Source organism: Leuresthes tenuis, unplaced genomic scaffold (assembly GCF_036924035.1).
Source record: "Leuresthes tenuis unplaced genomic scaffold, fLeuTen1.0.hap1 SCAF_23, whole genome shotgun sequence".
Taxonomy (NCBI): Eukaryota; Metazoa; Chordata; class Actinopteri; order Atheriniformes; family Atherinopsidae; genus Leuresthes; species Leuresthes tenuis.
Window position 1 is genome coordinate 19471455 of NW_027325377.1, and position 211156 is coordinate 19682610.

At 39.0% G+C, this 211156-nt stretch overlaps 5 protein-coding genes across 7 annotated transcripts; 2 read left to right on the forward strand and 3 right to left on the reverse strand.

Annotated features, from left to right (window-relative positions):
* Nucleotides 1–86595: 86595 nt before the first annotated feature.
* Nucleotides 86596–121256, forward strand: atp2b1a (ATPase plasma membrane Ca2+ transporting 1a). Of its 2 annotated transcripts, XM_072377869.1 has the most exons (22): nt 86596–86853; nt 97541–98023; nt 104171–104368; nt 104629–104886; nt 105073–105198; nt 106969–107130; nt 107419–107457; nt 109135–109290; nt 109465–109679; nt 109929–110171; nt 110274–110515; nt 111086–111323; nt 112266–112445; nt 112535–112622; nt 112755–112861; nt 113059–113250; nt 113501–113714; nt 113817–114028; nt 114156–114263; nt 115437–115625; nt 116225–116314; nt 119101–121256. In XM_072377869.1, the coding sequence occupies exons 2-22, from the start codon at nt 97831–97833 to the stop codon at nt 119485–119487; spliced, it is 3837 nt and encodes a 1278-aa protein (XP_072233970.1). In that variant the 5' UTR covers nt 86596–86853; nt 97541–97830; the 3' UTR covers nt 119488–121256. The 2 variants fall into 2 exon arrangements, with proteins under 2 accessions (XP_072233970.1, XP_072233971.1); XM_072377870.1 differs by lacking the exon at nt 116225–116314 and having other exon boundaries at nt 86607–86853.
* A 3252-nt stretch (nt 121257–124508) lies between these two features.
* On the forward strand, nt 124509–131613 carry mest (mesoderm specific transcript). 2 transcript variants are annotated; one of them, XM_072377026.1, is made up of 13 exons: nt 124509–124588; nt 127008–127109; nt 128827–129020; nt 129105–129184; nt 129274–129351; nt 129466–129602; nt 129686–129744; nt 129851–129891; nt 129981–130051; nt 130123–130224; nt 130309–130385; nt 130823–130886; nt 131163–131613. In XM_072377026.1, the coding sequence occupies exons 3-13, from the start codon at nt 128867–128869 to the stop codon at nt 131278–131280; spliced, it is 981 nt and encodes a 326-aa protein (XP_072233127.1). In that variant the 5' UTR covers nt 124509–124588; nt 127008–127109; nt 128827–128866; the 3' UTR covers nt 131281–131613. The 2 variants fall into 2 exon arrangements, with proteins under 2 accessions (XP_072233127.1, XP_072233126.1); XM_072377025.1 differs by lacking the exons at nt 124509–124588; nt 127008–127109 and adding an exon at nt 128362–128579 and having other exon boundaries at nt 131163–131612.
* Nucleotides 131614–131660: 47 nt separating this feature from the next.
* copg2 (COPI coat complex subunit gamma 2) lies at nt 131661–138324 on the reverse strand. Its single transcript, XM_072377024.1, has 24 exons — nt 138186–138324; nt 137537–137589; nt 137334–137414; nt 137142–137213; nt 136935–137014; nt 136706–136781; nt 136462–136554; nt 136255–136341; nt 136015–136172; nt 135782–135915; nt 135578–135645; nt 135177–135365; nt 134726–134821; nt 134342–134585; nt 134140–134215; nt 133766–133869; nt 133563–133688; nt 133407–133475; nt 133117–133298; nt 132865–132994; nt 132693–132790; nt 132454–132592; nt 132221–132319; nt 131661–132011 (listed from the first exon to the last, which is right to left on the reverse strand). The coding sequence occupies exons 1-24, from the start codon at nt 138220–138222 to the stop codon at nt 131881–131883; spliced, it is 2622 nt and encodes an 873-aa protein (XP_072233125.1). The 5' UTR covers nt 138223–138324; the 3' UTR covers nt 131661–131880.
* A 984-nt stretch (nt 138325–139308) lies between these two features.
* ucn3l (urocortin 3, like) lies at nt 139309–141592 on the reverse strand. Its single transcript, XM_072377446.1, has 2 exons — nt 141334–141592; nt 139309–140978 (listed from the first exon to the last, which is right to left on the reverse strand). Exon 2 carries the CDS (start codon nt 140968–140970, stop codon nt 140512–140514), a length of 459 nt encoding a protein of 152 aa, XP_072233547.1. The 5' UTR covers nt 140971–140978; nt 141334–141592; the 3' UTR covers nt 139309–140511.
* Nucleotides 141593–145559: 3967 nt separating this feature from the next.
* col7a1l (collagen type VII alpha 1-like) lies at nt 145560–207743 on the reverse strand. The gene is made up of 109 exons (XM_072377341.1): nt 207683–207743; nt 202692–202890; nt 198923–199103; nt 198627–198786; nt 197107–197200; nt 195832–196005; nt 195401–195564; nt 194421–194550; nt 194184–194300; nt 193806–193961; nt 193158–193274; nt 192860–193006; nt 192177–192296; nt 191624–191782; nt 190858–190971; nt 190555–190704; nt 189957–190094; nt 189337–189483; nt 188878–188997; nt 188186–188332; nt 185807–186091; nt 185559–185698; nt 185021–185144; nt 184540–184683; nt 183900–184087; nt 183330–183410; nt 183223–183240; nt 183115–183141; nt 182920–182985; nt 182271–182351; nt 182163–182189; nt 181026–181070; nt 179438–179512; nt 179249–179344; nt 179017–179043; nt 178787–178840; nt 178544–178615; nt 178393–178452; nt 178208–178243; nt 178049–178093; nt 177829–177864; nt 177574–177618; nt 176281–176352; nt 176159–176191; nt 175478–175549; nt 175309–175368; nt 175176–175211; nt 172722–172802; nt 172301–172336; nt 172160–172204; nt 171584–171655; nt 171402–171437; nt 171099–171125; nt 170962–171000; nt 170781–170843; nt 170378–170416; nt 170225–170278; nt 170109–170141; nt 169000–169065; nt 168749–168793; nt 168603–168638; nt 168507–168533; nt 168358–168429; nt 168037–168099; nt 167771–167788; nt 167645–167680; nt 167523–167561; nt 167398–167433; nt 167150–167284; nt 166698–166796; nt 166057–166260; nt 165678–165785; nt 164751–164795; nt 164207–164293; nt 163787–163846; nt 163641–163685; nt 163418–163516; nt 162191–162244; nt 161820–161870; nt 160474–160527; nt 160331–160384; nt 160170–160208; nt 159501–160070; nt 158773–158808; nt 157279–157305; nt 157114–157173; nt 156617–156742; nt 156343–156414; nt 156116–156151; nt 155900–155959; nt 155727–155771; nt 155605–155640; nt 154153–154188; nt 154004–154060; nt 153308–153379; nt 153055–153126; nt 152935–152970; nt 152773–152853; nt 152607–152660; nt 152440–152493; nt 152286–152348; nt 152133–152195; nt 151948–152064; nt 150490–150567; nt 150078–150131; nt 149946–149994; nt 148815–149036; nt 146714–146779; nt 145560–146077 (listed from the first exon to the last, which is right to left on the reverse strand). The coding sequence occupies exons 2-109, from the start codon at nt 202765–202767 to the stop codon at nt 145848–145850; spliced, it is 9225 nt and encodes a 3074-aa protein (XP_072233442.1). The 5' UTR covers nt 202768–202890; nt 207683–207743; the 3' UTR covers nt 145560–145847.
* Nucleotides 207744–211156: the final 3413 nt, after the last annotated feature.

Here is a 211156-nt window from a genome sequence, read left to right on the forward strand (position 1 = left end):
TTGCTATTTGATCATGAGCACTCAAAGGGGTTGAACTTGGTTGCCTCCTAATATGATTTTGTTTGGGAATATGGGAATTTGTGTAAAGAGACCTTTGTTGACCTCCAACTACGATGCCAAAATGAAGAAATATTGGTACTCTATTAGAAGGCAATGTAACGCACTGGATAAGGACTCCATCTAACAAAACCAGCTAGAATTTCCCCCTTAATGTTATCCCAGCAATGAGTCGCTCCCATTACTGTTTCTTATTTGAAACATCTACACTCAAGATTTAGGCTTACCTCATTGGTTTAATGTAAAAATGTTTTACTTAACAGGCTCATCAGTCATTTGTTTTTTTTTTGTTTGTTTTTTTGTAATAAGTGATGATTTATTGTCACTATATTAGCTGTTATAGATGCATTAAGTCATAACTACGGGGGAAAAAATCTAGTGTACCAGCTTTTCTCAGTGCTAAACCAAGTGTGGCACAAAGTTTTGCCATTTATCTATTAGATATTCTCTAAAATGTTTTCTATCGTATGTCCCCTTGTGCCTACTTAGTGTATCAAACTGTAGAAAGTTAAGTTGTTTTGGTAGTCGGTCTACTTGGTTAAGATCAGGGAAAGATTGTTAAATATTAACAACTGACATTTAACCCAAACAATTTTGCTTTCTTAATCTTAGCCAACATGCTTTGTTGCCTCAGTTGAACCACTTGCACAATTTTGTCACTCAATCTGTGGTCATTGGTGTCAAGGTTCTGCACTTTGTACATTCCCCATCCAGCAAACCTCAGGATAAATAACCTGAAAAAAACAATTGGCACACAAATTAATAGTATATAAACACAAATCATTTCAGTTAGAGTCACTGTAGTGACCTGAGGTGAATATTTTAATGCATTATAATTGCACTGCGACAATTTCACATTTTCACTCCCCTTTTTGTAGGTATTGTGTGACTAAACTGACATAGCGAAGTAACAATTTTTTATTTTATTTTTTTGGATAAACATCAGGATCTGAAGCAGATTCACTTCAAAATAACTTCAATCAAACGACAATCCTGATTCCAAAAAGGTTTGGGATGGAATATATCAATAAAAACAGAATACAATGATTTGCAAATCTGCTGAACTAGTATTTTATTCACAATAGAACAAAGAAAACATATAAAATGTTGAAAGTGAGACATTTTACTATTCCATGAAAAATAGTAGCTCATCTAGAATTGAATGGCTTCATTTTTTAACACAACTGTATTTAAACATGAGGAGACGAGTTGCTATACCTTTGGGGGAGAAATGCTGTCTCATTCTTGTCTGTTTATGGGATTCTAGTTGCTCAACATAAGTGGGTCTTTTTTTAAGTTTCACGATGCTTAAAATATTGTCAATTGGTGAAAAGTCCAGCACCTGGACTCCTTCACAACAAAGCAGACAATGAAATGAAATGAAACCCTAACCCTTATCCTGGAGATGTTCCTGAGCCCATGCTGTGATTTGACAGAATTGTGCATGTTTTAATGCAGTGCTGCCTGAGAAGATCACAGGCATCCAATATTGATTTTCATTCATGTCCCTTGTATTGCGATGTCTCCAGATTCTCTGAATCTTTTGATGATGTTATGTACTGGAGATGATGGAATATTCAGTTTCACAACTTTACATCAAGGGACATTGTCCTGAAATTGCTCCACAATTTGTTGATGCAGTTTTTTTTTGGAGATAGTTTAACCTCTGTTCATGTTCTGGGATACTTTATGATATCACTGACCTAATGCCAATTAACCTGATTAGTTGCAACATAATTATTTTTAGTACTACTTGTTTTCCAACCTCTTGTTATCCTGGTCCCAGTCTTTCATTAGATACATTGGTGCCTTTTTAAATTCAAGATGTGGTCAAATTTTCATTGAAATAAATAATTTTCTTAGTTTAATATCTTTTTACTTGCATTCTATTGTGAATAAACTGTTGATTTTGATTTAATTTAATTTGCAAATCACTGCATTTTCCTTTTTATTTACATTTGGAATTGGGTTTGTAAAATGGAGGCACATCCAAATGTTTATTTCTGAATCTCTCTGACTTAGAGTATTAAACTTTGATAAGACAAAGCACCGGCCAGATTATCCACATCTGTAAAAAAATTTGCAGTAACATCGAAGCTTGTTTTTTGGGCTCTCTAATTTTAAGAACACATTACATGGTTTCAAATGAAGTCTTTTGTGATTTAAAAGAAACCCATCCACATTCTCTTTACTCTAGTTTCAGTCTTTAGTTAAATGCACTTATTGGTACAACAGACAGGCGGATGTTGTGGTTGTAAGCTGTCCTCAGTCTAAAGTCACCATGTGGCCATCAATAGGGGGCTGATGGTCCATATGAGTTCTCTGTGTGTGGCCTTAGCTCAAGAATGAGTACTTAAATGAGTGTTTAGAGGTGAAAGCATGGCACACATTGCTATTGATAGAACCACCAATACATGCATGCTGAGCAGAACAAACCGCCATACGTGGCTGTGTGCTTGTCTGATTCATTGTTTGCTTGATGACAGAAAACAATGGCAGCATATAATCACTGATGAGTTTGTGTTTACTAGAAAGTAAGACGGAGGCTGAAAATATAGCTTCTTCAATGATACTTAGTCACATATCCGGGCGTGTGCAGCTGTCAGTCAGTGCCATGCCATGCCACTGAAAGTGGTGCTGTTACCATGGAAACAGTATGCTTATTTGAATGGCCCTCTCCTGAAATTTCTTCTAATGCAATATTTCTATTTTAATTTTGTTGCTTAGAATCTGATCTTCAATGGCATCAGTGTTGATGTCAGCAAATTCGCCTAAGGAAATTTTTCCATTATATCGCTGATAATTCAACAATTCATGATTAAGAAAACAAGAGTTCTGGCAGATTTCGAAGACATATTTCACATACTGTATTACAGGATCAGCATTGTTATTATCATTGCAAGCAAAACTGTGGATTTACATTTATCTTGCTGTGCTGTCAAGCAGAGAAACAGGCAGCAGCAGTAGGTAAATCTAAGCTTACATGGCTGTAAATATATTGACCTGTGAAAATTTAAGCAGTGGGAGCAGTTTACTTTTTTCTTCATCAGCAAGGAAACTCGCCAATGTCTTATAAAATATCAGTCAAGATGATCTTAGAATATTAAAGCTGACACTTTATGGGTGGTAATACTATAGCTCACGCTAATTTGATGGCCTCAAAGTTATATTTTATCACACAGTGTCATGTTCGTAGAACATTTCATGTCCTTCAGCATATCCACTTTTGAATTTATGTTGTTGATAGGAGATGCATTGTAAAAATCCTTCCTAAAGGCAACGCATTGGAACTCAAAATTGATTGCTGACTAAATGCCCTTGAAAGTGAAAGAAGTCAAGTCTGGTTTGTTTGTACATTGGTAATGGTCATCTGGCTTCACTCTGGGAGATTATTAAAATAAATACTAACGCTGTATTTTTCTTCAGAGGAGAATGAATGTGTTGCATTTGAGGTGAAGCCTTACAAAAACGTCCATTGAAAAGGCAGTGCATATTCGAGTGACGACAGCAGATTCTAAAAAAGAAATTCACTTTTTATTTGCCAAGGTAGTATCTTTTCATCAAAGAGAAGCAGAATGCCCTCCAGAGAGTCAGGGATAATATGCAGCTCAATCTTTATTAGTAAAATAGCTTTTATTCACCCTCTGAATGCCAGGGTCAGGATAGAACGTGGTTTGAATAAATGCATCTAGCTTGATTTACTGTCCTAAATTCAAGCATATGGTACTTTCAAAAGACATAAAATGCCTTTTGCTCATGAGCCCAAATGGTGGCCCTAAGGAATATAATTATAAACTCATCCAGCCCTGCTGAGGACTTGACAGAAAAGCTTTACTTTTGAAGTTGCGTTTTTTCCATGTGCTAATATGGCGACATTTAGTTTTATGGCATAAAACCCATTGCAGCCTAAACAGAACCAGCATTCTGTTCTCACCAGCCAGCTCCCAAATCAATTTAATGCTGACTACCATGTGATTCCATGTTTGCTTCATTGAATATTCCATGCTTTCTGTGGGAAACAAAATGCCTCTCTAAGAAAACATCCTCTGTTGTCTCTCTTGTGTGCAGGTACAAATCAAGTACGTATGTGTGCACACACAGTTGTATTAATACTTTGAGACTGCACTTGCAGTCTGGTGGTTTGTCGCCCCAAAGAGATCCATTTATTTATTTAAGACCACAAAAAATGAGTTTCAACTCATAGGAGACAACAAAATCTTACTGCTGACATGTACATCTAATTTGACTTTTTAATCATCCCCCGATTACCATATGCAGATAAACAACATGTATTAACATCTGTGGTGGATGAAGGTTGGGCTATTTAGAAAGATTTGATTGAAGTGGGACACAGTCAATTGAGCCCAGGAGGAGCATTGTCAGGAGAGACTTGTTTTAGTTGTTGTGATTGAAAATGATTTTCTTTTACTAGCTGCTTGATCCACCACACTATAGTTAGACTATAGTACTTTAAGATTTGTTCATGGTACACCCATTAATGATCTAATTTATTATTTAGAAATACACTGATACACTGATATACACTGATTTTTATATATGTATATATATATATATATATATATATATAACTATAACAATGTTATTCAAACGTTTGGCAGCCAATCCATTTCTTTAAAATCAGAATATCATTTTAAAGAAATGTTTGGCGGTCACGATCAGCAACTAATAGTGTCATCACAATTATTTTAGGTAATTGTATTCATGGTTGCATAATTGTGAAAACTATAATTTGTCTCTTTATGTATATACATAGTGTTCTTGTTGGTACAGGGACTGTGGAGTGTGTTAAGGAAAGGAGTCTGAAAACATTGCAACTTTCTCTCTTGGAATACTTAAATAGAACTGAACAGCTTTTGACCCAGTTATTTTATATCAATACCCCACTTAGCCTATTTCAACAGAAATGTAGCCATATGTTGTGTGTAAAACAGCCCATATAATAACGGGGACAGCCTTTTATTTTCACAAGCTGGTAATGTACGTTCAAAGACTTGGTACACAATGTCCTATAAGATAAAATTGCAAGCTGTAAAGTACCTTGGGAAAAACTGATTTTTAATTCTTGTAAATAAAATTTTCTTGAAGACCTCCACACAAACGTACAGTAATATGTTGCATCAATAAGTATTATGTTAAGATCTGATTTCTACCAATGAACAGTGTGTGTTGCACAAAATACAGAGGAGGAAGGATACAGCTTGAACTGACGGCTGTTTTGGTGACCCTCACACATGCTCTGTATTTGGCAGCGAATTACGAAAAGGGAGGGCGATACAATCAGAGGACTGTGTCTCTGGAGAGAAATGCACCATTATATGCTTTAGTTGGGTCATGAGACATGATTAAGAGTGATTATTTTGGTATCAGTGTTATTTTCTTTTAGGAATATTTTTTTCTAAGTTTATCTTCAAATTTTGGATTGCTGGAGGCAAAGAAGTTGTTCTGTTTTTGCTTGATTAATCTCAGACAATTTATTGTTCAATCAGTGTCTTATCAATTTGTTGATTAATTGCTATATCACTTGTGCATCTGTTGTTCTTTTTTTTTTTAATTGCAGAAAACATTTGGATAAAGCTGCATTTTGCTTGAATGTCAGTTCCTTTCGTTCTGGGTTGAACGGTTAGGACAGGACACCTTTCAAAACATCCATTGTTGATATACTACTTTTTTTTTTGCCAGATATTTGAAAGCTGCTTAAGAGCTTTAAATGGAGTTGTTCATTTTAGTAAAGCCACACATCAAAATGTTGTTTTTGTGTGGAGACAGTACGGACGAGTCTGTCCAGCTCAATGGAGCCTGAACTGTGTAACTACTGCTGCTTCTCATCCCTTCCGTTTTCAGTGACCCTATGAAATCAGAATTTACCTGTAACCCCAGTTTCCTGCCACTCTCTCCAGTAACTAGGCAGGACATTTTCATACATTTAATTAGTTTCTGGATATCTCTTTGTAATTAGCTTGAACAATTTCAGTATCTAAAGTCAGTAAAAGGGGAGCTTTTGAGGAGTGATGAGGTCTGGTGATCATAGCCCTATCAAAGTTGCACTCTGTTGAATGTCACTGTCTGTGTTCATGTGCTCTATTTTCTTCACAGACCATCCATCAGGGGAGTTGCTCCACATTTTATTCTTAGAATGTATTCTCTGTAGGCTCCACCAATGATGTTCTTGATGTGAGAATACCAAAGGTTCATGGTTCATCTGTCACACATATCGACCGCAGACCACCTACCACATCCTTCCCTTACCTCTCCTTTAATGTCAGTGGATCTGAAATTTCCTAATGTACAGAAAGGCATGGCAGTTCCACACAAGCAATATGGCCATGCGTTCATAGAAACTGTGCCATTACACATACAGTGGTCCCTACTGTGTCTGTTTTACACAAATGCATGTACTCAGTCTCACATGATTCACCACATGACCTGTGCTGCAGGTGTGTGAAGTGAGTCCATGCTATGAAAGCTCCTGCATCCATTGATTGCGCCAATCTATTTCTCTTTCTTGCTCATCCCCACCACTGAGTGCACAGCTATTTCCTTCAGTGTCATGGTGACATGTAAAGGCACATGTGGCGTCGCTGACGTTGTGTGTTCTAGACAGATTACCAGTCCTGAAATAGATCAACCTTTTTGTCTTTCTCTCCCCGTTATCTCTTCGTTCCCATTTATATTCTGTATCTATCTCACTGTCTTATTGTCAGTGTTTTTGCTACCAAAATAGGATGGATTACACTTGTGCTGGATGAGATTGTGTGCAATTGCAGATTTGTATCAAAGGTTGAAACAGTCTTGTCTTCTTTGGATTAAATGCAATATTCGATGTCTGTATGGATAACATCGAAGGGAGTGAAAAGAACATTACAGTAAATTTGTCCCTGTTTTGTTGCATCTGATCCATGCTTGTATTTGACTCTTCGTGTATATGTCCTGTATGTATGTTAAACATTTTGCTCGGGATTTTATAGGCTGTCGCCTTTAAAGGACAAGTCTGATAGCATTTTTCAAGCTTACTGAACTCTCCTTTGACACTTTTTATATGCAGGCTCAGACATAAACTTTCTGGCTCCTCTAATTACAGAAAATTAGGGTAAAATGTAAAATTCCAATACATGTTACTTTTAGTAAAACTACCTTAATATTTCTCCATATACATTTTTGAAGTAGGCTTACAATAACGCAAACTCTTCCTTCTCGCTGCAGCAGGAACAGCCAGCCTGAAGTTTATATTTTTTACCAGGTACTTTCATTTGAAAAAGTAATTTGAAAGGCTCGAATGTTTTAACAGAAGCATTTGGGTAGCAGTGTATCTCAGGAAGTTTTGCTTCCGTGCTTATTGATTCAGTGTAATTGTGAATACACATAAAGCGGAGCATCCAGTGTAGGTAGACTGTGTGTGGGCTGCTCACCAAAGACGGAGAAGGACAGGCCAAATACATGTGCTGCACGCAGATCTCCAGCAAAAGACGATTTTGCCATTTTGGAAAGTTAAAACATTACTAAATGAATAATTAGCCCAAAAATTTCTTTGTGGTTCCTTTCAAGTTAATTTATTCTTCCCCACACGTATTTAGTAATTTCTCTCCACTGGTAGCTAAAACATTGTGTACAATTTGTTTTGACGTGATGACCAGACCACATCGGCTGTTTTCTCATTTCTTTCTGCTGAGAAATAGACCGTTTGGTCTATCGATGGATCGAGTGAAATTTTGAAAGACTTCAGAGATTTACACATTAAAATTTGAGCTAACTTGGTGTGTTTTTACCCCTCATGCTAGGGCAGAACGATTCAAACAGTCTATCTCTCAAAGGGAGCCTAATGCATAAAGTGCATCCTGTCTGAATGGATTAGATATGCTGCTTTAACAGTCCCCCAAAAAAATAAATATTTATTCCTCTTTTCTAGCTTTAATAGCAAAGGGAGAGGAATAAATCTATGATAAAAATAGTAATGGTTACTGCTAATTTACATCAGATTGACTATATAATAACTAAACTTGATATTACCACTAAATACTATTTAAATGATTTCTCAGTTATGCTGAATTTCATTGAATTAGCATTTAATAGGCAATGTGTAAATCAACTGTAGTTTAGTAAACAAGATCAATTTGGTTGCATTTTTTTTAATTACAGCTTGATTTCATGTAATGGTTGACAGTATAAAAGCTTTCATTGTGAGTTTGAGTACATTTTACACAAATCTTTCTACATATATATATTTTTTTATGCTGTATATTGTCAGTGACAGTTTATTGAGTGTATAGTATACAAATAACATCTTCACTTAAACCACAATACAAAGAAAACATAAGGAATGAAGATTCTCAATTAATGGTTCTGCCCTGAGAATATAATTTGAGGTTAGTTGAGAGTTAAAAAGCAGCCCGCTGTTGATTAAGACATTTTATGCAATACCCTTTTGTAGAAATAACAAGTCTTTTAATTTTATTTAAAGAAAGGATGAAAAACTCAATTGAAATCATCCTCATGATGTCTGATATTGGTCTGGTGTACATCTTGAACCACTGGTCCAGCACATCTATATTTAACTCATCCAAATTTGTTTAGCCTCTTACTATCTGTCTCAAGAAAAAGTGTAGAGAAAAAAGGATTTGCAAGGGGGTGAAAGGGCTGTCTCAGTGGAGTGCACACAAACCAAGAGAATAGGAACAGAGCTGAAGCTGAAGTGCTTGGCACCATGACAGTGGGTATTGTCAACATGAAGTCACCCCTCCCTTCCTACCTTCTGTATGCCCAGGAAAACTAATTACCAACATGTCAGATCTCTAGCTAGCTACAGAAACTGCCCTGGCTAATGTGAGACCCTCCCTTTATTGCAGAACAATGCACAAGACATGTCACATGCTGTCAGCATACACATGTGAAAGAAAAACATTGGCTATCTCACTAATTCAGACAGAGCTTAGAGTTGAATTCAGTCTCATGGACTGACATTCAATTGAGTCAAAACTCATCCTTTTCTTTGTCACAATTCCTGACATAGTGAGAGTAGAAGGTGCAATGATTGTCTTATACAATACTGTGATAGATGTGTGTGGGAACCACGAAGCTTGCTCTCTCTCTCTCTCTCTCACCCTCTCTCTCTCTGAAATAAAACTGCAAATAAAGCAGCAAGGTAAAAGGGGGTCATTGACTCACGTTGCTGCTTTGAATTAAATTTATTATCTTGCCACCCATGATTATGAAATGCAATTTCATCAAATCAAACTGGGGACACTCATAATGCTGCTTTGATTCACTAATTTATTTAATCCACCGCTGAGGCCATTGCGTACATACACTCACACATGCACATTGAGCATATCCGGTGCCTTCATATTCAACCAAAAAAGAAAATACGAATGGACATGACCCTGTTTGGTTTAATTAAAAATGTACATTTTCATGACAGTTGATAATGTTGGTTTGAAAGACAGAAATTTGCATTAAGAGAGAATTATATAAGGTCATTCTTTTAAGTTTTATTAGTTAATGTGTGGTCAGTCATTTGAGAAAGGTGGTTATCTTTCTCAACTGTAAAAACCAGAAAAAAAATCTGGTTTTTGTATGGGATAATAAATGATTTTCAGTCAATTTTGGCAGTTTCATGTGACTGCTCTCCAGTTTCAGCTGGGCAGTCTTTATCTTTTCACTGTGCAAGTCATTTTAAGCATGGATTGCACAGAACTGTATTCATCGTCATCACAGGAGACATCCATGTGTTTTACAAACAATTTTGCAAGCATTTACTGCAGTATGCAACAGAGAGGCCATGGTGTTGACACACGCATGCATCTGTAACAGAAGTTCAAAGTACTCGCCATGTTCCCAATGTAAAGCTGATGTTAGATTGTCTAAAGGGTTAGCTGCAACTGTTGCGGTGATGGGGTCTACTCATGATTTGAGTAACTTTTTTCAGTAACTTCTCCAGTGGACAGCAATAGTAAAGATAATCACTTGGGTCAAACTGTTTTTAAAATTTTCAGCTGGCTATGCAATACATGATTTTAAAGTTGAAGACAGTCCTCCAGTGTAAGAGTTACATTGGAAAGAAAATCCCAGGAGAGTTGTCTCGCTCACGTGATTTCTGGTGTTTAGTGTATGATGGTCAAAACAAACTTGATTCAGGCTGTTTTAAGGCAGCCTTTCTTACATCTTGGGGTAACCACAGAATCTGATATATTTAATGTTATTGTAAGTCTGTGGTCCTGCATCATTGTCACCATTGTGGTTTATGCTTTGTTTTTTTTTTTTGCTGCACAGGACACTGCACTTAAAAATGCAGCTGTGGCTAAAAGCTGCTTATCGGTCAACTTAATTGCTGTTAAGTATTTCCACCAGGTGCTAGGTGGGAAATAATCTCAGAAAAATCTAGTTGTGGTCTTGGAAATAGTGACTCGACAAGATCTGGAGACTTTACAAAATCTTTAGTCTGGGACTTAAAATTCAGTGACATTGTCTTTAGATATGAGAAGTTGGTGAGTGTTTTCTTTTTTTCTTTGTTCAAAATTGTCTAGTGTATGGGAGGCATTACTGGAACAATGAGGAAACGGCCATCTACAACACTTTCTTGATGTGATATTTCCAGGGTCCAGCAAGCAAGCTTTGCTACTTGATGCCCAATGCCAAGACTAAAATCTGCTTCATTCAGCATTTATTTAACTTTTAGTATATGCAGATTGAATCACGGCAAACGTAGTAATCATTCTGCATCCTCTACTTTATGGTAGCCACTAGGTTAAAATTTGTCCAAGGTAAGATTGACTTTGTTAGAAGTAATCTATACACATATAAATGGTTGCTGACTTAATTACAGGGCAGCAGAACATGCAGACGGTATAAATCACTTCAGAAAGTTTGTTTTTCCCTTTGCAAAGTTGTTCAGACTCCAAATAAAATCTCTAAACTGTCTGCATGAAATATTACAGCTATAATTGTACAGTTGATAATTTATGTATGACATGGAAAAAATAATTTCCCTTTACAGTGGCTGTGCTGTGGCTTTGTGTGAAAAGGTGACCATGACAAATTGTTTTGTTCCCAATCTACTGCGCTCTGTCCAAGTTCACAAAGGTCTGGGCATGGTGATGAAACCTGCTGTCACTGGGAGAGTGTGGGTGGTGTCAGTTTAAAGCATATCATCTGTCAACACACATGCTTCAGTCACTCACTCACTCACTCTCTCACACACACACACACACACACACACACACACACACACGCACTCCTTGTACTCATTTTGGCTTTCAAGGCCAGGGGATAATAGTGTCACTGTGTGTAAGGTTTGCATGCGTGCATATGGGTTTGCATGTGCTCTAAACCTGCCTCCTGGCTGCATGAGTGTGTGCTTTTGTGCTTTGTTTTGTATGTGTGTTGCTGTTGGCAGGGGAGACAGCAAGACACATGGCAAGTGTGTAACCAAGTTCCAGAAACACCTGAGCCCCACTGTTTTTGTGTGCGTGTAGGTGGGTTCGCATGTTGAAGGGTGATCTCCTCAACACAACACCTGTCACTGGATGTTGATGGTGGATCTTGCTATTTCTTACCAGCTTCACTCTAATTGGTCATTAGTGTCCTGTCAGTTCATTGTGTTGGAACTCCTCTGTAGAAATCTGCCCTGTTTGGAGCACTTCAATGCATTACTTTCTGCTGCAGTTCTGGGTTAATTGATGCCATATAGGTGTAAGGATTATGTGATATTTTTTTTTCATTTTTTTTTTCATTATTTATTTATTTTTCTTCTGATGGAAGATATTATGGTAACATTTTATGATGGGGAGGCAAAGTGGGGGAAAAAAAGTTAGTGTGACATATATGTTAGTCATGCAACAAGTGTCCAAAATAAGTTTTTGTCTAGATGGGAAAGGGGGACTTTATTTCCTTTAGCTATTATGACTATGATACATGACAAATTGAGAAATTGTGGGGCTTTGAAATCTCAACAAAAGAAAAATTTCTAGCATTTTTAACATTCCAGTATGATCTTAAGGTGAAGTAGCAGTTTAATGTTCATACAATGATATGCAGAACAACTGAACGCCCTGTTGGCATTAGTCCATATTTTTTAACCTTACAATCAGGCATTACATTTATTCTGTGGGCTTTGTGTGCATTCAGTGCTGCATGTCTACTATTTGTATGGTCCAAAATATGTTACTGCAGAACAACAACAAATAAGAAAGTGGTAAACTTTAGTTTGCATTTGTATTTACTTTGCTCAAGTAAGTTCTTAGTAGAACTCTCTTTGCAGCGATCTCTCTGTGTGTCTACATTTTGCTACTGTAATTTTGTAATCATTTGACTGATCTCTTATCAAGACGTTCCTGCTCATCATTGTTTCCTTATTTTCATACTTAAGGTGAACCTTTGCCTCATTGTGAGATCTCGGGAACACTAAAACCAGTTTCCCAGTCCCTGCCAATTTAAAAAAAAAAAAAAAAAACGGAACACAGCATGAATCTGCTACAAACCACCCAAATCCTGATTGGCAAACTTGATGGCTTTTTTTGTCATTCCTCCATAAAGTCCTGTCTTGTGCAGTGTATGATTTGTAGTGGTTTAATCTCTGTCTAATCTCTGCTCTGGAGCTTTGCAGTACTTTCAGGTTACCTTTAGCTCCTCCTTGCCTGGCTTGTGAGATTCTGTTGTCTGGCCTCCCTTGGTGGCTTTGTTTTGGTGCCTTTTTCCCCCCCCAATTTTTTTTAGCATTGATTTAATGGTTTTCCATGGGATTTTCTGAGTTCATATTTTTTTCTTATAACCCAACCCTGATCTGTACTTCTCCAGAACTTTGTCCCTGACCTGTTAGGAGAGCTGTTATGTCTTTAGTGTTCTGTTTTCTGGGCGGTATACCCCTTGATTTGTAGAGATTATTCTTGGGCCTTAGGATCATATGACAGAAATGTACATAACAGAAGGTATTCAATGGACTTCTGGAAGCAATTTTCAGCAGTAGATCTTGATTTAGCAAAGTGAGTAAATACAACCACTACATTTCAGGTTTATATTTATTTATCTTTGTTTTTTGCACTGACCACCGATTGATTCGGGGCAGAGCCACCTCTAGCACACGTAAATTACCAAGGAGAAATAGCAGCAGGTTAATTTGGAATTTTTTGTTTTTTGCCAATAAAACGGCCACAGATGTTATGCAGAAGAAGTGATGTTTAATTAATGTGGAATAATTGTGACTGAAGTCCACCATATTTGTACAGTGTCCCAGAAAATGCAACTGAAACATTAGCTCTAACTTTCTGTGTTTCTGTTTCTGGCACACTGTGAAGAAGTTGAGATGAATAGTATTCACATGGTTACATTAGCAACTTTGTAATGTACTGATGAATGGTTAATCAATTCAAGCTTAAGTTAAATAGAGGGAGTCCATCTCTAAATTCTGCTTAATGTAGCGATTAAGATATAGATGTTACATTTTCATTTGTAGGAGTATTAGCTTAGAGCTCGCTTCCTTCATCTAATCTTAATCACCAGTATGTTATAACTGTAATGTAAGCGTACTAAATTAAATTTGTTGTGGTGCTGATGATATCTCCATTGGAATACTTGTTTAATGTAAATTAGCTTTAGCTCTAATGTTCTTCTATGCATGTATCCCTTCTTATATATTTGTAAAGTTAACTAAGTAAAGCAGCTGTAATATCAAGCTGTTTTCCCCTTGACTTATTTTTAATTCCAAACCCCAGACTGATTCTTTTCTTATACTCTGATATTTGATGGCATGATAGTAATTTTAGCTTCTTCCCACACATGACTGACATGCTAATGTTATGCATTTATCAACTATTTGAATGTTAATATTGAATCTGTCTTTATAGATTGATGCGGTGTGATGGCTTATTTCTGTGAATTTTGCAGCAAAAGAAACCCAGATTTGCTGAAATGTCATCATCTGCTTTGACACTGAGGGAAGCTTGCATGTGCTGCTCTGAATGCTAAGAATAGACCTTAAAACCCTCCTCTGCTAAACCGGAAGACTCTATATTTAACTCCTAAGTCTGGTTAGCATGACAAATGAGGGACATGCATTCCATATTGCATTATGAGGGCACTGTTACAGACTCTATCTGGCCTGAAATTGGTTTTGAGATCAGATCAATACATTTTACATCTTGGAAGGTCATCGATATCTTTGCAGTCACACAATAATGATGCTGCAAAGCTCTGCTTAAGAATTCCATTTAGATGGATGTTAGCTGTAGCTTCAGCATCCAATAGGATTAGTCTGCATCATCACTGCTGACGCACTTTCTGTTCAGCTTTTTAGGCTACTGTAAATGAGTTCATTACACGTGAGTAGCACCCCACCTACGGAGTTTGAAAGAAAAATGGTTTAAAACATGTTCTCTTTATTTATGGCAGTTTATTCAGGGTCATTTTTCTTTTCATGGCTAATGCGAAAGATCTTCCTGAGGCAACAAGACACACATTACATCCGTGTGCATGTGTTTGTATGTGTCATATTATTTGTAGCATTTTGAAGGCTATAAATAATCTAATATTACTGTTCTCCCTCAGGCTGCTAAATGAATGCAGATTCAGCCAAGTATATTCTTGGTCTGCAAGCTTTGTTGCTTTCATTTCTGCTTTTAAGTTTAGAGGACTTATGCAGACAGTCTAAATATGCATTGGCGTTTGTAAAGGGCTGCATTTAAAAGCAGACATGCGTGGCTAAAAACGTGTTTTTCAACAAAATATTAAATCTCTTTTGTCTCTATCAGAAGATTGTAAATCATGTTCTTTTAAGCATTCCTTTTCCATTGAGGTCTGTGTAGCATTTTAATGTAAAAGATTACTTATTCTTGACTGTCTTTTATACTTATTTTGTTGTAAAAACAACATATTTGAATTTTATTAAATTGTGTTAGTTTGCTTGTGAATGTAAATTTCTTATTTGTAAATCAGGTGGTAACTACAGTGTATAATTTATGTAAGTGACAGTTGTCAAATGAAATAAGTAAATGGAGTATAATGGTGAAGCTATTATTGTGTGATTGATTAAGCTGACAGAAAAATTAAACTGTTTTGAAATAGATTAATAATTTAATCGAAATGTAAATCTGTGAATGTGTCATAATGGTAGAACTACAACCAAGCTAGTCAGTATAGAATATGAAATGGTACAAAAAGAATATTATGCGGTCTATGAGTAGAAAAAAAAGATACAATCAAAACCAAAAGGAAAGAAAATCACAGTACTTAGTTGGCTTTTATGAAGCTTGAATTCTTTGAGACATAACCTCAATAGATCAGCATTGACCTTTTTTCTTTTTAAAAAAAAAAAGAAAGAAAGAAAATAAATTTCAATGAGATTTATATTTGGACTGTTTGCTTGCCTTGTAACTGATTGGATGTCTTTCTGAAAGATACTTTGAATGTTCTTCGCTCAGTGGCAAGATGCATAATCATCCTGAAAAATGACTTCAGCATGACGTAACCACTAACTACTTTTCTGCTTTTTATTAATGGAATGAAAATAGTGTCCAAAACTTGAATAGGTAGCTATTCATTTATTGTTGATGTAATGACTGCCATCTTCCATGGTCCTTTACCTGACATCAACCCCATATAATTTATGACTGCAGACATTTGCTTTTCTTCAGTGACAGACAGTCACTGTATATGTTGCATTGGACCTGTGCCAAGCAAAAGCTCCAGCATCATCTCCTTGTCCAATGCAGATTGGTGATTCATCACTGAACATCAATTATAACCAATCATTCACAGTTCATGACTGCGTCTCTTTAACCCACTATAACCTTGTTTTCTTCTGTTTATGTGTTAGTAATGGTTTATGTTTGGCTTCTCTGAATGTAAATCCCATTTCCTTCAACTGGGTTCTCACAGTTCAATTACACACATTGACTGCATTTTCTGCCCATTTGTCTCTCTTTTTTTTTTTTTGTTTTTGCATATTTTTTATTTTCAAGTTAAATTGCTTTGTTTTAGTTTTTTTTTGTCCCAATGGCGTCTTTGTTCGACTTGTATGTTCCATGTTTTTACAACCTTCCCATTGTTTCCGTTGACAGCTCTCTTGTTAGGGGCATGTTTGACAATCAGCCAGGAGAAATAATAACATTATTAAATTTTCAAAAATAATCCATTGTAATAAGGTCATGCATGAAAAATATGTGGCACATAATTGATAATAAATTTAGTTATGTTATTTAATAAAGTTTTGCTTTAAATAGTTAAAATAACTGCTGTGATGCATGCTGTGATGCTTTTCAAGATAGTCTTTAATTTGTTAAATTGAGAAAATGATCTACAGATTACTTGATTGATCAATATGCGTAACTCCAGCCTTGTAACGGAGCTAGTGGCACAAATGTGCTGCAAGTCAAGTAGCTTAGAATATATAGAACTTGATTAAAACTTTTTCATGGTTGCTTCTCTGAATTCAACGCTATGTGCTTGTTCCCTAATTGGTGCCACCATTAAATTAGGTGTGTTACTTAGTCGGAACCACATCTTTAAAATCTCAGGAATTCTATTCAGTTTTAGTTCTATCGCACCACTTCAGAACAAAAGCAGAGCACTTTAACTTTACACTTTACAAAAAAAACGGCCTAATGATTCCGTCTGAGCACTTGGTGAGAGTGCAACCATAAATGCTCATTTGTTTCTTTTCATATGTACGAAAGAATCATGGTTTTTAAAATAAATTCCACTTCGTGGTCAGAACTGATTTCTGTGGTGGTTGTACAGCTGCCATGTTTCATTTTCTTTTTAGAAAAGTAAAGCAACACAATCGGTAAAAACAAAGACTGTGTTCCCCTCCGGCTTATGATAATGTAAAATGTGCTTGATGTTTCACCACACAAACGTGTGAGTCTGCTGATGTGAGATGACTTGATACTAACTTATTACATTATGGGATAAATAGATTTACCTTATAGTCTGGTACACGTGGTATATTATGACATCTCATTTATGTGATGATTTTCTCAGCCAACCCAAAATGGCATTAACTCCCTTAAATCTTTGTGGAAGAATGTTTAATCTCCTTGAGTTTTGAACAGCTCTCCAAAGTGATGGTGATAAGATTCGAAGTGCTCCGTCTTCCTCTGATTCAGCTAAAACCCAGGGAGATAAAGAGCAGCATTTCAGATCGTCAGGCTGTCAGATAGGAGCCATAGTAGAGAACAAATTCAAGACAACTCCTGGTGTGCAGGTGGGATGATAAAAACATCACTGCAGGGGGAAGTCAGTGGGTGGCAGTAGTGTGTGTGTGCCAAGGTAAGATGAATAACACAAAATGTGTACTATTAGATGAACATAGTACATGGGCCACTTTGATAAATTTGTCTTTGTAGAAATATATTAAAAGATATTGGATCAAAGTGAGACATTGAATGAGAGATTACAATCTTGTTTCATCTAGTGTTTTTGCTTTATTGTGAGTAGTGTGCTGTAATTTTGCATAAGTATTTTATAGATATGAATTTGTAACTGGAATACATTGTTCACTTAGGGTTATATTCCTTGTAATTTGGAGACAAAGTAATTGAGAAAAATCAGATTATGTTAGATCAACACAAAGGATTATATTGCTGGGTCAAATCTCAAGCGGGTGCTCGGTAATCCGTAACAGATTACATTTTAAAAGGAGACTGTACCATGGATGTGTGGTGGAGATTGGAAACAGTTTGGAAATGAGGGCCCTGTCAGTGGGGCTGCAGGAGAAGATGATAAAAATTGGTTCTGACTGTGCTCAGTTCTCACATCCACCTCCCACCCAGCGTCTGCATCTACTTCACCATTATGAGTGTAAAGGTAGGACACAGCAAGAGCACAGCACAGAGACTGATGAGGAAACAAACAGGGTGTAGGAGAGAAAACTATTTAAGCAACACGTATTTTTCTCACTGAAATATTCCTTTTGTTTTAATTCAAGCTCTGTTTGAATAAGTAGTATTTTGCTTCCTCATGAAAAAGTAATGCTCAATGTTATAAGGTTGAGCCACCATTAAAAAGTAGTTAATTATCTTTATTTGATCACTTTACCTGCTTGGTGTTGAATTATTTTCAATGAGTTACTCGGCTACAAAATGTCAAAGTAGCATCAAAACATTTGTTCAGGCTGCTGATGTTTTCGCTATACAGCGTTATATCATATTTAATCAGCTGTATGAATTGGAGATTAACTTTATGCCAAATCATTAATAAATGAGTCATAGGAGTACGACTGTCAGGTTAAGCATGACACAGTAAAAGACGCTAAAGCTACAACGTTACAGAGCTCTTGGAGCACACGTCCGCTGCATTCACTGGTTACATGCTTAAACGACTCCCCTCTGCAGGTTATGCAGTTGTTGCGTCTTTCTGTTCTTTTGTTTTAGGAATTTTCACACTCTTCCCTGCAGAGCAGTTCAAGTTTTAGATATCTTTAGACTGGTGATGTTATTGAGAACACGTTTTTATGTTTTCAAACAAAAAAATATTGAAAAGAAGAATCTTGACAACTTTCTGTTACTAGCAATGAAATGAACACCAGAGAGGGTATGCAGCATTTGCATTTCTGTAGTTTTTTCCCCAAATTATACAGCTACTTATTTCTAACTCATATGTATTACAATAACAAGAGGTTATTCAAAAATGTGCACTGTGATCCCAACTGCAATCTTTGAGGTAACTTTGTCTTCAGATGTGGTCAGTTAAGTTTGTGCCAAAACCTTTGCTTTAAGCACAGCTTTCTTTTATTATAGATTTTTAGATGAGTGAATAGCTAACAACTACATAATCTTACACTGACAGGATGATGTGCTAGGGTCTCCATATAGCTCTGTAGATCTGATCCTTTCCACAGTGAAAAATTTCAAAATGAGGCCCAATGCCACTCAGTTTGAGACTACACGGTGATGGAGTGTATATGACTACCCTCAGGCTAAATTCAGGGCATTCTAACCATGCAGAAATTAGAACAAAGCTGTTTCTCGGCATGCAGCATTCCATCATTTTCTGAGTGACATTGTGACACGCAGTTCATACAGTGTTGCTTTTTCTATAATACAGCGGGAGAAAGCAAAGTGGGCTACATGTCTGAATGCATTTGTTAGCTTGTTCATGCATATTCTGAATGCTTGTGCATTTATGTGGGTCTCTCTCATGATGCTAATGCAAGTTTGCAAAGATTGTGGGCGGTTTGTGACTTCATGTGGTTTTCACATTTGATTACAATCACATTACAATGCCCCTTCAAGGATAATACAAGCTCGGCATAGTCCTCTCTTTGTCTCACACGCACAGGCATGCAAACACAATCATACACAGATGTACTGTAAGTTCATCAAGTGAATTAGTCAGTTGCATTCATATGCTATAAGCTCAAACTTGATATGACAAGGGAAATTTGATTTGCATTCAAAGTTCTCAGAAGAATCACCAGCTCAGCTTGATGGTGTGGTTGGTGCCTCCCAATACTTAGAGCTGTGTTTGTATTGGAGCAGAATAAGGGCGATTTACAGACCATGAGGAATCATTCAAGATGGAGCTGCATCGACTCACCTGGAAGAGGGAAAGTGGGATCTCCACTTTGGTCCCTGGAACCAGCAGACATTGTACTTGTCTTAAGTCGAGCTATGGGTTTGGCAGTGCAGATGCAAAAGTGTGTGATGGAGGAATTCTGGGAGTAAGTAGAAAGACGTGCATGCTCAAGGAAGTTCTGGCATACTCTTTGACTTGGGAAGGGAGAGCAGTACTTGGCCTTGGCTGTGACCTACAGAGAGGAACTGCTGACCTGGACTGAGAATGCTGTTGGGAGGTCACAGAGAACTTTTATGAACACCTGAACCCAGCAATCACATTCTTTGTGGAGTAGGACCAATTAATTGGAACAAGCTTCAGAGCAAATAAAAAGAAGAATAAAAACAATAACCGTGTAAATTTTAAGGGATGTTTCTGCAATACAAATACATATATTTATTATGGCAATAACAAGGATTTTAATAGTAGTGGGAATATTTATTGTTGTAATTGTAATATTGATAGTAATAATGTAAATATAGTAATAGTAAACATCAAAGTAAGAACGATCTATACTGTTGTGTTCTGTTGGCTAATTGCAGCTTTTATTCCTTATTTTAATGCTAAATGCTCATTCTTATGTAAACCTTTTTACACAAGAGTTGATCCCCTGGGATAGCTGCATTATTGTGTACCTGAAGTGTTTTGCAGAGAATACGTATATCTGAAACGATGGCTGTTACTCCTCTTTTCCTGTTTCTACTGTATATTGAGGACATTAGTTGAGGCTTATTCCTAAAAGCTATACTAAACTTCTTGTCTGTGGAGTATAGAGTTGATAAATCAAGTGAAGGGATTGTAAGAAAAATGTTTATTTTGTATGCATGTGTGAGGTTAAGGAAATGCATCTGCATAAGTATTCACGTGGTCCTGTAGCTTTGTTTCATAATGTGCATGTTTCTGTGCGCAAACCACATCACTCTCACAACTGAAAAACGTGAATCATGTGTAAATGTGATTTTTTTTTTTTTGGTGTGTGAGCACACGCAGCTTTGTTTGCATATTGCATATTGTCACAGCATGCATATCCGCTGGGCAGCATTCATCATGCTCATCACCTACAGGGTCGGCGAAAACCCTATGAGGTCCTTGCATTCACAAAGGACACCTGTCTCCCCTGCAGTGCTGTCAAGGCTTTGAAGCCATGTGTGTACATGTCTGTACTTTGTCACAACTTCTTATCTGACTCATCACCCTACATAGATTGCAAACAATCTTCCTCAAAGGTAGAACGGATGATTATTGCGAGTTAAGAGGTATTTTTAAGCAGATCAGTCGTTCGAACTAGATCTCTCTTGGACCTCAGGTCAGACAACCATTAGCCAAAATACATTTGTTTATGGCTAATGTTCTTTTACTCAAAAGAGTGAAGAGTGCTTTTCCTTTACTTCTTGAAACTGATTGTCTTATTTTACACCATTTCAACAACCTGTCAATGCTGTGTAGAATTTAAGTGCTTACTATGAAAATCTTATATGTTCATATTTGTTCTGAGCATTTTACAGATTGTGATCATTGTTTGCAGTGATTTATCTATTGGCAGAGATGCAAGGCAGTATTTCTTACTCCTCTCCTTAGTGTATTATCATTTGCAAACTGTTTGTTTTAGATTGTTTTCATTGCATTTTGAACAAGTTTCCTGTTGAGCAGGCTTTTTACGTTTCAATGGAGTGTGACAGGATATAATCATCTCCATCTTCCCCTCCTCCTCTTGTTAAACACACACCAAGTGTAGCTCTGATTGCTGGGTGTGGTTCTGCACATATATGAGCAGGTGTTTGCATTTTTCAGTGTGCCTTTGTCCTTGGCTAGAGCCTGATGTCCGGTTGCTGGAGTGGTGGGCTGCAGCAGCGTGGCTCTTGCGTGCCATGTGTTGGCTCCTCTGTGAAACTGTATTTGAAACTGTAAGTTGTGCTTCAGTTAGTGTACACAGGCATTAAGCAGGTCTGCTCCTTTGCCTTGTAGTGGGCTGTGAGTTGGCTGTGGCATTTGGCCCTGGAGTGTTTCTATGCAGCTTCACCTTCTGAGGTATGTATCTCTTCTAAATGTGTATGCAGTACTAATTTGTCTTGCCACTAATGGTAGCCTATTGGCTCTTAAGTGGTAAGTGGCTCACTGCTTCACCTTCCTCCCCCATGTGGGGGAAGCTGTGCCTCTGCTCCCAGGTATGTATATGCCCATATAGGTGATGTTATTTGGATTGTGGGCATGTGTAACGTGTAGTGTTGCTTGTATTCTCCAGGCGTGTTGTTGCGCTGGTGATCCCCAGCTGCTTTTGTCTGGTCTCTGCACATCTTTCCCTCCTGTTTTGGAGTATCTCCTCCTGCGATTGCTGTCCTGCAGGCTTGAGATGTGGATTTTAAGAGTTGTCTTGGCAGTCCATACAAATTGGTCCATTTCTAACCATCTACTGTTCAGTATTAAGTCCTGAATTGGTGTGGCCTTGTATTTTATTTTTTTTGTTGTTTTTTTGTGTTGCATGTTTTTTATGTTCCATTTATTAGCCCCAATTCATGACTCATGTGCTGTGTTGTCTACTCTACTCATAATTTCTGATCATGTTCTTCTAGCTGAGGTTGGTGGTCTCTTTGGTTGGTCCCGCTTCAAGTTTTCTAACTGCTTTTGCATGTTATTACAGTGAACTGATAGGACAGTTGGAATAAAAGATTTATGTGAAAAACTCTTCACTGGAATGACATCTGGTGTGCTTTCAAACCTGTGCTTTTTACTTTAATTTCTTGGAGGTGGAAACGCAACCTCCAGGTGGCGTTGTTGGACAATCATCACTTTTAAACCATATCTTTTTTGTAGTTTAAAGAAAACATAAATTCCCTTTTGTCATAGGACTCACTCTCGCCACAATTGTAGTCTGCCTTTATGCAGTTTAGATGTCAATACATCCTACTCACTGGAGATTTTAAAAGGGTCAATTGAAGTTGTTCGAGTTGTTTTTTTGTTTTTTTTTAAACCGTTCCAATGGCTTTTAAATAAATACAGAGCCAAGATTTCAATGAAAAATATGGAGTTCTTTATTGAATCACGCAATTTTAGCATTTGTGTGGGAATTTAACACATTTACAGTTGTATCATTTAATGTTCAGCCAACAAGGGCAGCAGTGAATTATGCAGCAAGTATTTATAGAAAGCCTTCTCAGCTAGTCTTCCTGCTGTTGCAGCATCTCTCAGTAATGTATTTTAAGACAAGTTTGAGCAAAAACTTGATGGCATGTGCATCATTGGGCCAGGATCTCCAAAGCTGCAGTTCCCCATCAAGCAAGTTACTATTTGGGGCATGTGTTTCATACATGTTTTATTACCTGGACTGCTGTGCATGTATGTTGTTGGCTTTTCTGGAAATGTTCCTGAGTGTGTGCAGTGATTTCCATGATGGAAACATGCCTGTTTTTAATGCAGTGCTGCCTGAGGGCTTGATGATGATGGGTATTCAGAATAGATTTTCAGTCTTTCATCTTACTTCTGAGCGACTCAACCTCTCTAAGGTGCTCTTTATGCTTATGTTACTAATTAAGCTAATTAGTTACATGTCCAAACAGGTGCTTTTTAATTTTTTTTTTTCCATTGAGATTTTACATAGAGTCCCAACTTCTGCAGTTGGGGTTGTTGCTCAAAGAAGTGTACAAAATTAAACATACAGAAGATGATTTAGCAGAGTAGAAATCATGAATAGAACTTGTTTAAAGGAACTCTGACGTGTTCAAATAAATGATTAAGAATGCAATGCCATGGAAATGAGAAAAATTACAGTCTTTAATTTGGAGGCTAACATACTAAAAGATGACTGGTAGACTGGTAATAAATTTAAGCACTGTATATAGTTCAGCAAAACTCTGACGTTGTATCTATGAAATAAGGGTAGAGCAATATATGACTTGTAGTTGACATACAACAAGTAAACAACTGTAAAATTACACGAGTACTTTAAAACAATACTTTTCTTCTTACACTGTGAAAATCCATTTGTATGTGCTACAGCCAGAGACAGTTCACATACATTGAAGGTATGTGCTGAGTATTTGAAGCTACTCTAAAACTGTGTGTATTTTTGTCTGTGTGCTGCACTATTCATACTCCAGTACAAGTCGTAAGATGATGCCAGTGTTACTGCCAGGATCTAATTTCATCACCCTCCCTCCTCCTACTCCTCTGTAACTTATAAAGTAATTACATTTCTTTCCACTACACTCCCGTCTCTTGCATGCACCACACCTTTATCTCAAGGCTCCAAATGTCAGCCTCATCAGCTCTGTTATCTACTAACTTAAACAGCATCCTTACATAACAAATTTAGTTTTCCTGCCTGAGAGCTTGGAAGATGACAAACTTCACAGCAGTTGATAGTTTTCTCACTTGCAAGCAAGGGATAGTTAAATCGTTGTCATATTAATTGCATACTTTATAGTCGAGCTGATCTTCTCTCCATTATTGTGTATTATTACATCCTTTTAAAATCATTTGAAGATGTAGTTTAATGCTGCCTGTTTACTTGATTTGCGTCTGTGTTCTTTTATTTGCATCATCAGTCCAAAAGTGAACGAATAACAAAATTATTCCTGCGAACATATAATTGGCTTATTCATAAACTTCTTCAAATAGATCCTTCAGGGTCCTTTCACGCAATAATTTTCACTCCCACTCAAAAAAAAACCTCCTTATTTCCATTTCTCTACTGAGCACAGCATTTTCTTTATGGTTCAGCGTTTATGTAGAATGTATTTACTTTGAGGAAAAGCTTCACTGGAGAATGAGTTATGTTCTATTTTTAAGAGCACATGGGACTCACGTGCTTGGTGATAAAACGTCCTTGATATGTGCCCTTTGTCTCATAGGGAGAGAAAAAAGCTGCACATGCATACATAATAGGTGGGGAAACTATTTTGAGAATACTTTTTTTCTCTTTTAACTGTGCGATTCATTTGCCTGCTGGTGGAAAATGGATGTGAATCACTCACCATGGCTGCTCTCCAACATCCTTTCAACTCTCTACGCTCTCCATTCTTCTGTCCTGATTTACTGTCAATTTGTCATTAAGGCTCTCTACTTCTCATCCTTTGCACCGGCTTTTCATATACTCACGTTTTATCAGAGTAAAAACTTGAATTGTCATTTTAAAGGCCACAGAAGTACTATAACCATTGTACACATAGTACGATTACAGAGGAATATTGAAACAGACACTGAGAAAAATATACCAAAACTTTATTTTTAGATATAATGTTTTGTCTTATGTATTATGATTCATTAACACATTTTTTCATAACTTCTGATACATCCTACAGCTCTTACTATTACTGATAGTATATTATGACCACCAAATGGACTTGCTTAATGGGAATTTAAAACAAGAGAGCATCCAGTTAACTTCTTCCCATTCTAGGAAAATGTTCCTAAAATTTCCTTCATGGTATTCCCACAGTAAAAAAAAAAGAAAGAACTGTTGTTGAATCGCAAAGAGTAAATCCATTATTTTGGTCTCTTTTGAAAGTACTGTAAACACTGTTTTTTTTTTCTTTATCTGTCAGAGTGCTACAGTGACTGAGTTGCAGAAGTTTGAACGGTAAGAAATTAAATTGTCTGTCCAAATAATTTTTTTTTAAACGGATACCTGTAGAGGTTGCAGTTGTCTTACCTGGTCCTCGTCTAAATGTGATAACAATGGAGGAAAAAATAACAAATCTTTTAGGTTTTTCTAAAAGTACGTCCAGACATTTCCAATAATTTTTACTGGCTCTTAAACCCTGTGGGTAAAACATGGGAGCTCCGACAGGCTCATATGAGGTGTAATTTAAACAGCAAAAGACTTCTGTAGTGCATCACGAACCTTTACATACATGATGTACTTATAAGAGGGAATAGGTGAAAGGTGAGGTACCTTTTGTTTATTTTTTTACCCAATCTGGATTCTCTGTGCCCTTGCCAGTTTTTGTTGGTAGAACATTGATCAATGGATTTTTTTGGGTGAGTTGCCTCCATTTGGTTGAATTATACTGTTAGTCCATGTATCCATTCATTCATTTTGTATACCTGTCCTGGCTGTCATTGGACGAGAGGTCAGGGTGCACATCTTTGGCATGTCGCCAGTCCATCGCAGGGCAACACAGAGACAAACGGGATGGGATTCAAACCAGTAACCCTCTTGCTGTGAGGCGATGGTGCAAACCACCACACTAGTGGGCAGCCCCACCATGTTAATCCCCCAAAGGGAAATTATATTGCTGCACTATAAATTGAGGAAAACTAACTAGATAAATACAAGTAAATCAGAAAATTAATGAAAATCAGTTGGCAAATCGATGGAAAGTGTAGCATGAAAAGTGAAGTGTGTTTCAAATCTCCAAAGAGTGCTACGAATACACTGGGGTGTTGTCTGTATCTTGGCTACAACTGAGCTGAGGATGTCTCATCCAACACTGGCTGGTGTCGCAGCTGAATTCTCCCAGTAGTCAACAACGACAGAAACTCACAACAAGTTCAACGTTCAGGGGGGTGGAGATGTTCCTTCTCAGTGATATGTCCAGGATTACACTATCTACTCTTAACATGCACTGTATTCCATTTTTCTTTCCTGTAACTGCTTTGATTGGCATAGGCAGTCAAGAAGATGCTCCTGTCACTATGTCTCAATACTCCTGCTATGTCAATGTTTGTAGTCCTAGCTCATCCATTTTTGTTTACTATTGATTGCAAATTCCCAATGGTGATTGAGGGAAGAAATTATTTTAAGTTCCTCCTTCCTGCTCTCCATTATGCTGGAGCCATATTTCCTCAACATCTCCCTTTCTACTTTTGAGTCTTATTCCATGAATTACTTGGGCTTTTAAAAACTCAATATTTTGCTCCCACATGTAATCTATTCTCCTGTTGGCATGTTTATGCACCATAGCTGATGTTTTAAAGTACCAGAATTACCAGAAAAAATCAGTCTTTCAGCAAAGCTAGACTGTTTTAATTGCACCTGCTGTGGTAACATTATCGTGAAATGCTTGGCATTAAATTAATTGCTTTTCAACAATATGTCACATGTGCATCTACATTTGTACAGCAACTGTGAAGGGAAATTGTAATATCTACACTTCTCTAGCCCTGGCAGGCTGCCATTTTCTACACAAACTGTCACTGCCTCCAAGGTCTGAAAAGTCAAACTGATTAGTGAATCTTTACTCAATATTGGGGAGCACTAGCTCTGATATTGGTTTTGGTAATGATGAGCAGTAGCAAGTGCCCGATAAGGATGCACGCTTGTCACAGTCCCACTCTCGCATGAATGCATTTGTTTGAGCGGAGCACAAATGCTTCCATCTGAGGTTAGTTTCTGCTCGTGGATATAGGTCTGTGTTCATGACTTTCTTGGTTTTTAAGTTTGGGGATTTTAAAATCAATAAAATGCCATAAAAGACTCAGAGACCACCTGCTGAGCGAGCCTTCTTGTGTTCAGAGCTTACATCCATGTTATCTTTGTGTTTGTTTGTTTTTTGTTGTTTTTTTTTCATAAGGGCAAAGATTTATTTGCTATAAGTTCTGTGGATACTCTGTATGTATTCTGTCATGCTACCATTCATCTACTGACCTGAGTTGATAGTGGCCGAGCTAAGTGATACTAGGGTTTTCACCACATGTGGTGCAGGAGCTTCCAAAGCATCTCAGAAGTGACTCGGTGCTATTGCATCTTCACAACGTTATAACCTGAGGCCAGAAAATCAACCTGAAGATTTTAGCCATAGGTAATGAGTTTCAGTGACTGATAATCAAAGGGTCACCTTATAACACTTCAGATCCTGTTTTATTTTTTTATTTATTTATTAAGGAAGACAGAGACTCCAGAGAGGATCAGGAGTGGAAATGCAGAGATTTTGGTTGTAGAAGGTGAATGAACAACATTTGATTTTGTAGAGATATGTGACTTTTGCCCAACTGAATGAGATGGGTACAGATGGGCAGATGCTCTGAAATGAAATGAGGTGTAAAATGAAACCATGTGAGGAATGGAACAAAACTTTGTCGCAGCAGGAATGCAACTGAGTCCAGTGGAAACAAGTTGATTAAGCACCATGAGTAGCTTCCTGACTTTCTGTGGTATATTTATATATATTTTCAAACTGTATAGAACAGCAATTTTTGCTTAACAATTTGCTTAATTATGCCTTGGACTATCTGAGTGCATCAGGAAGGTTGAGCATGTCACTGTTTGCATCTCTTTACATAACTCATTCAGCCTAAAAATACTGAGAAGATTTTTCATCTGTATTACCTAGCCCTCATGAGAGGCATGTCACAGTTGCTGAGCAAGAGATGGGAGACAAAAATGAAGTGTAGTGCTGACAGGAAAGAGAAGTGCTGGGAAGTGGTTCCCGATGCTGATGTTTTTAAAACTCTGTCAGCCTCTTTCCATCACCTTTTTAAAACATCTGTCAGAAATATTTTATTTTATTTTTTTATGATAGACTGTAGAAAATGTTTCTCCATAAAAGGTTACACAATGTGGAGAGGCATTAATTCATTCAGGACTACAAAAACATTTAGGAAAATATGCTTGTTTCCTGTCTTAGTAAGAGTTGGAGATTGTCAGTACTTTTCCAAATTTAATTGGAAATACAAAGCTTAAACGAGAAACTTGCTAGCTTGTTTTTGCCTTTTAAAAAAGACTACATTAGAAAGACCTAAACATGCACTTATTACTTGACTGAAAATTTTTTAAGGGTAATGCATTTTGGTTTAAAAAAAAAAAATTTTAGTAAGTAGATGTTATGAATTCTGACTCAGTTGTGATTCCAGATGTCAAAACTATGCACTGCTTGAGATCCACTTGATTTCCCTCAGTATCACGCAAATGTACAATTCATACATATACTGTATATGTATGTATATGATTTTATTTTTCTTTAAGTAGTAGTAGTATTTCAGTACTAGAAGGCCAAAGCTCCATTTGGTAATTTCTAAGAAATCTCATTCAATCTGCCTAAAAATGTAATGGGTTGTTATTTTTCAGGTTTTTCAGCTCATATTCAGTTTGGTGCTTTTTGTTTAATCTTACTAACTGACCGACAGACAAATGGCAACAACCACATCATTCTGACTTAGCTCTTACCTTGATGAAGGTGGTATTCTCATTCAAAACTCAGCTAATTGCTTCACTGCCGGCTACTGTAGCACACGCTTTAGCCTGAGCATCTTCAGCTATGACACCTCACCTACTCAGTGGCTTCTTGCTAATGTAAGATTTAGAAACTCAGCCTAATCGTTCAGTTTTCCTAAGTTTTACTCCTGATTCTGTTTTCCTGAATCATTCTCTGCCTCACTTTCTCTCAAATTCCCTTGCTGGGTTTATTGCCGATCCCAGCTCAATCCACTCAACCCTCTGAGCGCAAAGTCTGTCTTATCTACAATAGCACAGAGTGTCGGATCTGTCACTGTGGCATTACAGAAAATACAATGTACAGCCATGACATGAGTCGTGACAACTACTGTAGGCTTGTTTTGATGTGGAGAAGTTGGTCATTTCATGCAGAGAAAATATCTGATCGATTGTTACCAGAGTTTGCCCTAAAGGGAACTAATGGCTTGGGTTCATTGCTGTAGTCAGGTTTGTTCTGTTTGAAGCGTTAGTGTACTCATGTATATCGACACTGTCCACTCACATCCTCACTGTTTACTCTGCGGAGACGGTGTGTCTTAAAGCGTTTTGAGAATAGGGAAGAGAATCAACAGCAGGCAAGTTTTTCATGCATTTCTATAACCCATGGGAAGTTGCTTTTCAACATGATTTCAAATTAATTACGAGCTGTTGGCACAGTCTGTTGAAGTTTTTTTTTTTATCATCCTCAAATTCGTTATTGTTATATCCCTTGAAAGAAAACCTTTTAAAGGCTCTCATATTAAGCCAATGAACATTGAGTTTAGACCTTGATGTTTTCTTTGTAATTTCAGGACTCAATTATCTATAGACAGCCCTGTGGCAAGGGACTCTCACTGTGGAGGCTGGGTTTGAGGAGGGCAAGCTGTCGACTGAAGGTGCTGCCAGCAAGCCTCTTTAACCTTTATCAGACTGCAGATAGCATCTGAGATAACCTTAAACACAGGGGGGGGGGGGGAGTTAGATGAATTAAAAAGGGACTTAACAAGAGTAAGGGAAAAAAATACTACAGTTTGTTGCAGAATGTAATGAGTCCTTCTTTACATCACGTTTCTATATCAGATGTCAACAGTAAAGGCAAAAGAAGAGGGCAATTAGAAAGCTTCATTTAGGTAATCTGTCCAAAGTCAATGACTGCCTTCTAGTGTGTAAAGAGTGCCAAATAAAGTCCCATACAGCCTGTCCATTATGCTGAAATGTTATTTGTGTTTCCCTTTTTAAACCCTGAGAGCACTATCTTTATTTTCTCCTGCTTTGCCCTTTCAGTCTGTCTGTCTGTCTGGTCTCTTTCTCTTATGTCTCGTCTCTGTCTCTGTGCTGGACTGATAAGAAAGTGCCCACCCTGTCTCTGAAGAGAAACCATGGTAACGTACCAGCCACGTGTTGACATCTCAGCATGTTAAATATAACTGCCTCCCGTGCCACACAACTAGTTGTTCTGCCGTTGATCCTCGCCTGGCTATAAATACATGCTTTCCTTCCCATAATTGCAGCTCTAACAGGCTTGTTTGGATGGAGGGAGGAATAGGAAATGCCAAGGAGAAAGAAAGAGTGTGTCTTCCTCACTATCTGTGCTTTCCACTAAATGTGTATGTGTATGTTTACGCCTCATGACTCTTTCTCATTACAGCCTAATCAAAGAGATCTGCAGAGATAGCAGAGTTCTTTCATATAATCTCTTTTAGGACTAACAGACTCCAATGACTTCATATGGAAACAAAAAATATTTTGTAAAACAATACTGAAAGAATTTTAACATTTATTTAGGTCTTTTTGTGCCCTACATACAAGTATAGTCAACGCAGACAGAGCCAACGTTTTGGCTCTATCTTGTAATTTATTTAAGATGCCTGCATGCAGACATCCTGCTGTAATAGCTGGACTCATTTGAAAACACACACTGATGAGGAAATTGATATCACCCTCTATCTTTTCTGTTAAACTCAAGGTGTGAGCTAAACTTTGTACAAACACTGGAAATGAGGGAAAAGGGGAGCCTGGCACTATGCATAAACTGCCAGTTCCAATGAAACTCACAAATTAGCAAGTTACTGTATATCTTGTTTGTTTGATCTCTGCAAAAATTAAAGTATAAAAACAGTGACAGGAATATTTCTTGTCATAGTGACTCAAAGGGAGGTCTTTTATCTTTATCAGACAATCCGAGGAGACCTCAGCAAAAATGTAAATAGAATACTTTGGGCCTCTTATTCCCAATCTCTACCAGAGGAGGAAGAACAGTTTGGTACCCAGAGATGTGTGATGGACAGATGGAAAAATCCTAATACTGCCTTGAGGTTAAGGTTCAGAGAGGCGGGCAGAGACCAGGAGTCACAACTTCGGCACCTCATCCCCATCCTCAACACGCACCCAGACATCAAGTCAGTTGAGCACTGACAGGAGGCCACTGGGTGTGCAGTCATCCCATGGATAGCGAAGTCTAGGTGGTTGGGTTTTTTTTAAAAAATGTTTTTGGGAGGCTCTTCTCACAACTGTAGCCATAGGACTCCACCTGGTTGCAGGCAAAAACCTGCTGTGGTAGATGACGACAGGACAATGATGGACAATGACGCGCCTTAAAAGACTCCACACTGAAGCCCCAGGGAGAGGATCATAGAGTGGGTGGTCAGAGGCAGGCGGAAGAGATCATTAAACATGATATATTCATGGTTCAGCCACCAATCTTTGCTGCTTGATGTCAGATGTCAATGTTTTAAATATCTTCTAGAAAAATAAAATAAAAAGTTAATGTTACATTTGTGACAGTGGATTGCAGTTGGCCAATTAATACTGAGGTGTAACAGATTGGCAGTTATTGTAACAGTCCTATTATTGTTAGGCCAAATACTTACATAGTTTTAATGCAGTTAAATATTAGATTAAATGGTTTTAAGATGAATTTGAAACACATTTTCCTGGAGTACGTAATGGCAACCATAAAGAGTGTTTAATTGTATTAGAAACTAAATCTTTAAGTGTAAGTGCAAGTAAATAAAGTAAAAAAAATTAAAAATAAAAAAGTCTGTCCTTAACTGTCACTAGTGTCCTTGGGAGAGGTTGCAAGCGCAGGGCCTTGCATGTTGTGACTCAGTCTCTTAGCAGCCACCTCATCTTCACAATCCTGCAGGTCCCCAGATGCTGGTGCTGGGCCAACCAATCAGAGACGGATGCTACAATGACCAAAAGGTTGGTGGTGTGTCCTCGTCAGCTAAGAAATGGATTGTTTGGAAATGGATGTGTGTTTGTGCGTGCGATGATGTGCATGCCTGCATGTGCTATAGATGAACTTAACAGTGTGAGTGTGAAGTAAGATGAGCCACTTCAGTAGGCTGTGTGTGAGAATGACTACCTGTGCGTTTGTCAAATTATTTTAGAACTGTTTTAATCTCATTAAAACCGAGATGATTTATTTGTCTCTCCTCAGCACACACTTGATATACAGGTACAAACTCAAATTTAAAAAGCCTTATGTCCTTCCTGCTGTACCACTTTTTTGTGAGTCATAGTTCTATTTTAGAAAGTCTTGGTTGTACATTGGTCTGCAAGCCTGAAGGAACTATTGGGAATTATTGCAATGCTATGACATGCATGACAGTTGGATGTCATAAGTTGCTTATATTGTCATGACCTGGTGTGCTAAATGCAATACAACAGATGTGGATAGTCGCATCAAAAACCCAATTGTCTTACCTATATATTGTGTATAATCATATCTGAGAGAGATCACATGTGATCATACATTTGTCACATAGCCACTTTTAAACTAAAATGTCTTCTTGTCCTCTTAATGTAAAACTCAACTGCGTGCCATGCTGTAGCACACACTTTGAATTGTTTTGTACATGATTTGAACATGAAATGTGCTTGTTTTGTACATGTGATGTGCTATACAAATAAATTTGACTTTTTTTTTTTTTTTTTGACAAATGATCTAAATACAACGCTGATAGCAGTTGGGTTAATGGGATATTGTAACTGTGTATTTGCTATGTGTGATAGGAAAACAAAACACAGATTCATCTGCAGAGAATTTCCATTTGCAGAATGTTGATAGTTTTCATTATTTATTCATGAAATCTTGTTTTCACATGATGCTGACTCATTTCTTGGGTTGACATGGGTTGTTCATGTTTTTTTTCTCTCTGTCGGTACCAAAAATATGATTTAATTTTTTTCGGTCTTGTGTATAAAACTATTGATAATGGAGCCATTCATAGAGGGGGAACATTCTGTCTATGAAAGCAGAAAGTGTTCCACTTGAGAACTTATAACCCTTCACAGGCAACCAGTTACCATTTCTGTAACTGACTCGGGATCAGAGATAAAATTAACTGGTGGTCTTCCATCTTAATGTATGGTACCATTAATTGGGCAAGTTGGCATTACTGAAAAAATAAGCAGAGGTTAAACTTTTGGCTAAGTTGGCTATTTGAACTGGCCAGTGATAAGCAGAGAGGTGGGCACTGGGAAATCAAAAGGAGACAGTTTGACATACAGTAGTACCACTTCAACTGTCTAACCAAGAAATCCACTATTTTGGCTACTATATTGGCTGGGTATTTGTCAAAGAGAGATATTTACTGTCAGCGAACAACTGCTGTGTTTCAGTTGCATGTTATGACTCACTCAACTTTCCTCATTTTTCTCTGCTGTTTTCCACTGCAGGTACTTCCTCTCAGTGCAGTGGTGATGGTTCTCCCCAAATAGTTTTGACAGAGATTAAAACTTGTGTGTGTATAAAAAGCATGTCACTGTGGAGGTGTGTGACCACGTCTGAGTACATAAGTATGGAACATCTCTTGAGAGTAATTGTATCAATTGCATGGTACAGAGGTTAGCTTGTGTCAGTGGAGAGCAGACCTTTGTGTAAATCTATATCTTTTTTGCATGCAGTAATACATTTGCATAGCCACAGATGTAGACGGTGCACACAAATTAGCAAGTTGTTTTTTTTCCTCTGAACCAGTTTTGGTGAAGGTGTTCTGAGAAAGCGCTGCCCCAGAGACATTGTTGGTATTCCTACAAGTGAAACAAGTGTTGTCTCAGACCAATTATTGATTTACATGGTTTTTCCATCAGATTATAGTGTCGGCTCAGCTTCCTTAGAATCTCGACCAAGCTTCTCTTTTGACTAACGCAAAAAGTTTTGTGAAACTCTTTACCAATGGCAATATGTGCAATCTGCTAAATGCATAAACATAAACACATAAGTTTTCCAAAAATTTCCAAAAGTGAAAATTGCTGTGATCTGCACAGTGTTGTGGTTTACATTGTCACCTCATAGCAAGAAGGTTTCTGGTTTTAAATCACTGACTGGGGCCTTTCAGTATGAAACTTGGATGTTATCCTCATGCGTGTGTGGAGCCTCTTCTGGGAGTCAGGCTTCCTCCCACCGTCCAAAAAAACATGCATGTTAGGTTGATTGGTGACTCTAAAATTGACAGTAGGAAGTATGCACAGTTTTTTTTGTCTCATTTGTCTCTCTGTTGGCTCTGTAATGGGCTGGCAACCTGTCCACGGTGTACCCTGCCTCTTGCCTGATGGCTGCTGGGATAGCTCCAGCCTCTGATTTGGTTAAAGCAGGTATGGAAAATGGATGGATGGATAAAAAAATGCCAGCATGTCATTATTCATCAGCTTCCAGACACTGTATTAACTCCTCAAAATTACACTGCTAACCTTTTCACATAGATCGTTTACATGGCATCATGCCATCCTAAAAGGTCAAAGTGCTGACACCTAGACTCTGTGATTTACTGAGTCCATATGAGCAGACAGTACCTAAGCTTTGCTGTTTTATTGACTGAGTTTATTGCCTTGGGAAACACTGGCTAATGTACAGATGAGATCTGGGTCTTGGATAGTGTTTAGCAGAAAGTGTTCCCTCAAAATTAGAATATGGGGTACTGGCAGCAATAACTGAGACTTCCATAAGAAAATCTGGTTGTTTCTGCTTGTGATTAAAGCCTGCTGACCTCTTATCATTTGCTTGATACTGAATCATGAGGACCCTCACGTAACCTAGTTTCCCTTTTGCTCACAGCCGATTCAGAGAGATAACAAATTTGAGACTTATCAAAGCAGGTCAGAGCAAGGTTCAAAGGTGAGGAGCTACTTATCTCCTGCATGAGCTAGAGGAATTTTTCTCTGCTGTGTCTGTGTGTGTATACACGTGTATGTATGTATGTATGTATGCATTGAGGGTAGGTAACAAAGTTAGTTAAGTTAAAATGCAAACAATTTGCTTAAGATATCTAAATCACTACAATGCACACAATATGATTGCTTTGCTGTTAATCAACAAAATTTTATTTTATTTTTAGTATTTTCTTTATTAAATTGGAAAATGTAGAAGATAACCTCTGTTGCATCAGAATCTGAACACCCCCTGTGCAGAATCTTGTGCACATCTCCTATTTTGCAGGCACATGCAATCTCACCTTATAACCTAAGAATAATTGCTCATGTCACAGGCAACAGTATGGTATCACCTAGCCAGCTTTCACTTGAGCTGATACTGCTGCTGCTGCTGTAAATTGGATAGTGAAATTGCCTTTCGGGGAAGTGTTCTGTCCTATCAGCCCGACTAAACCCTAATTCATTCTGTTATATTCAAAATGAATGGCATCCTTTGCAGGTTGCCCATGATCTCTTGAATAAATATGAGGCATGGTTATATTTGAGTGCCTTCTCCATGGACTCTTCTGTGATCCAGTGTATAGATATTAATATTTTCTCAGATTTACATATGTATAAGACTGTATATGTAAATATATTTTCAACTTAAAAGAAACTTTTGAAAAAGCAGAAGTCTATGTGTTTATTTGGCTGCATCTGGAAACTGAGCTGTGTTAAAGGACCTCTGACCTCGATGTCATTCATATCTCTGGTAACTCCCACCCCTAAGATCTCCTGTCTCTATTTACAGACACCTTCTTTGAAGTATTAATATGATAGTGCCTGAACTTCTCCCATCTAAATGTTCATCAGGTTTTAATGAGGAGTAATTCTGCACCCCGTTTGAGCGTCCCTTCACCTTCTGCATGACTTTAGTAATGCAGGATAGTATATATTAAGAATTTAGGAGGACGGAAGAGGATGGGGGAGCGAGCTTGGGCTGAATTTATGAAATAAAGGGGATGAAGAGTATATTTTCACCTAAGTGATATCTTAGGACGGCAGTTTAAGTCAGGATGGATCATTTTAACCACTACTGGCAGTATGATACTTATTTCCTGTGTTCCTCTGTACTTATAGTTCTCAAGAGCAGAATATTATCCAGTCATACTATGTTTGAAATAACATGTAATTACTTTGTGTGTTTTAGTTTCACCTTTATGTATGGGTTACATATTGCAGTTTTAGAAGGCTTTTAAAATTAAACCTGATGTGTGAACTTGTCTATATATATATATATATATATATATATATATATATATATATATATATATATATACACACACACACACACACACACACACGGTATTGAAAGACATACAGTGTGCCACCATGAGTATCCACATACCAGGGAATTAGCAAAAAGGTCTGAATCAGAAGTAGAGCGGTGAGAAATATGAAGCTGATAAATAGATGTACTTATCAATATCCTAAAAGGGATGCATAGATCACATCAATATTTTTATTATGAGTGATTGTTGACTTAATTTTCTCTAAGAGCAGCATTTTCAACAAGGAGGGGAAAAAGAAGGAAAACAAACTCGGCTCTTGTACTGAAGGAAAGAATGACCTGCGTTTTGGGTTATGCACAAATGAAAATATGTCCAGCTGAGACTGCTGTTGGTTTAATGATTAAAGGACTTTGCCCATTTGCAAAGGGAATACTTGTATTTTCGGGTGGGTGATGGTGGAGGGCAGAGATGGAGGCAGAGAAGGCATGCCCTCGTTCTCTCATTGAGGGGATTTCTCCTTGTCGCTGCAGCTGCTTCTCTCACTGACTGAGGGGGCTCTTTCCGTTCTTCCCTCGCAGTCCATGCCGCTCTTTATGTCCCCTAGGTCACATGACTCTCTTAAGATCCAACCTTAGACCTCCAATAACTTGTCATCTTGGGTTGCTATGGAGATATATGTCATCAGGACCAAAGCGGCGTCTTGGTGGTTTATTTTTAACTGCCGGCTTAGTGTGTTGGAACAAGGGCTGAAGTCAGGCTGTTGGGGGAAGTTCTGAGGACATTTAGGGGTTTCCAGAGTGGGGCTTCCCAGCTGTAGAGTATCATGCCAAGGGTGTCCTAGCAGGAATGTGAATCATCCATCCACATGATCTCCTGATATATTATGTCATACTGGAACCTGGAAAGTCCTTTAAACGAGCTATCCCAACAACTTGAGATGGGGGATTTTATTGATCTAAAAATGTTGTTTTTAGTTAATTATTAAATAAGGAATTTCCATATCCTTTGACAATGACAACTCAACATTAAATAGCCAAAAAGGGTACAAATGGATCTTATGTTAGAGTGGATGTCTATGCATTTTGTTAGAAGAAGTTTGCATTGCTGTCATTTAGAGCTTTGAGTTACTATTGAACATTTAGAGCTATGCATTGTACTTTCGGGCCCAAATAAGATTCTCCAGTGTGTCAGTGAAGGCGTACACAAATATTATATAATATTATAGATTGTTATCTATTATATTATAGATACATGATTGTTATTGAGAGTGTCACTGTTGAGTGAAAACTAAGAGCCTCTTATGTATCCACTCCTATGTTTTGTGGTTAAGGCTTAAAGAGGGAGTGAAGCATCTCTATCTCATCAGTGGGGTTTGAGTCTTCAGCGCAGGTACCTGCTTCATGGTATTTATTTTATGTCTTTTATGCACTGTGATAGTACAGGATTGTTAAGTATTATTTCCAATGTTTTGACCATTTGTTGTGTCCTAGTAAGATGTCAGATAAATTGGGTTTTCTATGCAGCAACTAATAGACAGTAAACCATTTGTTGCGTAACAAGACATTTTATGATTGTCTGGTGGATAATTCTACCAAGAGTTGAAATAAAGATATTAGTAAAACAATTAAAATAAAATCAGATGTTACTGTTGTTTTAGCATTCATTTCCATGCGGTTTGAAAAGCTCAGATATGTTGCTGCACTTGGCACCCAAAGCCTGGTTGAGCCATTTGGGAAATTCCAACCCTATTAATGGAGTCAAGGGGTCCCTGTGAACTTGAAACTGTCCAGGAGGTTACTGTGACACCTCAATCATATTATCATCTTAACATAGGGTGAGTTTCTGGAGCACATGGAAACTTTGTCTTTTCACCTTGGGCCCCCCAGCAAAGTTTCATGGAGCTGATATCATTACCGTAAGAACTATCGGGCCAACACATCTATGCACTTTTCACACGGAGGCATACAGTTTGACTCAGTCTCACATTACAATGTGTGCAGTGGCCCATCTAGAAACCGTGTTTTTTTACACTAGAGGCTATAGAATTTGTGAAATGAGGGCTGGTATTTTATGAGCTCAAGTTTGAACTGAAGATTGAGCGTTGTATAACGTTGTGAATTCTGCTAAAGGTTATATTTAGAACTAAATGGGATCTTTTCCAAAACCCAACCACAATGCCAATGTCCTTTTGCAAATTTAGTAAGCATGCAGTAAAACAACATAATGAGAAAAAATGCATGTTGAGTACAGTGGTTAAAAATCATTGTCATTTATACCAACAGCCATGTGGGTTAATTTTGTTAAAAGTCAACAGTGATTGTTGTTTCTAAAACAACTATAATTTCTCATAAAGTGAGCAAACTGCTACTATTGCCAATACCTACCATGATGTCATCATCCATCCCAATAGTTGATGTCAGACATATCCGTGAGATAGTTTGGATGATGTCCTACTAACCACATATTTTTGTTGCCCTAACAGCTAAACAGCTATGGCAAAATAATGATTAAAAGTAAATCTAAATATAATGTAAGAATTTCAAAATGATTCAACAAATAAGGGTAGCACACAGTGAATGAAAGGGAAACTACATATGACTTCCACCACTGCCGCTCTAGTCTCCTTATGTGGCTGGACCATGGCTTTTCTTTTAATCTGCAAATACTAATACACTTGTCAGTGATGCGTTGTGAATGCTGGCAGGTAGAAAACAAGAAATAAACATTTTTACCTCAAAATTTGTCTTTGTTACAAACATAGCTATTTCACATTGTGCTATGAGACTAGGTTTTCATTGTATTTGGTGTCTTTTATCTCGTGTACAACAAACATCCTGAGGTCATGACCTCTCTGTTACAACAACTAAGAACAAAAAGAAAGTGAGTCAGAGTGAGAGTGGCAATTTTACTCTGCTGATGCAGACATTTTTAGGAGCATTCCTTCTGTGCCCAAGGGATGTTTCTGTGGTTTTTATTTGCTATAGCATCAGCTTTCCACACAGGAGTTTTTAAACAAAGATGCTGTGGAGAGAGAAAAAAAAAAGTGGAATTACCACGTTCCATCCTGCAGTGGGATTCTACAGTGTCTCTTGTGCCAAAGCTAGACTAAAATGCTCTGATTTGTGTGTAATCTCCCCTGGTTACTCACGTAATGGTCTGGCCCATGCCTTCCGATGCTGACAAGGGTGATGTCAGAGCAAAAAGCTCAAAGCGGCTTTGGTAGGGTGCAGAGTAGAGGGGGCAGGGAAGCTAGTGGTCAAAGGTGGGACACAGAAAATGAAATATATATTCTGTCATACCTAAACACTCACATGAGAGCATTATAAGCAGAGGCGGCCAATCATGCGGACACTTGTACATGTCCATCTTACTCTGCAGTCACTTCTTTAGAATATCATGCTGCACAGAAGAATTAAGACACCCTCACAGTGTGGTGCCAGCAGAATACTGTCTCACGGCAAAATTCATGTTTCAGATCAGCACAGCAGGGCTCCTGAGATGTCAACAGGAGGTCACATGATTGTATATGATAAAATGGCAAGGAAGTATGTAATGATGTAATGTTCACACACATGCTTTGGCACAGCTTTATGCAGCACAACTGCTCTCACATTGGCTGAATAAACATTTGCACAGGGATTTCAGAGATTGAGGTAAACAACTGAGGTGCTCAACTATTGGATGGAATGGTGTTTTACTCCAATCATATTAACTATTTTCCTATTGGTCAAAAATTCATGTTTTGGAGGGATTTTAAGAAGCTTTAGCTACTGGATGAAACAATTTGAGTACTCTACCCCCCAGTAGTATTAGCACGAGTCTTCTTCATGAATATGTTGAATATTGACATCAAATTGCATTCTTACTTTCATGGAAAGAGCTGAAACTGTTCCCTGCTACAGATAAATAGTCAAAATAAACTATTCAGCAGACATAGTTGCATTTGAAGATTTCATCAACAGGAATAAGCTCTGGCTGAAAATCGTCTCAGTCCAAGTTCAACAATGTATCATAGAATTCTAAAAAGCCATCAGTGCCTTAGTATAGCTGGTGTTTGTCTAAGCAGGCATGTAAGCATCCACAGAAATTGTTCACTCCATTACAATGAGCAGTACTGATATTGTTCTCATGTATATTCATATCCCCTGAGGTTTCTTGTTTAGGAGCAGCCAAATACCCTCTTTCCAAATGGCTGGAGTGGAGTTGGAGTTGGAGTTCTGCTCATTAGGGTAAACAAGCTGTGCTCCAGAGATAGCACAGAGGCCATTCACCCCACCCTGGCACTGACCTGATAGTAATGCCAGCCTACACTCACACACCGACGCACAAGCATCATTCAACTCCTCTGCTCCCTGTTTACCTCAGTGCAACACTGCACTGCCAGCGAAGTAATGCGACTCAGAACAGAGACAACACAAACACAAAATACCCAACAGCCAGACTCAACAGGAACCCCAGAGCGTGGATCTCCCCAGGCTATATATATATATATATTTTTTTTTTTTCTTTAATCACACCCTTTGGGTTTCTTCCATTGTGTCCAACATTATGTCTTGTCTGTGGCTGTCTCTCGCCCCAAGTAATGACCTCATCTGACAGCACAGCTGCCAGTAGGCAGTCGACTGCTTATGAAACCAGACCATTCTATCCCTAAAATTTAGGGCTTGTGCAACTGCAGTTGGAAGCACAGTGTGTATTTGTGTGTAAGTTTGTATGCGGTAGAAAGTCTGTGATTATGCAACGGGGTTGATATTAAGGCTGTCAAAAAAATTCAGAGGAATTTTGCGCCTCATTATTATGTTAAAGGATGTTATTTTGTTGTTGTTGTTTGTCTTGTTTTAATTTTTTAGTTTTGCACGCGTATCCTCACACTGCTTTTGAAAGTCTCAGACCACTCGTGGATAATAGATGCAGAAGTGATGTGTCAAAGTCCTTGGAGTGGCCTGGAAACGGAGCAGATTAAATGTGCACCAACACTGACCCCAGCCAGACTGTGTTACACACCCACATATGCACAGACACACATGATCCCATGCGTACAGTGTGATATGATGACAGCAGATTGCTACTGACCAATGAGATAAATGACCAGATCAACTTCATCATGGTTTTTTTTTTATGATCACAATTTGACATAGTTGCAGAATTGGTGCATATAGTTAATAATCATCTAGAAAATATAGTAAATGTAATTTGTTGTAAAAAGGTTTCAGCTACTATTTGAGTCTCATATCTCAAGTGTTTCAGAGATGCAGCAGCTGCCAAAATACTCAAATATTTATCCCTTCTCTGCCTGTCTTCCTCCGTCTACCTTACAGAATGAAATCACTGAAAAGGAAGTTGATGATTTTATTAAATTTTTTTCAGCATCATCTTAACAATTAAGTTTGCATTGAATATTCATTGGAAACCAAAAAAAAAACTTTATAGCACATTGGTTCTGTTTCTTGCTTGGTGACTATCACTATGCAAGATGGAAAGAATCAAGGCCATTAAGAAATACTGCACTGCAGTACTAAATATTTTAACAATCATGTGGGGATTCATTAATTTTCATCTTTTTTTCTTTAGATCATCTGCATTGTACTTTGTGCCAGTAAAATCTCTTGATGAATTAATCTTTTTTTTGTGAAGAAGTGTTTGCTGTTTTAAAAAAAAAAAAAAATCTTGTCAGTAGTTGTTCCTTTCTCGCTTGTAATGGACATAATTCTTACCCTTTTTTTCTACACCTAAGGCTCTAACTAAACATGCCAGAAGCAACTCATGCTCTTAACCTTTCTGCCTCTCACCTTTTCAGCCGAGAGCAAACTTGACCTCTCTGTTGATAGTTGTCCTCCTAAACATACTGTTTTCCAATTCCTTCAAACACCTCCCACTCCTTAGAAAAGGCCATGAATAATTAATTGAGCTTTACGTCATCATTTGTACAAGTAACAATGTTGGCATGTTGAGCCGAGGCATCTGATCCTCTCTTCCAGTGACATGATGGAATATGTTAGCTGGTGTTTGCTTTCACCAGGTAAACCTGCAATATTGATGAAGAAGGTGAGGCATTTTTTCCACTGCCTCAACTCCAAACAACTCCTCCTCTCATTGACGCGTCCGTGATCATTTGAGACGGAGCCGATGGATGGATGCCGGGTCGAACTGGAAGAAGTGGAGTAGTGAAGAGCAGAGCATGGCACGCTGCACATTTTCCATCTGACATGAAAGTGGAGCAGTTCATTATCACAGAGTGCTCTCTACTGAGCTGACCTCAAAAGACGAGTGTGAAGGTGTAGGTTTAAGCGAATGTACATATAGTATTTATGTGTCCTAGTTGTATCACTCTGACACAGTATGTTCAAACTGCTGTGTGTGGTTATATGTAAGATATTTAGGATAAAGGCAAATTCTTGCAGTATATATATATCTCAGTGCATCCATCTACCTATCCTTCTATCTCCATCTATCACCAACTAATAGACGGTGATGGACTCCTTTTTTCTTTCCCCGTGTAGAAGATGCATTATTTCCCTCTGTATCCCAGTTGTCCATCACTCAACTTGGATGAATCATCAACCCCAAAAGCACATGAATATTGTCTGAGGCTACATTATCAGCAGGAAAGCAGTGTTCGTGTGAGGACACTAAAAAAGATTTATGCTTAAAAGTGAAAATGAAGATGAGACATGTACTGTCTCAAATCCATGTTTTTTTGTGTTTTCATGTGTGTTTGTATTATAGGAAACAAATATGTGTGCAGAAGTTTTCCTTTTTGATTCACCAGAGGTATAACCTGAAATTTGTTGTTTGACGATGAGATCTTTTTTGTTTGCAAAAGCACCTCTTACACCTTGGGAGGAACATAAATAATTTCCAGAGAGCTTTCTCTGTATGTTTAATCTGCAGAATTGTACGTCCCAGCTGACAATTCAGTTTGTCAGTTGTGACTGTGCTTTAGGGCACAACAGATGCAGTGTGGCTCTGTTAGAAGAGGGCTGACGGCATAAGAGATAAGGCAAGAGAGAATGGTAGCACAGCAGGGAAACCATGAGAACGGCAAAATAAATAAATGGGGGTCCTGTCAGATTGCTAATAAAGCTTCTTAACACAGAGTCATCTAAATAGTGTTTCTGATTTTTTTATTTTCTTATTTTTCTCTAACGCCTTTCAACCAATAGGTACAGGAGAAAGGAGCTTTGTCAGTCTGATAGTTAAAAAAAGAATAAAAATTGCAGAGAATTTGGGAATGAATCTGAAAAAATTGGTCCTTAGTGGCAGAATCCAAGATCTGAGGCTACAAACCTCAGAAAACGATTTGCAGCTCACAGTGAATCCTTCGGCAGGCTTTGCCACTTGTGCCTCAACTGGAATTAACTTCCCTTCCTCTCTCAACCGCAATGATTGATTTCAAGGTCTCCCCGCAAACCTGTCCAAACTGTAGCTGGCAAAAGGACCTGTTCTCAATAGCCGTTTCGTAATTTCTTCTCCCTCCATCTGACAGAATGGATACCATGGTGGGCATAATTGATTACTCACCGTGTCCTTGTAATGTCTACATCCTTGGAGCAGCAGGGTGTTTGATATTTTGTCACACTTTAAGCTGTAGAGTACCGCTGTGATAGCTGATCGGGAAGCCAACCATAACCTGCTTGATTATTACGAACTTGATCCTGAGAAGGAAATTATGGATGGCAGCGAGTATCAAAACACTTTTGTGAAATGCTTTATCTCACAGCAGCAGTGTCGACTTTAATGGTGAGCTCATCAGCAAACATGCTGATGTGTGAAAATTAACAACGGGTTCTGTCATCGTTTTTGTATTGTCTGCCGGAGATTGTCCCCCAAAGAAAAACAAGAGCATCAGTCATTTCAGCAACAGTAATTATGACTCTTTCCTGCTGGGTGAGGAAGCATTGTTGTGACATTCTGATGAGAGTGACATGAAAGTCAGCGCATGTAGGAGACTGGTGTGGACAGATAGATGGATGGATGTATCGATCAACAAAACATCAGACACAGGAGGGCCCTGACTTTACCGTGTCCTGCCAGCTGTTTACTTTAGGTTATTTAATCCACGTTGCAATAGTTCTAACTGAAGTGGCTTGAATGGTCCGGATATGCTCAGTTAAATTATTTTTATAGTTAGAAGTCAGTATACAAGTATAATTATTCAGCCCAGTTACAGCAACGACCCAGGTAGGCTGAGATTAAGGCGAGAAGGGGACGGGTGTTATTTTAATAGGAAGACGGCTGTCCATATTTTCACTTTCCGCCAGTGTTGCTCTCAGTTGTTCACACAAAATCTAACACATATTTTATCTGGTCATCAAGCAAGAAGTAGAATGCCAGAAGCTTAATTCTACCTTTATGAAGACCTCTTCAACATGCAAATACTTACTACAATCCAAAGTAGGATATTTTCCACAAATAAAACTGTCCAGTCTGTGGTGTAGACAGGTTATATAGCATTGGGTTGTTCAGCTATGCCATATACTAATCTCATATTTTCACATTCAATTTGAATCTACTACCTCTGTTGAACTCTGTTTTGTCACTTTCTATAGTTCACTGTTTTTATGTTGGTTATCTCACACCTGAGCAAAGCCTGTTTGCTGGAAGTGAACTATGACTCCACAAGAGGCACATCTTCTTTCAGTTCCTTAACCTCAAAGGACAGAGGTCATAAATGGACATGTTGAGCTATTGAAAACAGAAGCACAGTTTCATGGCTTTTCAGTTCCTTCCAAAGTCAATACTGCCTCTTATTGCTCTATAATGGCAAATTATTTAATTCTTGGACTTTGGCCAAAATCACTTGGTCTTTCCTATCTCTTATCCCTTTTATGCTTCATAAGTACTACTTATTCAATTGTTTCTGGTCTTTTAGAATAAACAAACATTATCTTACCAATTTGCACCATCAAGTCTTTATCAGGGGACAGGAGAGATGCCAACTAAGCACTAAACCAATTTAACTTGCTTGGCCCATCTTGTGCTTGTAGAGCCTGGAAGGCCAAAGGTAGCAGTGCATTTGCTGTGGCTCAGGGCAAAGTGTGTTTTCCCTCAGATAGGCTCACAAGGTTAATTTTTTGCTCGCACCAACGTATTGTTACTGGTTTTGCCGTGTACTATATTGTGGAAGTTTTCAGCAGTTACTGAGGAGTCTGATAGTAAGTTCAGTTATCTTAGTTGTTTGCTTTTCTCACATTTTAGTGTAGTGCGTGGAAAGTAAATATTATCAAAATGGGGAAAAAATGTCTCGAAAGGAGGACAACGTGTATCTGCTTGCCAAACTGGCTGCATATACTTGACCTTGTTGAATCCCTCTATGACCCCTGTGGGTGAGGCATCTCTCTGAAATGATTCATTGACCTCAATTCCTGTAGTAGTCAGCAAAAGAAAGAATCGAAAACAGTCAACTTGCTGGGTGAATATATCTAATCTGTTGACGTTACCTTGATCTCATTTGGTGATTTCACTTCTGTTGAATATCTTAGTTTTATTTTAAAGGGTGTTCCTAAAATTCTGTTCTTAATCATTTACAGATCTCCAAGATACTGTTCAAGTTTTATTGATGAATTTTCTGAATGATCGTTTGTTATTTTGACTGATTTTAACCATTTTATATTGACCGGTGATTTTAACATTCACATAGATAATATGACGGATGGTAATGCCAAAGAATTTTCTTCTGTGCTGGACATGTTTGGTTTGTGGCAACATCTAACAGAACCGACCCACTTTTGAGGTCACACTCTGGACCTGGTCATTTCTAAGGGTGTTGGTATTTCTTCTGTTGTGGTTATTGATTTTGCCTTGTCTGACCATTTCCGTATTTTATTTGATTAATTGATTACTCAGAATGTTCAAACAATCAGCTTCTCAGTTAAGAAGAGGTGCATTAATGAGAAAACAAGTGCTCAGTTTAGGGAGTCCATAGCTATGTTACCAACAATGAGCGCACAGTTGGTTGACAGACTGCTGGATCATTTCAACTTGAAAACTTTGAATGTAATGGAAGCTGTTGCACCGATAAGAATCAAGAGCACCTTAAGCAAACAGAAAACACCATGGAGAAACACCACAACAGTCAAAAACAGGAAAAGAGAATGCAGGAAAGCTGAACGTAAGTGGAGGGAAAAAAAGTTTCAGATTCACTATGAGCTGTATAAATGAAGTCTGCGTAGTTAAAACAATGAGCTGTGCAAGGCCAGACAGCTGCATTTATCTGAACTGATTAATAAGAATGCCAACAATTCTTGAACTTTGTTTGCTATGGTTAAAAAACTCAGAAATCCTCCTAAACAGTTAAACCCAGACCAACTCTCTACTGAGAAATGCAATGATTTTGCCAACTTTTTTAGCCAAAAAATCTAAATAATTAGACAAAACATTCACGCCACACAGACAAACAAGAAAGCTAATCTGTGTCTAAAACCTTGAACTAACTCTGATGTTACGTCACAATTTAATATTGTTGATTTCAGAATCCTAGAGGAAACAGTTCGTCATCTGAAATCAACAACTCTGGACATATCTGACTTTTTAAAAACTGTTTTTTCCTCAGTAAAAAGTGATCTCCTACAAATAGTTAACTCAGCTCATTGGCATCAGGCATTTTCCAAAGTCACTAAAGACAGCTTCCATTAAGCCACTCCTAAAGAAGAGAACTCTAAACGCCTCTATGATGAACAACTACAGACCTGTCTCTAATCTCTCTTTTATATCCAAGATAATTGAGAAAGTTGTATTTAACCAGCTCAATGACTTTCTGAATGGAAGTGGAAGTCTCGATAACTTTCAATCAGGCTTCTGACATCATCACAGCACTGAAACACCTCTGTTCAAAGTGTTAAACGACATTAGGTTGAATACTGATTCTGGTTATGTTTCAGTCCTGGTTCTGTTGGATCTCAGCGTTGCATTTGATACTGTAGATCACAGAATCCTGTTGCACAGGCTGGAAAACTGGGTTGGACTTTCTGGAGCAGTCCTTAACTGGTTCAGGTCCTATTTAGAAGGCCGGAGTTATTTTGTCACAATTGGCAGTTATGAATCTGAGCGAGTGGCCATTACTTGTGGAGTCCCCCAGGGGTCAATTCTTGGACGTCTTCTGTTTAACTTGTATATGCTCCCTTTGGGTCAGATATTACAGAACTTTAACATCAATTATCACAGTTATGCAGACAATACACAACTTTATGTGTCTCTGTCACCAGATGACTCCAGCCCAGCAGACATACTGTGTCAGGGTCTGGAGGAAATAAACACCTGGATGAGAGAATGTTCTACAATTAAATGAAGACAAAACTGAGATCATTCTGTTTGGTAGCAAAGAGAAGAGGGTCAGCAGTTTGTAACCTTGGAGTAACCTTGGAGTGTTGATAGACTCAGATCTGACTTTCAGCAGCCACATCAAAGCTGTCACCAAGGCAGCACCAAGGACTCGGGTCAGCTGGTCCAGTCCAGAGTCCAGACTTAACACGGAGAAGCAGCATTTAGCTGTTATGCTGCAAACGAGTGGAACAAACTGCCAGTGGAGATTAAACTGTCACCAAATGTAGACATTTTTAAATCCAGGGTAAAAAGATTTATTTTCTCATGTGTCTATGCATGAAATCTGCACAGTATATTTTACCTTATCGAAACTGTTGCTTGTTTTTATTAATTTTAATTATTTGATTTATTTCTATTTGTATTCTTTTACATATTTTTAATGTTTTTTTCCTCTCCCTGCTGCAATGCTTTTATTTTATGTAAAGCACTTTGAATTGTTTTGTACATGAAATGTGCTAAACAACTACATTTGACTTTGACTTTGACCTCTTATGAGTCCTTTGAACATTTTAGGAGATGTAATCTTTATATTTCAGAAAACGAAAATCTTCAATGAACAAAAGGTTTGCCTGCTACATCAAGTTAGTTTTTAAGGTTTAATCTTTGAATAGGTGTGTTTGAGTCTGCAAAAGGTTAACACCAAACGGTGTGGAAATAATTCTTTGATGAATTGACAAGACATATGCAGTATGTGCTCGGCTGACCTAGTTAACCGTGTGCATAATATCCCTCTGCTCCAGTTGCTGTTGACTCATAGCAGGATGACGATGTCTCCTGTATGTGAGGCAAAGGAGAGGAGGAGTCTTAATGTGACTGAACTAATTTAACTTACCAAACCTCATTTAACTTTGGACGAGGTCGATTTTAGATCAGCAGAAGTTTTATCAAAGTTTATTCTGTGGCTTACTGGTTCATAAAAGAAAATATAATTTTGTTGTGCTTGAATTCAGTCAGATGTCCCTTTGCAAATTCTGAAATTTATACCTGCACAAGTCTGAATATGCAAATGAATCTGCAGTTATGATTAAGAGAATCCTTACAGACTTTAAGAAGCTGATACATCTTACTGATTGAAAGGAAACATAGCCCCAACAAGGGAGCTTTAAGTTGACTGAGTGGAAAGGAGAATCAAACATTTTATTACATTGAATAGAATGTTGGTTGGTTATTCCCAGTCAGCTCTATCTTAACGTGGAGGAAGTACAAGCAAAACGGGTTTTGGACATATCAGAGTCAGGACTGAAAAATCAAAGCAATATGCCATGAAAATAGGAAATGCACAACAAAAGAAATGAAAAAGCAACCAGTTCTTGCTCCCAAAAACCATCACTTACACCTCAGCAGAAGGAAAGTTGGTTACAGGAGACCAAAGAGAAGCTGTGGATGATTGGATGAAAGTGATAAATCATTAATGTATTGGACAAAGAGACAATGTCAGAACTTTAGTCTGGTGCAAGACCAGTGAAACATAAAGATGACTGCCTGAAGAGACCAGCAAATTTCCACAGTCATTGATATGGGGTTGATGTCAGGTAAAGGACCTGGGTAGATGGCAGTCATTATCTACAGGAAATGGACAGGTGTAAATTGAAATGTTGGACACTTATATTCAGTCAATCAAAAGTAGTAATTTTTCAGGATGATGAAATGTATCACCAGAGAATCCTCTAAATGTTATGTGCCCCTATCCTTTGCCCAGGTTTGTAAAACTTTGTTGGATGAGGATCATTGGCACTTAATTTTGTAGTAATTAATTTTCCTGCTTTGAAATTTTAGTTTGGACCAAAGGGAAAAAAAATTACACTCCAATAAACAAGACAAAGACATAAGGGTTTAAATGCAGCCATACCATTGTTGTTTCTGATGTTTAGTAGGATTGGTTGCTTTATCTGTTTAGCTCTGTCCCAGGGGATGAAGTTTGCACGAGCTCATTGCTGAGGTACTGCAGCAAGTAAGTGTGAGTCAGTGTAGTAGTGTGTATTCATGTGAGGCAAAGTCCTGCATAATTGTAGGAGGCAGGCAGATTGAACTTTGTTTCCTTACCCTTCTCATTCTCTTGACTGCACAGACACTGCTGTTTTCACTAACTGAAATGAGCTTTTGAACTCTGACAGTCTCAACTCTCTCTCATGGACAAAAACACACCCTGTTAGAATCTCCATTTTCCCCCCTAATTGCCCTGAGGGCTTACTGGACCTTGACATTCCCTTCACTCAGCACTTGGAGTTTAGCTGCTTTTCTGTGTCAGGGCATGACGGGTCCGTCACCCTGTATGTCCAGACAGTGTTACTGCGCTGTGGCAACACGTTAACACTTGTGCAGTCCCTGCAAGTGCGGCATGATGAGCCATGGCACTGGCACAGGTAATGATGTAAGCCTCCTTGCTGTCACTCGGGCCACAGCTCGTTGTTTAGATATCATCTTCCTTCTCAGTATTTATGGAAAGGTGTTGAATATATAAAGCAGTGTTTGCAACTAGACCCCAGACATAATTTCAGTAGGGGAATGAAGATGCAAGAGGACTTGCAAGTCGCCTTCCAGTCGGAAGTTCAGTTCGACTCCTAGCTTCCCCAGGCCACATGTCAAAGACACCGAATCCCACGTTGCCTACCGTTGCGTCCATCAGTGTATGAATGTGTGAATGTGTAGAAGAAAGTACTGTGTAGCCTATATAGAGTAAGACGTGCTGTGTGAGTGAATGTGGCATGTAGTGTGAAAACGCTTAGAGTGGTCAGCTAGACTAAAAAAACACTATACAAGTACTATCCATTTACCGTTTACTTTGTGAGTAAACACATTTAAATTTCAAGGGAAATGTTAATATACTCAGTTCAGGATTCACAGGGTCTATTTGAAAATCCATTATTCAGTCTTTTCAAAATTGTATGTTTGAAGTGAAAGTTACGAAAAAATTGAAAATATCGATCTACTTGTTTTTTTTAAGATAATATGGTATTATACCATTGTGTTCTAAAACCTAAGCTTTGTTTGAAAACTGCCTCCTAAAAGCTGTGGGTTTTTAGAAAGTCTTCACATGGGTGCCAGTGTCCTAAAACCTTAACAATTCTCAACATTGGAATGTGCCATAAATGTGAATTTCAAAATATATTGGGAATTAAAAGTAAAAAAGCAGATAAGGATTGGTGGCTGATTGATCAGGGCACCTGAAAAATGCATGATGAAGCACCACTGTAGTTAACTGGGTTTGTTATATACATGCAATTTGTATGACTGTCATCAAGAAATGTAGCTCTGTTGAAGTGTTTTTCACCCTTGGTACAAATCATCACCAAAGTTATCCTGTCAAGCTAACCTGATGAATAAAGTATGGTATGTTCTATTGCATAAAATCAGGAATCGTCTCATTTAGTTTAGTATTAAAAGAGTGACTGAGAAATTAACTGGAACTGGTTATAATTAATTGGGAGATATTTCAGAATGCTGGGGAGAAAATTGTACCTCAGAGGTGTTTTCATTCAACAGTTATTGTACAAATTCTTGTTTTGCTTATACAGAAAGATTTGGGTTGAAAATGTTGCACTTCCTATTATTCATCTCTGTGTACTTCAGTGTAATTGTTATTTGTAGTTTTGCCAAAATACATGACATCATGGTTGAATCCTCATGAGTCTCATGATGCCTTGCAAACCACAAAAAGCTAGCATAGCTGTGGTGGCTCAGTAATCTGTGCTCTGTGTCTATGTGTGTTTGTGAAAGAGGAGTCTAATCCCGGTGTGTCTGATGTGGTAGGACTTATCTGTGTGTGCATGTGTGCCTGCCTGTCTTGTATGTGTGCACTATACTATTCCATACTATGTTTGAGTACAGGATTCAGATGCATGTCCTCTTTTTCTTCCACACATACACCAACACACACACACACACACACACACACACAGAAAGAAGGATCAAACCAGCCAAATGCCTCTATCAAACCCTCTGCAGTCCACTATCATCTCCTTCCCTGGCATGGTGCTTGGCTTAGCCAACAAGTCTGCATGTGTGTGTTAGAGTACATGTTTCTGTCTGTTTTTGCTCCTATCCTACATTCTCCCCCTCAACTCATATTTTCTCCTATTATGTCACGTCTATTTGTGCTGCTCCACTTTTCTCACCTCCCTGCTTCTCCCCTCTCATTTCTCCTTCTCTCCTCCAGTGCACTCGCTGTTTAACAACAGGTCGCACGAAGTAGACAGTGGCCTTGCCAACAAACCGAAGGCTTGTCAAGCTAAGAGCCAGAGAGGCGGCATGATAGCTAGGTTAGATTAATCCAATCCTCTACAGAAAAAGAATCAAATAAAATTGGCCTAATTTTGCAGAAAATGAGTGTGTTGTTCTGAATGCTCTTTTGCAGATGTATTGACAGCAGTGTAAGAGAAAGCAGGGGAAAAACTATACACATTTTTACTTAAAGACTAGTAAATACATTTCTTGATTAATCCACAGATTTTAATTGCTACCATTTGTATATCATAAGGATAATTTGACATTTGAATGGGGAAACCTGATATCAAACCACGACACTTTAATTGGTGAATTCTTAAATAAAATCAAAAAAACAAAATCAAATGGGTTTTGCAGTAGAAGGAGGTCCGGATGCAGGGAGTTGCCACTAGTATATAATGCTAACTGTTATGATTAGTAGGTGTAACCTGGCTCAAGTTTGAAAAACTGGCAAAGCTATAGGGAAGTGTGTGTGAGCATGTCCTAAAAAGGTGCAACTAATGTAAATCTTACAAAAACATCCCTATGGTCCTGTGATATTTTCTCAGCACCAATGCCTACTGTTTAGGAAGAGAACTGCATTCAAGCCAGTGTGCCTGAACTGTCAGTATAACAGCTATAGCACTGTGTTGACATCACAATGACCATTACGTGGAACATAATTACAGTGTAGACCTTTCTTAGCTTCAGCTTGCCGGTTTCCCACCTTATGTCAGAATCAATATGCTGGAACTGGTATGAGACTCTAATTGTGGATACCAATGGACTCATTGTATACACAACTGCATAATTTCTGGAGGAACATGAGGACACATATTTATGTTAACAATAGATACATTACAGACTGAAAAGCATGACGGTGCGGTATGTCATGGTGTATATCGCACTAAAAAATATTTGAAAGTTCTCCAGATCTACAGAAACAAATCTCTTAAGATTAACAAACAAATGGCTATCCAGGCTTCACAGTTCTCCTTTCTGCTAATTTGTTCAAGTACAAGCATCATTTCACCTTGGCCTGAACAATGAATAAAACCCCCACTGTTGATGGAAAAATCAAGGTTTGTACTTGTTTTATTTTGGAAAATTCCTGAGAGGAAATGTGTTGTGTAGGCAGACTAAATCAAGTAAAGCTTCCCCCCCCCCCCCAAATAAAGAATTTGGTTGGATTTTAGTAATTCCCTTCCCTGGATGTGTTTTGGTATAAATAACTCACATCTGGCCAGTGGTTTGCTGTGTCCGGGCAAATCTCAAAGCAGGCTGTGTGGGTTGGAGCGAAAAGAGACAAAAAAAAGGGATGTGCACACTGACATAATAAAGAGATATAAGAAGAGATTGAATAGATATGCATAGCGTAACTAAAAAGACTGAGCACATACAACTTTGTATGCGTGAAAGGGAGGCAGATGGAGAGGAAAACAAAGAGAAGCAAATTCAGTGACATCATTGGAGTTGGTTTGTGTCAGCATGCATGTGTTTAAAGTAGATGTGAGTGTACTGGAGCGTGTGCTCGGCAGAAGGGAGGGCTGAGAGCGAAGTAGTGACGTATTGTAATCTGGAATACTGAGAAACCCAGCTGTGCTGAATCTGGGCATAGCAAGAGCTTATGTTATGTCATACAAACACACGTACACACAAATGCCAACATAGCGTGTCCTGAGCCCTGAAGGAAGACAACTGTTACAATGCAGAGAGGTCGGTTGGGTTAATGCATGTGTAGGTATGTTGTGTGAGCGCTTTACAGCCCTTGTTTTGATGTATACCTTCTTGATTATACGATATCAGTAGATATTGGGGGTTGCTTCCACCCACAATCTCCTGCCTACTCTGATCTGTTCTCTTATGTGCTGCCATGCACCCTGGAAAGGATGCAGTAATGCCAGATGGAGTCGTGGTCAGCCCCATGTTGAGACACAATTTGGACCCTGCTCTCTGGCAGCAATTTGCACAGGGCTAAAATAACTCTCTTGGACTGGAAATACAGTATGTTTCTAATGCACCTCTACTCAAACAACTGATGGCACAATCTCTACAAAGAGCTGGAAAATGCCTATTTCTAGCTTCATGACCATATTTGGTTGTGACCTCAGGAAAAGGGAAATAATTTACCCCTATCACTCTCCCTTCTTTGCTGGTTATTTTAGCTCCCTTAACCTCAAGCTCTTTTTGTACTGCATTTGGTAAACATCAGATAGAAACTAAAAAAACAGCCTCTTAATAGAATGGTTTCGACCGTCTGAAAGGTCCAAGGCTTTCCAACTTAGGATATAAGTGTTAAGATGCTTGTGTTCCCAGTGGTTTGACCCATTCAGTGAGTTGATGCTAAGTTGACAGTTTATTCACAACTGGCGTCGGTGCAAGTTTAGCCTCTGGGTTATCGTGAAATAAGGTCACTGAGCAGGATTGTATAATTACTTGCACTGCACACACTACATATTCAGCACATAATTAGTAACAGAGCATAATGTACACATATACTCTGTTGCTTTATGTGTCAGTGTGATTTATTCTTCCCATGTCAGTACACGTGGGATCATTTATAAGAGCTGACAAAATGGTGAGAGAAGAATTTGATTTCTATAAAAACAGGCCTTGTGATGGATGGCTCTAAGAATATTGATGAATGCCGTGGTTGAATTGATGTTCTTTGCATCTGCACAAAATGACTGATAAAGGCCAAGGCCTTTTTTTGATAGTTTTCACAGATAATGACACTTGTCCTTTTTGTATGTATCCAAAACCATGCAAGTCTAACTCACATGTTTATCCACTGCTATAAATTAAACTCGATATCCACCTTTCTGTTCCTCAGAAGACCAACCACACTTGACTTTGTGTGGACCTCCATCGACAAAACAAATTATAACTTTTTGCATTTCAGTGGAAGTTTGGTAGAGCTGAACCCTTCAGCGTGAATAAGAACTGTCTTTAAAAAATGTATTGACCAGATGTCAGTAAGCATGTTAGAGTCATGATCGGGATAAACTTTAAATACTGTCCTTCCATTTTAATTTTCTCCTCACTTATTTGCAGTTTCAATGTTTTTGATTTTTTTTCCAGTTATTATCATTTATTCATTTATTTATTGAATGTGAGTTTACAACATACACATTTGTATTTGTCTCATCTGTCACTTGGGCCAATTTTCTGTCAGTAGTTTCTTTTGAATCTGGCCACAGCAATCCATTCTTAATCATGCACCCCTCAAATGTTGATTACCAACATACCAATTGTATATTTTATGATAAAACCAACAATGTGCATTTGATATCCTGTTGTGGAAACAGAAAAAGTGTGATGATACATCAACATTGAATTTGTATATAATGCAATGATTTTGTAATCATAGTTTCTATAGAAAGTTAATGTGATAATAGACCTTTAAGCTGAGCCTAATCAGAGGTCACCTGTCTTATATGTAATGAACTGAAACCTCTGTTCCAAAAAGTCCACTTGTCAGCACAAGGCTTATTTTAACACTACGAGTCTGTTTTCCTGTGTTTTTTCACATAGATTGTCTTCAAAAGCACAGGTGACCTACAGCTCAGCACATTTTCTTAGTACCTCTCGTGTAGACACAAACACAGCTCTGGAGCGGTTGCTGCTCATGCTACACTTGTGTGTAGATGTAGTTTTTTTCTTTCTTTTTCGATCAATGTTCCTCTTTTTGCTGATGGGTACAATTTTTCTGCGGTGAAAATGTCCATATTGTCATATATTCACGGGGCACAATTGCCCAAGAAATGGGACTCCACAGTTTTCTGACTCCTTTAGTATTGTAAAAGGATCATCTGAGATGTTGGGATTGTGCAGAAGGTGACACCACAGGAGGAGCTGATGTCTGTGTGAATCTACTATAATGTATTAGGCAAAAAGCTGATAAACAGTTAATTTCATACTTATTCATTCCTATATTGGATGTTTGCATGGCAACTTATTGCCACTTAGAATAATTTTCAACCCACATTAGAAAAGCTAAGTAGGCACTTGGTGTTTGGCATGGGGCCAGCCTCATGTTTCTGCTTCTCCTGCTTTGTATCTTGCCTGTTTTCAGCTGCCACCTCCTTCCTATGAGTGCACACACTTCTGAGAGAGGCCAGACGTGTATGGACATATGCCATCTTCACTTCTCACCCGACTTACTTGGTGTTGGCTTTATATTGTGCTATAGTACCACTTTTTTTGTCTCTTACACATAGAATTTTGGCTGTTTGTTGCTTCCGAGTTCCACTGAGTGCAGCTGCAGTATCGCATGAAATGCTCTAAATAGCAATGTGAAGCTAGCAATACAAATGCAGGGTTTCAGCGCTTTCATTGGATTCCTACAATACATGAAAGAATATGTAGAATAACGTACAAGGGAAAAGAAAGTGAAGCAGCGGAAATAGAAGTGGGAGGGTCATATGTTTCAGTTGAGAAAACCTCTGAAATGGTACAAGTTGGATTTTTTTCAACACAATGTGGGGTTTTGGAACTCAGTGGGAAAAAGCATTAAAACATTTCATTTTTATCACTAGATAATACTCATTTTAATCCCTTTTTGCAATCTTCTTTCTAACATGTCTTACATAAAATTGTCATTCCTTCATGACTGCAGACTAAAACAACAAACAAGCGAAGAATTTCTTGAAAGAGATGCAAAACGCACGTTCTACAAATCTACAGTCAACTTTTTTTATATCCTTGGAATACAAGCATTCTTACTGTTTTGCAACATTAGTACTGAGAATATTGAGACTCCTTTCATTTCTTTATATATTGCCAGGAAAACAGGAAATACTGAGGGTGCTGCAATTTATTGAAACAAGTAAGAGCATAAATGGAAATGCAGTCTACAAGGGAAAAAACAGTTTGTGAAAATCTACTGAGCTTGAAAGCTCATTTTTGGTTTGACCATCTTTATTCCTCAACACAGCCTTAACCCTCTTAGACAAGCTTTCTTGTAATTTTTGTAAGTAGTTTTCAGAAATAGTTATCCAGGCTTCTTATAGGACATTCCAAAGCACTGCTTTGGATGCTGGCTGCTTTTTGTTCCGTTGTCTGTCAACATGATCCCACAATGCTTCAATAATGTTGAGGTCCGGGCTCTGGGGAGGATTCATCCTTCCATAAGACCTGTTGCCACTGATTTTCAGTCCACTTCTTGTATCATCATCTGTCCCTGTTTACCCTCCATAAAATTGTTTCCTGACAGCCATGGAGACCATTTATGATGAAGCACACTGCACTCCTTGCTGAAATATGAGGTTTCACATATCTCCTGGAATCACCATGTTGTTGCAAAAAATTACTATTTTACGTCTGTCAAGCTGTTATCGTTGGCATTTTTCATCCATGCAGCTGAAGAGATAGAAACAAATGACTTTGTGACAGCCTGCTTGTAACAAAGTGCTCAAGATGGAATTTAAAATTGGTTCTTTGCTAAGTTGTCCTATGTTTAGACACAACTCTGGTTCATTCCTTGAGTTTGGTGTCTATTTTATGATTACAGTAATTCATAAGTCAGCTTTAAGTGGCTTAACAAACAAAAACCCACATTGATCTGAAAATATGTGCAAGGACTGGATGAAAGATGAGTACAAAAGGTGCCAGTGTCCAAAGAACAACTTTGAAAGACAAGCGAGAGAGAGAACCTGGCGAACCATTGTTCAAGACCACTTTAGAAGATCAAAAGAAAGGATGGCTCCCTGGAAGCAAAATATTAAGAAATAAGGGGTGTATCAAGACTTTTGCACAGTACTCTTAACCATGGTGACCTTACATGACCATTTTTTAGTGGTGAATGAGAGAAAGTCTTGAATGACCTCTACAATTTATCCCGGGTAACCATGTGAACCCCAAACATTTGTTGCAGAATCTATTGCAATTTTAGTTCGAACCTAAATGTAAGATCAGCAAGCTTGTCAATGTAATTTCTAAACCCAAGCTGTTGTGCACTAACTAAATAACTTATCCTGTTAAGTCGTCCAATAACTAGGTCTGCACTAGCGCTACATCCTTACATAATTCATTTGTGTTTCATGTTTTCGTTCAAATCTGTAACGTATTTCATAAGACTATTAAGCCACATGGCACACAATGTTCTTGGCTTGTTCTGTAGAGTCATAAGATTCTGCCTCGAGACCCTGAAAACTGTACCATTTTTGGAATTTTGAGTGGACAGAAAAAGGTGGATGAATACTGAAGGGAGGGCAGATTCATTATTCTGTGGAAGAGCACTACATTAATGGTAGCGGATTATAATAGAGGCTTCTCAAACACACTGTCTCTGCCAGAAAGACAACTTTACCCCCAGGAACTAACTGTACTAAAAGGTTTTGTGTGTTTGTATATGCGCTGCCTGACACTTTGACTGCTAACCAGCCTTAACTATCCATCAAACATCTGTTTTTAGGTTGTTTCTTGCATTTTATTTTTTTTTTATCTACAGTGGGTCACAAATGATAAACAAGTTGGGAGTGTTTTCCAAAATGCAGCGTGACTCTTTACCTTGAGTATCAACACTTCCTGTCATAAGCAGGAAGTCTGGATGTGATTGAAATAGATGGACACTGAAAAACTATTGACATAGATGGAGACAGTAAGGTCATTACTGCTTTGCCCAGAGGAGAGAGAGCTCTCCCAGGTCTCCTAAGTGCTTCTCCCTTTACTTTGCCATCATCAGAATTGTCACTGTTGGCCGTCTAGAAGAGGCTCCATCAAAGTAAGAGTGGTATTGAAATGTGTCAAAATCGCAGCAGGAGATGCCTGTTATGGTTAGTGTTCTGATTGGCCCTTGTCACGGTGAATCGCATTCACTATTCTTGTCATATTCTAAGCATAAGGGGGTCAGATCAGTTTGTCTATAGTAAAAATAATCTCCCAGGATTCCCTTGTCCATAAACACAAAGTCAACGAGACATTTAGCTTCAAAATGCTTCCAGGCATAAGTGAAAGCAACTGCACTTGCTTCTTTATCTCACCATGAGAGCTGCAGTGGCTGCTGAAGGAGGTCTGTGTCTTGAGCATTGCCATACAGACACTATATCTGAACCCACAGTAGTCATGCTTGACTGTGTTTGTGCTTGCGGGCTAGCTGTGTGCTCACATACCATAATTAGTGTAATGAGTTATTTATAGCCAGCTGTGGAATTAGCTGTGGAATTGCCAGGCAGCCTCAGGGCTGATTAAGCCACTTGCCAATCAATTATTTATGGCTTCCTGGAGAAGAGTAGCTTGTCCTCTTTTGTATGCAGCACCATGGCAACACAACAGGAAGCACATAACCTGTGGAGAGGAAGTAGACCCTGCGATGCAATCAGCTGTTCCCCCCTGTGTGCACCATCTCTCTTGCTCTCACTCAGATTCACACACAGCGCTCTAATATAAACCATACTTTTATTAGGAGCCCTCCATGAACTCCCTAGACCCAATAAAAGGTGTTTATGTTCTGTGTTTGAGAGAAAATAAATTGGATGATTGAAATTAGATTAATCCCAGTTGGGGAGATGGAGGAGAAGAGTGAACGTAGCATAGAAAATCTGCTTTTCATTTAGTCACTGCGAGACCAAGTAAAACTATGAATGAGGTTTTAAAGCAATTTATATTCTATACTTCCTAATTGTTTTGAGAGTGAGTCCCGAGAGGGGGTTTAATCCAAACTTTTGTGGTCATGAGAGGTTGTCTGCGCTGCTCTGATGTAATAAACTGAACATTGCAAAAAACTTTTTCCTGACATACTACAGTTGCGAGAGCCTTCCTGTTAGTAGGAGTGAATCACTGCCCTGTTTGTCAGTCCAAGAGAATTTTTTCTGCAGTTATAGCACAGTGCACCATGCAAAATCAGTCCACACTGCAAATTTTCTTCTTCGCAATTGCTAAAATTATACAGTCAAAGAATACAAGTACAAGTGTTCTTACCAATAGTGGCTGTCTCTGTCTCTGCTTTTACATGGAAAGCATACACAGGAACCCACAGATTAAGGCAGATGTACCAGTCAGTCAATAAGATAACACATAGCGGCTCAGTGAGAGTGAGTGTACCCTGTACTTTAAACCTAATAAAGTAACCGGATGAAGTCTACCCTCTGCATGTCAGCGAGTGCAGAGTGACGCTTTGAGACGAATTTCAATCAGTCTCTCACTCCTACACAGCTAGTTAGCTTCTGGCTGTGTGGGAGGTCCACAGGACATTGCCATGGGCTGCATCTTCACAGATCTGCCACCCAAATTGAATCTAAAATCCTCTGCTGCTTTTCCTTATTAACCGTTTTCTATTTATATAAACCATGCCGCTGCAGAAAATGCTAAGCTTTAAGTTTGCCAACTAAATTTGTGAGATGTTCCCTGGACTGCAAACAACAAAACCACATACCCAAAATCTAAATCAAGACTCAATTAGTCAGTGCAGTGCGGCATTTCTTTGTCAAACTAAGAGTCAGTGGAGCACATAGATTAGAAAAAGGTATCAGCTGAAAGCACCATACAGCTTAACTTAGTCATGACTAATTTAAGGATTAATGTGACCAATATTTTCAAGATTTGTCAGGCAGTTAGAACAATTTTTCAACTTCATTGATCATTATAATTCAAGGTCTGTATCGCAGTTTGGACAAGACATTACTTTGATTATTCTCCATTTTTGTAGACTAAAGGGTTAGTAGTCATGAATCAGTGGATCATGGAGTTGGACATCTAAGGCAATAAACTTAAATTACTTCTTTCTTTCCTAGAGTTATGATAGATTGATGCCACAAAAGGACCTCTGTTTGCCAGAGACTCATCAATCCCAGGATGCCAGGCTGCTGCTTACCTTGGACGTATGTCTTTTTCCTACCTCCTGTCGACTTGTTTGCAAACCAGTCATCAATTTCTCATTTAACAGCATTTATAGAAATGATGTACACAGAGGCGGAGTTGGTACACAGATAAACATGTATATAGTCACAGGGAAGACACTGTAGACCACTTTAATATAGTGTATCTTTTTAATCAACAAACACTTAAAATGCGTTCGGTGCAAAAAAAAGGTAAAAACTTTTAAGAACGGTATGTACACCTCCGAATACTTGCCTTTGTATTCAATGTTAACAGCTACTTCTGACTGTTTTGCAAGATGGCTTTGTGAGTGCACAAATAAGACCTTTATCTGCTATGGCAATCAAATATGTGATGTTTACCATCACAGGAAGTTGAGGAAGCTGCTGTTTTCTTGACCTATTATCCCATCTTAGCATGAGTATTCACAATGAGGTCCAAAAAAAAGTACATCATGTATATCATCACTATTCACCCTTAACTTTGGAAAACAAAATACTGTTAGATTAAGGATATTATTGCAGGTTTGGCATCCACATTCTTAAGAGCCAACTGCACCTGTCAAGTTGTTCCACTTGAGCTTCCATAACCAGCACATAGCAGACTGCGGCTGTTATTTCTATATCTGCCGGGTCTCCTTGCCACCGCTCTGCCTTGTTTCACTTGAACACAGGCTTCTTTAAGTTTTCTCCGTATTGAGGACGCTGCAAGTTTATCACCCAAGTCTGAGGAGCTGACACTTTTAAAGTTACTGACATGTAGTTTGGATTTGTGGCTGCTTTTTTTTTTTTTAGAGCTTTGTCAAATATTTCTACTTTCTCTCTCTTTGCCAGTGAATAGTGATACTTAATTTGTTATCATGTCTTTATTCCGTGAGTTCATCCTACACTTGCTTTTTGTTCTTTAGTGCCTGTCCATGTATGCACACTCAAATACACACATAAAGCTTGTCCTTGATGCCCTACACCATGTTGTCATTGCTAAATAAAAGGCTAACTATATCACTGGGATTTCACTGAAAGACGGAAAAACAAATCTAACTTGTTCTTTATTTCTGCCTTTCCTTTTTTTGTCTTCATTTTCTTTAGAGATATATCGGAAAATAAGTCTTACTGCATTACATTTATCAATATGACTGTTGGAGAAGTTATTGCTTTAAGATCAGAAACTTTTGAAAGGTCACGATTATGTTGTTATTGGCTTTAAAGATCAGCTTAAAGCCCTAAAGGTCATCTTCAAATGTCTTTTGTCCATTTAACAGTAACAAACCCGAAAATATTTAGTTTACCATCATATGTTTTGATAGATTCTCAGAATATTGAGAGTGGAATAGCCAGTGTTTGACATTTTAGCGTAAGAAAACACAATTTATTCATCATTGTGCTCAAGCATATAATTCTGAGATGGCATTGTAAATAAACATCAACTTATTCATTTATTAGAAAATTAATTTATTTGCAAATACTTTGTTTGTGTCATATTTTCCTCAGAGGAGCACATGTTTGCTTTGCATGGCTCCACAGACCATTTTTTTTAAATAAAACAATTTAGACTGTTACTAATCAGTCACTACCTAAAAAGCTTTAAAGGAAGCCTGCCAACACACATGTGGATGTATATGTACTTATTCCTCATGTGTCTTCAGTCCCATTAGGCTTATAAAAAAAGATTCCAAGGCAAGTGAATACGACAATAATCATGGCAGTCATTACCCAAAACAAGAGAGCTGTTTCTCATTACCTGTAGACCTTGCAGGACCTACCCACTCTGCACACACACACACACACACACACACACACACACACGTGCACTCTCTCACAAATATACTCATGGCTGGCTTTAAAATAATGTGGGACCTGGTTAAAATATTTTTGAATGGAAAATACTTGGTGTCAGCACAGCAGCTTGTAAAATGTCCCTTGTATCAGCAGCTTGCAGGCATGCTCAGAGGGAGGATGAGGCCAGTCATAGAAATGTATTACACAGTATTTGTGCTGCCTATTCCAGCAGCCACAGTGTGATAGCTTTTTTTTTTTTTGGCCTTAAGGCTGCTGGCTCCTCTTTATAGCACACAGATTCACACAAATTTGTATTTTTCCTCTCTACATTATGGGGGAAATATAAGGCACCGACTATGCAGATTTGTCAAACATGAGCAACCCACCCTCTGCGGACACGTGCTCACATGCACATCCATTCACATGCAATGCTTTTGACATGAAATGAGTCGCCCTGTTCATTGCCTTGGAAACAGCAGGCTGGCCGGTAGATATCAGCTACACACAGTAGTGATGTTATCATCAGAACAGGTTCAGTTCAGGACAGACCCCCACAGACCTTCTGTCCACACAAACTGAAACAAACAGTCATGTTAGCCTGTTTTTTTCATTTATTTTCTTTGATAAAAAGTCAGAAATGTGGAACTTTCCAATAAATGTGCTGCAAAGGTTTGAGTTGTTGTATTACACACAGCATCTTTTAAGTGATTGATGTGGGGGTCGGGGAATATGATGCCTTCACTTCAAGCTGAGGGAATCAGTCAATCAATCTATCTATCCATCCATCCATCCATCAACACCCCCATTTCCACTGCAAGAACCGGGGGCTAAAATTCAGGAGAAGATATTTAATGCCCCAAAAATAGCCACACTAGGGACGTAGTACCTCTGGGATCACCTGGAACCTTCAGGGTGACTTGCGGTGTTGTTCTTATTTTGTTGAGTATTTGTAACGCTTGATTCCCACTTCTCTGTCTGTCATCCCACGTTTAATTGGAAGATTTATGTAAAATCGGTTAACTTGAAGTCATACAGTGAATAGTGAAATTCAGACATTCATGCCCCCTTCAGTAATCTGTGAAGACACACTGCAAACTGTGATTGCAGAGCAAGCTTTAGAATAAATGACAGATAGCTCGAGTTTTCAATCGATGCAATAGTACGTTATTCTCTGTTTTTTCACAACAATTATCTTCTAATGGAGAAATAGAAACACCCGCAACCTGTAAGAAAATTTTGTTTCTAGTTGATACAGCTGAAGCACACTTACTGATTTGACGGCTTTGTAGGCTGTGACCAGTGCAGCAGCAGAAAGGTGTGACACCCTTCAGCCAACTTTATGAGCCTTATTTAACCTGTACCTTAGACCTCAGTAGAAATGCAAAAGACCCCAGATCTTTTAAGCTCTGAATACTGATGAACAAAATGCAACTTAAAGGCATATTCACAATGCTTTTTCATACCAGCTGCATACATTAGCAGTTCCCTGTTAAATGGCAGTGCAGGGTATCTAAAGTATTTATCTAAAGTATGGTTGTGAACTAAGTCACGGGATTTTAAACCAAAAGTTCATGAAGTCTCTGGAAGAGTTATTTTGCCACTCTTGCTCTTTTTGTTTTGAATTGATGTCTTTTTATTTTCTTATTACTCAGTGACATTGGGAAAAGAATTTGGTTTGCTGTTTGTCAAAGTGCACCACTTAGAGACATTGATTACTAACACAATATGGCATCCTCTGCATAATTTGTGACAAGGCCCGCTATCAAAGCTCTCAAGGCAAAGTGTTACAATATCTTTTTAAAAAATGATTTTCATCAACACAAGTTTTAGTATTAAAGTTTAATGATAACATTCTGTTTGACATCACATTGCATTTGGTGGCAGTGTATGGTCAAACGTATGCTTATTTGCTATTTTTGTTTTTAAACTCACAAGGCATGTACAGAGTGTCTCGTCCTTCCTTTTTCTAAAGTACAATAGAACGCCAGTATCAGCTATCTGGAGTGTTTTCCCTCACATTCTGACTTTTTATGGGTTTCACAAAAGATCATTGTATTCGAAAATAATTTAATCCAATGATAATTTTTGCATGAGCTGCACACAACTTTGCAATTACTTAACTGTTAAATAAACCACATTATTATCCAAAGTGCACTTCCATCACTCTACTGTATTTGCTGGTCGGGCCACCACTCCCCATTTCACAGCTGCACCCTTCTTGCCACCTCATATCTAATTTCACCACAGGGGAGACACACATCAGTGCATGTTGTAGTCGATTGACCAATTTAAGAATGTTACCTACAACCGATCCCCAATGCAGCCTTCATCATGTCTTTTCTACATTCCTGCATCTCCTTCTTTCTTTTCTGTGAATGTATATTCCTTCAGTGACACACAAAGCAAGCTTCTAACTCCCTTTCTCACGTGCTTTCCCTCCCTCCCCTTGTGTAGAAGCGGCCTTGGCCTCATTGTTGCACAAAGTGTGGAAGACAGCACCTATGGATGGTTAATGTTCAGAGAATGGTCTCACCAACCTGTGGTACTTCAACAGATTAGTGTATAATCATGTACTGCCTTTCATGGTAACATGATGAACATTTGTTATTTAAAAGACATGTTAAGATGATGGAGTTGATACACAGCTCCATGTCCCTTTAAGAATGAATTCTAAAACTTCTCCCTTTAACATTGTGGGTTCTTATGATGAGAACGTTTAATTAATTAACTTCAGGAGAACAAATTCTACTTGATTCTTTCAATGACTTTTTTAACAAAGTCAGTTTGATAAAGGTTCTTGCTGTTCATGAGTTGGAACATGAATGAGCTTTCATAAATAGATTGACCAATAAAACCATTTCATGTGGTGACCCCTGTGAAGTGGGAACATCTTGGTTTGTATTTTATTTATTTAGTTTATTGGCGCATTCTTAGTCTCTTGGACACTCAATGTAATGTTACGATCCCTCATTACAAAGTTGTATAAATGCACATTAACTTAAAGTAGGACTACATAAAAGTAATTGAAAGGTTTCCATTTTACAATAGAAAGCATTTTCCCATTGTTTAAGTTATTTTAAAGGATAACATTATTAATATCTTGAATGGCCTCGGTGTATGTGTGCACATTTGTGTGTTGGAATGATAATGTTAATGAGCCGCGAGCATGTGTCTCTCAGTTATTTATAAAGCGTTTTGTGCTCAAGGGTATGCAGACCTCCCTCCCTATCCTATTACACTCATGTCCGAGTGAGGACACGGAACACACTCCTTTACTTTCCAGAGTTGTCCTGCTTCTGTCAGAACACTTGTTTTCATATATATATGCATCTGTCTTGGGATGAGTTCCCATTTGACAAGTTCTGTTCCGTTTATACAAACTCTGGTGCCATTTCTCTGGTGGTGCAATCCATTTAAAAAAATCAGAACGCTTTCATCTATATTTTGGTGCACAGCACACAAGTGGACTGAGACCAGTCTTTTTCCTGGGTTAAAGGGGTTTCATTTTAAAGAGATTCATATTTTAAATCAAACTGCATCCGTCCGATTGAAATATCACGCAGCATGGACCAAAAGCATCCAAATGTATAGTAGTTGATCTTACCTAGTGCTCAATACACTTCTGTACAGGCTTCTGAACCATTGTTTCCTTGCAGCATATTTTCATTTGTGGGTACATCACAGGGCTTCCTGACACTATTTTGATATCTTCAGAAGTTCTTTGTGTAACTTCCGCTGCTTTTCTTTCTTTTAAGTGAAGATACGTGTGTAGCTTTCTCTAATCCAAGGAGTACATTCATCCCAATACACAATATTACTTTGCAAGTCTGCAAGTTCCCTCACAAAATATGCATCAGATAAGTCATCCTAACACCAGAAAGTGTTGGGAAATTATTGCAAGTCAGTGTGATATCCTCTGAAGTCATGGATGCACTTCTCTGTGATTGTGTGGTCAATAGACAGTATTGAGGGAGTGATGTTACCTTTTGATTTTATCACAGAGGTCATGTCATCTCTACAGGTGCACTGTATTGTGTTACCATGGTGACATTGCATGTAATAAAATGACAAGCTACTTTACTCCTTTTAACAATAAACTGATTTTCTTGGAAACCACACCACATGGAAACAAATGTGCACACATGACTCCAGCCACACCCTACGCATGTTGTCTGTGTCTGCTCAATTATCTGCACCAAAGCAGCATTTCAAATTATGTTATTACAGCACAAGAGACCATCCAGTTAGGGGTTTATATGATCAGTTAAGCCATGCTGTCATGCCAGTTAACTTACCAGAAAATAGGTCACTATATTGAGATATTCACCAATCACATCACCGTGGATTACCAGATGCAGCCACAGCCCATCAGGACATTAGAAATTGAAAATTAACCGGAGGATTTAAAAAAATAAATGTTTCCCCTGATGTGCCTGCTGCAGCCAGCTCAGACAATGCAGTGTTCCATGCTTGATGGTAGAATTGTGTTCGGCACCAAAATGCCGCCAGGGTTTTTTGGTCTTTCTGAAGACAGAAAATGTGTGACTTTCGAGAGCTAGAATTCACAGGCAAGCTGCTTCACTCATTTGAAACTTTCAGTCTTGTGGTGAACGTGAAAGATTGCACAAATGAGATCAAATATTTCACACTGAAATATGAATTATTTGTTCTGCAAACAGTTTCTCATCCCAGAGTGTTAACACACACAGAAAACCACTTAAAACTCATCCTTCATGTTCCAAAAAACATTTTTGTTCCAGAAGTGCATATCAGCATTTAGTAGCACACTCATATGTTATTTTTTTATCAGAAACATTTATATACTCCACTGCTAATGTATCGTATCCATTTCCATGGAGGAGGGCCACTCAACTGTTGCACTGGAGAGTTGAGCTCAGGATGTTAAGCTGTCCCCAACTACTGAAATTAAATGACCAGTCATGGGAAGCAGCAGTTTGAATTAGTGTGTTTAGTATGCATATGTTCATCTCAGTAGAGGTTCTCATTAATAGCATGAAAGCTGCTGTTTTTTACAATTAATGCAAGTAAATTGAGATCTAGAATTAAATTAAAATTGGTCCATTCTAGTTTGTTTCCAACTACGATGTCCCCAATCTCTACTCACAGTTCTGCTAGTGTTATGAGGAGGGATGTGCTAGCAGGGGACTTTATCTAAATTGAATCATCAATCACTGTCAGCTGTTAATCAGGGGGACCTTGCCTGTGTCACGTTCAGTCCGATTGATGGGAGTGTTTCATCTTGCTGTGTAATCAGAGCGAAGATGTCAAACTTTTTTTCACAGCAAAATATTTCATTTTTCAGGGCCAAATAATGGATTTACCTCCTGTGGAATAATTCAGTTTCACATGAAACGAATCATGGATGTGTTCAATCAAGTTGATTATCAGTACCCTCATACTGCTTACCAACACGGATTAGTAAAGGTAGCAGTTTAGTAGCATTTAAAAACAGTATATCAATATGTCTTAAAAACAACCCCAATTCCAAAAATGATAGGACTCTTTGTAAAATAAAGGCAATGTAATGATTTGTCAATCTCACAATCTAGTATTTTATTTATAATAAAACATAGAAGTCATATATACATGTTTTTAGTGCTGCCTGAGGGCCCTGAAGATCACAGGCCTCTAATATTCATTTTTAGCTGTGTCCTTTGCACACAGAGATATCCCAGAGATTCTCTGACTCTGGAAATATTATGTACTGTGGATAATGGAAAATTAAAACCATTTTTCATTGTGGAACATTATTCTGAAATTGCTACACAATTTGTAGATGCAGTTTTTTCGCAAGCTGCTGAACCTCTTTTTGTCTTTCTTCCTGAGAGACTCTGGCTCTCAAATGTGCTGTGACCTGTTGTCTATTAACCTATTAGTTAATGTTCCCTCTGCTGTTTTTTAGTACCTCTTACTTTTCCAGCTTTTTAATGCTCTTTCCCAATTCTTTTTAAATGTATTGCTTGCATCAAACTCAAGATGAGCTAACATATTTCATGAAAAATACATTTTACACAGCATCTCAGCCTTTATTGGAGATGGGATTGTACATCAGTTTCCATCAATGCAATGTTCACAACAAGTTGGAAGGTGAAAGTGTATACATTATATACCATTATCACAGCTTATAACGCTTTATCTTGATAAACGCATTTGATGCATTGTGGTTACTGCGGGTATAGTTTATCGTTCACTTGTCCTTTACTGAAGCCATCCACACAATGTTATTGTTGACTCTCAAGTGGATTTACAGAAATCCATCCCCTGATATGATGCAGAATGGGAAATCTGAAGGTGTCAAATGGAAGTGAGATTTCATAGTCTGGTATTATCCTTGTATTATCAGTGCCACAGCAGAAATAAAACCCTTTTTAGAAGAAGGAGGAGGAGGGGGGCAGAGATGGATGGATTTAACTATGGAAAAGGTTGTATATGCCGTTGGAATATGGAGTTGCTTCTGGCAATGTTTTATATTTACATTGTTAGACCCTCCCTACACTTACTGAGCATCTCACGTGCACAATAATCACATATGGCCATTAAAAAAGTGCGCATGTTTTAGAGCGGAAAGCAAGGAGTGCTTGGTCATACCATAGCACACACTTCTATTAGGCAGAGCAAAGACCACAATCTGGGAACTGATATAAACAGGTAATTCAAGATGATTTCTGTTTCAATTGCAGTGTTTTAGGAAAGTACACCTGCGAGAAGTAAATCACAGTAATTTCTCTGTGTGTATTGGATAAGACATTGGATACAAACCTTTAAACTGCTCTGTATTTTTGTGCTTTTTAGTTCTGAGTGTCAGTTACATGTCTGCGTTGTCACAGTCCTCCCTCATAGCATCTTCTGCTGAAAATCACAGGCATTTGACAATAACTGGCCCATTGTTACAGTTGCTTTTTGTCTACTGAGCCATGATTGTGTGCTTGTTCTCCCAATCTAGATCTCATTTTTCTTGATAGGCACACTCACTCTGTACCAACACCTTTTTCTCTCAGACTGACTCATGACTGATTCATATGCTCACATGGTATTGCTGCCAATGCATGATCGATTTTCTGGCAGATTCGTGCCCACACACCCACAGCCAAAAGCTTTGCCATGTAATCACACAAAGTATGTTGGAAATCCTTTTTACTTTCACACCTAAAGGTTCGTCGGCTCTTGGCCCACTCACCAATGACATTACCTTTGCTTTTGTGTTCCTGCAGAAATCAATCGGTGAGCCACTTGGAAGTGAGAGCGCTTTAATTAAATAAATGGAGCACATCCGTGCCAGAGATGGGGAAGGGACATGAAACCGACAAGAAGAGAGCAGTGACAGGGAAAGAGTGTGGAGGGTAGCACAATCTGTTGTTTTGGTAGTCCACCCTCAGTGGAGATGTGAATCAGTCACCCCCTGACACACCCCGGGTCCTGCTTGCCCACAGACACACATACACAAACTTTCTTTCTCACAGTCCATCAGGTGTGTGACTAAGCATGCTATTGTCAGTGTGACAGAGGATGAGCCTCACTAGTTTACGGCCCCCCCACCCTCCTACACAAACACATGCGGTCGCACACACACACAGAGAAAGCCATCTCTGTTTCCCATCTGTCACCCTCTAATCAGCAGACATCAGTGTCGCCTGTCAAAAGTGCTGGTCATTGATTGCTACTGTAAGGTGGGACAGGCCTTGTGGTATTGGATTTCGAATGACTGCAGAAAACTGTGTGTCTGGTGTGGGGAGTGGCAGCTGATCGGGTACACTGTTCCCTTTGTTGGGGCCAGCTGTCTAAAAGATGTCACCGTGGACAGTCGCTGCTGGATCACAGGCTGATTCATCCCACCCAGTTCAAGTCTGGGGAATCAAATTCACACATACACACACACAAATAGCTATAAAAAATACAACAAAGGAGTACAGGTTAAGATATTCTGACTCTCAATCAAAATTGCTTAAAAAACACACACACCTGCAATCCAGGCATTTTCTTAACAGAAAATTTCAACATCACACCTCTCCTATTCCAAATTCTACATGAATTTTTGTGATTGGTAAACTGGTAAAAAATTCATGGTTTAATAAAACTTTAGTTTTTTTACTACATCCCTCAAAAATGCATCCCTGGAGTGCTGATATGGATTTATTTGAGTGCCCTCATGTTTGTTTTCACTGCTGTTGTGTGTGGGTAAGCATTGGGTTCCATGTTTTCAGAGAAAGACTTATTGGCTGACAACAGAAGTAGGAGGAAAAGGAGGCTAAAACCGAAGTAAGTCTCCATGTCCTGCTGCATTCTCAGGTTACTCACCATCCTCATCCATTATTGCTGGCTCTCATCCATAATGAATTAGCAGGTACAATGCCACATGGCTGTGGAACCTATGCTCCCAATGCTCTCCCTTTCCACCACTAACATCACTGCCACCTCCACAACGTTGGAGCTTTTATGTCATTTCTCTGAGCTGTGACCTACATAAATGCAGTGCAAGGACAACGTTCTGAGAAGGTAAAAGAAAGATTGAATGGCAAGACACAAAACAAGAGGAAGAACCAGGGGGATTGAAATGAGAAAGAGCAGTGATTAGACAGGAGGTGGATAAGGTGTTTTAAAAAAAAACTTTAAAAGCAGGGAGAGTAAGTGGTAATGAAGATGATTTAAATATACCAAAAGTTATGTAGACTGCATGTTTATTTTGCATGATGTTCCTCTTTGTTAATCATTTCTATTTCACGTCAACTCAGCACAGTTTACACCTTAAGCAAATCCATAAGGATAGCAATTAGCATCTAACTGGCACAATGCCTGCTTGCAGCAATTTGAACACTGAGTTCCTGATAATAACACTAATGATGACTTGCAGGCTCTGGCCAGAGTCTCCATCACAGCTCCCCTCTATCCTTTTCTGCCCTTTTATAGCAAGAAGTTCCTTGATGCTACTGCTCTGGGAAATGTAATTAGTCATTGCTCTCCTGCTTTTGACAGTCAAGAAGCACTTGTTTGACATCGGAAAGTAAAGCCTGGAGCACATCAACGGTCTTGGCTAATGTTTGCCAACTCAGCCGTCTAAACAACTAAATATGCTGTTACAGGAGAGGTTAAACTGCTATAGTATATTTAGCAAAATATTTCTCAAATACAGTGATAAAATTTGATATTTTGTCACACCTCTGATTGGTTTAGCTTGTTTAACCAAACTATGACTTTAAATTGGTTGTCAAATATATGAAGCCAGGCTGACACTGAATCATTTTATTGCAATGACATTCTGTAATTTTTCTTTCACAGGTTTTATTTTAACAAGTGCGAGCAGTGCTCATTAACATGTGTCCTGCCAAGGTGTCCTTGAGCAGGATCCTCTAGATCGCCAAGGACGAGCTTGTCAGATATATGCCTGAAATATTAATGCAGTATGTCCCATCCGAGTTTTTGCTCCTGCTGACAACTCTGCCCAATTTTCCCTCTTTATTTTAGAGCGAGGTTAGCTCCAGCATTAGCTCAGAGTTGCCATTACTTATTTGGACTGTGCTCTCATGGAGAGTGCGACTCTTCTGGGTGTTTTTCTAACTGGGCTACTGGAACTGAAAGTAGGGTAGCATCTTAACTAGGTTATGGTTGCAGACTACTTCAAAAAAAGCTTCATGTTTTCTAATGAGGTTAAAGTCTTTTTCCCATAAAGTTAAACTGACATATAACTTGTCTCACTTGTTACCACTGAAATTTTATGCCAAAGAAAGACTGTTCCTTTAAATTTAGACTTTTTGGTAACTGTTTTCTTCATACGGTCAACTAATTACGTTAATGAGAATTTTATTATAAAGCTGTCCTGTCACAGGTCTGATACTACTATAGTTTTTCATTGCTTAAAATGTTTAGAAATGTTGAGGTGCACCTGGGGACGCAATTTGTATACTGGAACTGGAGCTCAAATGGACATTCATCCATCCCCCTTTAATTAGGTTTAGGCACCCAAACTATTTGGTCAGGTTTAGGAAAATATCAGTCTCTGGGGTGAAATGCTCCCTTTTACAACTTCACCCATCACCTGCATTTAACATTTTGGTTAGCTTGTCAGGCTGTATATTTCAGACTCTGAGGGACTTTAGCTAAGCTTATCAATCCACCTTTCACATTTAATCAATAATATGTTGCACGTTAAGAATTGATTCTGGTGTACATGAAATGCCTGTAATGCTTCAAAATTTGTTTTAAGGAAATGCAGTTACCCTATTTTCCGCACCAAAAGGCGCACCTGAAAGCCTTAAATTTTCACAAAAAATGGCCGTGCGCCACATAATTCCAAAATCTGTCACAGATACCGCCATTTTGAATTTACCGCTGGGAGTGCCAAGCATTCATCGGGGAATTAATCCACCCTCCGCATCACTCTGTACATTGGAAAAGAACTGGCCACTTTCATCGCTTGCATTGCATTCGGTGTGAATCCAGGGTTAGGCGGATCCCAGCCAATCACTCTGAATGGGGCGAAGATTGAATCGAGGTTGTACTTAGCGATTGAATCGTGTCATCATTAATGCTTTTGCCCATGTCCCAGTGAGTGCCTGTTCTTCAGTCTGAGATGGGTGATGCAGACCGATGTGCAGTTTATAAGTGTAAAAACGACCGACGTTGTTGTCCTTGACCGTCGGACGATTTCCCGCTGACACAGGGATGTAATACATACACTACGTGTGCTGGCAGCGATTAACCAATCAGAGAACATTAGGTAATACGTACACCTTATAATCAGGTGCGCCTTATGTATGGGTTAAGTACAGAAATGGACCCCATAATTGAGGGTGCGCTTTATAATCAGCTGAGCCTTGTAGAGCGCAAAAAACGGTACTTTTACAAAGAAGACTATAGTTTGACTTTTTGAGTGTGCTCCGTTTGGAGTAGATGACCATATAAAGAAATCTATATTGAGCTGACATCTGCTTGATACAAAAGTAAATACAGTACTGAGTTTGAGGACTAGGATTTTGGCTCACATACTTTAACATATGTTTAACATATGAACTTTGAAAAGCTTACATTACATCGAATATATTACTTCTATAAAGTCATAAAGCTCTTCTATAAATTTAGCAAGAGCTTTACCAAGAGCTTTGAAGTGATAGTTTTGTGACTTTGTAGTGTTTTTAATCTTTTCACCCACTGATAATATATTTACTTTGATTATCGTTATGGCCTGTCATTAATTGTGTCATGTCTGATGTTTTAGGGAGATTAAATCAAGTGTCATGTAATCTTAATGTCACTCATGTCTTTCGAGGAAATCTATAGGTGGAGCCACCATCTGCTCAGCTTTGCATGAAGACTGGAAACGGAGTAACAGCTTGTTCTGTCCAGAGGTTAGAAATCCACTTTACAAGCCAAACAACAATCATTTACATTGTGGGGTCATTCACAGAAAAAGTCTAATTTGGTGATGGATGTGACGTAAATCTCCTCTGATTCGAGGCCAGAAATGTTCCTTTTTGTTTTAGCAGAAAAAAACAAAAAGACATTACATTCAGTAGCTGAACATAGATGTTAGTAGGATCATGTTTTTGTATTTGTACAAGGAAAGCCGTATACCCTTTTTTCAATTCTCAATTTTAGGTTAAAGGAGACAAATCCATTTTTATTTTACAAGTTTGCACAATTGGGTCTTTTTTGGGTATGGATCCTTTTAGATGTGTGTACAGCTTTGTACTTCAATGCAAACAAACTATGACACGAAATACTCAAAGTAGGTCTTTGCACATTACCTACATACGAGAGAGCATTGAGTACCAAGAGCGAGAGCTCACACCAGCTGGAAAGAAAATTGTCCGGTAGTTTTATTTTCTAATACTTATATCTCCCTCATCTGCAGTTCAGCCACGGTCAGAAGGAACTGATCACCTTTTATGCACAATCTCATCATGAGATTAAACTGGTCTGCATTTTTAGACATGGCACTGCAAATGGGAATGCTGATCTAACGGCCAGGTGGCGGGTGATAGACAAGTCAAAGTCACATCAGAATATTTGTTGCATACAGGCTCAATAAACCCTTGGCATCAGAGTCAGTCCATTCTGCTGTGTTAAATTCTTATTGGGTGATAATAATAATAATAATTGCTTACAGGGGCAATGTTTGACCATTGCTTATGTGTTGCTGTTTTTTTAAATATCCGTTTTAAATATATGTTATCATTAACGTGACAGTTAACTTTTTTCCCTTTTGATAATTTTTTTTTTACTTAGAAAAATTACATAACTGGTGATGACAATTCGCTGTAAATGGCGAGTTGTGAGGAAATGAGGAGGCTGGATAATTCTATACTGGATGGCTCGCTTAATCATCTTTCCAGTCTCTGGCAGCCAAAAACAAAGTGATATGGTTGTGTTATGTTGGAGTTTGTGAGTTAGTAGTCAGTTCAGACATCCAAATACATGCACTCAAGCACACAAAGTGATCTTTTTCAGTTCCCTTTAAGTTAAATTGCTGCAGGTGAAATTTAGCATAGTATATGACATGCAAGAGAACTGTTTTAACCATCTCACCAAAGTCATAGCTGGGAAGAAAATTAGTTGATTTACAGAAAAAATGTCAAATGCTTAAGTATGCTTAAGACCTGGCAACACATTTTGGTGATAAATGATAAGAACACAGGAAATAGATAATAGCATCATTCCTGCACAAACATCACAGTTTTAAGATTCTCACATGATTTTGATTGCTGTAAAATCTGTGCCTGAGGAGGGAGTTTGTCAAAAAGAAGAGTTGATGGAAAATTGTCTTCAGGCCTTCAAAATGTCACACCTTTTATGAATGTTAGTCTTCACCCTTTTTTTTCCCTTCAACACTGAATGTGTGTGAGTGGGACAGTCATCTGCCTCTGCAGTATTACTCAGTTCAGCTCACAGGACACTTTCCCGAGTACAAGAAACAAAGGCCAGTCTGTTTCTATGGTTTCTCACATACTGGAGATCTTAGTGGAATTTTATATAGACAAGGCTAATGGATTGACTGCACCCGCCGACATTTAACTAATACCAAGGAGAGTTACGATGATGTAGAGTTCAACTGCAAAGTTTCCTGACTGCTTGAGAGTCATTCCACAAATAACGTTTGTGTCATTGTGTCAATCCTTACCGGAGAAGTTGTGATCATGACATTGCGTGTATACTTGGTAAATAAAAATCTTCCAGATACACACTAACACCAAAACACCACCTGAATCCACACACATATGTACAAAGTCTAGCCCTCCTGTAGGTCAAAACAGGAAGTCCACCAGAAAAGCTTTGTCAAACAAACCTTCCTTTCTCCAACCTACTGATGTGTAGAGATGGCTGTTTTCTACAGACAGAGCTCTGGAAAACTCCTGCTGTGCCGTTCTCATGACACACAAATGCAGAAAAAAGTTTCCGTTAACCATGAAATGGCACCTTAAGACTGTGACTATAGAGGAGAGAATGTTTAGGGAAAAAAGATAGGATTTAGGGCGATATGTATGCGTAAAAACAAGCAAACTGAATTTGCATACAATGAATTGTGCTATCTAAAACTTACCAGAGGTAGATATTACTGCAAAGGATGCATGAAATAAATAATTTGAATCAACCATATTATGTAAAATATATCCAAAAAGGTATTTAACAGCTAATATAAAAAATGGTCAACATATTGTGTATTATGGCTCAGAGAAATTGAACAGCATTGTTGAACCTGTACGTGAGTTCAGTAATGTAATTCCAGCCCACATTGTGCTCTTTTAAAACTTTACTTGATCAAACAGACTTCCAGAATTGCAGCAAATCGGGTCACCACCATCCGGGGCTTTTTTTGCTCTCTTCCTCTGGGTCTTTTTGAAGAGGAGTAATCCTTGGCCAAATTAAACATGAACTGTATGTCATTAGTCACGTAGTTGATAATGCTCCTAGAGGTGAACAAAGTTGGACGTCCCATACTTTTTTGGCTTTGAAAGTAGAGCAGTTGAAAGTTGTAGGCTGAGTTGAAAGGCCGGAGGTTCGATTCTTGACACAGAATCCCATCTTGCCCCAATGCATTCAGCAGTTAGTGAATTTGTGTATGACAGATAAAAAGCACAGCTTTGGCATTGTATAAACTAACTGCTTTGAGAGTTGGTGAATGTGGCTGTAGTGTAAAATCACTTTGTGTGGTCAACAAGACTAGAAACATGCCATATGAATGCAGTCCGTCTACTGCTCCATTTAAAGCAGTTATCTTGTCAGCTTCAGTTGTTGGTAATTGAGATATTAAATCAGCAAAATAAACCATTATATTTAGTTATATCTGTTCAAGAACTGAAGTTCCCTCTCTCTGCCATCTAAATCAGGAATGGAGAACTTGTAGTTATAAGTTATAACTCGCTCTGGTTTGGCCCTGCCTTTCTGTTGCAGCAAATTGACTGTGTTTTTCCCAGACAGACCCAGGGTAATTGGAACAGTGGATTGAATGATAAGTAAACACACACCCTCAAGACACACATGAACCCACACAGGTCATTACATTTACCACTAAGCATCTCTATAAGCCCAAGCGGGCATTTCTGACATATCCATCTGCTACGGTAGGATCATGTCCCTCTCTCTAAATCGGGGAAAGGGGTATGCCAGTGGTAACGATGATGGAGCCATGACATAATAATAATCACAGGGTTGATCACAGTGGTAACTAAGCAGGGCTATGATTTTACACACATCTACATCTCCTCTTGAGTAACATGTCATATTGGCCTGATTTTGTGGAAGAAAATTAGGCTGTTTGCATTTTCAAAATCCTCTTGTTTTTCTTCACTTATTCTTGATGTTACTTTGTTTTGTTCTGCTTCTCTGCCTTCATATGCATCAGTTCAATATGACTTTACTGTTTTTTGCACTTTACTTTGATGAGCAAGACTGACATGGCCAAAAGCACATAAAGACAAATTAGTTTGGAACCTCTGACTTCATTGTTGACTTCCAATTACTGACCAAAGTGAATGTATAAGAAATTATCACTACTATACCTCAATAGTGCTTAAACTCAGCTTCCTTTCTGTATCTACATGTTAGACACACTGTTCTGATTGGCCTGGCTTAAACAATACAACGTGGAAACCTGTTTGAACTTAAAGGTGTACTAGAATGCATTCTGTCATTCTGTAAATGACACCTGCGCACTTAGATTTGAGTGGTTTTCAGTCTCTCTTATTCAAAATGAGTCAAATGTATGTTTAGCTAAAGACTTCTGAGATGCCAACATTCAGTAATAATCAAATGACAATTAGTGCTATAAGAACCTTTAGAAATGTATGTAAACAGTTTGTTAGCATTCTAGGAAGCTTGATGTGATGAGAAAACATAATCTAAAACCCTACAGATATTTACAAGTAAACCAATGGCTACAAATCCAGGTTTTTATCATTCTCTGTCAACATTTTGTATCATTAGTTATGTGTGTTTCATGGTAGCTTTTTACATAATGTTGTTATTCAATATTTATGGTCTTAGTAGCCTTTAATTGAACACAGATTCCCATAAGCCATAAATGTGTGCGGGCTAATGGCTTAACAGAAAGCATGAGCAAGAAAGTGGGTCAAAGCTAGCTCAGACATGTCCCTGATAATAGCATGAAACATCTGAATGTACAAAGTTTCAAGTAAAGCAGCAATAAATATGCATTTTGAATTTTGTAACAAACTTCTGGATTTAATCTGATTGAAAACTTATGGTGTAAACTGAAAATAATGGTCATGACAAAGCTCCATCCTGCAAAGCTGATCTGTCAACATGCCTCAAAGAATTCAAGCTTTCACAAAACCACAGGAAGTGCAACAAAGTACTGATTTTTGGTTCATGATTCTAGACTATTTTCTCATGATTAATCGAGCCATCCATCCATTTGATATACCCACTTGATCCAATTCAGGGTTGCAGGGGGCCTGAGCCTTTCCCAGCTGCCATTGGGCTGAAGGCAGGGTACATTCTTGACAGGTCACCAGTCCATCACTGGGCCAACACAGAGACAAACGAGACAACGAAGCATGCACGTTCATACCCACTCCTAGGGTCAATTCAGGGATTCCTTATTTTTTTATCTTCTGTTTAATTTGGAAAAAATAGAAAATTACAACAACTGTTTTTTTTTTTTAAAAAGGAGGGGTTATGTTTTACAAAGCCAGAATCTTCAGTTGTTGAATGAATTTGCTTTGTGTCACATTTGTTTTAGCTTATGTTGTAAAAGATCATTTGAAAAACTTTAGTAACATCCAACTGTGTATAGACACAAAAACTTAATTAACATACAAGTGTGATCCCATAATTTTGCCAGGAGTTGTAAAGCTGCCATGAGAAAAATAAGGCAGATGTTGGCTGTGGTCCTCAACTATTGGCCACCATGGCTATGACAAAATCAATCCATCCATACTTACCCTAGTAACTTTGGTTAATTTAGTAGGTGTAACAACTGCCATACAAAATCATTAACTTGCACCATCACTTAACTCATAAATCTAAGCTGGTGTGTTACCCTGCATCATCCATCTGCAGTGCAATGTTTCAAATGCATGCTTCAATTAAAAAATCCCAAGTAAGTAGTAGACAAGTAGTAGTAAGTAGGTATCCCAAGTTCAGCAAATTCTGGCATCCAGGTAAGACATTTTGTCAAGATGAGGACAAAATAATTAGCTAACAAATTGTCAGACATAGATCTAGATGGCATGATTGGCTTTTCTTTGCCTTGTATATGTAAATCAAGCATCATGGAGTCCTGGTTTCAGACCAGTCCATAAATTCCTAAACAGAAAATTAATGAAAAACTGTAAAATTTCACAATTCAGTATATAGTTCTGTTTTCAAACACTTTTTTAAGCAAGCGTTTTTAAACATATTTTTATGCAAATCTCTGAATTAACTTTGTTAAAATGATACCTTTAAATTCTCATAGAAATGCAGTAAATGCTAATTGAATAATTCAAAATTTCAGAGAGCCTAACGTGGACATAATTTAATGAATTAGGCTCTCTGTACTGGAGATTCTCTGTAGCTTATTATGAATGGAAATTGAAAGCAATACTTTGACATTTCAAGATTTTTTAATGCATTTATTTATTGAATATCGAAAGATGAGAGGATCAGTACGACTCTCACATTGACAAAAGCCACTAGGGATTAAGTGAGCAAACAATGGAATATATTTTTTAATTTAACTAAACTAAATAAAACAGAAGTGGTGATCTTGAGATGTTCTGATCAAGTAATACTTTTTCTGTACTGTTACTTTACAGCTCATTTTGTTGTTTCCCCATGCTTCTAGTGATTGGACTAAGTTTATTGGCTGTTAAGCCTTAAGGTGCTCTTTATAACTCCAGGTTCTCTTAATAGTTCTTGTAAGTATTGAAGGAAAAACTCATTATTTTATATCTACACAGGAACTGTGGCTGATCATAGTTCATAGAATTCAGTTTGTAGTGTCTCTCCCTGGATGTGGTCATTGTGAAAGCAACCGGAGAAAAGGTCTTTGAAGGTTTTAGGTTGTTCAGAGAGCTCCCCAGTTTCTTTTACTTTCTGCAAGTCCATTTAACTGTTCCATCTAAGGCCAGTTTCCACCAGGAACATGGCATGTGCATGGCATATGTACAACCTTCATGATGTTCATTTTGACGCTCATCTTAACAATTTAGAGCATCCACTCTGGTAGCATGAGATACATGTCTAGGCCACCTCTCAAGCTGTTCTGCACTCATGCCATCTAGAATTTCAGCTTGGTGTCTGTTTTTCACTCATGAGGTAAGCGTCATGCAAGTGATTCTCAGCAGAAGACAAAGTAAAAGTATTCGGCTACAATCAGCTACAATATGCTTTTCATCATAGTTTCAGTGTTTAGGTGATATTTCATAGACATTAAAATGACTGCTTACCTGCTATGATGACTATTCATTATAATAAATTTTGAAAACTGAATGTGACCATTTCAAATAACACCTTGGCAACTTTAATGTCTATTCTTTTTGAGTCACATTATACACATTGCTATCATATAGATTACATATTACTGTGAAATCGTTGTGCTGAAAACACGTCTAGGAAGTTGTTACACTGCAGCAGAAAGGTCAACGCTGTAGATACGTACATGCAGCTGAGATGCAGCAGCTCAGGAAAACATTTAAAATGCCACATTCCCAGTCTGGCACTGGAAAAAAAAGGCACCGATTTACACCTACGGGAGTGGTGTCCATTTTCTCAGCGAACTGTCCTAAATATAAGAATCTTATTTAGTGTCCAATTAGAATGGTTCTTTACATTCTTTATTGTGTCCAGTTTATATAAATATAACTGTGTGCATCTTAATCACATGTAATCTGTTTAAGATGAAACTGATTTATTTTAGCCCATCTCACATCACATACTGCCTCTCTTTTACCTCCCTCTCGATAAGACACATATATCACTTGTTCTCTTTCCTCTGAAGGTCAACCCTATTAGTGCTCTAGGGCAAGGTATGTATTTCTATGTGTATGTGCATTTCAAGTGTTGTCACACACATGCTCTGGGTTCCTTTGCACCAAGAGGCTTACGTCCTAGGCTACAACCCAGCCTCTCCTCCTCGTGCCTTACTTCTTTCCCAGGGGAAAAGTCCCTATGTGAAAAAGAAGAAATGAGGTGTAAAGGGCACCAAGTTCCCATTGGATCTCTTCGTCTATGCCCCATCTGTGCCCAGTCCATGCCACTCTACTTTGAACTGCATAAGCTCTACATTAGGTTAGGGAAACAGGAACTTTTAATGTGCTCCTCTTTTGCTCTCTGCACGTTCTGTGGGTTAAGCAAAAATCTGATGTGGCACTGTAATTAAGCTGCCATTAATTGTTTTGCCTGGTCCCTGGTGGCACTGCTCAGACTTTCGGGGAAGAAAAAAGCTGATTTAGGGCTGATGTGCTCCACGCCTAACTGAACAACTAAATACAGCGAAAACGATTCTTAATTATTGCCTGTTGCCACTAAATTACCCAAAGTCACCTCAGCCAGAAAGCTAACTAGCCCTTTATTTCTAGCTTAAGTTAAACACTCCAGCTCTATTGCTTTTATAATGTGTCCCTCCTATCAATAAATCATGTTTTAACATCTTAAATGATCAACTTTTCCTATCATATATGCATAATTTCCTGCAACTTAGACGGCAACACATACAAGGGTTCCACTGCAATATTTTTGTCTTGTATGCTGTGTTTTCCACTTTCATTCCCTTTCTGACTGCAGTGTTTTCCATCAACATTGCATTGCATCTAAATGTGGAATCTCAGGTGGTTTCACTGCCTTGTTGAAAATTGAATCAAGAATATTTATATGCCCTACATTTTATGGCATGTACAATGTTCACTGTTCACTTGCCTGAAACACACTTTCCAGCCGCAACACTTGCCAAGCTAAATGTAAATATAGAGGATAGAAAACAGAACATGGAAAACATATCCTAGAGGATAGTGGCACATACCCTCTTGCACCCTTGAGTGGATCATTGTCTCACACACATTCAAGTTTATGTGGGGATGCTGCACTGTAACCTTAGACAGACTCCTCCACTCACACAACCTCATATTGTGGTGGGTGGGTCGCCGTCCCTACAAAGTATGGCCTCAACGGGCACTTGAGGTGAATTATTGTTTGTGAGTGGAAACTTGGCCAGATAATCTCGCTGCTGCTGGCTCAGGGCTGAGTAAGACCACTGTCTCCTTGCCTGCACACACAGCTTTTGTTTTACCATCTCTATTTCCAGTTCATACTTATTTGCTGACTCTTTGACTTTTACAATAACTCCTTGTCTGTTCGTTCCATCTTTCTCTTCCTGCTTTTCCTCCCCATTTCTCTCCTCTAGTCCTTTCCCAACAACTCTGGCCTTTTTCCTGCAGGCCATTCACCTCACTGCTGCTGTCCTTGCCAGGGCCATGCAGTAAATTCCAGGGGTAGTAGGAAACACAAACATGCACAAACCAAGGGCAAGCAACTCAATCGTGATAGACTCTTCCTTAGTCCCACCTCTCCTACCACCATCACTTCTCACAGCTTTCATTCATACAAGGAGACTTTGTCTGTGGGACTGATTCTCTCTCCAGGTCCTCTCCTACCTGCATCATAAGTATAATTTGTGTGTCTGTGTCTCTGGTTGTTTTGCCAGTCAGCATGGTGCAAATGTTAATCATATGATTGGGGTCTCCTACAGCAGACATTAACCAGTGTTTGGACTGAAGGAGAAATGTGATTACAGTAATTATGGCTGTCCAATGACAGTTTAGGTAAAGAGTGTTTATTATTATAATATTTAAAACCCATCCTTAATATAAACTTTGTTCAACTGATGTAGCTACTTCCCTGTCTGAGTAATAGGTCTAAACAGTTTGTTATAATGTACCCTCTTACACTAAGCTCAGTAGGGTGATATATTATCATTACTTCCAAAATGTAAAACACAAGCAAAGTACTGGTAAACTACTGAACTTAATGAAAAAATTCTCACACATCAACACCAATCAGCAGTCTTGCTTGAAAGTATGCAATGCTATTTTTTCTTTTCCTCTTCAAAAGGAGGAAGCCCTCCCTCCCTTCATGTCTAACTCTTTGCCAATGTGCTGAGGCAGTGGAAAATCTGATGTCCGTTCAAAAAAAAAAAAAAAGGAGTGTAGAAAGATTGGTTGACCAAAGGAAGCAATATTCATACAGCACGTCCTCACTGATAAAGACCTGGTTGTGTAAGCAGACTAATGAGACATCTTCATGTTCACATTTTCCACTTGCCTGAGGAGGCACATGATCTCTAAGTGCACCATGGGCATTTCCACCACATGTCATGTTTGTTTTCAAGTATGTTTAGGAAGCAACTGATGATCTTTCTGTGACTTGTTTTTTCCGTTCCCTTTGGCATTTTGAAACTGTCTTGATCTGCTCACATCGATGTACTTTCTAAATGTGTAAGAAGATGCTGCAACAAAGTTCCTCTGTGTTAGAACAGCAGACACATTCACACTGTGTCACTTGGTAGACACTTTTCAACTGAACCTGCAATTATTTGTCAAGTTATCTCGTCTCAGTGTGGACCCCAGCAATTAAAGTTCTATGTTGGGATGAGCAAACACACACGCAGCAGCCATCTTGTTGCAAACATTTTTGCTTTACTTTTTGTTCTATTGTTATATATGTAAAACCATGTGTCGATTAATGCTCGATTAATGCTGTGGTTCAGTTTTGAGAGTGTCTGTATGTTTCCCGAAAGGCAACATCCCCTTTTGGGAGAGTTTTGGTCTGCCTCATCATTAATGCTTACCCAAACTGCATGAACAACTTATTAGCATGCACAAAGGCAAATGACACTTGACATTTACCGTAGTTCACAAGATGCTCCGGAGCATCTGACAAATTTCCATACAGAAACTGAGTCAACAGTGAGATTTAGACAACAGCTGTGGGGAAAATGATCGGTCTTAACCCATTTAAAAACTGGCTCTATGAGTTTGGAAGTATTTGCTGAGATGACTTTTCTTCATGAATTAGGAAAAAAAAAAAATCAGGGCAATTTGAGGTGTTTTTTTCCCTCTGCTGCTGTTAATTTTTTGTCATTATTGCTCAGCTATCTATGCAGATTTTTTTCTTTGTTTTTTACTTTCCAGAAACAAAACATTCACTGTGTACATTTATGAAATCGGAAGACCAAACAACTCCCAGATCTCTGCGTATGCACCTATATTTGGGGCTTCACCATCTTGGCCTCTTCTGCCGTCCCTAAGTGTTCACATTGATAGAAACTGAGATCAAATAGTCTCAACTGAACAAACAGGAAGTGATGACATGTGGTAGAATTCGAATGCGTTTTCTGTCTGTTCTAAAGACTGACGCTACACTGCAAACATCAGCCAATGACAGGGAGGAGAATTTAATGGAAGGTTGATGAGTTCAGCATGAGGAATCTTGTGCTTTGAAACGCTGAAACTTTTATACCCTCTGAAATTATTGCTTTCTGTGTATTCTTAGATAGTTGTGGTCAACAGTAGGATCAGATGCTAGGGTTCATAGTTCTCAGCAGCTGATTATTGTATGTTGCACAAAGTGAGAGGACTGCAAGCTCAGTCTGAAGATTGAATTTGTTCATTTATTTTTCTTTAGACCAATTGTATTACTGCTGGGTTAAGCCAGGCTAAATTATTAAAGAAAGTGATTATGAGAAATGTAATTTAGAAAAAAAAAAAGAAGAAAACTACAGTACATATCTTACAGCTGTGTTTTTAAGTCTGTTTGCTTTCCTGGTGTCAGTTTCTTCAGTGCCTTTTCCAGTGTCTGAACAAGAGATATAGAGGGAGGGATGATGCATGGACTGACACAGTGATAAGCAAAGAGACAGATAACTGGGTGGGATCAGTGTTACATTAAAGAGACATCTGCTCTGGGTTGGTCAACGCAAAGCTCTGCAGACTAGCACTCAGGAAGCCACCAAAACCACTGACAGTGAACTGGAAATATGGCAGACATTAAAATAGATCTCTGCTTTTGTACTATAGAGTTTGAAGCTTCACAGAGCAAAGCTTGTTAAACCCTACTAGATCAGCTGAGACTTGTATTACTCTTGGTGGTGCAGGGCAAAACATCAGCATCTGAGCATTGCTGTGTACAGCTCCAGTTTGAAGTTTCAGAGCAGAAACTTGACAGCAGACAAGCGTGAGGGGGCGGGACATATGTAGCATATTCAGAAGGGACTTCAACATTTTACAGCTTAGTCAGAAATCTCACCACCTCATCTGTCTAAGCATTCCTATAGATTATTTCTAATTCTGTGTTTCACTGAACCATCAAAAGGCAACTCACACGCACTTAAAGCCAAACTATTGTACAAGCCATGCATCTTCTCTTCCTCTTTCTTGCAAAATATTTTCTCCCCTTGACACAATTTTGACTGTAGAAATTATGAAATGACACAAGCATGAACATGAAATCGATCTTTCCCCTGTTTACAAATCTGCAGAGCTACATGCTTTTGTACACTCAGGGCTATTGTGTTAATGATAAATCCCATTATGTCAAGACAGCAAAATATATTACACTGAACTTTGACCTTACATTGAGGGGCTTTGTAGTTTATCATCTACCACAGGGATTTTTTTTAAATAAATGAAAAACGAAAGAAAACAAAAAACTTGACATCTAAAACTTTGTTTAAAACAACAAATAAAACTTCTGGTCATTTAACAACGTTTGGTTTCTCTTTCAGTTTCTGCCAAGTTGAAATGGGCACTGTATTATATTCACAATACCTGAAAAAAAAATTTCTCTTTGCATATATTAAACATTCTCTAATACATTTTGTATTTCTACCTCACTGACTGTCCATAGATGAGGTTTTGCACCCTTTAATATTGAACGCATGCTCTTACAGCGCTTTTTCGTTGCTTGCAGTGTAAAGCATATTACTCGGTTAAATATGCACGTGCTGTTCAGTTTCTATTAAATACTTGAAGTCTATTAGAAAGGTGACTGCAGAGGTGGACTTAACGCCGTCGTGCAGTACTGCCGTTTGCATTACACTGGCTTAATCTGAGAGGGTGATTAACGAGTGTGGAACTCCTCAACAGTACTGAAGAATCGCAAATAATGCGGGCATTGAATCCGGGAAAGAAAAAAAACGCGCTACGTCATGGAAATAATGACGTCAGGTTTGATTAGACGCTGAGGGAAGAGCCTTGTGTTGCTTAGGTAAAGTTCAGGCTTCCAGACAGAAGAAACGATAGTGGTGTTTTTATCCGTGCTTTTCATGAACTACATCATATGATGGGGAACTGTTCAATAATCCTGTTATTATAAAGCGACACGGGAGCAAAGAGGGAATACGAGGGGATGATGACGTAACCGTTTCCATAGGCGACTGATATGCTGGCTAGACCAATGGGAATCCACACCAGCAGTCCATACCCATCCTCCTTTTGACGTGCATCACATGTCCCTGGCGGTGTTGTGACAGAAGGGAAAAAGGCGAGGCAAGAAGATTCACTGTAGTGTACTTCCGTTTCCGCCAAATTGTACGGTGGAGAAAGCGCACCCGCTTTTCTTTCTTTTTTTTTTTTTTTGAAGGAGGGGCGTATCATCAGTCCTGTAGCATTTCGTATTATAGTTCCATGCTTAAGATCCGGTAGAAGTACAGTTAATTCCACCAGGCAAGGATTAAGTTGTTGAATAAAAAGCAGGTACCCTCGGTCTGCACTTGCTCCGTGATGAACAGATCTGTAACAGATTACTACTAGATTCACTAGGTAGGCGTCTATAATGTATTTTTTTGTGGCACCATTATGCCAGTTCTTCCTCACTATGGCCATTTTTTAGAATGCGTGTGTCAAGTTCCCGGAATAGTGGACTTGGGCTTCCATATTGCGCATGTGGTACGAGAACCATCTTGACAGCACACGCTGGACACTTTGTCTGTGGCTGTGACAGCGCAGTGGGCGGGATTTTACCTCAGATCAGGGGAGAGAGTCTAGTCTTTGGTGAGACTGAGGGGGAGTGAAAGACAGAAAGGGACCTGGGTTGTGTTCCAGAGAACGGAGTAAGTATTTCTTATGGTTATATTCTCTCTGCTAGTGCGATAAAATGCCACGACATGAGCTATGACCCCAGGTGTTTTGGACGCTGCAGATAAAACCCTAACTCGTTAAATCTTATATTTTTGTGCAAGGATCAACGAGGGCCAGCCTCTAGTGGGTAGCTCCCTGGTATATACGAAGCTAACGTTAGCTAACGTTATATCTTGGTTAGATACTGACATTGGGCGTCTTATTTTCCAACCCAGGTAGCTAATGCGGTAGGATGCTGCCAGGTTTCCATTGCTTGTGCTTAATTTACTATAGCCTCTGCTTTGCATAGGACTGAGTTGTTCGACTTGTCAATCTGTTAGAAGCAGCTTTTTTTGTATTTCCCCTCTTTACTATCAGCATTGGCTAAGGCATGGGAGCTAGTTGGCTAATACTGTACGCTAGCCAGTAACGATGTTTTAACGGCTGTGGTAAACAGCAAATTAACTGTGAGACTTCGAGGCTCATTAGTCTCCCCGTTAACAACGCGTGACACTTGAAATGTGGCCGTCCATCGCGTTACAGAAAGTTATGTGTATTTCATTCGAATAGACAAATTCCAGAGTTCCATTATTTGTTATTTGGTCAGTTAAAAAAATCTTTTTTGGTACCCATTTAATATGCTTGTATGTAATGTCACAGTTACCGTTAGGGGGGTAAAGCTACTAACGGCTTCAGCGCGTGGACTCTCGCAGCATGTGGAGTCGAGAGAATAACGTCCGTTTAGTGGCAGTTGCTCACGAGGGCAACTTGGGGAGCCGAGAAAGGTACCCATACAAGCACATTAATAAAACCCCTCTCAGCTGTCTTGTCATCACAGCGAACATGTACGGTTAACGTATTTTGTTGAGCAACAACGCCTTCCACTCATAAGGGAATGTAATTCACCACTGAAATTCCCTGTCGATCTGTCTCCCGTTACGATTTGGTTGTTAACCACATCTTTATCAATGCTTAACCCTAGTCATTGAGGGCACGTCCGATAAATGCATTATTTTATAGTCACGGCAGCATACCAGCCAAACCCCTTTTTCATAGCACGAGGCTGTAAACGGAGAAGACCCGAATAACGTTTATTGAGCGACTTGCACGGCAGCTGACATTCAAGAAGAGAAACGCTAGACCTTGAAACTAGCATGTCACCTTTAACTCTTTCTTATGCTTTGCAGTTTCTTTTAGATGACGTATGTTAACGCTGTATGCTTAGTCTTGATGAATACTGTGATATAATACATACTCCCACACTCAAAAAATGGTCTGCAACTACAAAGGCTGATGTGGAGTGCACCCACTGAGCACCTTTTGGTGTTTAGTTGACGGGATCACTCCTTATCCTATTAAAAGTCACCCGGCTTGCTCCAGCTCAGCGGTGTCTTCCCGCGTTTGTGTAATGACTGGTGATCCTGTAGTGGTTCACATGTGGTATCATAATCTCAAAATATATTTAAACATAGAATTTAGCACAAGCTTGAGGGGAACAGGACTGGTTTGATGATAGAAGGCATACCAGTCATCTGAATGAGGAGTAGTCATCTGTGGATTTGTTACATAATTTGATAACGGTCAGGCCATTTCATGGGGAAATACTATAGCAGAACACAATTGCTGAATAGTATATAAGAAAGCCAGTTGCTTAGATTCAGTATGAGTTTGTGATAGTAATTATTGCTATTTTACTTTCAGACTTGATTGAATAACAATTCTCCAGGTTTAGCAGCATGTGATATTTCATTATAGCTGTCTAATGATTCACTTAAATCAGCAGTAAGTCTTTCCCTGCCTCTGAGGCCTTTGAACTCAGACTGTTGCTGTCACTCAAGAATGACAAAAATACCCCTTCTTATTCTTTGCCATACAATCCTCTTTTTAATGGCTCCCCGTGGAGAATACTGCTTACCCCAAAAAAAAAAAATTATTTCAGTACTTTTGGGATTTATCTAGCTGAATGTTAAATGTAGAGATGATGTCACTATGTGATCACCTTAGCTATGGCAGCATTGTGGTAGCTGTGGTGGTGCTTTCTCTACCTTTTTGTGGTCTAGCAACCTGTTTGAAAGTGTGTGATGTCCGGTAATCTAACATTTTGCTGACTGATTACTTGTCGTGGCACGCAAGTGTTTGAGGAGTCACAGAGTGTATACCACACTGAGATAATGCAGTATGTGGAGGCACTTATCACTTGTTTGCAGCTTAATCGTGGATCAGTTAGAAACTGTTCTTAAGTTGTGCTCGATGTCAAAAGTAATCTTAACAACAGTGGCCGTAATTCCCCAGTTCAGTCAGTTGCTTTTCACGTTTGTAAGTAAGCATTGTTTTAAAGCATAGTCACTGTAGGCCTAAGGTGACATTGAGCAAGCATTGCAGCCAAACATAGGTTGTTGTACCATGACATAAGATATATTTATGATTTCAAGTATTCATGATGGAGTTTTGCTTATTTATCCTGTTGAGTGTAGACTGTAAGGCCAATGTTATTACAAGCAGCGGTATTGGGTTATGTAGAATTCGAGTCACCCATTACGACTCATTCATTCAAATCTTGCTTTAGGTTTGTCTACAAGTTATTAGCTTGAACATTATTTGAAATAGAATTGGTAACATAATTGGAAAATGGCAGAAACAGACTTCAACTCTGCTTTTGTTTGCTAAAATTGTTTTAATATATGTGGCACCAAATATCACAATATAATTGTCTAGATATGCCATATTTGTTAGTTTTGATGTTTCAGCAAAGATGCTGGGGGATTTTTATTTTAAAGCGGGGTAGATAATTTGGTTTTCCTATTAGTTTTTTGGATCTATTTGCCTTATTAGGTTTAGAAAACATCAGCAGACCTCCACACGGCAAAGTTTTTCTTTGCAAAGCCCTGGTGGTGGAAATGGACATTATTATTTGTGGCATTTCTCCTCAACTGTATGCTTTTTCTACTAATATGAGCTGTCATTTATTTTACACAGTTAAGTGAGATAATTGAAGCTTTGCTTTACCGTATCAGCACAATTGAGGAAGTCTAGCAATGTCACTGTAGTGTGGCAGCTAATGAAAGCACGACAGTCCTTTGACAGGAGTGCAGGAGGTTATTTTGAACCCCGAGAAGCAAATGGTAGCCCACATGAATATGCATTTATTAGTTATGTGAACACTAAAATTAAATCTTACAACATAGCTTCCAGGGTAGGATAAAGAAAAACTGCATTATGCGCTGTAGGTTTTTGAGAAATGGATATAATGCTCACCTCAACAAAAGTCTATCCCAGAGCTGAATTGATTGGAACAGCAAGGTCCGACTGTGGCAGAAAATGGCTGGGCTGCAGGACCCCGGGGTGCTGAGCTGCTGTCTAGAATCAAAGAACAAACAGCTTCTCATCTTCAAAGTGCTTCAGTACAAGTTGCAACATTATGAAATATTTTCGGTCCTGTCAACAAGAGAGGCTCTGCAAATCCTTCCAGGTTTTCTGATCGTTAATGGTTGAAACCAACATTTTTGACCACTATGCCGTATTCACTCATACTAAAGAGTGGGTTCATAACAGTTATTACAAGCTGAAAGTGACTCATGCTTTAAAAGATTAAGCATCGCATGTTGGTGTATATTTGTCGTTAAATATTTAGCTTTTCATTTTTAAGAAAAAACATTTTCCTTAATAGTGTGAAAAAAAGGGGAGTGTTAACAAGATATTCTTTTAGGAGTCAAAAGTACACAAAGTGTTGAATATGTGAGGGATTAATTGATGTCTAAATCTTTATTATGATATTGTGATCACAAGTTGGAATGATCTGAAGAAACCGAAGCTGTCCCAATTACCATTTTTAGCGCTTTGACGCCGTAAGACATTGGGGTCAACTTGAGAGAAAGCTTTAGATTATTATGATGCTGGTAGTCACAGTACTTTAGGTTTTTCTATGCAGTTACAGACAGACAACGGATTCTCCCTCAGCTTTAAGTTGAGCATACCATAGAGGCCAAGGACTTTATTTACTTAAGTAGCTGTAACACCAGGTCTCTTTTTAATATTCTACATTTAAAGTCCATCTCTTACCTCAGCTGTTTTAATCAGTTTTATGTGAATTTGAAATTTCACTTCTTAGTTTTGCATGCAGGAGCCCACATTTTGAGAAGCCTTTTCAGTGGCATGTTTATCTTGAGCACTGCTGATTATTCTCAAGATGTCTAAATGTCATTATCTTACACAAAAGCCTTGCACTCGCTACACAGTACTTCTGGAAATATGTGCAGCCTTGCATGACAGGAAATGTACTATCATTAACATTAATGCAGAGAGTGGTTTATCGATAAAGCAGTTGCCTTAGAAATTAATGCATAGTTGATGTATTATGATATACAGTGATAACAATATCAAGTAACTCTGGTTTCTCTTAAATTTACGAAGTTAAATCCAGGGGAATAATTAATTTTAAAGCTCGTTGCATGTTTCTCCATACATGATAAAGAGGAGCTGGAGAGCCAAAGGGTGTTGCTGTTGACACTTCTGACTGTGCATTCTCATGAACTGGCAGCCTGACAGTCTTTGAGAGCTGTGTAGAGGTTCCAGTCTGTGGGGTGAAGTAGCACTCTTAGCTGCAAGCCACGCTGCACAAGGATGGCAGGGTGTCTCTGCTTTGTACCCTCCACATTTACATGGCCTGACCCAGTTCAGCTACGACTGGCTGTGGGGGGAGGGAACAGTCTGGGGGAAGCTAAAAATATCACATCTCGCATCAGGCGGCTCCATTGCAGAGGGATCCCTAGAATCGCTATCCTTGACTTGCATCAAGTTGTTGGCACGTGAAGGTGTTCAAATTGCCAGAGGGTTTCCTAAGTGTGGACACAAAGACATGAGAATATTTTTGAGACAGCCACCTCTATTGTCCCATCTACTTGCTTACTTTTGCAACAGCGTCTCGATGGAGGTTTCTTTGTGCATCTAACAAGAAATACTAGCCTGAAATAGCTTGTGTAGACTTGAGACTTACAGATCTCTCATCCATGGGCACATATGCAAGCTGAGCTGTGGCTTGGCTGTGTTAGTGTGTAAAGGGTTAACTGTTGCCTCTGTCATTCAACCATACCATGCCAGCTGTTGGCTTGGAGATCCAATCACAATGATTTTCCACTGTTGTGACATGTGACCTGCTCCGCAACCCTAAAGTGACGCAGCTCGGCAAATGTTGGCACTTCCTTCATCTTGGCGTGTTTGCTGCTTGTTGGGTTGGGGAGTGTGAATGTTGGAGAGAGCTATTACAGTAAGACTTTAAGTTGGGAGAAGCCAGAGAATTACATTCATTACTGTAGGCTGCTGGTTGTGGTACGGAGCAAGTGAAACATTCTTGCCAGTTGATGTAAGTTTGTTTGAAACCATTAACACAATTTTAAAAAAGTACACATCAAACTGCAAGATTTGTATGCTTTTTACCCAAGAGTATTGATCTGGCTGTCTTGGTTTGTTGGAATATGTGCATAAACTCTGCAAAAATGAACCTTTTTTAATTGTTAATCAAAATCATTGCAGACAGATGAATCTTTCATTGTTCAGTATTTCTAATCATTGTCAACCTTTCTTTAGTTACACTTTAATGTACAAAACAATTATCCTTTATTATGTGGTCTTACCCGAATCTCAAACATCTTAAGTTTCACATTCTTTAGTCAACAACATGGCACTATTAAACGCATCTCCTGATTCGAAATCTCTGAAGGTTTAATATTTCTAGTGTTGCGCTGAAATGAGGACATACTTCACCTTTAGTCCATCTCCACACTCAACAAACTCTTAAGAATTGAATGTTTGTGGCTTTTGTGAAGTAACACATTTTTACTTGTCATTCGGTGTTACCAAAGCGTCTTTCAGATGCGAAACATTGGCTTCATCATTGTGTTAAAAAAGATTGCAGTCAGTCGTTCACACATTGCTCACATCGTTAATGTGAGGTTTCACTCAGGCATTCCTGTGAAAGTGACAGAGAGAGAGCCACGGTGGGTGCCGATATATGCCATTCATGCCAGATTAAACAGTAAATTAGGTGACTTATATCTCTCAAGTCCACAGAATCCTTTTTGTCACAGCAGCATGTTATATTGGCATAACCGTTAAGGGTGCTCTGATCAGGGATTTTTGGGTGAAATAACATTGAACATTGTCTCCTGTTTCACTGTAACATGCTGCTGTGTTGTTTTCCTTGATGGTACCATTTATTCATGCTTGAAAAATCCTTTGGTAATCCTGTCTGTATAAGCCAATCAGCCACGTAATTAATTATTTTTAAGTTAAAACAGTTAGTTTTAGGTTGACCTGACTATAAAGCTTCAAACAAAATAGTTTCTTGACATTACTCCAGTTCTGACTATGCACCTTGCCCTCCAGCAAGTTGCAGCTCTCCTCTCTATTTGAAAATTATTTAAAAATGACTTTACCTTCCGTTCGGGCTTTTTAGTGACCATCAGTCAAATTAAGGATGGATGTTGGCCAATAATGATCCGTACCCAAGTGATTAGAGCACTCTTAACAATTCAAGCATGACAGGCATGCAGTAGTTTTGTGAAACAAGAAAATATAAATTTCTTTTAGGTTAGATGATGAGTTTCTCTTGTTCATTTAACTCAAACACTGGGGGGAAAAAAAGTTCCTCTGAAAATTTGATGGTATGTTGAATGAACCCACTTTAGCTGGCTGTTTGGACCTAATCAATAGAAAGGAGTGCAAGTAAAAGGGGCTAAAATCTCTACATTTGATGAGACTTAAGGGCAGCTACATTAGATCACTGTATTTCTCACAAATCTGATATTGCACACCATGAGATCTGTAACTTGTATGTTACCATCCAGTCTAAGAAAAATGTTTTTTAATCTGGTCCCTTTTTTCCTCTTTGTGTTTTTAGTGCGTAAATTATTCATAGACTGAAAAATCTATGGTGTCAGACCCATATTGATTGGGAGTACCACCTTCTAAATGTCTTAAATATGACAGGGCAGTCATATACGACAAAGTAAAAGTCCTTGAAGTTGCAAAGCTGAGATTTTCTATTCACATCTGACAACACTGTTAAAAGGATGCCTACAGAAAGAAACCTTTTTGTTCATGCTGCACCATCATCTGACTTCAGCTCCCCTTTACAATGGGGCTTAAATTCTATTTGTGGGCTTTCCATGTGGACGTATCGTGTTGTATGAAACTCTTTCAATCTAGAAGTGAATCCCATCTTGTTGAATTTTTTGTAGTAGATTGAATTAGGCCCTTTTAGGTTTAAAAAAAAAAAAAAAAAAAAAAAAGAAATAGTCCTCAACGTTTGACAGCGACTTTGTTTAAGCCTCTAATTACATTGTGATGTCGGTTGCTCGTCTGAGTCGCTCCAAGACAAACTCTTATCTACCTGGCCATCATGAATGAATCAGCCTCATTGTGTTGGGCTGATTAAAGCTCAATGGACAGCAGCCTCTTGTAAGAGCGGGCTCTCTCCATGTAGAGCACCATGGAGCTCCCTCATGCCACAGATAGTCTTAATTAGATTAAACGGAGGGCTTTTCCTGAGGTAATCAGTCAGTTGGTCACTGTTCATTACATTTCCCCACCAGTTACTCTGCAGAGAGGCTGGTGGCTTTTCTGATCATAATAGTTATTACCTCATTTGTTTTTCTTTTCTTTTTAATCCACGCTTTCCCTCAGTGACGCACGTTGTGTGTTTGAGATAGCAGGGTGCTTATACTGTGTATGTAATGCTTCAGTTTAAAAACTTTAAGGTATTGTGGATGATGATCTAAGTTGACATTACTAGTATGTTGTACTACACTGCATCGTCATGCTTTTAATTTATCACAGAAACAGATGGAGAATTTTATTCTGTCGGCTTTTCTGCAACTTGGTCACTAATGCCAAAAAAAATCCTTTTAGGAAAAAAAAAGCGTTTGAAAACTGCCCCAGAACACCTGCGGGTTTTCTGAAGAACTTGACAGAATTGTCAGTCAACAAAAATCTTTATTACTCAGTCTAAAAGCCCTAAATGTGAAATGCAGAATTGAGCAACCAAACCTTCATCTTTTACTGTAAATAAGTGATTTTTTTTTTTTAAACCTTATGCTTATCAGAATTTTAAGAAAATCTTTGTTTAGCTTTAATGATGCTTAGCCCTAAGGAACACTCTTTTCACATCAAGCTTCAAAGGCAGAAGTAGTCGAACCACTTCCCACGCATAGGTTGCATTAAAACCTGGAATTTGGTGGTAATGTATACAAGGTTTTCCCGTAAAGCCAATCTGTTTTACAGATTAATTCTGAGTAATGATTAATCTCACATTCTACAGGGTCTGAAATGGCATGGGATTGTGGATGTTGCAGCATCTCTCCAAAATATAAACACAGCCAAGTTTGAATTGTATAAACTGAAAGACATGGTTAAGCCAGGGTGCCCCGAATATGCAGGCTTTAAGTTGCAGGCAGCATACATCTCCATAGCTGACACCATAAACCGTGCATGCAGAGATTATTTGCTCACAAAAGAGCTGCTGTAGCCTTGCCCAGAAGTCCTCAAATTTTTTATTACTTGACACAGTGTTTATGTCAAGAAGGCAAAAGACAAGAAATGATGACAGGAAAATGTGTGTTCCAGCAGATAAACTAGACTAATTATGAGGCAAACCTGTAGTATATATGCCCATAATATAAAAAATGTAAAGATTTGATAAGATTTTGGTGAGCATGTGATATGTAGCATTCAAATTTTTCCATCAATGAAAGTATATCGACAGCAGTGCAGCTGAGTATATTTTAGATAAAAGCTGATTATATTAGATTTTTGGATGGTTTGTGCTGTTTAATGTTTGACAGATACAGGTTTAGATGCTGTACTGTATTACCACGCTTGCCCGTCTCGTTGTCATGTTAATTGTGTTTTTGACATCATTGCTGGGTCTGGGCTTGAGTGGAGACTCTGGCCTGTTGTTTGTGTACAGCTCTAACATGCTGGCAGTTTTTCTCCAGACTATTTTGTCTGACACTTCTGCCTATAAAAGTTGTTGTTTTGGGCAGCGCATGACCTGTTTGTTCCATCATAATCATCTTTAGACTGCAGATATTTGTTCAAATTTAGAGAATTTCATGTTTTTGAAGCAAAAGCTATGACTATACTTGGTTTGCTTTGTGCATCCTGGATTTGCTGTACCTTGGACATTAAACTTAAATTTAATTATAATGCCATCTATATAGTTCAGAGAAACCCTCAAGTTGGAAGAAAGCACCAAAATGTGATCTAATATGAGATCTACGACCTGTTGTTAAGTTCGCAAGTCATCATCGTGACTATGTCTTGTTTTTTTTATTTTTTATTTTACACACAAAAAGAAAATGCTGTCCAACTCTAAATCCAACACAGGTGAGATACAGTAAGATGCTGCAGGAAGTCCTTCGCTATGAAAAAGTGCAGAGTTTGTATTGGCAATAAACAAACACTGCAGAGAGGAAATGACTATCTTTAAAATCTGTCTAGGGAAAGGCCCTGAAAGTAGCGATTACTTAATGCTGTTGCTGTGCACACACACTTGGACTGTAGCACAGAGCATATATTGATAGGTCAGTGTTTCATCCAAAAGACAAATTATTATTAAATTACAAGTACAGCTATTAAAAAATCTCTTGGCAATGACTGTAGGCAGTTCAATTTGTTAGTTTGCATTTTGTCTCAGCAGCCTCCAGTTTCCCGTCCCTATATACAGAAGAGAGGTTTTTAGTTTTTTAAATAAGTTTGTTCGTCAGTTGAAGCTGTATAATGAAAAAGAAAAACTGATAGAAGACTGATCCAAACCCCTATATCAGAGGGAGAAAGAAATATGCTCCACGTTCTCTGGGGAAAAAAGAAAATAATGTTCTTAAACCTGTATATAACATTTGGCATTAATTGTGCCTCCTCAAAATGTGCAAGTTATCCATGCCATGTGCACTATTGCACCCCCTACACCACTGCAGATGCTGGCTTTTGAGCTGTGCACTGATGATAAGCCAGATGGTCTCTCTCCTCTTTAGCCTGGAGGCTGGATCGTCCAGGATTTCCAAAAAGAACTTCATACTTTCCATCAGACCAGAGGACAATTTTCCACTTCACCTCAGTCAGTCTTAAATGAACTCGAGCACAGAAAGGACGAAAGCATTTCTGGGTCTTGCTCATAAGCAAGTTTTTTTTTGGACATTTAACCTGCTTTTATGGATGCCACCACAAGCTGTCGTTACTCGTACTGATGTGTTGCTGAGTCAATGCAGTGTTAACCTTTACAGATTTGTAATGTTTTGCTGCTTGGGGCTGCAGGGATTATGGCTCCCATCAAACAGAATTTGATCTTTTTTGATGATCATGTTCTCTATATGGTTAAATCCCCAACTTGTGGGAAATTTTACTTTGAAAAGAGTGTTTTTAATTATTGAACTGTTTGCACACCCATTTTTTTTTTTTTAATTTTTTTTTTTACTGATCAGTCAAAATCATCTTGTACTTGTTGTTACTTTACAACCAATTAGTTGTCTCATCAGCTATTGATTATGGCATTACGCAACTTAACCTATCTTTTGATTTCGCTGTCTAAAAACTTTTAAATGGGATAATGTTTCTACTGCAGACAATTTAACTTTATAGTGTCACTGTTGACCTTTTTTCTTTCCTACATTTGCTTTTCTCTTTCAGATCTGCATGAATGGTGATCTCCGGCTCTGTGGGTGATACTTAGTCACCATGAATGACTAGGAACTCAGCTCTCCAAGGGAAATGGCTTGTTTTCTAATATCCCTACCCTCCAACCTGGTGTATGACTCCCACTGCCTGTGAAGGGCCTGTCAGCTGTTTATGGGAACTATTACTGTGTTTGCAGTCTTGAGGATTTAAGCTTCTTTTCCAGGACAGCACCTCTCCGTTTTACCCCCACTGTCGAGTCAAAGCACCAGCACTTTGAAAAAGACTGGGGAAGCAGCAGGACAATGGCGAACAACTCGTACAGTGGGGTGAAGAACTCCATGGTGGAGGCCAACCACGATGGAGAGTTTGGCTGCACTCTCAAAGAACTGCGCTCCTTAATGGAACTGAGAGGCGCTGAGGCGATAAGCAAAATTGGGGAAACTTATGCGGATACTCATGGACTCTGCAACCGGTTAAAAACATCACCTGTAGATGGTACAGTAATCTTTTACTAAACTCAATATATTTTCAGTATGTGTGACCAACAGTGTTAGCAGTGATATTGTTTTAAAGATAACATTGTACACAAATGGTTTGTTAGGCGTGTCATTGACCATGCCTTCCAAATTATGCATACCTTGACATCACTTCCTAGGAAACACTTATATGCCAGACAGGTGGCCAGGCAGGCTGGCTCTGACCTGGGCCAATCCTGGTCTATTTCAAGGCCTGCAGATATGTCCCTCCCTCCCACCCTCCCTCTCTCCTCTTTCACCTCTGTGTCTGTGTGTGTGGTTCTGTGTGTAGGCTTCAGACAGACCAGCTGTTTGCTTGGGCAGAGTACCAGTCTGCAGGCAGGTCATTGTCCCTCATGCGGTGGACAAAACGGGAGACTGTTTGGCTGGGTAGTTATTTGAACAAGGCAGCGAAAGGGTTAATTCACTCCAGCGTAGGTCGTTTTTGTGTTACTCTTTCATAAATAAATTTTTCACCCTACAATGCCAAGAATTGTTGTAAAATTTCAGATGGGTCACAGAACCCACTGAAATATTTTTTTCCTCTTTTTTACCTCTGTCTGAGGTTGTCTCTCAATAGACAGCCTGCTTAATCGCCAGTATGACCTTGACTGAACTCTAATGAGAGGGGATTTTCAGTTTGATCCCAGATTAAAACGGCACCACATATTCACTGTAACAGCAGTAGTCTTAAAGCAAAGGGGGGTATAAAATTCCTGTGCCTCATCAAATAGGCAGAAATGGGATAAATACAATGCTTTAGTACAATTGAAAGCATCTCTTTGTGGCTGCAGTCCTCCCCACACTATTTAATTCTTCACCTTTCATTTGTTGACAGTAGAAGTGATGCACAGTGCAGTCTTTTTTTATTGCTGCAAGGAGAAGTTACGGAATTGGAATTCAGCTGTTTGATGGGTGTGAGTTGCCTAAACATGCATGTGGCTTTCAGGTTGGTGAATGTAGACTCCTGTCATATTTGTAACATGAGTGACACTGACTGTATTGTTACTATATTTTCACCCCTGCCTGCTCAGGTTCCACAAGTTGTGTATTTAATGTGAGATAAACTGTGATTCATTAGCCTGTTAACACTTGTTCTAAGGCACAAAGACATCTTATCACAATTTGTCTGTTTTACAAGCGTGTGAGTGGGTAAATCAACTGTATGTAAGCTTGTGTGGAGGATCAAACATAGATTCTTTCAGCTTCCTTTTGCATGTATCTATATATTTTCCAGTCATCCTGCAAATTGAAGCCAGCTTTAACATAGTTTGTAGAAATAGTTTTTTCAACTTTCAATTTTTTCAACTTGTGCAGTCATTTGTAGCTACAATGCACAATGTTAAGCTTGACTGGGTCCAAATCTTGTTTTCTCTTGCAGCAGGTGCCGTTCAAAGTGTTGTGCAGCCACAGATTTTTGACACTTTGGTTTCAATCAGCTCATTCATTATTGGCTTGGGAAATTAAGCCATCATTTAAGATTACAGGAGCCTGACAATTGAAAAGGGATTTCCAATTAGTTGGTCGGTCATTTCTCAAAGCTCTTAAGCCAATCCTTCGCTAATCCTTCACATTTCCGAGCTCTTTTTTTTTTTTTTTCATCATTCAAGCATGACTGTACTTTGAGACTGTGCATATATATTCACTGTACTAGTTTGCAAAATTTGAAATCACGGCCTGCTTGGATTAAGCTAAATGTAGTTTAGCGTGCCAGTACTGCCATTTTTTTTAATGTCACCACACAAGGCTGTTTATTGCCAAAAAGCTCCTATTTGGTTAGATGCCAATTCATTGCGACTCGGATTAATTTTGATAATTAGCAAACCGAAGCTTTGAGTTTTAAAAGGTTATTCTCACTCCATTATAGATTGTATCATTGAGTCCTGCCACAATCTTATTCATGCATCTGTCTGACAAATGTAGTTAAATCAGTTACAGTGATGAAGAGATAAAAACATAAAAGCAGAGGGGTATTAATGCACTTAAATATGAAAATTAGGATCATTCTTTTAAATTTGTTGTTTTAACATGTGTCTTTCTAAACTGTTGCCACTAAGGTGAGTGTCACAGTATGAAGTAGAAAGAGAGACTTTTTCCAGCTGGCCTCATGTTAATGGTGTAAGTTTACTTCCTCTCTGTGCACACTTCTTTTTGTACACGGCTAAATTTCAGTTTGGCCTCTTTTAGCATTTCTCTTTTTGTCTCCTTGTTGCATTGTTGGATATCTATCGATATCATTTCAATGGGAGAACGAGCATGTTTTGAATGTGAAATAACTTTATTTGTCATACGGAGTGCTATTCAACATGTGGAATCGCTGTAAATTAATTTGCCTCTCCCAAGCCTGACATTAGCAGTTATGACCATTGTCACATCACCTTAAAAGAAGCTCTTAGATGAGGTCAAAATGGTGCTATAAAAGTGCAATTCAAGTCCAGTTGAAATCAGTGTTATGGGAAACTCCATTTCTTCCTTTTACACTCATGCTCTCTTACAGGGACAGCATGCCATAATAGTGGATTCCTTGTTTCTGTTGCTCCATTAACCACCTTAGCCCCTTATTTAATGGCGTGTTAAATGATAGTGCACTCCATTGGGATTCAGGGAGCTGGTACAACTTGTCATAAATTCAGAATTTCAAAATAACATGGTTACAACTTTTCTGAGGTCTGTGAATGGATGTATCATTTTGGCCAGAACCTGCTTCTGGTGCTTGTTCAAATGGAAAGCGGAAGTATGTTGATCCACTCGCAGAAATCTCTGGCTTGAAAACTGATTTGAGAGCACAATTGGTTTCTTGTTTACTTGTATTGAATTATCACAGTTGGACAGCGAAGTTGTGGTTTGAACTTTTGATGGTTTTTGAGATTTTTCTTTAACCTTAATCTATGAATTTGATAATGGTTAAAACTTTGTTTGTGTTAGTTCTGGCAATTTGAGTAATCTGTAATTGATCAGTTTTCTAGAACGTTGTGGATATTAAATCTTTATAGACACCGTACCATTTTAAGTCTTTGCTCCAGTATAGCCAGATGAAGTATCATCTTACTCAATGGTCTTCATCACAATTCCTGACTTGATTGGTTATACTTACTTTTAAGTACGTCACATTTTCACATGAAAATCTTTTTAAAAGTGCAGCAATTATTGGAGCTTTTAAAAGATGACCTTACTTATGTATTCCATTGTGAGCAAATTTATGAAATCATATTAAAAGTTAACTAAAATGCAGTTATGGGCTTAAGATTCACTTATTGTGTTTTAATATATTTTACTAGTTTTTTTTTTTTCAATTTTCTTTAAACATTTTCCCTCCTCACAATTTAATCTCCACTCGTTACTCTTATCTTTAACCTAATAAGCTGGTGTTATCATGATAAAGGGTAATCTGTAGCATGAGCAGCACTGATAGATCACGTTATTAAGTTATCCTAATGTCCCTGATGGGAGCAATATATTTGTATACCTAGAATAACACTTTACCTTTTAGGAGCATAAGCAATTGCTTCCCCTTTATTTATATATTTTGTTTATTATTAAATGTATTAAAAAGGCCACAGGGGAAGCTCTTCCAAAATATGGAAGACACACAAACATGATCAATGGGCTAATTTATCAAATTCAGTTCTCCAACTTCTCAAAATGCTCTAAAATTGTACTGGGTTTGTATATTGTTTTTACATCTTAAACATTTATGGGAAAAACAGTTGACACGCTTGTCATTCAGACAAAATAAAAGGTGATGTGTGGAAGAAAAATGGACTGCAGTGATGCTTGTTACATTTTGCCTGGTTGAAATCCAATGAAAGGCATTCAATAAGCTTACCTACATGCAAGACAACAGTGTAGCGTTCCCCTTTTCTGCATTTTGTAGGAGTGCAAATTGTACATTATTATTGTGGAAATGAGTTGTTGTTTTTTTTTTATTTGTCTGGTGAAGCATGTTTTGTATAATGTGCAGTGTTCTGGGACTATTTACACACAGCAATGTGGGAGCTGTGTCGTTTAGTTACGATTGACCCATAGTGCTGGTTTACCTTGACCCCTCTCTGTGGACTAAAATGACACTCTGATGGGTCAGCTGGGGACAAGCATCCAAATGAAATGGTTAATGATTCGCTGCTTGGTTTGAGAGCGAAAAAATTATCCAAAGGCCAAGGACAGCCTATTTTCTGTTTGTGTATCGGATGGAGAGATGACACCTTGATTGTCCTCTGCCACTTGTATTTATTGTTTTAATACAAAGGGAAAATGTGGTGTAAAATTGAATGGGGTATTAGCTGTCAGCATGTTTTCATTAGAAGCTAATGGAATTAAAGGAGACGGTGAAAGACAGCCAGGAAGCACTAATAGGCAGCTATGCTGCAGCTTTTTTTTTTTTTTCTCTTTAATTTCCTGTGCTGATGAGTCATCACTCTTACCTCCTTTAGAAAAGTATGTTAGTATTATGTTGTAATGCCAAATTAAACATCTAACTGATGAGACAGGATTATTTTCCGCAGATTATTTTCATTGACAAGATTAGAATGAGCAGGGAAATTTTAAAGTTTCAAACGGAGGCGAAAGCATTCCACTCCAGGTCTGACAGAAATGCACACATGTTGCATCTGGTCTTAATGGGTAAAATGGTTACTTTATGTTTTAGGAATGTACTAAAATCTCTCATTGAGAACTGAAGTGCGAACCCACTGTTGTCATTTGTGTGATTTAACTGTAGACCTGCATAATGCAAATGAACTACATACACACTGATCGTTTTATTTTTACCGAAGTAGCTGAAACCATGTAGGGTGAAATCACTCAGGGCCACAGAGCCTTGGTGTATGTTTGCAAGCGGGTATTATTACTATTGGCACCCAGTAAAATTTCCCTTTTTGTGGTTTGCGCACAACACGTAACAGTAAAGGCTTTTGTACATTTAGTCTACCGGTAGTTTGCCTTCATATCATCATTCCTAATAAATTTAAATAATAATCCTGAGCTGTTCTGCATTCTGGCCTTTCAGAAAGTTGCTTTTGCTGGAAACAGAAACTTTAGCTACTTGTTAGAAGTGTAGCTACATAGCTTTTGTTTGAAAGATCTTCATGCTGTTAGTGCTTTTGAGTTGACTTGAATGTCTTATCCCAGAACAACAGTCTATCTTACAGATTCTGAAATTAGATGTGGTGTCATGATTTTCAAAGTACCTCTTGTCTATGTGTGTGTCTGTCTGTCTCGTCTCCTTCTATCTCTCTGTTTATTTTCTTTATTAAGACGCTGCTGTATCCTGTGCAGCATCCCTTGACCTCTCAGTATCTCTACTCTGTTAGTCGGTCTTTTGCAACAATCAAACTGGACCCAAACCCACCCCATCTGCCTGTCAGTAGCAGTTTCCCAGCCAGTCACTCCTCCTGGGATCCCAATTCAACTCCCTCCTCTCTTCCACACTAGCTCACACACAGTTCTACCATCCAGTCTGCACAGTCACCCACTCACAGTCAGCATGAATAGGACTGAAAAACTGTCATGTATCATCAAATGTGCGAAGGCTCTTGAATATATCACTGTGCCTTGAATGCGGAGGCCTTTGAATGGTTTGCTACAGAATGCACCCTGTGCACATGGATGAATGGGTCTCGGGCCAACCAGACGTGTAATGTGTCAGAGATGGCATTCTTACCGCACAGCAATGCGTATAGGCACTCGCGTGTCTAAATCTGATTCAACCTTTCGTTCGTTGGTCATTGTATTGAGGGGAAAAAAAAGGTGTTTGTGGGATTAGATTTGACCTCGGCTCTCACATTCTTTGGCTTGACTGAAAGAGGTGAAAGTGTTTGATGTGCCCACAGAAAGCATGTCATTGTTGCCTAGTATTGTCTCCTCCACAGTGTCCTGTCAGAAATGCTGATTCCTTTTGGAAATGATGCTGAGGCCCAGTGCTGAAAGCACAGTTTGCTGCCTCTTACTTTCCAGAGACAAGCTTGCTTCCTGTGAACTAAATGCTTACAGTAACTCATCCATCTGTGATCAAATTATGTGGCACATAATTAAGGCAATCTTTTTTTGTAGAGTGAATATTTGATGCTTGTTCCCCGATTAGATTCCAACAAAACCAAAAATGCTTTTGTTTTCTCTTCTTTCCCTTCAGGCCTAAGTGGACAGCCTGCTGACATCGAGAAGCGGAAAACGGAGTTTGGGCAAAATTTAATACCGCCCAAAAAGCCCAAAACCTTCTTACAATTAGTGTGGGAGGCGCTACAGGATGTCACACTGATTATCCTAGAAGTGGCAGCCATAGTTTCACTAGGCCTTTCCTTTTATAGACCACCAGATGCCGAAAGAGAACGTAAGCCACGACTTTTTATCATAACAATTCTTCTGTTGAATATTGACACCTTTAAAGGCAAATTTCATACTTTTAATTTTTTTTAGCTTTCAAAAATATTCATCTGATGCTTGTAATCGGTTGCTTTGTCAAACTCTGATAATCTGCTTCGTAAAATAGTGTATTAGGAAATCAAACGTAGTGTTTAACATGGGATTATGTGGTGGGACATTTCTTAATGAACCTTGTGTAAGGAAAGATTTACCCCTGTCCCTCTGCAGACTGTGGAAAAGCTGCTGGTGGTGTGGAGGATGAAAATGAGTCGGAGGCAGGCTGGATTGAGGGTGCCGCCATTCTTCTGTCAGTTATCTGCGTGGTGCTGGTGACAGCATTCAATGACTGGAGTAAAGAGAAGCAGTTTAGGGGCCTCCAGAGCCGCATTGAGCAGGAACAGAAATTCACTGTTGTCCGTGGAGGACAAGTTATCCAAATTCCTGTGGCTGAGATTGTGGTCGGCGACATTGCACAAATCAAATACGGTAAGGGGGAAACCGTTTCTGAAATCAGTGTCATAAAAATGTTTCTTTGAAGGAAGAAAATATGTCGGGTAAGAATGTGTTAGATTGTGTAATCTATGGTCAATTTGAACAAATAACAGCACGGTTTATTTTGTTTCTTTAAAATGTTTCTCCTCAAAATTTGAAGGCCTGTTTTGTGCATTTCAGGTGACCTCTTACCCGCTGACGGAGTTCTCATCCAAGGCAATGATCTGAAGATAGATGAGAGCTCACTCACGGGGGAGTCAGACCATGTTAAGAAAACACAAGAGAAAGATCCAATGCTGTTATCAGGTAATGTTAAGTCTCAGATATATATTGGTTTTCAGATGTGTTTCTCTCGTCTTTAAAAGAAGACAAAGTTTGTGATTGAAATAACATTTTGATCACAAACTTTTTTTTTTTTTATCTTGAAATGTATTGCTCTTTGGATCCCTCTAAAGCTGTGGGATGTCCCACCACTTTCATTTGAAAAAACTATAAATAGATAAATCCGCCTGAGCCCTGCACATATACAGCATATGAATTTGTTGGAAAGGTTGACAAAGGAAGCCACAAACGATGGAAAGTGACAATGTTGGGTGATGTTATAGGACCTGACAATAACAAGAATGCATATTTTTATGCGATGGCCAACACACACACTCTTAGACAAAGAGTTAACAAAATAAAATGCTTTTATCTGTAGTACAGTTTGTTTTCTCTGATTTACAGGGAGGGATTTGAATGTGGCATACGTGTGAAATCACTACTTGTGCAATGTCATTTGCATTGTATAAATTACATCACCATGTATTGTAAGATAGTAAAGAAGCTTTTGAAGGTCCGAAATTTTTGTGTGAAATTTGCCAAAACTGAGCAAGTTTAAGGAATGAACTATAACATTTGATTGACATCTAACTAACTGAGCTTGATTATTTTAATAATTTCCATTACCAACAAAAACTAATCTGATGCATATTTATTCGTTTTATTTAAAGAATCACACAACCCTTTTTCAAGGCTTGTCATATTAAAAATCTGGGTCACATCCTTAGATTCGGTTCGGTTGTACAGACACACTGGCCAGTGGAACAAGAGTCTCTTACCGATATCGATTGTTGTGATTTAAAAACAGTGCCATCTATGTAAAATGCCATTATGCATAATAAGGATAATTATGATGATGTTGATAACAGCATTATTTCAGATAATTTTGGTATTTACTATCAAATACTAAGAACAACTAAAACCACTCTGTTTTGATCAATCATGCTATTCCAGCTGCAGCTCCTGCTGTGGTGCAGTATGCAACTTCAGTTCTGATAATGTGGAAGTGAATTGGGGTTCTTATCCTGCTGGTCAGTGAAATTGGTTATCGGCCATCTGATATTTCAGTAATAGTTTTGTTGTATTCTGTGTTGAGTCCATTCCTTGTGCAGAAAGCCTTTCACCAAAGTGCTTGTGCTGCTTAATTGCATTGTCTTTACGGCTGTACTCTTTCCCCCTGACAAAAGAATAAGATTTATTTATTTTTTTCCATCTGGCTCCCGATTGGCACACATTCAGGACTCACGAGTCTTGTGTGCACGTGTATTTGTGTGTTTCCACGTAGAACTGCTTTTCGATTGAGCTCGCCTTCTTCTATTGTCTTCTAATTAACACGGCACTATGTAATTTTGAAGTGCTTTCCACTTTTTTTCTTTTTAGCATCTCACTCCTATCACGTGAATTTAGCTTGCGGTACTCTTTTGTTGTTTGCTCTTTCTTTATGAATTAACAAGATTGTCCAGAGTGGAATGGAGAGCCAGAGCTGCTCCTGTGTTGTTGCCCGTCAGAAATGCATTAATTCATCAAGTCTTACAATAGGTCTTTGATTAAAGACTGTTGATTAAAGGTTTTGAGGGTATTTGCATCAGTGACAGTTTCTTTCCCATTCCTTTCTAGTGCCTCACTTGAGGATTGTGTCAAATATGGGATAAAACTACTGTCTATAAACAAACACACGATGTCTTGTTGGAAACATTGTAACACACTCCATGTCATTTATTTAGAGGATATTTTGTTTTCCACCTCTGTTCAAAGGCACCCATGTAATGGAAGGCTCAGGGAAAATGGTGGTCACTGCGGTGGGTGTCAACTCTCAAACTGGAATTATCTTCACTTTACTTGGGAGAGGCGAAGATGACGACGAGGATGACGAGGAAAAGAAAAAAGAGAAAGAAGAGAAGAAGAAACAAAGAAAAAGTTAGTCTGCTCCATAACTGTTTGGCCTTGATATTTCTTTTTTTTTCTTTTTCGATTAGAGCTATAAACCCAGCATGCAGACATGCTCATGGGTGGTCATGAATTCAGATTTGCCTTTTTTTTTTTACTCCCAGTTTAAAAGAAAATAATCTTTTGTTGAAACTTGGAAATGGTTTTTGCCTTGGGGGTGAAGTTTAATCACAGTTCTATGCACATGAGAAACACTGGTTTGACAATGTTTAATCAGTTTTTATGCATTGCATGATGTCGTTTTCTTTTTTTCCACAGACAAGAAGCAGGAAGGATCTGTGGAAAATCGGAAGAAAGGTAAGTTTGACGTGTATGTGGAGACTTGCTGCCGAATAAAATGACCTTATATCTTTGTGCCTACATTTAAGTGTAAGGCTTGAGCTTTATCAAAGTTTCCCTCCCAGTTGACCAGTGCAGAGTGTAGGTTAAAACCACAATTAATTGGCTGCAGTGGTTTTTTTTGTAAGTAATGAGGAGTTACATATTTTTGCATGACCCCATGTCAGCATATATTTAGTACGGGGTGTTCTTGGCTATCCACTGAACTGTCTGGCCCTCCCTTCTGTCTCTCTCTCTCTCTCTCTCTTCTCTTTTCTCGTCCTACTCTGGCACATTGTGCTTTGAGCAGCAGGTGCCACTGAATCCAGTTATAGCGATTAGTGATGAGGAGATTAAAGCCATGCAACAATTCTGGGGCCAGAACATCTGCTTTCCCACCCATCTCTCGATCTGACTCTGCCTCAGGCCCCAACAATTAGATTTCTATTGATGGCCCATACTAAACTGTTAACAGTCAAACCGTAAGAGTTGCGCTGTTGCAGTTTCACTGATGGTAATGAGGCTGTTTAGTCGTAATTCAGCCAGCTTGTCGGACTTGTAGTCCCGCTGGGACTGTGTGATCATTGGTACTTGGGTCTGTGACCACAACCCTGGCGCTGATCCCTCATGCACAGATTCCCTCTGCCTGCCAGGAATCAACAGTAATCCTTTAGACTGAGATTACACTGACCATGTAAGTAGAGAGCAAGCCACCGTACACAGCAGCTGCAGTAGTTCACTGTTCCTGTCGCATACATTCACAGCTACTTTTCATAGAATAGTACAGTAAAGAGCCACCACCAGTGTAGACACTGGCTTATTATGCTTTTAAAAGACTTTGTTAGTTGCACAAGACTCCAAAATATTATAAATTATGTCAGTTGTCCCTTTTTTTTCTTGTCCCACCCCTGATGGGTCACTGACCACCGCTCGTCCTTTGTTTTCTTGCCATTGGAAACTTTGTGTCTCGAAAATTATCTCTTTAGTTGAGGATTTTGGATTCCCTTAACTTCAACAGCCAAGGGAGGGGGGTTCTTGAGGAACGGGATGAAATAAATTTGTAAGAATTAAAGCAGCAGCAACAACTGCTGTGTTTACTGTCAAAAGAGGACGCAACTCCTCAGACGTATCTCTTGGTTTCTTCCTACTTAACCTGTTCTTTAAATCTCTAGGTAGGTGTAGTAGGTGTATGGAAATGATTTAAATCTCTCGGCTAATTACTGTGCTCTCAGATCACAGCAAACATAATTACCATGACAAATCCCAGGTTTCTGTCGGTTATAAGGAAAGAGGAACAAAGCATGCAAACATTTTGAGTGATTTTCCATCCTCTCGTTTTATCATTAACACAGTTTTCCTAAAATATAATGTGCTGTGGGATTATACACACATTATTGCCACCAAACAGCGGTTTTGTCAAACTGATCTTCAGCAGTTTGTTGTGATGTGTCGCTAAAAAATGAATCCAAACCTCTTTTTGTTTGTCCCTCTAAACGTAATCTTTTTTTCATTAATCTTTGATTCCTTGTCTGAAAAGCTTTGAATATGATGTTGCTTTGTAAACATGTCCAGTTTTCTTGGCATCCCTCACTTTAGCGAAGCGTAGTATTTTGCTCTATTTCACCAAACAACTTTGCCTCGTCTGCTTTGATGCAGCTAAAGCACAGGATGGTGCTGCGATGGAAATGCAGCCTCTGAACAGTGATGAGGGAGCTGATGCAGAAGAAAAGAAGAAAGCCAACCTACCAAAGAAAGAGAAGTCCGTTCTTCAAGGCAAGCTGACCAAACTAGCGGTACAAATTGGAAAAGCTGGTGAGTCAGACCAAATCGCTCGACCCCTGGCAGGGTTGAATGCCGTCAAACACTCATTTTATGTGCCTGTACTCTTGTATCTTCACATTTGCTTGCTAAATGCCTTAGTCATACAGCGAGTATATAAATGGGATCTACTTAATGATACATGTGATGTTCTCTCATTTACCTCAGGACTGGTTATGTCAGCCATCACTGTCATTATCCTGGTGGTGCTGTTTGTAGTAGATACCTTTTGGATTCAGAATCTACCGTGGATCAAGGACTGCACGCCCATTTACATTCAGTTCTTTGTGAAATTCTTCATCATTGGCGTCACTGTTCTTGTGGTTGCTGTTCCTGAAGGCCTGCCACTTGCTGTAACAATCTCCCTGGCATACTCTGTTAAGGTAAAGTCTGCTAATTCTGCCAAATGACTTGTGTCAAAGCTGACCAGCTTACATTTTAGCCTATTAAACCGAGCAGGTCAGGCTGTTAAGACATGACTAACTGATACCCTTAAGCCGTGCTATGATCCCGTTTGTTGTTCTGAAGTTGTTTCCCTCCTTGTCCTACTACTTTAAATTAAATGATTTTAGAAAATATCCTGTTAAGTTTCAGAATTGTAACTTGATTTTTGATGATTTATCTTTCTACAGAAAATGATGAAAGATAACAACCTTGTTCGCCACTTGGATGCCTGCGAGACCATGGGCAATGCTACGGCCATTTGCTCTGACAAGACGGGCACTCTCACCATGAACCGCATGACTGTGGTGCAGGCCTTTGTAGCTGATAACCACTACAAGAGGGTCCCTGAACCTGAAAACATCCCCTCCTCCATTTTAGACATGCTGATTCTTGGCATTGCAGTTAACTGCGCCTACACTACTAAGATCATGGTAGGCATGTCAAAGAGCAGTCAGTTGGTAAGATACACTGAACAGCGAGTGGCTTTTAGAAACTTACCTTACTGTCTTCTTGCAATGTTTTTTTTCCATCAGTCTCCGGAAAAAGAAGGAGGTCTGCCACGGCAGGTGGGTAACAAGACCGAATGTGCCTTGCTTGGCTTTTCTTCTGACTTGAAACGCGACTACCAAGCTATCCGCAATGAGATCCCTGAAGAGAAACTGTACAAAGTCTATACCTTCAACTCGGTTCGCAAATCAATGAGCACCGTATTGAAGATGGCTGATGGCAGCTATCGTATGTTCAGCAAAGGAGCTTCAGAAATTCTCTTAAAAAAGTAAGAACCGTTTACATCCTATGTGCTCATTTAACTCATTTATATTTTAGATTGACTGGTTGACCATTAACTTAGAGACATGTTTGCAATCAGTTCTTTATATGCAAATATTTAAATTCATCCAAAGGTTGTTTTCCCCTTTGTTCCTGCTGGCCAGACTTTGCAGTGAATGATATGTGTAATGGCTTAAGCAGCTAAGAAGTTCAAGTGCGTCCCACCCAAGCCCCTTACGTTGCGACTTAAAAACAGGCTCTGAGAAAATGAGCCGGTAACAGCTCTGTAAGCCTCTTAACCAAGCAGGCTTCTTTTTAACCCACAGAGGGCTTAGTGTGGCTTCTTACTACAGCAGCACACCATTCAAATGCTTTGTCTTCTCCCCCTCCCTCACCCCTTTATCTAATCTAAATTACTTTTTTACATTTTGAGTCTGTGCTTATCTCCCCCTTCATCCGTGTCTCTCAACTCTTTCACTCCTAATTTCTTTCATCTTCTAAAATGTTGCCCTCCTACACTTCTTCGTACTTACCTCTATACATTTTTATTTGAGTGTATGCTCTCTACTCCCACCAGGTGTTATAAAATCCTGACTGCGAATGGTGACGCAAAGGTGTTCCGCCCACGGGACAGAGATGACATGGTCAAGAGGGTTATTGAACCCATGGCGTCAGAGGGCCTCAGAACCATTTGCCTCGCATACAGAGATTTTCCTGCCTCTGAGGGTGAACCTGACTGGGACAATGAAAATGATATCCTCTCTGGACTGACCTGCCTCTGCGTGGTTGGCATTGAGGACCCTGTGAGACCAGAGGTAAGTGGTTTCACGTGGGCAAAAAGTAAACAAGTGCCGAGGTCGATGTCATACACCAGATATGTTCGACCTATAGTGTTGATTTGCTTGAGCGTGTACTAAAAGCATCTCAGTTTCACCAATGAGGGTACAGCTGACGTCTTAAAAATATGGGGAGAACTGTGCATGTTTTCTAACAACTTGTCCTTGAAGTTATTTATGAAATTGCAGTCAGTTGTTGAGAAGAAAAGGGACAGAAATAATTTTGTCTTGTGAAAAAGAAAAAAAAGAAGAAAAAAGTCTAGAAGGAACCATCAATTCTTTCTCACCTTCATACAGTGGGCCAGTCACTGGGAGATGTAGGTGTGAATGTCAAATTGTCAGTTTCAGAAGCTAGAAAAATGGTGCCGCATGCCCCTTCCCCCCCTCCACCCCCCGGATCTAGCCTTAGAAAGGTGGCAGAACGGCTATCCTAAGTTATTTGACCATCTGACGAGCACTGCTGAAAGGGCATGCTGCCAGCTTAATGGGGCTTCCTCCACCGGTCACGCAGGCTTTCTAAGTAAAGCAGGGAGATTGAGTGATGCGTTGTCAGCCATTTTTAAATGCTTGCCATGAGTTCTTGCCAGTACTGGAGTAGTCATTTTGAGGCTCAAGAGGAAGTAGTCCCTCAGATAGACAGAAGATTAATGTGTGAAAGAGAACTTGGTGATTGGTTTGACTGTCATTTATTTACTTTGGCTTTTTGCCATTTTGTGCTGATCAGCTGGGCTGGAGTCTTAACCGTTAACAATGCATTTGGTTTTGAAGGATCAATGTAACTGCAGTGAGAATTATAAAATTACTACTTTACTAAATGGTGAATCTTTTGACTTCTCTGCACAAATGCTTTTATCAGGCTGTAATTCTTTGGAGTGAAATGCAAAGATGATGTATTTTCCTCCTCCTTTGTGTTTCCTCGAGGTTCCCGACGCCATCAGGAAATGCCAGCGTGCTGGCATCACAGTGCGGATGGTGACTGGGGACAATATCAACACAGCTCGAGCCATTGCCACCAAGTGTGGCATCTTACTGCCGGGAGATGACTTCATCTGCCTCGAAGGAAAAGAGTTCAATCGCAGGATACGAAATGAAAAAGGAGAGGTGGGCCAAGGCAAAGTACTCTACCTCAGAAATTCTTCAGAGGTATACAGTTGGGATTCTATCACCGTTTTGTTTTGGTGTTTTTTTAGATTGAACAGGAACGTATCGACAAGATCTGGCCCAAACTACGAGTACTGGCTCGCTCTTCCCCCACAGACAAACACACCTTAGTAAAAGGTAATTTTGTTCTAAAGGTATGACTAGAAATTTGAAGGGGGAAAAAAGTAATGAACTTACCCGTTTACTTTTTAGAATGTTGTTTTTACAGTATAGAGGCCTCTCTTTGAATATTAATTTCTTCTATTTCAGGGATTATTGATAGTACAGTAGCAGAACAGAGACAAGTAGTTGCTGTGACGGGAGATGGAACAAATGATGGTCCGGCTTTGAAGAAAGCTGATGTTGGCTTCGCCATGGTTAGTTTTGTTTACCTTCTTTTATTAAACTTAGTCTAATTATAAAGATGAGCAAGCTCTTGTTTATGCTTTTAATGACCCGATATATGACTGGGTCACAGAAGCTGTTTCTGGAAAATAAAGATCGCATCGAAACATGGCAATGTTAAGTTTTATCAGATGCAGACAGATCCTTGATCGTCTTCTTTTGTCTTCAGGGTATTGCTGGAACAGATGTCGCCAAGGAGGCATCAGACATCATTCTGACCGACGACAACTTCTCCAGCATCGTCAAAGCAGTCATGTGGGGACGAAACGTCTACGATAGCATCTCTAAGTTCCTCCAGTTCCAGCTAACTGTCAATGTGGTGGCTGTCATTGTAGCATTTACGGGGGCCTGCATCACACAGGTTAGCCACCAACATATTCTCTCTGCAAGACGTTGCAAGTCTTAAATATTTAGTATTTTTCACCATTTATCCCCTCGTGCCTTCGTAACTTAATCATGCTCACAGTTGTGTAGCAGCTGTCAGTATTTGCTCACATGCAGTTTGTTTTATGACATTTTAAATTTCTTTACTGGATACGGTGAATTTCCCCTGATATTTGAGATGTTGAGCAATGTATAACCTCAATTTGTACCTCACTCTCTGCCACCAGGACTCTCCTCTGAAAGCAGTACAGATGTTGTGGGTCAACCTTATCATGGACACATTTGCTTCATTAGCTCTGGCTACAGAGCCTCCTACAGAATCCCTGCTGCTAAGAAAGCCATATGGCCGTAACAAACCTCTTATTTCACGCACCATGATGAAGAATATTCTGGGTCAGGGCGTGTACCAACTAATCATCATTTTTACACTGCTCTTTGCCGGTATGAACAAGTGGCCTTTAATTCTACTGCATTAGTGTGCTACATTATTTCCGTCAAATGTAAAACTTAAATCCGTCAAATTCTGTCTGATTTATTCCGCAGGAGAGAATTTGTTTGACATTGACAACGGCAGGGATGCACCCCTTCATGCCCCACCCTCTGAACACTACACCATTGTCTTCAACACCTTTGTACTGATGCAGCTTTTCAACGAAGTCAATGCCCGCAAGATTCACGGTGAAAGGAATGTCTTCGAGGGCATATTCAACAACCTTATCTTCTGTAGTATAGTCTTTGGTACCTTCATTATCCAGGTAATTTTATTTTCCAGGTGCAGATGCTGATGACTCATACTAATCATCTAACCCAAGACCTATAACTGCAAATGTTAAGTGTAAAATTTTGCTCTGAATGCTTCTTCGTCACTTGTTCCCCTTCTAGATTGTAATAGTGCAGTTTGGAGGGAAACCATTCAGCTGTGTCGCTCTGACCATTGACCAGTGGCTGTGGTGCACCTTCTTAGGCTTTGGCTCTCTTCTATGGGGACAGGTATGGGAAAACAGCTGTGTTCACCTGTCAGCAATATATGAAACTGTGGTATGACACTGCCCCCCTGTGTTGGATTTAACTGAGCAAAGAAGAGCTGTAACAGGGCAGTATGTTCTACCTCTGTGAAGTTGTTTTATATGGTCTCAGTTTTGATCAAATCTTATGATAAATACTTATTAAATTAAAAAAAAAAAAGTGCTTGTTGTTAGTTTTAGTTCGAGACTGAAGGTTTCATAATCGGTGCTGCTGTTTTTGGATGAAGACTTTTATTTCTCTTGCCCTTATTGTCCACATTTCCGCTCCAGATCAGTGCTCATGTTATTATCCCCACTGAAAAGTTCAAAAGAACTGACACTGTCGGCATTGCTTGATGGAGCCCAAGTGAATAGGGCAGCACTGTGTGTGCGAGTTCAGTAAGCTCACATTTGTCAAACTGACTCCAGTGTAAAAAGGACCGAGATTATTGGTTCTGAACCAAAGTGCGTGGCCCTTTTATCCCTTAAAATGAACACTGGAATTTTAGTTTTTTTTTCTACAGAAGGCAACACATCATATAATTCTAAAGCATGATTTAGTCTCCATGCTGTGTTGTCATTTTTCCACACTCCCCACAACAGTTGGGTTGGATCAAAAGCAGAAAAGCAGCCGAAGTCCAACTGAACCTGTATGGTGCTAAACTAAGGTCACATAGCTGTCGGTAAATATGGGATCTGTTCTGATTTTAGCATGTTGTGTCAACAGTACTTGGATAGCTTATTTGATTTGACATATGAAGAGCTTTTGTGATGGGAAAATAAATCTTGAGATGGACTTCTCTAATAAACGAGAACTTTCTATAATTGTAAAACGGACGAGTTCTCAGACAGCCAAAGATCTTCCACTCCGTGGAACATGATGCTTTTATTTAAATGAGTCATTCATCAACACAGACTGGTTGGTTTCACTTTCATTATGCACATGCTTGCACTGGCTGTAACTTCAAATCTACTTTTTCTCTTAGTCTTCTAGCTTTACAAGTGCAAAGTCAATCATTTATGATTTTTTTTTAAAATGGGAAGGTTTGAGCTCCTAAAGTAATTTCTATTTCATATTTATAATTTATTTGTATAAAATGTCACTCAAAATGACACTAACCTCGATCATAAGTCTCATGCACATGCTGATGTCTTCCAGGTGATCTCCTCGATACCCACAAGCCGCTTAAAATTCCTGAAGACAGCAGGCCACGGCACCCAGAAAGAAGAGATCCCCGATGAAGAATTAGAGGAGCTGGACGACATGGATGAGATTGACCATGCTGAGCGTGAGCTCCGCCGAGGCCAGATCCTCTGGTTCCGAGGCCTCAATCGCATCCAAACTCAGGTAAAATTCCCCAGAATTCCCTGCGTGTCACTCACCACAACACCCAACACAGAGGGAATCAAAAGCCATAAACCTTTTAACTCTCTTTTGCTCCTCCAGCTTAAAAATCTGTTTTGTTCTATCTCTCTGCATTCTTAAAGAATGGCTTTTTTTTTTCTTGTTCTGCTTCTGAGCTAAAGCAGGTTCTCTTCCCTTTTTCTGACTCAGTCTGAGTCTATCTGCTGTAAAACCAACAAAGTGGTAAAGAGTTACTGATGAGAAGCAAGCGAATTGGATTGGACGGAGAGCACGTTAGAGCAGCTGACTGTATGACTATATGTCACGGCTGTAGCTGGAAGTATGGAAGGATTCTGCAGAGAAAAGAGTGAAAGTGAGATCAGATTGTGGAGTCAGAGCTTCCCGCAATCAGTGCCTTTAAACCCAATCATTGCCTTTTTCTCTCTCTTTTAACTATGCCTAAATCCAATTTGGAAGTTACGTTTTTTTCCTATGGTTACTGGTGCCTTTTCTTTATTTTTTTCTGTCTTTTCGCTCTCCTCTGGCTGTGTTGTTTTATTTCCTCTGGGCTTTCTCCTGTCACGCTGTCTGATTCTTTGCAGATGGATGTAGTGAGTGCGTTCCAGAGTGGAACTTCCTTTCAGGGGGCTCTAAGGCGGCAGGCCTCCAACTCCAGCCAACAACAGCACGATGTAACCAATGTTTCTAGCCCTACACATGTAGCCTTTTCTACTACTACCACTTCTGCCACTGCCGCCAACACCGCTTCTGCCACTGTGGGGTGTGAGTGCGTGTTCTCCTTTAGTGCATGAGACTTTTATTTTTCTTTATTTTTCTTCCTTCTTCTAACATCTTTCTCCTCCACTCTTATTCTCACCTAACGTTCAACTATTACTCTGTCATGCTTCTTCTAATGTCCCCCTCGTTTACCTCAAAAAGACACCAAAACCACATCTTCCATACTGCTTTGATAACACTGCTGTGTATAAATATATATCTGCATATATATACATGTACCCTGTTAACCTGGTCGCTTCTACCGTCAAGGTGTTTTCTCTGTGTCATCATGTTTTCTGTTCTGCAACTGCTTTGGTCTCAAAAATTGAAACTTTTTACTGTTATCTTGGTGGGAGGGGGGTAATGTGTCTGGTTGTATTGGATAAAAAATAAATAAAGAAAAAATGATATTCTGGATTGACCTTCACCAGGTTTGTCTGCAGCTGCCTCAGTCTGCTCTGTGCCTCCGTAGCACTCATGGGTCTATGTCGCCGCAGCTCTCTAGTCCCTAGTCGGGTAAATGTTTTGAGTATATGCCCATGATCACGGTCTAAAAACAATAGAGATTACCCATGACATGGCTCTGTGTGAGGAATCAATCCAAGTGTCAGTGGATAGCTTGTCAGTCAGTGGAGAGATAATGACCCCTTTCTTTCCAACTGCAGCCCTCTGTGGCAGTTTGCTGTGAAACAGAGTGTGTGCGCTTTCCTTGGAGGAATCTCCAGTTGCACCCAGCGGTAATAATAAGCTGCAGTTGCCAGGACACAGCTTGTTGGTGTGTTTGGATGCAAATACTTGAGAAAAGTCGCACAGCCTTTTTTACTTGAAGCCATTCACAGTGTTGAAAGCGGATCCGGATCATTTGACGGTGGCATTTCCAAAGGCCTTCCTCCTCACTGTGCCCATAGAAGGACTCTGTGCTTACTGACACTGACTCTGTTTCTCTTTCAGACCTTATCAGACAGATCATCTCACCACCAGAGGATCTTAATTGTCTTACAAAAAAAAACCCAGCTTCATGGATTAAATGATTGTCTACTTTAATGTGTACATTTGTCTTTACATTAACAGCAGTTGATGTTTAGATTTTTTTTTGTTGGTGTGACTCTTTCAGATTGAGCTTTTTCTTTCAGGTGTTCTTTAATGTGTCTTTAATGTGTGTGAATACTCGGTTGTTGTTGGCAGAATGTGTTCACATTGCGGTGTGTTGCAAATTGTCCAAAAAAAAAAAAAAGCAAAAAAAAAAAAAGCAAAGCATTGAATACCACTGACATCCCACATATTCTTCTTTAGATTCTGTGAAATGTGTCATGGGCTATACTCAAAGGTTTACTACCATTGAACACAAGGTAGCACCGCGCTCTGCATGGGTTCAAAGTCTCTGGTCTCGTTTGTGAGTTTCTCTTTGTGGCGTTTTGGATTTGTATCCCAGCTTGTAGACATGCTTGGCTGCCGCAGCTTTTCTTTGTTTTTACTCCACACACATGAGCCGTAACTGACCACCCCTTCCTTTCTTTTGTCTTTCTCTCTTGTCAGCTACTTTCTCTACCTTTAGCACCTGTCTTCCTTTCTCTCTCTTCCTGTCCTCCTCTTTACTAAGCATGTCCAATAACGTAAACCGCTGGCCAGATTAGGTTCCCTTTCTTTCCACGGATGTGTTCTTGTATAAAGAACAGCAGTCCTCTTCCTTCTTGGTCACCACTTGCATTTTGATTAATCGAACACTGGCCTCTAGCAAGTACCAAAACACACACTGCATTAAGTTTGTTGCTGATTGTACCTTCGGTATGATGTTTACCGATTCATCACCATTGAGTATTACTAGTTTTCCGTTAGCACAGAGTGAGTTTTCTCAGAAACACTATTAATCTGTTTTCAATCTGGTCTGTCACCCTTTATTGCAACTTGAAATCTTTTTAATACCACAATACCGCTTTGTGAGTTTACTTGTGCACCTTAGTATGTTTATTTTACCCCATTGATTAGGCTCTAATCTCAGACATTTTCACACTTTGATCAGCCTTTTTTCCACTGCATGGTGCTGCATTGAGGCACCTGGTAACAGGTACCACTGCGGTCGAGGTTCCAAACAAGCTGAGAGGGTATTAAAAGGTAACGCAGGTGTAGGCTTTTAACCGGTGGGGTTATATTTGTGTACAAGTTTCCAATCCTCCCACGTGGCTGTTTCCTGTCCCGTCTCTGCGACACGCTTCACATGGTGCCTCTGTGACAATGAGCTGATCCCACCGGCATTCAGAGTGTATTAGCTGAGGTGGAAAACAAAGAAGAGAATACTTCCACAGTCGGACCAACCATGCAATGGAAAACTGGCATGTGAGAATCATGTAGCTGCTAACGCAGGGACAGAAGTTTAGCAGCTCCTTGTAATACATCTGAGTGAAACTAAAGCTGGTTTTGTCACTAACATGATCCACATGAGTGAGAACAACTAAGCATCAGTTGACTTGTTTTACAAGTTGTAGATTTAATAGATATAACTGCTGACGTGCACGTGTCTCTAAGAGTCTCCCACCTCACATTTTTGGTTCTGAAGCCCCTAAAACTCGCCTGTTATTGACCAAATAAAACCTGCGTTTTTATCTGTGACGATGTCCGGGTGTGACCATGAAATGTGTGTCAGTGCCCAATGTGCCTAACGCTGTGCCTCTCCCGCTCCCCTGTCCCTTCTCCCTCCCTCCAGATCCGGGTGGTGAAGGCATTCCGCAGCTCCATCTCCCTCTATGAGGGGCTGGAGAAGCCAGAGTCGCGAACATCAATCCACAACTTCATGACCCACCCTGAGTTTCGGATAGAGGACTCCGAGCCTCATATTCCCCTCATAGACGACACCGATGCAGAGGACGACGCTCCCACCAAGCGCAATTCCTCCAGCCCCCGCAACACCACACCCACGCCGCCCTCACCCTCGGCCACCACCACAGTCGCCCCCACTACTCCGGTCTCTCCCTCCCCAAATCAGAACAATAATGCTGTGGAAAGCAGCAACCACCTCCTCCCAGAGGGCTCCAAATCAGGAACCCCCTCAGCCCCAGGGAGCCCACTACACAGCCTGGAGACCTCCCTTTGATCTGACCCCGCTCCACACGTCAGCACCTCTTTTCTACTTGCCACCAAGGAGCTCAACTCAGACGAAAGGGACGAACACATGGAGACGAAAGACGGAGGGCTAGATGGAGAGTGGAGTCTAGTGTGAGCTTGGCTTGGGCTGGACTAAAAGAACAGCAAGCATTCAGAGGAATGTATGGCTTGGTGTGGATTCTTGGTCCTTTTTTCAGTTTTTTTTTTTTGGGTTCCTATTAATACCTTGCTGCATCACAAGGACTCTGTCTACACCCCTCCCTCCTTGGTAACATTTGTTTTTCTCAGTAACAAGGGGTGATTATAAACTCAGATTGAAAGTGACCTGTTTTTATTATTCTATTATTATTATTGCTATTATTTCAATTGAGAAGAGGAGGTCCTCCTCCTGGCTTGAAGATCGTCTGTAAGAATATGAAAGAACCTTTAGCTTCTCTTTTATCTGAATGGTGTTGTATATTTATCTCTTTGGCCCTCGCTCATTCAAAACTTGTTTCTGCTCCATCGGCTGTTAATATTTTGGGTTATTTATGTTTTTTTGGAAAAAAAGCAGGTCTGTTTACAAAGTTTGTAGATACTTTTGTTTTTCTGTTTGTAGGCAAAAGAGCTTCCTGATGTTTAATGCAGAAAACTGGGACAATAGAAAATAAATGAGAGGATTATTTCAGATACTGCTGTATTTTCAGGAAAAAAGGGTGTTTCTATTGAAACTTAACTATTTTTGCCTGCAAGTTTTATTTGTTATATATTTGTAGATAAATATAGAACCTTCTAGCCAAACCGATAAACACTAAGGCTTGTATAGAAAAGAGGTCCACGGGACGAGATGTTTTCACAGGAGACAGGGTGGGAAAGACGATAAAGGGCCTCTGTCCACTAACATTGTTATATAAATATTTACTTCTTCCATTTCTTTGACAATTTTCATGTGCACAAAAACCTTGAGTTCTGGGTTCTCTGTTCATTCATTTACATTGTGTTTGACAATTTCCACATGTTCAAAGTACCGATTATTAAAAGGGAGTTTAGAAAATATCGGGGGGGGGGGGGGGGGGCCGTATTTAGCAAGCATCTCACCCAGAATCGGGCTGAAAGTCGGGGGGAGGAAAACGAACTCTGACCTTTCAGCGAGGAGAGGTTCTCCTTTTAGATTTGTGGAACAATGAAGTGAAAACATCCGCGTTAAAGCGATCGTTCGAGTTCAGACTGTCTCTCCGTCACGAGCTGTTCGGCCACTGCATCTATTTATTTCTCGGTGAGACGTTTATACGGACTAAACATGAATGTGCCTTGGCTACGACCGTGATTTAGACAATTTCACCACCTTCAGGAACCTCCTTACAGATGAAGAGCACTTACTTCTACAGCTACAAGCAGGACCAAATAAGCTAATTCCTAACGTTTTGGGTGGGTCAGTGCTGATTTCTTTCCTTTGGATGCTTGACAAGTACGGCCCCTGGTATCATTTCTGAAATGTTTATTATTTTTTGTCCTCCTCAGCAACTCATTCAGCCCCCCGCCGATGTACAATACTGACATTTGTTTACTCAGGCATAGAGAAAAAAGTATTTAATTTAAAAGGAATCTTTCAACAAAAAAAAAAAAGAAGAAAAAACAGAACCTTCTTCAGACTTTGTGTATGTAGGTAGCAAAAAAACATTGTCTTGGGCAGAAAGCAAATGAATCACTTTCACATTTCATCCTTTTTAAGCTCGCGCTGTAGGGAGAAATTGAATCTGACTGGTTTGTTGGAATTTTTTTTTAAAAACCCAGAGGGGGGAGGGGCTTTTATCTTTATTTTCAAGCCTGTTCATAAGACTCCTTTCACTAATAATAAATGTTTCTGAATTTGGTTTTGTTTGTAAAATATTTTTGAAACCTGATGTACTGGAAACGCTACAGAATTGGACAGAATTGTGCATTTTTCAAGAATAAAGACTAGGCATACACTGGTATCTATCTGCACAGGGTACTTTATTTCATAGGGTTCCTTGGGAGAAAACGAATTTTGATACAAATCGTAATGGAAAAAAAGATCTACCTTTGTATTTTTATGACAACGCCGATGATGCCGTTCATCGTGCTAAAGCAGTTTTTCGGGGGCGGGATTTTTGGCCACTAAAATGTGTTTTGTTCTGGAATATTCATCTCAGGGTGCAAATGATGTGAAAGAACAGGCCTGTTTTAGTTTGAATATTAGCACACTTGATAAATTTTGGGACGGTGCTCGCCAACCACACGGGATTCTTCCTGCAGCTGTGTGGCTGGCTTCACCTGAAAGGCCGTGGACGGGGGGGAGGAAGCGGGAACGTCCAGTCACAACTTTCTCTAAGGAAATAGTTTTGTTTTTTTTCTCCTTTTTGTTTTTCTTTATTTTTTTGTTACAGACGACAACATAGCAGCTAGGATTGCCTACGAAGTGATGACAAATTCAAATGCGAGAGGAATCCATGTGAGGAGTTTGTTCTGTAGCTTCTTCCTGTAACGGGAACGAATGTTTTTTCCATCTGTTTTATGGATTTTTTTTTGTCTTTTTTTTTTGTCTTTTTTTTAATCTTTTAACATTTGGAAATAATAAAAAAAAAGTACTTTGTGTCTGTTTATCTTGAGCATTTTAAATGGATATCGTGATTGGATTTACATTTGAAACTTGTCGAGTAATGTGTATGGTTTTTAAAAATAAAAAATGTATTTAGCCTACTTTACGGGCCGTGTTTTTCATTCAACACACAGTTTCCATGTCATTTTAGGTCGGGGGGGGGAGGATGTAAATGGATTGTAGCTTGAGAACAGAGATGGTAAATTGGTCTTAAATGTTTCCTGCTAGTTTTTGGCCCAAACATCTGAAACTCTTCATTATTTTTCTGAAGCAAAGGAACATCTTATGAGGTGTCATGATGGAATAATAAGCAATTTCTTATGGGGGGGGAGGGTTATTTGAAAAGAAATTAACAAAGCTGGTGGCAATAGGAAGTTGTGAAAATGCTCTTTTCAGAGAATTGGCTTTTTCTAATAAAACTTTTTCTCCTCGACATAAAAGAAGAAGCAAGAGTTCAGGATCCCATACTTGCCAGGTTAAAGATGGTGACATTGATGATTAAAGAGCAAACTGTGTAGAAAAGAGCCCACCCACTACCACACAAAACACATGTCTAACAAGTTAGTGCAGGTTAAGATCTCGTGTCTGTGGGGTGAGATATACAAATATAAGGATGATAACTCAAGATAACAGATTAGTATCTTATGGGGTAAATAATATTTCCCCTTCAGTGGTTAAAAACACATTGAAGTCACATTTCACAGTAGGCCTGCAGATATCTACGGTGGCCGACAAGGGTCAATCGGACGGCAACTGCTCAATACGTCTCAGCTCGAGAAAACGGCTTCAAGTACAGAAACGATGCAAAATCACAAACTCAAACACAAGTCTAAAGCAGGTACAAAACGAGGAAAGTGGTGCAAATAAAAAAAAGTGCTGCAAAAAACAGACACATGCATCATCATCAAACGTGCTGCAAACCAAGAACGATTTTCAAACGAAAAACGATCGTGCTCCAAACCTGCAGGGGGCGCTCTCAGCGTAACAGCTCAATAGAGAGACACACGGGATGGAGCGAGACAGAACAGCTGACTGAACCACCATAGTGCATGGAAATACAGCGGGAACGGTAATGTGACTTTTACTTAAGGTGCCCAGACGTCTTCGATTTCCAGTCCAAATATATGGATAAAAGCGCCTGCTAAATGCATAAAAAGGAAGGAAAAGGAGACCAGCGGCCGCGATAAATGGTATGTTGTGTGTTAACTTATTTATTTTGTGTGAACCCAGTAGACTTGGCTGTGAGTGTGTGTGAAGTGATGTAACATTATAGTAAGTATGATTGTTTTCCTGAATTGAAGACCTAACGTAACCTTATAAAAGTCAGTGAACGTTAACATTATGACACTGTCTGTCATTAGTGAAGCTGTAACCCTAACATTAGCATGAGATTGGCAGGTGATGACATGTTTTTCGCATGTTCTAATCTGCTCTTATTCTACCCAGGCTCCTGAGGTGGATAACTGTAATGTTACAATTTTTTTTTATTTCCACCTTTTGTGTAATAAAAGCTGGGTAAGACACATGAAAAGTCCTTGTCCCTGTTTTTTATTTCATAATGATGATATTTGATGATTTTTCACCACAGCAATGAAAATGTCGCCGATTTTCATTTCAGAAATCTGTTCACCTTATTGTTACCTATATTACGTTTTAAATAAACACTTGGGCAGCTAAATGTGGATGAGAACTAGTTAACCTGAAATTTTATCAGGTGTCCCTGAAATTGTAACATTAGGCTGTTTTAAAATAGCAATTAGATTAACGTTAAACTACATCTATGTAGACTTGGTTTAGCAATTAATCTGGTAACTGTTAACCAAGGTTACTTAACCAAAGTCCTTCCCAAAGTTCACAGGCTGCTGCAGATAAATCAGCAGCGCTGTGTTGGGAACAATGAAGCTATAATCTGCATATAGTTTACAGCACTCTTTACTTTGATCAGTTTGCTAGCTGTTTCCCTTTCACATTTCAGAGAGTTTGACCTGTCTTTGTCCGTTTTCAGGTTCCTGATGAAGTTCAGCATCATTTACCCTGATATCACACACTTTGCAAGTGGCCGTTCTCTTGTTTGCTGTCTGCGTGAACGCTTTATAACCAAATGTGACAACATATGGCACAGTTCCAGATGAGCTTGACGTTGCCATGGTTACAGTAGTTTGATGTCAGTGGCCGCACGCATGCATGAGGCTACGTTGCGCTCAGCCTGACATCAGCTTTCATATATCAGAATTAATTAAATAAAGATGAGAAACAATAATTTCATGAAATGAAGATTGTGTATAAGTCCCAAACCTCAAGTCCAAGTCAAGTCTCAAGTTTTTGAGGGCAAGTCTGAAGTCAAGTCTTGAGTCTTTGTTTGTGCAACTTTAGTGCGACTCGAGTCCCCATTTCTGGACAGCTGCTGTTACGCCTGAACCTGCGTCCACGTTCACTGGCGACCAGAAGAGGCCGCTCAGCTGTCCTGGTCAACTGTGTGTGTCACATCAGAGTGAGCAGCCACATCCAAGAAATATTCAGTCAGATGTGAGTTATTGCAGATCAGCTGAGAACAGGATGAGAAGCTCTCAGCACCATCCCATCATTAAACTACTTTCAGTAAATTTCCAAACTGATCTGCATCGAATGTGAAGTTCAGTTTCAGTCCTGTTCTGAGCTGTTCCTGCTGATCTGAGGAGGCAGAGTCTTTACCGAGTGTCAGGAAGAACAGCTCCAACTGTTAGATGTCTGCTTGGGAAGCCAGAGGGGCTGAGTTCTGCCAGGTTCCACTCAATTTATCTCAGTCCTCAAATTTTGAAACCAACAAGTCAGAGACTTTATCTGGATACAGAGCATCAGACAGAACAGTCCCAACCCAACAACAAGCAGCTGAACAAACCAAAGACAGTTGATGAGCAGAGCTGCTGATGGCTTTTATAAAAGGAAGGGCAGGTTGTTCAGCTCAGAGTCAGCTGGGCTTTTTGAAGCCAAAATAAAAAGAGAAACTTCACTGTGTAGTTGAGCAGCTCAGGCTGTCAGGACTTTTAAAGTTCAGCAAAGATGTTCAGAAAGAGTAGCTCAGGATGATGGGATGCTGCCTGGGGTTGGACTGATCATGGGTTCAATTCCCTCAAATGGTCTGTGGGCTTCCAGCTTTCATTCTTTAAGGAATCTAATCATCATTTCTTTCAGGTATAGAGACTAACAATCAAAGTAAGGTTTGTGTAACACTGTTGAAGGCATGGGCAGATAGCTCAGACTGATAAAACTGTAAGCTGCTGTTTGGGAGACTTGGAGATCAAAACCCACAGCTGCAATGTCAGGAGAATGTCAGGAGAATGATTTCAACTTTGGAAGCTCTGAATTTTACAGTCCAACACCTAGAATGAAGACTTAAAATATCACCTAAAACATCACCAAATGCCAAGAGGGCTTGGTGGTGTGATGGAGTTGTCGGAGACCATGAAATACCTGTGGAGAAGACCCCGGTTCGAGTTCTGCCTGATGTCAGCACCAAGGAGCAGAGAATATAGGAGAAAAACATCATAGATTAGAAGAAAAGCACAAAACATATCAAATAATGAAAAATAGTAATTTTGATAATAACAATTTTTTTATGATAAAATAATGTAACTAACCTATTCTACCCTGCTCTACTCTTCCTGTCCCTTGCCGGCTCTTATTTCTGTCCCTCACCTACTCTACTCTACTCCCTCACCTACTCTACTCTAATTCCTGTCCCTTGCCGGCTCCAACTCCTGTCCCTCCCTCACCTTCTCTACTCTGCTCTAACTTCTGTCCCTCCCTCACCTTCTCTACTCTGCTCTAACTTCTGTCCCTCCCTACTCTGCTCTAACCTCGCCTATTCTATCCTACGTCTATGCTCTTCTTCAAAACCTGAACCTCTTCTGCTCCTCTACACTCAACTATTCTACTCTACGAAGGTCCTCTTCTGGTCATCTGACATCAGGGGGGATGCGAACCAGGGTCTCCACGGTCTCCGACAGCCTCCATCATGGTCTCCGACAAATCCACTTCACCGAGTCCTCTCGGCATTTGGAGGTGTTCTCGGAGTGCTTTTAAGTCTTCATCCTAGGTGTCAGACTGTAAAAATGTTTCAGTCTCAGAGCTTCCACAGTTGAATCCACCCACACCTGGTGCCTTTGCAGCTGTGGGCTTTGATCCCCAGCTGTCCCAACCAGCAGTGCATTGTTTTATCATTCTGAGCTATCTGCCCACCTGTTTAACACTTTGTTTTAAAGGGATTGTTGGTCTCTATCCCTGAATGAAATGATGATTTGATTCAGTAAAGAATGAAAGCTGGAAGTCCACAAAGCATCTAAGGGAACTGAACCCATGATCGGTCCAACCCCAGGCAGCATCCCATCATCTTGAGCTACTCTTTCTGATTGTTGAACTTTAAAAGTCCTGTGATCATAGTTTCCATGTTCTCAGGGGCTCAAAGATTTCACCCAACAGCCTGAGCTGTTCAGCTACACACTGAAAGCTTGAATCCTAAAGTTTCTCTTTTTATTTTAACTTCAAAAAGCCCAGCTGACTCTGAGCTGAACAACCTACCCTTCCTTTTATAAAAGCCATCAGCATCCACAGGAGTTGAACCAGGAGTTCAAATTGTTGCTGCTTAGTAAGACAAGATAATTAGAGATTGATATAAAACACCTGTTTTAATAGTACATCAAAAGGCCTTCTTATCACAGTCTCCCATACCATACAACGGTGCACATTACGTGTTGCAGTATGCTTGTTAATGGCAGCAGTTAACTTGTAAGGAGTTATGAATTATCTCCATTGGGTGTCAACAGGTAGTGAAGAGTATTAGTCTAATACTCTCCTCAATAACGTTACTTAGGCTATCATGTTTCTAATTTTTAGTTTTCTAGATTATACTGATCGATCTTCTTTTTTTCCAGGCTATGTTTTGCCCTTACTGTGGACAAGATGAAGTCTTGACTGAACAATTGACATGTTCTGTGGCTCTAATGTGCATTTTTTGGCAGAATATGCCAATAAAAGTAAGTGGACTCATATCCAGTTTGTTAATAACATTGATGTAGTTCACACCACATCTTTATGTAAAATGCATTATATTTGACTTTTAACAGTTTGTGTTGTGTAATAAAGTTACAGTGCAAGCTAACCAAACCTTGAGCTGTGTGTCATTGAGGTGCAGATAGTGAGTTTCACTGCCATATGGGTAGAAAATTGGCATTTATGCAGGTTCTGATGTTCATATAAAATTACTATCTGCAGGATATTTTAGTACACCTTAAATGCCAGTTACTGAACCAGGATAGTGATAGATACAAGAACACAATCTGAACATCTGAAGCATTTTATGTTACAGAATCTGTTTATCTGCACTGGTGCGAGGTTGTGCAACATCAACTTGTGCACGAGTGGCAGACGTCTCTCCTTTGACACGCTTTAAAAAAGTGATGTTTTTGCCACATGCACAGCAAAAGGCAGGGGAAGCTGGAAGCACAGATCCACAGAATGGACAGCTGACTGAACCAGAACAGTGCATGAAAATACAGCGGGAACGGTTATGTGACTTTTACTTGATGTATATACATAGTGTGTGTGTGTGTGTATATATATATATATATATATATATATATATATATATATATACTATGTTTATATCACTGTACAACGCTGCAACTGTGTTAATAGTAGGCCTTCTTATCACAGTCTCCCACACCTTTTGTAGATGTTCTGTCTCCATCCCGTGTCTCTCTATTGCGCTGAGAGCGCCCCCTGCAGGTTTGGAGCACGATCGTTTTTCGTTTGAAAATCGCTTCTCTATTTGCAGCACGTTTGATGATGATGCATTCCTCGTTTTGTACCTCGTTTAGACTTGTGTTTGAGTTTGTGATTTTGCATCGTTTCTGTACTTGAAGCTGTTTTCTCGAGCTGAGACGTATTGAGCAGTTGCCGTCCGATTGACCCTTGTCGGTCACCGTAGGACATCAGATCCATTCATGATCTTTGTGAATAACAGTTGTCAAGATAAATTAATTAGTAAAAGAAGGAAAAAGGGGGGAATTGTGGCACCATGAAATAAATGTGTCGGCTAATATGTGACATATTGATTTAAAAAGTGTAATACTTAACTATTCAAGTATCAGATACAGCAAATAGTTCTTACTTTCGCCAAATTAAGACGATGCTACTGATCTTCCAGACCAGCAGGGGGCGGTAAAAGTGTTCTTCGTTTTTCTGTTTTATCTAGGTTGTATATTACTAAAATAAGCGACTCTGTCTTAATCAATGGAATCCACAACCAACAAACCTTTTAACGATGGTGAAACGCTGAAAATGTTTGTCTCGTAATAAAAGCAACAGAGTGAGACCTCTTTATATTATTTCATTCTTTGACAAACGGTACTTCCTGTGCGCTCCGGCTCCACTAGAATTTCTTCAATTGCAATGGATCCTCCACCCGGGGCAAAGGTTTGCTAAAGACAAGTAGCGACATTTTCGTAAGTGTACCCGTCTGCCAGTCTCAAACGAACCCCAAATCGGTTATAGATCTTGTTTTTAGCTGAACTTGCTCGCGCTACTTCTCATTTTTCAGTGATCTTGGTCGTCTTTTGTGTCATTGTCTTTGGTTAATTCATGCTCCCGAAGACTGCTCTCTCTCCCGTATGGAGGCAAATTTGACTTCAGTCAACCTCAAACATTATCCCTGCGACGTCCTGTTTTTTTGTCTGTGACTCCCCCTCTCAGAGGCAGTAATGAGACCCCCCCACACACCGCTGAACTCAAGATGAGAGAGTGGTGGATTCATGTTGGCTTGATCTGCATCCCGCTGGTGGCCGTCTACCTGCACATCCCGCCCCCTCAGCTCTCACCCGCCCTGCAGAAGTGGCACAACGCCGGGGACGTCTTCCACTTCAGAGGCAGGAAAATCTTCTACAAAGGTAACTGTCGGTATTTGAAAGAAAAAGCATGCACAGGTCACTTTCTCTGCGCTGACTCTTGGATCTTCAACATGTCCCTCTCAGACTCTTACGGTGCTTTGGGAAGCTCAGATGTCGTCATCCTGCTTCATGGCTTCCCCACCTCCAGTTACGATTGGATCAAGGTACTCAGTGCACATGATGAGCGGTTAAAGCACAGGCTTTGTTTGGGATTTGCTTTGTGTTTAAACTTGACCCCCACCCCACCATGCAGATTTGGGATCCACTCACACAGCGATTCAATCGAGTCATTGCCCTGGATTTCCTCGGGTTTGGTTTCAGCGACAAGCCGGTGAGAAGAATCTCTGTGCTTTTTGGATTTCTTTTGCAACTCTAAAATTGAATGTCCCCACATTTGCACTACATCGGCCCATAACTCCTGCTCCTCTGTGCTGTGACATGAAAGAGGCCCCACAGGTACTCTATCTTTGAGCAGGCCAGCTTGGTGGAGGCCCTGGCCGCCCACTTGGGTCTGAGCAATCAGCGAGTGAATCTGGTGTCTCACGACTACGGAGACACTGTAGCCCTGGAGCTGCTCTACAGGTAATGATGGCAAAGATGGATGACAAAACCTGAGTAAAATGTAAAAAAAAAAGTGCCCACTTTCCTTTTTCTCTGTACTTCAGAGCTGACCAAAATCGCACAGGTCACCTGACTTTGAACAGCCTTTGTCTTTCTAATGGAGGTACAGTGCATTGTTTCTTTGGTACTATAGATACATCTTTATATATATATATATATATATATATATATATATGTGCTGTGTGTCCTGACACTTCTATTTCCATCAGGAATATTCCCAGAAACGCACCACCCCCGGTTGCTGCAAACCGTGAGTTTACTTTTATCCAGCCTCTCTGCTCATGTGGGACGATGTAATGTGAAATGATGGAAAGTTTTTTTTTGTTCTGTCCCCAAAAGCTTCTGAAGGACTCCAGTTTCCTGGCTCCACTTTTGACGCGCCTCACCAACTTTTTGATTTTCCAAAAAGGGTAAGAGGGCTTGAGGTCGGTGCCAAAGAAAATTCCCACGTGTAAATATAAATTTGATTTATTTTGGGCAGGATAGGGGAGGTTTTTGGTCCGTACACGCAGCCCACAGACGCTGAGTTCTGGGACATGTGGACAGGTTTACGCCACAATGACGGCAACTTGGTTTTGGACAGGTTTGAGTTTGTTTCTTACCTTTTCAGCTCTGCCAACGCATGTGTTCACCGTCTCTTCACTGACTCGTGGTTTTCTGTTTTCAGCATTCTCCAGTACATCAACCAGAGATTAAAACACAGAGATCGATGGGTGGGCGCCCTCGCATCCACATTGGTCCCATGTGAGTGCACGGTTGACTGCTGGATTGCCTTTCTGTGCACTCCCTCAAGCAGCTTCAGTCAGGAGCTGAATCTAAGCTGCTTAGCTTGGGAGGAGCAGCTACCTTGTCCATCTGTGGTCTGGTGGTCAGGAGGAGGGAGTGGGGGGAGGAAGGAGCTACTGACACTACCCTAGTGCAGCAAAAAGGATTAAGCCTTAGTTTCTGAATCAGTGTTTTAGAAAATCAAGGTCAAAGCGTGAGGACTGGCATGAATTTTATCCATGCTTCTAAGAGGATGGATCCTCCTTATTTTCTCTGGCATCATCAGTTCAAAATTTAACTTATCCAGTCTGAACTCTGTCATATCTACATGTTGTCAAACGTATCTTCCAATTACCCTCCCGCTTCTCATCTTTTCCTCACTGGCATCCTTTGTCCCTTCTTTCCCCGTGTTTCAGTGCACATGATCTACGGACCCCTGGACCCAGTCAACCCTCATCCCCATTTCATCCGCCTTTACCAGTAAGTGCCCTTCCTCTAATTCTTAGCCCTCGTGCAGATTGTCACACTGCGTCACTCGTTTTGAGCCGACTCTACCCATTTTTATTTTTATGCATGTGCTTCTTTCACCCCTCGGCTACTTGTAATGAGTTTCATGATATGGTCCCAAATACCATCTAAACCTCAAGCATTTAACCTGGAAACCACTTGCAAAGCCGAGTCGGAATAGAGTTCATGTCTAAGTCTATCTACTGCCCTCAGATTCTAAACATTTATCCAACCTTTTTGTTCCTGCAGGCAGCTGGTGCAGAGGTCGACGATCACCATTTTGGACGAGCATATCAGTCATTACCCTCAGCTGGAAGATCCCACAGGTTTTCTAAATGCATATTTCAATTTTATTCACTCTTTCTGAAAGGAGCAGCTTCTGAGAAATAAACAACGCATGTTAAGAGAAACCAAGTTAGCGATAATCAGACCTCCGGTGATGATTGTAAAGTAATTTGCCAGCACCAATCTGACACATTCATTGCCATGGAAGAGTAAAAAGTGAGCTAAAACTTGTACCTAATATATGAATCCCCTGAAGAAGACGGCTACTGCAAAGTTCTGTTGGGTTTTGTGACCACTGAATGTATCTGTGGGACACCGTTTTGATTCCCTCCATTATCTGTAGAGTCCTGAGCAATTTTTTTTTTTAAAAAATATCATTTTCTACATTTCTCAGTGTGAGTGATGAAATGTCAACTTTTCTTCAAATAAAACTAGTTTTGTTTAAAAAGAAGTTGGGGTGAGTTGTACTTTGACAGACTTTATTGCAGATTTGACAGATGAAAGAATATTTTCCAGCAGATAAAACAAACAGTAAGGAAACACTTAGTGCTAGAAGTTAGAAAACATCTGTAAATGTCCGTGTTGGTCAGCAGAATACATCGCAATAACATAGGTTTAACTTTAGAGCTGGGAAGAAGTCATGTTTAAGGATGTGGTTGTGTTGGCATGTACATTTACACTTTTAGCCCACAGAGGCCAGGATCACATCGACAACTGTCTCCTCAGTACTTCGGACCGTCACCTGCATGGTGACGCCGTCGGCCAGCGCCAGGCGAGCACGAACCAGCACATCGTGACCCCCACGAAACACACCTGAGGAGAGATGGTGAGAGATTGTCAAGGAGACGGTCGCTGGCCCATCAAGTAACACCTGTGAGGAGGGTTAACCACCAAGATGTGGCAGCAGGGTTCATTCTGAATGTTCCTGGAACGGACCTTCTGCAGTCTGCTTTTATCTTGCATTGCTTCGTCATTTGGAAGGTAGAAATTTGTACAGAACAGTCCAGAAATGCAGCGCTTACCAGAAAGGAAGAGGACGTGCGAGTTCTTGTTTTCAGGAACTTTGTCTGAGCGTTCACATGGCTGCATTCCCAGGAAACTGATGATGTTACCAACCGCCTCTGCAGATGGGTCACAGAAAAGCATAAAAACAGGTCTCTGTTAATGGAAGCGATCGTCCGTTAAAAATTCAACAGTTGTTTGAATTTCCGAGAGAAAAAAAAAAAGGCATTCTCGCTAAAGGCTCTTGCCGTACCGTCCAGAGTTCGTACAGATGCCAGGGCAAAGGTCTCCTCCTTCTCAAATTCATCACCCACTTCATCCCATGCTGCTCCAAAGTTTGGTTTCAAAACCTTCTGGATGTGGTCTGCCACCGTCACCTCCAGGTCCTCCAACTGAAGCACAGCGGGGGGGAGAACAGGGTGAGGATATGGCTTTAAGCACTTTCACCGTAGTTACACGCTCACACTTTGCAGACGTGCCACCGCTGCGTACCACGTATTCGTCGTCGTAACCGTCGTCGTCGGGCTCCCCTGTGTTGGGGTCGCAGTCTCTCACCAGGTACTTCATGGTGCAGCTGAACGTACAGGAAACTGCAGACACACATGACAACATTTTCTTCAGACTGTTATAACAAGCAGAAACCGTCCAGTTACTGTTTTCCTACCAGCGGTGGGGTCGTCCTCAGGCAGTCGGACCAAAGTGTAGCACGACCCGGGCTGACTGTAGGGGAGGCTGGGGGCGGGCATGTAGTGGATCACCTCATAAGCTTCTGATGGCTCCATCTGCACCACCACCTACAGAGAATCCCACATTTTAAACAGTTTTGCTTGAAATCGTAAAGCATTTGAATAAAAAGCCAAAATCAAACGGTTTCTTGTCATATGGAAAGAAAAAGAAAGCCGATCCTAAACAAAACCTTTTGCAGCAACTGGTCGTTCAGCGTGTTCGTGCAGTCGAACTGGAACACCATATGTCTGGCGAAGGTGTGTTTGATGCAGCGCACCACATATTCCGTCTCAGCCTCTGTCAGCTGCGCCAGCTCAGAAGACTTGAAGAGCGGGCCGAGACCCTGGAACTCTGGGATGGCCGAAAGTTGTGCTGCGGAGAGAAACGGAGGACGGGTGGGCATTTCAATCATCACATCTGCTGATAAAGGGGAATAACTGTCTCACGTCCATGAAAGACTGACAGAGCTCAGGGTCTTACACTGATAAATGTCCTGACGTGATGGGGCCAGCTTCTCTGGAAGTTTGCTGGTGGCGACAGGGGCAATTTCTGAGAAAGGAAAAAAAAAAAATAATTGTTTTGACTCCTGAAAACATTTCTTGGTTGATAACTCATCACAAAGAAAAGTGATTGTACCGGTTTTCTGCTCTGTGATGGGAGCGGTGGCCAGAGGTACGGACTTCATGTCGAAGGGCTTTTCTGAGGGCTCCAGGGTGTACTGGTGCAGAGACTTCTCCAACCCAGGAACGGACACCGACAGTCCTGAGACACAAAGGAGACACGTCAACGCAAAAAACAAGCGGGTTCTTCTGTTTTAAAAAGTAGCTCTGTGTCGTTACCGTTGAAGATGTAGGCCGCATTCAGAGCCTTCTGCTTCTGCTGTAGCACATTCATGTAGAAAGTAGCTCTGTCTCGCACCTCGTCATCACTGTCCATCATGCACCTGTGAGGGGAGACGCACGTTAGATGCAAACTACACCCACCTTAATGCACCGTCCTTTTTAGACCAACCTCTGTTCAGTGGGCTGTTTGAGTGGATTATTACTGACACTGTCAGTTTTAGAATGCCAGTACCAACATATTGCAACAGACTCGATACGCGAGTATATCAGGACTAAAGACTGTGTAGCACAAGAGGTTTATCGAGTGTTCTTTTCTAAGAAAGGGCCGGAAAATCAGTCCCGCAGGATAATTCCAAATATTAAGTGAATACCTCTGCATAAGAACCAAGACGCTCGGCAGCAGATCGTCATTCTGAGCCCCGAATTTAGCCAAAGCGCTGACAGCAGCTGAAGGGGGAAGAAAGAAGGTTTCAGCTGCTTATAAAATACTCTGAGGTGAAACAGTTTGATGTGCTGCTAAAGCAAATCCTGGATTTCCAGCCAAAGCTTATTCCCCCCCCCCGACCGTCTCACCTGCACGAACAGCCTCACTCTCCAGCACCACTCGGTTGAATATGAAGCGGATGTACTTGGACGGCTGTGGGGTCCGTGGGCCCTCTTTACCCAGCAGGTGAAGGATCTTTGTGGCCAGCACTGTGTGCTCACAATCCTCAATGAACTCGCACAGGTGTGCCAAGCCTGTTTCTTTGCTCTCAGGGTTCTCCTCGATGATGCTGATGATGCAGTCCACGATGGCTCGCTTGTACTCAAAACCACCCTGCAGTATGGAAAGAGTATGCAACTCGTATCATTCAAGTACTATGAAATAAAAAAACAGCATCAACTGTGGGTGTTAAGCAGTGGTCAGAACACTGCTCGGTTCTGTGTGAGGGATAATAAGCGGTCTATTTAACTCACATCATCTCTGAGCATGTTGGACAAGAAGTTCATCATGACACTGTGCTTCCTGGGATACTTCTGACAGAGAGCGCTGATGGCCTGCACCACCACCACCTGGAATGAGCCAAACATCAAACACATTTAGAACAAGAGGAAACAAATATAGCTTAATTTAAAAAAAAATAAAAATTAGATTAAATAAAAAAAAAAAAAAAGGGGGGGGGAGCGGAGAAAATCCAACTTCTGTAATTAATCTTTTTTGGGATAGAGACACTAGCTGTCACAACAATACTTTTGTTTTACAGGGTCAATTTCTGGCATATAATAATCACACCAATCCTGCTAAAGTACATTACTTAGCAACTATTAAGTAGAGGGGCATCAGTTGGATTTCCACTCTTTACAATTGCCAAACCATGTGTCTGTATCAAATTGAGGATGAAATGAAATTATGTTGAAGCAATTTGACCTTGAACTCATCAGAGATCTCGGAGACGAAGGAGGAGATCTGTTTCATGAGGCGGTCCACGCTGCTCTCACTGCCGGTCTTGAGCAGAGTGGTGATGGCCAGCGTGGCGATGCTGCGGTTCGAATCTGTGATCAGGTTCTCCAGATCCAAGTTGCACGCAGTCACAGCTGATGGATGCTTCATGGCCACCTGATGGAAATAAAGCAGAATTACTATACATTCGTTAATTCATTTTGAACTATTAACCGTGTGCCGAGCTCCGATATTGCCAAAGATTTTCAAGCGTATCCATGTAATATTGCTTCAATAGAACTGAGCAGCTCGGAATGGAACCCTTTTGCCAAGCATCCGTGCGCTTACACACAATCACACACATAAATAAACATAGAATGGAGCTGTACCTTGTTTAGGGTCCTGACAGCAGCATACCTCAAGGCTGCTTTAGGAGAGCTGCAGAAAAGCTGCAGCACTGCAAGGAGAGACATTTCCAATTAGATTCTCAGGCAAATAAGATTTCACAGTATAAATCACATTCCTTTGACTAGTGTTTGCACATGACAAATGCTGTCATTTATGAATGAGATGCCAGTAAATTGCTATCTAACCCGACACAGCTGGGGCCAGCTCCCTGGCAGTACAGTTGGGCATATGGACAATGGCAGAGGCCGCCTCATACACCACCATCTCATTCTTGTTCCTCAGGCAGCTCTCGATAAAGTCAAACAAGGGGCTGTCGTGACTGTGTGCAAAGATCAAATGCATTTCATGAGTGAAAGGTTATCCATGAGTCAGGAATCACATATAATTAGTCCCCGTGTTTGGAGGCTTCCTCACTCACCCTGCCTCAGTCTCATCCAGCAGTTTGCTGGCGATACGGATCAGCATGCAGTAGGCAAAGGGAGATTTGAGACCAGACTTTGTGAACTTGTTGAGCATCTTGGTCACAGCAAGACGGTCGTTCTTCCTGAGATGATACAACAGGCCGAGGGCATGGTACTACAGGACGAGACGAGCATAATTTTAGGACTGTGCATTATTACATTAGATTCATTCAAGTATCTGCATTTGTCTTTCCCACCTGGACCATGATGTTGTCACTGGAAGCAGCCTCTTGAGCTTCGTTTACCCAACGCTTCACCACATCGTAGCTCATCTTCACCATGTGCTGCGCAACAGAAGGAGCAAGGATGTTATCCACCGGCAATACCAGAGGTTTACAGTTAACTTCAATTATTAAACACTCCGAGCTTGTTTAATCTGAACAAGAAAGGGTGTCATTTCGTACCAGTGAGGAGACCAGAGCGGAACTGGACACACTTGGCACTTTGTCAACAATAGCTTGCTTCATGTACCTCTCAATGGCCTGCAGCATGGTGGTCTGTGGGGAGGGCACAGAAAAAAATCAGAATGAGAAAAAACAGCACTAACATGGAGGTACAGAGGATATTTCCCAACTGACTGAAAAGACAATGTGACATGGAAGATGGGAAACAGAAGCATGGAAAAGAATTCAATGGCGCAGTGCTCACATCTGTAATCCTGCAGAGGGCTCTGATGGCAGGTCCTCTGTATACATCTTCCTTCCCAGTCATGTCTTTGGTCAAACTACAGGGTACCACACAAGAAAAAGATGCGTTAAAAAAAACAAAAAAACACCTGGTGTTACCAAATGATGACAGTCTAAACAACAAAGAAGAAAAAAAAAAGGTTATTTAAACTGAAGCGACACTCAAAGTTGTAGAATGTCTTGACACAAACCTGCTGGTGACAATGATGACGTCCTCAGAGATGTTTGCCATCTCTTTGATAGTTAGGTAACACATTCTTCTCAGGGTTTGCTAAAAGACAAAGAAAGTCAAGTGTATTTTCTATGTACTGCAAGCAAGTAATGTGTTACTTATATTAAGAGGATAAGTAAAAAGCGCCTAACTGATTTATCATAAAATTAATGGAAAAAAATCTTACATCATTAGACTGGAAGAGTCTGGTCATTGCAAAGAAAGCCTCTGTGGCCTCTGTGGTCCCAAAATGTTCTCCCTATATGATCAACGGGAGTGAAAACAAGTTAGAATGTGTAGATGGATTAAAAAATATGGACTCAACACATTAAAAACAAAAACAAAAAACAAGTAGAGCTATGAAGAGATAAAACTTTACCTGATTGAGGAGGTAGATTATCTTGGTAAGGATGTGGAGGCATCTTCTTGGATTGATAGGGGTCTCATTGAAGATGCGTGCCTGCGAACAACAAAGAACATCTTGTTTTATTCAGAGGGCAAAATGATAAGAACTGTAACACTAATAATATATAAATCTATATTGTGGAACGTGTTTTCAAGATTGTGAAGGGCAGATATTACCTCCTGCAGCACAGCACTCTTCTCCAGATGCTGGAAAGGGTTTGACCCACTTCCTGTGTACCGAAACAGATCATTTAAGGGTGGGGGTAGTCCTCTTATTAATGAACTAAACCTCTAACAAAATAAACCAACGAGAATGGAGATTTCACGACAACTTATGCTAATTCAGGCTACCAGTAAGCAACAAAAAAAAAAGTAAATAGTCACTGCTGCAGGTTTTAATTATGTATAAGTTGAGAACACATATTTTAAGTAAAAACATAACTAATAACTGAATCTAATCACCTGCTTAACTGATAAGATTCAGCAGACACCGCCTAGCTTGCAGTGCTAATAGTCAGCTTACGCTAAATGTGACTAACCGACTTTGAAACTTTTGTGTCAGTTCAAACGGTGGCAAGACATTTCATTGCAGCCGCAAAACGCTTCGTTGCAGCTCTATAAAACAAATACATATGCACGAATTTCCTTAGAAATCACAGTTAATGGTCTGGTTCAGTTTCCCTGACAAACAGCGTTAGCACTAGCTAGTAAGCTAACAGGCTAGCTCTGCGTTAGCCTCCAGCGCGTTCTACACCAGCACCAGTGGAGCCCAAATGTTAGTTTTGAGACGCAGTTCGAATGTAAAATAATCACTCCACATGCTTACCAGACTCTTCGTCTTTCTTGTCAAATTTTTTAATCATTTTTAAATGAACGAAGACAACGGCTGAGGGCAGGGTATCCTCTCAGTCTAAGACATAAGAGGAGCTACTTCCACGTAGCCAAAATGACAACAGTCTTCCTGCTGGAGCGTCCACGTCGACGGAAGGTACGTCAGAGGCATTTAATTTGTTAGAGGTAAGCGGCAGGGTCGGCTGCTCAAACACTGGACATGATGACGCGCGACAAATAAAATTTGCTTTTTTTAAAAAATTAATAAACATGAAAAGCGAATGGTTTTCAAAGGGTGAAAAGTGATTACCGACAGACAACAACGCCTCATTCCTTATTGTCCGTGCCTTTAATGTGTTGAGGGTTTCTTTAGACAAGCTCCACGAACTAACTACTGATATCAACCATTAAATAGATAAACTGTCTAAACAAAATGGAAAATAATCAAAAGTATATAAAACTACTTTAAATGTATGTGATCCAATGCAAACATGAGGTGTAGCTGTTCCAAATGACCACCAGATGGGGACATTTTTACTGTGTGACGTATGAGGCAGGTGAATTTTTTAAAACATCCCAAACCACAGACTTGCCTCTACATTTAAATTTATCTTTATTTATTTATTATTTTTTTTTGACAATGTGTTTGTGTCGTAAGATCCATACAATCTGCACTGAAAAATGTCTGCTAGTGTTGACAAGTCAAGTGGCATCTACTTAGAGCATAAAGTACTTAAACAGAAACGATCAAATGCTGACTGAAACTTAAGGGGGTAATGCATGAATTAAAGTAAATGCTAGCCTTCTTTTTTTCACGTGAACGCATCCACTGAATGAAAATTGGCGTCCAAGTCAGGCAAGAAGCGTCAATTTGAAAATGAAATCAACCTCGTCAGTGCCATCTGGTGGTAAAGTTGTGAAACTACAACAAATGTAGAGTTATGACCTCCACAGTTTGTGCCACAATTTGGATTTACATGAGATTATTACTTTTTGTTAGGCACAAACAAGAATACAAATATATCTCGGCTTTCTAGATAGAGAGGTACGGAAGAGTTGATCAATTCTAAGGATTTTTCAAAATATTGTACACAAAGGGGCAAAAGTTTATTGTCACATCTGCTTTATTTCAGGAAAAATAACCCTTTATTTTGAATAGAAAAATAAGAGACATCTGATGAACACATACATTCACATGCATTTGCATTTTACTGTATTTCATGATCTTGCAGGTGATTTGTACAGAATTTCACTGGCAGTGTTGGATTCAGGGCACTCTCAATGTTACTGGAATTTGGACCCATTATAGTTTCCCCTTTGAAGGTGTGAGATGAGAGGAGCTCAACTGAACTGAATTGAGCAGAAACAAAGTTAATGAACGGATTGATGAGGGAGTCGGAGGAGAGAAAGGAAAACTAATTAATTCATAATTAAAACACGTGGAATCAAATACAACAGTGTGAAAAACATTTCAGTTGTCCTTTTTGCTGACGGTGTAAGCAAAACCCGCTGAGAACTGCTTTATTCATCCTTGTTCTTTCAATCTGAGGAGAAGGCAGGTCAAATACATCAAACGTTAAATTGTTTTAATCAGTGAAAACGCTGTTTTGAAGTAACGCGCGTCTAATGTAACATTGAAGAAAACAAAAAAAAAAAGGGGGGGGGGTACCTTTTTTGCCCCCTCTCCCCCAAAACCAATACGTTTGAAATGAGCATTTTTAATTTCTTTGCCCTTTTTACTCTTGATCTCATTCTGGTTTAATTTATGACAGGGACCTTTTGGTTGGAAAAACTCAGCTGCTTCAATGAATCGAGAGAACTATCTTTTCTAAGGTAAAATATACTGGGATTAATAAAAGCAAAGGAAAGGCTGAATATCATATTTCAAAAGGCCGGGCTTTGATGTTGCGTGGACAAGCCAGAAACCACCCGTCTCATTTATCAGCAAAACACTGGAGCATTTCTTTGCTTGTGAATGTGTGTTAGAAAACAAAACAAAAAAATAAGAGGCATCCAAAGTTTAACTTCATCCAATTGCTCTGTCAACGTGTGGAACACTTGCACACCTTCATATATGTTATTTTTTTTCTAGTGCTTTGATTAAAAAAAAAAAACTCAACTCAACTCATGGACATTTAATAGGACAGCAACTGAATCATTGTGGTGTTAAAAGCTGTATCTTCTACCTCTTTGAGTGGATGCTTTAAATTAGATAACATTCCACTGGAAAAACAAATGATCGTCTACTAGGAGTGAAAAGTAATTCTTTACATTTTTAGAGACGAGGCCAGTCAGCTATTATAAATCAAGTTGTCCGTGTCTTATTTTCTCCGTCCAATCTGCGCCAGGAGACGCGCGTTCTCCGCCGCTTTGGCTCGCAGGTTTTTGGCTTTGGCCACATCAAATAAGACGTTCATGATGTTGGTCGGGACGTCCAGGGAAAGGGTCAGTCTGCTCCTCCGGTCCCCTTTGCTGCTGTTGCGGAGCATCTGGCCTCTGAGCTTCGTCCGGCTCATGAAGCGGTAGTTTGCGGGACTTGAAGTCCTTTTTTCCCTGCTGGATTCAACAGAGGAGGAGGTGAGATACTCCGCTGACTGCAGGAGGGACCCCCAACCCTCCACGGGGGAGTAACCGGGCTCGCTCTCGTCACTCCGGACCCTGACAGCCATGTGGTCGTTGCACAGGAGATCGGAGCGGGTCTGGTAGAGGCGCAGGCACAGGCTGGAAGTCGGTGCGCACAGGACCGAGAGCAGCAGCAGGGTCTTCAGGGACGACAGCATAATGTGTCCTATGGGACCAACACAGATTAAACAAAAGCAGGGAATGTAAATACGAGTGAATATTTCTCTGCTCTAACACACCAGCTTTTTCAGTTTGTAATAATGCATCACTTGAGTGAAAACTTAAATTGCCATAAACGGAGCAAGGTGTCATGTATTTTTAAAGTAATTCAGTCATTAAACTGAAAATATACTACTTCACACTTAATCTCTTGTTGAAAATATGATTTCACGTGTGAGGTTTAGTTTTAAGTTGGATGAATCGGAGCTTTCTAAGCTTCTGCCCCCGGGAAAGTGTTCATACTAAGAAAACCAGAGAAAGGGCAGCTAAGTCGCAAAACACGAGATGAATAATTTTCTTACCACTCTTGTCCAAAGATACCGTTAGACTGGGTAACCAGAGCGTGTCCCCGCAAAGAAAAGCCACCAAGAGGAAATCTTCAGGTGAAATTCCGATAACAATTCCTGAAAAAAACTGACAATTCGTGTGAGGGTCAACAGTGCGCACTGTCTGACCGGCAGACTGGCTTGCTCGTCCATTCCCACTGCATTCGTTTAGTAGGAGCCATCAAACTGCAGCCCTACGCCAGCAACAACGTCATCTCGTTGACATTTTGGTTTGCTATGAGCCTTCCTATTGGCCCTGATGTTGTGATGTAGAAGTGGAAAAAATAATTTAAAAAAGTTATGACCTCCTGTTTGTAGACTCGAAGGATCACGACGACGAAAACCTCGAAAATTCATCATGTAGTGTCAGATCTTATTTTGAATGTCTTCACGTTATCAAACCTTATACTTGCCGGGTATTAGATTCTGGTTTCACAGCAAATATGTGAGGTTAGTTGTTCAGCACCACGGACAGCTCCAATTCAATATTTTTTTGCTGTTTCTTCTCAGCTGGGACAGCATATATATATATATTTATATATATATAAATATACAAAAAGTCCAAAGTCAAAAGAACATATTTTCAGTTTACGTAAGCAAAATATCTTTAATCAAATCATAGCCGAATCAGATGCTTAGAGCTTTCTCCTGGCAAAGTCCAGGCTGAAAGAGATAGATGGACATTACACAACCTAAAGTAATTCTGATATATCTTTTCCTGATTGGAATAATAGGATTTTGAGCCAGACGATCCACATGCTTTCTCCAGAAGGAGTTATCATAAAGACGAAAGAGTCTTTATGTTAAACACCCAAAATATGCAACAGGATGACCTCTAGCAAGAGTTTTTCTTTTGTTTCTGTCACATCTGTCAATAATGCCAACTAATCTTTGGTAAATCATTTTTATCAAAGTCATTCACAACAGTTTATGAACACTGATAAAGGTTGGACAGTGTGAAAATGAATTAAGACTTTTGTACATATCATGCTTATTCTATAATTCTGTGGTTGAATTTTCTATGGCAATGATGTCTCCATATTGACTCCTCATTAAATATTATTCACTCCTGCATTATATTTTTGAAACTACATAAGGAGCACTGTCACCCTTATCAGCATTAAATTAATTGAATATAAATGAGATTATACATCAATTTTCTTCGGGGGAAATTACTTTGTCCATTATCAGAGAAACTGAATTTTATTACCTTGGGAGCTCAGGAACTGAAATGATTGAATGACACCAGTATTGATAGAAGCCATTCTATGTTACTTAGATGCTGTTTATGTTTATGTGTAATAGTTTAAAAGAAGCCACTTATCTGAAATATGTGAAGAACATTTCTTGTTTTACATGTGAAGCGTGGGAACCACCTGCAGTGATGTACATTGCAATGTCAAAATGAAGAAAGAGCATAGAAGAAGAAACCGTATCAAAGAAGCGTTGGGTAAAGCTCTAATGAGCAACTTCTTTCTGCTTCATTAATATGAATTTAAGTCTTCACAGCTAGACTAATCACATACTGTGACACAGTATGCAACAAGATGTCCTCCCACTCCTGCTTCTCTGCAGTGATTTCTAAAATGTAATTACATGCCCCTCTTTGGATTCATATATTTATTAAACTGTTGCAGCATTACATTGCTTTAAGTTGCTTAAGATGGAAACTCATCTGTTCTTCTATGAGAAGGACTCACATTGGATGTCACAGCTTGTTGACCTCTTTACTTTACATGTCTGCTCAATTCAAAGTTCCCATCCACTGAAATTCCCAAGTTTTTACCTTATCAACATGTCTATAGGGTGTTGTATTTATGCGTTACAAGGTGAGTTTTAAGGAAAACCAGCATCAATCAGTGTCAATCCTGACAGCTTGCAGGATGGAGCTGAACAGTTAATTTGCTTGCAGTGGGGGGAACAGATGAAACAAGAAGCTAGCAAGCTATGAAAAGTTCACACAAGCTAAGTGGAGAAGACAGTCAAGGCAACGTAGAGTGAGCAACAAGGGCTATAGGCCCTATTAGTTTCAATCAGTCTGGAGCCTGGGAGCGCAACCTGAGCCAAGAACAAACCGACAAGTTGCTTAGCAATAAACTAGGGAGCCAGCTGAAGAAGCTCTACTGAGTGCTCGACCAGGAACTTAAGCACATGAGAGGACCTCTGGAGTTGCAAGTTAAACCAGTTCTTTCTTGAAATAGCAGCTCCCAGCCAGGGGATCCCCATGTCTCTGGACATCCAGAGTCTGGAGATAGCTCTGCTTGCTCCCAAATTCCCATCTGAATGACCTATTGGCACACTCTCGGTTGAGCAAGTTCTCATTTCTTTAACAACATGAGCCTGAAGCTAGCCACATTAACCACACATTAACGCACAAAAACTCACTTGTCCAGTGACTTATAAGTAAGAGAACTGAGAAGGTCTGATCTTCGCTTGAGTCCAGAGCTCGCTCACTGCTTATCTCGGAATGCAGTGCCTTTTTAATACTAGTTAAAGTCATAGAAAGTGAAGACATTATCATTCGAATACTTCCAATTGCAAGTGATCTTGTACAATTTGGCCTCCTCGTCTCGTCTCCTTCTCAAAAATTTGTGGCTGAATTTCTGCAATGATAGAAATGTTAAAAATAGCATAGCTTAAAAAGAGTCAGAGTGAACAGGAACCAAGGCCCAAGACCCCTGCAGCCCTGAATGGATGGGTGGGTTGTTGAATTTTGGACTATAAATGACAGCTGGAAATGAGCAAAAGGTAATGTACTTTCTGTGAGGGATATTTTTTTAACAACAGTGATGTACAGCACTAGCACAGAAGAAAAAATAAAGTGAACAAACAAAACTATCATCACAACCAGGACCATGACTGTCCATGTCATGGCTGCCTTCTTGTGTTTTACAGATCATTTTTTACACTTTCTTCCCATCGTTCTGTATCAGGTTGATCTTAGTTTTAACAGTCCAAAGAATGTTGTTCTCAAATTCATGTTGCTTTTTAAGATTTATTTCCCTTTTTATTTATGAAGTAGGGCCTTTCTACTTTGGAGGCTTACCTTGTGAACCCTAGATTTGGATGACAATATGTCCACCTCCTTGTGAGAGTTCGCTTTGTGTGATGTTGTGAGAGAATGAGGCTTCAGGATCATTGTATTTCAAAATGAAGGTGCTACTCTTGAAACAGTTTTTAAGTGCAAACCTTTTTCCCAATTTGGAAAAGAAATCAAATTAAAGCTGATAGTACACTTTGAGACGATATAAATTATTCAGTGTAATCGAATGTGCTTCTGTTTAAGGATAAAGTCACAAAATTGTGTCAGTGTATAATATTTACAGGTCTTTTATTTGTGAAAATGCCTTTTCTCTATCGTTAAATTTGATTGTTATTTGTCTAATCATGAGAAGTTTATATAACAGAGCGATATTAAAGATTTGACAGCAAGCTGTCAGGTTCTCAACGTTGTTTAATATTCATTTGCCTTGGAAATAGCTATGATTGTTATATGTATAACCAGGCCTGATTTGGAAAAGATATTAAAATTTCAACATGTCTCACTGCTCATATGAAAGAGCTTTTAAACCTAAACATATCTTGCTGATTTGTGAAGCATCTTAGCATGTGGGAGTACTTCACAGTGCAGAATTGGGACTAATCTGAGGGAAGCCTCAGGGTTGCTTGTTCATGTAAGGCCCCCCGTCAGTTCGAGATGAGTATTTTTAGTAATCAACCAGAAAATCAATTAAACTTGACAAATTATAATTATTGTTGACATGAGACTTAAAAATAACACTGCAACGTCCTCTGGAGTGCCTCCACCTGTGGAAGCTTCTGAGTTTAACTTGTGTTTTTTTTAATGGTTATATTAAAAAAAAAAGATAATTTAATATGTGCTTCCACCACATCAACACCCATGCAGGAATTCCCTGCAACTGCTAAGGTGGTCTGATGGAGAGTCACTGTTGCCCCTGTTGGCCCCTCATCTGGCTCCCAGCCTTGCTCACAACACCCCCCACCAGAAGACCATATGTAGTCATGGAGGAGGCAGCAGGCAATCAGCCATCAGCTTCATATTTTAGCAGCACACAAGATGTAGAGCGATTGACTAAGAAAGGTGACGGAGAGGGAGACAGTGACACAAATCACCAATGTGAAGGCAGATTTACTTTTTCAATGGCACATGATGCCATTAAGAAGCTCATTGTTATTCTATTTCAGAAATATAACAAAGTACATTCACATACAAACATTATGTGGGTTAAAAAAAAGCTCAAATATTAAATTGTTTGGAATTAAGAAATGCACAACTTTTCCTGGAGACCAAGTCTCAAACAGTTGTTATTATAAAATTTATAAATACAAGAAAAACAAAATGCAAAACAGTATTATTTTACACAGTTATGTACAGAAATTACTGTTTAGTGACTTTAGGAGAAGCTTTTTGGGCTATCTTTTTTTCATCTATAGCATCTGTATATTGGATGGATTTCTCTGTAACTGCATCAGCTGTTAGGAGGTACATTACTCATGTGATCTGATGCTTCACTCTCCATCCTACACCAATTCAGGCACTCCTGTCTAGAGGAGAATCGGTTTTGGTTGCCACCACAGCCTCCGTACACAAATGGTCTGCATTCTCCCGACTGGGTGTGGAAGTACCAGAGCAGGACGTAGTCTGAACAGGTCCCCTCTGACATAGGCTCCAGGCATCGGTTTGTTACTGAAATTGCATGTGAGGTATATGACAAATAAGCTAAAGCAAGTGTACAATAGGTTGCAAAACATTTTTTATGTTTGATTATTTGTTGCTGGTCTCTGAAGTTGTCTTTTTAAACTGACGTACTGTACTAACAAGTTAAACAGCTTTCACAGTGGAGCTTTTCCCTTAAAGGATCAATGTCTACTAGCTGCATCAAATACCCTTGTTTTGGAAAATCAGATAATAAAAAACTGACAAATGAAGACAGTTTTGGGTTAAAAAATGAGACAATGAAAACATTTGATGGAACCAGTTTTTTCTCTTGCCTCTAGTCTTTGTGTTAATAAAGGCTAAGCAATACTACACAGTCATGACTGATTCTATATACTGTAACACACAGGAAGGAAACTTTCCAAAAATGCTGAGTATACTTTTAGAATTTATCACATTTTCTGACTCTTTGTATCTTATTTTTTACAACATATTGTACAACATATAGCAATTACCCAAGAAACCTAGCAGAGAATGTCAATGGATTGATTTCTGGCCTTATTTTTCTCTCCAATCTGGATTATGCGAGCTCATTACTCATAGATGATATAAAAAAGTATGAGGTGAAATAGACAGAGGAAAAGAAGAAAATCTGTTGTATTGGCCACTCACCAGCAGGCTTTGTTCCAAATACCCTTCTTTTCTTCCTCTGACTCCACTCTACAGTCTGTCCTTCATGAGAATCTTAAGCCAGAAGCATAACGAAACTCAAGTAAATTTTCGTAGACTCATCCATCAATGACCAAGACAGAGCCACTCTTACAGGACTTGTGCTTAATGAGCGCCTGTGGCGTTTCGACTCATTCCAGAGCCAAATGAGGGAGTTGCAGAGTATGCATTTATTGATGTTTCAAACATTTTATGTAACACTACAAACCACTAGGGGAATCACAATTACATTTGAGTTAGGAGAATTTCAATGATATCATTCAAAATAATTAATCGTGTTGGACTGAACAAGTTTAAAGTTATGTTTCAGCATTCTATGAAGTTTGTGGCACTGAACTGAAAAACAACACTAATTTAGGCGGTTATGATACTCTGAGGGAAAACGACTAACACTCATGGATTTGTTCTTGGAAGGTTTGTAAAAATGTTAAGCTAAGGTAATATCATGTGAAGTGATCTAATCCTCTGTTTAACAATATACATGAACATTAAACTGCAAATGAATCAGCAACATCAGAAACTTAACGGGGTTGGGATTGTGAAGGCAGCAGCAACAGGTGCAAACAATTTTGTATGAGTGCAACAAAGATAACCGTCCATGCTGTGCACCTCTAACATAACTTAAGGTTAATAGTCAGGTGACAATCACAAAGCTTGTGAATAGATTCATGATTATGCACAGATGACGCCAACCAGCTTAAGCTTTAGTGCTCTGTGTGAAATAGTGCTTTATCGGTTTTTATAAGATTTACTTTTTTGGTTCAGTCTCTCTAGTCTCGTAGCATCATTTTCTGTCACAGCAGAAAGCTGGTTAAGTGCTATTGTGTGCATATAGTGAACCAACTAAAGTGCCAGACATCTCTGTTGGAGTTTGTTAAGAACCTACAGTTTCAGAGGGACACTGAAGATTGGATAGGTGGACATGACTCCACCTAAAGTGTTCCTTTTTAACAGTTAAATGTGTATGAATGTTTAATCATAAATTGGCCAATCAAACTTGGCTTAAACTAAAATGTAGATTAAACACGGAAGTTAACTTTTACTCACAAAAATGCTTCTGCTTCAGATAAAGTAGTTTTTCCAATATCATTACTTATGTAGCATTTTTATGGTCCTAATCCTCTGTAGTCACACAGGTGAATCTTATCTGTCATGGCTTGGTGCTTTTGCCTTGAGGTGGACTGTTCAAAATACAAACAAAGTAAGAACTGTAAAGAGTTAGATTAGATTGATATATAGCTGAACATCTTTTTTTCTGTGCTGTAAAGGAATTGAGTTCGAGTACAAACTATAGTTTCCAAACTAAAATTTAAACATTAGACTGTGCTTATGTCCTCATTATAATTTTGCATATAATAAGCCAATGTTAGGATCTCATATTTGTTATTCATGATTAAAAAGCCAACATTGCCACTGGGCAGTGACAGCCTCATGCTTTGATTAGTTGCCTGGCTTATTTACCTGAAGCAAGAATTTTAATAACCTAAAATAGAGTAATTTCTGCCTCTGGCTGTATTCATTAATGAGTTTCATGACTTGTATGACATGTTGATACAAGCTGACACTTTGAAGCTCTCTATTCACAAATCACTATGTTTTAGTTACTTTTCTATAGTTTTGTCTTTTTTTGGTAGTTTACAGTGAAGAGACAAAAGTGGGAAAGTAAGGGTTATGACATGCAAAAAGATACTTTGAAGGACTTAAACTGAGGATTTTGCATTGTGTAGTATTCAGCTCATCAAGTAAACTGTATGGTAAAGAGAACAGGGGTTTCCCTCAAAAGATCACATCTGTGAGTTTCATTTGGACTGTTTCCTATCATTTAATAAAACATTTTTTTGTATGGCCTACAGAGTTCAGCTCATCTTCACCCTAACGCTGGCATTTATATATCATAGTGACGAAGTATCATACTGTGTCAACATTCTGCCAGTCAAAAATATTTTAGCCATACAGTTCCCTCAATCAGATACAATGTTCTTGCAAAGGCATCTGTATGTCCGGCCGGGGGCATATGTTTGCAATGCGCTTTGTTGTGTTTCTTTCTTACCAGTATGGTTTTTTAGGATTCTTTCTCCCCCAAGATTCAAAGCAGTAGGAACGGTCACAATGCCAGCATTGTCTTCCACATCTTCACCTTTCTCTTCCCTCCTGTTTTCATGGAGGTAACTGCGGTTCAATATCATTTCTTCTTTTGGCTTATCTTTACTCCCTGTTATGGGAGTTGTTGCATCTGGATCCACAGACTTTATCATGAACTTGTATTCCAACCCTGTAACCATACAAACATACACAGAGTCACACAAACACCAAATAAGAATGCCATCTTTAATATTTTCATCTTGTGCCACACATCAACATATCTTTGAGAAAATTGGACTGAATTAAATAGAAATTTCAGGTAATTCTAGTCTTAGTTTTAAATTCTTAGACTGTACTGTTGTTGCTACTGCTTAATAATAATGCGACAACTGCAACCAAATCAATCTAAAACAGCAAACATACTGAGGTGTTACAAATGTGGTTTTAATAAGGGAGAGATAATCAGAAAATAAACTGTTCTGGACAGAAATTTGACTTTTTTTCTTCAAATTGACATACTTTTCAAATTAAGTATTTACAGTTATTGGACAAGAAAAGCTGAGTTACCAATGAAAATTCAAGCCTTACTAATGGTGCAACAGAACTTGTCTACAATCTTACAATTTTTAAGTAATGATCATTCTAAATTGTGATCGCCATATGCACAGTTAAGCTATTTATCTGCACAAAGGCTTTTCTACTGTGGCAAGGTTTTCTGTGAAAAAGGTGTGCAGCAGACACATTGACACAAAGCAGAATAATCCCTTAAGTTTCTTGTACACTTGGTGAGATCTTGAGGAGGCGTCCCTCTAAATGGCGGTATTGTGTTTGTGAATGGCTCTTCTGTTGCTGGCACCATGGCGTGTGTTCCTCTGAGAGAACATAACAGATGGCTCAACACGCGGGTGCCTTGCTGCTGCCACAGGAGCTCTACAACAAATCACCTCATACACAAACACGTTCTCACAATATGTAGGCCCATGCAGAGGCACATGTTTGCTCACTCTTGGATAAATGCAAAGAAAAAGTGCAACCACATACTGTAGAGGGTTCAACGTGTACAGTACAACGCCCACAAGCAACATGAGCACACTCTTACCACACTTTACTACCACCTCTTGGGTGACGAGCTCCTTCACGTCTTCTGCCTTGAAACAGAGAAAGACAGCATTCAAGTAACCAGTTAATTTTTTACTCTATGCCCATTTTAAATATGCGTGATTTGACTTACTGAGAGTCCAGGGTCTCCCTTTTCCCCTTTAACTCCTTCACTACCAGATGTACCCTATTAGAAGTACACATTTACATTTTTATTCTCTGTCAAACATTTGCAGGATTTCCTGAATTGTCATACAGACTTTACAAATGGTGCCAGTGCAGTTTAGTACAAAAAAATAAGTAAGTATGTGGACTTTCTGTGGACCCATGATACATGCCCATGACCCAGTTTTTGCTTCATTACTGTGGAATATCATATTAGTATCTTTGAGATGCAACCTAAGAGGAGCTTAAAATAGAGATAATACTGAACTTCGATTTGCCATGCGAACATAAAGATGAATTCAGCTGACTGATAATGTGTCTGACAGACATGTAAATATGTGTGTGTAGAAAGGTGAATGGTGTATGTTCAGAAATCTCACACTTTCTCCTCTTAGTCCTGGCGTCCCTGGTGTTCCCCTCTGACATGGCTTGGATCTGCCTCTCCTCCCTCTCTCCCCCTGTTTAATCAAAATCAAAGTGCACTCAGCAAAACACTATTTTGATACAACACGTCTGTCTTCACAAGAACAAATACATGACAGCACATCAGATTACTAACTTCTAAACAGTCGGGAAGACAGATCAATTACGTACATACTTGGAATATCGTCATTAGCGGTTTCAAGCCACCCTTTGTCAACATCGCAAGTCTGATAATTGTAGCTGAAAGGATGTAATTGAGTAAGATATTACTTGAAGGCTGCAGACGGAAATAGACCCCTGTGTGTGTGCGTGTTAATTGGGGACATGTCTCTGCTGTCTCAACTGCTGCAGTGCACAGAGCGCACGCTGCCACTCTTTCACTAAGACACAATGATGACTGTAATCAAGCTCGGCTCATCCTCATCGTGTTCTGTCACATATTCCGTCCTCTCTAGGTGGGTTTTTCACACGTAAAAGGATGAAGGAAACATGTACTGATGAGTCAGTGTGTGAAACATAGCTAATATAGTAACGCTAATAGAGTTTTGTTTGGTCACAAAAGAGAATTATCACTTTAATAGAATGTATCTCGAGCTCTTGGAAGGTTTATTTCATGGCCTCGATAACAAAAACGATTCAACGGAAAACATCTGTTCTTAGAAGAAACACTTTAGTCACTGATGTTTTTCCATTAAACGGTATAGTATGGCTCATTTTTATTTTCTGGTACTACCTTAGCTGATGTCCCTAGCAAGATAACAACAGAACAACAGAGATTCTGCAGCAGCACTCGGATACCAAAGCACTTGCAAACTTATTTACTGCAAAAACTACTCTAAACTCCTAAATTGTTAGTCACTTTGGATTAAAGTGTTTGCAACAACCCAGTACAATATAACTCAACTGGTATTTAACTTTTAAATGTGTCCATTACTGGGTGACAGCAACTCACAGTACTGTTCCTGTCAAATCACCATCTTGGGAAGATCACTGTCCTGTTACTGACAAAAATTGCGCTGGGATTGGAGAAAAGGTTAAGATCATCACTTCCAAAGACCTGCTCACGAGCACAAGACTGGGGGCTGAGAGTAGAGATTAGAAAGCAGAAAGGGCTGCATCATGCTGGGCATCGCAGTGGCCAGCAGGCTAATAGCTATCAAGTTGACCAACAGGGGGGTAAAAGTTGTGACGTGGATTTAGGAAAGGAAAGGAAAGCCATGGGGAGTGAAGCAACATCAGGGCATATGACAGGGCTTTAATCCAAGCAAAGTGAGGGTGCCTGATTATTTCAAGATTGGAAACACTCGATAACCCATCATGATGATATGTCTAGGTGCATCAAGATTATGTGTTTTATAACCCTGACAGAAAGGCGAGTTTTTATGCAGAAACAGCCACAGATGGGCATATAGTACCTTAGGCCCCTTGTTCCCATGAGCACCTGGTGGTCCTGGTGGTCCCTCATCTCCATCCCTTCCAGGGCTTCCCACTGATCCTTTAAAGCCTGGGAAACCTGGGAACCCTGCTGCACCCTAAAGTAAGTAAAAGGGTGAATTTACGCATCGCATTTGCGCTCAGAAACCGTATTGAAATTACAAACCTTCTCCCCTTTCTCTCCTTGATCCCCATCGTCACCATTGACCCCCCCTGCTCCTTTATCACCCTAAAAGTTGACATTATGAAAAATACAAATTGAGTTTGAATTTGTTTGGGAAGACAGAAAAGAGAACTATGTGCACATTTGAGTATTTACCTTTCGCCCTGTGAGTCCATTCATTCCCGGCATGCCTGGGCTGCCAGGGAAACCTGTATCTCCCTAATTTGTCACACAGACACAGAGTAGATGAGATTCTGTTAGATGGAGCCTCTCCAGCTTTAATAATATCAGAATCAAAATGAAGGCTTACCCTTTCTCCATCTAGACCAGGACTTCCAATGCGTCCAGGAAAACCTCTGAAGCCCTGTAAATGCAGGTAGCAAATTAGCTAACGCAATGAAAGGACCATTGAGGATGAAAGCTGGAAAAAAAGTTATCAATAGGCCAACAGTAAAAAAACATAGTAGCTGCCTCCACCTTCTCTCCCTGCTCTCCTTTGTCACCTGGTGAGCCAGGTTCCCCTGGATCCCCCTGTGACAAAATATAACATACTCAGTGTGATAGTGAAATGACAAAATTAACAAATAAAGTAAAAGTTGAAAACTGGAAGAAAGGTTACAGGCTGTATTGTTTTAAAGTGTACCTGACTGCCTTTCTGACCTTGCAGTCCAACATCACCTTTGTCCCCTTTGGCCCCATTATTTCCATGATTCCCATCACGACCCTGAAATCAAGTCAAATCTGGATTGTTGGGCTTATGGATAGTGTAAGTTTAGAATTACTGAATGTGCATTTGTAACTTTACCATCACTCCATTAAGCCCTGGTACTCCTGGATCCCCCTGTGGAACATTATGATAATCTCATACATAGCGATGCCAAACGTTATGTACAGTTGAACTAATATTGCTTCATCTCTTACTTACCTTTTGGCCTACTGGTCCCCGTGCTCCAAACCGTCCCAATGCACCCTTAGTGCCTGCATCACCCTTAAGGCCCTTTAAAAGGATTATTCAAAATACTTAGTTTTAGGTATAAAAGGGGAAGTATAGAGCAAGCTGATAAGTTATTGACAGATATGACCGATGTGCATGGTATGAAAAATATGTGAGCTGTTTGTGAGTCTTTCATAAGCATTTTTCTTGGTCTTTTTCAGTTGTCTGAATCAGGACTCGTCACCTTGACTCCAGGGGGACCATCCTCGCCCTTCTCTCCTTTATCCCCATCAAAGCCCGGTGGACCCCGCTCACCCTGAAAGAAAAATGTCCATTCAGTGTTTAATTTCTTTTTTATGGATTTATTATTAACTTCACCGACAAGGCTGTGCATTCAGCCATATTTGCGTCTTTACAGTTAGCAGGATTACACAAAAACTAACCAATCAGCTTTCATGAAAGTTGGTGGAGAGGTTGTATGATAATTGTATGATTTCTTTCCATGGTTACAATTTTTCTGTCAGTTCCGGCATCTGAAACAAGTTTAGCCTTATAAATATTGTAGAAGTTTGGGCAAATGCTATATTGTGGGTTTTTAATACCACATCACCTTTGCATCACACAACCCCACTTAAAAATGTGTCTATGAAAGTCTATGATACATTAAACTACGTCAACCTTTTATACAAGGTCTACCCTCTACACCTCCTTCTAAGGTATCAGAAGCAATTTAGCATGACTTGACCGACCTGGTGACATTTCATACAGTGAAACTATTTGTTTTTAAAAAAAAATATGATAGTTGTGTTCACAAACATTGTACATTAATGAGAGGTGGACTGTTACAGTTGCCAGAGGGCTCTTTGAATGACTTTCTAGATTTGTTTGTGTTGTCGGATAGAAAGTTAACTTGATGTACAAAAGGAAAATTGAATCTCACCGCGTCCCCTTTGGAGCCCTTGAACCCCCGAGGTCCTTGAATTTGAAGCACACTCCCCTGCAGGATGACATCAAACCGTAAACTTAAGATGCAAAATAATATAGGTACAACATCTGTCTTTATATGTATGTATATTTCCATTATCATACCCTGTCTCCTCTGACTCCTGGTAAGCCACGATTTCCCTGAAAGAAAATATATGTGTAAAATCCATTCTTTGGCAAGACTATTTCAATCCCAGATGTCAGGGTCAATTACATTATACCTCATTCTTCTGTGTTGTCGCAGCAGCATATAACAGTGTGATCTTGAGCAATATGATCTGTATTCCCTAACATGTCTCAAAAGGTTGTTGTGCACAACATGACCTGGGCTTAGTTGTATTTGACAGGAATGAGTGTCATGAATAAATCATACTGTCAGCATCACCTCAGTTGTGACACTTCAATTGAGAGGACACAAATTATATGCAAGCAGTCTAACTGACAACTGACATCACTTCTAAAAACACAACACAGACATCCCTGGTCACTTCCGAACGAATAAGAAATGTCTCTCTAGAATCCATACCTACACATGTCATTGTTGGCTGCTTCAGTCAAATATGATACCTTTTTCTTGATGCACACAGCCATAACAGGGAGTCATTTGTGTGTACACATTTTCCAGAAATAGAAATATACCCTGTCGCTTCAATTCTTCAGCTGAGAACACTTTGGTGACGAAAGAGGTCAGAGAACAGCATGTATGACTGAAAAGATGTATGGTGCCCTGTTCATCAGATAGCCTCCACAGCATGCTGATATTTGAGTCGGACACTTTCACAAATTAATTGAGTGGAAATCTACCATCTATTCTCAAGGGTTGTCAGTACTGGCAAAGAAAACATCACCCTGACACCTCTTTTAGACATGTCATTGTACAATGAAGGTCTATTTAAGATAACGTAGCTGCTGATTGAAAACATGAATAATTAGCTTCTGTAACTATATTTTTAGCAGCACACACTTGTACAGTTGGAACAGAGATCCATGAGGCAAAATGACAGCACTTTCATTTGATTCTAATGCCTGGTGGAGTGGCCACACTGCAGAATAGATTATCCCTGTGAGAAGTCAGCAGTGTGTCACAGGGGTAACACAGAGACAGACAACCATGTGCACTGCCTTTCCCACTATCAGCCATTTTAGAGTGACAATTTAAACCAGCAGGCATGCCTTTGGATTATTGAATGAAACCAGAGCATCCAAAGAAAACTCATTTAGGCACAGGGACAACATGTAAACTCCAAACAGAAAGGTCCCCGAGCAGCAGTAAGTTTGAATCTGTAAGGTGACAGCCAAGCATTTTGGATAACAGTTGTTCCAACTCACTTCAGTCATCATAATTTTACATACAGTATCATATATGATAGCATGTATAAGGATGATATGAAATCTGTTTTGAATTTGTCCAGACTTCATTTAGTCATGTGTTTTCTTTGCCTTCATCTTAGATCAGCGAAGTTGCGACACCATGATTTCAGCCCTCACAAATAAAGCGGGTAACGGATGTATTTTGTCAACCTCTTTGTCATAATACATGTCAAAATGGCATCTCACCTTTTCACCTTTGCTGCCACGTATACCTTTGGGACCCTGGTTAAAACAGAAGCAACAGTAAAAATCTGATATGCTTAAATGAAACTTGATAGTCAATCGCAAAGCTTTCAAAAATTGCTCACAATATGTCCCAGAATCCCTTTAACCCCGGGAGTGCCTTTCTCACCCTGAAAAGGAGATATATTTTGCATAAGTAAGTATATATAGACAAAAAGCCTCTTGAAGTTGCAGCAGTTTGACACAGGGATGATAGACAGAAGGTGAATGGTGATACAATAATATAAATTCAGCTCACCCTTCTCCCTGGGGAGCCAGCCAATCCCCTGGCACCGGGCTCACCTGGAATACTGTCGCCCTGTGAGAAATGAGACAGGCGAATTCATTTATATGTTTGAGTTTTTATTGCTATTGTCTGAAGTAACAACAACAGCACAGGCAAAATTCAAAATAACTCAAAGGAAGTCTCACAAAGTCTGAATGGACATTCACCGCTGACTGAATATGTACAAACCTTTTCTCCTTTTACTCCTGGCACACCAGGGATACCCTTGTTAGAGAGGTGGAGTGGTGTCAACAGAAATACCAGTTATTATTACATTATTTGGATCAGAAATCAATCAAATTCAGAAAATTGGAAAAAAAGAAGAAAACAATTTTAAAAAACAGTGTTGAATGCTGGAGTATACACTCTGGGGAAAATAAGCATACAAAACCCAGAAATGATGTGTAAGTTCATACATCAGGTCCTGATGCACCACGAGATCCTGGAGCTCCTGGTGATCCATTCTTCCCTCTTTTCCCCCGCTCACCCTACATTAACACACCACATATTTACCTCACACATTCATTTGAGTAAAGAAGCCATTAGAACCAAGAGGTGTATCAAGCTCTATATGTTTCCGCATGTTAGTTTACTTTTACAGATATGCAACAATGAGTCACATACATTCACTGTAGTTGTTTCTTCAGATGGACATAAAAAAAATTCTTGTAAAACCATATGATGATGTACCTCTCTGCCTGGCTCTCCTGGATCCCCTGGAGGACCCCTGAGTCCTGCAGAGCCCTGGATGCCTGGATTACCATGGATACCCTGTATGCCCTGGGCTCCGGGAGGCCCCGGCTCACCTGGCTCACCCTGAGGTAGCACAATGACATTCAGAATTGAGTGGAAAATACAGACAAATTGAATGTTTAGAAGACAAACACATTTATAGATCACTTGTCCCATGTAATGTCATTATTCGGCTCTTTTAATACATTTGAATAATTGCCTTCAATTCAAGTCCTTCTCGCCTTGATCAAATTAAAAGCTTTAAATGAGGGAGTGAGTCAGTGGGTCAATTAAATTCCCTGAATTAAAACCGCGATGAGAAACAAAGTCAATCAAAAGGGAAAGTTATAGAAGACCACAGGGATTAATTGATTTTCCAGGAAGTTCGAAGTCAGCTGTTGGTTGTTTTCTTTTTTCTTTAAAACATTTTGAGTTTAGTAGGGGGGAGGAGTCACCTTCTGTCCTGGAGGACCAGCCTGACCCTCTGGGCCTCTGTGGCCAATACCTGGCTCGCCCTAAAAACACAAAGCAGACATTCATTCATCCAATTCTGGGTCACGGGGGCAGTTGAACATGTGTACAATAAATGATTAGAATAAGACTCTTCACTGGATTGTTACCTTTTGACCATTTTCACCAATTTCACCCTGAAAAGGGTATAAAAAGAGTATAGTTAGAAAGTTACAGTGCGCCATGACACATCTTTTTCAAGTGCCCAAATAAGCAAACTCGGAGGAATTTGAAATAAAAAAAAAGACTTGTCAGCATGTTTAACAAGGAGAATTATTAATGCATGCTTTAATCTACTGTCTCACAGTTATATAGAAATAGAGCAAAGGGGACATCAAAGGCCCAGACTCAAATGGCATTGCTGACAGGCGAGACGAGAGAGAAGCTCTGATGTCATTTACTGATGCTATGTGGAGAGGCAGCAGAGGAGCCATGGTGTTTTCATGAAGTGGTGGCACATTTCATGTGGCAAATGTCAATCTTTGCTTTGTGCTTCGTGATGATGACAATAATGCTCTCAGTGTAATAAGTGTGACAATTACCATGAAATAGAAAATTACGACAGTAGAGGGAAATGTTGAATTCAAAATGGTCAGTTCAATTAAAGCATGACACAAAAGTTACCCATTCACATCTAACAGTATCTGACTCTTTGATCAGCAGGAAAGGATGCTAATTCTGTGAAGACAAGATTTTAAAATTTTTTTTGCTACAGAGCGGCTGAATGATGGTGTTGGTTGGTCAATCACTTTGGTCCAGACTGAAATTTCTCACCAAGAGCCATTACATGAAGAATTGAACATGAGATTTTACACAACATCAATCGACACAACATCCATGTCATTAGGCAGACGGTGGGTATTATTGTTTGGGGGGTTGAGGGGCAGCAGACTGCATTCTGCAGAATCCAGCTGGCTTTTATTTCACAGTGCCAGGAAGCTATATTACACATCTTACAATGTACAAAGGCATGAAATTAATCTTTGGAAGAGATACAGTGGCACTCAAAATCTAATTAATCCACTTTGAGCAATCCTTGTGCACCACCATGAGGGTAATGTTTTTGATTATATATGATATGTCTCAACAATTGTTGGATGAGGTGTTTGTGATGTCTGGCCCAATACTTTAATTCAAGAACTAATATTTCCTAAATTAATTGTGCTGTCATACACCTGTATATTGAGTTTAGATCTAATAAACAAATGTTATCATGCTAACATGCTAAACTACAAGAGCTCTGTTAAAGTACAGACTCGCAGATTACTTTATGTGATTTGGTTTTATATTTCAGTCAAATTAGTTTCAAGTGATGTTCACCACATGCTTAATTCATTACAGCCTTTTTCTAAAATGAAATGACAGCCAAATAAAAGAGCTATATCTTCTTGTACAGGTAGATCACATCATAAACTGCCCTTAAAAGAAAGGTTGCCAGCAGCGACATTTTCACGTCTGAATTTTAATGTAGGTCTAACCTGATGTTGACTTTATATTAGTCAGTCCAATTAAAAAAAATTACAATCAACAAGCGTTAACTCCCTCCAAGGATGGTTATTTTTCAGACATTGTTTCATATACAGGTTTGAAATATCTATAGTCACCTTTTTTCCTGGTTTTCCATTCTCACCTGGCTGTCCCTGTGGAACAGCAAATGTGGATTACGTAAATGGTATTTCACAATTGAAATCAACATTTCTCATAATTTAAACATGTTAAACACCAATTAATTCTCAAGATTGAAAATGGACAATTACAATACAAATAACCTTCTAAATCATTATTTCCATGGAAATTTTCCAACTTCAAACCACAAACATGAAGACTTTTTACATACATAATGATCATATCTATTTATGTGATGAGTAAGGATGTGGCCTGAATACTTTATGGTGTGTATAAGTATGGAACAACTTGGTCATTTTAGGTAATTGGGCTCACAAAAAATAAATGAATATATAGAAAAAATCAAGTCTTCTTGACAAGACTTGAGAAATACTTGTTTAGTTAAAGATGACGAAACAGATTTACATCCTCACCTGATGTAAATCTCAGTGAAAACTTTTGGGCCTTTTTCAAATGTGAGACTCAGGGAAGATAATACACATATTGAACAACGTGTAGGAAGCTGTAGTTGCTGCTTAGCTGAAAATTGATTGGTAATAAATCAAATAAAAAACTGAAGAAGAGATGGCCATATTGTTCCCTGAATATCTTTAGGCCAAAAATGGCATTATTGGCATTTAATCATAATTTTGTGATTCAATGAGATTTGGGATATAATTGTGCACCCAGTGTACGAGTTGAAAAGGTGTTTACTTTATGTCCTTACCTTAAGTAAAAAATACCCTGGAGGATATGGATATGGCTGTCCAGTTTCTTCATCATAACCTCCCTCTCGCTCCCTCTCCATCTCTGCTCTCATCCTCTCCCACTCCTCCCTCTCCCTCTCAATGTCTCTCTCTGCCTCCTGCTCTGTCCTCTCGCCCTCCATCTCCATCTCTTTCTCTTTCTCTTTCTCCCTCTCCATCTCCAGCTCAGCCTCTTTCTCTTTCTCCAGCTCCTCTCTTTCTCTTTCCATCTCCAACCGTTCCCTCTCTCTTTGCTTCTCCAGTTCCTCCTCCCCTTCCCTCTCACGATCCACATCTTCCTCTGTCTCCCAGTCATAGTCTCCACTCCTCTCCTCCTCCTCATAGATTGGATCGAGGTCTGTTTCTGTATATCCACCTGGCGCTAATTCATTCCCTTTTTCCATTTCCCTCATTTCTTCAAGCTGTTCTTCTTCACCATGTGCCTCTATATTCGTCTCTCTTTCTGTATTACTATATATTCGTCTCTCTCCTCCTTCCTGCCTCTCCCTCCTAGTATATATTTGAAGGTTAGGATTTCTGTGCGTTGAGCTCTGGAAAAACAAGTTTCATGACACAAACCATTGTATTTATAAGTGCAGTACAGGAGTATGATAAATCTTTGTTTAATCCAGTGCTGATTTCAGACTTACACTCCAGCTGTTGTAACCTTGAGCACCAGAGGACAGATGCTGAAATAAGAATAAGTTGAAAATCTCATATGCACTCCATTGTGACAAATTGCCTTTTCATGTTTTGTAGAATTATTTTTTAAAGAGAGGATATATCAAGCAAAAAAAAAAAAAAAGATTACTTTTTCTGCTTGCTCAAACCGATTTCTTCCACCTGGAGCACCTGGCATAAATACCTATAAAATATGTATTTTTTCAAGTTATTGATTTATGACTAATTGTCATTTATTCCAAATGTCTCTGGACAACATCATTTGACACTTACCATGGAGTCAAGCCAGGAGGTGCCTCTTTTTACTCTGATTTGAGGTCGAGGCACCTGTAAAGTTCCCCAAAACTTTCAAAGGCACATTTAACACAACAATTATGTATTTAATTATGCTTTGTCAGTTATGTGTGGTGAAAAAATCAATAACAATAAAGAAAAAAGACACAGACTTGCTTATAAAGTTATTTTAACTATTTTTTTACTTCAGCATACATGCAGATAGAGGTTAAACACAGACAATGCAATGACTGGAAAATTTCACCAGTGAAAAGAGTGTTTTATCCGGCTACATAACTTATCACAATACCATTAAATTCTGAATAATATCATTGGTATTCAAAGTGAGGTTAAAAAACAATTTTTTTCCCATGCTTTAATAAATAAAATTTTCTTACAAATTGACACAAGAAAATAAGCGATGGTATTGTGAGCATATGTTTAAGAAAATCTCTAATAAGTTAGAGAAAAATGTTCGTAATAAATAAATTAGGAGTTCATATTGTAAGGTCAGCAAAGTCGAGGCTACACTTGACAAACTGAATAATCACAAACAATCTAAACTGAATATGATGACACCTTAACAAAAAGAGTCTGTTTTTCGGTAATACTCCAATAAAAAAAGCCCCTCTGTAGGAAATGAACCATGATCGGACCATACGTTTGGATGCGTGAAATTGTCTTTGTGTGGAAAAAGGTACCCCCTCAAGAAATGTCGGTCAGGTTCAGGATTCCTCACCACAGAAACGTTTCTCACAGTTTATTCACACTCTCCACGTAGTTCACTCTTATGAATGATTAAGACTCTACAGTTTCAGTCTCTTGGGTATTAAGAGATTTCCTGTTTAGAAGAAAATGAGAGAGAGAGAAGGAATTAAGTGGAACTCTCTGGATTTTTTTCAGGGACTTATGTCCTAAAAGTCGCACTAGGCTACAAGTTCTGCTCATTCCCATTCGGACAAGCTTCATGCGAAAAGCATGCTGCTAAAACAAGCTTCCTTGTCTCATGCTCTTTTAAAATTTGTGAATTACTTAATGCTTCATGGTTGTTCACATATATATATATAGATATAGAAATAGATATAGATATATACATATAAACATGTGCACTGTTTTGCGCTGGTGAAATTTTCTTAGGAAATAGAAAGAAGAGGTCTCAAAATATGATGCCAAGTGCTTGTTTTCTTTCATTCAAAAAGCCCATTCTTAACTAAATCCAAGCACATGTCCATCACTTCCAGTCCAGTTTTGCATTCCAAGGCATGCAAGGATATTCAGAAACATTCAATTAGATTTTCAACACCTATGAAAGCAGACAAACAACAGTAAGAGAAAACAAACTCTACCTTCTCTGGCTCTTCTGTTGCAGGTGGGGGAGTCAGCAGTGTTACCTCATCCTGGTTGCAAAATTACGACATTGTGAGTCACAATACTGAGTAAAAATGTACAACTTGCATTTACAACCAGAGGTTCCCTCAGGGGTGAAACATCCACCATGACCAATGCCCTTATTTGCAATTTTAGATAAAGTTATCCGCACCACAATGTAATGGGTTGGTCCTGTACACACGGTCTACCTCCACACAAGATTTGACTGGGTAGATTTTACATATATTTAAGAAATATAAAAAGTCACAAACAGACAATCCACTGTCCCAGCTCTCACCTTGGCAAAGGATAAACAATGACAAAGCCAACTTTCTCCCGCTCCCCTTACCTCGCCTCTATCGTCCATAGTTGGAGAAGGTGGTGCTGTTGTTGTCAGGATAACCTGAGAGGAGCACAATCAAAATACTTTGACTGTAGACAGTATGAACCCAAAATGTTTCCTCTTTTGTCCCATCAACATTATTAGTTAACATGAAATAATCTTTACATTTTAGGCTAAGCCTAAGATCATGACCAGTGCAAAATGTTTATACTCAGGATTGCTTTATATTTCTTTTTATACGTTCATCTCTCTATCTTTCTACAGCATGTGCTGATCCATCTCCCTGCCACTGCTGACAAAATAAATACCCACAACATGATGCTGCCATCTCTCTGTTAAACTGCAGGTATCATAGAGGTCGTGCTCAGTTCTTGGTTTACTCCACACAAACGGTTGAGAACTGTGGTTGAACAAATAAATCTTTGTTGTGAATAGAGGATTTTGCTTTTCACGGTCTGAAAGTCATACAGGTGTCTTTTGGTAAATCCCCAGCAGATTGGTGATGTGCTGCACTGATGTTTGTCCTCTAATCTGTATCTTGTAGGTGACCTATCTGTCCAAGGCCCTATGCTCACAATCACTCAGGTTTGCAAGGCAGTTCTTTAATTCCATTTCTGGTCCCAAACTTCTTTTATTTCAGAATGGTGGCATCTTCTGTTCCATGACGCAATCCTGTTTTACAGGTCTGCAGACAGTCCCCTCAATCCATGACTTAATTTTCACAATATAGCTTCAACTCTGACAGACAAGCAGCTGAGCACCTTTCTCTATTATGCCCAACAAATTCAGTTAGGAACAGGAGGACCACTGGAAATTTGGTGAACCATCACAAGGTCAACTGATAGAAGCAGGATGTACCTTTAATTTGTAAGTGTCACAATAATGGGTCGAAACATAAATATATAAATATCATTTTTATTTAAAGACTACAAAACCTTGTTTTACATTGCCATGGTGGATTATATTGTGTTGAATAATCACAAAAAAGTAATAACTTTTACAATGAGTCTTAAATATAACAAAATGGGAAAACTCAAAAGGGTTTGAAAGTTCTAAGACCAATTTTGAGCGCAAATAAACCTGGTTTCATCTTTTCTAAATCATATCTGCAATTTCCCTGGACTGTATTAGCTCACAAACACCATCATCTTTTATGGTCAGGCTTGTTAATTACTGGTTGTGTCTTTATACAAGCTTGCTCAAGAAGTGAAAAAATAAGACGATACGGCATACCTCATGTGTAGTTACCTGTGCATCTGTTCCTCTGTCTGATGTAAGAGGATGACTGGGGGGTTCAAATTGGTCAGGGGTGAGTGTGGGTAACTGTCCCTCCTACAAATGAAACAGCAGAAAAACAGTATTGTTCAGGTGCAACAGAGCTGAGTTAGGCTGTCACTGTTCTATCACTGAAGGAGTTTTTGTTCATCACCCGAGGGATACAGTTACAAATGCTTACCTTTTTATCCACTGGACTGGGGAATTCATCGGTCTGGACTTCAAGCTGAATTTGAGGAAAACAGATCTTAGATTAAAAAGTCATCATAACATTTATACCCAGTCCAGCTGACACAGATGAGATTATTCTGTCTGATGCAAATTTACCTCTTTGTTCTCAGTCCTCTCCTGAGAGTCTGGCAGATCATCAGGGGAAAGTTCTTCTGGCTTGAGAGAGAAAAAAACTCTCATCATAACTTTTCAAAACGCAAACCCACAGAGCATGGAGAAGATGCAGTGAGCTGCGATGACAAACTAATCTATTCATAATAATTAAATTCAGGTAGTGGGTGTGTCATTAATCAACTCTCTCATTTTTATGTGGGCACAGAAATATTTGAGTCCCCAGAGACGATGTGCTTAAAAGAAATTAATAGGCAACTGAATCTTGAATTTGTGAGTTGTTAAGGGAAGAGCACTCACTACATCAGTGTGCCAAATAAGGAACAAACCCACGCCATTGACATCACATTAAAACAAAGTTTCGGACAGTGCTTGAAAGACTAATTTCGTACAGCAGCTGCCTACCTCATATTCATAACTGTATTCTTCAACGTTATAAAACTCCTCCTCTTCTTCTTCTTCTTTTTCTTCTTGTTTGTTGTCTTCAGTTATCTTATGATAAAGATGAAATTACAATTATTACAGAAAGATAATATGACAGAGAGCCATTTATCATTGGTGTGAATGACTGGAAGACAACAAAGCCAAGCGCTTATAAAGCAACCCATTGATCAAACTGTTATCATTATCTTGAGAAGCATATGGACGTTAAGACACATGCATGCTTTTGACTTGATGAGCCAAATTAGGTTTACAACAACTTGTTAATTCAGTGTTATGTTAGCAACATGTTAATTCCTGTTAATTCCTGATGAATTCCTGATTTAAATTTAAGAAACAAGGCTGTTATTTCTGCACACATTATGTTAATGCCATGTTAGCGTTGATATTGGCGCCTTTTTTTTAAGTTTTGCAGGGTAAGAAGTGTTAGTTGGTATGTTTTTATCAAAGTGGGGCAAAAGCAAAATTTAGTTTCCATGTTTAGTCTGAGCCCTTTAAGGACATTTACCAGGCGTTGCCTCTGCCTCTTATGTCGTCCTTTATTTCCTTTGCCCTGGTTAAGAAGTCCACAATCAGAGAGAGAAAAAGATCAAAGATTCTCATGCTTCAGGAGTTGTTTATGAACAAGTATGAAACTACAGTCAATAAGTTTAGGGAGATACTTAGGAGGGAGATAATTCAGTAGTTAATGATTATCAAAAATAAAAACAAACATCGCTACATTAAGAGAGTTAGGAGCCTTAAGTATAATCAAACAGTTTAGAGCTATTTATATGCAGATAGGAAGACCACACCAGAGATTTCCATGTTTCAGCCAACTAATGTTGTTCTTTCCAACCCATTTGTAGCCCTTGCACTACTGCGTCTGTGTTTTTAATTGTTGTTAAATAACAATCAAAATGATTAATTTAACTACTGGAAAATAACTGAGACATGATATCATCCTGTAGATATTTTTCTGGCTCATTTGAGGTAAGTCATCCATCACAAAAAAACAATTTCGAGCCTTAAGTAGTTTTATCACAACACAGTGCAGTCTTTGTGTCCTTCAAGTGGCAGCAGAAACAGTAAAATGTACTAATTGCAATGTTTAATCACAGTTTATTCAATGTTTATTCACTGTTCATCTTTTGGTTCAGATTTTCTGACTATGTTGCTCATGACAAACTACTCCATGTCTGAGTATTCTTAAAATGAGTACTTCAGTATTGTTTGTAAAAACAAAAAAGTACAAGGCCACAAAATGCCAAGATTCAAATATCTGCATGTGTTACGAAATAGTTTTTCTCTGCAGTGATATGAGCTGACAGAAGTTGAGCTGACATGAAACTCGAGTGTGGTCCTTTCATTATGTACATTTATTCTAAAATAATGAGTTATCTTTTTTTAATCTACGTTTTATACATATCTAATTAGATATCAATGGCTGCTTTACTTTCCCACGTTCCCTGCTCTTCTTCTTTGGTCCTGAAATCTTCTTCAGTGGGTCTTCCTGAGTGAGGAGAACAGTCTCCACTACAGTTTCAGGCAGCTCTGAAACCGCCTAAACACAAATTTACATATTTTCAGCATTTTGTGTTCAGCAGAACTCAAATGTTGGATTAAAATGTGCAAATTGCTAGCCATAGATAAAAAAAGTTTGGTAAATCTGTTTAGTGTTTTAAGGATTGCGGATTATTTATATACTCTTGTGTATATTTGATGTGTGTCAGACCAATAATGGAAGACAATTAAGAGAAAAACATCTAGTCATGGGACTGTTTAAAAAAGAAATGCTTCAAATATTCAGAAAACATGTCTTATACAGTTCTCACCTCCCCAATTGTAGTATAATTGAAAGTAGAATTGACTACAGTCAGATTAATTTTGAGTGAAGACGCTTCATCACTATCCCAGTCTACAGTCTCCTTTCCCTTTAATCCCTTTAATTTGGTCTCAATCCGGTTGAGATTCTGCTCTCCATCCAGCGTAGCAATGGTCCATAAGGTTGGACCCTCTGCAGTCTCATTTAAAGAATCCTTCAAAGGAAAAACAGAACTGGTGAGTGAGAATGCACAAAGTGTTTAGATCTGAGCAATGTGAGGTAAAAGCAGATGACATAGTTGGTAAAAATAAAAAAAAAAGCAATGTGAATGAAGGAGATGACAGCACAGGATGTAAAGAGTGTTGATGAAGTATTACAGTATCATTCAAAACATTCAAAGAAAGTTTAAACAGAAACCAATGTGAATAAAGGTAAGCATACATAAAGCTAACATAGTATAAAAAGATTAAATAAATCAGTCATGTAGCTAAGCGCCATATAAGTCAGCTGTTTTTCTGTCAGCTCAACTCTATAGAAATGCTTTTTTTGTTGATATACTTCTTACATATATACTTATACTAATTATTAAAACTAGAAAGGTTTAATAACCTTTTTTTTAAGATTTAAAAAACTATGGTTTAAATGACTTACAGTTGACAAAGGGTCAGGAAGCTGGCCTTCTAAGTCAAGGTTTTCAATGTTGTCCAACTCTGACAGCGGCTGGCTGGTGAGCTCATAATTCAGAGAACTCTTAGTAAAATAAAATATATAAAATAGCTTATATAATAACTGAAAAAGACGTGCTTTTGTCCTTGCTATTTTGCATCTATTTTCATTGGTCTCCACCTGCCCTTTGTGGTCAGATATTAATATTTTAATCTTTGTGTACTTTTTGCTTTATTATGTTGGTTTCTGTCTTTCTGTGGACTTTCTGAACCTCTTTGAAATTAGTTTTGCATCAACTTTTCAGAAAGGTACATTAACCATCACCTCACCTAGATGCTGTGGACACAGAGAACATTGACAGGAGTTGTGGAGTCTTTGAACATAGACTTATTCAAAAATAATAATAATAATGTACTTCCTCTCTGGATATTATCTACCGTGTACTCAGTGATGACGTTGGAGGTGTGAGTTTCTGTGTTCTCCTTTGTTTTCTTGGAGGTGCTGAGCACATGAAGCAGCTCCTCTACTCCATCCTGCAGCAACCTGTCAATCAAAGCCTTCAGCAAAGGCAGCTGAGAAGCAAAACATGTTTTATTTAGATGGTCAACGTCAGCTACTTCTTCTATTACTATATCATTAGAAATTCTGTAACCCTTATTCATATATGGTCATAGTCAGAGCTCACCCTTATACCAAAGGCTTCAAACATCACTTCAATGTCCTAACACAGAGGGAAAAATGTTTTTCAGAGATTTAATAATGTAAAATGAGAAGATGCATCAAAGGAGGAATTATAATAATATATTCCACCTTCATCTCTGGAGATTTTCCAGGAACTCCAGCATCACCCTGCAGAAACATGGATATAAATACAGTGAAAATAATAACTTCTATTTCCATGTTTTAGAGATACGACTTTGATAAATCACTACCTTCTCTCCTTTCAGGCCTCTTTCTCCTTTATCACCCTGCAAAAAAGATAAATGAGAAATAAATACCCGATTTGCAAACTTTTTTCAGGGTACTCAATTGCAATATAAATGGTATTACCATCTTACCTTCATCCCTGGTGAACCCTGAACACACAGAAATAGAGGAGCAAGATATTTGAACATGCATTTACAATGCATGACGTCAAGCTTGCCATCACCGTGTTTGTGCACAACCCATTGCAACCACTATAAAGCACTACAGTCATCGCCACGTGACGACTCACATTCCATGCCGTTGACATGTGAATTATTCCATGCAACAGCTAAAACAGTCATTTATGAGCTTGACATAGTGTATGCAGAAATAAGTTATGTATGAATAATAAACTCACAGTAGCTCCTGGAGGACCCATTGGGACTGGAAATGCTTGTCGAATTTCATCAATTGTGGCAGCCTGACAACAAGATCCCATAAAAATTTAACATCAATCTGGGTTTATGTGAACGTGTGACGTTTTTTTTTCTAAACAGAATGGAAATACAGCAAACACTGGATTTGCTGCCTGTGCATTATATTTCAATAATTAGCATATTACTGCTTTGTTGTTTTGTTTTGTTCAATCATGTCACCTCCAAATGTACTGTTACACTTTTGAAAGAAACCTGAAATAAGACATCTACTTCCTTGATTAACAGCAAGTGTTTCTTTTTACCTCAGCAGTCACAAGCACTTGTCTGCCAGGCAAACCTGGAAGTCCTGGTTCCCCCTTATTTCCATCTTTACCCTGTTATGAGACAAACAGCACTCAGTCGCCACCTCAATTTAGAGGGAACAAAACAGACCTTGATTAAAACCACTTACGCTTGCACCTGCATCTCCCTTGTCTCCCTGAAATTGAGAGGAAAATTAACATGTGTTTTTGAAAAAAATATCTCTGGAAATGTTCATTTTACAGACCTTTTTGCCGTCATCTCCTTTGGCTCCTTTTTCTCCCTGTAAACGGAAACCACATTCTTTATTTCAGCCATTTTCGTTTTTTAACATCCACAAAATATAGAAATGATATAGACAGCAAGCATAAAGAAAATCCAGGTGCTCCTCACATCTTTTCCTGGCAGGCCTCTCTTCCCATCAATGCCAGATCTTCCCTGTAAAATAGAACCATAGTCGTTGACATTTTTCATATTGATCATTATGGTGCAAAAAGATGTGGCTAATGCAAACAAAACACATTAAACTACAATATGCATCATTATGCTGGCAAGAATGTAGATTTAAGGATTGACATCCATCATTAAAAATATTAAGGATGAACGGTAAAGCTGCTGCCAGAAGTTCTCTGAGTGATACCCACCGGAGTTCCCGGTAAACCAGGAATTCCAGCAATCCCAAGCCCACCTTGGTCTCCTTTTTCTCCTCTCTGTTCAAAAACAAATAAGCAAATTCAGACAAAACTAGATAAGTGAAAATCATTTGAATGTGCAAATCACCTGTAACAAAGTAATGAAACGAAAGGTGTAACTTTCACAAAAACACCAAAAACATAAAAATGCATGAAAAGAAACCAGAAATAAGAGGTTTGTTTTGTTCATTGAAACATAGTATCCTAACCACAGATTTAAATGTGATGTACATGTTGGTTATACACACATTAGGCATTGATGTTTCTTGTACATATTTTTCTGCAGTTCAAGTTTTAAGTTCAAGGCATTCAAAGAAAAAATATAATGCAGTGTAATCCCTGTTCCATGGTCAGACAAGCCAAATTACTAAAGTACAGTGTGACTGAAAACCAATGGGATAATTATGACCCACAATTATGTCATTAGGTATCATCAGATCATAAGATTTTTTTTCTTTACTTTGATTTTCACTCACTTTGTAAGAACAGTTCCTAATGACATAATAAATCACATTATCATGGTCTGGACCTGAGTAAGTGGCAGAAAATGGATGGATAATTACCAAATTTAAGAATTCAATTAAGTTAATCACATTTTCTCCATGACAAAAAAAAGAAAAATTTGTTCTTTATAAATGGATCAACATCTTAGCTACTGCAGCTCGCAGTAATGTTGGTGTTAGCTGTAGGTCAGATGGTGCTGGCTGAAACCTGCAGTATGGTCCTCTGTCACAATAATCCCAACGTAGTGTGGTATAAAATGTACCGACAGCCCACAGACACACGGAAACATTTTATGATGAAATTTACTTTTTACACCATGCAAGATTAAGTATTTTGCAGTTTTGAATAATAAAATGATGTTGTTTATTTATTACTTTCGGTACATTGAATGCTTTTGTGGGCCCTTTCTGTAAATTCTCAATAGAAAACCTAACAGCTCACAGCAGATTTCAGATCCTACACTTCTTAATTGGTACTTCATCATGTTTGAATAGTATTACTTGATACAGTGCTGTTTGAAAAACAAATAAATGAACAACTAACACTGGGGCTCTCACCGGGCTAGGCTCTCCTTTTTGTCCCTTGTCACCCTGCAATGATTATAAAGCATTTTGTAAGTAAGGGAATTTATTCAGTGCAGACACAATGTGAACAGCGTGTGATGCTGTGCAACCTTCATCCCTGGTTTTCCCGGAACACCATCAAGTCCATCTCTTCCAGAACCACTCTTCAAAGCAAAAAAGATTTCCAATTGAACATATTTTTAAGAAAACATTAACTCCTGTGAAAACAAAGAGTAGACCAGATGAAAATTGCTTAAACGTACCAGCGATGGTCCTGGTAATCCAGGCTTCCCCTCTGGACCCTGAGAAGTCACAAATATTCAAGATGATCAAGATAACTATCTATTTCTAATTCCTATAATACAACGACGCATATAGAAAGTGGCCAATATAAAGGTATGCAAAGGGAGACACAAGAGGTGAATAAGGTTTAACCCTAATCCAATGATTTTGTACTACTGAACTTATTTTTCCAATATATATATCAAACAACAAAGCAATTAACAGATATCATCTAAATATGTAAGAATTAGGGCAACTGGCATCCTTTGTTTGATAGCTTTAACATGTTTAGTCAATGTGATACTTTGCACTACTACAGTACTATTGGTAAACTTATTTTTTATCTTGCAGTACGCACATGTTAAGAAATGAGAGGATACTCACTCTTGGCCCAGGTATACCAGTTTCCCCTCTTAAGCCAGTCTGACCAGGCTCTCCAGTATCACCCTGCAGGAAAGAAAAGGAAAGGAAAGGAAAGGAATAACAAGGAATAACAAGTAAATTGAGTTAATCATTCATGAAAATTAGTGACACCAAGGATGGTACATGCCACTTTTCAAGTTACCTTAATCACTCTGGTCAGCATGTTGTTGCCTCCAACAATCTGGCAAATAACATAATGACAAATCAAAATTTCAACTTTAACGAAAGCTTCTGTCACACATGGTTGATCTGATGAGAAGCTGCTCAAATTTTGTTTACCTGTGATCCCGGAGGTCCAGGTTTCCCCTTTGTGACAATGCCAGAGTGATCAAAAAAAGACAGAAAGCACAGTTAAAATCGACACATGACATATTTGCAACACAAAGGAAAACTAGCGGGTGCAACGACGGGTGACACACACAAAAAGCCAAGTTAATTAAGAACCTATCAGAACAGGAATCAAAACTTCACAGGAAGATAACAGGATGTGAATATGTGAAAGGGTGACGCAGAAGAGAAGGCAGTCAAGGAAAAACAAAAAGCATCACCCGTGAGAGGGGGAGGTAGCGTATACAAACATACCGGCTCTCCTTTTTCACCTTTTTTCCCATCAGTACCCTTCGGAGAAAAAAAAGATGAAGTAAAGACTATGTTGAGGTATTGAAGTTCACATTCACTCTGTCTTGAAATCCCAGACATCAACAGGGTGGAGACTGTTTGTCTCTTCTCTTGTTCTTCAAAATAACTATTGTCATAACACTTACAGACAAGCCAGGTTTCCCAGGGTCGCCTTTTTCTCCAGGGTCCCCAGGTCGCCCTGGCAACCCCAGTGGGCCCTGATGAAAAAATGACACATGACAAAGGATCATATAGCCTTCTATTAGTGCACTGTTAAACAGAGAGCATATGTGTGTCTAACGTGATCTCCTAACAAGAGTTTACAAATAGCAAAGTGCAAAATAGACTTTAGATAGAGCCAGATTAATAGCATAATAGTCCAAAAACCTATAAAGATTTTAAGGACTTTAAATGCAATATAAATTTACATTAACATATGACATAAATTGTAAATTGGGTGGTAGTGGACAAATCTGTGCAAGCTTCTTGCTATGATTGAGCTAAATGTCTAATGTTTTCTATCCATCATACAATTTTTGTATATGCCCTTTAAAATTTTCCACTGAGGCCTTGCCGTTTGCTTTGATTCTGACTCAATTCCGTAACCTTTAAATCTATTCTAAATGCATAATATTTTTCTGCAGATTTTTGGTGTTGTTTCTTCTTCTTCTCTTTTTTTATTTACTGATTTTATCTTAATGATGAGACTGCTGAGAAAATACCCTGATTCCTCTTTCACCAAGTTCTCCAGCTGGTCCATGTTCACCCTGTGAAATGCAAAAAAAAAAGATAATTTAACACAATTCAAAATTGATTTCAAATTATTACTCAAAAAGGCCAATCTCCTCAGCTCCTGGCTGTACCTTCATTCCTTGATCTCCTTTGACTCCAGGCACTCCCTACACAGATAATAAACAACTGCTATAATCAGGTTTACAGTGTAGACATTTAGTCATCTTTGCAAACACACATTAAATATATCTAGAAAAAGAGGGAACAAGAAAGTTTGACATTTTCCTGAGCTCCAATTGAATTTTAATTTCTGACTGGCTTCATGTCATCTTCCACTTATGTTCATTTGTATTCAGAGAATTTTCACGTTTAAACGTTACTTTAGTGGCTTGTCTAAAGTTCTGTTATTCATGATTGTGTTTAGCTAATTCAGTAGAGAAACAGAGATGTTTTCTGAATAAGCCTTTGTATAGAAAATGTATCTGAATTGTGCTGCATTGTGTCAACAGTTTTTTTTTTCATTACTGGAACAACCACCCAGGATTTACTTACATCTTTACCTCTTAATCCTGGTTCTCCAGGATCGCCAGGTAAACCAATATTCCCCCTGTCACCTTTAACACCATCTTTCCCCTGAAAAAAGACAAACTCAGATTTACAACCTCTGTCAAATTCAATGGCGTAAGACCCATTGCCATTGATTTTCAGTCCAGTTCTTGTGTAATTTGGTATACCTCAGCCCAGCTTTTTCTCCATGTTATTTTTCCTCTAAAAATGGCAGTGGAGACCATTCTTTATGAGACTTTGGTAAACGGTAGATGGATCAATTAAAGGGCCAAATGCATCTTTCAGGCCCTGTGTCTTTTCTGGGATTTTTTAAAGAGATCTTTTTTAGATACTGTTCCTTTGCTGTAGTTATTTTTCTGGTGGGCCATTTCTTTTGTCTGCCTCTTATCCGGTTTTCCTCGATATTTTGTCTAAAATCTCTAGAACCCACTTTGTTGGCACAAAAAAAACAATACTTATGTCTATCAAACTCTGTTATCTTTGACAGTTTTTGGAAGGTGCAACTAAAGAAACGAGAACAAATTATGTTCTGAGAGATACAGTTTACTGACGGTTCCTTGTTAAGCTATCTGCTATGTGTTCATCCCTTGAGTTAGGTCTATTTTATATGCTTGAATGATTTATCGGTCAGTTTTGTTCTATAAAAACAACTCACAGGACTTCGAAAATGGTCAGATACAATAAGTGGACTGAAAATGACTGAGAAAGCAGCCATTGTCCAAAAAGAACCTCAAATGATCTTCAGAAATCCTGGAGAAATATTACTTAAGGCAATATTAAAAGATTACAAAACAGTCTGGGTTCTGGGAATTGAAATATTAAGAAATGAAGGGTGGTTAAAGACTTAAACAGTACTGTATAGTGACCTAAATCAAATGTTTGTGTGTTTGATAAAAAATGAGCAGCATTTGGATACACCAACAGAAATGTCAGCATTTACCTTTGTTCATAAATCTGGTGACCTTGTGAATTTAAGTTAAATATAAATTCTTGTCCCAGCACCGGTCTGGTCTTAACCAGAAGAAAACATTTGTTTCTTTAGCTGTTTAATTCTTCATTATATACACCAGCTTGTGGCTAACTTTGCCTGCCTGCTGTGTGGTGCTGAGCAAATAGTATTCAGTTACTGATGCAGCCTTTTTTGTTGAAAACAGCTACCTGCTGTGAGTGGAAATGAGGTTGTTGAAAGGAGTCTGAGTGGAAAGCAAACCCCTGAAAAATGCTAACAAAACCCTGCTGAGGAGAGCTTCACAGCGGGTCACTCCCCACTAGTGACCACTTTCATACTGCACATATGCTTGAGTTTGAAAGCAGATAAAAGGGAAACCAATTAATTACATGAGGGGAAATATGAATATTATTTATCTATTTAGAAAAATAGATATTACATATCTGTTGGTGGCATGTGGATATTTCCCTCCTGCAGGTGTTGTGGTCTGCTTGCACCAATAATTGCAACTAAACTGTAAGCGTTAATCAGTTTGAATTTTAGCCATTTCTTCTACATAGAACCACTTGAGCTTTGTTAAGGTGACGGGTTTCTTCAAATAAAACACCTGCCCCGAATGTTTCTATGACATTTCAACTGGTTCAAAATAAGGACTGTGACTTGGCCATTAGAAAACATCTACTTTATTATTTCGACATTCTTTAGTATTTTAGAGCGCCTTGAGAAATTGTCTTGCCTAACTGACTTTCCCTTTGGATTTGGTTCACAGACAGATGTCCTGAATTATCCGTGAGAATTAGGTGGTTTATTTCAGAGCTATTCCATCAATGAGGGCAAGCCATCATTACCCAAATGCTGCAAAACAGGTCCAAACTATGACCTAGCCAGCGTGTTTTTTTTTACCAGATAAGGTTCTTAATTGGCAATCTTAACATTATGGGGATATATAATTGTTTGGGGGATTTAGCATGTTTTCTTTTTATCACTGTATTTATTGATGATGTTATTATCTTGCTGTGGGATGCAGCTGCATTTCAGCCCAAGACAAGTTTCTCTTCGGAACATCTAATTTTTCATTTTACCTTATTTGTGACATTGATTGTCCATATGCACACAGTCTGCCTTGGTGGAGTTCAAACTCTGTAGAGATAGTTTTGTAACCTTTTCCAACACGATGAATAGCAATAATCCTTTTTCTTCTTTGAAGATTTGATTTGAGTCCTTTTAGGAATTAAAAGTGAGCACCCATTTACACCTTATTTCTATCCAACTGGTTGAAAGCACCTCTTCAAATTAACTGCTGCTCTTACCCACACCTGGGTATGTAATGTAATTGTCTTAAACACAGTAATATATGATGTGTTTGTAAAGTTCTAATGATGTTTTAGGTCATGTAAAACTTCCAAGCACCACTGCAGTCATCAGACCCATAACTAATGTATGAATATTTATTGGAGGCCCCCTAGGTAAATTGAATAAATTTCACTTACCTTTGGTCCTGGTTTTCCAGATAAACCAACATTTCCCTGTGATTGATAAAATTGACATATAATTTAATACTAATCAATTGTTATTTTTTCCTGCTTCATAATTTAAATAAAACTGAAACATTAACTGACTCACCCTCTCACCATTTTCCCCTTTTGGTCCTCGCTGCCCTGGAATCCCAAATCCAGGACTTCCCTGCACATATTGAATCAAACCATACAGTTTACATCTATTCATTGTATTCTCACATACAGTATGTGAATTAGAAACCCAAGCATTACAGACATTATTTCCTATGATTAACCTTTTCTCCTTTGTCTCCTTGATCTCCTTTTGTTCCCTGAGGGCCGGTGGAACCAACTGGACCGATGTCCCCCTGTCAGACAGAAAACATGCGCAGCCACATCAGTCTGACCAACAGGCCAAACTTCTCCTCACTCTAAATCATACCCTGTGAACTGAGATTAAAGAGGTCCTATCCAACGAATTATTCAGAAGCCAACTGCTAAAGCTAATGAGAGAAGTCTTAATTGTGTTTGGTAAGTGGACCCAGAGGATTGAGTCTGAGTGAACAAGAATACCCTGAACAATTAATTAACATTGTTTTCATGGAATAAAACATCAAGAGAATCACTTCCCTCAGGCGGACTGACGCATTTTCAGAATGTAACGATAAATACGTGCAAACCTATTGGAGTGAAGCAGCAATCAGCAGTTGCACTGTTTTAAAAGCTTAAAACCTTAATTTTACTCAGAGTAAAATATGTAGTTCAACAGTTCACAAATTACATACACTGATGTCTTCTAATCCATTAGAGGAGTTTGGTATTTTAATATTCAAGATTTCTTGCTTATGTTGGCTTATTAAATACAATTTAATCAGCCTCATCAAACTACACAGAAATAGTCCTGATAATGTTTTTGTTTTTGTTCATATTTCCTAGAAGATCAGGGGTAAAATGGATGAACAAAAAAACTGACTTACTCTGGCACCCTTTTTTCCAGTTGGACCAATTATCTGTTGTGATAGAAGAAATATAAGACAGGAGAACTGAGTAATAAGTGCTTCTATTTGTGGATTTTGAATATGTGGAAACATTTTCTTACACCCTTGGCAGGATCTCCAGCGACTCCTCTTGGACCTTCATTTCCTTTCAGGCCCATCGGCCCCGTCAGTCCCTTGAAAAGTAAATCGAAATATGTAATGAAAAGGATATTTGTACTCCACGCCATTTCTACTATGACTCACTCCAAGCCTCTCTGCCAAAAGCTGTTACTTTGTGTCAAGCCCAACCAATCAAAAAGAAAATGTCTTGTGTGTCTGTGCTTTAATGTCTTTATCTTCAAGGATAGTATTTTTGTATTAGGAAGTGAAAGCTCTATAAAAAAACCTGATGGTTCTCAAGACAATGATTTTTCAGATAATCACTTCCAAAGCACCTGGCTGCCTCAAATTAAAAAATCACTGTAGGAGAAAAAATGTAAAATTTTTGAAAACATTCCCATTGAAGCTTGACAAGTTGGCTCACGTTCGTATATAATCATACAATCAATGATGGAGCTGTTCTTCTAAACTCAGAACAATAATACCTCTGTATTTGTTATAAATCTATAAATCTAAATGTCTGTGTGGTTACATTAGAGGGCAGTCACTGCACTGGTAAGTGCGTCACAGGCCTTTCCGAGCTATCATGACCTCCGGAAATAATCAAAAGAAGAAAGTCATACATTTTTTAATGTTTATAATATGTAAGTGGCTATTATCGTGCTGGTTTGATGGTGTAATGTTTTGTCATATACACAAATCAGCCATAACAATAAAACTAAAACAGTGAGAAATACTTACAAATCATCTTGCTACAATGCTCTGTTCTTCTGGGAAAACCTGCATCTTGGCATTCACATGGATGCTATTTTGACACTTGCCAGCTACCTAAAAGTTTGTTGCCAAATCACACTCCCCCACCTAACTACAGTGTGCTCGACAGAGGCAGCTTCCCCCAGTAGGACAGCAGTGAGCCCACAGCTGCTGAGACATGACTCAAAGAACACAGCGGAGAGTTTTTGCTGTTCCACAACTCCTCAGATAACAATCTGATGAGATTTTAAAGGCATCTGTAGAAACAAAAAAAAAAGCCCACATAGATTCCACCCAACAACCTAAAGAACCCAAAGGACCTAATGCTAACGTCCCAGTATCAGACACAGCCTGAATTTCAGAGCACTTTTGGCGGCACGAGGAAGACCTACTCAATATTAGGCGTGTGGTCAAAGTGTTATGGCTGACTGTGTATAATTACACACAATTTAGTGACTTTGTCTCAGCTTCAGTTGCTAAAATGCATACAGATGTGTATATTAAACTTAATGCACATTTTATGGGATGCGATTCTCACTCACTTGAATTCCCTGTGGTCCAGCTGGTCCAATTTCACCACGCTCTCCCTAAGAATTTGTCCCAATCAACAATTTGTTCATTCATCACTGATAACTGAATGCACACAGATACACACTCACACACACACTGTCAGTCCAAAGTGATATGCTTTACCCTTGGCTCAGAGGAAGTTATTTTTTACTGTATAATAGTAATTGCGAAGTAAATATTTTCAGCCTAATGAGGAAAGGATGAATTGGAGTGAGGGATGAACTCACCTTCTCCCCTTGCTCCCCTTTGAGTCCTTTTTTCCCCTGCAAGTAGAAATGAGTCACTTGCTGTGAATCCTTTCATCACTGATTCTTAAGCGCCCTCAGTTAAAAAAGTTTGGTTTTATCTCATTATAAGGAAGCTGAATTAATTCATAAGCACTGGAGGGTAAATTATGCACAAAGTCAATGCTAGCAACTGAAATGGAGATAACAATGAAGTACACACCCGGGGTCCAACAATTCCCTGGATGCCCTGCTCTCCACGATCACCCTTTAAAGACAAATGGCATAAAAAAATATTACTCTGCAATTTTTTATTCTTCTTCTTGTTTTTTTAAACATCAAAACATGTCATATTCAGTATGTTTTATTAAGTTTCTGGTACCTTTGGGCCAACCGGTCCAGTAAAGCCAACGTTCCCCTGCGAAATAAAACATCAAACAGTGAAAAAATATGTATATCTTCATTTATTCTGATCTTACTGCTCTAAGACAGACATAACCTCAGATCCTTGCTCTGTGACATCAAGTTTATGAATGAATTAAGTGTTCTACAGATGTAATGATGTACCTTCTCTCCCGGCTCCCCTCGAGGACCTTGAACACCTTGTATACCGATTCCTTCTTCACCCTGAGAATAGTTGGAGTCAGTTTGATGTTCAATGCCTTTTTAGCAGAGTGATTACATTAAAAACTTGTACAGTAAATATAGCCAGTTTTACCTTCCCTCCTTTCTGACCTGGCAACCCTGGTACCCCATCAATGCCAATGGGACCAGGCAAACCTGCAATACCCTAAAGTAGTTTCCACATGTGAGAGTGTATAGAAGATTGTGTGTGAGAGTAAAAAAGAAACAAGAAACAGAGAAACCACTTCAAAATATGCAAATATTTTTTTTCAAAGGGAAATTCTAATTAATATATTTTATTGTAATAATATAATAATTTTAACAGTTATGTGCTTACATCTATTCCCGGCTGTCCTTGGTCTCCTTTCATGCCTTGCTTTCCCCGTAAACCCTTTAAAAGATTAATGGAGATATGATCAGAGAAAAAAAGAAACCACGCATATTATATCACAAAATGACTGATGCGGATGGTTTAAAAATAGTCTTATATGCAAGAATCATATTAAAGTAGAATTAAAGCGAAAGCACAAGCAATTCTCCTTTAAAGAAAACAGTGTTCACACTTACTTTTGCTCCCGGCTCTCCAGGATCTCCCTACAAAGCACAAAGAGTAGCAGCAGCTCTGTTAGACCGTGTGGTGTGTAAAAGCATCTTTGTGTACTGTAAGTTTTGATTGATGTATCGTGTAACAAAATGTCATTTGAGGCAATGGAATACAACAGTAGAACATATTACTATATGAAAAAATGGTATGGTGCAGAAAAGCGAGAAGCAGTGGAATTTTACAGTCAATACAGACCTTCACAGATATTCCTGGTGAACCTGGAGGCCCTCCTTGGCCAGGCAGGCCTGGGGCACCATTGACCCCTGGTACACCAGGTGGTCCTTGGGGACCCTGTACAATTAAGAGAATAATAAAGGCAACTTTTGATAAACTGATTAATCAAATAATGAATCTAATTACTTGTTTTTATTTTTGAGTACTTACTGAAGATCCAGGTTCTCCTTTTCTTCCAGGTACAAAATTTGAATCAGTGCCAGCTATAACATATCCAGGCTCTCCCTTGGTGTACACAGAAATAAACACAACTGAACATTAGTATACTTGTTAAGGTGACCAATGACCTAGTGCTGAGTGTCAGTTCTGAACTGATGAGTTCTTTTACATTAAAGTGCCGGGTTCGATACAACAGCCTCTTGCACTGTTTTGGGTCCCGGGTTGGAATTCAGGAGTTAGCTCATCTCTCCAATATAACTTTTTCAGTCCCCTCAGTGGTGTACCACAGAGCACCTTCTTTTCTCTATTGACTTGTCTTTAAAATAATATCACCTTGGAATCAAGGAGAAAAAAATTATTCTAACCATGGTACTGAAGCTATGTTTATGTTTATGCATTTAGCAGATGCTTTTATCCAAAGCGACTGACAGATCGCTTAAGATTGCAGAGGGTAAGGGGGTCTTGTCTAAGGACCTTTCATGCAGGGGATTTGAACCCAGAGCTCCCACACAAAAGGTGGCAATCATACCACTACACTATCCAATTCCGCAAGCTAAAGTCAAACACGTTGTTCAGTAAAGTTTTCAGTTAAAAAAAAAACTTCTAGCTTATAAAAAGTTATGCTATTCTTGCCTTGACCAGTGTAATTCACTACACTCTGGTATCGATCAGGGCTCCCTCAGTTGACACTGCAGCTAAACATCAGCTGCCTTTCTGCACTGACTCTCTCATAGACATTGTGCTGATTCTAAAATCTTACTGCTCACCTTCAAAGCCCTAAAAGGCTTTGCCACAAAGTACATCTGGCACTTATTCATCTGGTTTGTGTTCTCCTGACCATTGACATCCACAGATACTGCCCTGCCAATTATTCCCACGCGAAGGGATATAAGGTCTTTTCCATTAGAGCCCCCTTCTTCTGAAGTTTGTACCAACCTAGAAATCCCTTCTTGGAACATTCCTCTTTGAGAAAGCCTTTGGTAATGTCTGATAAGTTTACTGACATTTTATTATTGTGCTTTTATGAACATCCATTCAATTCACTTTCTCTCTTCTTTTAAAGCACTTTGGTAACACTGTAAAGAATAGTGCTATACATCATTAATATTATTACTATTATTATTACTATTGTTACAGTTGTTGTTAGACTTAGTAAATGATGGGGGCAGAGTATAGGCCAATCATGACAAGATCATCATAAATCATTTCAAGAGCAATCTCTGTAGTCTTTTGATAAAAAAAGGTAGAGCCCACTTGAGGCTCATCCTAGAAGGAATGTATAAAAAGAACAGCACAAGAGCATAGTTTTCAATCTGTTCCCTGGGGCAGAGTTGGATTTACTTCTATTTTTTGAAGAATAAGCTCAGCTGCAGTGAACCCCCAATCATCCAAAGTTTTTGAATACCTTTTTTAGCCCAGCAATCACTTTGAAGAAACATTGTTGCCATTTTGATTTGAATTATCTCTTTAAAGAAGCTTTTTGAGCAATTGTTGGTGTGGCAATCTGGAGGCTTATTCTGGCAGTGAAAGATTTTACAGATTTAACCGTAAAAAAGCATCTACAATGGGTGAGACTTACTCTTTCCCCCCTCTGTCCCTTTGGACCAGTAAGTCCAGGAAGGCCCTGCCATGGAAATGCAGAGGAAAACACATCAATAAAAACAATATCAAATAATAATATAAGTGACATTAAAAAGTCTCAGAGGCCATGCACAGTAAATGCTTTACAGTTTGTACAAAATACAGCTTTCTCACACTGCTTGTACCCATCATGATCTGCATTCAGTCCCCTTTCTGTCACACCCACCTCACCTGCTACCTGTTTCAATCTCAGCTTCCAAGTAAGTATTTACCTATTGTCCATTTCAACTGCTTGCAACTTGTTAAGTGAATTTGCAGCTGCTCTGTAGCTGTATTTTTTCTGCTTGATTTTCAGAAAACCTATTTGATCAGAGTCTATGCTTTGCTCTCTGGGTTTTCCTTCCATCCATTTCCCCCTCCTACTTCCTGTCTCCGTTATATTGTACAAACAGTTAACAAATTAAATGGGCATGCGGTTTCATAATTCTTGGTAAGACCATTAAAAGACCATCCTTCTTTTTTATGATGCTGGTGCAGAGCACAAAAACATCAGTCTAAATCTCCCATAAGTGTTCAAATGGGTTGAGATCTAGTAAATATGAAAGCCTCCCCGTGAGTCAAATCATTTTAATCTAAACCATTCAGTGACACCTTGTGCCCTGCTGTTGGGTGTTTAGTCATCTTAGAAATGACCATTCCCATCTGGATGAAAAAAAAATCAGTTGGAGGACAATTTTTATTCATTAAGCTAACTTTGCAGTGATTTGAAGTAAACCTCTCCTATAAATGGATATGAACCATGTCAAGAAACCGACCCAATAACGGAGACAGCACATCCCCTTGCTCTAAGGGTTCAAGATTTTCCTTAATTTTGTCACGTGTATGTAGCAAACACGAAGATTCTCCAAAACTCTTTTTGATGTTGAGTGCATAACATCTATTCTAGTTTGTCATTACCAATAGTTGTTCAGTGCAGATGAATTATGCACTTTCACTAAGTAATCACCTTCTTGAGCTTTTGTGCTGATCACTTATGATGAATTTGCATTTAAAGCCAAGATAATTTCAACCAACTGTGCGACAATATCAATCCATAAAAAGGTTTTCTAATACAAATTTGTCATTTTGATCTCACCATGTCACCTGGAACACCTGAAGGACCCTGAGAAAAACAAAGAAGTGATATTATATTCTGAATCAGATAAGGTCACTGTGAGGTTTTGTTCTTTCTGAATTGAATTACCCGTTGGCCAGCAGAACCTGGGGGTCCAGTTCTTCCTGGTCGCCCTGGCAACCCAGGGACACCATCTGTTCCAGGAGGTCCCTGTCAAATAACCATTTTACAGTCAATCGAAAAAAGTAAAAAAAAAAACTACAGACGCTTGTAGGAATGCCGCACATCTACTGCACGGTTATGAAAGACATAATCAAAAGTACAGTTCGTAACAACTTTGAATGCAACCAATTTAAGAGATGTATGACAGTAAACCGTCCACCTTATTGTCTTTAATTTAGCACTTTTTTGGCACATGTATACCTGCATAAAAAGTTTCTCCTTTAGACACAAAGAAGACTTGATTAGTCACATTTAAAAGGCCGGCAGCTTGTAGATGACTTTTACGTTATGTCAAAGTATGAATGTGGACTGGCATTCCTAAACATTTTAAGCCATGTTTCTTTTTCTTCCAACTCTATGTTACTATGACAACTGTGCTTGAGTGTGTTGTTATACATACCACATAGTCAGCTCTGTCAGAATAAAGTTAAATGTTTGAATTACAGGCAAAGAGAAAGCAGATGGATAGCTGTTTTTGGCCGTGCATGACTATAAGTACCATCAAGGATGATGATAGTATGTAGTGTGTAGTGTGTAACTGTATGCTGATTCCTACCCTCTCTCCTTTTTCTCCTTTGGAAGATGTGAAGGGATCATACTGTCCAGGGCTTTGCCTGAATCTCTAAAGAAAGAAGTTAAATTATTTAGTTTAAAAAGGTTTAATTAGTAGTAAAGTTGATCAAGTTTGTTTAGAAAATGCAGGGCATTAAGAAAATATGGAATTTTTTGTTTTGTAGATAGAATAACATACCAGACCTCCAAGACCAAAAGCATCTCCCTGAATGAGAATAGATTACAGAAAATAAATAACACTGTCTTAAAGAATAGGAGAATTTGCTAGTTTTGGTGGTTAACTTACCTTTTCTCCTTTCTGGCCCTGTGAAAACAGATGATTAACATGATTAATAGCTGCCGATGTGTACAGTATTTCATAATTTGTGATGGGGGGTATGGTTCTGTACCAACCTTCCCACACTGGGAGGAGCAGGGACCTTGAGGCTTAAGCAGCTCCTCTGGGTCTTTGGTTGGAGTGTCTAACTGAGCGAACTGAACATAAAAATGACAAAAGAGGAATACATAATTTATCTAGCCAACTGAATATAACGGTTGCAATAGACTGTAATTATTATTGTAGTATACTATATTATAGACCGTATAGCAAAGAAGTCTCTCCACTGAAGCTGCTTAGATTTCACTCTGCAGTCATGTCTTCTATCAACTGCTCTGACGTCAAAATGAAGTCAAGAATGACAACGTGTTCTCTCCTGCAGAGCTGGCGTGTGGATTTGAAACGGAACTGTGTGTATCTTTTTGGAAGTTTACTGTGTGCTTAAATATTCACCTGGACAGGTAGTTTGAGAGACCATACTCCTGCCCTTAAGAAAGGTGCATTTAATTATGGGCATTCCAACAGCTTTCCCATCAAAAGTATGTATTTTCTTACTCATACGTGTAGCTATACTACAACATTTCTCACCACAATGCAAATTGATAAGAACTAATGAGACATTTGTACTTTTCTTTGTTTTTTCTCACCTCATCATGTAGTTTAAACTCGGAGAGAAGTTCCTCACCACAGATGCTACTGATAAATTCTCTCTCTATCGAGGGGAAGTCATCAAAGGTTGGTGAGTAGAAGATATTTTTGTAGCTGGTGGGAGCTGCAATTTTATTCAGCTCCTCGATGTCTGCATTAGAAACTCCAACAGCCAGCACACTGACCCCTACAGAAAGATTCAAGACAGATAGAATCAACAGAAAGAAAAGAAAGAAAATTAACCGTGGGTTCATTACTGAGATTAGTCCAGCAAATACAAAAAAAAAAGACCTGATTTAAAAAAAGGAATGAATCTTAAATATGAAATATTATTTAGAAAATTCCTTCTTCTATAGCTTTGAAATCACAAAAAGCAGGAAAGGCCGAAAGGAAAAGTTTGGTCGACCTAGTGAAAACCTAATAATGAAACGGCCCACTAATCATGATTAAAATCTTAATGAATGCTTAATCTGTTGCTTTATGCCTTTTGGAGGTCAGCTCATCTTCATCTAGTTCAATTATTAACAGTAACAGAATGTTTAAGCATGGCTACCCAGACTTTTTGAGTACCACTATTTCAGCTGTAACTTTTACAGGCAGCCTCTTGCAGGCTTCTGTATAATTTTCAGTCGAACTGACCCAAAGCACGTGCAATTCGAGAGGGTGGCATCACATCATCCTGGGCCCTGCCATCTGTGATCAGAACCAGAACATGGGCCACATCCTGCCTCATCCCCAAAGACTCCTGGAAGAGTTCCTGCACAACGTAACTGATGCCTTTTCCTGGACACAGACACACACATTTTAAGAGCAAATATACCAACTCAGGAAAATACTAGCAGACTTCATTTATTAGTTTCACCAGCACTGTAAGTGCACTTGCAGATGACATTCAATTTATCCTGGGTGACAATATATCATCCCACCTGAAACTAGCTACAGTATATCAGCAGTTAGTGTGCATCAATATATCAGCTGGACAGTATATTTTTTCTGACAGCTGCTAGAGGCTGTGACATCAATAGCAGAAGCTAAATAGTTTCAAAGCAATTACCTGCCCTCTGAGGACAGGTGGCAAGCAGAGCAAAGCACTGTACACACTTAAGTGAGATCAACTAACCTGTTTTGGTGTTGCCTCCTCCATAACGCAGCCCCCTGATAGCCCTCAACAAAGAGTTTCTGTCTTTGAAGTCATTAAGACGGATTTCAATACGAGGCTCATCACTGTAATGAACTATGGCTATCTGTTGGAAAAAAGAAACTTCATCATTAAATCAGCATATTTACTTTGTGATCTAATTCAAATGGGCTTAACTGACTCTCATGACAGAGGTACACTTCATTTTCAAGACGTCTTTGCCTGCAATTTCTTTTGCTTCCATTCTCTACCTTGCCAACCACGAGCTAAATGGTGCTGTGCATTGTTTACTCCTTCATTTAATACATTATTTACATTACATTACACATTACAGCCTATGATCATCATCTGTGGAGGATATTCACTTGCAGACAAATGTTAGGATTTCAAAAATGCTCCAAAAGAGACCAGTTTGAAAATGTTCACAAAATTACGAAAGTTTACACCTGAAGCTAAATCTTCACTGCAATATAATGCAAACACAAGAGAAGACGAAGAAATTCCTCACTGAGCAACCAACCTGTGTTCCCTGTGAGCCAATAACAGGGAAGTAGGTGACCACCCTGAATATGAAGTCTTTCATCTTGATAAAGTTGTTGACTCCAATGCTTGAAGATTCATCCACTAAGATGACTATGTCAGCTTTGGTCTTTCCACACACTGACAAAACAGAAAATAAACATACAAAACATAAACTACAGTTTTGTAATTTAATTAACTAAAGCAAAATATGAATACATAAGTGATAATCCAGCATCTGTAAAATACCTGGTTGTGGTGGAGCTGTTGACTTTGTGCTCACTGTGGATTGCTGCAGGGAGGTGACTGCAGCTGCTTTGGCTTCATTGACACTTGGCCGATCTGGAGGCCTCTTGGTTGGTAAGGATTTGGTTGGTGGCACAGCAGTGGAGTGCTCAGAGGCTCTGGTGGCTGACCGAATGATGGCAGTGTTGATGATAGAAGCAGCCTGGGAGGCAGTTGTGATGCGCAGGGATTTTGGGGTTACTGCGGTTGGCACAGACTTGCTGGTTTTCACTGAATCATCCTGTCCCACTGAGATGCACAGAAGCATAAGACAGATAATTACAAAAAGAAAATAAATTTTTTTTAAAGGTCTCTGGAGTGAAGCAGATTAACAACAACAGCCAAGAATCCACATCAAATTACCCATGAAACCGAAAAACTGGTGCTTCATTCCTCTCTGGGTTCAATTGCACCAGCTTGTTTTCATATTTACATCATTTAGCTTGAGCAGGAAGTCTTTTTTACCTCAGTTTGTAGCCCCAACCTATCATAATCATCAGTTACATGAACAGCAAAAAAGCTTTTATAAAAGAAATACAATTGATAAATTATTTACACGTATATCTATAGAATTCTTAGATATGTGATGACTTTTTGTTGTTACCTGCCAAATCTCAACACAAATAACTATAATTTCTACCCCTTCCAGCTCTAAGATAAACTCAATGTTTTAGTTTGAATATATTTAATAGGAAATATGAATTATATTCCTAATTTTGTTTTACATCACAGTGCATGAGAAAGACATAAGAAAGTAACAAAGCGAAACAAACAAAAGCCAGACTCAAATCTAATGTCTGTGACAAAAAGAGACAGTAAATGGTGATGTGGATGAAAGTGAAATGAAACACTGAGCAGCGAGTCATTCTCCATTCGTGGTCTTATTCAAGTGAAGTGTTTGAAGGTGACAGTTGTCAAAATAATTTTTTGTGAATAGGTTGAGTCAGTGTTTATTGTTTTCATCATATTCTTTATTATAATTGAAACACAGAGAGGTTGGACAGTTTTAAAATGATGTTATGATGTAAATCAGTTAGTTTTCCATTGAAAGAGCTGGTGAAACTGTCCTGTGAGTGGTTACATTTACATTTATACTTAAATTGTGTAAGACTACTTTTTTAATGCACTTATTTATTTATTTTGTTACAAAGGTGTATGTTCTTCTCCTTGAGAGAATATTGTATATGTATATGTATGCTTGTCAAGCCACTTTTCAGAAAGTAGTGAAGGAGGCAATAATTTTCCTATTTCTATAATCTTTCACACCAAGAGGCCTCCAGTAATAATGTATGATGCTGAAAAAACACCCCAAATATCACGTGACTGCGAGAATTAAAATGCACTGATCACACTGTTCCCAAATGCTGCAGTCCCATAATTCAAACCCAGTGTATTTAGAGCTATACATATTTTAAATTGTGACATATTCATGTATGTATAGCTCTAAATACACTGGGTTTGAATTATAATGGATTGAATTAGTGGAAAAAATATAATAACGTTATTGGAAACAGGTGATGTAAAAAAGTGATTGTAATCATGATTTGGCACAGCAACAGCACCAATGACAAGCTGTGAAAGGCAAATATGGAAATGGAATCATCAGTTTGTCCACATACATGTGAGAAAATCATTGAAATGTTTAAAACATCTCTAAAAAAAGACTGTCTGGTATGCCTAATTGTCTCCATCCGCAGTCCATATCATCATGAAATGATTGAATGAATTTAGAGAGATTTCATTGTGTATGGGACAACACTATTAGTCCAAGTTGGACACCTGTGATCTTCAGCCCCTGAGACAGTTCTGCATCAAGAACTATCATTTATCAGTAGCTGATATAACTCCATGGACAAGTGATTGCTTCAGCCCTAAGTCCAAAAGCCAGAATCTGTGATGATACCGGATTTTATCAGTGCACTGGCCTGTCTGCAGTCTTGACTTGCTTCCACAAAGAATATGTGGAGAATTTTGAAAGGAGAACTGTGTTAACAACAAACTCGTACTGTTTGGTAATTTATGTGTTTGCAGGAAGAATAAGACAAATAACACCTGCAAACAAGAATGTTTTAGAATGTGTTGCAGCCTGTATATGAACATTTAAAACTTAGCTGCAAACAAAATACCATAATACCAAAATAGTGTTATAGTTTAAGAATTTGTAAATTAGAAAGTTTGTATCAGTTTTGACAGTTAGTTAATAAGCTGCAGTGAAACAATGCACAGTCTGCAATATTACTTAGCCTAATATAACCAATATATGTTCATATTGTAAATGTGCATTGTGCCATTCCAGATAGAGATTCATGGATGTTTAGTTACATCATCTGAGTATAGTCTTACGTATTCTCTGGTATATGGTGCTTATAGGCCCCTCCACTTCTCCATACAAAGGTCTGATGGTGAAAATATATGTTCTGCCATACAGGAGATCACCAATCTTATACGAGGAGAAGCCAGGGCCAAGCATCTCTGTTTTTGTTTCCAACACTGCAAAAAAAAAGAAAGACAAAGACATGAGGGAATTTGTGATCTTCACAACAAACTGGGGAAACAAGGTGGGGTGATCTAGTGATGTGTTTTATGCCTGATCAAAAAAGACCAGTCAATGTTAGAGAATAATGGTTCACAAAAAGTATGTCTACAAGGCATTATGATGTTTCTATACTTTTATTGAGAAACTGTAAGTAAGAAAATGTTGTTTGTTGTAACTATTTTAATTTAAACAAAAAGAGTGCTTATATTTAATCAGAACAAATTTCATCATCATTTGTATGCAAAAAATCAACTTCAGACATCTTTCTTACTTTAAAACTGTTTATTACTGTTAAAATCCAAATGCACTTTAAATTTATTCAAATAGATATTTAACTTTCACACCAAGAAATCAAATCCAAACAGTGTTCATGGCAAGTCTCATTGTGCACATTAATATAATTTACAGTATGTAGGGATTTAACTCGTAGGGTTAACTGAAATGTGCATACATTTGAATGTGATGCTAAATCAAAGGTTTGTTGTGCTTCACCACTTACCTGAAATGTGCCGCCAGGAGAGGAGATATCCAGAGACACCCGCCACACGTGTCCAGTTCAGAACAGTGTTGCTGTCTGTTGTATTCAGAGCAGCAAATCCTTCTACTTTTGGAAGATCCACTGAAAAGATCCAAAAAAGAAAACTTTTTCAAAAACAACTTTTTTGGCAGAAAAAAATGGTATGGTAGTAATTGTCCATGGGTTGTTTGCAACTTGCCAACACAACATAACAGCATGTATAAAGACACTGTATTAATGTGGATCTGTTGCATTTGGCTGATACTTTATCAGTGAGTATAAACCATGCTACTGGATTAATGTATTATGTACATTAAAATTTCATAGTTGGGTGCCTGAATCAATTTGCTATATAATTTAGTTAGGTAAATATCTCCTTTAATTACTTATTCAGAACATGTGTCATTCTATACATCACAATGATAGGCAGGCAGGACTCACAGGTGCGTGCGGTGAGCAGGACTGAACTTCCCTCCCTGTTGCCCACAACAGGGGAAACCTGAATCTTATAAGCTGAGCTCTCCTGCAAGTTGCGGATTGTGAAGGTAGTTGAAGGTGCAGATACCACTTCGAACTTCTCATTACCCCCTAGAGCAGGGAATAATTAGATCCAGTATGTAGAAGTTATATAAGGGTGAAACAACAATGTTGTGAACAGGTTTCCAGTTTAAATGTTTAAACGGTGAACCACAGGAGACCAAATGGTGATATTTTTCATTTAAATGGTTGTAACAAGCAATTTTAATGGAAATATGATTCAAATATCCTATATTTTTAATATTTCAACAAAATGCATATCATATAATTTCATCAAAACATTTTTGTTTAAGTACAGTTAAATTAAATCTTTGCTTGTACTATTTCAGTACTAATTTGCCAATTAGCAGCCACATTTTCACAACCTGAAATTAAACTCCACCATTCTTTTAATATAATAAGAACATTCATATTATAATTAACAATCAAGTGTACATTAAGCTGTGGATTAGCACTAATACATGTCTATATGTGTATGCATGAGGGTGTTAGCTGACAGAGTTGAGCTGGTATATGGTTCTTACCAAGGAAGGGAATCCAGGAGATTTTGTACCCAGAGACCCTTGGTGTTTTTTTCCAGGACAGGGTGAAGGAATTTACACCAATATCCACAACCTTCACCTCTCTTACTGCCTGGATTGGCTCTGAGTCTGACATTGCAGCTGAGAAATGACACAATGCCACCACATCAGGTAACTCCTATTTGAGTTGAAATTCAGTCCTACGTCAAATCATGGTACAGTTTATTAAAGAAGATAAGAATTACTGGGCTGAATCAGATAGTGTAGCTTTATTCACACATCTTATCATTTTATACTTGGAGATTGGTGCAATACACATACTTTCAAACTGACGCTGTTAAAGTGATAGCAACCCTGCTGACTAGGACTCTGTGATACTTACAACAAATGACAGCAACAGGAACTGTGGTTAAAATGGGGAGGTCAAAGTACATGATGTGCCAGTCAAACAAAGGCACGGCAAGGTTGCTGTGGCATAGGAGGAAGAACTTCTCTGTTCCTTCCCATTTAATGATCATGAGTGCACAGCTGTACAGAGCTATTTAGGTTGAAAGATGAATCATGATAAATTAGAATTAACGGAGACCCCAGTGTTCTGTACCTGTGAGCTGAGACAAGGAGATTTCTGGTCCCTCTGAGTTGCCGTATATCGCACAGATGGTGACTGTGTAAGTGGACTGTGGGTTTAGGTCTTTGATCTGGTGGGAGAGGACACTGCGGTCCAGGTACTGGGACTGGGGTCTGCCATCATCTGAATTCACAGACATAAATAACCAAATTAAAAAGTTTTAAAAAAAGGCTTGTATGTTGGCTGACAGGAACAAAAGCATCACATTGGTCTGTCATAACAGTAAAACTGGTGTAAGGTAGGATTTTAAGAGAAGGACATGGTGAGCTGATTCACCTGTTTTCCAGGACAGTTTGTACTCTGTGGCTCCAACGATGGGACTCCATTCCACATATATAGAGGTAGTTGTGTAGGATGTCACTTTGAAGTTGGACACATAACCCAAAGGAGCTAAGAAATGGGAGGAGAAGACATTAAAAGCCTCCAGCGTCGCCAGTCTTTCTATTCCCACATGGCATATTACTTTTTGAATGAATGAGAAGATATTTTGACTTGCAAACTCGCCAGCAGTTTTATTTATTCATCTTTTTAAATAAGCAGTGCTATGTTAACTTGCAGGTTTATAATTTCATCATGAGGTTCCGGTAACATAAATTGACATGCTTTAATGTTCTGAAGCACATCTTTCTCTTAGTGTAATTTTATCCAGCACCTCTTGGCACTTTCTGTCTAAAAAAATCTGTTTCAGCTGCTGTCTCTTTAAGGCCTCACAATGGGCCCAATCGACAGTGACTGATCAGAAGATTGACCAAAAATTGTGTGTGAGGAAGCTGGTGCCAAACTAGCCACTTGAGAGGCATCATGCAAATATGTCAGGTAGGATTATTGATAAGTGAAGGACATAAAGCCTGGGCTTCCAGCGAGGTGTTTCAGGAAAAGAATCACTCTCTTTGATGTGGATTTTGTTGACTTTTGATATAATTTATCACTCCTGTAACTTTCCTGCTATAACACACTAAATTACATATATATATTCTGTTGCAGAGGCTACTGTGATCACTCTTAAATTTCGCTGTGGAGACTGTTGGGCCCAAATACTCACAAGTTCTGAAGGTAGCAGATATACCAGGTCCAACAGCAGATCCAAACAGCACATACAAAGTCAGGACATACTCTGTATCATAGGCTACGTTCTTCAGCTGGTACTCTGTGGTGCTGCCATTCAGAGCCAACTGCCTGGGACGATCCCGACCAACAAACTCTGAAAACAATATTAGCACTACAGTTACATCATTGTTCGCTTTTTGATACAGTATTCCCAAGTGACTTCTTACTCTCCAGCTTTGCATCAGTGGCTGCTCCTCTCCAAACAACATCCACCTCTGTTTTTCAGAGTATTTGCAATTCACAACAAGCTGCTGACAGGTTGCCTGGGTTGAAGTTTACATTCAGAAAGTATACGCTTTTAAAACCTCCCACCAGAGTCTCTTACAGGGAGAAAAGGAACTGAACAACATTCACCTTGTGCTTTTCCCTGAATACTATCAATATTATCGAGCTGTGTGATGGAACTCTGGAATATATGGACATGTAATAAATATTCAATGAGTATAGCATCGCTGCATCTTATCACCAAATTAAGTAAAAGAAATCACCTGGGGTTGGTCCCCATGCCAGCCGGTATCCTGTAGCCCCTGGAACACTGTTCCAAGAGACAACAGCTGTACTGGTGCTCACAGCAGATACCTTCAGAGTTTGAACAGCGCTACTTTCCACTGAAAGAAAGAGAAACAGAGAAAGACGAGACTAGTTATGCATCACACCTCATTGAATGGACATTGTTTTTGGCCTTCGTCACCAAAAATAATGTCTTTCAGATCTTATTATCCACTCAAACACAGATAAACAGAATTGCCCAGGCTATGTGAGTCCATGCTTTGGTGTATGAGAGGGTAAAATCTTGGTGGGCGTCATGGTATGAAAAAGTTCAATTTGAACCCAAAACACAACGTTTTCATGAACTCAGGCAGGTGCTTACCTTTCCAAATTGTCCTAATTGAATCAAACAGTGAACAAACAGGCAGACTCAAGTCCATATTTAACCTAGAACTTTTGCCTAAAAGTAACCAAATGTTAAAAGCATTAAACGTGAAGAAAGCCTTTGAACTCAAACTAGAACCAACTTCATAAATTTTGCAAGTGACAATTGCTGTGCCTCTAAACACTTCTCACTACAGTTATAGGTCACGGGACCCTCTGAGGCTGCAAGAAGGTTGATAAGGGTTCATAAGGGATAACAGTTGAATTAGACAACTTTATTTCACTGAATTATATTTACATGTCTTGACTTTGGTGGAGGTGATGGGCCCCTCAATGTCTCCGAAGATGGGGTTGATGGTGACAGTGTACTCAGAGCCTGGGTGAAGGCCCTGGATCATGTAGAAGTTAAAGTTGTCCCCAAGGTTTACATTTTCTATGTGGCCATCTGCACAAAACAGAGAGGTACATAAGCAGAGAATCATATCCGGTTGAAATGCAAGAAGGAGCAATTTTTTGTCTGAGATAAACAACAAGGTAACCCAACATTGTATAGCTCTATTTCCTTAAAAAGGTAGTGTAAGAGTTAACCACAGTACCTTGAGATGCCCATGTCAGACGGTATCCTGTGGCACCCTTGACTGATGCCCACCTTGCTTGAACAGTGTCTGTCGTGGCGTTCTGGACCAGGAACTGCTGAACTGGTACTAACTTCACTGTTAGAAACACCCCAACACACACACATGCAACTAGATTTACACACATAAATTCAATACTTTATTTTCATTCATGTTTATACGCAAAATACATGGAAACAAAGTAATATGAATTAGTTTTGACTTGTGAACGGGTAGAATGTACTTCAAATAATGTATACAAAACTAATCTAAACTTAGTCTGGCCAATCAGTGGAGGTATTCCATTAGTATACCATGAATGAGAGATAATGTTTGCAACAGACTTGAAGCTTACAGGCAATCTTTCTAAGAGCGACACCACCATACTGTGGATCCATTATGGTACTACACATAGATATTTGCTGTCCTGTGATGTCTTTTGTGCCATAATCATAATGACTTTGTTCGAACACTGCTGAACAGACTCTATTTCTGTCAAGTTGTTCGAAGAGATGCATATCTGAAAGTGTCACCTACTAAATAAGCTGCCTTCATCATAAGGACTGTGGAGCTTGATCTCAGGCTTTCCTGTTTATGTGAATATATCTAATTATAATACAACCAACGCACATGTTTTGCCCACTAATGAAACTGGTTCACTTGGTCCTTGGGGGTAAACAGCATAGATACTGATGGTGTACTTTTTATCCTCCTCCAGGCTGTCAATCACATGAGAAGAGGTGTCTCCAGAAAGCAGCTGCTCGTAAGTTAATCCTGGTCTGTTGGCTGCAAAACAGTCACAAATTCAGAAGAATAAATACAGTAAAAACACTCCTTCATAAAACCTGCTGTTGTCTTGCAATTTGTCTTGAGTCATGTCAAGCAGATGAAGAGATGCTCTGAACTCATTAGACCTTTAATTTTGAGAAATAGAATCCTACATGACTGCAGTTATTTGGACAATTTTTTTAAAGAGGTTTGTAACACTAATGACAAATATCAACATACATCTTGGGATGAAGATCTTGAATCCATTCAGCTTCCCCAGGGGAGGTGTCCAGCCGAGACGCAGAGAGAACAGACTCGCCTCAGTGACACGGAAGTTTGACACTTTGGGCAATGGAGCTAAGAGAAAAAAACTTGTTGCTCAGGGAATGAAGGAGCAATAAATTAAAATAATACATATGCATACATATGTGTATTTTTCTGATTAGTGTATTAATATGCACTGCATTGGGCACCCACTTGTCTTTATTGTGATTGTTGCAGAGTCGCCTATGAGGCTCGGGTAGATTACATAGAGAGTGAGTGTATAATCTGTTTTGGGACTCAGCTCTGTCACCATGGTTGTGCTCACATCTGCCTTTAGATCCATCTGTAACATACACAGAGGTCAGTGGATAAAAAAAGGAGCTCGGGATGTGTTTGTGTGAGATGGAAAAGAGCCAGAGAAAATGATGAGGAGATGAACACAAATGATCAAAAAGGTAATAAAGTCTGAGGAAAAGGAAAAAAATAACCAGAGGCAGTACAATGACCAGAGACATACCTCTGGAGAGAGTATATGAATATAAATTACTTTATTTAACTCTGTAAACAATAAACATCTTTATTTTCTTCACAACCTCCTCTATCCTAAATTCAAATTGCTGTAGATGGCTTGATGTGACTGATGTGATAAAATAATGTGGAAACTAAAATATGTCATGGAGTGGCGGCCTGTCCAGAGTGTACCTCGCCTTTCGCCCGATGACTACTGGCAAAGGCTCCAGCACCACCACCCCCCCCCCCCCCCCCCCCCCCCCCCCGAATGACAGATTGACGGTATAGAAAATGGATGGATGGATGGACATTGCTGGTGACCTCCTGTTATGAGTTCTTGGCTGAGATGACAGTAACAATAATTTATGTGGTCAATAAGCACGGACTTGGAAAGTTTTGAGGATGAATTCCAATGAGAGCAGTTCCTGTGGGCACTGATCTGTTCAGTGATCAAATTGAGTGATGTGATTATATTTAGGAGGTAAGGAAAGAATACATGAAACTATTTCAGTTATGAGGTTATTCGTCAGCAAGAAAACAATTGTGATATTAAGTTAGTCATAGAATCAATTGTTTGCTGTTTGTGTGAAAGACACCTTTAAGGTCAGACCTACAATTGTTGTAAGTTAACACCCGTTCACCAGTTTAACTCTAAATCAGCTATCATCCTGATAATCCCTTACCTGCTTCTGCTGCAGGGGCAGGAGGTGTCCCTTTGAGCTGAGAGGGATGACAAGGAGGCGATATCCAGTAACGTCACCTGTGGCCTGGCTCCATGTAAGCCTGAGGGAGCTGTGGGCCAACTCACTCACCTGAAGGTCTCTGGGTCCCACTATACGCTCTTCAGCTGGTATGGGGAGCACATATGGATAGAAATTTGACATGAGATGAGATGAGGAGACAAAAAATGCACAAAATATGCAAGTTGATCGTGAAATACAAAAAGACACAATTCTGTAGGTAATATTGCAGAGCAGACTGATTAAACCATTATCACCTTACAACAACAGGTTATAATGCAGTTCATTGATATGACAGTGAACAGCTGTCAATGTGAAAGCAGCTTCTTAAGGAAAATGAAGTTAACTGAGAATAATTATTCAGAAGAACTCACCCGGCTGAGAGGTTTTCACAGGACGGGGTGGTTCAGAGGCAGTGAAGCATATTCTGCGGGACAGTTTGGGAAGGATAGTTTCCAGGAGAGAGAAGTCACTACATAGCAATAGATGCTCCTCATAGGGCTCAGACACAATCTTTCTCAGCTCTGACTCATCAGCTCCCCGAACACCTGGATAAATAAGAAGACAATAGACAGAAGTGAGACACAGCAAACTAAAGTAACTGTACGCTTTACATACATTCATATTTGCAAAATACACATATATAACAGGACTTTTGATTTATTTCTGTGGGGTTTTACTTCATTAAGGAACCACAAGGACAGATGAATTCAGCTAGTTTGGTTTATATTGACTCTGAAATTATAGAGAAAAAATGAATCACCACCAGAGGGAGCTGTTGCATTTTGAGAGATCCAATTTTGAAGTAAAAGAGGTTCAAATCCATCCATGTGTAAAGGAGACCCACAGGACTTAATCAAACAACTTCTGCCACCTATTTCAAATCACACCATGACTGTCATATTCCATTATTTTTTTCAAGGTGGCCTCTTGCTGAGGGCTCAATTTGAATTAAAAAATGGGTGTTTCTTAATCTTTCAAAGTAGAAATTTTAAGACAGATAATTCATGGTTAAGTGATTGATCTTGGAACCTGGACAAGGTGCAAGGTCCAAAATATATATATACAGTAAATTGGTCTCGCATTTGTGGACAAGATGCATGTGAAGCTTTTCTGCAGAAGTGATGAACGAGTGGAGAGGGCCTCAGTGTCAGAGGTGCAGATGGGGCACACTGAATCACCTAATGAAAAATAGCTGCGATTAGCACACCATCAGCTAATGAGTGGTAATTATTGCACCGCCGCCTGAGAGAAATAAGTTGTTGGCTTGTGTATTTATAATTGTGTGTAGGAGAAAAAGGGTGAGATAAGTGCAAGCAAACTTGTGGGTAAGCAGAAGAAGGAAGAAAGCTGATGTAACAGTATCAGACAGTGCCTCTGTATACATGCAGTACAAGCGCTGCATTCATCACTTGTTCTTACGCACATATTTACACTTACATGCACCTGTGTGAATGAAATCAGATAATCTGAAACAAAAAACCTACACATGCACACAAAACACACACTGAATCAATAAATTCAAATGTACAAGACATGAATTTCTAACTGCAAACACTGCCGATAAGCCAGCAAAGCTTGGATAAAATCTAAAGGGATGCTGCAGTGGGGATGCTGAAGGAATCCATAATACCAACTTCCACACTCACCTACTGCAAAGAGTGTAATTCCGTTGTCGGCTACTGTCCTGGCTGCAGGCTCGACCTGGTCGTCTGAGCGTCCATTTGTTATCAAAACAGCAATCTGAACAACAACGAGACAGAAAACTAAAAATTCAAAAGAAAATTACACTGATAGAAAAATTGGTATTTATTTGTGAATTTATTCATGATATTTTCATTCTAATTCAAACACTAAGAATGACAGTTTGAAAATGCATTTAGTGGTAATGGAGAATACAAAGGAAAAAAATATGCACAATAATTCATGTGATCCTGAGTTAGAATATGCAATGTATTTGGTTCTGCCTATTTTTGGCATCACTTAAGTGCTTAAATCAGCCCTCCAAACACATTAGTTGTTGAGGGAGGGCTCTGTGCAATCAGTATTGTTCTGCTGTTAACCTCCTTAAACTTTTGTATGTTTTCCGGAGTTAACTTATTAATCAAAATTAATAAATCAAATCCGAAGAAAAAAAGGATGCTGTCTTGCGTCTGAGATTAATAACTTGCCCTTTTATGAACATTACACAGTTCATTTATAGTTCATCCCTCAGTCAATGAAGAAGAGGGGTAAAATCATTAGTATGAGAAGGTAGCTGCTCTTTGGAAGTGCTCAGGCTGTACAATTCAATATATCTATCTAATCCTTTGTTCTCTGCCTTCCCACATCAAGTGAGCTGCTGCAAGATGATTCACACACACACACCCAGTGAAATGATTGGAATGCTAACCAGTTTTGTTATACTTAGACAGCACTTCAGTATCTGACTGCAGTGAAAGGGTGCTGAGAGAAAAGTCATTGGAGGGAAAGTGCATTTGGGTATTGGATGATACAGTTCTAAGGGAAGGTCAGTTGAGTTGCTGTATACAGTATCACATTTAAGTTACAACACAAGAAATAGACCAGTGTTAATCTAATACCTTAACTTTAAGGCACACTCACAAGTCTTTAATGTTTGTTTTGATCATGTGTGAATGACCATAGGCTTTGCAGTTTGGTTTATGTTTGCCACTGTACTGTTGGGATAAATTTCTCTGATTGAGCATGCAGAATCTGTGGGGGAAAATCTATCACCTGTATTTTTCGAAAGCAAAACACAAAGCAAATAACGTTAAATCTGTTGCAAACTGCAGACACATGATCAATTTTTATTCCGAGCATATAACAAAACAATTTAATCGGCTTCACAGTGGTGTAGAAATAGTAAACCACTTTGTTTTGTTTGTTTATTCCACAATGTCCTGTGGAGCACAAATACAGACTCGTGATTAGTTACTTTATACGCAGGGCCAGAACAGACGTAAATGTATATATTTGCTGTGTGGGTTTTAATATCAAATGGATTATTTCCCTCTTGCTTATGTTTCAGCATGTTGTCAAACATTGAACAATTTTAAATGTGTATGCCAGACGTATTAAACAATACAAAAGCACCATGTTGCACATATTGGTAGGTTAGCCTTGCATTAGCAGACGTGATTATATATCAGTGGTTGACAGATTGTACCTTTGGGGTGAAATCTCGGCTAATGGCAGGGCTGAACACAGAATCAACAAGAAACTGGAGGACACTGCCAGTCCTCCTGGAACCACCCTCATAGGGGAGATCTCTGATGACTCCGAACACCTCCTCAAATGAACTGTAGTCTGTCAAAGCAACCCTCATCCTGTACAGTGAGAATAAAGCAAAAGCAGTTTTTGTAGAAATTAAGAAGAAGCAAACACAAATCATGTTAGATGTGTGCAGAACTTGCTGAGATTATTCAAAAGGAGAAAAGTCTTGCCAAGCTCGTGCTTGAGTACCTTGGAACATCTCCAAAGACAGTGATTCCAAAGCGCACCCCCTCGGCTCCAAGCACACTGTCCTGAAAGGAGGAGATGATTGTTGAGATGAAGTCTTTGACTCTGGTAAAGCTGGTTTGGCCCACGTTCCATGACTGATCCACCAGAAACACTATGTCTGCCTGTGCCACTGTCCTGCAAGCTGAAAAAAGAAGAATGGATGAATTAGTGTAAGTAACAAGGAGGGAAGAGCAGGCAAATGCATGCTTTAAAGTTATTTAATTTATCTTTTAAAAAGTAAACAAATTAAAATCAAATTTTCTTCAACAGATTAAACCTGAAATTTTTTTTTGCAATGGCCATAACTGGTAACTTAGCCATATAATGCAACTTACTTCTATTCCTATGCTGACCACCAGATAGCAGTCTTGTTACACTATGTGGTAGGTTTTCTTTTCATTTGCCTCTGTCTTGCTGCCAGAGCCACACAAATCCCCATGAATTTTTGATGAGACACAATTGAGCCAAAGAGACTATCAATATTCTGAGCACTACAGCAATAAAACTTTAGCAGAATGATGAGGAACGCTTAGAATAATAAGGTAAAACGCGTCTAAAATCAGGGTCAGTTGCTGTGGCCAAGCAAACAAATGTATTTAACACGCTGAGTCTGAAGAACTCTATATGCTTTCTAATGTGAGGTGAAATAGCAGGAAAGCCACAACAACCTGAATGCACTGGATACATAAACACACACATTCACGCACAATGTGCTGCATCTGCAAACACATTCTGAATCAATATTCCAGCATTATATATGCAATAAAGCAAAGTGACGACAACATTGATTAGGCTAGCGAATAAAAGATAGGCTCCGCTGATTGTTCTGTAAGTGATAAGTGATTCTCTTCTGTCCTCTATTTCATTACCAATCTTGCAGTCCTTTATTATATTGCCTTCTTGCTTTGGCTGCAATCCCAGAATCCACAGAGGCTGACATATGTCTCCAGCCCACGGCGACCTAACATTATGTTCTCCCTCACACACCTATACATCTTACCAAGACAGCAAAATGTCACGAGAAGTCTTAGTTTTGGAGGCTGAATGCTCATCTTTACCTACATAGAAAAAATGGTATCATATATTTGGAAATAGTACATTTATCACTGCTAAGTTAAAGTCACTGACTTTATTTCAAAAGATACAAAAATCCTCAACATTTCCTAAGGTGAGCCTCATATAGGCACACAGCCTCTCTTGTTTACACAGGAAGCTAATTTATTCTGTGGGATTCATACTCATCAGATTTCTGTAAAAACACACAGAATATGGTGGATGCCCTGAGCAAGGAAGCAGCTAGAGGCTTGTGTCTGTCAGACAGTCACAGACTGGGGTCCAAAACAAGATCAATTATCTAGAAGTTCGTCTGTTAGGGATGGCAGGTAAGATCGACATGCCAAGGATAAGGACACAACACATGCTGAGAGATTAGGAATGGTTTTCTTGAAGGTTATCTGTGCTGATATCTCAAAGGTTGTAACACCTCTGTGTTGGGCCACCATTGATTTACGCATTAGATGTAGTCCAGTGGCTTCAGCATATGCTGCAGAAACTTCTGCCAAGAAAGAAACACCCTTTAATGATCAACTACTCCAATCAGCGCAAACAAGATCAAAAGAATTAAACTTTTAGAGTGCACATATGAAAAGGTCAGCAGGTTCATGGTAAACATAAAAGTTTTACTGAAAATTAACCGCAAGAATCTACAAGAGAAGCTCAAACTTTTTTGACAATGCAATGTTATAAACTGACAATAGTTCCAAAGAATCTGTTTTCAGTGCCATGCCCAGATCTCTTTAGGGTTGAATACTAATAATGCCTTCACTGAATTTCACTGCATAGCTAAAATCAAAGGCATATTTTATATCTAAAAAATCTGTCTCATAATCTCATGACATAAAGTCTAACCTTTTCTGGTAACATTGGGCATTATTTCACTTGCAGGCTCTCCCAATTGCAGTTGTGTATGATCTTTGTTGTAAGGTTGATCATAACATCATAAGAAATTATCCACATCATATAAGGTCTTGCTCTGCACTTAATGTCTTTCTTAAAATGCTAATTTAATGATCAAATGGTGCTCACTGTACTGTTTCTTTGAATATTATTTGCATTACATGCACTTGTTAGGCTCTTAAATTGCAATTTTGTTAATTCATTATGTTTATTTTGGACCATTTGTCATGCTGTTGTGGTTGGCAAGTAAGTAGAAATACAATGCATCCAAAGTGGATCTTAGATATCTCAGTGATGTTGAGATAAAAATGAAGAAGAAAAAAAAAGTACATTGTTGAGAACAGGAAATAATGCACTCAGAAAAACATAGCTAATAAACATGAACTCCTTAAGATCCATTATCCTCTAAGCATGATCAATACTGGCATTTACGCAGTAAAAGTGTAGCCTCAGTTATGGTCTCCTCCATCTTTCTTTCTTTTATTTTTTTGCTAGGTATTCAACTTCTCAACTTGCTTGTGGCTATTTTTCCCCTCTGCTCAGGCAAGAGTTGACACATATGTATGTGATAATTGCCATCCTGTTTCTTTGCTGCACGTTAGAAAGACTACACAAAAACCACCAACTTGAATGTAATGAAAGTTTGTACAGAGCTGAAGTATGGGCGAAGGAGCAACCCAGTAAATGTTGGGTGGATCAAGATTATTTTAGATAAAAAATGTGCTGTACTGCATTAACCTTGGCAAAAAAAATGCTCTTTGTATGCTCCTGGTTTATTGTGTGCTTTTTGGTGTTTGGCAGCTGAGTTTTTCAGAGCTTATTTCTTGCAATTCCAGAAAGAAACGCTGATAGTAGTGACTCTTATGGTGTCTTCCAGTAAATTGTGAAATAATGATCAAAAGAAAAATAACTCCAAGATGCTGCAGAGTTATGTTACAATTCTTTGAGCAACCCTCACAAGTTATTTTATTCATTGTTAATAAGAAAATATTGATCAAGGAGGCTTTAAGCTGTCATCTGACTTATTGATCCTAAACTGACCACATACCCCATCTTGTGTGTAGATTCAAACACAAAGCCCTAAGGGCTATTATGGACATGATAAGATGGTATGAGAATTAACGCTGTCGATAATAAAACAATTTCATAAACTGCAAAGGAAGCTGGCTTTAGTTATGATCTTGGGCTATTTCTATCCTTCCATAATTCTGCCCAACAACTTTACCAATCACTCTCTGCCAATCAAATTGCAGGTGCATGAAACTATACTTTTGACTGGCTGATTGACCTTTTGGGGAAATCCAATAGCTGAGGCTGAGTTTCTATATCTAGAGGATGCATTTGACAAGCTGGTAGACAGACTGCTGTACTATACATAAGGCTAACAGATGTTTTAAGTCCCTGACCAGACACAGTCTTAGGAGAAACTGTAGCTGGGTTAGTGTCTGTTTCATGTATCAGTCCATGTGTAGAATAATAATGACAGAGCATTCATATACCGTGCTCATTGAGCAGCGGTCGTTTCTTTAGCCTGAGTATCCAAATTATTTGATTTAGGGACCTGTGCACAAAGCTGACACATGAATCACAATCACTCATGTGTTTCTTATTTAGAACTCAGCAACAGAGGATATCATAAGTCAGAGCTTGACAATTACCAAGAGAATGGTTCTGTAACAGAAAATGACATAAAGAAAAGGGTGCAGGAACATAAGAAGCAAACTAATTAAGTGTGTGTGAGTGTGGTCTCAGGTCTATGAATGTCATCACATACCTTCAGCTTGTGCTGTAACACTTTGATGAGAGAGAGAAAGCGACAGCAGAAAGATCCAAACAGAAGAGCAGCCCATACTCTTCCTCTCCTCTTCCTCCTCCTTCAATCACCCGCTCCTCCTCTGCACTTCTTCTCTTCACAAATCCGACCCCTGAATTCCACTCCACAATCATCAATTCCGACTCCTCTTCTCTCTTATCTGAAAGTATACAATATGTGCAGAGAGGAAAAAGTAATTAAAGGCACTCAAAGATAAAACACAGTCAGTCATTTTTAATTTACAAAGGACTTGTAACTCTTATGCAGAAGCCACAATTTCTCCTCCAGCGCTGAAAAAGATGACACCTAACAGTGTGTTCAGGTGGGTAACTTGCACACCACATAGCAAGTGAAACACGATTTAGCATTTTACACATGAATCTCATGCAGTTCTGTCTTGATATCCTAGATACAGTTGGTCTTAATTAGACAGCAACTCAACCTGTAATAAGGTTTTACAACATATTCACTAAAGACCAACAAAATATAAGCATCAAAAAGGGTTTTTAAACTGTCCAATAAGGACCCAGTGTTTTAAAGCAAGCATTGGTAAGTCTAAACAAAGGGGAGCATTAAATGTTATTACACTAATAATCTATTGTAGCAACCTTATATGCGGACTACGGGTTGATGGGAACACGCAGATCAGAATCTACATTGTTTATACAGATTACCATAGGAAAAAGTAAATATGTTATGTCTCCTTTCTTTATTTATGGGCTTAAAAATGTAACTACCCTTTGCAAACTAAACAAATCAATTACTAACTGCATCTTTAAGCTGAGGATTCTGCCTTAAATTGTGTCAAGAGAGACAGATGAAGCTGAGTAGTTGTTTAGATGGTTGGCATCATTTACTTCATGGCATATCTTTGAAATGATTTTGTTTTCACTCATTTTTTTAATCTTTACTAATCTTTTAACAGAACAAATGTATCTATTGAGGTTAAAGTAATTCAGATAAAATGCCTCATCATATATCGTATATGACATAAGAAGAAAACCCAGTCATGACTCAGTTCATCTAAAATCAGTCATGTATTTTTTCGATGTAAAGGAAAGGCTAAGAATGTTTTCCTTTTTTAATCAAGGGAGATGTTGAGAGGAACATTATGTCTAAATCTGAATGTGAGACAAAGTAAATTAACTTGCTGTATATGTACTAGAATGACAGTGTCTTAAGAAACCAAACTCTTAATGTCCAACTCTAGATATGTGAAAGACAGGTGTATATTTTATGCTTTTATTAAGTGAGCCATACCAGTGAATGTACAGGTGTTCTTCAATGCAATATACCGATAGATGGAGGGAGAGTGGCAAATGCTCATGAAATCAAAAGGAGGTCATTTTCATGGTGTTCTGGAATACAGAAAATCATCTTTTCATTCTTCCCATACAAAGCAAACCGTAGGTTAGTGTTGACACGTCTAAAGGCGACAACTTTTCACATAATAGGATACAGAAGTCTCACAGAATTGTATGGCACGTAAATCAATATTTAAAGCAAATGTAATCACAGCCTAAGCAGACTAACGGGAAACAGAATGATGCAGCTGCAAAGATTTTTAAAATTTTAAAATACTAAGTGTCTGCGAAAGCCATTAAAAAGCAACACGTTCAACACAAATGTGATCATGAGAAACTATTCCTTCTTTTATGTTTTACATTTGACAGCTAAACCTCACATAGCATAAATGTGCATGTGAGTACTGTATAGGCATGAGCAAATCACTAACATCACAGATCTCCCTTCATTCAACAACCTGAAAACAATAAAAAGTTATCTTTGTTCTGAACTCATCTATCAAGCCAATTCATCAACTTAATTGCCTAATGAGAATACAGTCAGCTTTAGCTTTATATTATAACATAAAAATAAATCAGATCAATGAGAAATTTGAATTGCAGAAAATACCTATGCATGATTTGACCATCTGGTATGACTAAGCCAGAATGGCTGACGGCTGAATAGTTTACAACCTCTGCAGATGGAAGTGGGAACTGGCAGGGCTTGAACTCTAATGTAACAGCCAAAAACTGCACTCTCCCCCTCACATACCAGTGCAGATTTAAGATCTGTCTCTGCATGTATCGTCTTATTACTGAAGTGTAGGGAAGACAAACTCATAAGGCTGTTGTAATGAATGACAGCCAGCACATTGCACAATTAGTGAGCTGTATCTATGCCACAGAGGGGTTTTTATTAGGTTTGCTTGGGTGTTCAAAAAAGTAGCCAGCAAGCAGGACCAAGTTTTTCTTCTTATGTTGACAAAGCTGACATAAGTTCCTTAAAGCAAGCAGAAAATCTTGCATGTGTAAATGCATGTGTAAGCATGCTAACATGCTCACTCTGACACCTCTATCCATCCATCCATCTATTCATTATTGTCCATTTATTCAAAATCGAGTTGCAGATGTAACAGGTCCAGGATGGAAACCCAGACATCCCTCTCTCCAGTGACAATATTCAGTTTTTCCTGGGGATCCCAAGGCATTCTTAGGCCAGAAGAGATATATAATCCTTGCAGTGTGTTCTGGTCTGCCCCGGGCCTCTAATTTGAACATTCTTTAAAAAAACATTCAAAGGGAGCTGAGGTGATGACAAGGAGAATTAGGATACCTCTTGGTCGCTACTTCAGCCGACTCCTTTCAATGAGAAGGGCCAGTGGCTCTATTCCGAGCTTTTTCCTTTGGTCAAGCTCCTCACTTCACTCCTGAAGCTGAGCCCTGCTACCCTCAAAAGGAAACGCATATTAGCTGCTTGTATACATGATCTCATTTTTACAGTCACGCCCCAAATCTTTGTGACCAAAGGTAAGGATTGGAGCAAAGTTAGAGCAGTCAATTTAAAGCTTTGCCTTTTGGTCTTCATAACAACACAATGATGCAGCCCCTTCAATACTGCTGACAAAGTCCCAATCTCCATCTCTTGCTCCCACTTGCTGTCACTTGAGAACTGGATCTCCTGAAATACTTACTGCTTGAGGTAAAAAATCATCCCTGAGCCAGAGTAAGCACTTCACCTTTTTCTGGTTAAGAACAATGGCCTCAGAGTTGGAGGGGCTGACTTTGTTCCTGGCCACTTCACTCAACTGAGATGTACTCCAGCGTGTGCCAAAGATCATGGCTTAAAGTAGCCAACAAAAGTAGCCCCCCCAAAAAAGACCCATAACATAAAGAGCCTTTAGTATCTCAAAGTAAATCTCATTTATCTCCAGAACCTTACTGATCAACCTCTGCTAAGGTGATAGGCAAGTCTTACCCCAGGTTCACAGACTCTGTTTCCTAAAAGGAAGAAATAGATATCCTCAAAGTACACCTTTCACCACTTGATGATAGCCACGTTTCAGGTCAACAGTTCTGCACCCAGACCAAGCACATACTGGGAAGGGCCCCGCTTTAACTTTCTGAGCTGCCAATGGTTTGGCAGAAAATCCTTGAGGCCAGCCTAAAGTCCTTCTCTATGGTCTCACCGAATTCCTCTCACACTTGAGTTTTGACTTACACAACCACCAATGCTGCAGCCCTTTTTGTCACTCAGTTCCTGTAAGCTACTTCAGGTGACCCCCAGAACAGCCAGGCCTGAAAGGCCTCATTCATCAGGTTGATGGCTTCATTTCGGCTCAGCCCATCAAGCCTAAGGAGCCAGACCTCAGCCACTCGCTCTGGCCAGCAAGCTGAAAGAACAGCTGTGACTGAATGGAATCTGGTTTGCAGATTGGTATTAAATAAAGGTAAGATGGCGATTGAGTGTGAGGAAAGGTCATAGAATAAGTTATTAAAGCACTAACACCAGAGACTATCAAAGTATGTACAAAACATCATGTACAACTTCAGTAGTTCCAAGAAGGATCAAACAACTGATTAATAACCAACATGGATGTCAGACATTGTGACAGCTCATAACAATGCCTCTTTCTGCAATACTTACAATCATAAGTCAAATACTTTGTCACCTGCCAACAACCATTCCACTTCAAAAACATTTGCACAAAACTACATCCCTCACTTTTATAATGCTGGCATCAAGTGTTTTTTGTGTCTCAGGCCTTCAGTTTATCACTGCTCCAGGTGGATTAAATATTGTCAAGAAATTAAGTTTACCATTCCTGACCCTTATATTCCCTCTTTGTTCCCTATTCCCATTTCTCATACCTTCACACATATACACACCCACACTTCTTATGCCTGCAAGTCAGCCATTTCTACATAATGGCATTTTCCACCTCACCACTTCACAGGATGGATTATCCCTGTAGGTGGGAAACTGGTGACAGTGAAGAGGCACACACACGCAGACACAGATGCACACAGCTCTGAACTACAATGGTTGATAGCAGATGTCTTTGGTGCAGCACATCAGATCCACAGCTAATTCACACACTAACAAATACAGACACACACACTCTCATGCACTGTTCACAAGTTGCAGACTCTTAATATGTCTTTCATTTGCATTCAATCAACACAGGTTAGTCTGTCTTGAGAAAGAAAGTGCCCACAATTCACCCTACATAGTTTCATCTGCTGACATTACTCTCACAAACATGATATGCACTTGTTATTCATGACTAACTAGAGTTGATGTGACTATATAATGAGTCTTCTCTTTAAGCTCCTGTTGAATTTGAATGAGTAAAATCTGCTTTGTCTGTTTGTTCCTAAAAGAAAAAGATGTGCATTTGCAGTAACTGCTGTATTTTATTGCTGAAAAGAATTTGTTTCTATTAATACTAAAATCAGACGGGTCACACAAATTAAAGATCACTTTTAGTGTAAAGAGCAGAAACGGTTCATTGTTAAAAGTGCTGACCTTGGTCCAGACACAAGTTCACAAGATACAAGATATCTGGGCAGTTATGGATTCATAACTGCTCTGTAAAATAGCCTTCTCCAGTGTAGTTAATAGGTCTTGAATATGTCCCTAAAACTGGCCCATGCATTTTCACTTACCACTGATGTCATTATCTTCCAAATCCAGATGATTTCTCAAGAGTAAAAAAACAAAAAAAAAACAAATGAAGTTTTGTCCAAGACAGGTCAAATTAAATCTGGAGTTGATTTAGTATCCTTTTTAAAGGTTGTTATTAGGGATGATCAACTAAAAGATAATCAATGTGTCCCCTGTATGTCTGTATCTGAGGAGGTAGGAGTGTAAGAGTGGATGAATGACTTTCTTTCCTGGGTTGTGGTGAAAAACAGAAAAGTCTGGAAGAAAGGTGGGGGTGAAGCTGGAGCAACCTGTTGAATCAGAGACAGACAGACAAGGCATGAAGACAGAGACACATAGTAGGAATGAGGTGGCACTTACTGTTGAGTGACGCCCCTGTCAGAATCTAGGGTGCATATGTGTAAAGTATGTACATGAAGACGGAAACAGACAAGCTTTACCCTCAAGGTAACAGAATACACGATGAAGTAAAGCGCTTGGAGTTAAAGTCTGCAATCTCTCACAGTCATACTGTGAGCAGCATCTGGGAAATCCACCTAAACACACTCTTGCACCCAAGAGTCAGTCCATGAATGAATCAGGCGTGTTGGTGCAAATGATATTCAAGATTGGACAAACCTAAATGCTGCTTGTATCTTTTATTGGTTTTCATTGGCGTTTCAGTTTAAAAGAACAAATTCTTTTTTTGACTGAAAAAATACATTCTGAGTAGGCTTTAAAAAAATAAGCACCTTGCCGTTGCACAACATTCCATTAATTTAAACAATACATCAAGAAACATCAGATTAGCAAAACGCCTGGAGGCTAAAACTGAGCCAAGCTCAGTTCGTATGCACCCCATACTTATGTATTCAAGGTTTATTTACTCATTCATAAACCCAACAAACAACAAGCTCTATGAACAAACACCTTCTCAAAACAGAAAGGGAAAGGAAGAGGAAAAATCTGTCATGTTTTAGAAGACGCTGTCAGTTGCTTTGTGTGTGTATGTTTGTGTGTGCGCGTGCGCATGTGTAAGTGTCAGGGTGTGTTTTGAGCATGCTGAGGGGCACTGGGTCGTATTTAATGGTCGACCCAAGGAATGTGGTGACCATTTTAATAGGATTTAGCAGCTGTCATTCCTGACATGTTATAAATCAGCAAACACACTCCAGAGGTGGGGTTGGCTGATGTGTGGATTCAGATAATAATGGAGGGATGGTGGATTATACAACACAATTAGACTATTGACTAGTGCAAAAAATAATCCAGATGCTGCAAAATTAAATAAATATTGTTGAGGAAAATTTTATACTATTCTATTAGAAATATTTCAATCATTTACAGAACACAGGACAGAGAGGAATTTCAACATATGAATGGATTATATGCTGCTTTTTATTTGTGTACTCAGTCTCTGGCTTAGATTTTAAAGGGGACTCCTGCATGGAAGCAAATTGGCATATTCATCTCTCATTTTTGTTTTAGGTCCATCAGTTTTATACTATTTTATGAGGAGTCTTGGAAATTTTTATTTTGAAACAGTAATGGGTAAATGGTTACAAGTTTACTTGTTAAAAATCTATCTCTGGTAAAGTCTGTTAGGGAGCCAATCGAAATTTCTTATTAAATTAATTTTGCTTAAGAAGGTATGAGCCATAAGCAAAGGTGCTTCCTCCCTATTTCTCTGTTAGCATAGGATACAGTTGACCTTCATCTATAAAAGGAAACAAGATTATGCCGTCACACAATTCCTTGAGCTGCAACATTCAAAGCGACATTTAATCATGTTCTGGTCATGCTAATTGGGAGTCATGTAGATATATTTGAGAACAGGAGGATGAGTGTGAGCAGTAATTCCCATTATAGCTGTTTTCACACATGAACCGCTGCCCTGAAATTTCCAAGACATATTCTCGAGGGACTGAGCGTTAGAGCTAAGATGTCTGCAACTTTTGCACCTGAATTCTGAGATTACATGTCCAGCAACCTTGTAAGAGGTTAGGGAAGTCAGTGAGTGCATTCCTGTGAGTGAATACAGCAGAAAATCCTCTAGAGTATTTACAGCGAGTGAGTGTGCATGGAACTAAGCATTGCTACTTCTTTGTGCTCTATTGTCTCACTTTTATTTTGTCTTCCAGTTGTTCGTAGATACAGGCAATATGACCCTGACATCAACACAAAAACAGTCATCAGGGACTCACCTAGCAATCATGACATGCTGTAAACAAAACAAAGTGATTTCCACAACATGCTTTTTGTATCATGTCCTGTCTCTTGTGCATTCTTTCCAGGCCCCACCCTACATTCTTTGGAAAATATTCACTGGCTTTTTACTTCAGTTTGTATAGTCTTACATTGGCAACCCAATAATGTGAGGATTATTGTTGCCTTGTTCATGAGGCCTGCATGAAACTACAAAGAAAGAATGGATTAGGTATCTTTTTTTTTTTTGTAGTCCAGTTTTAATAAAGCAACTCACATTACAGCATTGTGTAAGTGCATCTGAATTTAGCATAAGTTTTCTCTATCCGAATTCCTTTGAATAATTCTTTACATCTTTCCTTAACCTTATGAACATTGAGATCAAGGAAAAGTGTGTAGGAAAAAAGCATATAAGACTCTGTTTTTGTTGTTTTTGACTATTCTACAGCAACACTTGGTGAGATAGCTCTCAGCAAGCTATGCAATTCAAATTTGTCAAATTTGTTAAACTAACTAAACTAACAAATTTGTTTTTCTTCTGAGACATGGTCTAGAAAATATGTTTTTGGCTGGGAGGGTAAGTTGACCCATTTCAGCTGTCCTAAAGACGATCGATCTTGTATGAGTGAATGCAGTTTTTCCTATCAAAAAGCACAGTTAAGAAAATGTTTGGCTTTGTTGGCCACACTTTATGAACTATTTTAATAAGAAGGACCAGTATGACCCTGGCTTGCAGGGAGACTGAAGCTGAAAGTCGAGGCTGTTCAAACACTAAAAGCGCTCGAGTCTGAATAGGCGTACATGCGCCTATTAGACCTGTATAGACTAAGACGTGCTGTATGCGTGTGTGAATGACTAAATGTTGCTTGTAGTGTAAAAGCGCTTTGAGTGGTCAACAAGACTACAAAAGGGCCATATAAGTACAGTCCATTTACCATTTACATTTATTCCCCGGGGACCCTAAAGTGTCAATTTGTTGCTTCTAAAACAGCTTAAAACCACAGAATTACTCACAACCAACCATAGTTTGCATTTACCAACCCCCACGAACTTCATATAATGCATACACAGAGGACCCATTAGCAACTCAGTCTCGGGTAACAACATATTCGAAAGTGTAGCATGTTTGTCAAAGTTCTTTATTTGTTTCTGAGTTGTTGTGGCCTCCTGACTGGAAACAGGAGTTGTGTGCGCAAGCCTCCTGTTTGACTAGGCTGCTGAAATAATTACAAAATATTTGGAGTTATGATGTGTGCATAATATTGTCATGTCCACTTTCAAGAAGTATTCTG

What these genes read in the sequence shown, in the direction of transcription:
- atp2b1a (XM_072377869.1), top strand. Translation starts at nt 97,831, where the DNA reads ATGGCGAACAACTCGTACAGTGGGGTGAAGAACTCCATGGTGGAGGCC. An exon ending in CGGGGGCCTGCATCACACAG is followed by an intron (nt 113,251 to 113,500) that starts GTTAGCCACCAA and finishes CTCTGCCACCAG; the next exon opens with GACTCTCCTCTGAAAGCAGT. An exon ending in CCAGCCAACAACAGCACGAT is followed by an intron (nt 116,315 to 119,100) that starts GTAACCAATGTT and finishes CCCTCCCTCCAG; the next exon opens with ATCCGGGTGGTGAAGGCATT.
- mest (XM_072377026.1), top strand. Translation starts at nt 128,867, where the DNA reads ATGAGAGAGTGGTGGATTCATGTTGGCTTGATCTGCATCCCGCTGGTG. An exon ending in TTTTTGATTTTCCAAAAAGG is followed by an intron (nt 130,052 to 130,122) that starts GTAAGAGGGCTT and finishes TATTTTGGGCAG; the next exon opens with GATAGGGGAGGTTTTTGGTC. An exon ending in CGCATCCACATTGGTCCCAT is followed by an intron (nt 130,386 to 130,822) that starts GTGAGTGCACGG and finishes CCCGTGTTTCAG; the next exon opens with TGCACATGATCTACGGACCC.
- copg2 (XM_072377024.1), bottom strand. Translation starts at nt 138,222, where the DNA reads ATGATTAAAAAATTTGACAAGAAAGACGAAGAGTCTG. An exon ending in CCAACATGCTCAGAGATGAT is followed by an intron (nt 134,586 to 134,725) that starts GTGAGTTAAATA and finishes TCCATACTGCAG; the next exon opens with GGTGGTTTTGAGTACAAGCG. An exon ending in CATCACAGAGCAGAAAACCG is followed by an intron (nt 133,476 to 133,562) that starts GTACAATCACTT and finishes TTCCTTTCTCAG; the next exon opens with AAATTGCCCCTGTCGCCACC.
- ucn3l (XM_072377446.1), bottom strand. Translation starts at nt 140,970, where the DNA reads ATGCTGTCGTCCCTGAAGACCCTGCTGCTGCTCTCGGTCCTGTGCGCA.
- col7a1l (XM_072377341.1), bottom strand. Translation starts at nt 202,767, where the DNA reads ATGGGCTGCTCTTCTGTTTGGATCTTTCTGCTGTCGCTTTCTCTCTCT. An exon ending in CTGGTATACCTGGGCCAAGA is followed by an intron (nt 170,417 to 170,780) that starts GTGAGTATCCTC and finishes GTGACTTCTCAG; the next exon opens with GGTCCAGAGGGGAAGCCTGG. An exon ending in CAGGGTATTTTTTACTTAAG is followed by an intron (nt 158,809 to 159,500) that starts GTAAGGACATAA and finishes GCTGTTCCACAG; the next exon opens with GGACAGCCAGGTGAGAATGG.